The sequence below is a fragment of the Schistocerca nitens genome, chromosome 11 (assembly GCF_023898315.1).
Source record: "Schistocerca nitens isolate TAMUIC-IGC-003100 chromosome 11, iqSchNite1.1, whole genome shotgun sequence".
Taxonomy (NCBI): Eukaryota; Metazoa; Arthropoda; class Insecta; order Orthoptera; family Acrididae; genus Schistocerca; species Schistocerca nitens.
The window spans coordinates 167,033,899-167,322,256 of NC_064624.1; the positions used below are offsets into that span (position 1 = coordinate 167,033,899).

A 288,358-nucleotide genomic window follows, 5' to 3' on the forward strand; every position below is an offset into this window, starting at 1 on the left:
ATTATCCTCGTTTTGCTTTTGTTGATGTTCATCTTATATCCTCCCTTCAAGACACCATCCATTCCGTTCAACTGCTCTTCCTAGTCCTTTGCTGTCTCTGACAGAATTACAATGTCATCGGCGAACCTCAAAGTTTTTATTTCTTCTCCATGGATTTTAATACCTACTCCGAATTTTTCTTTTGTTTCCTTTACTGCTTGCTCAATATACAGATTGAATAACATCGGGGAGAGGCTACAACCCTGTCTTACTCCCTTCCCAACCACTGCTTCCCTTTCATGTCCCTCGACTCTTATAACTGCCATCTGGTTTCTGTACAAATTGTAAATAGCCTTTCGCTCCCTTTTTTTTACCCCTGCCACCTTTAGAATTTGAAAGAGAGTATTCCAGTCAACATTGTCAAAAGCTTTCTCTAAGTCTACAAATGCTAGAAACGTAGGTTTGCCTTTCCTTAATCTTTCTTCTAAGCTAAGTCGTAAGGTCAGTATTGCCTCACGTGTTCCAGTATTTCTACGGAATCCAAAGTGATATTCCCCGAGGTCGGCTTCTACTAGTTTTTCCATTCGTCTGTAAAGAATTCGTGTTAGTATTTTGCAGCTGTGGCTTATTAAACTGATTGTTCGGTAATCCTCACATCTGTCAACACCTGCTTTCTTTGGGATTGGAATTATTATATTCTTCTTGAAGTCTGAGGGTATTTCGCCTGTTTCATACATCTTGCTCACCAGATGGTAGAGTTTTGTCAGGACTGGCTCTCCCAAGGCCGTCAGTAGTTCCAATGGAATGTTATCTACTCCGGGGGCCTTGTTTCGACTCAGGTCTTTCAGTGCTCTGTCAAACTCTTCATGCAGTATCGTATCTCCCATTTCATCTTCATCTACATCCTCTTCCATTTCCATAATATTGTCCTCAAGTACATCGCCCTTGTATAGACCCTCTATATACTCCTTCCACCTTTCTGCTTTCCCTTCTTTCCTTAGAAGTGGGTTTCCATCTGAGCTCTTGATGTTCATACAAGTGGTTCTCTTATCTCCAAAGGTCTCTTTAATTTTCCTGTAGGCAGTATCTATCTTACCCCTCGCGAGATAAGCCTCTACATCCTTAAATTTGTCCTCTAGCCATCCCTGCTTAGCCATTTTGCACTTCCTGTCGATCTCATTTTTGAGACGTTTGTATTCCTTTTTGCCTGCTTCATTTACTGCATTTTTATATTTTCTCCTTTCATCAATTAAATTCAATATTTCTTCTGTTACCCAAGGATTTCTACTAGCCCTCGTCTTTTTACCTACTTGATCCTCTGCTGCCTTCACTACTTCATCCCTCAAAGCTACCCATTCTTCTTCTACTGTATTTCTTTCCCCCATTCCTGTCAATTGTTCCCTTATGCTCTCCCTGAAACTCTGTACAACCTCTGGTTCTTTCAGTTTATCCAGGTCCCATCTCCTTAAATTCCCACCTTTTTGCAGTTTCTTCAGTTTTAATCTACAGGTCATGACCAATAGATTGTGGTCAGAGTCCACATCTGCCCCTGGAAATGTCTTACAATTTAAAACCTGGTTCCTAAATCTCTGTCTTACCATTATATAATCTATCTGATACCTTTTAGTATCTCCAGGGTTCTTCCATGTATACAACCTTCTATCATGATTCTTAAACCAAGTGTTAGCTATGATTAAGTTGTGCTCTGTGCAAAATTCTACCAGGCGGCTTCCTCTTTCATTTCTTAGCCCCAATCCATATTCACCTACTACGTTTCCTTCTCTCCCTTTTCCTACACTCGAATTCCAGTCACCCATGACTATTAAATTTTCGTCTCCCTTCACTATCTGAATAATTTCTTTTATTTCATCATACATTTCTTCAATTTCTTCGTCATCTGCAGAGCTAGTTGGCATATAAACTTGTACTACTGTAGTAGGTGTGGGCTTCGTATCTATCTTGGCCACAATAATGCGTTCACTAAGCTGTTTGTAGTGGCTTACCCGCGTTCCTATTTTCCTATTCATTATTAAACCTACTCCTGCATTACCCCTATTTGACTTTGTGTTTATAACCGTGTATTGACCTGACCAGAAGTCTTGTTCCTCCTGCCACCGAACTTCACTAATTCCCACTATATCTAACTTTAACCTATCCATTTCCCTTTTCAAATTTTCTAACCTACCTGCCCGATTAAGGGACCTGACATTCCACGCTCCGATCCGTAGAACGCCAGTTTTCTTTCTCCTGATAACGACATGCAGATGCGCAAAACTATAGACCTATATATCTGACGTCGATCTGTTGTAGAATTTTAGAACATGCTTTTTACTCGCGTATCATGTCGTTTTTGGAAACCCAGAATCTACTATGTAGGAATCAACATGGATTCCGGAAACAGCGATCGTGTGAGACCCAACTCGCTTTATTTGTTCATGAGACCCAGAAAATATTAGATACAGGCTCCCAGGTAGATGCTATTTTTCTTGACTTCCGGAAGGCGTTCGATACAGTTCCGCACTGTCGCCTGATAAACAAAGTAAGAGCCTACGGAATATCAGACCAGCTGTGTGGCTGGATTGAAGAGTTTTTAGCAAACAGAACACAGCATGTTGTTATCAATGGAGAGACGTCTACAGACGTTAAAGTAACCTCTGGCGTGCCACAGGGGAGTGTTATGAGACCATTGCTTTACACAATATATATAAATGACCTAGTAGATAGTGTCGGAAGTTCCATGCGGCTTTTCGCGGATGATGCTGTAGTATACAGAGAAGTTGCAGCATTAGAAAATTGTAGCGAAATGCAGGAAGATCTGCAGCGGATAGGCACTTGGTGCAGGGAGTGGCAACTGACCCTTAACATAGACAAATGTAATGTATTGCGAATACATAGAAAGAAGAATCCTTTATTGTATGATTATATGATAGCGGAACAAAGACTGGTAGCAGTTACTTCTGTAAAATATCTGGGAGTATGCGTGCGGAACGATTTGAAGTGGAATGATCATATAAAATTAATTGTTGGTAAGGCGGGTACCAGGTTGAGATTCATTGGGAGAGTGCTTAGAAAATGTAGTCCATCAACAAAGGAGGTGGCTTACAAAACACTCGTTCGACCTATACTTGAGTATTGCTCATCAGTGTGGGATCCGTACCAGATCGGTTTGACGGAGGAGATAGAGAAGATCCAAAGAAGAGCGGCGCGTTTTGTCACAGGGTTATTTGGTAACCGTGATAGCGTTACGGAGATGTTTAATAAACTCAAGTGGCAGACTCTGCAAGAGAGGTGCTCTGCATCGCGGTGTAGCTTGCTCGCTAGGTTTCGAGAGGGTGCGTTCCTGGATGAGGTATCGAGTATATTGCTTCCCCCTACTTATACCTCCCGAGGAGATCACGAATGTAAAATTAGAGAGATTAGAGCGCGCACGGAGGCTTTCAGACAGTCGTTCTTCCCGCGAACCATACGCGACTGGAACAGGAAAGGGAGGTAATGACAGTGGCACGTAAAGTGCCCTCCGCCACACACCGTTGGGTGGCTTGCGGAGTATAAATGTAGATGTAGATGTAGACATCCTCGTAGAGTCCCAGAAATCGCACAGTATGGTACTGTAATGGCCACGTCTCTGTCACTGTCACTGCATATCAGGCCTCGGAAACAAAATTGTTGGCACTATGTCAAGTCTCGAAGGATAAAAAACAGACCGTGAGCCATTCGGCAAGAAGCGCCATCTCGTGAAGAAGATGGTGGCGATGGGGGGGGGGGGGGGGGGGGGGACCGAACCAAACCGACGTGCGGAAGTAGGCACACCCGGTTTCAGCTTTCATTTCTACGTGCGCCAGTTGCGACGACGTGTCATTTTGGGTGTTCACACGCGCATTTTTACGTGTGTAACTCAACGTGCGCGACCGATGCGTGCCCGTGTACAGACCTGCTTAATGTACGATTCAATACCTCCCAGCATCCTTAGGAAACTAAAGAAAGACAAATACGGCGTAGTTTTTAGTTAATGCTGATTTTTACTGCACTACATGCTGTCCCTCTTGTGAACACTGTGTTGTAAGTCAACATACACGATACTACCCGCTCTCGAACCTTATCGCATTCAGAAGTGAAGCTTACTGTCCGCTTGGGGCGCTGCCCTCGCTGTGCATTCCCATCAGATCACCTAAGTTAAGCGCTGTCGGGCTTGGCAAGCACTTCCGTCGATGACTGTCCACTTCTGCCTAGTGCTGTCGGCAAGCGGACTGCACTCAGCGATTGTGAGACGAATTGAGGAGCTGCTTGAGTGAGGAGTAGCGGCTGCGGCTCCGGTCACGAAGACTGAGAACGGCCGGGAGAGCGGTGTGCCGACCACGTGGCCCTCCGTATCCACCCACATCTGGTGGCGCCTACTGGCTGAGGATGACACGGCGACCGGTCGGTACCATTGGGCCTTCAAAGCCTGTTCGAACGACGTTTGTTGGTATACCACGGGTCACTTCTGCAAACATTTCAAGAGAACCGTGCAACCATTTTCATTGATAATTTCGGCATGTGTAAGTAGTATATATTTTAGGATAAGATATACTGGGCATGTGGCCTCGTCTTTGTTAAAGTAATAATGCAGTTATATACTATTTATGCAAATGTAAGTGCTGCATGTTACAACAGTCCCCCACAATGTGTTTTAACAGATCTGATACAGCAAAAAAGCGTTGTATGTACAGCAGCAGTCCTTCCAAATTTTAATTGCATACAGTATGACGCAGTTTGTTGCAAATTTAGATTACTCATTTTAAGCAGGACATCTAATGTACAGTGGTTTCACCTTTTTATGCACAGAGTTCCACTTTTCTCTCTTCATTCAGTCTATATTGGAAGTATATTGGAATGAAGCAAATGAATCGTCCGAAACGAGATAAAGCCAGACAGCATTCAACTTTAGAGGAGCAGGAATCGCATCTCACATTAGAGAATCTTTTCTCTGAATAGACGTGCCTAAGACTCTCAATAAATATGAAAACTACATCGGTTCACTCGACAATGCTTTCCCAACTTCCTCATTAGCTTCTAGACACCCCTAACTCATGTCTCCTCGCAATCCACATTCGAACCCAACATCTGCGCCTTCTCTTTCCCTGTTCGAGCGGTCTATAACTTCGCTCGTATTAATTCACTTGGCGCCACGTTGAAGACCTAAGCTGTACTTGCTTGGACTGAAAATTCCGACACTCGTGTGCGAGGTTAGAGGCGCACGTAAACGCACGAGCAAACGCCGCCACACAGGGCACTTTGTTAGCGACTCTCTCGCAGCCTGCAGTCACCAGCTCACGATCTGATGGCGGAGTTACTTATTCTCCATCACGGGGTCCCTGGTTCGATTCCCGGCCGTGTGGCGGATTTTCCCCTCTCGGGACTGGGTGTGAGCATCAGCGACGCGTCAGCTGAAGAGACTTGCACGAGGCTGAAGAGGTCCGCCGGCCATTAATGGTCCACGCGCATTTCATTGTGTTTTGTAACTTACAGGAATTTACCGGTGAATGTCGTTTCCGACTGACTAGTAATCAGCACGAGACTTGACCTTTTGCAGAACGGCCTCTTACAAGTATCCCTTAAAGGTGAGGCTTTGCTCGCTGCACTTTGCACGGTCGCGGTTACTGTGTGCCCGTTCTACAGGAATAACGTTCACTCAGCCAGCGGTGACTTCTTCCTCTGCAGTCAGCCCCACACGCCTTCCCTTTTAGAACCCAAGGGTGTTCCTCTGCTGGAAAAGCTGTAATACAACCAGTAGCGATACAAGAATCCAACGGTCAGAACAAATGTTTTTCAGTTTCCGGTTAACTGAGCGACCGATTGGAACTTAGTGTGTGAGCGAAAACTCCGATGTACTGGCGCGTGTCTCATACAGAAACACTGCCCATCCCGGGCTAATCGTAACTTGTTCCTTCAACGCTCGCACGCAACCGCAGTCGCTCGCGATAGCCGGCTTATGGTAGCTTATCGAACCCCTTACCAACAGGATTACCAAACGGATTATCTGTGACGGAACGCTCCTCCAAATATCGCACAATTTGGCCATTACGAATGTTTGGTTTGCGGTCACTGCTCGTGTAACATGCCAGGCGGATCTTGGTTGTACAAAAGTAGCTGTTTACATATTAAAATCGAAATTTCGCGTTCTCGTTTTTGTGACAAGTTCGCATGCACTTTGCGGCACTCCTCGGTGAAGTTTAAATCGTTATTCTACAAAATTACCAGAGGTATTCAGACCTCCTTATATCGGCATCCGAAAATGATGATAGCTAAGCTCCCAACTGAATTCTCTTGATTTCACAGAGCCTTTATTTAGCTCACAAAATAACCGTGAACGTACTATCCTCTAATTGGATGATACACATCGTAGCCACTCTGGTACTGGTATCGAACTGCGCAGGCACGCGTATTTCATATATGACCAGTAAAAAGTTAAAAGCTTTTATGAACAATTTAATAAATGAACAATTTTAGAAACTCCACAAGTATCAAAATAACTCCCCCTTTAACTAACGGAATTGTCGTAAATTGTTTCTTGTTTCCCGGTCCCATAGAGTGACCTTGTTCTACAGTACAAAATTCATCTGAGAGTATAATTCACTTCCAGTGTAGAACCAGAGTTGTCTCGCTAATGTGTACTTACGTAATGGATATAACAACATTCATTTACTATCTTACTTTCCGTTCGAAGTACCATTCACATTAATAAACGAATTAACAATAATTACTAACAGTCTCAATAATCACAATAACTGCAGTTTTGTTCTGAAAATATGTTCTCACTAATTGATGATTTCATCGTCCGTAAGAAGCTCTAAGACCTTTCGGCCGCAGCCGTAACTACTTGCAACCAGTTACTCGGTCAGAGTGCACTTGTCATGCGATAATCACGGCTTCCTGTCTGAAACCCTATGCACATCACCGTGTCTTCCTTACCTTACTTTACGGGCTAGAAGACGCACTGTTTTCTCTAACATTCGGGTGCGTCTTGTACACGAAATTAATGTAGAAAGTCTAGTGTTTGATTTAAAATTCCCGCCAGTCTTAAAAATGGCCATATATTCGACATGGCGGGAAAGCTATCTCTATGTGGCAACACCGGATTCAACTAGCAGCAGCGGTGCACCGGTGCGACCAACACCAGTTGCGGGGATTCTCGAACTCGCTAACACCGCCTCCCTGCCGGCCCTCCATCTGACCTGTGGCGCGTCACTGCAGTCTACGGTGCCAGTGAACTTCAAGCGGAGACGATCTTTGCTATCGACATCAGTACAATATTTTTGTTAGTAGCTAGTTCGGTAATGGAAAAAAATAGTGAAAGATATTCACGTTACGTGGGCTGTAAACTGAAAGCAACAGCACATGCAGAAGAACATGGAAACAGAGCAGCTGAATGGCATTTCGGCCCTCCACCAACAGAGAAAAAGCTATTCGCGATTGGTGGACTAGTAGAGAAGAACTGAAAAAAATGAAGGAAGACTAAATGCGCAAATAGAGGACTGAATGGAATATGGCCAAAACTGTAAGATGACTTCTTGATATGGATTCAAGGACACCGTCAAAATGGCGCTGGAATTAAATACACGGTCGTAAGCTAGCTCTTGAGTGGGGCTTGACAGAGTTTCAGGGTGGAACTGGGCGTCGCTGCAGGTTTATGAAGCATCGTGGGCTTTGAATGCGAAATAAAAGCAAAATATGTCAGAAAATAGCACAAGAGTATGAAGAGAAATCATTATCTTTCCATCGCTTTATTATTCAACATCGAAGGAATCCCAGTGAGGAATTAAGTCAGCGAAGTATAAAAACAAGTGGACATGAAAAAATGCACTGCACTTTCATGTTGTGCTGGCGGTACTAAACTTAATCCAGCGACCATTTCCAAGCGCAAAATAATGCCATATCAGATTAGCAGCCATTCGAAAAATTCTGTAAAACCGAAACAGAGATGGGAAAATACAGAGTTTACTGTTATTCTGGGAGGATGTACTTAACAATTGCAACCTCTTGGCGTCTCGATAAGTAAACCATTTAAAGTGTATGTGAGAGAGGAATGAAACAAATCAATGATGGATGAAACCCAACATACATTCACGGCGAAGGGATCTTGGAAACGACGTACAATCAAACGAGTGTCAGTGGATAAAATAGTGAGAGAAGACATTACTCTTAAATCTTTCAAGAAGTGCGGCGTGAGTAACACTCTCGATGACAGTGAAGACCATCTTGTATGAAGAGGATGACTAAGAAGAAGAAAAAGAAGACGAAGAAGAATGTGAAGAAGAAGGAAGCTCAGATTTCGATTTTCAGGGACTTTAATGGTCAGTTCGGTTTTATACACTAAGACATATTTTTAGTCTGGGTTAGCAGTCTGATAACAAAATGTTAAAACTGTGCATAGCGTCTTATAGTACGTAAAATATAGGCGCGATATGAAGCGCTACGGATCAACTTCCAGACAAATCAGTCAATGGGGAACATAGGAAACGTGTGTGAAATGCAATATCTACATTTTTTAACGCACCAAATAAGCCACCACAACTCTGACTGTAGAGAAAACCACACAGACGTGACAAGAAAACGTCAAAAGAACAAAAGAGTTTTCCGCCATGGAAGAAACCAGGGCTGCAGTTGTTACCTCCTCTGAGCCACGGATAGCAAGACTCTTGAACACAGCTGCCTACTGGAGAAAAAGTAATCTCATTCGAGTAATATTCGCGTATTAACATGTCTGTCGCAGTGTAAGAAAATGTTAATCCCTAGACACCACAGTAAATTGTTACGACAGACTCCAAGGAGAATGGCTGTCATAATAAGATAAAACAGCAGCACAAATGTATGGTTCTCATGCATGATGAACTAACTGTGTTATGTTGTTTTTACTGGAGTAAGCCGGAGTTACACAAAGGTGAGCAAAGTCATGCGAGTTCCCGGATTCGATTCCCGGCGGGGTCAGGGATTTTCTCTGCCTCGTGATGACTGGGTGTTGTGTGCTGTCCTTAGGTTAGTTAGGTTTAAGTAGTTCTAAGTTCTAGGGGACTGATGACCATAGATGTTAAGTCCCATAGTGCTCAGGGCCAAAGTCATGCGATAGCGACATCCAGTTACACTGTAAGTAGGCTGTTTAGGTTTTTTTATTGGTAACGCCACCTCTGTATGAAAATCACTGGCTGTGCTGTGTGCAGCCTGTGGCCAGTTTGCATTGTTGTAATACTCGCCATTGTAGTGTTAGGCAGCTGGCTGTGAACAGCGCGTAGCGTTGGGCAGTTGGAGGTGAGCCGCCAGCAGTGGTGGATGTGGGGAGCGAGATGGCAGAGTTTTGAAATTTGTCATGAACTACTCTATATATATATATATATATATATATATATATATATATATATATATATGATGATATCAAGGTAAATACATTCTTTGTTCTCTATTAATATCTTTCATTTGCTAACTATCCCTATCAGTAGTTAGTGCCTTCCATAGTTTGAATCTTCTATTTAGCTGGCAGTAGTGGCGCTGGCTGTATTGCAGTAGTGGGAGTAACCAAGATTTTTGTGACGTAAGTGATTTGTGAAAAGTACAGGTTAATGTTAGTCAGGGCCATTCTCTTGTAGAGATTATTGAAAGTCAGATTGCGTTGCGCTAAAAATATTGTGCGTCAGTTTAAGCACAGTCGAGTAAAATTGTTGAAAGGGGACGTTTCATATGTCGACCCTTAGCCGAGGATACCTCACTGGAATCTTCTGATTTTTTCTTGTAGTTTGTGTAATTAGTGTAGCTTTTGTTTATTGCTAGCGTGTAATTGTAGAGAAAATCTCCTTTGTAGTTGCAGTCTTTCATTGTTGTACAGTAAAACAGTTGTGGTATGCATGTAGATTTGCACCAAGTATTTCGCAGCTGCAATTAACTAGATATTATTTTCAGTGCTATGTTAATGTGTTCCCCTATTTTTGCTCTTCAAATTGTGTTTTTCTGTGTTGTCGTGTGAAACACTGTGACAATAATGGCGTGTGAAAAACGTAACACTAGGCTCCAAAGTAAATTGAGAAATGACAGCGAAGACGAAAGCAGTATGTTAGCGCCGCAGAGTAATGAATTAACTAATGTTAAAAGTAGTAATTTGGTAATTGCGCATAGGGAAATGGAGCGGGTTGCAAACAATGGCGTGGACAGTGAAACAATTAGTGAAGAGGGAAGCATTATCGATCGATCGGTCGGCAACAGCTCGCCTCAGGAATCGGGAATGACAGAACACAATATTGCAAATACTGTAGACTTAGGTTTTGGGTCCTCACCGTTTTCTCAAATGAGTCAAGACACATTTTCTGCTTGTCAAAATGTGAATGTTGCCGGTGAAAATGCACTGCCAAAAAGCATAGAGAAACAGATTCCGGACACTAATACATTATTATTGCAATTAATGCAACAAATGGAACAAAATCAGAGACAAACACAGCAAAAGCTTGAAAAATTAGACACAATGGAACAAAATCAGAGACAAACACAGCAAAAACTTCAAAAGTTAGACACCATGGAACAACACCAGAGACAAACACAGCAACATTTAGACACAATGGAACAACACCAGAGACAAACACAGCAACAGTTAGACACAATGGAACAAAATCAGAGACAAACACAGCAACAGCTACAAAAGTTAGACTCATTGGAACAAACTCTTGAACAAACACGTGAAGATTTAACTACTGAGTTACATAACATTGAATCGAAATGCCAAAAAGTCTGTAATGACGTAAAAACTCAAATTTGTGAGTATTTTCAACCTATTTTTTCGCGGCATGAAAATGCATTACAGAATCACGAAGCAGCCATAAAAGAACTGCAAACTATTGTTCATGAAAATCACGAGACCTTACAAGCTAAAATTGACTCAGTTGCGTCTACCGATTCGGTTACGCAACTTGCAAAAACTCAGGAAAACTTAAAGGACACAGTAGAAAGGCACATGGAGGAAATTAGTACATTATCAGAGAAAGTAGTTGAACTTTCGGATCAGCTAAATAATTTATCTACGAAGGTAGATGATAATCTGAATGACACAAAACCGGTAGTCTTTAATGACACAGAAGAGTGCGAACAAATTAGGAAATTCAAACAAAATCAGAATCAAATTAATACGCAACACCAAAGAGAAATCCGCGAAGTACAAGATCAGCTGACACAGGTAATACAAGAATTACGTATTTCAGAGGACACTCGCGCCCCAATACGGGAAGAGGGACATAGAAATACGGAACAGCCACAAAATAATAACACAGCGCATTTCGGAAATTATGAAAGAAATTGGCAAGGTGCACCGAATGTTGAAATGGAACCGCCGAAACGACGTAATAATGACCGACATGCGACTCGCCGACACGATGATTTTGACTATAAGCTGTTCATTACTACACGCAAATTCAAAACATTTAAGAATTCTGCCAACGACATTCATCCACAAGCATGGCTGCATCAATTCTCTCATTGTTTTCCTCCCAACTGGTCATTAGAGCACAGATTAGAATTTATGTGTGGCTACTTAGAGAATGAACCAGCTGTAAGAATGCGGTCGGTCATTCACGATTGCCACAGTGAAGGAGAGTTTTACCATGCCTTCCTCTCAGCATATTGGTCTCAAGCTACACAAGACCGAGTAAAACATAGCATCATAATGATGAAACGTTTCGAACAATCTGAATTTTCCAGTCTTATGAAATATTTTGAAGACATGTTGCATAAGAATCAGTATCTGTCAAACTCATACAGCCCCTCAGAACTCATCCGCATTTGCTTAATCAAACTGCCTGAACATTTACGACATATTATTTTGGCAGGACGTTGCAAAGTCGACATTGAAGCATTTCAAGGACTCTTACAAGAACTGGAAATTGACACTGACAATCGCGGAACGCACGAGCACAACAATTACAGATCACATCCATCGCAATTCCGCGATGAAAGAAATAATAACTGGACGCGACAAGGCTATTCTCACAACACAAATCGTGACCAAAACAGACACCACCCTTATGACAATCGTTGGCAGAATAATAGTTACAGAGAAAGATCGCATTTCCGTAGTAATAAATATGACAGAGATAACCACAGAAACAGACAATATGGGTACCAAAACAATTATTATCAACGGAGGCAGAATAACTTCAGACGCAACAGTTCGACGCACAGTTACGATTCAGGGAGAAATTCTCCACCACGTGACGGACAAGGAAGAAACTACGGAACCTACCGACATGACGACAGACGATATATTCGTAACGACAGACCTGAATTGCATCAGAACTGGCGGGATTTAAACTTGGCAGGGCCCTCTCGGCAAGGCGAATTTGTAGAAGTTCGGTCTCCGAATCCCAATAACGACGCACGCCAACAAAGAAACAGACAATGACCCGCACCGCAGGCAGACACCTGCGCCGGCTGGCTCCGAGAAAAATAACATAGACGGTAACCTTGAGAAAAATTCCAGTATTCTTTAACGACGTATACCGCATGATAATTGCATTGTTCAAACTCTGAGTACTATGAAGAGTAAAGGATTGCACCACCCTTCACATGTAAAACCGTTTATTGAAAAATAATCTGCTTTTTAACTTTGTCTTTGCCATAAAACTTTTCACTTTACATTGCTAGTAAGCTTTGTCAGACTTAGAATCTGTTAACATACAACAATGTTTGAAGTTATATATCCAATCAAGATCCAAGAGAACTTATTTAAACAGAAATTACGAATGCATTGTTATTGTGAACAGATGACACAGTGTTATTGTGTGTGTGCATTCTTGCTTGTTTGTTGCACGATTACGTAACGACTATAAGGCTCACATACTTAGAACATTTACCAGTACTGTTAATGAGATTTTAATGCTACATTTTGGTTTATTTGAAAATACATTCTGAAATTAAAGTGCTTTCTGAGAGATACCAGATGACACAGAGGTTAGTTTATGTGACAGCTACACGATTTTATCACGACGCTACTAATGAATGACACAATTTATATTGTTGCTTTTGCGGTGTATCTGTTTTATATCTGCACAATTTTTCTGAATTCTTCTGGAAAGTAAAACATGTTTTAGTATTTAACTTTTGTGGTATAGCTACAATGAGACAGCCTTTTCCGTGGCACAACAATACGTCACAGCACAGTACTTTCTTCATCTCAACAATAAGCGTAATAACTAAGATATCTATACGCAAAGCATTTCACTTTTGTTTATCATGAGGTAAGTACATTGACTTCTGCAGAACTTAGCTTTCGGAGGACGATAACTACGAGACTCCACAGAGATTATGTTGCGACAAGACACACAGTTTAGCGCTACAGTACACGTATTTGAGTGATTAATTTTGCACTTAAAATATTTATTTTTAAAGATATTTGGAGTACAATGATACAAAGGTTTTCTGTGATACATTTCATTCCATTGCTGTAATCTGTAACACCTGAGGGTATAATTACATTAATCCTCAGGGTGGTACACATTTACTTTGTGTACCATGTGTTTGGCACGCACAAGGAGCCCTAGCTAATATGGAATTTGCTTATACAACTTTACACTTCGGTACCATATTTCTCCAACACAAAATACACAGCTATCTGATTATTTACCTGAGAGAGACAAACATTTATTTTACTACATCAGTGACAGACGTGTACGTAATTACACCGTTGGATAACTTCACACTAACGAAATTGTATGTTGTTTGTACTTTGTAAACTGTTCATATTTTTTCGGAACCATTGTGATACTATGAGAGCTTTGAATGATGTATTTGGTAAGGGAGCATGATTTTAAAGTACGTTTGAGGTAGATGACACTATTGAAATGAGCAGAGAATTTTTTTTAGGTTTTGAAATTAGAAAGCTACGACGATTTTGAGATTTGACTGAGGTGTTATGATGTTATTTTTACGATGACGATGTGTATTATGCTGTTGAGGTATGCTTATGATCACTAAGCTGATGCTATATGAGTTATTTGATTATGCTACGTATTTATTATCAGGAAATATTGAAGAAGCGTCGACGAATTTGTATATGTGTAATAAGGTAAGGAGTAATGAATTAGGGACTCTGACTTGTAAAAAAAGGATGTTGGAAACCAAGAATCGTACTTTAAGAGGTAGGAAATGTGTGTAAATGCGTGACTGTATCACAATGCTGACGAATATTTTTTTTGGACACTTATATTTATAGGATTTTGTTTCTACAGATTTGCAACGCTAATTCTTGACCTGTGAAACATTTTTATATGAGACTGCCACTGTAGAGGAAACTGTTGTCGTAAATATTTCGGTAAGAAAGGTAAGTGACCTTGACGTAATGCGTCTTGAGCGGCCACCTGTGCCAGCCGCCTGGAAAAAAAAAAACCAGCCATTAGGTGGAGAAAAAAAGAGGCCATTAACCTCGCTTCTGACATTCCTTTAGAGAAAGCATCGCAAAAACGACACGCTCATTACTTGGAAAGATACATCTGCACACCTGATTAGGACAAGTGTCTATCTACGAGAATTGAGAGAATTTCTACTAACTTATGAAATGCCTCATGACTACTGAATGATTATTTTATGCTTTACTTTGTACATAGTTGCTTATTTCATTTAATATCTAGTTTCTAGCTGCACTGCAGCATTGGTTAAAATAAAATTTAATAGATGTACTAATATAGATATTTTATGCCTGCAGATCCAGTAAATAACCATTTTATAATCTACTTCAAAAAAAACGAGGGAGCACAAAAAGCCATTTCCCTTCACAGGAACTGCATACATAATTTTTGTCAATGACAGGGTAACTTATTTAGTAGTGTAATTTAAGGTGATGCATCACCCTAGTGTTAAGATGTGACATAGGTATTAGACATGGCCATTTTTAGTGTAATATTTTTTCTGCTTGAGCTATGTCATGTTTAGATATATGTTTTTTTTATTTTGCTGCTGCTGTTTGCCAGGCATAGTGCTACTGAATTTTAATTTGTGTTACTCTGCTAAGCCAGATTTATTTTTCTTGTTTGCTGCGCATTGCCTCATATTAGTTGTAATATTGCAATTGTTTCGCTAATTTCTAAAATGCTGCTTCCTTTGCAAATCTGCACTTTTTTGTCATTGCTGTTTGCGTTTATTGTTTTATGTGCTGCTGCATTGCCTTGTCCCTTAGTTTAGCATCTGAGCTCAGTAGATTTAAGTTAGCTTCAGAGGGGGTAGACTATATAAGAGAACAAGTTGTGATGAATTGGAAGAAATACATTGAAAATCTATAAGAAAATGGTTTGGCCAAAACAGTATTTTGAAAGAGGATATGAACCAAAAAAAAGTAGGGTTTAGGGACAACAGGTTTAGGTAGGATTTTCTTGGAAATAAATGATGAAGTAAGATAATGGAAAATAAATAATGAGGTAAGAAATATGTGAACATATATATACAGCATGCTTGAATAGGATTTTTTTGGTGGAAACAAATGTGGAAATAAGACGAAAGATCTATGGAATGAAGTCTTGGGTTGGACTGCAGTACCAAAAGTTACACTGAAAACGAACCCTGTCCTTTCCATTGTGTTATCCCCCTATGTGTTTGTGTACCCTTGTGTATTTGTTTTCTTCCTGTCTCTGTGTAGTTTCATAGAATTTTTTTCTAATACTATTCACTATGATGAGGAATACTGTTATCCTCAAATATAATTGGTGTTATTAATATGTTATTTACCTTGTAAATATGCTTAGACATTATTTATTCTGTTTTGTTTTAATGCTCATGTGTGAAGTTGACGTTTCAACACGCATAGCGGTAGTATCGCGTACGCAAGGTGCAAAAGGGCGATGCGTTGTCGGAGCTGTCGTTTATACCCAGGTTTATTTATTAAATTATTATTTTGCGTATGGCAATACAGCGACAATATTTTATATAAGTACAACAATATGTAAACGAAATGTATAAAACAAAACAATGTGTAAATAGTACATGTGTAAAAAACAAGCAATAGTACAAAAGGATAAAGTACAAACACTCAAGACAAAATAACTACACGTTAAAAGCTTGGCAAGCCTGACTAGAAACTCATTCACATATTTAAAGCTCAATATCTAGATTGCTCAGCCAATCCAAAGCAGAGGGTTCCGCATATATAACCTCAGAGACAGGTCCGGCGTATCTTCTTAAGAGACATTCCTCAGTAATACGGCGGACGTTCTGTTCTGGTGCTCCACAGTCACAGGCTGGTGAGCCGTGTAGACCCCACTTGTACTTATATGCATTGCATCTTGAATGGCCCGTTCTGATACGGTTTAATTTAGTCCAGGTACATCTCTTCGGGTCAAAGCCCAGTAATTCCAGAGTAGGATCTTGTTGTTTATTAATTCCAGAATCATTCCAAAAGTGCCGCCATTGATCCTTGATGTCAGGTTGATGTTCTTGTGTATTAATCCATATAGGCTTCCGTGACTTCCAGCGGGTCCATGGTATTTCGTTCAAAACATCATGGATTGGTAGATTCTGTGGGTAATCTGAGTCATGAATTTTTGACCACTCTCTTGCTGCTGCTTCTTGCCTTCTCAATTGTGGAGGTGGGATATTGCTTAGAGCATGCAGCCAAGGGACTGGGGTGGAGTTAATAGTACCCGTTATTATCCTCATACACTCGTTCAACTGGACGTCGATTTTCTCAGTATGAGTGCTCGAATGCCAGACAGCAGAGCAATATTCGGCAACAGGATATACCAGGGCTATTGCGGCAGTACGTAAGGTGGATGCTTCAGCTCCCCAAGTCGAGCCAGCCAATTTTCTCATGATGTTGTTGCGACTCTTTAGCTTTTGGCTTACGTTTTCTAGATGTTTTTGTAAGTCAGGGAGTGGTCTAATGTTATGCCAAGGTATTTGAGGTTGAAGTTGTGTTTCACTCTTTGTTGACAGAAGTTCACATTCACTTCCTGGTGGGCCATTTTATTGTTCAAGTGGAAAGCACACACCTCAGTTGGATTAGGGCAGAGTCGCCATTTTTTATAATAGGAATTCAAGGACTCCAGATCTTCTGTGAGTACGTTCGCTCGTTCCTCAAGTGTTTTAGTTTGTACAACTAGTGCCAAATCATCGGCGTAGCAAAATTTCCTGCTGGCTGTATTTGGCAAGTCGCTAATATACAAATTAAAAAGGGTTGGAGCCAACACAGATCCTTGAGGAAGGCCATTTTTTATTTTATACGATCTGCTGGTGTTGTGGCCGATGCTCACTTCGAAAGACCTGTTCGTTAGCATGTTGTTCATTAAGGTTGCCAGTTTTAAACTAGGTATGTGTCTCTTGAACTTAAGCATAAGACCCTGCAGCCACACAGTGTCGTATGCCGACGACAGATCAACAAAAGCTACACTTGACTTCATCCTGTTCATGAATCCGCTTTCTATATATGATGTTAGGGCTAAAACCGGTTCGCAGCAGCTGCGCTTGTTTCTGAAACCTGCCTGATATGGAGGGGTTATTCCATCCACGATGTCCTGAATTCTATTAAGTATTAGGCGTTCCAACAATTTAAAGCATACACTCAAGAGGGTGATGGGGCGGTAGCTAGTTGGATCTTCTGGTAGCTTTCCAGGTTTAATGATTGCTAGCGTGCGGGCTATTTTAAATTGTGGTGGGACTATTCCAGTGTTTAAAATGTTGCTGTAAAAGTTTCTTAACCACACTTTTCCATTAGGTCCTAGGTGTTTTATAAATTCTGGGAATATACCGTCCAATCCCGCCGCTTTTAAGGTCTTTATCGCACCCTTGATTTCCTCTTCGCTAAATGGTGACGAAAGCGATGTATCGTCATTCGGAGTTTTATCAGGTTCTTGTAGTTCTTCTTTAGTTTCTGCTTCAGTTGTTGGACCAAGAGGGTTTTTCTCAGCACGCGCCTTTATGTGCGTTTCATTTTAGGTTCCTGGTGGCGTGCTGAAGAGGAGTTACAAAGTTTCCTCAATAATGACCAGGCTTTTCTGCTGGAATGTGTAAAATTCAGCTGGGACGTGAGTTCCTGCCACTTGTGTTTTCTGTGTGTGTTTAGTCCCTCTAATATTTGTCCACCGATTTCAGGGTTTACTGTTTATTGGTATTTATCATAAAGTTTATAAATATTATTGTCCCAGCAAGGAATATACTGTTGTCTAACTCCGTGTGGTATGTTCCTTTTGGCTGCAGCGATGACGACTCCAGTAAATCGTTTACAGTTTTCTTGCTGTGGGGTAATCCAGCGCTAATTTTGATCAACTTCTTGAGCATATTTTGCCCACTTAGCTTTCTTAAAGTTCCATCGCGGTTTATTGATAGATTTTACTACTGGGATTTGGAGGCCTATGTTAAGTACATCTACATCTACATGATTACTCTGCAATTCACATTTAAGTGCTTGGCAGAGGGTTCATCGAACCACAATCATACTACCTCCCTACCATTCCACTCCCGAACAGCGCACTGGAAAAACGAAAACCTAAACCTTTCTGTTCGAGCTCTGATTTCTCTTATTTTATTTTGATGATCATTCCTACCTATGTAGGTTGGGCTCAACAAAATATTTTCGCATTCGGAAGAGAAAGTTGGTGATCGAAATTTCGTAAATAGATCTCGCCGCGACGAAAAACGTCTTTGCTTTAATGACTTCCATCCCAACTCGCGTATCATATCTGCCACACTCTCTCCCCTACTACGTGATAATACAAAACGAGCTGCCCTTTTTTGCACCCTTTTGATGTCCTCCGTCAATCCTACCTGGTAGGCATCCCACACCGAGCAGCAATATTCTAACAGAGGACGAACGAGTGTAGTGTAAGCTGTCTCTTTAGTGGACTTGTTGCATCTTCTAAGTGTCCTGCCTATGAAACGCAACCTTTGGCTCGCCTTCCCCACAATGTTATCTATGTGGTCTTTCCAACTGAAGTTGTTCGTAATTTTAACACCCAGGTACTTAGTTGAATTGACAGCCTTGAGAATTGTACTATTTATCGAGTAATCGAATTCCAACGGATTTCTTTTGGAACTCGTGTGGATCACCTCACACTTTTCGTTATTTAGCGTCAACTGCCACCTGCCACACCATACAGCAATCTTTTCTAAATCGCTTTGCAACTGGTACTGGTCTTCGAATCATGAATCCAGTCGCACAACTGAGACGATACCCCATAGGCCCGCAGCTCGATTAGACGTCGCTTGTGAGGAACGGTGTCAAAAGCTTTCCGGAAATCTAGAAACACGGAATCAACTTGAGATCCCCTGTCAATAGCGGCCATTACTTCGTGCGAATAAAGAGCTAGCTGCGTTGCACAAGAACGATGTTTTCTGAAACCATGCTGATTACGTATCAATAGATCGTTCCCTTCGAGGTGATTCATAATGTTTGAATACAGTATATGCTCCAGAACCCCACTGCAAACCGACGTCAATGATATAGGTCTGTAGTTCGATGGATTACTCCTACTACCCTTCTTAAACACTGGTGCGACCTGCGCAATTTTCCAATCTGCAGGTACAGATCTATCGGTGAGCGAGCGGTTGTATATGATTGCTAAGTAGGGAGTTATTGTATCAGCGTAATCTGAAAGGAACCTAATTGGTATACAATCTGGACCTGAAGACTTGCCCGTATCAAGCGATTTGAGTTGCTTCGCATCCCCTAAGGTATCTACTTCTAAGAAACTCATGCTAGCAGCTGTTCGTGTTTCAAATTCTGGAATATTCCATTCGTCTTCCCTGGTAAAGGAATTTCGGAAAACTGCGTTCAATAACTCCGCTTTAGCGGCACAGTCGTCGGTAACAGAACCATCGGCACTGCACAGCGAAGGTATTGACTGCGTCTTTCCGCTTGTGTACTTTACATACGACCAGAATTTCTTCGGATATTCTACCAAATTTCGAGACAATGTTTCGTTGTGGAACCTATTAAAGGCATCTCGCATTGAAGTCCGTGCCAAATTTCGCGCGTCTGTAAATTTTAGCCAATCTTCGGGATTTCGCGTTCTTCTGAACTTGGCATGCTTTTTCCGTTGCCTCTGCAACAGCGTTCGGACCCGTTTTGTGTACCATGGGGGATCAATTCCATCTATTACCAATTTATGAGGTATGAATCTCTCAATTGCTGTTGCTACTATATCTTTGAATTTGAGCCACATCTCGTCTACATTTGCATAGTCAGTTCGGAAGGAATGGAGATTGTCTCTTAGGAGGGCTTCTAGTGACACTTTATCCGCTTTTTTAAATAAAATTATTTTGCGTTTGTTTCTGGTGGATTTGGAAGAAACGGTATTGAGCCTAGCTACAACGACCTTGTGATCACTAATCCCTGTATCAGTCATGACACTCTCTATTAGCTCTGGATTGTTTGTGGCTAAGAGGTCAAGTGTGTTTTCGCAACCATTTACAATTCGCGTGGGTTCATGGACTAACTGCTCGAAATAATTTTCGGAGAAAGCATTTAGGACAATCTCGGAAGATGTTTTATGCCTACCACCGGTTTTGAACAAGTATTTTTGCCAACATATCGAGGGAAGGTTGAAGTCCCCACCAACTATAACCGAATGAGTGGGGTATTTATTTGTTACGTGACTCAAATTTTCTCTGAACTGTTCAGCAACTATATCATCGGAGTCTGGGGGTCGGAAGAAGGAGCCTATCATTAACTTAGTTCGGCTGTTAAGATAACCTCCCCCATACCAATTCGCAGGGAGTATCTACTTCGACTTCACTACAAGATAAACCACTACTGACAGACACAAACACTCCACCACCAATTCTGCCTAATCTATCTTTCCTGTACACCGTCTGATACTTCGTAAAAATTTCTGCAGAACTTATTTCAGGATTTAGCCAGCTTTCTGTACCTATAACGATTTCAGCTTCTGTGCTTTCTATTAGTGCTTGAAGCTCAGGGGGTTTCCCAGCACAAGTACAACAATTTACAACTACAATTCCGACTGTTCCTTGATCCAAGCACGTCCTGTATTTGCCATGCACCCTTTGAGATTGCAGCCCACCCCGTACTTTCCCGAGGCCTTCTAACCTAAAAAACCGCCCAGTCCACGCCACACAGCCTCCGCTACCCGTGTAGACGCCAGCTGAGTGTAGTGAACTCCTGACCTATTCAGCAGAACCCGAAACCCCACCACCCTATGGCGCAAGTCAAGGAATCTGCAGCCAACACGGTCGCAAAACCGTCTGAGCCTCTGATTCAGACCCTCCACCCGGCTCTGCACCAAAGGTCCGCAGTCGGTTCTGTCAACGATGCTGCAGTGGTGAGCTCTGCCTTCATCGCGTAAGGAGGACCGGCAACCTTCACCAAATCAGATAGCCGCTGGAATCCAGGGTGGGACGATGTTGGCTCTTTGGAAAGTGTTTCAGGACTCTTTTTGTATGGTGTAGTGGGACTCTATCCTGATCGGTGGACACAATGCAGAGATCAGGATTGATATCTGTTTGCCATCAGGCCGATTGGAATGTCTTAGGGTCCTTGGCATCGTATATGACGTACATGTCTTGTGCTTCAATCCACTCAGACAGAGTTTCTCCGTTTTCGTCGACGTTGCCATACCCCCAGAGAGTGTGACGGCTATTAAAATCCCCCACATACACGCAGGGGTTGGGCAGTACTGGTAAAGCTGGTGTTGGCCAGTTAGTTTGTGGGTGCTTATAAACGGCTGTTATGGTCATTCCATTAAGTTCAATAGCAATTATGTCTATGTCATTAATTTCTTGGCATATCACTTCTTTGTACCCAGAAATGTTGTTACCAAGATACAGAGCGGATCCACGAATGTTCGATGGCAGTGCTGCGACCATCCTGTAGCCCGGAGTGGTGCATGCTGTTATGCGCTCCTGCACTTGATGAGTTTCTTGGAGTGCTATGATGTCGATTTTATGATCGTTAGCCAGCTTGCTTACGTAGTCACATTTATCCCTTGTCAGGCTTTCTACATTAATTTGCAGAACATGGACGATGGGTCCAATATCTTTAGTCTGTTGGCTCTCAGAAGAGTTTTTCTCGATGGTAGCATTCTTCTTTTTCTTGTTTTGTCGCTGTGTGCGGCCGTGAGAGATCAGTGATCTAGTTCGGCCGCCATTTGTGTAGACTTTCTGCCGTGCTGCTATCGCAGTCCGTTGCCCGGGGTGCACCATCTCGGAGGTTGTCTGCACGTCGCACCCCTATACCCAGGTGAATCGTGTGGAAAGGTTTCCGACGTGATTGTGGCTGCACGGCGGGGATTAATAGGCTTCGAAGGCGGGTTGGTAGTTGGAGCCGGACTCATGCGACATTCCGTTCTCGAAGTCGTCAGGGAATTCGATGTGCCAGGACCCACGGTGTCAACAGTGTGCCGAGGGTGCGACGTTCCAGGCGTCACCTCCCTCTCAACCACGGACAGCGCAGGGGCCGCCGGCCTTCACTTAACGACCGAGAGCAGCAGTTGTCTGTGCTGACACACAGGCAATACTGCGTGAAGTGACAGCAGAAATCAGTGTGCGACTTAACGATTGACGTATCCGTCAGGACAGGGGCGGCGAAATTCGGCGTTAACGGGGCTGTGGCAGCAGACGACCGACGCGAGTGCCTCTCGTGGGCGAGAGACCGTATCGTCTGCACGCTAGACGACTGGAAAACCTTAGACTGGTCGTGTGAGTCCCCATTTTCGTTGGTACGAGCTGATGGCAGCGTTCGAGTGTGGCGCAGATCTGACACAGAGTCAGGGACCCGAGAAATGAACAGGGCAGGTGGGGGCTCCACAGTGCCGTGGGCCGTGTCTACGGCTACTTGGAGACCACTTGGAGCCATTCGAGGACGTCGTGTTCCTAAACGATGGAGTTCTTATGGGTGACAATGCGTCACATCTCGGGGCCACAATATTGGTTCGCACTTGATTTATACGACATTCTGGACATTTCAGGGTAGTTGCTGCACTAAGTCGGGAAAAAGGAGCTCCGACACGACATTAGGAGGCGCCTCATGACTTTTGCCGCCTGAGTGTATACTGTACTCGAACCTATTTTCTCTTGAATAAGTTGCACCTTGTGTTACTGACTAAGTGAGATTGATCTGTTTTTACATTTACTTCACGATCCTTCGTGTATCTTGATAATGTGATACTGATTGGAACGCAAAGACATACTAACTATTCATTTAGTTGAATAGAAATATTAGATATTTATCTTACGGCTGGCTTTTTGCCACTCGGGGCCGTTTGCGTTGGTTAGAATGTCGAGTTACTGTGTCGCAAGAAAACAGTCACATAATAACCATAATGAAAAATGCCTCCACCACAGCACATAAAAAGGTGAATATCCCTGGGTACTGTCAGGGATGTAAAAGAACGGAACTACCTTTTCGACTAACCTGTCAGCGTCAAATACATTTAAATCAAAACATCTTGACATATTCTAGCTTTTTTACTTGTTAGTATCGGTAGCCACGTCATGCAGTATAATGCATGTCATCCAGTATCCACATGTCGAGTAAAGTAACGCGGTACAAGTAGACGATGTCAAGTAGTATAAAATGACACTCGCCATCATGTCACGTTTAATACAGCTGGAGAACCTTCCGTGATTTTGGGCACAAGATCAACGACTTTAGCCTATAAATTGCAAGGTGGGTGTGTCAGTAGCTTGCAGCTAACAGACCTCTCTGCACCACGTAAGTAGGGTTAACTCCTAAAAAAAAATATGATTGTTCTTAGATGCTTTCATTTAAATGTCTTCGAAGATGTCAGATAAGTCGAAAAGGTAGTTCCCTTATTTTACATCCCTAATTGAGCACAGGACACATTCACCTTTTCCTTTTGTGCTACAACAGGAGCACTTTTCATTCTGCTTCCCGGTCCGCCATAATTTTGACATTAGACTGCCGATGAAGATTTTTGTTGACTCGAGGGACAACTGATCCGATACTGGATTTTTTTTTGTCTTTCGAACCATGCTGCTTACATCGTGACAACGGGTAAAGCGTTGACAAAACAACACTAAGGTCATCGCACCGTTAGTTACATGTATCTGTCTACTGTTTTTACAACACTGCAATCGATTCGCACAAGTCTGAAACGTACAACTGGCACGCGTGGAAAACTCACAAAAACCTTGCTTTCTGAATGTAAAATCCGAATGAAGCTACAGGTTAGAAAGCGATTTTTTCAATTTTATCGTAAGAATGCATTTTTTGTTTATTTGATTCAGTTTAAATCGTTTCTCCGCATTCACTCGCGTAAGGACGACTTTTACATGCTTTTACTGGGAGTCAAACAGGGTTTGTCAAACAGCATTCTCATATCGTCTGTGAGAACGACCTCGTCTAATAGCTGTCTACCTTGGAAGAGCACATTTAGTAAATATTAGTAACCCTGTATTATTTAATTTTTGGTAAATACATAGACTGGCGTTTGCGCAGACAGCTTTCTACGTAGTTGAGCATTCTGTCAACAGATTCACAGTAGATTTTTCCCTTACCGTCTTTATCAGAGATTAAAGAATGTGGAATTACTTACACTAACCGTCATTCAGACATAGTGACACTGAAAGAGGTGACGTATTCAGAGAGAAAGATATTCAATCTACAAAACGAACTGCTGATGCTGAAATAAACTTGATACACGAACTGTAGCCGGCCCGAGCAGCAGCGCGGTTCTAGGCGCTATAGTCTGGAACCGCGTGACCGCTACGGTCGCAGGTTCGAATCCTGCCTCGGGCATGGATGTGCGTGATGTCCTTAGGTTAGTTAGGTTTAAGTAGTTCTAAGTTCTAGGGGACTGATGACCTCAGAAGTCAAGTCTCATACTGCTCACAGCCATTTGAACCACAAACTGTAATCACATTTGCTTGACGATATCCTCTACTCCATAGAAGTATTTCTGGATGTATAGAGGCATAGAGTGTTTGTAAAGATATTCTGGTACGGGTCATTCGTCGAGTGAGCGGTTGTATATGACTGTTAAGTGCGGAGCTATTATATGAGCAACCTCTCGAAAGGAACCTGACTGACATGCTATCTGGACCGGAAGACTTGCCTTTATTGGCGGATTGAAGCTGCTTTGCTACACCGAAGATATGCACTTCTAAGTTACTCTGGGTGCCGATTGTTCTTGACTCTAATGATGGAAAATTTGCTTGGTCTTCTTTGCTGGAGGAGTTTCGGGAAACTGTTTTTAATGTCTCCGATTTCGTGTCACCATTGTCGGCAACATTACGGTTGTCTTCGCGCAGAGGACGTACGGATTGTGTCGCGCAGCTGGTGTACTTCACATGCGACTGAATCCCCTTGCACTTTCTGTCACATTTCTGTTCCGTATGTCCTGACAAGTGTTTCCGCATGGTGTAGTTGTCCTGCGGTCACTCCTTTCCTGTTTCGTGGCGGCCCTGTAGTTTACTTTTATCCCGTTCAAGTCTTAGTGTAGATGCTACTAATACTCCAAGCAGCTTTTTTCTTCCCGTATAAGCAGAATGGTAAGACAGAGATTTAGGAACCAGGTTTTAAATTGTAAGACATTTCCAGGTGCAGATGTGGATTCTGACCACAATCTATTGGTTATGAACTGCAGATTGAAACTGAAGAAACTGCAAAAAGGTGGGAATTTAAGGATATGGGACCTGCATAAACTGAAAGAACCAGAGGTTGTAGAGAGTTTCAGGGAGAGCATAAGGGAACAATTGACAGGAATGGGGGAAAGAAATACAGTAGAAGAAGAATGGGTAGCTCTGAGGGATGAAGTAGTGAAGGCAGCAGACGATCAAAAAAAATGGCTCTGAGCACTATGGGACTCAACTGCTGAGGTCATTAGTCCCCTAGAACTTAGAACTACTTAAACCTAACTAACCTAAGGACATCACAAACATCCATGCCCGAGGCAGGATTCGAACCTGCGACCGTAGCGGTCTTGCGGTTCCAGACTGCAGCGCCTTTAACCGCACGGCCACTTCGGCCGGCCAGACGATCAAGTAGGTAAAAAGACGAGGGCTAATAGAAATCCTTGGGTAACAGAAGAAATATTGAATTTAATTGATGAAAGGAGAAAATATAAAAATGCAGTAAATGAAGCACGCAAAAAGGAATACAAACGTCTCAAAAATGAGATCGACAGGAAGTGCAAAATGGCTAAGCAGGGATGGCTAGAGGACAAATGTATGGATGTAGAGGCTTATCTCACTAGGGGTAAGATACAGGGTGTTTCAAAAATGACCGGTATATTTGAAACGGCAATAAAAACTAAACGAGCAGCGATAGAAATACACCGTTTGTTGCAATATGCTTGGGACAACAGTACATTTTCAGGCAGACAAACTTTCGAAATTACAGTAGTTACAATTTTCAACAACAGATGGCGCTGCAACTGATGTGAAAGATATAGACGACAACGCAGTCTGTGGGTGCGCCATTCTGTACGTCGTCTTTCTGCTGTAAGCGTGTGCTGTTCACAACGTGCAAGTGTGCTGTGGACAACATGGTTTATTCCTTAGAACAGAGGATTTTTCTGGTGTTGGAATTCCACCGCCTAGAACACAGTGTTGTTGCAACAAGACGAAGTTTTCAACGGAGGTTTAACGTAACCAAAGGACCGAAAAGCGATACAATAAAGAATCTGTTTGAAAAATTTCAACGGACTGGGAACGTGACGGATGAACGTGCTGGAAAGGTAGGGCGACCGCGTACGGCAACCACAGAGGGCAACGCGCAGCTAGTGCAGCAGGTGATCCGACAGCGGCCTCTGGTTTCCGTTCGCCGTGTTGCAGCTGCGGTCCAAATAACGCCAACGTCCACGTACCGTCTCATGCGCCAGAGTTTACACCTCTATCCATACAAAATTCAAACGCGGCAACCCCTCAGCGCCGCTACCGTTGCTGCACGAGAGACATACGCTAACGATATAGTGCACAGGATTGATGACGGCGATATGCATGTGGGCAGCATTTGGTTTACTGACGAAGCTTATTTTTACCTGGACGGCTTCGTCAATAAACAGAACTGGCGCATATGGGAAACCGAAAAGCCCCATGTTGCAGTCCCATCGTCCCTGCATCCTCAAAAAGTACTGGTCTGGGCCGCCATTTCTTCCAAAGGAATCATTGGCCCATTTTTCAGATCCGAAACGATTACTGCAGCACGCTATCTGGACATTCTTCGTGAATTTGTGGCGGTACAAACTGCCTTAGACGACACTGCGAACACCTCGTGGTTTATGCAAGATGGTGCCCGGCCACATCGCACGGCCGACGTCTTTAATTTCCTGAATGAATATCTCGATGATCGTGTGATTGCTTTGGGCTATCCGAAACATACAGGAGGCGGCGTGGATTGGCCTCCCTATTCGCCAGACATGAACCCCTGTGACTTCTTTCTGTGGGGACACTTGAAAGACCAGGTGTACCGCCAGAATCCAGAAACAATTGAACAGCGGAAGCAGTACATCTCATCTGCATGTGAAGCCATTCCGCCAGATACGTTGTCAAAGGTTTCGGGTAATTTCATTCAGAGACTACGCCATTTTATTGCTACGCATGGTGGATATGCGGAAAATATCGTACTATAGAGTTTCCCAGACCGCAGCGCCATCTGTTGTTGAAAATTGTAACTACTGTAATTTCGAAAGTTTGTCTGCCTGAAAATGTACTGTTGTCCCAAGCATATTGCAACAAACGGTGTATTTCTATCGCTGCTCGTTTAGTTTTTATTGCCTTTTCAAATATACCGGTCATTTTTGAAACACCCTGTAGATACTGCCTACAGGAAAATTAAAGAGACCTTTGGAGAAAAGAGAGCCACTTGTATGAATATCAAGAGCTCAGATTGAAACCCAGTTCTAAGCAAAGAAGGGAAGGCAGAAAGGTGGAAGGAGTATATAGAGGGTTTATACAAGGGCGATGTACTTGAGGACAATATTATGGAAATGGAAGAGGATGTAGATGAAGACGAAATGGGAGATAAGATACTGCGTGAAGAGTTTGACAGAGCACTGAAAGACCTGAGTCGAAACAAGGCCCCGGGAGTAGACAACATTCCATTAGAACTACTGATGGCCTCGGGAGAGCCAGTCCTGACAAAACTCTACCATCTGGTGAGCAAGATGTATGAGACAGGCGAAATACCCTCAGACTTCAAGAAGAATATAATAATTCCAATCCCAAAGAAAGCAGGTGTTGACAGATTTGAAAATTACCGAACTATCAGTTTAATAAGTCACAGCTGCAAAATACTAACGCGAATTCTTTACAGACGAATGGAAAAACTGGTAGAAGCCGACCTCGGGGAAGATCAGTTTGGATTCCGTAGAAATGTTGGAACACGTGAGGCAATACTGACCTTACGACTTATCTTTTGGAAGAAAGTTTAAGAAAAGGCAAACCTACGTTTCTAGCATTTGTAGACTTAGAGAAAGCTTTTGACAATGTTAACTGGAATACTCTCTTTCAAATTCTGAAGGTGGCAGGGGTAAAATACAGGGAGCGAAAGGCTATTTACAATTTGTACAGAAACCAGATTGCAGTTATAAGAGTCGAGGGGCATGAAAGGGAAGCAGTGGTTCGGAAAGGAGTGAGACAGGGTTGTAGCCTCTCCCCGATGTTATTCAATCTGTACATTGAGCAAGCAGTAAAGGAAACAAAAGAAAAATTCGGAGTAGGTATTAAAATTCATGGAGAAGAAGTAAAAACTTTGAGGTTCGCCGATGACATTGTAATTCTGTCAGAGACAGCAAAGGACTTGGAAGAGCAGTTGAACGGAATGGACAGTGTCTTGAAAGGAGGATATAAGATGAACATCAACAAAAGCAAAACGAGGATAATGGAATGTAGTCAAATTAAATCGGGTGATGCTGAGGGTATTAGATTAGGAAATGAGACACTTAAAGTGGTAAAGGAGTTTTGCTATTTAGGGAGTAAAATAACTGATGATGGTCGAAGTAGAGAGGATATAAAATGTAGACTGGCAATGGCAAGGAAATCGTTTCTGAAGAAGAGAAATTTGTTAACATCGAGTATTGATTTAAGTGTCAGGAAGCCGTTTCTCAAAGTATTTGTATGGAGTGTAGCCATGTATGGAAGTGAAACGTGGACGATAAATAGTTTAGACAAGAAAGAATTGATGCTTTCGAAATGTGGTGCTACAGAAGAATGCTGAAGATTAGATGGGTAGATCACGTAACTAATGGGGAGGTATTGAATTGGATTGGGGAGAAGAGAAGTTTGTGGCACAACTTGACTAGAAGAAGGGATCGGTTGGTAGGACATGTTTTGAGGCATCAAGGGATCACCAATTTAGTATTGGAGGGCAGCGTTGAGGGTAAAAATCGTAGAGGGAGACCAAGAGATGAATACACTAAGCAGATTCAGAAGGATGTAGGTTGCAGTAGGTACTGGGAGATGAAGAAGCTTGCACAGGATAGAGTAGCATGGAGAGCTGCATCAAACCAGTCTGAGGACTGAAGACCACAACAACAACAACAATAAGCAAAATCAACTCAAATCATGCCTCTGCCTGCATTTTATAACTGTCTTTCCAAATTAATTATTTTTGTGTATTGTAGTTAATTTTTGCAATTTTTTATAATTATGTGGCTTTTCATTAATTGTATACCTGCTCAATGTTCTCTATGCCTACAATAACTTCTGCATTTCATGCGTAAATGTATTCCCTACGTTCAAACAGAAACTAGAAATTGAATTCATTGGCTATCATGTGCTGACTGTTTTACAACACGAGAAAACTGGGTACGGGTCCGGAACTGTATAATACGAACAGTACGAAATGCTGAATAATGTGAAAATTAACACACGAAGTCGCATTGAGAAATATTGCGATAAAAAAATGCTATCTTTTGCCAGTTACACTTCACAACTGAAGTAAAGTTATTAATTTTAAGTAATAAATATATATATTGCTTAAAAATGAAGGTTTTTTTGGCTTACTTAATTTTCCCTGTCACTGTCCCTCCCCCACCTTCATGCTACCGTGCTGACGTACTAACGACGCCTCCGTAAGCAATTTCAATTACTGTAACAATCATCAAAAACAGCATTAATTAATTCAATGTCAGAAAAAATGTGTGAGCGGAACCTGGGAAAAAGACTTTGTAACTAACAAAACTTTACGAATGGGCACCTACTTTGTGAAATACCACATGCATCTACTATGTGAAATTTGTTTCCCCGTTTCCTTGTTCCGTTTTATTATGTACTATTTTCATCGATGCATATCAGTTTCATAACACGAAGCTTCTCGTTTATGTATAAGAAGCAACAAAACAAATCATTCAGCTTGTTGTTTACATATAAGAAACAACAAAACAAATCATTTATCAAGCTGCCTTAAAACTGTCGTTTTCGATATATCTTTGTCCCCGTGTTTTATTGACTGTTTATACTTTGATGTTTTCCTTTTGTAAACGATTTGTAGAGTTTTTCTCGTGTATCTGTTCCTTCTTACTGTACTTATTTAGTCAGAATGTGTCAATTTGAAATCTCCTAGATTTTTCATCTACATCTACATCTGCATGACTACTCTGTAATTCATACTTAATTGCACGGCAGGGGGTGCTTCGAAGCATCTACAAACTATTTCTCTGCCGTCCCACACGGGGAAAGAGAATACTTCAACCTCCTGTGATTTCCCTTATTTTATTATGATCGCCATTTCTCCCTATGTAGGTTGGCGACAGTTAAACCTTTTCACATTCTGAGGAAACGGTTGGTAATTGAAATTTCAAGAAAAGATGTCGCCGCAACGAAAACGTCTTTGTTTTACTGATTGCAAGTCTCGCACCACACCTGCGGCGCCCCCTCCACTGTTTCCCGGTAACACAGAACGAGCCGCCCCCTCTGGAGCTTTCCAGTGTCCTCCGCCAGCGCCGCCTGGTGAGGACAGCACACCGGGCAGCCACACTCGGCCAGAGCACAGGCGGGCGCAGCGTGGGCAGTCTGTGCGGCCGGCCTGCTGCGCCTCGCAAGTGTTGTGCCGGCACAGCGCGGGCTTTGGTTTGCTGTCCCCACAACACTATCTGTGTGAGCGTTCCAGTTTAAGATGGAGGGCAGAATACACTGCATCTACGTTTTGTCTGAACGGTTGTATAATTCATGTCGAAATACTGCCTGTTCAACGAGTTTGTTTGCAAGGTCATCCTTAGCAGCAAGCACAGATATACACTCCTGGAAATGGAAAAAAGAACACATTGACACAGGTGTGTCAGACCCACCATACTTGCTCCGGACACTGCGAGAGGGCTGTACAAGCAATGATCACACGCACGGCACAGCGGACACACGAGGAACCGCGGTGTTGGCCGTCGAATGGCGCTAGCTGCGCAGCATTTGTGCACCGCCGCCGTCAGTGTCAGCCAGTTTGCCGTGGCATACGGAGCTCCATCGCAGTCTTTAACACTGGTAGCATGCCGCGACAGCGTGGACGTGAACCGTATGTGCAGCTGACGGACTTTGAGCGAGGGCGTATAGTGGGCATGCGGGAGGCCGGGTGGACGTACCGCCGAATTGCTCAACACGTGGGGCGTGAGATCTCCACAGTACATCGATGTTGTCGCCAGTGGTCGGCGGAAGGTGCACGTGCCCGTCGACCTGGGACCGGACCGCAGCGACGCACGGATGCACGCCAAGACCGTAGGATCCTACGCAGTGCCGTAGGGGACCGCACCGCCACTTCCCAGCAAATTAGGGACACTGTTGCTCCTGGGGTATCGGCGAGGACCATTCGCAACCGTCTCCATGAAGCTGGGCTACGGTCCCGCACACCGTTAGGCCGTCTTCCGCTCACGCCCCAACATCGTGCAGCCCGCCTCCAGTGGTGTCGCGACAGGCGTGAATGGAGGGACGAATGGAGACGTGTCGTCTTCAGCGATGACAGTCGCTTCTGCCCTGGTGCCAATGATGGTCGTATGCGTGTTTGGCGCCGTGCAGGTGAGCGCCACAATCAGGACTGCATACGACCGAGGCACACAGGGCCAACACCCGGCATCATGGTGTGGGGAGCGATCTCCTACACTGGCTGTACACCACTGGTGATCGTCGAGGGGATACTGAATAGTGCACGGTACATCCAAACCGTCATCGAACCCATCGTTCTACCATTCCTAGACCGGCAAGGGAACTTGCTGTTCCAACAGGACAATGCACGTCCGCATGTATCCCGTGCCACCCAACGTGCTCTAGAAGGTGTAAGTCAACTACCCTGGCCAGCAAGATCTCCGGATCTGTCCCCCATTGAGCATGTTTGGGACTGGATGAAGCGTCGTCTCACGCGGTCTGCACGTCCAGCACGAACGCTCGTCCAACTGAGGCGCCAGGTGGAAATGGCATGGCAAGCCGTTCCACAGGACTACATCCAGCATCTCTACGATCGTCTCCATGGGAGAATAGCAGCCTGCATTGCTGCGAAAGGTGGATATACACTGTACTAGTGCCGACATTGTGCATGCTCTGTTGCCTGTGTCTATGTGCCTGTGGTTCTGTCAGTGTGATCATGTGATGTATCTGACCCCAGGAATGTGTCAATAAAGTTTCCCCTTCCTGGGACAATGAATTCACGGTGTTCTTATTTCAATTTCCAGGAGTGTATTTCATTTGTACGTTAAACACGACTTCTCTTGCTGCACTGTCTTTTATTCTCCCAGACGAGAGGCATCGTCAGTGGAATCTATAATGATGACGTTATCATACATGTTTGTTTTGCTCTGTACTATTCGTAGATTATAAAACAGATTTACTTCTGGTTTTTTATTTAATAACTGCAGTTCTGAGTATTTTTAGTTGGCAGCTGCGTCTCCTCTCATGTGCTCACATGCTGGAGGTCGCACTACCACTCTGCTTGCGAATCATGACCATGTTTTTATGTTTCGAGCATTACTCTTCAGACTTTTCATTTTGTTTGCCCTTGTTGTTGTCATGTAGTGTCAGTCTTCTGTTACTAATATAGATATCTGATGGCAAACTTTGACTTCAAGACGTAACTACTTTGAGTTCACTGCGTATCTCGGAGTTTGGTTTGTTTACGTACATGTTGCCAACCTAACCAAGTGTATACTGAAAACTGTCGTCCATCGATTTCTGGTATGTGTCCGCCCCTGTTAGCTGAGAGCTCAGCGCGTCGCAATGCCACGCTAAGGACCCCGGGTTCGTTTCCCGGCTGGGGCAGGGGATTTTCTCCGCTCACGGACTGGGTGCTGTGTTGTCCTCGTAATCATTTCGTCTCCATCTCCGACGCGCAAGTCGCCCAATATGGCGTCGAATGCAATAAGTACGTGCCCTCAGAGAGAGAGAGAATACATGCTATGATTTTTCTTTCTGTGGAATTTTTAATATGAATGTAATACCTGTCAAATAGTAGTTTAAAGTTTTTGTGTTCACCTGGACTGAGTTTTGCGTCAATGTATTGCATTATTATTATTATTATCATTGTTATTATAGTCCAACGTTGTAGTGTTACTCTATTATTTTATTTGTAAGTGTAAACAATGTTTGGCATATGTACTTGATCGATCAACAGGGCTTTGTTTTCTGCTTTGATTTTCTGTCTGTCGTAATTTTCTTGCAAGGTTAGGATGTCTGCTCTTGTTGTTGATTCTAATTATTTTCACGTATTCTTTTCTAGTGGTTGGTTTATGATTGTCTTCTCTTATGTGTACTGCAAATGTAGAGTGACGTGTCCCATACTTCCAGGCTCTCACGTCTTCTTTGTATCTGACACCAACTGTACTGCCTGTCTATCCTGTGTACCTGCCAGCACAAGTGTCTCACTGTAATTGATATATACATGCTCTAACGTTCTGAACACTTCAAGTCTGACTGGATGTGTGTTATATCGGCTTATTCCCCCAAACTACCTTCCACTTCTTTAGGAGGTTACTCGGAATTTGCAGCCACTGTTCTTTACTGAATAGCCAGCTGCTGGAAACCCTCTTGACTTCTTCTCCGTCGAATTTTAGACTCCTTCTGCTTATGAAATAAGTAGACTTACAAACTTTACTTTTCGCCAGCTAACGATGTATTTGACTTCCACACAGAATAAAAATCTCACTTTCGACATGAATATGTAACTTCCCGTTTGTCTCTCGTACAGTCGGACGTTAGAAACAAATAGAGTCACAGTTGAAAGAAAGTTGGCTTGGACACCAAGACCTTTCTTAACATGAGTCATAAAAATGAGTCTTGCCTTTAACAAGGTTGTGTCAAGAGTTTGCAAGAGTACTTTTTCAAATGTTCTTGTTTTAATAACAATAGTCAATGGCACATTGTTCTTCCTTACACACACCTTAAACATCTATGGATTGCCCGACAGGCACTTGTCGGTTCCGTCCGACCGCCACGTCTACTTTCTTCCCGTGACTGATTTTAAACCTGCACACACAAACATGTGACGTGCAGTAGATAGTATTCTACCATCCCACACTCATATCCAGAATATTGTGTGTTCGAGACGGTAGAAGACTGAGTGGTTCTAGAATTTACACAGAAATTCTAGAATCACTACACTGCTTTCTGGTATATATATATTTTTTTTGTCAGTTTGGAGGTGTATTTTTTGGTAGAATTATCTGTTATGTATGTGATGTTTATTCCCTGACTTTTTAAAATGTTGGTGATTTGATGTGTGAATTTGTGTCTGTAAGCCAATTTGTGTTCTCTCATATACTTTCTTGATTGTTCGGTGTAGTGTGTAGTTGTTGTGGTACTGATTGTGTTTGGTTGTTTTCTGATGTTTTCAGTGGTTTTGTGCTTTCTGCTTTTATTTTACTTTTAATTTTGTTGTTTATGAATAATACATATCAAACCAAAAGTGTAACATAACTCCATTATCGATTCTGATGATGCCTTAAACTGGAAAAAACCGAAACGCGTTTTTGAGAATGAAATACAGTGCAGCAAGGGAAGGCGTTTTTATTTACAAAACAAATAACCGCCTGTTTATTTTACGGAGCATGTTGTTGTTGTTGTAGTCTTCAGTCCTGAGACTGGTTTGATGCAGCTCTCCATGCTACTCTATCCTGTGCAAGCTTCTTCATCTCCCAGTACCTACTGCAACCTACATCCTTCTGAATCTGCTTAGTGTATTCATCTCTTGGTCTCCCTCTACGATTTTTACCCTCCACGCTGCCCTCCAATGCTAAATTTGTGATCCCTTGATGCCTCAAAACATGTCCTACCAACCGATCCCTTCTTCTAGTCAAGTTGTGCCACAAACTTCTCTTCTCCCCAATCCTATTCAATACCTCCTCATTAGTTACGTGATCTACCCACCTGATCTTCAGCATTCTTCTGTAGCACCACATTTCGAAAGCTTCTATTCTCTTCTTGTCCAAACTGGTTATCGTCCATGTTTCACTTCCATACATGGCTACACTCCATACAAATACTTTCAGAAACGACTTCCTGACACTTAAATCTATACTCGATGTTAACAAATTTCTCTTCTTCAGAAACGATTTCCTTGCCATTGCCAGTCTACATTTTATATCCTCTCTACTTCGACCATCATCAGTTATTTTACTCCCTAAATAGCAAAACTCCTTTACTACTTTAAGTGTCTCACTTCCTAATCTAATCCCCTCAGCGTCACCCGATTTAATTAGACTACATTCCATTATCCTCGTTTTGCTTTTGTTGATGTTCATCTTATATCCTCCTTTCAAGACACTGTCCATTCCGTTCAACTGCTCTTCCAAGTCCTTTGCTGTCTCTGACAGAATTACAATGTCATCGGCGAACCTCAAAGTTTTTACTTCTTCTCCATGAATTTTAATACCTACTCCGAATTTTTCTTTTGTTTCCTTTACTGCTTGCTCAATATACAGATTGAATAACATCGGGGAGAGGCTACAACCCTGTCTCACTCCTTTCCCAACCACAGCTTCCCTTTCATGCCCCTCGACTCTTATAACTGCCATCTGGTTTCTGTACAAATTGTAAATAGCCTTTCGCTCCCTGTATTTTACCCCTGCCACCTTCAGAATTTGAAAGAGAGTATTCCAGTTAACGTTGTCAAAAGCTTTCTCTAAGTCTACAAATGCTAGAAACGTAGGTTTCCCTTTCCTTAATCTTTCTTCTAAGATAAGTCGTAAGGTTAGTATTGCCTCACGTGTTCCAACATTTCTACGGAATCCAAACTGATCTTCCCCGAGGTCAGCTTCTACCAGTTTTTCAATTCGTCTGTAAAGAATTCGCGTTAGTATTTTGCAGCTGTGACTTATTAAACTGATAGTTCGGTAATTTTCACATCTGTCAACACCTGCTTTCTTTGGTTTTGGAATTATTATATTCTTCTTGAAGTCTGTGGGTATTTCCCCTGTCTCATACATCTTGCTCACCAGATGGTAGAGTTTTGTCATGACTGGCTCTCCCAAGGCCATCAGTAGTTCTAATGGAATGTTGTCTACTCCCGGGGCCTTGTTTCGACTCAGGTCTTTCAGTGCTCTGTCAAACTCTTCACGCAGTATCGTGTCTCCCATTTCATCTTCATCTACATCCTCTTCCATTTCCATAATATTGTCCTCAAGTATATCGCCCTTGTATAAACCCTCTATATACTCCTTCCACCTTTCTGCCTTCCCTTCTTTGCTTAGAACTGGGTTGCCATCTGAGCTCTTGATATTCATACAAGTGGTTCTCTTCTCTCCAAAGGTCTCTTTAATTTTCCTGTAGGCAGTATCTATCTTACCCCTAGTGAGACAAGTCTCTACATCCTTACATTTGTCCTCTAGCCATCCCTGCTTAGCCATTTTGCACTTTCTGTCGATCTCATTTTTGAGACGTTTGTATTCCTTTTTGCCTGCTTCATTTACTGCATTTTTATATTTTCTCCTTTCATCAATTAAATTCAATATTTCTTCTGTTACCCAAGGATTTCTATTAGCCCTCGTCTTTTTACCTACTTGATCGTCTGCTGCCTTCACCACTTCATCCCTCAGAGCTACCCATTCTTCTTCTACTGTATTTCTTTCCCCCATTCCTGTCAATTGTTCCCTTATGCTCTCCCTGAAACTCTCTACAACCTCTGGTTCTTTCAGTTTATCCAGGTCCCATCTCCTTAAATTCCCACCTTTTTGCAGTTTCTTCAGTTTCAATCTGCAGTTCATAACCAATAGATTGTGGTCAGAATCCACATCTGCCCCTGGAAATGTCTTACAATTTAAAACCTGGTTCCTAAATCTCTGTCTTACCATTATATAATCTATCTGATACCTATTAGTATCTCCAGGATTCTTCCAGGTATACAACCTTCTTTTATGATTCTTGAACCAAGTGTTAGCTATCATTAAGTTATGCTCTGTGCAAAATTCTACAAGGCGGCTTCCTCTTTCATTTCTTCCCCCGAATCCATATTCACCTACTATGTTTCCTTCTCTCCCTTTTCCTACTGACGAATTCCAGTCACCCATGACTATTAAATTTTCGTCTCCCTTCACTACCTGAATAATTTCTTTTATCTCGTCATACATTTCATCAATTTCTTCATCATCTGCAGAGCTAGTTGGCATATAAACTTGTACTACTGTAGTAGGCATGGGCTTTGTGTCTATCTTGGCCATACATTTCAGCATTTGAAGCCCCATGTTGAAAGTGCTACGATGCGAGTTTTTCATCTGGAAAATTCCCTGCCGGCGTTTCCCGAATAACTGGCCCTCTCATTTGCTGTTCTTTCGTGCACATTAATTCTGCTTTGACCGATTTTACCAAATTGTCCAAATTCCTCAGGCATCGAACTGCTGAGGTCATCGCTCCCTAGACTTACAGAACTACTCAGCTATCTTATTCTAAGAGCAACACACACACACACACAGAGCCTGAGGGAGGACTCGAACCTCCGGCCGGAGCGGCCGTGCAATTCGAGACATGGCTCCTCTAACCGCGCGGCCACTCCGCGCGGCTCGCGGCTTCGAGTGGGCAACAAATTACCGAATATCGTCACAAATAGACATCCGTCTCTTTTGAAAATTCGGTACAAGTTATCCTCGTGTTCAGCACCTCAGTTCCGACAGCGAAATGTGCCAACAGAAACGGCGACATTTCAGTTCAGTTGTCGACGGGCGGGCGAGTCACACAGGGCTCGGTACGCGAAAGAAAGGCCCCCATCCGCTACCGTCCCGGGGCAGCTTTCTGGAAACTCGAATATGACACTCAGTGTTTCAATGAGGCGTTCAGTCCTTCTGACAGTCATAATGGGGACTCACACTTTCTGGTAAAATCGGTCAAACCGGAATTAATGTTCACGGGTAACAGCAAATGAAAGGGCCAGTTATTCGGGAAACGCCGGGGGACAATTTTGCGGATGAAAAACTCGCATCGTACCACTTTCAACATGACAAGCATAGGAACCAATAGTAGTTCCTTGCTTATAGACAACATGACAATGGCGATCGTTTAACAATTGAAACCGCCGTAACTGAACACGTGCACCCATACTTCGCAGACCGCTTCACACACAGGCCGTCTGCGATGTCGTCCCTGTTACTGCAGGTTCGAACCCCAGTCACCTCGGAGCAGAGCCAATGCCCACAAGAGGCAGTTGTCAAGGATGACCCGAGGCAGATTCCCAAGGTGCCAAAAATGAATCAACAGGTCTCGATGACGAGCCCATAGGATTTTTTCACACATATCTGGACATAACTGGACCCACTGTTACAGAGATTGGATTGAAGTTACCGCTGCCTTCCAAATTCCTGCCGTACTCCTCGAAGGGATCATTGCACTTCCACCAAAGAAAACTTGTGGTCACACGGTGGGAGATGTTCACCGAAGCTCTCACCTAACTGCAGACTACAAACTCTTTATGAAACGTTTCGTGCCAGTACTGAAAACCACAAATGCATTAGTCTTTACCGAAACTGCGGAGATCTATAGAAGAACATTTGTTGAGTCGTTTGTGCGTACAGGTGTGTGGCAGCACACGCAGTAAAGAACACGTGTGACGTCAGCAGTTCTTCCGGTCGACTTCCTTAAGGCTTACGATTATGTCAACCATGAAGACATATGGCACAACTTTGCTCAAACTAGCTTTTAGTGAACGTTTTACAAACTCCATGCGGAAACTATTAATCAGTGTTGTTGTTGTTGTGGTCTTCAGTCCTGAGACTGGTTTGATGCAGCTCTCCATGCTACTCTATCCTGTGCAAGCTTCTTCATCTCCCAGTACCTACTGCAACCTACATCCTTCTGAATCTGCTTAGTGTATGCATCTCTTGGTCTCCCCCTACGATTTTTACCCTCCACGCTGCCCTCCAATACTAAATTGGTGATCTCTTGATGCCTCAGAACATGTCCTACCAACCGATCCCTTCTTCTGGTCAAGTTGTGCCACAAACTCCTCTTCTCCCCAATCCTGTTCAGTACCTCCTCATTAGTTATGTGATCTACCCATCTAATCTTCAGCATTCTTCTGTAGCACCACATTTCGAAAGCTTCTATTCTCTTCTTGTCCAAACTATTTATCGTCCATGTTTCACTTCCATACATGGCTACACTCCATACAAATACTTTCAGAAAAGACTTCCTGACACTTAAATCTATACTCGATGTTAACAAATTTCTCTTCTTCAGAAACGCTTTCCTTGCCATTGCCAGTCTACATTTTATATCCTCTCTACTTCGACCATCATCAGTTATTTTGCTCCCCAAATAGCAAAACTCCTTTACTACTTTAAGTGTCTCATTTCCTAATCTAATACCCTCAACATCACCCGACTTAATTCGACTACATTCCATTATCCTCGTTTTGCTTTTGTTGATGTTCATCTTATATCCTCCCTTCAAGACACCATCCATTCCATTCAACTGCTCTTCCAAGTCCTTTGCTGTCTCTGACAGAATTACAATGTCATCGGCGAACCTCAAAGTTTTTACTTCTTCTCCATGAATTTTAATACCTACTCCGAATTTTTCTTTTGTTTCCTTTACTGCTTGCTCAATATACAGATTGAATAACATCGGGGAGAGGCTACAACCCTGTCTTACTCCCTTCCCAACCACTGCTTCCCTTTCATGTCCCTCGACTCTTATAACTGCCATCTGGTTTCTGTACAAATTGTAAATAGCCTTTCGCTCCCTGTATTTTACCCGCGCCACCTTTAGAATTTGAAAGAGAGTATTCCAGTCAACATTGTCAAAAGCTTTCTCTAAGTCTACAAATGCTAGAAACGTAGGTTTGCCTTTCCTTAATCTTTCTTCTAAGATAAGTCGTAAGGTCAGTATCGCCTCACGTGTCCCAGTATTTCTACGGAATCCAAACTGATCTTCCCCGAGGTCGGCTTCTACTAGTTTTTCCATTCGTCTGTAAAGAATTCGTGTTAGTATTTTGCAGCTGTGGCTTATTAAACTGATTGTTCGGTAATTCTCACATCTGTCAACACCTGCTTTCTTTGGGATTGGAATTATTATATTCTTCTTGAAGTCTGAGGGTATTTCGCCTGTTTCATACATCTTGCTCACCAGATGGTAGAGTTTTGTCAGGACTGGCTCTCCCAAGGCCGTCAGTAGTTCCGATGGAATGTTGTCTACTCCCGGGGCCTTGTTTCGACTCAGGTCTTTCAGTGCTCTGTCAAACTCTTCACGCAGTATCGTATCTCCCATTTCATCTTCATCTACATCCTCTTCCATTTCCATAATATTGTCCTCAAGTACATCGCCCTTGTATAGACCCTCTATATACTCCTTCCACCTTTCTGCTTTCTCTTCTTTGCTTAGAACTGGGTTTCCATCTGAGCTCTTGATGTTCATACAAGTGGTTCTCTTTTCTCCAAAGGTCTCTTTAATTTTCCTGTAGGCAGTATCTATCTTACCCCTAGTAAGATAAGCCTCTACATCCTTACATTTGTCCTCTAGCCATCCCTGCTTAGCCATTTTGCACTTCCTGTCGATCTCATTTTTGAGACGTTTGTATTCCTTTTTGCCTGCTTCATTTACTGCATTTTTATATTTTCTCCTTTCATCAATTAAATTCAATATTTCTTCTGTTACCCAAGGATTTCTACTAGCCCTCGTCTTTTTACCTACTTGATCCTCTGCTGCCTTCACTACTTCATCCCTCAAAGCTACCCATTCTTCTTCTACTGTATTTATTTCCCCCATTCCTGTCAATTGTTCCCTTATGCTCTCCCTGAAACTCTGTACAACCTCTGGTTCTTTCAGTTTATCCAGGTCCCATCTCCTTAAATTCCCACCTTTTTGCAGTTTCTTCAGTTTTAATCTACAGGTCATAACCAATAGATTGTGGTCAGAGTCCACATCTGCCCCTGGAAATGTCTTACAATTTAAAACCTGGTTCCTAAATCTCTGTCTTACCATTATATAATCAATCTGATACCTTTTAGTATCTCCAGGGTTCTTCCATGTATACAACCTTCTATCATGATTCTTAAACCAAGTGTTAGCTATGATTAAATTGTGCTCTGTGCAAAATTCTACCAGGCGGCTTCCTCTTTCATTTCTTAGCCCCAATCCATATTCACCTACTATTTTTCCTTCTCTCCCTTTTCCTACACTCGAATTCCAGTCACCCATAACAATTAATCAGTACAGTTGTATAATAGCTGTCAGTGACTAGAAAACACATCCTGTGACAATTCCTAGGTCTGTCAGGCAAGGGCATCCGCTGCCAACGCATCCGTATGTCTTAGCCTTGGATCATTTTCTTAGTACTGTCCACGAAACACTAAATGACATTTCAATAGAAAAAACCAAACGTAATGTAACAGCGTATGCCCGAGATGTGGGCGTCTCTCTAAAAGACGAATCTGACCTTAGTCTAGTCTGGCCTCTAATGTTTCTGACTCAACAGGTAAAAGGGACAACATTAACCAAAACGTTTCTGCTGCCCACTGGAGCAAGTACTGAAGACGCCGTGCATTCCTTCACTTCAGTGGTCGAAGTGAGCCAGCGCGCGGTCTGTGGCGCCGGTATAAACAGATCGGACAACACCAGTAGCCTTCGGCATATCTCCAGACACATACAGTCACAAGTTTCGGCCGGAATCGGACCATAACTGGTGCAATTATGGCCTTCCTCCACCGTTTCCAATGCGAAAACGAAATTACGTGTGTGAGAGACGATTAAATGTGGCTTTGTTTGTACTGTACGCTGCTCTGTTACAACTTCGATTGGATTCAGGATATTGTCGCTAAATGCCATACACGCGCTGTTAGAAAGATGCCGACAATGCAGAAAAATTCGGTGTCCACAACTGAAATGCAGGGAGTATGTGACGTCCCCTTCGTGAGGAGGTGTCTACGGTGAACATCGGCGTGTTTGACGATGGCAGTAACGGAGATGCAGAAGTGGGATGTTTTCGCTCTGCTGATGCCCGTGTATCGTCCCAAAGCGCCGCAACGGCAGAGAACAACAGAACAAGGGTGTGAGGAACGTGTCGAATCTACGGCGACAGCGTATAAGATGGAGCTGTCTTATCACGGTGTGTGAGATTGCGCGTGAAACGGTACGAAGTGCTTAACGCATTTTCTACCGCCGTGTCTGGTCGTTTCTGAGGCGAGACGAGACGAGACGCGGCGCTGTCAGTTTCGGTACAGACGGAGACACCGGTACCGCACTTTCCCCGTTTCCACTATGCGAGAAAACTTCGACACAGGTTAAGACAGACACTCGGCTAAATAAGTGGCCCTCAGTTGCTCAGCGACACACGACGGCAGGTCTGTGGATCGACTGTTTCGTTCAGACCAGTGCTTCGATATAAACAACGAAATCTGTAGTTAATATCTAACTCCTGGAGCTTACGGACGAACTGTTGTGGAGACAAAAAGTCAAAGCGAGTGCTGGATAACTGGCAGGCTGGTGAAAAGATTTGAAAGCCAGACTTGAGTGGTCGAACAGCACCGGAAATCAGCCACCGCAAAACTCAGACTACAGCCTGGTTAATCGCCCTGTCCATTTGTTTCGACACGTTCAACATGTGGGCGACGTACCAGGCCCTCGACACCAGAAAGACGCTGGCTAGCTCTGATTTCTGAATTAGGTTCATCTTGCGTATTGCGTGTCTGCTCGTTACAGCCCTGACAGTAGTCAGTATTTACAGCCAGTTTAGTGCTACCGTGTGTGGCATCTGCACACCGAGCACTCTGAATGTGTTGGCGGCGCAGCTCCGAGGCGACTGGCGGTACGGAGTGCAGCACACAGTGGCCAGTGGAGACTCGTGGCTCCAGTTTATCGTCGCGCCTGTTGCCTGTTGCAATAGAGAATAAAGGTTGCACTGGACGAAAGTCAGATTCGTCTTTTAGAAAAAGGCCCACATCATCAGCGAATGCTGTGCGCGTTACTTTCCTTGTTTCTGCTGAAATTCCATTTACTGACTTTTGAACCCTTCTGAACAAGAAGAACAAGGCTCAGACATACACGACCACTGAAACCAGACAGCCCTGCCTGACAGGCCTACGAGTTGTCACATTACCTGTTCCTCAACAATTGATATACATTATACTACTCGCATTGCTTAGTAAATCGATCATTTCATTTTATTTCATTTCATTAACAGTACAGAGTAACCCACCGCCTTGAAATGTAAGGTGGGTCGGATGCGTCTGAATCTAATAGCAAAGTCTTTTCATTGTTACAGTCTTACATTGTTACAGACTTATCTTAGAAGAAAGATTAAGGAAAGGCAAACCTACGTTTCTAGCATTTGTAGACTTAGAGAAAGCTTTTGACAATGTTGACTGGAATACTCTCTTTCAAATTCTCAAGGTGGCAGGGGTAAAATACAGGGAGCGAAAGTCTATTTACAATTTGTACAGAAACCAGGTGGCAGTTGTAAGAATCGACGAACACGAAAGGGAACAATGGCTTGGAAGGGAGTGAGACAGGGGTGTAGCCTCTCTCTGATGCTATTCAATCTGTTTATTGAGCAAGCAGTAAAAGAAACAAAATAAAAGTTCGGAGTAGGCATTACAGTCCATGGACAAGAAATAAAAACTTTGAGGTTCGCCGATGACATTGTAATTCTGTCAGAGACAGCAAAGGACTTGGAAGAGCAGTTGAACGGAATGGACAGTGTCTTAAAAGGAGGGTATAAGATGAACATAAACAAAAGCAAATCGAGGATAATGGAATGTGGTCGAATTAAGTCGGGTGACACTGAGGGAATTAGATTAGGAAATGAGACACTTAAAGTAGTAAAGGAGTTTTGCTATTTGGGGAGCAAAATAACTGATGATGGTCGAAGTAGAGAGGATATAAAATGCAGACTGGCAATGGCAAGGAGAGCGTTTCTGGAGAAGAGAAATTTGTTAACATCGAGTATTGATTTAAGTGTCAGGAAGTCGTTTCTCAAAGTATTTGTATGGAGTGTAGCCATGTATGGAAGTGAAATTTGAACGATAAATAGTTTAGACAAGAAAGAATAGAAGCTTTCGAAATGTGGTGCTACAGAAGAATGCTGAAGATTAGATGGATAGGTCACACAACTAATGAGGAGGTATTGAAGAGAATTGGGGAGGAGCTTGTGGCACAACTTGACTAGAAGAAGGGATCGGTTGGTAGGACATGTTCTGAAGCATCAAGGGATCACCAACTTAGTACTGACGGGCAGCGTGGAGGGTAAAAACCGCAGAGGGAGACCAAGAGGTGTATACACTAAGCAGATTCAGAAGGATGTAGATTGCAGTAGGTACAGGGAGATGAAGGAGCTTGCTCAGGATAGAGTAGCATGGAGAGCTGCATCAAACCAATCTCAGGCCTGAATACCACAACAACAACAACAACAACAGTCTTATTGGTATACAGTTGTTAATGCTTTTTTCTTAAATAATATAAAGATCATAATATATAAAGATTTCTTTGAGGTTACAGTGAATTGAATGCTAAACAATTGTTAAAATGGTTTCATACAATTTGTTACTACCACGTTGATGAGGATATAATTCAAACAATGCAAATGTCCAAGAAAAAGAAAAAAGAAAATGTAACTACTGAGGTCATCAGTCCCCTAGAACTTAGAACTACTTAAACCTAACTAACCTAAGGACATCACGCACATCCATGCCCGAGGCAGGATTCGAACCTGCGACCGTAGCGGTCGCTCGGTTCCAGACTGTAGCGCCTAGAACCGCTCGGCCACTCTAGCCGGCTGTAATATATAGAGTGAAATTATATGCTGTATGTAGATGAGTAATACAGTCTAAGTAGCATGTTGGTTAGTTACGGCCTATTTCTATCTATTTGATATGAGAAGGTCTCAGTTCAACCCCGAGCTATTCTCATCTGAAATGGTTTGCGCTCATGTATGTTTACACAGATTAAATGCTGACTGAGCACTTCATACGTGGAATACATGAATCTTAGCTTCACATGAGAAATACACTTATGTTTGTAACTTGTTAGTTGAAACAGAATATAGTTCATTGCTACTTGAATGTATTATTCCTTAAATAACTTAATACATTTCTGATAAATGAAATTCATTGATTATAGCTTTGAATAGAGAAGAGAATATACTTCTGTCTGCACACAATAAGACGAGCAGTACATTACTGCTTGTCTGCAGTATACTTTAAACGTTATGCAGGATGTGATTGGGGAGGAGGAGCCTCGGAATAAAAGTTCTTCGATCCTTCTCCTCCCAAGCGACATCACCGTATTACTACGGTCTTAGTATGTGGTGCCGGTGTTTATTTGTTTCATGATTTTTGTGTTGTTTGTGACTGTGTTGTGGCATGCAGTGTCATACACTGTTGGTTTTGGTCCCTCACATGTCGATCCCTTCTGAGTCATGTTCACTTAGTGTTCCTTCCTCGGTTTAGGAATCTGTGGCCGTGTATGTGTCCTCCCATGTGGTTTGTTGTGTTGTTCGTGCTTGTCTCCGCCTCCTTCCACATTGGTTTTGTCGCTTGTATTCTTCGTGCAGAGTGTTCGATACATTATCGGCTACGCTATTTATTGTGTTCCAGTCATCGGGATTACGTATTATTCTGGCGATGTCATTGTCGTTCTGTACGGGTCTCGCTTGTGCTGGCGCGTTGCACAGCAGTGCGACAAGTCGTGGTGTCCCAGTTTCTCCGCATACGCATACTTCGTCGTTAGTTGGTCCCATACGGCTTAAATGTACCGGATACGGCCCGAGGCGTGTCAGGAAATGGACCATCCGCCGGCTTGGGTCGACGTGTTTCAGTTGTAGTCTTTCGCGTACATCAGGAAAGAAAAGAGTGTACTCGGCGACCCTTATCGGACGCATCCCACCCTCTCTGCCATGCCTGAATCCGCCATTGTTTCATTTGTGTTTTGTTCGTAATGTTGGTTCCCGTAATTTCGGTAACTTTATCGACCCTGTCCCTCTTACGCCAACAAAGTGCAGGTCTGTGACGTATTGTTATGTCTACAGGGCAGGTCCCCATCACATCGCAAAGTGCCCCTAGTGACGTGGTGTTGGAGGCTCCGTTCATTCTCAGGAGTACACTGCGCTGACCTCGTCTTGCAGTTGTCTTGTTAGTCTGCATGGTCAGTCTGTGAGCCCAAGCAGCTGCGGCGAAGCATGCTATGGATTCAAATATCGCAATGTGGTTGGTTCTCACCGTCTTAATAGGTCATCTGTACTGAGTTCTGTTCAGTGTTGCATAATTTTGGAGGCTTTGTCAGTTGTCAATTTTATATGGTGGTTGAAAGTCTGTTTTTCGTCTAGATGCAGTCCGAGATAACGTGTGGCTTGCTTGTATTGTCTAATTTTAGACTTGTATTCCTCTGCAGTGTCCCTCTGGGCAGCAAACATACAGTTTTGTTGGGAGCTTTTTTTAATTTGTTTTCTTTGCACCAACTGTTAATTTTCTGAAGCAGTTGCCTCCCTCTTGTCTCTTGTGCTGCTCTCGAGTAAATCGATCGCAAAACCCCAGTGTGTGCACGAGGGTTCACGTAGCTGTTTGTATCTGACACTATCGGTAAACAAATGGAAGTCTAGCGCAAGAACCGCGGCTGGGTGACGCGCCCCTGCTGTGCGTGGCACCACGCGTGTGTACGCACCGGCGGCTTGGGAGCTGCTCCTCTGTGCAGGTCCGCGTTTATGGTGACGGCTAATACGTTCACGCATGGCAGGTTTTAATTTCGATACTAGGATTTTTACGACGAGTTTGCAATCGGCATTTAGGAGAGTTATTGGACGAAGATCTCCGGCTCTATGACTACATGTTTCCTTTGGTACAAAAATAATCATTTCCTCCAAGAGATTCCGAATTTGGGTGGCAGCAATAAGTTCATTCACATTCCCTGTAAAACAGGTTCCAATAACGTCCCAGTACGTTTGATAAAACAGATTTTGGCACACTTCTACATCCACGTCTACATGGCTACTCTGCAAACCACACTTAAGTGCTTGGCAGAGGGCTCATTGAACCACCTTGACATTAGTTCTCTGTTATTCCATCTCGAACATAGAGCGGAGAAAACGAACGCCTACATCTTTCCGTACGAGCTCTGATGTTCCTTATTTTATTCCGATTATCATTTCACCCTATGTTGGACAGCAAAATATTTTCGCAATCGGAGGAGAAAGTTGCCGACTGAAATTTCGTGGAAAGCTCCCGCCAGAGCGAGAAACGCCTTTGTTACAGTAATGTCCACCACAAACCCTGTACCATGTCAGTGACACTGTCTCCTCTATTTGTAGACAAGACAAAACGTGGTGCCCTTCTTTGAGCTTTTTCGATGTACTCCTTCACTCGTACCTGGTAAGGGTCCCACACCGCTAGCAGTACTCCAAAAGAGGGCGGCCAGCCGTATTGCAGGCAGTCTCTTTCCTACACGTATTGTGTCTTCCAAGTTTTCCGCCAATAAATAGTAGTCTTTGTTTCGCTTTCGTGATAATATTTTCTCTGCGTTCTTTCCAACTTACGTTGTTTGTAATTGTAATTCCTTGGTATTTAGTTTTATCTACGGCCATCAGATTTGATTGATTTATCGTCTGATCTAAGTGTAACGGAATCCTTTTACCACTCGTCGATGATATCACACTTTTCATTATTTAGCGTCAATTGCCAATTTTTGAACTATACACATGTGTTTTCTAAATCGTTTTGATCTCCTGATGCCTTTACTAGACGACAAACGACAGCATCATCTGCAAACAACCTAAGACAGCTGCTCCGGTTGTCTCCTAAATCGTTGATACAGATAACGAACAACAGGGGGTCTATGACACTACTTCGCGGAACGCCAGAAATCACTTCTGTTTAACTCGATGACTATCGGTCAATTAGTACGAACTGTGGCCTCTCTGATAGGAAATTAAAAAATTCAATCGCATATCCGAGTCGATATTCCATAATCACGCAAATTGATTTGAAGTCAGCTCTGACGTAAAGCGTCAAAAGACTTCTGCAAATCTACAAATACAGAATCAATTTGAAATCACCTGCTAGTGGCACTCAATACTTGGTGTGAGTAAAGGGATAGCTGTGTTTCACAACACTGATGTTTTCTAAATCTTTGTTGACTGTATGTCAATAGAGTTGTTGATTTGTATTCTGCATATTACGTGATAAATTGTCTGAAGCCATCACTGTCAACTGCGACTTGTCGGCATTCGATGTCTTTCGAGCTGAGTGAGGTCTGAACCTGCGGTAACGGGGAAGACACTGCACAAGACACAGTCGGGCTGTGGGCGGAAAGATATACAGAAGGTGAGCGGACGTGTCTAGTTATAGCGGTTTCCGCTGTAAAGACGATCGCCATTCTGATGCTGAATACATGGAAGGGATGGATCTCTTGGGCATTTTGTGTTTTTCGTTTTGGAAGTGCTTCCGTGCGATACTTTCATTTGGAAAATTTCCTGTAGGCCTTGCCTAACATCTGACGCTCCCATCTGCTATGTTTTGAAGCGCATTAATTCTGTTTTGGTCTGTTTAAGTTGACAGTGTGGGTCGCTATTACGTCTAGCAGAAGGCCTAGTGACATCTGAAACAGTGTTTGTGAAGTTCGATTGCAGTTTCTCTTCGAAAAGCTGCATCAGAACAGCAGCTGGTGAGCGTCTTTCGTACAGCAGACCTGGCGAAACTCGCCCACCGGACTGTGACTGGGTTTAAATTTTGCCGTTTGTGTTGACAAATTTTCATGGTATCGATGATTTCGGAACGGACGTCCTGAAGAGGAAGGTAACTGGTATTGAATTTCTAAAGAGAAGCAGGTCTCTGTGTGATGGTAATGTTAATTTTAGACGCATGTGGAAGCCGCAATCGTCCGTAAGCTACGCAGTCAAAATTTCAACTTGAAGCCACAACATATGACTGTAACTGCTGTGTTCAAAATTCGTAAAGGAACATGGCTGAAGCGAGTAGTGTACTCATCACAGATCACTCTGGCGGTTTTTTTAGGAATCTGCTCACATTTTCCAACATTTCATATTTGTTTCTCTCTTTGTTTCTTTTCTTCGTACTCCAACTACGTTCCAACCCAATACTTGAAGTCATTTTACATTTTGCAATCACATGTTCAGAAATAGCAACAGTTCAACTACGTAAAGAGAAACGTAAGATATAGTGCATTAGGCATTCGGTAGATGGCATGCGAGTATAACCACCATTGAAAGGGCACTACTCCAGGAGTAAAGCCCTTTCATAAATGATGCTGCCGTAACTGAGTCGCACCGACACATTTGCAGTATCGGGAATATAAAGTCCTCCTCATACAAAAATATGTATCTATGTGTGTAGGATCTGTTACTGTTCTTAATTCATTTTGTCAAAATTTGGAGTATGGGCCTTTCAAAACTGACTGTATCAGTATCAAATGTACCCTCTTAGGGTAGACAAGACAGATCAAGACGTGACGCAGTTGTCAACAATACACGGCTCTCGTCATCGGCCGACGCCGTCGCTTAGCAACGGTTTGAGTGGAAAGGCGAGCAAGACGACTGTTCCTGTCCCCGTTCCCAGCAGAGTCTTAGAAAACAGAGAATGGCGGCAACAGCGCGCAGCAGCGGCAGCGGCCTGTGGCGAGTCACCAACCAGCCTCTGGTCTCTGTCTGCCAAAGCACGGCCACCGAAATGACTGCACCTTTCTGCGCATGCGTAACATTAATTCTCGACTCGTGCATGTTTAGTAAACGTGGACGTCATCGACACAGCAGTCATATTCAGAACAATTTAATTTTACAAACCGGTAGAAATGATTATTCATACGAAACTGTCTAAAGCAGTTTGTGTAGGACAATCATCAATTTTATTTAGCTTTCAACTACAGGAAGATCAGGCGTCTGCAAATTAAAAAAGCTCCTACAAAGCTGCCTTGCCAAATGCTTTCTTCATACGCTCGTTTAGATAATGCTCGACGAGGTTAGCACATCATTGTGGTTTGCTGAAACACACGTCCTCCATGGACCTATCATAAGACATAATTTAGTCTTACTAGATTTTCCACCGGCCTGTAGATGAATTTCAAGCATTAAGTACTATTTCGGTTCAATTCTAGTGTCCTGTTCCACCAGTCAGCTATGATCAGCGACGTCTTGTTTGACATCATCGGTCTACGATGCGAAAGATCAACGGGTTTTAGTGCCTGACGTAAAATGTGCCGTTTACTGTAAATACGTCGCGGTTTCCCAGTGTGTGGTTGGGCAGCAACCTAAGGGCACAGCTTAAACTGCTGCTAGTGAATCAAGCAGCAATCGTGTTTCTAATCTTGCTTCTCGTAAAATATTTGACTCCTTCTTTCCCAATAAGACATGATTTCTGAAGGTGAGGTGAGGCAGGAATCTAAGGGGACAGCTTAAATTCCTGAGAATACAACGATCAGCAGTCATATTTACAATCCTGATTCTCGCGAATACTTGGCTGTATTTTACCACAAACGGCACGTTTTGTGAGGGTGAAATGAGGTAGGAACCTAAGAAGATAGCTAGGCCTACACAGGTAAATTGTAGTTATTTTCTCTGACACTTCATAAGGTGTGTATTTTTTTCGGTTCTTGTCTCTGTCCTTGAGTTATCGAGGTGAAGTTTAGTTGTCGATTCCCCAGTTTCTTATTTGTCGCTGTAGCACAGAATGTATAGTCTGTCTGTAAACTCAAGAGCGAGCAGTGCTTTTGGTGGGGGAAGTGGCCTTTCCCGGAAGAACCCTGCCACTGGCCTACAGGGCAACCCAAAATCAGTTGCCCGTTACCTATCTATCAGTGTACTTCGGCGTGCAGTGATATACGTCGTTTCTGTTCGTGGGATCTTAGTTGCCAATCTCAGTCAGTTGACTCTATGTACTCCCTGATATACTTCAGTATCCGGAAGTGACGGATAATCGCCCTGCATTTGCAAGAAAATGTGCAGAATACGAAGAAGATACTTGCGCAGAACGAGAGTTCGATCGTCTCTAACGTTATTACAGCTTGTGTTTAAAGGAGGCTACACAAAAAGAACGGTTGGCTAATATTACCAGTCCCAATCAAAGGGCTGCAGTTTATGCAAACGTCAGCCTCGCCAAAATAGGACGTATAAGGAAGGGACGCGAAAACAAGGCGCTTGGTTTACTGGAATCGCCGCGAAGGAAAACTAATAATTTAGGGAGGAAACCCATCGTTATAGACAGTTTCACAAAATCGGTCATTCGACAAACAATGGAGGACTTTTACATAAACCAAAAAATAATGCCCACATTACGGAAATTACTCACTGACATGAAACAAAAAATACATTTTCGTTGCAGAAAGATGTTTCACACAAGACATTGCGTGAAATGGGATTTACCTGGAAATACTTTTCAGACATGTTTACGAAGACAATGACAAAAAAAGCAGTGCGAATCGAACTAATACAACACACATAAATTATAAATTTCTGGTTACTTTTTAAGCACTCTTCGTGTTGCGAGAATTGTTAAGTTTTAAGGCAGCCCTTCAAAGAAAACTTCTACCTTTTAGTAGAAACACAAAGTAAGAACAACCCTTAAATTCTACAAACTGATTGCACTATATCTGGTTCGTCTTACGAATAGAGGAACATACATTCATATGAATAGGCATTCGGTTCTATGTTTGTAGTAGAATCCTGACTTCCGTCTTACGTTAATATTATTTACTCTATAATGTTTTGTTTTCCTTATAATCTTAACGCATTTGTCTAAAAATAAACGCAGACGGGACGTATCTGTACACGGCATCATCACAGATTTAAAGCGTGCATCGCGGCAAAGACTGTACTACGTTGTGGAGCAGCCTGTAGGAGCGCCCTGTGACGTAGCAGGGTAGGCAGAGTGGGGACTCGCGCGCTCACTCTTCAGTTTACCGACAGACTATAACGACAACAATAGAAATCCTGTAACGAAGACCTGCATCCACCTACTACAGAAACGCTGAAAATAATGAAACTTGAACTCGTGAATTTTCCTTACCTCTGTAGGTTTTGTCCTTTGAAATGACAGCAATAACGTCAGCAAAAACAAGATATTTCATCTGAGATCTTCCTTTTCTTTGTTCTAGATGGATTCCTTAAACGTTTTTCTCTTGTACTTCTCTTACTCCCTCTCTCTCATGCCCTTCTCTGAGATCGCATTGAAGAGAATCGGTGAGAGCCCATCGCCGTGCCGGACTCTTGTGTTAATTCGGAAGGCTTCAGAAATTTCTCCTAGGAATTTAACTTTTTTAAGTTGTGTCTGTAAGTGTCTTGTTTGACTGACTGTCCGCTAATTTTGTCAGTACCTGCTTCTTCCAATGTTTTTTGAAATCAGCGAATGTAACGATTGTATTGAGGTATCGCATTGTTCTCATCCTGATGAGAATTCTCTCTGGGCAAAAACTATTTTTCCTCAACCGCACTTGGTAGCCGCCGGTTGTGTGTTCTGCTTGGTCTTCTGTCTTTCTCAGTAGAGGCGTCAGAATGGAGCTGGGTAAGTGTGGGCGTCTGTCCTGTCTCCCTTCTTATGTGGCGGATGGATTATCGCTTGCTTCCAGTCGTCCGGTACTCCTCCATCCTCCCAGCAGTATTTCGTAACCTCGTAGACGGTTTCAGCTGCCCCCTCCCTCCTAGTTTTCACATCTCAGCCAACATCCCGTCTTCTTCTGGCGCCCCGTTGTTCTTCTGCTGGCCAGTGTATTGTCCAGTCTAATGAAGGACAGTGGCTCTGAAGGTGGCTTTTCCTTTTGAGGCTGTCTGAAAGTTCCTCGCAGTTTAGAAGATTTTTTAAGTATTTTGCTAGTAATACAGAGTTCTGTTTGTTGGTAATCAGTTGGCCTTTTGAATCTTTGAAGTCCACCTGCTTGTTCCTTGTTATTACTTCTTTGAAAACAATATAGAATTCCCTTGCATTGTTCTGTCTGAGGTCTGGGTCTATACGCTTCCCATATGTTACTTTTTATGTCATTTTGCCATTGTTGTGCTAGATTTTAATTTGTCCCCGCCCGAAATCCCCACTTTCCCGTGATATCCGATTAGATTCAATAGTTATTACTAAGTATTACTGTTATTCCATAATATTCCGCTGAATATGTCAGGAGCCACTACACGCACGAGGCGGCTACACGGGTAGCAGGGGCTGTGCGACGTGGACTGGGCTGTTTTTTATGTTAGACCGCCTCAGAGAAACACAGAAAGGGCTTCAGTCTCAATGGGTGCAAGTCTGACGCAGGAAGAACGTAGATTCAGGATACATCGTTATACCAGTTGTAAATTATCCTACCGTCATTGGCACAGAAAGCTGGCTAAAAATGGAGATAAGTCTAGCCGAAATTATTGCAAAGGACCCGACGGTGTTCAGAGAGGATAGCCTAACACAGAGTTCGCGGTGGCGTGTTTGTTGCTGTTAGAAGTACCCATAGTTTATCTTTTAGCGAAATTGAAGTAGATAGTTTCTCTAAGTTAGTATGAGTTGAGCTCACTCTCGGCAACCAGAATAAAATAGTAACTGGACCACTTGCCGACCTTCCAGCTCAGATGAAGCAAGTTGGCAGAGCGCTTGCCCGTGAAAGGCAAAGGTCCCGAGTTCGAGTCTCGGTCGGGCACACAGTTTTAATGTGCCAGGAAGTTACGTAAGTGTTATTTGCAAAGTATTCATGTAGATTTAGGCGTAGATTCCGAGTTTACTACGAGTGATATTGTAGTGGGGTTTAAAGGCCGTCTATGGTTCATTCATTTGCTCGCGTGAACTGTGACAATAATTTATTTAATGCATGTTTGTTTTTGTTGGGAACATTCATATTTTACACTTTGATGTGTTATATGTATGGTAGTTTATGTTTTCTCCTTGATCTTCATTATGTACATCGTTGAATAAATGGTCTCTAAAAATGCGTGTTCCTGCAATACGGTGTATTGCGTATTTGATTAAATGGTCAACTTTATAATCTCACCGAGGACGAATTATAGTCAATATCTAATAGTTTTTCATGTTGTTACTTACTTTTGTTCTACCTCAATTTCTTTGTGATATAAGTTGTGGCTATTCAATTAATCGCGTGAGCTCCTATGAAATTGTATTGTGTGTATGTGTATTATCTTTCTTTTCTGCGATACATTCTTTGGTTTAGGAATAAACCTCATTGCCTTCTGATGTAGCGTTGTGACTTAGATATGATGTCGGTCCAAGCCATAGAGTAGAAAAATCTCTGGAGTGTGCACTGCACGATACGCACGTTGTCAGCATTAAGCTGAAATTATCACGTGATCTCGTAATCACTCTTTTTAAGAAGAGTTCACCTCGGCCATTGAGTCCCGTCACATTAGGTCAACCATCCCACAATGCATTTCAAATGGCGGCATTCAGACAAGTCGTCAACAGACCGTCACGTCTCGTCTCGTCACGGCAGGTCAAGGTTTCCAGGGAATGAAGTGTCGACAATATCATCGTCTGCCAACATCGTAAGTTAACCTATTTTGCCGCATTCACGTGTGTTATGGTAGTGGATATGGTGCTTTTGTATCTTCTTAATCTTTATTTTATTATTGTGCTTTATGTTCGTGGCAAATTGTAAATGTTTCATGCCGACTTGGAGGTTTTTTTGCATTGGATGTTCTTACACAAGCAATGTGAGATATCCGAAAGTGAAAAATTATTTAGGTTTGACAGTAACAGAACAGATGCGCACTTTCCCACACCACAGAAATGTCGACGTTTTGAAATGTTGTTTCACGTCTCAGCACAAACGAAACTGATCAAGAACATGAGGTTTTCTTTGGCCATTAACAACCTTGTTTCCTCAGTTGCAATACTATACTCTGACACAGACTAAGCGAACTGACGTTACATGACGTGACAGACAGTGTGAACACGCGCTGACGTGACGGTGCAGTGAGGCGACGCCCGCTCATTTTACTCATCTAAGCTGAGAGAAGAATTTATTCCAGGTATCGAATGCAAACTGTTATTGCGTCTACAAAACACCTGTCCCAAATACACAGCACATACGAAGGGAGTCTGTCGGTACTAAGGATATGGCGGCATTCCAACTTTGTGGGACGTTTTACGGACAGACATACGCCGCCCCAAGGTCACGTGCCCACTGTGGCAATGTGTGTCGACAACAGAAAATCAAATCCGTGCATCCGAATGCTCACTCTGTGGTCAAAGCCGAGGGTGAAACGGGACACTAGAATTTATTCACTGCTTTTTTACCGTTTGTGTATCATTAAATGAGGCGTCTTCGTCGTCCTTGCGCCAATGAATTTCGCATCCTTAACACCAGTGCAATACTGTCACGTTATGTTGGCTTCTCATCTCCCTGGAACTGAAATAGTAGAGACTGCACGGATTCCAGCTGCTGATACTTTGATTCATTTCGCTGTCGACTTTCGCAAAGGCAAATTCTCGTAATTTTCTGTAGTATGGTATGTATGACACATGGACACGTTTCTCATTTAAACCTGTGTATGATGTGGGTATTCCTTTCGGCATGGTGTCACATTTTCATGCTATGAACGTGCTGTTTACACCTTGTAGACACAGAAAACACTGATCTTCCGAAGATGTATTTGTAAGTGTATTCACAGAAAACATAGTTCTTCCAAATATGTGTGATTTTACGTACCTATGATCTTCCTGTGAGCATGTGTTATCGTACAGGGACATACAACCTATGCTATTCATCTTTGGCCACCAGTCAATCAGTATCTTCCATAGTATATTTTCAGACCAAATTCCCTACACATGTAACTACTGTACTAATGTTCATTCTGTGGCTCGATTGTTTAATGACTGGAAAACATATTTGCTACCTGTTTGTCATATATTTAGACGATTTTGGACTTTCTGCATGCTGCACATCCATTTCAACAGATCTCAACGTTGACATCACTTAACAATGTCTAATTATACCGAATGAACCTGATAATGACAAAATCATGATATTAATATAGAACAAGGAAGTGTGTACAGTCAGAAGGCGGAAATATCATTCAAGAGCTGTGATCGTCATTGATTAATGCTGTGTTTCATTTAGGTGATATGTAATTTACAGCAGTGAGCATCATTAACCCGTGACCTCTTACACACTTGTGTATCCTGTTATCTGATAGGTTCGCCGACGACGAATTCATCTAGCAGCCTACAAATGAGCAATATCTCGCTGGCACTGTCACGAGCAAGTGTTGCTAGTAATTGGTCACAAAACACACCAGCGATTTATATAGCAATTTTAATCAGTAATTCGAACGCCACTAAGTCTGGAACACGTGCTATCGGAAATTACGTGGAGTGATGAGCAAAATCTCGCATGTCGGTTAATATTCGCAGAAAAATAAGATTTTAAATGTATTAACGTTGTTTTGGGATGTTACCGACTGGAAATTGTAACATATCAATTAAAATGGCGTTCAGACTTAAACTATCTGCTCTTCTTCCTTTTCCGTTATCTTGGTATTTCTAACAAGGCGTCAGGATTAACACATTGCAGCTTATATGTATTATGGGTATTTTATGCTGTACTACATTGTTGTCAGTTAATTTTTCTCAAAATATACCTGGAAAGAACTACTCACAACAAATCAAACCAATTCGTGAAAAACGCGTGTTTCTCCTAACTCATACACATTTTTAAGGCATAATATCTAGGAACCCATAAGAGAGAGAAAAAAAATCGTAGATGCAAGTTTGGAGAAAAATACACTACAAAATCTATTGACGTTGCTTTTACCGAAATTTCAACTGGAAAGTAGACATATAGGGAAAAAGATTTTGTCGCGATTTCGGCTGGTTTTTCGAATACGACCACGTGCACACGTCCGCTCTAATGTCGAGACCTTAGATTTTACAGCAGGGGTAAGTTAATATAACATACTAAAAATCTGGAACTACCGGAATAAATGCGATCGTGGATTATTAATGGCATTGAGCTACAGGTTGTTCGGAAATTCCCGTTACAAACTTCTAATACTTGTTGAGGGGAGTGGGTACATAATATTTTGAACAAAAACCCATGGCTGAAATCGTACGGTTTGTGTTCAGCTGTTGAATTCATCCACTTCTACTTGAGGAATTGTATTATGCGTTGTTGTTGTGGTCTTCAGTCCAGAGACTTGTTTGATGCAGCTCTCCATGCAGCTATCCTGTGCAAGCTTCCTCATCTCCCAGCACCTACTGCAACCTACATCCTTCTGAATCTCCTTAGTGTATTCATATCTTCGTCTCCCTCTACGACTTTTACCCACCGCGCTGCCCTCCAATACTAAATTCGTGATCCCTTGATGCCTCAGAACATGTCCTACCAACCGATTCCTTATTCCAGTCAAGTTGTGCCACAAATTTCTCTTCTCCACAATTCTGTTCAGTACCTCCTCATTACTTATGTGATATACCCATCTGATCTTCAGCATTCTTATGTAGCACCACATTTCGAAAGCATATATTCTCTTCTTGTCTGAACTATTTATTGTCCATGTTTCACTTCCATACATGGCTACACTCCATACAAGTACTTGCAGAAACGACTTCCTGACACTTAAATCAATACTCGATGTCAACAAATTTCTCTTCTTCAGAAACGCTTTCCTTGCCATTGCCAGTCTACTTTTTATACCCTCTCTACTTCGATCATCATCAGTTATTTTGCTCCCCAGATAGCAAAAGTCATTTACTACTTCAAGTGTCTCATTTCCTAATCTAATTTCCTCAGCATCACATGATTTAATTCGACTACATTCCATTATCTTCGTTTTGCTTTTGTTGGTGTTCATCTTATATTCTCCTTTCAAGACACTGTCCATACCGCTCAAATGCTCTTCCAGGTTCTTTGCTGTCTCTGACAGAATTACGATGTCATCGGAAAACCTCAAAGTTTTTATTTCTTCTCCATGGATTTTAATTCCTACACCAAATTTTTCTTTTGTTTCCTTTACTGCTTGCTCAATATAGAGATTGAATAACATCAGGGATAAGCTACAATCCTGTCTCTTTCCCTTTACAACCACTGCTTCCGTTTCATGCCCCATAACTCTTATAACTGCCATCTGGTTTCTGTACAAACTGTAAATAGCCTTTCGGTTCCTGTATTTGACCCCTGCCACCTTCAGAATTTAAAAGAGAGTATTCTAATCAACATAGTCAAAAGCTTTCACTATGTCTACAAATGCTAGAAACGTAGGTTTGCCTTTTCTTAATCTATCTTGTCAGGTAAGTCGTAGGGTCAGAATTGCCTCACGTGTTCCAACATTTCTATGGAATCCAGACTGATCTCCCCCGAGGTCGGCTTCTACCAGTTTTTCCATTCGTCTGTAAGGAATTCGTGTTAGTATTTTGCAGCCATGACTTTTAAGCTGATCGTTCGGTAATTTTCATATCTGACAACACATTCTTTCTTTGGGATTGGAATTATTATGTTCTTCTTGAAGTCTGAAGTCTTGAAGGCCTGTCTCATACATCTTGCTCATCAGATGGTAGAGTTTTGTCGGGGCTTGCTCTCCCAAGGCTATCAATAGTTCTAATGGAATGTTGTCTACTCCTGGGGTTTTGTTTCGACTTACGTCTTTTAGTTCTCTGTCAGACTCTTCACGCAGTATCATGTCTCCCTTTTCATCTTCATCTACGTCCTTTTCCATTTCCGTAATACTGTCCTCAAGTACATCACCCTTGTATAGACCCTCTATATACTCTTTCCACCTTTCTGCATCACCTTCTTTGCTTAGAACTGGTTTTCGATCTGTGCTCTTGGTATTCATACAAGTGGTTCTCTTTTCTCCAAAGTTCTCTTTAATTTTACTGTAGGAAGTATCTATCTTACCTCTAGTGAGATATGCCTCTACATCCGTACATTTGTCCTCTAGCCATCCGTGCTTAGCCATTTTGCAGTCCCTGTCGGTCTCATTTTTGAGATTTTTGTATTCCTTTTCGCCTGTTTCATTTACTGCATTTTTATATTTTCTCCTTTCATCAATTAAATTCAGTATTTCTTCTGTTATCCAAGAATTTCTACTAGCCCTTGTCTTTTTACCTACTTGATCCTCTGCTGCCTTCACTACTTCATCTCTCAAAGCTACCCACTCTTTTTCTACTGTGTTTCTTTCCCCTGTTCTTGTCAATCATTACCTAATGCTCTCTCTGAAACTCTCTAAAACCTCTGGTTCTTTCAGTTTATCCAGGTCCCATCTCCTTAAATGACTACCTTTTTGCAGTTTCTTTAGTTTTAATCTACAGTTCATAACCAATAGATTGTGGTCAGAGTTCACATCTTCCCCTGGAAATGTCTTACAATTTAAAATCTGGTTCCTGAATCTCGGTCTTACCATTATATAGTCTGTCTGAAACCTTCCAGTGTCTCTAGGCCTTTTGCATATATACAACCTTATTTCATGATTCTTGAACCAAGTGTCAGCTATCATTAATTTACCCTCTGGGCAAAATTCTACCAGGCAGCTTCCTCTTTCATTCCTCACCCCCATTCCATATTCACCTATTACTTATCCTTCTCTTCCTTTTCCTACTATCGAATTCCAGCCACGCATGACTATTAAATTTTCGTCTCCCTTCACTATCTGAATAATTTATTTTATCTCATCATACATTTCATCAATCTCTTCGTCATCTGCGGAGCTGGTTGGCATATAAACTTGTACTACTGTGGTACACATTGGCTTTGTATCTATCTTGGCCACAATAATGCGTTTACTATGCTGTTTGTAGTAGTTTACCCATGTTCTTATTTTTTTATTCATGATTAAAGCTGCTCCTACACTACCCCCATTTGTTTTTTTATTTATGACCCTGTATTCACCTGACCGGAAGTCTTGTTCCTCCTACCACTGAACTTCACTAATTCCCACTGAAACGTCCCCTTAGAACAATTATACATGACTGTGCTTAAACTGACACCCAATATTTTTAGCGCAACGCAATCTGACTTTCAAAAATCCCTACAAAAGAATTGCCCTAACTAACATTAACCTATACGTTTCAAAAATCACTTACCTCACAAAAATATTCGTTACTCAAGCTACTGCAATACAGCGAGTGCCACTACTGCCAGCTAAATAAAAGATTCAAACTACTGAAGGCACTAACTACTGATAGACGTAGTTAGCAAATGAAAGATTTTAATAGTGAACAAACAATGTATTTACCTTAATGGTCATCAAAAGTCATAATATATATATCAGTTCATGACATCCAGTCTTACAAATTTCAAAACTCCGCCATTTCTCTCCCCACATCCACCACTGCTGGCGGCTCACCTCCAACTGCGCAACGCTACGTGCTGTTCACATCCAGCTGCCCAACACTACAATGACAGACAACAATGCAAACTAGCCACAGACTGCACACAGCACAGCCAGTGATTTTCATACAGAGCGCTACGTAACGTCGCCAATAAGAAAACATAAACAGCCTACTTACACCACTATATCTAACTTTAACCTATCTACTTCCCTTTTTAAATTTTCTAACCTACCTGCTCGATTAAGGGGTAACACATTACAATTATTGTGTAACAGTTCGAAAGGAAGCATTGCGAAACATCCACTTATCACTACAATACATTTGTTTGTATCAGAACACTACATTCTTCCTTACACAGCGGTGATTATATACCAGCATCGGAGTCATGCTGTTGTTGATAAAATATCCCCGAATACCGAACGTCCCTCCTGAGACACCCTCTGCATTTGTGTCTGTCAGGTATATTGTAGCGCAAACAGTAACCCGGGAGAGTCATTTCAGGCTTTACAATATAGTTGGCAGCACTGCTGCACTGACTGGTTGTCACCAACCTGACACCACACCACCACAGCTATCGATTCGTTCAGTACAACAGTTTCGAATTCAGATCATTCGTGTGCCACACAAGGTATGACGAAGATAAAAATGTCGTCAACGTCAAAGTAGGTGCCATCAAATTCGTTCCACGTATTTCCTGATTCGCATATCGGATAAACCCAAGCCACGAAAGGCATTCGACATGACTAGAAAGGCATGCTGTTATGGCATTGACAACAACACATCTAAGTTTTCTATTTGTTGTGAAACACAATCAATGATAACTGTATCGGTTCTGCCTGTGAGTGATTGTAATGTATACCGACTGTTGTGGGGGAGGGATAAACAGAGAGAGACGGAACGCTAAAAACTACCTGTTTTTCGAGCACATATGTGATTCATACATGTTAACTGGCATAACACAAATGTCACGAAGGACATACGAACATTTCAGCACATTCCCCAGCTGATCTGGAGGCGAGTAACTCACACCGCAAAAATTCGCAACTGCGACTGGTTACCATCACAGCTGTCTCCGCTCTCCTGCTGACTGGTGAATTATTCTTACCTTTACGCCGAGAAAACTTCCTTGTCCACACTGAGAACTGAAATTCAAATCTCGTGTTACCGATGTCTTTAAAAGAAAAGTAGTAACTTCGAATTCTCTTTTTATGCAGGTGTCTATTACAGAACAACGATGACTAATGCCGAAAACGAGTAAATAAGATTTTAGAGCCGCGTTTGTCGACCTTTTCCACTCTTTGGCACACCAACCTACGTTTGAAACTTTTGTGACACCCCTGCATATGACCACTTTTTGTAGGTGCAGAAAAGCAAACACATTATGTTCATACAACATGCTTGTAATAATGATGAGTGATTTCTTACGAATTCAGCTATTCCAAGAAATGGTTTGGCGATAAATTTTTTGTGGTCAAGATGTTTTATCTGCGGGAACAAAAAGGACTCCCCCCGAACACGCTTTGAAGGCACAACGGTTCCGACCGGCCGCCGTGTCATCCGAGGCTCACAGGGATTACTGGATGCAGGTACGGATGGGCATGTGGAGAGCACACCACTCTCCAGGCTGTTGCCAGTTCTGGTGACCTATGTCGCTGCTTCTCACTCAAGTAGCTCCTCAGTTTGCCTCACGAGGGCTGAGTGCGCCCCGCCTGCCAACAGCACTCTGCAGACCCGGACAGTGACCCATCCAAGTGCCAGCCAAGCCCGACAGCGCTTAACTCAGGTGATGTGGTGGGAACCGGTGTTACCACTGCGGCGAGGCCGTTTGCTGGAAGATCAGAAGGCGCTGAGCACCCCACGACACACCTGACGTGTATTTGTGTATATCGCGTCGCAGCGGCTGCCTGTTGTCTAACCACAGTCTGGAGTTAACAGGTTACTCTCACCACACAGGTGCCCGTTTTCCTTATGCACAGCGACGGCAGCGCCCCAAGCGGACAGTAACCTGCACTGCTGAAGACGATAAGGGATGAGAGCGGGTAGTGTCGTGTGTGTGTGAAGACTTACAACACAGTTTTCACAAGAGGCAGCGTGTGTAGTGCAGTAAACATCGGCATTAACTAAAAAACTACGCCGTATTTGTCTCTCTTTAGTCTGCTAAAGACCTCGGGAGGTACAGAGTGGTACATTAAGCGGGGTTTACACGGACACGTATCAGTCACGCACGTTGACTTACACATGTAAAGATGCGCGTGTGGACGACCAAATTAGCATGTCGTAGCAACTGGCGCATGTAGAGATGAAAACTGAAACCAGGTGTACCTAGTATCTTGGCTCATTTTGACTTTATCCATTTAGCTTCCTTCGTGCAAAATTTGAACCTATTTATACCAGTTAAAAGTACAGAAGCTGCAAGTTTCAAAAAATTCCCGGATAAACGTGTTTTCTGCATGTTATTGCACACAAAATGCTATCGGTGCAACTACAAATGGCACCATTAGCTGTGCATTAGTTTCATCCCAATTAAAATCTTCTGTAAAACGAATTAATCGCATTGCACAACTTGCCTGGGCGCCAGCTCGGGGTCGTCGTTCGAACCTCGCTTAATACAGTAGACTGTAACGTAGCTGCAGTAAGACAGATGTCGAATGGCTACACAAATGGCCGCCGGTTCCAAGTAAACCAAAGGCACTTAACCCTACGCAGCCAGCTCAGACAGGAACCGAGCACCAAAACCTCTCTCCCTCCCTCCCCCCACCCACACACACACGGTTACAGTGCTCCTGTGTTGTAACGATAAGTAGCCCAGGACGGGAAAAACAGTCTCGTAGCGAACGTCATTCAATGTTTACTGTCAGTCATAACAAAAAAGTTAAGTGAACTGTCGATTTGAAAACAACTTCGTCGATGGTACTAGTCCCATGTTACCCAGTATACGTATTCGCAAAAATGTTACTCCAGTTTTATCCAGTTAATGAATTTTTCGCCCCTGTATTTTGGACGGTGCGTCTTTTTCAGTAAGCCAAAATTAAACTTCCTGGGAGATAAAAACTGTGTGCCGAGATTCGATCTCGGTCCGGCACACAGTTTCAGTCTGCCAGGAAGTTCCATATCAGCGCTCACTCCGCTGCAGAGTGGAAATCTCATTCTGGAAGCCAAAATTAGACGCACCTGTGCAAGTGTGTTTTGTTAGTTTTCTGAGGATGACAAACAGATTCGCCGTGTGTCTCAAACTAACCGGTGCTCTTTCAGCCTGCACTCAACACAGAGCATTTTCTTAGAGTAGGGTTGCCCAATCTGTGTCCTGTGGAACATTGGTGCTCCGCGAGGACAGAATATGTGCTCCACGAAAAAATGTTTTTAACATGGCGTTTTTTTCGTGAACACCTTGACGATATTAATTTTTATTTCATTTTATTATGGTTCCTGTGTTATTAGTCATAAGTTAAATTGAAGTAATCACTGAATAAAACAAATCCTTCTCATTTGTTAAAGTTTCATTAACATTCAAAACAAAAAAGGCGTTCCGTAAAAGTACCAGCATTCTCGAAGTGTTCCGTCAGAGGAAACGTTTGGAAACCCCTGTGTTAGATGCGTACTCGATATTACGTTGCAGTTTTTGTGCCATGCCTTGTCCGTCTCTGTGCTATATTCGGAGTAGATAAAAGTGAGGCAAAGTACCTTAGGTTTCAGAGCAGTGTGTTCTGTACGACGCTTAACAGAGTGGCACTACGAATGGAACCCTATACGAAATGGGCAGTGGCGAAATACTCCGTGTTGGTGAAAGAGATGTAGGAGAGACGAGCACTACCGCAAAACACAATGACAACAGACTCTTTCTCTCTCAGGAGTTTTCCATCTTCAAGAAGTCCTCTATGAAAATGGGTAGGTCGTAGATTTGTGTTTACAGACAGGAAAAGTAATATTGTTGAGTTTACTGGATTACAGCGAACGACGTTCTGTGCTCCTTCTTCTACATTCGAGGCATACGAGGGTTTTTAAGGGTGAGTGATGCGTGTAGGTAGAGTGCACAACACGAGGACATTAACACAAGAAATGGAGAACGAAGCAGCCGGCTGCGGCGGCCGTCGAACTGGAAGGTTTGGACCGAAGTTCGCCCCGTGCTCAGCTGTGCGCCGCCGGTGTACTGCGCTGCTTCGTGAGGAAAGCCTTCGTACGGCGAGCACGGCGTGGCTGAGTCCGCGGGGGGCGCAGCCGGGGCGCTGCTCCAGCGGCAGGGGGCAGCGGGGCGTCTTAGGTTCGGAGCAAGGTGCGGAAACTTAGGGGCGGTACGATTTTGGTGCGGAAACTTAGGGACGGTGCGTTTTTGTAGTATACTCCGCAAATGAAAGTAAAGTAGAATAATACACATTACTTTGTTGTACCAACCAATTAGGAGAGTGTTTTCAAGGCCGTTCCGCTCCCCACACAGGCTGGAATGGACCTCGACTTTTCCTCTTTTTTTTATAAGTTTCTTCGATGACACGTCTTAGAGGTGAGCTGGGCTCCATCGTCCTCGCTTCTTGTGCCAGCACACGAGTCACCAGCCCACTGTTTGCTCTTCTGTCAGGCAATCCGTCCCTCAGTTGGAGTCCAGTACAATTCCTCGCGATATGTGCATGCCGCATCTTCGTCGTCTTCGTATGTTTCATTTTCTGTAGAGTCAATTTCTTTTTCTTTTGTGTTCTTCTCCTGTAAGGGAAGACATGTTTCTTTTCCTTTCTTCTTCTTTTCTCCAGCCAGCAGCCTGATCTCTGCTCTATTCTGTTCAGATTCTTTAAGTGGTTCCTTGATCGCTTGTTGTACCTCATTCTCGTAGGCAGATGATGTGAGAATGGCGGTTCGACTTGTCTTTCTCGTCACTCTCAGCTGCTCTGGATACTGGCGTGACATTTTCCGGGGTAAATCTAGGGACGGTTGACCCAGTGGAGTTACTTATGGACGAATTTGGAGCGTCAGGCGTCAAAGAACACTGACGTCTTTGCTCCAGCTCAGTATTTTGTAATCTGGCGCTGCAGTCAGATTGTGCGAGTCCACGAGGTGCGTCTGCGGAGTCAGTGGGAGCGTCAGTGTGTGGGTTTTGCTGAACGGTCGGCTGAAGACCTCTCAGTGGCGGCGGAATACCAGTCGTCGCGGCTGGTCGCAAGTCACTCTCTGGAAGGACGTTGAGGTTCGTTGGACAAACACCAGATTTCTCGAATCCTTTCATTACAGTTCTCATGTTGGCAGCAAACACGTAGGATGAGATTTGCCACAACATAACGTATTTCCCCGGGTTCTATCTAAACCACCTTCTCAGTTCGTCATCATAATATGGGCATTTGGAGCCGAAGGCCCACAAACCTTTATGCCTGGCCTGGGCCCGTCAACACCGACATTGGACTGTTGATGACTGGAAGCATGTTGCCTGGTTGGACCTCGACTTTTCCTCTTTTTTTTTTTATAAGTTTCTTCGATGACACATCTTAGAGGTGAGCTGGGCTCCATCGTCCTCGCTTCCTGTGCCAGCACACGAGTCACCAGCCCACTGTTTGCTCTTCTGTCAGGCAATCCGTCCCTCAGTTGGAGTCCAGTACAATTCCTCGCGATATGTGCATGCCGCATCTTAAATTGATCGAGTGGATTGACGTGTACAGCTATGGACGCTGCGTGTGAGCAGTGGACTGTTCAAGCTGGTGGAGGCTCTGCACTGGTGTGGGGCATGTGCAGTTGGAGTAACATGGAACCCCTGATACCTGTACATACGACTCTGACAGGTGACACATAAACAAGCATCCTGCCTTATCGCCTGCATCCATTCATATCCATTGTGCATTTCGACGGACTTGGCCAATTCCAGCAGGACAGTGCGACACCCCTCACGTCCAATATCGCTACAGAGCGGTTGCAGGATCACACTTCTGAGTCTAAGCACTTCCGCTGGGCACCAAACGCCCCTTAGTGAGCATATCTGCGATGCCTTGCAACGTGCTGTTCAGAAGAGATCTCCACCCCCTCTAACGGGTTTATGTACAGCCTTCCAGCATTCTTGGTGTCAGTTCCCTCCAGTACTACTCCAGTCATTAGTCGAGCCCACGCCACGTCGTGTTGCGGCACTTCTGCGTGCTCGCGGGGGCCCTACACGCCATTGGGCAGGTGTACCAGTTTCTTTGGCTGTTGGGCGTATTATATTCTGCTATCTAAAATGCTCTCTACTGATTCATACATGAATGTAGTAACACAGTTGTCCTCCAGTGATTTACCACAGCAGGTTACCAAGCGCCTTCTGGCTGCCGCCATTTACTCTCCCATCGGCTGCTTTTTGTCTGCAAACAGAACATGCGATACTCGAAAGCTGGCTTCGAGAGGTAGAGAAATGAGAACTTCTTTCTTTCATTTGATAAAAAAGATATCTACAGATTCCTATAAGAAATGTAGTACATCTGCATAGGTACCCCTGAAGCCACCGTATGGTGCGTGGCAGAGGGTACCCTGTACCACTACTTGTCATTTGCTTTCCTGTTCCACTTGCAAACAGAGCGAGGCAAAAACGACTCTCCATATACCTATTTATGAGCCCTAATTTCTCGTATCTTCTCTTCGTGGACGTTACGCACAATGCTTGTTGGTGGCACTAGAATCGTTCGGCTGTCAGCGTCAAATGCCTGTTTTCTAAATTTTCGCAATAGTGTTTCTCCAAAAGAACTATTATATCGGGTACGTTTCATTTGGAAAGTGAACGTGCCCTACTCAAAAGATAGCTCTGAGAGGTAGGGAAATGAGTACTTCCTTGATTCGTTTGGTAACTAATAACGTCTGGTTTGCATTTATAAAATTGCATTAATGCAATCTACAGATTCCCGTACGAAACGTAGTAATAGGGTTGTTCTCTTCTTTATCAGCAGGTTAACGACCTCCTTTTGACTGCCAATATTTACTCAGGAATCGACAGCCTTTTTCTTGCGAAGATGAAGATGCGTTACACGAAATCTGGCTTTCAAATGTAGAAAAATGAGTACTTCCTTCTATCGGCTGTTAAGTAATTAGATCTGGTTAAAATTTTTAATATTACATTCTGCTACGTCAAATAATATCTACAGATTCCTATGTGAAATGTAATATTGAAAGTTTCCTTTAAAATAATTCCTTTCAGTTTATTTGAGATTTCGTACTAGTTTCCTGTTGTTTAGCCTTGGCTGCATTTCCAACAGAGAGAGAAACGTATTATAATTGTCTGCCAGAATGTGACATGTTGCATAATCGTTCTAAAAATGTGAACTTTACTATCAATCTTTTTAATGAAGTAAAGTTGTCCCTCTGCGTTAATGATCTGCCAAATAATGCTGTTCATGAAATGGTCTCTGTGTGCGCTGATAATTTTCGTAGCAAACAGATCGTGAAATGAAAATATCTCACCTGGTAATGTAATTGCTTGCTTGGTACTCTCTGCACGCCAGTTGCGAATTTCTGACTACATTTGCTGAGAGCGCAGTGCAATGCTCAAGACAGCAAGTAAACTATTTCACACACATCACTGAGTGAGGCAGTCCTTAAATGAAAATGACTTGGATCGAGGTTGTGGACAATGCTCGTAGATGAAATGTCTCTTTAAGCACCTCCTTTTAAAATTATTTGATATATTATTACTCGTATGCAGTTCATATTACAACATTTATTAACGCTGACAAAGTACAACAGAGATACCAAACTCCAACTCTCACAAACGTTAGACAGATAATCAATAAACATGAAAAATACCTCACAGTGAAAATCACAGAATCTTTAATGAAAAATCTGAAGTTCCCTGATGTGGATGTCTCATTCAACAGTGAATCTAACTACGTGTGACTGTGGTGTCACTAAATAAGGAATGTTGCCTTCATTCCTCTTCATACTCTTTCCTGCTCTCATTTCATTCCAAATCCCTAGTCAAGTCTTCCCCCCCTGTCTCACAATATCCAGACACAGTTCACTTTAACTCAGACGTGCCCGCCTCCACGCCTACACTGCCACGAGTCCCCTGCTCGGCGCTTCCCTCGCTACCCCTCTGACGTCACAACTCCCGCGCTCCTCTCACGACACAACTGCCCGTGAAGAATAAGAGACTCAAGATTGTGGTTTGGCGTCTGAGACACACATAGTACGTATAAAATACTGAAATGCAAATGACGAACTCACTGAAGGTCGGAAGAAGAATTTTAAGGAAAATACATGGAGCTAAAATAAACGATAATGCTGAATATAGGTTAAGACCAGAGTGCTGTACCTGAAAACTGAAAAACTAACTGATGTAGTGTGGAAGAGAAGACTACAGTTTTTTGGAGGTATATTCGGAATGGATAAGAACAGACTAACCAAACGTAGAATCACATTACTCTGTAGCTACCAATCCAACCCCGCATGGTTCATAGAGAGTGGAAAGGACACGGAAAACGCTGGAATTACAATACACACAACAGAAAACAGAATACATTTCAGAAAGTCAGCACACAAGGCAGAATTTCAGGAGGGAAAGAAAACAACTAGACGAGAGTGGACTCAACAAGAAAGGGAATAACACACTAAAAGGAGGAAGGAAATTTGGAAACTAGGGAAATCTAATACAATGTAGAATAGCTAAAGTTGATTCATCGTACCCTCCAAATAGGTAATTCGAAAGAAGAAGAAGAAACTCATAGTAGATCTATTTCACTATCTATTTGACTATCTCACGCCCTCTCTGGGCAGAATTTTGCAGGAGGATTTTTACACATACCAAATATTGTACTGAAAACTTCGTCTGCGTAATATTACACAAAAATAGTAGTAAACTAGGAAGTAGTGTAGTATATTGTATATGCAGTGTAAACAAGTCATGAAAAACTTTTTTGTTTTGTAAGTGGCAGTGCGCCGTCGCTGATGAATTAATTTGCAAAAATCATCGTCCATTTCTTGCTCAGGTGCACTCCAAGTAAAGTTACAAATGTTGATTACACTGGCGTTCAGGTGTATTTAGAATGCGCTACATTCCGTTTGAAGGCAGTGTGCACAAGTTAAAGAAAATTGTCCACTACATTAGTGTGCACTAGTTCTAAAGTCATTAACTGTGGGAAAAAATGACACTGACGGCATTTTTCTTTGTCGTTATTTTGCACAAAATGTCGTGAGACTGGCTGTGATTACGTCGTCTGTTTGTCGTATCAAATGTGTATCGAAGCAATGTCTTTTCGATCCCGGCGGGGTCAGGGATTTTCTCTGCCTCGTGATGACTGGGTGTTGTGTGACGTCCTTAGGTTAGTTAGGTTTAAGTAGTTCTAAGTTCTAGGGGACTGATGACCTGAGATGTTAAGTCCCATAGTGCTCAGAGCCATTTGAATTTTGTCTTTTCGTGGTTTTCATACACGAAGCTGCTGGCACGAGTGTACACAGTACGCTACGCAGCTCATGCTGAAGTGCCTTCCAGCACTCACAACGCTGTAATATCTGACCAGGTGAGAGCGTCGTACCGTGACTGTGTGGGAGGCGGCTGAGGGCGGACTTGGTGGATGCTGTCTGTACCTGTCCATAATGAACCCAGTGACAACTCAGAGCCAGACCGCTCACAAAAGGTACCTCCACGTCACTTCAACAAAACGTCTGTGAAGCCATCTAAAATCACGATAATCGATTTGGCATGCCGTCGTAAAGGAAACGTCCATAATACGTCCAACTGTCTCACAGTGCAGAGAATAACTCTACTCAAGTTCATCAATGTGCTGTTTTCGCAAAGTACGTGTATCCTGTTACAACACAGTGAAAGAAAATAAATCTTTTACATTTATCTAAAACTACATAAATTATGGTGAATTCTCAGATTAAAAAACAAAGAATCACAAGCACTTCTTACGAATATTCAAATCACAATATACACTGCTGTGTCGGCAGTGACATGTCAGACAGAATAATCATAATCAAAATCGGTTTCACGCTGTGAGACAAAAGAAACATTAAAATATAGTAACCACTACATGTACAATGCGTTGTGAGAGTATCAATAGGCAAACATTGTCGTCCGTCTTCTTACTTTTCACACGAGCATGCGTCTGCCACCCGTGTTGTTATGCAAGCGTACAATACTGATTTCTGCAGCGTGTATCTTTTTATATACTCGAGTAGATGCCCATAAGGATACAGGCTAAAGGGAGCAAAGGAATGGAATGTGAACAATATTTTACTTCTGCAGAGAAAAAAAATAATTATTACATCTGTCTTTTGCCTCTGAGTCACAAAACATAAAGCAAATGAAAATGTGTTCACGAAACCTTAACCTATGCACATGCCGATTACTTACAACTGCCCCAAATGCAAAATTTAAGTGGAATCAGGAAGAGTACTTAATATCTACGAACAAGTAAAGTCAAGGTGCAGAACGGAAACTATTAAGAATTTATCTCTTTCCGATTAAGTCTATTATCTAGAGGCGAAAAAGAATGAGAAATGGTATTATCCTGTAAATGAGAAAAAAATACACTAGCGCAAGCAAAGTCAGAAATTCATCAAAACAAGTACATCGTAATAAGCGTCTTCAAACCTTCTCATCGCTGTTCACAAAAAAATGCATATTTTAGAAACAATGTGTTTACCTTCCTGTAAATTCACAGCCTTGTATTATCGTTTTGCAACACCTTTTCTCAAACCATTAGAAGTACTACTCGTCAGAGATACACGCCAAAACACAATCAACAAAGCATGCAACAAGGGCAAAATCATCACGTAGTCCGTGACAATCCCTAACATCAATATGCCACTTCATGTCATAAATAATAAACGTCTGCATAATAATCATAAAAAGATCGCTATTCTCACTTCCTATTATCTCATCGTATTCTCATTATAAAAATCTATAAATCATTGCTACACATACTTCATCTATAATGAAGCCTTAAGTCTTCACTTCACGTACGACACCTACAATAAAATTCTGACAGTGAATGAAGAAATCCTGGTTATATCTCAGGGTTTGAGTATCTCACTGCAAGGCGCTTAAATTGAATATCTCCTCCGATTACTGACAGTACGTATTATACCTGTGAAAAAATATATACTCTACCTGTTTTATCAGTACTGTCTGGAATCCGTTGTTGCATACTTCTGTACGTTAGGCTGTAAGAGAAAATGCTTTACGACGCGCAAAATTCGATTTATTGTTTCTCGTGTTGCTTTTATCTTGTGTGATGCCTTTGTCATTGACGAAAAAAATCATTGCTGCCTTCTTTTACGTAATCTCTGCTTGTAAAATGATGTAATGTAAAGATCGGGGTGAGTTATGTTAGAGCATGACGTGATATGTGCTCTGTTGTATCTATTACACAAAAATAATGACAGTGAAAATTAACATACAAAGTGGCTTGTAGTTATAGCACCGTATGAGAAGAAATTGTTATTTTCATGTACACATACATGTCAGTGAAAGAAAACCTGTAGAAAAAGCTTAACTACTACTTGCAAACGCTTGACGTCATAAGAAAATGAAATACGTGTTGTCTGAACATGAGTGTTGTATATTGGTATGGTGTAGTCATCTCAAGGAAGAGTAGAAAGTTAAATAATAATACAATGAAAGGATTTATGTTGGTGAGGTGATGAAAACCTCTGGAAACTTTCGTTCTGAGTGTTTCAAGATGTACTACGTTCGGAAGTGGGATTCGTCGACTCCGAAATCGTCCGTTATACAGGAATACAAATATTTGACACCTGTTCTTTGCTTTAGAAGACAAAGGGTGTGCTCGAACTAAAACGTTTTGTCCAACTTTGAATTTTCTGTTGTGACTTACCTTCTTTTTTAGCATTTTCCTTTTCTCAGCTGCCTTTTTTGTATTAGTAATTCCAATGTCAATCAATTCACGATGACGTAAACATTGTGACTTGCGGAGAGAAACAAGTTCTTTTATTTTGTCTGGCGGACTTTTATTCTTCAAAACTAAATGTGGCGAGAGCAAAGTTGAATCATTAGAAATTCTATGAACGGTGTGCTGAAATATCTGTCCCATTCAGTGTGTTGTTTGATTCGTCTGTTGCTGCTTCACAAGTGTCAACCTTGGCTTTGATTCTTCACCTGTATTGGCGAGAGCAAAAGACGTGTCGGTGAAAAATTGTGTATACCATTGTGTATTGTTTGTGTGTGAAAAAAGCTCCAATCTGTTAATTTCCTGTTCCTCGATGGAAATGCTCTTCTCACACTCTAATGCAACTTGCTGGTTATTGTTGCATAGTAGAATAGAAGAGTCTTTAAAGCCCAAATTCGCTTCATCTTCTATCAAGAAATCCATACCCAGCATAACTTCCGTTATTAAATGTAGGATGATCAAAAACCCTGCATAAAATGTGTGGCCATGAAGAGTAAATTTTAAGTGTCCTCTAACTTTAGTCTTTTGTAACGGGATCGTAGAGCAAGAATTATTGGCATTGCGTTTATTACATGCTGCATCACAAAACAGTGTAACTGGAGAGCCACAGTCAGTTGCTGCGGTGAAATTATGTGAGTCAGTTGGTACGTTTATAACCGGATGGTATACATTCATTTGTTGCTGTTTCTTTGTCCTGCAATAGCGTGTGTCTTATGTCTTCCAACGAGATGATACGTTCTGTTACTTTGTTCATATTGTAAAAATGTGCAAACTGATTAAATCCTGAACTGTACTGTTAATCTCTTGAATTAAACAAAGTTGTCCCTGTGCTTCAGTGGTCTGCCAAATAATGTTGTACATGAAACGATCCCTGTGCGCTGATCATTTTCGTAGCAAACAGATCGAGAAATGAAAATGTCTCACCTGGTAATGTAGTTGCTTGGAAACGCAGTGCTTGCTTCTCTGCGCACGCCAGTTGCTAATTTCTTACTTCAGTTGCTGAGAGCTTACTGCCGATGCTCCAGACAGCAAGTAAACTGTGTTGTACAGACCACTGAGTGAGAGACTCCTTTAAATAAAAATGACTTGGACCGAGGATGTGGACAATGCTCTTAGGTGAAATATGCCTTTAACAAACTGTTTTTACATTATCTGATACATTATTAATTCTATAAAATTTATGCTACAACGTGCACTGACATTGAAAAAGGACAACATTGATGTCAAATGCTTAGTCTCACAATTGTTAGAAAAATAATTGACAGACATGAAAAAACCCTTACAGTGAAAATTAAGCAATCTTTAATGAAAATTCTCAATTCCCTTCACATGGCTGTCTGATTCAACAATGAATCTAACTACGCGCGACTGCAGTGTCACAAAATAAAAAAATGTTTCCTTTATCCCAGCAGCGATGACAAAAATGAGCACACCTTCCAGCGACACAGTTGCCCTGAGCAAAGACTGCGAGCGAATAATAAGCGATTCAGAAGTGTCTCTTAGCGTTTGAGACACACGTAGTACGTACAAAACCCAGAAGTGCAAATAACAGACTCCCAGTAGACCTGTTCAGTGACAGGTTTGTTCTCCTGCTCTTTCTCGGCAGGTTAAGCTGTGTATTCTGGCTGCCACCATTTACTCTGCCACCTGCTGGGCTTCAACTCCAAATAAAGATGACCTGAAAAACTCGCATTGAGAAATGGCCAAATAAGTACTTCAGTCTTTCATCTGGTAAGCGATTACATCTTATTAACGATTTTAATATTACATCCTGGAACCTCGAATGCTGTCTACACATTCCTGTATGAAATGTAGCAATGGGTTCGTTCGCCTTCTCTTTATCAGCAGGCTAATGAGCATCTTATGCATGCCGCCACTTACTCTGCCATCGACTGCGTTTTATTTGCAAAGCTGGCTTTCAAATGTAGAGAAATAATTGTCCTTCTTTACTCTGGTAAGTAATTACATCTGGCTACATTTTTAACATTACATCCCGCTGTCTCAAATGCTGTCTACAGATTCCCTTATGAACTGCACTAATAGCATTGTTCTCCTGTTGTTTTTCAGCACATTTATGAATTTATTCTGGCTGCCACTATTTTTTCTGTCAACAACTGTTTTATTTGCAAAGTAACGATGCTCTGCCCGAAAGAACGCTTTTAAACACACAGGAATCAGTACCTCCTTCATTCATTTGGTAAGTAATTACATCTGGTTAACATTTTTACTACTACGTTCTATATATTAAAAGCATCACCTCGGTTCCGAGACTTCCGGAAAATTAATAGAAGCCAATTTCTCCACAGAACTAACAGAAATAGCTTCATTAAGACATTAATGGTTGATTGCTAATAAGGTGGAAATAATACAAAATCAGAAAAATGAAACTACTAACTTATTTTAATCTTTCAATATTATGAGAATGTATATTAATTCACTTGATGGCTGCCAGACACAGAAATCCGTTTTGTTTTCATTTGATGTGGAAGCTGTAAACGAGGAGAGACCGGCAATATCACGAAACATACACACAGGGGTCACGTGGAGAATGACCCCCACTGTAACTCAGCTTGCTCTGCGCATGCGCGAATCTGGCATTATTAAAAAAAATTCTGGGTAGCATCTGGCTACTCGCCGCTACTGCTCATACGGCAAACAGCAACGTTTCAAGTAGCCAGGAGCGGGAGAAGGCACTGCTCATACACGAATTCAGGTCTGCGCATGCGCCCGAACGCGCTGGCAACTGCTCACAGGAACCTCGGGCCTCCTACGCAGTCGCCGCCGCGCGTGCGCAGTGACGCATGTTTCCTGGCGCTCCCTGGGAGCTGCTCAGACGGACGTAAGTAGCCGTAGCAAGACGAAAGGCCCCAAAAAATTGTCGCCAGAAATAGAAAATACTTTTTTCGTTGCAGATGTGATACAGGCTGAACTTAATTTAATTGTTATCAGCGTATGACGCGGAATGTAGAAAGTAGCTGTATAGCGGAAGAGTGGAACTGTTTTCTGGCAACACTGCGATAGTTAATTCCGGTGGTGAATGGCGGTAGCTTTTTAGCTTCATTTCTTTCAGCTAAACACATATCTGCAATGAAGAGGGATTTGCTTCCTGAAAGCGGAAGGAAAGCGTGATGCATTACAACTGTAACAACACTCATGTTGCCATTTTTCCGGATGTCGGTGAGTCTGTCACTACTTTGTCTGTGGGTGACGTTGACCTTTCCACAAGTCCTGCACTTTCCAGCCGACTGACACAGGTAACAATGAACATTGAGCCATCCAGAGTGATAATGTGTATTACCCTGTATAGAAATGTGGGTGCAGATACTGACTCCAAATCCGCCTCTTCACGCCTCTCAATGAAAGCGTCCTTTTATCCCAAATTCAGAGACTGATTTCATTGTTCACGGTAGACTCACTGTGAACAGCGGTCCTATTATTTACATATCAAACGAAACGTACCAACACCGAAATTTGAATTATACACTTTCAAGACCTTCTTCTCGGTACCTTCTTTATTATCTTTCTAGACGTGATTTTCTGCGATGTTTTGGAAGCGGGTAGTCCAGCTTGGTGAAGCTACAAATTCTTTCGCTCCTTATATCGTTAGCAATATCAGAAACCATGTCATGCAAGATGGTGTTTCTGTCACTGATTGACTTTTCTATTGCTTCATAGAAATAGGTCCAAAGTGTGTATATTAAACGTCGTGATTATTAACGACCGGATTTCACGTTATTCTGCATCTTCCTATTCAACGGATTGCTTTCCACCAGGGCTACCACTATGTAAGCATTCATTACCACACACTTCTCAGCACGTTCTTTCATCCCATACACGAACGCTTTCCGTACTTGCGGCATGGAAATTGTAACTCTTAAATTTATTTCGGAAACATTTGCTGGTCATCTACGTCACTACCGTTGGCCGTTTCTTTACGAGAGTAACTGCCTACGATGTCTTCACTTTGGAGAACCAGCAGTCTGTTTTATCGAGCATTTCAGTCCGAAGGAACCACATGCTGCACTACTTAAACGTTCATCTGAGAGGTTAACAACAGTTTTGTTCTTCACACAGTCCTTACAGGTGTTTGCCTTTGATGCGTGTTTCATTTTGATGCCTTCAGTTGGCGTCTAGACAATCTCCGTAGCAAGCCGTGAAACTTCCACAGCGCTACCCATGACCTGTGTGTCGAGACTGAATGCGAAGAATTTTTTGAACGCTCATCTGATGATGGTACAGATTTATTCTCTGCTGGGCGTAGTGTAGCTGTGGCTATGGATAAATGACGAAACGTGTAAGCAGTGAGCGTGGCTCAAATTGTGTACGACACGAGATCGACTTAACGGCACTACTTTCAGTTCTGGAGGACACGGTGTGTGTTTTGCCGTAACCTCTCACACCTCGCTACAGCCGGCAGCTGGGTAGAGGAGTGCGCTGTGTCACCTCTACACAGGGTGTTCAGCACCACGGCGACGGTGTGGAAGATTGCGTGCGACGTGGTACGACATGATTAATGCAGTTCCTATCGCAATATTGGGTATAAATAGCAGAGCACGCGAAAAAACAAGACTAAAGCCAACAGGCGCTCGCCATCCAGAGTAGCTTAACTTGGGTCGGCGGACGAGAATCGGTGTATTCAAAGAGGTACATCCGTGCAGTCATCTCTCCAGACATACAGAATTCTGCGCCTTGTCAGTACTCTTTGTGAGTGAAGTTTGAGTGACGGCCTCACGGACTGTTCTGCCGTTAGTCTGCTGGCGCCTCACAAGCAGAGAGGCCGCTGACAGTTGTGGCAGGGGGGCCACGGACTGGCAGGGAGCGGCGAGCTGCGTCAGCTGCGGCCGCAGCACGGCCACAGGGAATGAAGTGAGGTGACAGCAACTGAGTTGACAGGCGTGCACTCTCCACTACAGTTATTTACTCGATGTACGAGTCAAAGTAAGTGTAATTTTATTACCTGTAGCTCCACGACTTGCGTCACCGTCTCAGCTGTCCCGTTGTGACCGATGAGTGTGGAGACTCGTGTGCGTCGTTGCGAAATTGCTTTCGTGTGCTGAAACTCGGGCCTCGGTGTTCTGTCTCCAATACAACTAGAACTACTTTGCTCGTTGCAATCTTTTACGTCAAGTAGAGACAACAGTACCAGATAGAGAGGATTTCCTTCACATTTTGTATGCGTGTCACGTTGTGGACTGATTGTGTTTAGTTAAATGTAGACTGACTGTATGGTTCCAGATGATAGTCGCATTATGTAGTGTGAATACTGCTACTACGATCTCGTTGTTATTAAACATAACAGGTACGGTAGAGTAGAATGTTTGCTGAATATGGAGAAGTAAATTGAGTCTGACATCAGGAGCGAAAATTCTGGTGATAGAACTGATATAGCGTCAATCTCGGTATGTCGCAAATTAGAATAGTCTGATGTAGCACCTTGTAGACTGGTGTGAAATACTTTTCAGCGATCAGATATTATAGAGTAGTTGTGATTGTTCACAAGGAACTGTTGACTCTTGCCTAGTTCAGTCTGGAAGTGTACTCGAGACATTTTTCTTAAGAGAAGAATTGTCCATTGCTATATGAATTATTTTACTTTTATCTGGCGTTGTCTCAGTTTTGCTACAGCATTGCTCAGAGTATTTGTGTGCTGTATGTTACTTGAGGAGGCCTGAAATTAGTGAGTCACAATAGGATTGACTTTTTTGGATCTTTATTTAAAAAATTATGAATATTGGTCTGTTACAGATTCTTTCAGTTCCTGTTGTTTTGCACAGAGTTCGCTGGACTGTCTGCCTCATCAAACAGCATCATCACCAGCCGCATCTCGTTGCACTGCCGGTCGAGGTCCAGCAGTGTCTCCCCATCACCAGTTGTGGCGCCCCTGTCGGCCCCCGCGTCGAGCAGCACATCCGCCACTTCTCGGCGGCCATTGATTGCCGCAAGATGCAGCGGCGTCCACCCAACGCCATCCCTGGCGTCCACCGCCGCCCCCGCCGCCACCAGCAGCCTCGCCGCCTCGACGTCTCCCCTGTACGCTGCCCAGTGCAGGGCGGTCCACCCACCCTCGTCCCCCGGCACCACGTCGGCCCCTGCGGCGATCAGCTCCCTCAGCTCCCCCACTGCCCCCTCCTCAGCCGCCTCGACCAGCCTCCTGCCCCTCTCCTCTGCAGAGAGGCTCCTGCACAAAACACACAAACTGCCACTCTCTGCTACAAACACACAGCACACAGAATGAGGAAAACAGCCACACGAGGAAACAACTGTTGCGAATACAAATCTGTCCTGAAACAAACCTACCGTATCCCCCCCTCCTACAGTACAAAACAGTGCGCAATTGTCTGTATGTATTAAATTACAGTACATCTGTTCTATCTCCCTCATAAGAAAATCTTCATTCATCGTCCATTACAAATAGCATTATACAACCTCTGAAAGAATTTCATTACCACATTTTGTCACACTCATTCCTGCAGGTCAGCTCCTTTGCTCTCGGCACGCAACACCTAACCAGTCGCTCACCTCCACTACAGAACAGGCTTCTTGCAGCTGGTACTGGTCTCTGTCTGCAGCTTCACTGCCAGACGTCACACACAAGAAGAATCCCGTCTCCTTGTTTTCAAACAGACACTTTCCTGCTATGCAGGTAAAAAAATTTCACTACAGTTACCGGCAGTGTTCTTCATTCAGCCTCACCAAACACAAACTTTGACACACAGACAACAATTTATTCAAAACATGTGAGATAAACACCAACTCGGCAACACCACCCCCCTAAAAAAACTGTGTGTGTGTGTGACATTTTGTGGCCTCATAGCATACGCACATGTATTTAACATGTGCTATCATGCTCAAAATCATCTGAACGATCTCAGTTGTCCATCTTGATGTTTTTGCGGCGTAATGACTGTTCCATAAAGTTTCTGGCGTGCAGCCGCATAAATTCAGTGGTTCGGTCCTCGGGTTTAAAAGAACGGACGCAGTGCGGCAGCGTCACTCACCACAACTCACTCTGGAGATGGCGGGACGGTGTTCGGCCGAAATATTAGGAGAAGAGGCTGAATTTATGCGGCTGCACGCCAGAAACTTTATGCAAAGATCTGAATTGTGTTTCGCCTGATTGGTAATCAATCCTCATAACATTGTTCCTCTGCTCTGTTTTCGGTACAGTCTTTGCCTGTACAAAATGTTCACTGCATGAGGCCACAAGAGACAACTGCTCTGTGCGACCATCAGTTTAGATGCAAACTGACACTTCGATAATGCGAACACCAGGAAACGTGTTATTGGACGCTACACTGCCATTACGCTTGCATATTCAAAATTATTGTAATAAATGAAACCTCAGAAAGCAGCATCCTCCTTTAAATGACACGACGAAAGTTTTCTTACTGCGCTACTATCCGGGAATGGAATCTAACAAGTAAAGACGAAATATCTCAAGTATGGTTTCAGTCACAAGTAACAAAGAGTGTGCAACTTGAAACTTGAAATGATCTGCCATAAAGTTTTGTGTTTCCCGGAGATTCGAACGCAGCACTTGATCGGATGGTTAACTAAGCACAATGAAACGTCAGAAATCGTCATTTTTAACCAGCAATGAGATGACAAAGTAAAACCAGGAGACGAAAGTGTTGCGCGTTATGCGCACTCAAACCCAGTACCTATCGACACTGACCTGTAGTCACGCGTAGACGTTATACACTGATTTACTTCATTAGCAGCGAAATGTAGGCATTTCTGTATTGTAAATACAATTATGAAAATTTTCTGCTGACTAGCAATCGAACCCTGGACACACAGTTGTTGACTACATACAAAGATACCTCGACTGTACTATTCTCTTTCACCAGTAGCTAGGAGTGGCATGTTTGAAACTGACACGACAGGACGAAAAGCTGCCCGTCTGACTTGGGACTCGAAACCAGTACCACCATTATTGTTAACAAAGCCCAGAGAATCGGTAAAATCAGAATAATTTCTCGCATGTATTTTGCTGTGCTCATGTTGCAACTTAAAGTGACATGCCAGGATTCGAACCCAGAGATGTGTCTTTTGTGAACGTCTTTACGACTTTGCAGACAACCAGAGACAATGAAGCAGTGGAAATGCATCATCTGAAAGTGATCAAACGTGACGAAAAGGGAGATCTGAGTTCGAATTCCAGTCCATCGTCAACATTTTCACGTCTCAGACTCTAATACAGTAAGAGTCAAGTGCGCTGCGGCCTTGTACAACAATTGGCTCAATGATTTAAAAAGATATCGCTTAAGAAAGGTGACTGGTGACAGAGTTTCGACCCGGCGTGACTTCCGCCTCTGTCAGGGCCCAACCTGTAGCGACTCTCCTCCAGGCTACCAGAGGTGGGAGAGATGCTGCTTATGCTTGTTGAAAATGATTGCCGGATGTGAGAAACGAACCCAGACCTTCAGCATATGTAGCAAGAATCATTTCAACTTTTTCTTAACTAGCAACTATTACCACGAATTAAAATTCATGCGAGTTGCGGTATTCGAATCCACTACATGCAGACTAGAAACTCGCGCCCTTAACCCCTTTTCTTTCATTTAATTTTTTAACCATTCCGAGGTCTGGTCACCACGCCTCCCCCATACCTGTCACCGAGTCGCTGCGCTATTTTCGCGCATAATTTTTTTTATTTTTTTATTTCTAATTCTTTTTTTATTTTTAGCACGTCATCTGAAAGACCATGTTTGCACACAAACTAACTCAGCTGAGAGCGACGCCTTCCAACTTCTGTTTTAACGATGGTTTGCTTTCCGATTTATTTCTCAACATCCTGTAACTCGCCCAATGCCTCGGTTCCCGAGGCTCGTTTGGCAAGTTGGTCTTCTGCCATCCCCGGGTACTGCACGCGCTGGAAGCTCCGTGCTGCGATTCCTGATACAGCGGGTGACGATGAGTGTAACGCAGAACAGCAGAAATCAGTGCAGTCGCTTCTGGTTAAAAGGATTTTTGACATACGGAACGAAGTGAAACAAAATGTACTAAAAAGTACCACGTGTTGTCGTGAGGACCAGCTTTTCCTCCGAGATTCCTTCAACACAAAATAGACGGCTTCTGAGCTAAGTATTTTAAATTAGATTTCTGTTTCCTTAAAAATAAATAAGTCAGTAAGAAATACCGTTTAAGGCAAAAGAGCTTAAGGACGATTTATTATGATGTTCTTGCGTTTACGCCTTTTTCTACTCACTTTGCACACTGTTCCACGTAACTGTATGTACTGAAACATGTTGCGAAGTTTCTCTCGCAGTTTCCCGCCTCAGCGACGCACACGCCGCCCCGTGGCCCGCTTGTGCCCGGCGTGCGTGCGGCGACCCACCCAGCGCCCGCCCGTCTCGTTTCCCTCTGCTGGCAGGTGGTACGTTGTTTGTCCTCTTAGCCAGTTTACAGCATTCCTTTATTCACATGGCACGTAGCTAGGATTCAAAACAATTGGTATGTGATAACTCACCAGATGTGCTTCACTTGAGCACGTACGAACCTCGCCTATCAGGTCGTAATTCTCACGTGCTGCCGACCACCCAGGTGGACTGCCTCAAGTTTCGCTTTGGTTGCTACTTTCCTGTTTACTGCCCTCTACCGAGTAGTTTTCACACTTGTAGGTAGGTGAGGGGTGCCGATGTTTGTCCAGATGGCCCTCCAGCTGTAGTGCGGCTTCTTTTGTACAGTCACATTTCCGCTTTTGCTTCTCATTAGTTCCACGTACATGTTCTTGACTTTTACCATATTCGACGGCCAACTCTGGTTTGAGTATAACTGAGTCCGAATCAAAATTGTTCAAAATGATAAAAGCCATTGGCGACGTGCCGTACATCTGTGGGTGGATTCGAGACAGTGGGAGTAATTTCCTCTGGTAAGTGCGGCGTGAGGGCCGTGTGTGTCTTCTTCCGCATCTCTTGTGTGGAACACACGAATATAGTTTCTCACTTTCTCCCAAAGTCGGCGATATTTAATCCCCCCCGTTTCCGCCCGAGATAGTCAACGTGTCAAACTTTATCTTAAAAATATGACCCAAAGCTGACAGAAATCTTGCTGCTGTTTCACCTGGTATGGGTAAAACATGTGCCACACAGTTGACTTTAGATACCATCTAAATATGTGCCAAGTGTGGCCTTTGGATGTCGTCAAGCCTTCTCTATGTTCTTTGACTCCAACTGGGACGCTGGCAAGCACTTTCTTAGAGTTTGCAGCTGCAGTACGATTTACGTTAGACCTGTAGTCCAGAGCCAGAAGTTGGACTGAGGTCTCGCATGTTTCGCAAAGATATTCCGCACCCCACATTCATGACGTGTGGTTTAGTGTTGCTTAGCTTCGAACCTGATGCAAGTTGGTATTTGCTGGTGACCTGCAATGCCTTCTGCGACTCGCTCTCGCCGGAGATCACTACATCCACATCACCTGTGTATGCCCAACACACGATATTGTGGCGGTATGTGTGTGTGTGTGCATGCGTGCAGCCCTCGTAGCTGTTTCTGCAGAGCGGCTAGCAGGGCCTCAGCGGCAGTGGCGAACGAGGCCCTCCACACAGGACCACCTCTCGCCGCACACAGCTCACCCTATCGAAAGAATTCCCGAAATCGAGCGACATTACGGCGCGCTCGAGCGTGACAACATGTGCCGCAGCTACCATGTCTATATTCACGGACAGTTTGAATACTTGTTCTGTCTCTACCCACCGTGGTTCCATACGGGCCAGTCACCTCATGCATTATCATTTTCACTCTCCAGGCAAGAACGCGCACCATTAATTTTGTAAGGACCATTCAGGGCAGTAACTGATCTCAAGACTCCCTTTAGTCAGCCATAGTGCCAGTAGTGCTAGTGTTTTCAATACAGTCCTTAGACTGGTAGTGCTACTTCTACAAGAAGTGTCTAGTAACCACAGTTTAGTCAACTATCAGCCGCGTTTAGTGAATTAGCAATCTAGTTAAAAGTTGATTAACTCTCTACAGTAAATTGATTTCTTCGGACGGATAGGATGTGTGACTGCTGAGTACGGACGCAGGGGGAGCTGGCCACTGTCAGCGAACAGCTGAGCGTGTTGATGGCCGCGGTCAGCCGTCTTCAGGCTGCTGCCTCTGAGTGTAGCGGCAGTGGGGAGTCTGGTGCGTCGCATGCTACACCTCAGGTGGTACACATGCGTCACCCACTGTCCCTGCTGTCGAGACATCTTCGCGGGTACCGGGCGCGGTTGGGCCACCCTCTCCCCCAAGGGGAGTGGCGGGTTCAGCGGCGTTCGCGGCGCACGAGGCGGAGAGTCAATGTGGAGGCTGGCCGTGTGGCATCGCCCGCTCTGCCTGTCAGTGGACATGTGGCCGCTCCTTCAGCAAGGTCCGAGCAGGCACACCGGGGGAGGGGTTTATTAGTTATTGGGAGCTCCAACGTTAGGCGGGTGATGGAGTCCCTTGGGGAAATAGCGGAAAGGTCGGGCAAGAAGGCCAGTGTTCACTCTGTCTGCTTGCCGGGGGGTCTCATCCGAGATGTGGAGGAGGCCCTACCGGCGGCCATAGAGAGCACTGGGTGCACTCGACTGCAAATTGTTGCTCATGTCGGCACCAATGACTCCTGCCGTCTGGGTTCAGAGGTCATCCTCAGTTCGTACAGGTGGTTGGCGGAATTGGTGAAAGCGGAAAGCCTCGCTCGCAGGTGGAATCTGAGCTAACTATTTGTAGTATCGTTCCCAGAACCGATCGCGGTCCTCTGGTTTGCAGCCGAGTGGAAGGCTTAAACCAGAGGCTCAGACGATTCTGCGGAGATCTGGGGTGCAAATTTCTCGACCTCCGCTATCGGGTGGAGAAATTTAGGGTCCCCCTGAATAGGTCAGGCGTTCACTACACGCCGGAAGCGGCTACAAGGGTAGCGGAGTACGTGTGGAGTGCACATGTGGGTTTTTTTAGGTTAGAGAATTCCCTCCCTAGGCCCGACAAGACGCCTCCTCAGACGCAGCAAGGTAGGAGTAGGCAAAATGCAACAGGGAATAACAATATTAATGTGCTAATAGTAAACTGCAGGAGCGTCTATAGAAAGGTCCCAGAACTGCTCTCATTAATAAACGGTCACAACGCCCATATAGTACTAGGGACAGAAAGTTGGCTGAAACCAGACGTAAACAGTAATGAAATCCTAAACTCAGATTGGAATGTATACCGCAGAGACAGGCTGGTCAGTGAAGGGGGAGGCGTGTTTATAGGGATAAGAAGTCCAATAGTATCGAAGGAAAGTGACGGAGATCCGAAATGTGAAATAATTTGGGTGAAGGTCACGGTTAAAGCAGGCTCAGACATGGTAATTGGATGTCTCTATAGGCCCCCTGGCTCAGCAGCTGTTGTGGCTGAGCACCTGAAGGATAATTTGGAAAATATTTCAAGTAGATTTCCGCACCATGTTATAGTTCTGGGTGGAGATTTAATTTGCCGGATAAAGAGTGGGAGACTCAAACGTTCATAACGGGTGGCAGGGACAAAGAATCCAGTGAATTTTTTTTAAGTGCTTTATCTGAAAAGTACCTTGAGCAGTTAAACAGAACCGAACTATTTGAAACAGTTAACGCGGAACAGGGAATCAGCGATCATAAAGCGGTTACTGCATCGATGATTTCAGCCGTAAATAGAAATATTAAAAAAGGTAGGAAGATTTTTCTGTTTAGCAAAAGTGACAAAAAGCAGATTTCAGAGTACCTGACTGCTCAACACAAAAGTTTTGATTTAAGTACAGACAGTGTTGAGCATCGGTGGCCAAAGTTCAAAACCATTGTACAATATGCGTTAGATGAGTATGTGCCAAGCAAGATCGTAAGAGGTGGAAAAGAGCCACCGTGGTACAACAACCGAGTTAGAAAACTGCTGCGGAAACAAAGGGAACTTCACAGCAAACATAAACATAGCCAACGCCTTGCAGACAAACAAAAATTACGCGAAGCGGAATGTAATGTGAGGAGGGCCATGCGAGAGGCGTTCAATGAATTCGAAAGTAAAGTTCTATGTACTGACTTGGCAGAAAATCCTAAGAAATTTTGGTCTTGTGTCAAAGCGATAGGTGGATCAAAACAAAATGTCCAGACACTCTGTGACCAAAATGGTACTGAAACACAGGATGACAGAGTAAAGGCCAAAATACTAAATGTCTTTTTCCAAAGCCGTTTCACAGAGGAAGACTGCACCGTAGTTCCTTCTCTAGATTGTCGCACAGATGACAAAATGTTAGATATGGAAATAGACGACAGAGGGATAGAGCAACAATTAAAATCGCTCAAAAGAGTAAAGGCCGCTGGACCTGATGGGTATACCAGTTTGATTTTACACAGAGTACGCGAAGGAACTTGCCCCCCTTCTTGCAGCGGTGTACCGTAGATCTCTAGAAGAGCGTAGCGTTCCAAAGGATTGGAAAAGGGCACAGGTCGCCCCCGTTTTCAAGAAGGGACGTCGAACAGACGTGCAGAACTATAGACCTATATCTCTAACGTCGATCAGTTGTAGAATTTTGGAACACGTATTACGTTCGAGTATAATGACTTTTCTGGAAACTAGAAGTCCACGAGACTCAAGAGGGCCATAGACACAGGTTCACAGGTAGATGCCGTGTTTCTTGACTTCCGCAAGGCGTTCCATACAGTTCCCCACAGTCGTTTAATGAACAAAGTAAGAGCATATGGACTATCAGACCAATTGTGTGACTGGATTGAAGAGTTCCTAGATAACAGAACGCAGCATGTCGTTTTCAATGGAGAGAAGTCTTCCGAAGTAAGAGTGATTTCAGGTGTGCCGCAGGGGAGTGTCGTAGGACCGTTGCTGTTCACAATATACATAAATGACCTTGTGGATGACATCAGAAGTTCACTGACGCTTTTTGCGGATGATGCTGTGGTATATCGAGAGGTTGGAACGATGGAAAATTGTACTGAAATGCAGGAGGATCTGCAGCGAATTGACGCATGTTGTAGGGAATGGCAATTGAATGTCAATGTAGACAAGTGTAATGTGCTGCTAATACATAGAAAGAAAGATCCCTTATTATTTAGCTACAATATAGCAGCTCAGGAACTGGAAGCATTTAATTCCGTAAATTATCTGGGAGTACGCATTAGGAGTGATTTAAAATGGAATGATCATATAAAGTTGATCGTAGGTAAAGCAGATGCCAGACAGATTCATTGGAAGAATCCTAAAGGAAACGCAATCCGAAAACAAAGGAAGTAGGTTACAGTACGCTTGTTCGCCCACTGCTCGAATACTGGTCAGCAGTGTAGGATCCGTACCATATGAGGTTGATAGAAGAGATAGAGAAGATCCAACGGAGAGCAGCGCGCTTCGTTACAGGATCATTTAGTAATCGCGAAAGCGTTACAGAGGTGATAGATAAACTCCAGTGGAAGACTCTGCAGGAGAGACGCTCAGTAGTTCAGTACGGACTTTCGTCGGAGTTTCGAGAAAATACCTTCGCCGAGGAGTCAAACAGTATATTGCTCCCTCCAACGTATATCTCGCGAAGAGACCGTGAGGATAAAATTAGAGAGATTAGAGCCCACACAGAGGCATACCGACAGTCCTTCTTTCCAGGAACAGTACGAGACTGGAATAGAAGGGAGAACCGATAGAGGTACTCAGGGTACCCTCCGCCACACACCGTCAGGTGGCTTGCGGAGTATGGATGTAGATGTAGATTGTTTCTATTATTTGTGAGTTGTTCAACGTGGCATACTCTGTCGAGAGTATCGCTGTCTCCAATTCAATTCCAGTTCCAGCATTAATTACAGCGACATACTCCAAGAGATCGTGTAGCGCAGCGGCCGTTAGTCCCTAATGTAGAATAACATCAGTGTCTGCCACATACATAAAGTCTTTCAAGCTGTATAATTTTGGATGTTTAAAGCTGCAATCCTCTAAGTTTGACACGGGTTCGTAATGTACCACGTCTCAAAAATTCGACTCTTTCATCGAATACACTCAGTACGAAACCTACTGACAAGTGTGACATACGTATCCGCCTCCTGCCACTTGGGTCTGGATGAGGTAACCGTTCGTTACCGGAGACTGACAGGTGCGCCTCTGGAAGCTGAACGAGTTTCTGCCGCCACCTCGTTCGCGCAGTTCGATACCTCTGTGGGGAGCTGCGCTTGCGTCTCACTGTACTTCCGCGGGGGCGGGTGTGTGGATGACAGGTCCAGGCTGAGTAGTGCGACTGGAACCTCCCTCCGAAGTTTCATTTACTTTCTGGACTGCTCGTTGGACCTTTTCGCGCTTCAGTCGACCAGTTTGTGTCTGCTGTTCTGAGCTGACTCATACTAGCATCTCCCGACATTCACTAAGACACAAAGACTGCAGCGGAGAGCTGCGATAAGCTCTCAGACTCACCGCAGCTCGCAGCAGAGGTCCGCACGCGGCGGCCGCTGAAGGCAGCGGAATGTGCGCGAGTCTGGTTTGGAAATTTCTTTAGCAAACAGACAAAAATAACTTCATTGTTCTGCAAGGCGATTGGTGCTCGACTGTCAGAAAGGTGGAAACAAAATAAAATCTGAAACTAATAACGTATATCAGCCTTCGGTAATTATGTGAATGTATTTTCACTTGGTACCTCCCGGCCAAAGATATCCGTTTTGCTTTCATGTGACGCGAGAGTAAACGAAGGAGAAACAGCAAAACCACTGAACGTTAACACGGGTCACGTGGAGACTGCCCACTATAATTCAGACTTCTCTGCGCATCAGCCTCGGATCTACGATATTTGCAAACCGGGTCAATACTAAAAAAATCGAATTTTCAAAAGTACCCTATGTGCATCTTGTAAAACACATCATTCTGAAAACTTTGAAACAAAAACATACGTGTTCGAGAAAATATAAGACATGTTATTTGGCCTTTAGTGTGCCGAAGTGCAGTGCCACACCTCTTAACACAGCGTTCTCTTACTGCACTGCACATCACTGCACTTCGCACTGTGGAACTCAAATGAGTATTTTGTAACGGATGCCATCGAACTACATTCAGGACAGCGGAAATTAAAATGTCCTTTGATTTTAAACAAAATAACCTCGCAATCAATACTGGATGGAATTTTTTGTAGCCGGAAGAAGAAGAACTCTTCAGAAAATTTGGATTTTTTTATTGCCTAATAGCTAATAACTTTCTGTTCAGTGACATAAAATGAAGTATAGGATACGCAAAACCAGGTAAGACACGAGACAAGCAAGACAGTACATATTTCTTCAATCCTTGCGTTTTTTTCTCACTAATCTTGCTCCAGCTTTACATGCCGTGCTTTCCTTTCTGCGAAAGAATCTGTTACCTCATCAAAATTCGTCAAATGTTTTGCTACGTGAAAAATCGAAATGTCGTTGTCTAATACTCAAAAAGCTTTTAATACAAATAGTACCAAAGACTGGTGTTGTTTCTCGATCTCATTACGTCTATTTTCACTGTTTGCAGGACGAAAGAAAATAGGCCTTTCTAATATTGCAGCAGCTGTAACACACACCAAACAAGCGAGATTGTTTTGGTAATAATGGTCATTTTTATAATACGGCAGAATATAACTCTGCCAAGTAATAATATGAAATGCCTGTTTGGCCTACTACAAGCAAAAGGCTTTATGTTAGGAAATAGTTTCATGTTTCATTCATAAGCTCCCATTTCTTAAGCATGAGCTCGAAAAGTAGAAAAGTAGTAGTAAGAAAATTTTGTATAAATTTGGAACCTCCCCGTTTCTTCTCCTTCCTCGTTCTAACAAAATCTTCTCATCCCTAATTCTGTAACTATTCCTATCATTGTCAAAGCTCATTCTCCAGTTAACTCTACTAACTCTGCCAGAATCACCGGTTTAGTAATTATCCAGCGATTATTCTCCGGTTAGGCGTTATTACGTGTTCGTACAACGCGTTTTCCACGCTGCTCCCAGAATGGAACTTAAGCGGCTGCTAACCAGGAAATGTACAACTTGCCCTCTCTAGTGTAGCGACCTGGTCAAAAACTGTCAAACTTTCATTTTCTTTGATTCAGCGACAAGATATTACGTTAATATTTCCTATCTTTTATTCCTGTTGGTCGTTCATTTCCACTCTGGTAGTCTGAATCTATGGACGTAGCTATTCGCTCATCATCTGCATACCGGTCAGTCACATACACATACTACATTCACCCGTGCGGCTTTATTCCGCTCAGCTCGTGTAGCCCCGTCTCCTCTTGTCTGCAGGAAAGTTTATTTCCAGATGCGACGAGGATTCCCCTGGCAGGTACATCACGTACACTATGCACGCATTCAAAAATCAACTTATGATTCATTCATAAATCAACTTAGAATGTGATCAAAAATGTTCAAAAAGCAACAGGGATGAGCTTCAAACTCTTTTGAATAATCAATAGACCAATGTGCTCTAGATGCTAGATGCTTTGTGAAATAAGGTTATTTTTCCTCGCCACCGAAATTCCCCCCCCCCCCCCCCGCCCCTCGCCATCGAAATTGCCGCCTGGTTCAGATACTCTGGTTTGCTGCGTACACAACCAACAGCGACATTCCTGTTTCCAGAAGCGGGAGAAAGTACTACTCAGACGCGACTCAACTGCGCATGCGCGTGCTTCCGCTCGTAACTGCTTAAATGAATCTGATGTAAACAGTTGTGACGTCATGCTCATCGGAGGTAATTTGTTGTTACGAAGCACTGCATTGTCTTCCTACAGCCTTTCACACATTTTGCTGTTGGCAGACGCTTGTATGAGCACTGTGTTTTTTTTTTTTTGTTTATACATGAAGCATTTCCTTTGCAATTTAAATTTCATTCCCTCGTTCATATTTTGTTGCTGCAGTATTATTCTGGAGTAGCGGAATACAGTAATGTCCTTTGTTAGAGTATCGGTTATTACCACTCAAAATGACAAAAAATTAACTGAAAACTAAATCAATGAAAAACTCCCGGGATTCTAGAAAATTCCCGTTTTTCCCGGATTTCATGCGGATGAAAAAATTCCTGGGTCTTTCCCGGATCTTCCGGGTCATATACACCATGTAATAGTCTCTTGTTAGGAATGGTATCAAACCCTTCTGGAAATCTAGGAATATGGTTTCGATCTTAGATCCCTTGTAGACAGCACTCATTACTTCATGGGAATAAATAGCTAGCTGTGTTTCACACGAACGATATTTTCTGAATCCGTGTTGGTTATGTATCAATAAGTCATTTTCTTCAAGGTGATTTATAATGTTAAAGTACAGTATGTGCTCATCCTCCTGCAAATTGAGGTCAGTGATACGGGTCTGTAATTAAATGGATTACTCCTATTTCCTTCCTTGAGTATTGGTGTGACCTGTGCTGCTTTCCAGTCTTTAGGAACAGACCTTCCGCCAAGTGAACAGTTGTATATGATTGCTAAGAAAGGCACTGTTGTGTCTGCATACTCTGAAAGGAACCTGATTCGTATTCCATCTGGACCAGAAGACTCTCCTTTCTTAAGTGATTTGAGTTGTTTCACAACACCTAAAATATGTACTTTTATGTCACTCATGCTAACAGCTGTTCTGGTTTCGAATTCTGGAATATGTACGTCGTCTTCTTTCGTGAAGGAATTACGGAAAACTGTATTTAGTAACTCCGGTTTAGTGACACCATCATCATTGTGGAAACTCTGCTGTTGGTTATATATATATATTCAGTAGGACCAACTATCTTTGCCCACGTCGGTTGCTCTTTTCTAAAAATAAAAGATAACTATACCATGGAATTAGGCAAAACTTCTCCTCGGTGAATCAAATCCACTACTGCGATAATTAACAGCTCAATAGTTGGAAAGAAAAACGTAGGTACAAAGAAGCTAACTGCGAAGAAACCATGGAAAACATAAGAAATCCTTCAGTTGATCAATCAAAGACAGAATCAAAAATATTCAGGAAAATTCAGTAATAGAATGTATGAGTCTGGCAATATACAATCTGACTTTGAGAGAAATATAATCATCACGATTTGGGAGACTGCAAGAGCAGAGAAGTGTGAGAATTATCGCACAATCAGCTTAACAGCTCTAGCATCCCAGTTGCTAAGAAGGATAATACACAGGAGAACGGAAAAGAAAATTGACGTTCCGTAACGTTCATAGGATTTGTGGTCCTGGCGAAAGCGTTCGGCAATATCAAATGTTGCAAGATGTTTGAAATTCTGAGAAAAATACGGGTAAACCATAGGAGAAGTCAAGTAATTTGCAATATGTACAAGAGGCAAGAAGGTAAAAAAAAGAGTGGAAGACGAAGAGCGAAGTATTCGGGTTAAAAAGGGTGTCAGATAGGGATGTAATCCTTCCGCCTCTACTGTTCAATCTATATACCGAAGAAGCGATGACGGAAATAATGGAAAGACTGAAGACTGGAATTAAAATTCAGGGTGATATGATGTAAGATTTGCTGATGACCGATTCCCTCAGTGACAGTGAAGAAGAATTACAGGGTTTGCTGAATGGAACGGACAGTCTAATAAGTACAGAATATGGAATCGGAGTAAATCAGAGAAAGGCGAAATTGATAAGAAGCAGAAGAAGTGAAAACAGCGAGAGACTTAGCATCGTGACCGACGATCAGTAAGTAGATGACATTAAGGTGTTATGCTATGTAGGCAGCGAACAAACCAAGGGCGAACAAAGCAAGGGCGAACAAAGCAAGGGCGAACAAAGCAAGGGCGAACAAAGCAAGGGCGAACAAAGCAAGGGCGAACAAAGCAAGGGCGAACAAAGCAAGGGCGGCGTCAAATTCTCACTAGGACTGCCAAAAAGGGAATCTTGCTTACCTGGCTTCTGCTGGTGGCTCACCGAGCATACTGCTGACTTCAATGACTTCTTGCGGGTACTCGAGCAGAGCGTCTGCCCAGCCCCGCGTGGCCATCACCTGCAGGTGGTCCTTTATGAAGGCGACGGCAGCCCTGGTGGCGTCCGGGCACGAGTGCCTCACTGCCCTGACGGCCGTCGCCGCTGCGGTCTCGACGGCCAACTGCGAGATCAGCTGCCGCTCGCAGGCAGCCTTCAGGGCCGACAAGCCGTATTTGTCGGCCGCCGAGAGCAGCTGGGGGGCCGTGTCGGGCAGCTGGGGGGCCTGCAGGGTATACGCGTAGGCCACCAGGAGCTTCAGCACCGGGCCCTCCACGTCGTCGATGCTCACCTGGCCGCTGCTGGCCTCCAGCATGTCGTGCGCGAACATCGCTGCGAACACGGGGCTCGCGGCTGCCAACACGGCCCTGTGAGCCGCCACCCTCGTCTCGCCCGCCACTAGCGTCACCAGGGAGCCTTCACCCCCGTCTAGCAGGGCGGCCAGGGCCTCGGTTGTGGTGTTCTGAACCTCCGTAACTGCCGACATGGTGGGTAGTCCTGAAACACAGTACCACTGAGCAGCCCTCACACTGCAACCTCAACACTTGTGCGAGGCGCATGCAGACCTGTATGAAATGAAACAACAGCTGTGAAAGTGTTGTCCACCCTAAATCAATTGCAACGTCACCAGTTTCCTTAAAATGACAAGGGTCCGTACTGCTTCGCGATCACCTAACGTTTGTAACTACCAGTGCGGTGCTACGATAGACTGCTTTACCTTCTAAAAATGTTATCGTTCTCAGTCAAAAGATGGTTTATATATGTCATAGCAAAAAAATGGCAAAGCAACAAACTTCTTTCAGCCCTAAAGTTACAGGACTTATATTTAAATCCAAGCTCGTGGCACCTCTGAGAAAAATTTTCTTCCTCCTTATCTCAGGTTCCTCAGATCCGTGACCTCATCAGAAGCAATGTACATGTAATGCAGAAATCAGTTTCCTCGGTGAATTTCTCAGGGTAGGCACGATTAAACTTGACCGGCCACCGTGGCCGAGTGGTTCTAGGCGATTCAATCCGGAACCGCGCGCCTCCTACGGTCACAGGTTCGAATCCTGCCTCGGGCATGGATGTGTGTGATGTCCTTAGGTTAGTTAGGTTTAAGTAGTTCTAGGTTCTATTGGACTGATGACCTGCGATGTTAAGTCCCATAGAGCTCAGAGCCATTTGAGCCGTTTTGAACCACTGTAAATTCATTGGTATGTTTAACTCTCCTTTGAACAGATTGATATCTGCGTCTTCTTTCTTCAGAAAAACATGCAGCGCCCACCTCCGTGGTAAAGAATGCTGCATAATACAATCTTAAATCATGTCGCCATTTTATCCGAATGTTGCAAGCTATGGTGTACCAAGGTATTTCCAGGTTGAGCAGTTTAGGAATGAAACTCGTTGCCTCCATTTCCAGAACGTGTGTTGTGGAACTTTCGCACAAATATATATTTCTATCTCGTTTTGGCGTGGACGTCTCTATCACAGTTCCGACATCACTCTTGACTCTCCTGGTCGTATGAGGGGCAAACGACGGAGTCAGTGAAGTAGTTCCACACCCTACAGTGTAAACTGGTTTCCTAAATTCAGAGTCCGCAGCTCGTGGTCGTGCGGTAGCGTTCGCGCTTCCCACGCCGGGGTTCGATTCCCGGCGGGGTCAGTGATTTTCTCTGCCTCGTGATGACTGGGTGTTGTGTGATGTCCTTAGGTTAGTTAGGTTTAAGTAGTTCTAAGTTCTAGGGGACTGATGACCATAGCTGTTAAATCCCATAGTGCTCAGAGCCATTGAACCTAAATTCAGACAAGTGGGTTTCGCGAGAACGGCATCCACCTTTTTCGAAACGTGCCGACTTAGCATCTCCATTCCACCAGCGTAAGAGGTCTGCCGCATCGTTACGGTGCCAGCAGAGCGCCTAAGAATTCGTCCGAAGGCTTCTGTCGCGCCCGTTCGACGTGGATGGAGACGCCGAGGCAGTGCTGTACAGAGCGTAGCGCCGGAGGTCAGCGCAGGGTCGCAGGCCAACACGTACACTGCAGGCTTCTGGAAGCCACCCAGCGAACCCAAGTCTTCCTTTACCATCCCTCGTCAGTTAATTGTACATTTGCTTCCGTTTTACATCGCTTTGTCGTTTTTTCGCCTCCCCATACCAAGCATGCACTCACTGTTATAGGCTCAAAACTTTGGACACTGGCGTTGTAATCGCATAATGAACGACTTTTTGCTCTTGTTTACAGGTATTGTTACCGTATTTTCCTACATCCAAGTGCTGCTGCATGTCAATAAACGAAGTGGTAAAAGCTGTAAAGCCGTTTACATTTCCTTACAGTCTTCGAGCATCGACATGTTCCTCGTCTAAGAATCAGACGTCATTGTCTTATAAATGTTTAATGTATCCTGAGATCAGTGGTGTAGTATTCTACTTTATTGTGGCACTCGCAATGCGACTGAAGTTTACACTGAGCTTTCGCAGATCCTTTCATTCAAACGGTTTTCTAGGTAATCACAAGTTTGCCAAGATACTGAGCGGGATCGCGTCTGAATTATTAGTAGACAGAGCCATGGTCCCGATCACCTTCAGCATATTTTGGAGAGACAATCTTCGTGCGTGTCTGCGCCATGTAACCGGCAGAGAAACGTGTGTGAAATGCAAGTAGTGGACTGGATATGCAGGGCGTGGCGGTGAGACACTCTGGACTCTCATTCGGGAGGACAGTGGTTCGACCACACACCGTGCAGTGGTCTGCAGCAGGTCTGCAGACGAAGGGCGAATGAGTGAATGGCTGCTTGTCATTTGTGTCTTCTGCACCGGTTTTCTGTTTGCTGTCCGCCCACACAGGTTTTTCTTCATAGAGTCTCAATAGGAGTGCCGTGATGGTGCCCTAGAAGAGACATGACCTTTAAGGCAGCCCTACCGATCTTCTTTACCGAATGTTCCACAAATTGCAACAGGTATTTAGCTGTCTGTGTGTCGTTTCCCAGGAAAACCGTGAGGAAGTGGTCTCATTTCGTCCATCATTAAAGTTGTTTACAAGCTTTCCAATGAGTACGATGTGCATTAAACTACTTTTCAATATTTATATAATTTCCAATGGTGGTCATGTTTTCTTCTTCAGTGTAATTTCCGTGTGTGGGTCACACAAGTCAGAAACGATTTCACGGTGCCATCAATTTGGAATCTTTACAGTCGCCTCATCAGTATGAATTGCAGACTTCTTTATTCTTTTTCCATCCAAATTCGAAATTAATCAGCAAAAGCACTCTACGCCCTCTCGAAGGTTTTTTATTAATGAGAAAACATTTGACTGAGCTTTTGATATTAATAGATCACTTTCTTCCACCCCTCAGAGGCGTTTTCGATGTGATGGGGCCTTCCACTGTAATTCCACATGTCTGATGGCATCTGGTCTGTATCAACCAACTGGTCCAGAAATAAATAATCGGCGAAACTAGTTTTTCAGACAGTATTTTCTGAATAGACAGCCAACAATGATCCAATATTTCTAAGACAATATATCGTACTCCGGATAGATTGTTAGATAACAATGTCTTTCTTCGTTTTTCTTAAGAGGGGACTTGTTTCCACGTCGTTGATTAAAATGAAAATTGCAACTCGTAATCTCTGGTTCAGGAAATAAATTTCCAGCTGATTGGAACGGACATTCGCAATTTCCAGAGTCATTATGAGAATCAGCAGGGTTCCATCCGAGCACATTTTTATTTGCTAAGTAATAGTAAATATTAGGACTATATAGTGTGTGTCAAATAGTGAGATGCATTCTGACTCCTAACATGTACACAATTGTCTTTCATGATTCTAACGAACTGTTAACAGTGGTTAAATTGCGCTCTGTGCAAAATTCTGCCAGGCAGCTTCCCCTTTCATTCCCTTACTTCAGTTCTTTTCTCCTCCAACTTTCTTCCGCCTCATATTGTGCCTATCGATTTCGAGTGCCTCATTACTAGTGTTCATCTCGTTTAATGATCTGACCAATTTCTTTTCTCTCAAAAAGCATTTCCTTAATCTCTTCGTAATTTTCGGAAATAGTTGACGTGCAAGCCAGTACTTCTGTAACTGGTTTGGCTGTGTGTCTGTCCTGGCTGTGGTAACGACTTCACTGTGCAATTGATAGCAGCTCAGATATCAATAAGATGTTAGTGTTTTCGACCGAGAACGATATTAAACAAATTTCCAGTGACCTCGGGGAGAAATCTAAGAGGAGCTATTCTCAAACACACGCATTTCTTGCTACCAGATGCTGAGAAGAAGACAGGCATTGTGAAGAATCTAGCCACATCAAGATCAAGGACCCAGGTTAAAATACATAAGCACAATCAAGCCACTGAGCTAATTATAAAACTACGGGGGCGTTCCATCTGCAACGTTACGCTTTTTTCTCAGCCAATTTCAGTTGGAAAAATGCGAAATTTTGTGATACATCGTGGAACATTTCTGCTTCAGCCCCTACAGCTTCATGGAATTCCATCAGCTGACAGCACTGTATGTAGCCTCCAAAATGGCGTCCGTAAAGGAGAGCTGTTACTGAGTTTCTTTCGGATGAAAACCAGAGCATCGGAGATCTTCATACCCGCTTGCAGAATGTCTGAGGAGATTTGGCAGTGAACAGAAGCACCGCGAGTCGTAGTGCGAGGTGTCTGTCAGCGTCAGAAGAGCTTACTGGTGATCAACGCCTGGCCTAGCAGCGTCATCGTCTCAGCAACGTTGTGCATATCTGGCCGACCTCCACGTGTCGGTCAGCTGCAGACGGCTGTGACTCCTGCGATGTGGGGACGTGCTCTCATTCAAGGTGACCGGTGGATCACTCACAGCTGAACAACCCGCATCTCGCACCTTCCGACTTCCGTCTGTTTGGTCCAACGAAGGATTCACTCCGCGGCAAGCAGTACACGGATGACGGCCGGTCACTGATGCAGCAAGACGTGAGTGGCTGATCAACTGTTTATTCACTCCGTCAGTTTTATCAGTTGAATGAAACAACCAGATGAAACTGGCCATGTCAGCTATATGAACACTTTTTCAACCACTCTGGGTTTGCAATGTAGCTAATTATTACGAATTGTCATCTTACATCGAAAGCGTAGCTTACCACGGAGCTGGGAGGAGAGCAGAATTTTGGTTCTCACGCTGGCACAGCTGATTTCAAGTGAATAACTTCACTACTTTCGGAGATATAAATTTTTACCTAAGGGACGACTGTGATGGATTCATCTATAGCATCAATTGAAACTACAACCAGAAGTACAGGTCCATAAGATCTAATTGTCTGGAATTTTCCTTAGTTTCATTACCACAGATTTATGACTAAATAAAAAGTACTTTGGAAAATAATTATTTCATAGTGTTATGGTTATGTAAGTGTTTTGCAGGGTCTGAGGACATACGTTGAAATTTTATGGAAATTAAGTAAATCTGTGTGTGAAAACATTTCTTGTACAATAGTGGAATTTGTGGCGTATGCCCGACTTAGTTTGGTTTTGTAAAAGGCAGCCAGAAGGGGAGTTGTAAGTAATTTATGTTGTGGAATGGAATCTAATTTTGTCTTCATTAAATTTTATTTAGTTTCGGAATTACGTGATTTCTCGTCTAAATTACCTGCAGTAATCTGATTGGCTGACATTAAAAATACCGGAAGTATACAAGCGCTCGAAATGATTTGGTTGGCTGTTTAATATATTAGCCAATAGGAATTAAGCATATCCCGTGCGTATCAGTATGACTTTGTGCCTCCGATATAGGAGTCGATTAAGTCGTTCGGGAGCCATCTTCTGGTAAACGCCTGTGTTAAATCGCGCTTATCAAATTTATTCCAAAATAAAGAAATTTGTGCGTTTTATTGCTTCTCTTGCCGTTGACAAAGAGCGACTACAGTACTGAATATTTTGTCAAAGCTTGAGATTTGTGAGTGATTTATTTTAGGAGATATTCGCATGTGAACATTTTATCTCGTACACAAACACTGCGCGGCGTGTTTCGTGCAGATTACGAGACATTATATGCATTATAGGAATGTTTCTATACTGAGTCTGGGTGAGTGATTTCACTGACTTTTGTTTTCAAGGTTTATTGGAATGCCGCAATTGTTACATCAGCCCAGAATTTCGCCATTCTGCATGCTTTTCGAGGAGCTGAGTACTGCACAGAGTGCAGGTTATTTCTGGAGGAGACAATATTCCATAAAACCACATTTAGAAAGTCTGTAGAACCAACGTCAAATCCTGACTGTGCGAATACAACACAACTCCATTCGTATTGCTCTCGCACAGATCACGAAGACAAGTTAAGACTTATTACTGCACACACAGAGGCACTTTAATGATTCTTCACACACCCCTGAACGTGAAGGTTCAGCGAAATTATGTGCCGAGACCGTTTTTGTCTACTTCTGAGAAGCTTACACCTCAGTGATAACTCTGCGAGTACTGGAAGCGACAGTCTATTTAAAATCAGGGCTAGTGTTGGCAAAGTTCGTAAGACATTTCGTAATTCATGTCGCCCACATCACAAGATTTGTATAGATAAAAGTCTCTTGCTGTTCGAAGGACGATTATCTTCTAAGCAAGTTATTCCAATCAAGCGAAGTAGATTCGGAATAAAGACATTCGGACTGTGTAAATGTCACAGTGGGTATATTTTAAATTTTATTGTGTATACAGGCGCACCAAGAGAAATTCAGTTCTACAATTTGCGACTAAGTGGCGACGAAGTGGCAACTCTTATGGGACCATATCTGTAACAGGGTCATAATCTGTATGTCAATGACTGGCTGGTACTGCAACCGGACCTGTTCCTCTGGCTTCAAATCATGGTACAGCCGCATGTGGCACTGTTCGTGAGAACAGGCGTAACGTGCCAAAACTGCAGACTAAATTAAAACGAGGAGAAACTGAGTTTAGGTCCTTGCTATCAAGTGGTGCGATACGAGAGACGTGTACATGTTGACCACAAGTCACACACGAATGGTTGAAACAGAGAAGACTGACAAATACTGACGAAAAGATAGAGAAACCGCAGTGTATTGTAGAGAACAAGTCTAGTATGGGTGCAGCTGACCGTTGTGACATGTAACTGAGCTCAGTGGGGTCAGCGCATAAGACTGTGAAATGGTATAAGAAGTATTTTTTTCACATTCTGGATTTGTGCATTCTCCACCGGTGGCAACAGGGCGAAAACTGGCACCCGCAGAGTTTCACCTTTCTCTCGTAAGGGAGATTGTAGAAAAATATGCTACAGAGCGGAGGAAAGCTGGTAGGGGAAGGTACTGCGATGACGAGAATCCTCTGCGATTCACACGGAGACATTTCCCGGCTGTTGTGAGTGAACAACCTGTAAGGGGTCCGCAGGCCCTTACTACTAAATTTGCGCTCACACAGGTCGACAGGGCAACTATCGAGTAGTGTGTGCAGGGCGCGAGAGCTAGAGGGGATTCACCGGAGTGTGGAGAGTGCGGAGTCAGGGTGTGGTAGGTCCTGCGAGGCGGGCAGAGCTGTGCAGAAGCCAGCAGTGGAATTAATGCAAATTACCGGCAAAGGGAGTGGCCAGCGCCGTGGTTTAACCCCTTTGTGTTAGTATTATACGGGAAAGTCAGAAAGTTTAATTATAGAGTGAATTCAGTGATATTAAGTGCCGATATTGAACTCCCGCGTCTACCGCGCCGGCATTACTTGGATTACAGTGATTGGATGTTGCGTGTGACGATTAAGAATAACTAATGAAACCTGTGCTGAGATTAGCAGTCATTAACAGTGTATTGACGAAGGCAGTGGCTGTCTCCTTACTTTGTGCTTTTGCTAAAAATATAGATCTTGTTTGTGAAACTGTGTTGTGTCCTTCTTACCACCAAACAGTACGTATTACAGTATTAGCGAAGGACAATACGGAATGTAACATCCCTTGAGCAGTCCAATCCGATTGCCAGACCATTAGGTACACGGTCACATTAATTAATTATCTAATTTTGGGCTGCTATTTTGATCCCGAACGAGCGGACAAATAAAATAAAATAAAAGGACGTGTTACACCCTTGGCTTACCGTGACAGGACAAGTGCAATTTTCGGACGAGTCGTGCTAATTTTTCAATGTGGAAACAGGACAGTGCATGAACGTTAAGATCGCGATAAGGAACAGTGCATATTTTGAACAATGCGAAATAATAATATCTTACGATCGTGACTAAACTGTTTTTCTTGCCATATTAAATAGCCAAATAGTGTCAATGAACTGTGTTGTAAAGCGCAAACGCGAAAATCCGCGCGAAAAACTGAAAAGTGGACGCTAAAGAAAGACACGTGTGAACAATAAAATAGCAAAACGAGCTAAGATTTCGTCATACAAGTCGTCAGAAGGTGTTTTGTGGTAACAAGTTGACTGAAATTGTTTTTTGCACAGTGAAAATCGGACGGTTTCGAGTGGACCCATAAACTGGTATGCTGACGATAACGTATTGGGGCGACACAATTAGTGAGTGACGTCACGCAGAGCCACGTAGCAGTTGCACCAAAGAGCTTCGATCCGCGAGGTGATTTCACACGACACCACGGCGAGCGACGCGACTTCGAGACAACGAGCGCAGTCCCGGCATCTAGCGGCCGAACTACGAACTACGCCCGCCTGCAGCGCCACAGAGCGGCCGACGGGGAACTACGTCGCCTTGCAGCTGATCTTCAACTTCACGCGAGCTCCAGCGGCGGCACAACCACGCCCATCTCAAACGTCAAAACATCGCGACGCGCGGTAACGTCGGTTGGTGAGTGAAGACGACGGGTTAACATAACAGTAAATTGCAGTGTGCAGTATTCGCGATAAATAAACAGTTTTTTAATGATATTTACGTTAGGAAAAATGCTAAATTGCATTAATTTCAGAAAAGTTGCGAAACATACTCGGAAGTCTAGCATGCTTATTTGTGCACACTGCATTGTATAAATGATAATTGTTTTGATGAATTTACATTTATAGATTTTGTGAGTGTTATGATTATCTTGTTTAAAACATTTTTACATAAATGGTGTATGTGGAAATTGTTACTGGAAATTTAGGTTTTTGAGGGCTGTTATGTTCAGTACTCATGCATGTTGTATCATTTTGGGAATTAACTGAAAGGATTGCAGGGACTGTTTGATTAGTTTCATGGTAATTAGGAGTGTTTTGGGTTATTGGAGGTTATTTTGTATTACTTGCCTGGGCATTAAAAATAAACCAAACATGTCTACTGAAGATAAGCAGGTCTGTGAGGCAGTAGTTGAAAGGAAAGGGATAGGTCAGGAGGATAGAGATGATTCAAGAATCAGTGGTTTGGGATTGTCATTAGGAAGCCCATCAGCACATTCAGCTAGTTATCCCGAGACAAACGACGAGAGATAAATCAATTTCAGAGGATGCAGATATACGGTCGATGTTAGCAGAGTTGCTAAAGAGGACCAAAGCATCAGAGAAGAATTCACAAGAAACAAGATAGAGGGAAGAACGGTTACACAAATCAATAGACTTAATAAAAGAAGAGCACCAAAAAACTAGAGAATTATTAAAGAAATATTCTCAAGAAAGGAGAGAAATATTACACAAATCCATACAAGAAACTAACGCATCATTAGAGAAAAGTCTCAGAAAATCACAAAAGGAAGATTTACGAGAATCAATAGAGAAGAGTTCACAAGAACTCAGAGAATCAATAGAGAAGGGTTCACAAGAATTTAGAGAAAGCTTGGAGTCATGTAAGGAAACTATAGTACAAGAAATCAGAACCTCGTACACAAAGACGGAATGTAATCTGCGGAAGGAAATACAGGAGTTACCAAAACGACTGAAGATGAACGTCAACGAGAGAGAGAGTAAGCTACAGAAAAATATAGACCTGGTCCAGGGAGATGTGGAGAAGATGGAAGGAGAATTAACAAAGAAGACAGAAGACGATATTGAAGAAACTAAAACCGAATTGGGAGAAAGGATCAACAAGGCGACGCAGACGCAGAAACAATGCAACGATGTGGTTGAGGGGATAGGAGATAGGCAAAACCAATTGCCTGTCAATCTGAGAAATGCTATAGCCGTGCAGCGAGAAGAAAATAACCAGAGGGGTGCAATCGAAGGTGAGGACTTCACTTGTGGAATCAAGAGGAAGAAAGGGAATACTAATAATGATCAGTTTGGAGGAGGATTATTGAAGAAATGCTGGCCCAAAAGTCGTCAGTGTGCAGCACTTGAGGACCCACTACGATGCAGACCACTTAGTAATTGGAAAGGAACGTCGGAAGAATTTGCCAAACATTCGTGGAAATTGAACGAGACTTTGGAACAACCCCTGAGTGATAACGTCATGGTATCTGCAGTAAAAAGAAGATTAAATCAGAAAAGGCAAGGAACCGTATCCAGGAGCCTAATTAAAGGTAGAGAGGCCTTAATGAAGATACTGGACCAATTGGAGTCTATTAGATCACAGAAATACAAGCAAGCTAATGATCGAAACAGAGAAGGGAGTAATGACCCAAGGATTCATATTAATCATTCGTCTGATTTCCGAGGAAGAGGCGGAGGAATCGAAAAACTGAAGGACACTCCAGGTGAGGTCCGGCCAAGAGTGAGGGCTATAAGGACCCGAATGAACCTGCTAAGACATGGTTAGGACATTTAGCTGTAAAATGGACATTGAAAGAGGAAAGGGTTTATTTGCATTTGTGCTTTGTGATGTATTACAATTAGAGTTGCATATTTCATGTCAAAGACTATCTCAGAATGGATATAAAACCTGTAATAGCTAAATGGCAGTATAGAATTCATATGTTCTGTATTTAGGTAATGATTTTTAAATATATATGTTGTGTGCTTGTTCATTTGATATTGGACTAGAGAGGACTATTGCTGGTTGAGATGAGAAATTGTAATTTTGGACAATGCCATTTATGTGATGTAATAACCTTTGTAGAAATTGTTGTGGAGGCAGCCCACTACCGGAGTCCAGGATTATTTGACAAATTGAAAATTCATTAATTATTTGTATTGTATGTTCTGTTCAAATGTAGCCATGTTTTAAATCCCTTGCCGATTCTTTTTCACCTGCGGTTCAAAAGAAGTTTTTGAGGGCGGGGATGTAAGGGGTCCGCAGGCCCTTACTACTAAATTTGCGCTCACACAGGTCGACAGGGCAACTATCGAGTAGTGTGTGCAGGGCGCGAGAGCTAGAGGGGATTCACCGGAGTGTGGAGAGTGCGGAGTCAGGGTGTGGTAGGTCCTGCGAGGCGGGCAGAGCTGTGCAGAAGCCAGCAGTGGAATTAATGCAAATTACCGGCAAAGGGAGTGGCCAGCGCCGTGGTTTAACCCCTTTGTGTTAGTATTATACGGGAAAGTCAGAAAGTTTAATTATAGAGTGAATTCAGTGATATTAAGTGCCGATATTGAACTCCCGCGTCTACCGCGCCGGCATTACTTGGATTACAGTGATTGGATGTTGCGTGTGACGATTAAGAATAACTAATGAAACCTGTGCTGAGATTAGCAGTCATTAACAGTGTATTGACGAAGGCAGTGGCTGTCTCCTTACTTTGTGCTTTTGCTAAAAATATAGATCTTGTTTGTGAAACTGTGTTGTGTCCTTCTTACCACCAAACAGTACGTATTACAGTATTAGCGAAGGACAATACGGAATGTAACATCCCTTGAGCAGTCCAATCCGATTGCCAGACCATTAGGTACACGGTCACATTAATTAATTATCTAATTTTGGGCTGCTATTTTGATCCCGAACGAGCGGATAAATAAAATAATAAAAAACGGACGTGTTACAAACCGCAGGAAAGTACGCTAATGCGCAGATGCGTGGTTTGCACGGAACAGTAAGTGCGCCGGAAACTAGAGACCCATGCGAAACTTGCGACGTTCCATTACGCGTTGCACCCTGGTTTGAGACTAATCATACAAAGAAGCATTACTCATCATTGGGAACTAAATCTGAGAAAATTTATTCACACTTCTGGCTGAATAACTAAAAAAATGCAAAAATGTAAGAAATATAAACCTATTTTTATCTTCGCCAAAGCCCAGTAGATGAAACAGGTGTAAAATTATTTAAACGAAGCCTGACTACTTCAGTTTAGTGGCGAATGAACGGACTTGGTGATTGAGATGGCACGCCAGTATAACAAAACCCTTCATTAATCTGCATACGGTACATTTAAATTATTAACACGTAACATGGACACTTATATTCTTCCATCCTTAACAGTACAAATGTATATCACACTCGGTCTACTTGTTCAAAACATGTTTTCCATAACTGATTTAAACGGCTTCGATCAACGAGAAACAACACGCCAACTTTTCTCATTGCGATTTTTCTTGCTACTTTGCCTCTGTTGTCGGTCAATACTGAAAATTAAACTCTTTGTTCTGGAGAGGGGGGGGGGGGCTTAAAATTTGTTGTTCGAATGAGAATGGCTTTGAATCATTAATAGAAAACGGTATTTGAAAAAGGAGTGTAATACACCCTGCTTTCATCTTTTCATGAAAATCAACATATTTTCGACTAATTTGTGGATTATTGGAAAATAGTAGGGGAATAAAAAATTTTATCCCTTATCGTTGTGCAGTCAATCTATTGCACTCTAAATTTCATTTTCATCATGCATTCACACTACTACACATGCTAACCCGAAGTTTACATTGTTTTCGGGCCTGATTTTCGCGCCCAACTTTAATTCCAGTTGTACAGCTTGGTATGTTCTATGGAGCACAGTTTGTTTTAGCAAAATCGAAATGAAAATGCCGAATTTTTGACGTTTTTACGAAATCTTCAATTCTGTGCTTAATTCATTCAGTACTGAAAAGTGCATTGGAAATGTAACTTTGTATTTAAGAACCTTTTGTTGTTAGGTTACTACATGCCAAGTTTCACGTTCGTCATAGCATTAGTTCAGGAGATGCAAGAAGCCAAACTGAAATTGTTTCGGGTGCCTAATTTTTTGGCCGATTAACCTACAATTTTCTGGCTGAATATGGCTCGTAAAGTTCTTTTCATTATTGGTCTTAGGAGAACGCATAAAGTTGTACAAGATGGCCGGCCAAATCTTATTTCTTTACAAAAACGATTGCCCGAGGTACTACAGCTCAAAGTCGGCACAATTTCACGCTGGCTCTGCGCGGGCCGATCCGGTGAAAAAGCTGCGTGCGTTAGTTCCAGTACGACTGGGAGCTTAACAGTCTTTCATTTCTGGGGCCAAATAACTTCAGTCGGCTCCAGGTAAGTTCTGTTGGGTTCATACTGTACTGGTACAGTAGCAAATGCAGCATTTGTAGGCTGTGCGCGATGCTGTGAAAATGAGTGTTATTGATGTTCCTACGACACACATCTGTGGCATAGTACAACGGACACCGTGCAAATGAGGAGTATTTAGCTTTTCATTTTTGCACAGAATAATTGTTATGTTTTCCTAATTTGTTAACTGTCTTTCATAAAATATCGATAGTTGAGAATTTATAATTGAAATGAAATTTCGCGTGCAATATGCACTTAAAAACAAGAAGTTGTGCATTATTCACAAAAAATGATGAATTTTACAAATACGAGATGCAGGTAATTCAAATTGAACGAGACAACCCTGCCCGAGGCAGTACTTGAACCAGTGAACCATGTATTGCAATAAATCACCAAGCCATTACGCTACCGACTCCGCTGTACATTCACTTTTGGTTACGTTGTAGCTATATGTGACAGTCCCTCGGAAAACTTCAAAGCCGATTATCTCTGTGAATTTATGACAAACAGCAAGAACAGCCAATTTATCGGCACTTTTTACCCGTGTTCCACGCGCCCGTCTCACCACGCAACAGGAAGCAGCCTCGGTCATTTTCGTACTGCGCGACAGTGGGAGCACAACGCTGCAGGGCTCGTGACTGCACACGATCTTTGAAATAAAAACTACGTAGCTGAAGCGTGGTTAAGAAAAACGTTAGTGGCTGTTAATGCGTTTGAATATCTTCATGGGCCTTGCCGCTGGTGGGGAGGCTTGCGTGCCTAAGCGATACAGATGGCCGTACCGTAGGTGCAACCACAACGGAGGGGTATCTGTTGAGAGGCCAGACAAACATGTGGTTCCTGAAGAGGGGCAGCAGCCTTTTCAGTAGTTGCAGGGGCAACAGTCTGGATGATTGGCTGATCTGGCTGAAAGCAAGGGGAAACTACAGCCGTAATTTTTCCCGGGGGCATGCAGCTTTACTGTATGGTTAAATGATGATGGCGTCCTCTTGGGTAAAATATTCCGGAGGTAAAATAGTCCCCCATTCGGATCTCCAGGTGGGGACTACTCAAGTGGACGTCATTATTAGCAGAAAAAAACGCGTTCTACGGATCGGAGCGTGGAATGTCAGATCCCTTAATCGGGCAGGTAGATTAGAGAATTTAAAAAGGGAAATGGAAAGTTTAAATTTAGATATAGTGGGAATCCGTGAAGTTCGGTGGCAGGAGGAACAAGACTTTCGGTCAGGTAAATACTGGGTTATAAATACAAAATCAAATAGGGGTAATGCAGGAGTAGGTTTAATAATGAATAAAAGAAATAGGAGTGCGGGTAAGCTACTAGAAACAGCATAGTGAACGCATTATTGTGGCCAAGATAGACACGAAGCCCACGGCTACTACAGTAGTACAAGTTTATATGCCAACTAGCTCTGCAGATGAAGAAATTGATGAAATGTATGATGAGACAAAAGAAATTATGCAGGTAGGGAAGGGAGACGAAAATTTAGTAATCATGAGTGATCGGAATTCGAGAGTAGGAAAAGGGACAGAAGGAAACATAGGTCAATATGGATTGCGGCAGGAATTTATGTTCAATTTTCCTTGAACTTGTTGTTGTGGTCTTCAGTCCTGAGACTGGTTTGATGCAGCTCTCCATGCTACTCTATCCTGTGCAAGCTTCTTCATCTCCCAGTACCTACTGCAGCCTACATCCTTCTCAATCTGCTTAGTGTATTCCTCTCCTGGTATCCCTCTACGATTTTAACCCTTCACGCTGCCCTCCAGTACTAAATTGGTGATCCCTTGATGCCTCAGTACATGTCCTACCAACCGATCCCTTCTAGTCAAGTTGTGCCATGAACTCTCCTCATTAGTTACGTGATCTACCCACCTAATCTTTAACATTCTTCTGTAGCACCACATTTCAAAAGCTTCTATTCTCTTCTTGTCTAAACTATTTATTGTCCATGTTTCACTTCCATACATGGCTACACTCCATACAAATACTTTCACTGACGACTTCCTGACACTTGAATCTATACTCGATGTTAACAAACTTTTCTTCAGAAACGCTTTCCTTGCCATTGCCAGTCTACATTTTATATCCTCTCTACTTCGACCATCATCAGTTATTTTGCTCCCCAAATAGCAAAACTCCTTTACTACTTTTAGTGTCTCATTTTCTAATCTAATTCCCTCAGCATCACCCGATTTAATTCGACCAAATTCCATTATCATAGTTTTGCTTTTGTTGATTTTCATCTTATATCCTCCTTTCAAGACACTGCCCATTCCGTTTAACTGCTTTTCGAAGTCCTTTGCTGTCTGACATATTTACAATGTATCGGCGAACATCAAAGTTTTTATTTCTTCTCCATGGCTATTAATACCTACTCCGAACTTCTTTGTTTCCTTTACTGCTTGCTCAATATACAGATCGAATAGCATCGGAGAGAGGCTACAGCCCTGTCTCACTCCCTTCCCAACCACTGCTTCTCTTTCATGTCCCTCGACTCTTGTAACTGCCATCTACTTACTGTAAAAATTGTAAATAGCCTTTCGCTCCCTGTATTTTACCCCTGCCACCTTCAGAATTTGAAAGAGTATTCCAGTCAACATTGTCAAAAGCTTTCTCTAAATCTACAAATGCCAGAAACGTAGGTTTGCCTTTCCTTAATCTTTCTTCTAAGGTAAGTTGTAGGGTCAGTATTGCCTCACGTGTTCCAACATTTCTGCGGAATCGAAACTGATCTTCCCTGAGGTCGGCTCCTACCAGTTTTTCCATTCGTCTGTAAAGAATTCGCGTTAGTAATTTGCAGCTATGACTTATTAAACTGAAATGACATTTTTTCGAAGGGTGTACTCAACTTTGAAGTAAAAAAAATAAAAAAATAAAAATAAACTTAATTTGTGAAATATAGCGTGTGATGGAGAAAATAAAAATGGAGGTAGAACGTAGGATAAATTATCGTTTTTTGTTATATGGTGCAACAGTTGCTAGACAAATTGGAGGACCAGATCCCACATGAAAGACAAACGCGACTGGAAAAATGCAGACATATATAAAGTGTGTGAAATATTGAAATAAATAGTTCGTTTTTTTATGACTAACTTTCTGTCGTTAATGGATTGCATATCACTTGGAAAAATCCTGTGCTTCAAAATATTTTGAAATTAGACGGATCACTTGGCATTGTTGATTTCCTTGGTGTAGATAATGCTATGGTTCCCATTTCTTTTGGGGGAGGGAACGAGCACTTGAGGAGAGCAAAGTTGGCTGCTGTGACAACACTACTGAGGTGAGTCTGCATTATAGAAATGATTGGCGCATCAAGACTGTGCAGTGTTTTAAAGTACATTTTCTTCAAATGCATTCATGAAGAAAGTTTTCTCCATGACGAACATTACACTGAGGGATGAGCGAAACAGAGCTTCAGTTGATCTACTAAAAACGGATTGTACACTTATTTCAATTACGATGAAAGCTGCCGTGATTTCAGGACAGCATTGTCTCATGGAAAGTGTTGAGATTTGCACGCTCAGCCGAAAAGTACTCCTCTCCATTGTGTTGAGTGTGTTCTGAAGAAAATGTGCAAAAAACAATTATTTTAAAAAGCGTCGGTGTCGATACATCTGTTCCCATTTTCCGTAACTGGAATCTGGGGGCACGAAGGCCATTCTGCGCTCCGTCGTCGCGTCAGCCTCGCTGCCGCACACCCCTCTACCCCACACCAAGAGGTACTTTTTTTCCGCGGGTGTGGCCGCACTGCGCCAGCTGCCCGGGGAAGTCCCGGCCTCTGTGGAGCCTGGGCTGGCCGCGGCGGGCGGCCGCTCCCCGGTGGCAGACCGCTCTCTCTCTCTCTCGCAGTGGCTGTGTGTCTCCTCAGTGTTTCGGCCTTGCAGCCGGAGTATTTGCTTCCGCGCCTCTCAGCAAAACTGCAACCACACCCGAGTATTCTGGCTTTTGAGTTTATATCCCGAAGGAGGATTCCGACGTGGAAGCCGGTTGAGCTACCCGCTCACGCCTTATGACACAACCTTAAACGAATGTAGATATCCGAGTTTCATCTATAGTGCTTCTCGAAATTAAAATGTCAGTTATGTTTTACAACAGTATAAGCAACCCTGCCGTGTTCACGATTCATTGTTAAGTTACCTCGTTTATACAGAAGATATACAAGCATAATATGTGAGACACTAATGAAAAACTTCCGAAATCTTCATTTATTCTGATTTTTCAGATACACAAGTTGGTAGGCGCTACAAACATATCTGTAGTAAAAACGTTCGTAAGTTCATTTAGATGCGAAACAGTTTTACATTTATTTCGAAAAGTATTCGTATTTTCCGGATCTGGCTTGACTGCCGCTGTTGGCGAAATACTAAAATTTATGCTGGTGCGGGACTAACCCGAATGCCGAACAAACTTCCACAGCTCACGTGAATCCCGATTCGTAAAATGCGAATCCATTTCGAAATGTTTACCACAGCTGTAATCGCGCGAGGAGAGTGCCTGCACCTCTGAAGGGCGTTGCAGTGTGACCCGGAGGTGGTATTAACACGGACGTTGTCACCTCGAGTTGAACGTATTTCAGAGTAACTATGTATCATTGTATTTCGATTTAGAATCTCGTAGAGTACACTGGAATATGCAATTGGAATTATCGTGCATTGACGGAGACTATTGGGTTACGATTTGCCAAACTACTCTTGTGACAGCGTAAACACGAGACTGGAGCTGTGGCTTTACCACTTTGAGAAAAGTTTCTCTCTACTCCAAACCACGCTGGGCAGCGGCAGTTTTAGCTCTGGTTTTGTTTCGCCAAGACGCAGAAACATTTCTTACGCAAGGGGACTTTTCTGAGGGAAGTTGTAATTTTCTTTGACTTCTATTCCGACCTCCGTGACAAGCTGCTCTCGTAAATGGCGTTAGCAGGAGAGTTTCGTGTTCATACCTGCTGTCTGGCACCACTTACACAATCTGAAAACGACTTCTTCCTTAGAGGTTAAACGCAGCAAATATAGTTCATTATGAAGTTAGTTTGTGCTTCTATCTCTTTTAACTGATGTCTGCATATCACTTATATTTTTTTTGTGAACGAAGGTAACAGACTCCAGACAACAAGACGGACTGCATGTCGTACAGACAGATATGCCCTTCGATATGCTGCAGTCTGTGTCGGCAGCTTCGACTGCACTTAGTCTGGGCTGGGAATACGACATGACCCTGGTTGCAGCTGTAGAAACAATCCGTACCTGTCAGCGGCTGTTTCCGTGCATCCCTGTCCGACCAGAGGTGTACGGGTCTAAAGCGACTGGTATGTTTCTTCATCCAACCTTAGATAGTCCCTGAGATCGTCACAGCAGCCATTACTTCACCCTAAACTTTGGTCTCTTCTTTTCCTCACGCAGTCACACAGTTCCTGCACACAGCGGCAGCAAAGTACATTCATCGTCCGCCGTGCCCCACTCCACACGGCAGACCGGCGGTCTGCGCGGCCACAGCTACGGTCGCACGGCCTCCCCCGCCGATGGGGGAAACAGCCCGGCATGCCGCGCGCTGAAACCTGCTGTGGCAGGGAGGAGGGAGACCCGCTGCACGCCGCAGCTGGCGCGGTCAGCTCCACTGCGGGGGCGGGTCACGCAGTGGGCTGGCGAGGTGGCGCCGCCAGAGGGGGAGCGGCACACGACATTCCCCCTTCAACAAGTGCCACATTCGTAGGCGAACGCAGCTCTTCTGGGCGAATTGCGCTGGTGAACTCTGTTGGGAAACTGGCCCAACGTAGTATTTCCGTGTCACCAGGAGGTGGGACGCAAGAATACTGCCGCAACGTTGCTCCGAAACAAACGCATCACTCGGCACATTTCACGAGAATTCGCAATTTTCAGTTTCTTAGACCCTGTCGTGCACTTTCTTCAGGCGACGTGTAAACCGCCCTTTCGAAACACGGAAGACGACCAGCAGTTAAATGTCTGGAGCAGTCGCGACCAACACAGACTCAGAGCAAGGCCTCGGCGCTTGTTGGTGACGTCACGTCGGCTAGGCACGGCGAACGCCAGGTCTGCTGCAGGCAGAAACGCCTGGGCGCGCTTATCACTATAAATCTCTTAGTTTTGGACAAACTGTTTGGTATTGTTTTGGATTCTGCAGTTTTATTTAGATGAAATATTTTCTTACTGTCGTAAAGCTACAAATGAAGACCTTACTTCTGCATTACTGAATCCTGTTGAAACGAACGTAGATCAATATGAGAAGATGATTTGCCCCATCGCAAGCTTCGGAAATTTTACATTCAAGAAACTATATTTACTTGATCCATTTTTTTATCGAAACTTACCCCAACCCTCTTACAATGAACTCGTTTTATTTATTTTCGTTTGACATCCTCACTGAAAATGTGAACTAATTTACATGTGTAAATGTCCAACTGTTGCCAGTCATTAGATTACAGTCGTTTTCGCAGTAAGGAATTCTAAACAGGAAATAAAATAGCTACATACATCGAAAATACTGCTGAGCTTAATCTTTTTTAAACATGCACATTAGAAAAGATAAATGTTCCCCTCTTGCAACTGAAAGGAGAAACTTTATAAGACGAAAAATGTTATTTGATAAAACAAGTATCTCTCTCTTGCCTCTTCTTCTGTCCCCCACCCCCTCCTCCAGCGTGTACAATCGCAAGATATTTCATTAACATTCAGTGCTCCTCACCCCATAGTCAACCAAGATAGAAGAGCACCAATATGTTCACAGTTTCGTGTAAAAGCAACCCAGTACAAACGTAACTTCCTCAGATTTGCAAATAAGATAAAGAAGCACGAATTCTGTTGCTTCTGGTCCATGAAGTTGTTTTTGTAATCCCTCAAACAGGCGGAAATTTAAGTTCGGGAGTAAACTATTTGTTAAGAAGTGTAATGAATTGCACAATTAATTGATTGCAGAAATCTCTCAGAACAATGTGTGTTGGTCAGCCACCGCCAATAGTTTCACATTTTCCTGTGTCAGGGAAGGAGACACCACCATTACGTTTCTGCCTGCAACAGACCTGGCGTTCGCCGTGCCTAGCTGACGTGACGTCACCAACAAGCGCCGAGGCCTTCCTTTGAGTCGGCGTTGCCGCGACCAGGCAAGTGGATGTTTCTCAGACACTCGCCACTGGCCGTCTCATGTATGTTTTATTTTTACAGTGCGCTTGTCCGTGACGTTCATAAAGGTACAAATATTTTGTGAATCTATTTTGATATTCTGTTGCAAAAACGTTCTCGTCCCTTACATTCTCGCATCACTTTCGGATGATGAACTAGTGATAGACTCCTTGGTGCCGAGTATAAGCAACTTTATTTCTCCTTAACTTTTCGGCAACCGGACAGCCGATAACTGACAACTATCCTCCCACTATCCTTCCGAGTACAGGTGTTCATGAAATATGCCTTATGGCGAAGGCTTCATGTCCTACAAAACATACTGTAGTTAGTAACCCGTAACACAAGATTCACACGTCATTCTTAACTTATTTTTCTTCAGCTTTTTGTAAAATATCGTGTTTCCAATATCACTGTTACCGTGAATGAACGAAATTGGAGAATGTCGACTTTCTCCGGTGAATGTCAACAGATACCGAATACGTCGGTGAAAGATTGAATATTTCATTACACTGTTGTACATTCGGACCCTCTCCGGTGTGTGTCGACAATCACAGATATGTTCTGGTGGAGGTCCAAAACAGAAGAGTCAAAAAAACAAAAAACTGGCTCTCTCCCGCCAAATCCTTTGTTCTGCTCGGAGTCAATCAGCTTTGTCAGTCTTACGCAAGCTTTGATAACGCCATCAACGTTCTCTTAATTTTTTTTCGGTACCCTAATTTATACTAAATGGATACAACAGTAAATCGTGATCTTTTTCATGTAAAGTTATATGCATTAATTGCGGGTAATGGAGAAGACACCCTGTTTTTATTTTTCTCAAGAAAAGTGTTCTAAAACGCTTTCTGAAGTTGTTTCCGCTAAAATTAAATGCAACACACCTTTGAACGACTGAAGATTAAAACGACTGACGATTAAAACGACTGACGATTAAAACGACTGACGATTAAAACGACTGACGATTAAAACGACTGACGATTAAAACGACTGACGATTAAAACGACTGACGATTAAAACGACTGACGATTAAAACGACTGACGATTAAAACGACTGACGATTAAAACGACTGACGATTAAAACGACTGACGATTAAAACGACTGACGATTAAAACGACTGACGATTAAAACGACTGACGATTAAAACGACTGACGATTAAAACGACTGACGATTAAAACGTTTTGATGCTTTAAAAATTAATGATGAAGAGAAGTTAATTATACCATTGAAACTAGGGGAAACGAACATACAATATTATCTTACCAATGAGGAATTGTACAGTATAGTCTACTATATGAAACTCACATCAGAGTAGGCCACGGAGGAAGAACATGCATGCCTAAAGAGTTTCAAGTTAAATACTAAAATATTACGTATAGACTTGTAATGTTTTATTTAAATTTATGCAAACAGCGTCAAATAAAACGCAGTGCACCTAAGAAAGGTATTGTTGTGAAGCCAATGGTTAGTTCTGAATTGAACTCAAGATGTCAAGTTGATCTGATAGATCTGCAGTCAGAGATGGCGAATATATATGTTCATAATGGTGTGTCAAGATCATTTAACTATGTTTGTCCAGCTACGACCTTTGAAAACTAAAAGCGCTGAAGAAGTAGCGCATCACGTTCTTTGAATATTTTTAACATTTGGTGCACCAGCAATATTGCAGTCAGATAATGGTAGAGAATTTAGTAATCAAGTCATATCCGAAATATGCGCTATGTGGAAAGATGTTAAAATAGTTCATGGAAAGCCTCGTCACAGTCAAACAAGACTCAGTTGAAAGGGCCATTCAGGATACACAGAATACGCTAACTGCATAGATGAACGGTAACGACACAAATAAATGGTCACGTGGTTTATCCTTTGTTCAATTTGCCAAGAACACTACATACCACGAAGGATACGCCAAAGTCCTTATGAAGCCATGTATGGCGTTAAAACTAGAAGAGGTATAGCATCGTCTTTTTTGCCTGGCCAACACATCACAAATATTGAAACTGAAGAACTCTAAGAAAGTGCCAATACTTCTGAAACCGAAAGACAGCTTGAAGAAGCTGTTAATGCTTATATAAAAAAAACTTTAGCTGTGGTCCTACCGAAAACCAAATTCCAAAGAATATTCAAGAGGACCTACAACTTACAACGTCTTCACATCAAATTCTGTCTGAAAAACACGAGTTGATTTCTACAAAACGAGCGGCCGCGAAAGAAAATCTTCTACTGCAAGCAACAAAGATGTTACGAACCTCACAAAAACAATTTCCTCCTGCTCAAATTGGTGTTATTGTACGAATACGAGTCCCTGATGTCGACCGTAGTCTTACAGATAGCCGAAATGTGTTAGCGGTTGTTGTGGGAATAGAAGACTTCGACTTCTATAAACTGGCAAATAAAAATGGTACCTTCATGCAGCTTTACACACGTAATCAGTTCGTAAGAAGAAAATATAAATCTCCAACATGTTCACCTTTCACCATTAGTGCATGGTGAATGTCAACATTTACCGGTTTAAGTCAGAAATAAGGGTGTTTAGCAAATATTTCGGACATACACTACGCGACTACGTGAATGTTGACATTCACCGGTGAAAGTCGACATTCTCCAGATTTCGGTGTTTCACTGTAACAGCACCACCACCAGATATCCGGCAATTGCTTCCGAAGTCTACAATGATACACTCGTAATGTGCGTTTACTATCGCAATCGAAAGCATGCTACGATTGCCCTCACATTTACTACTTGACAGTAGCGTGAGTTGGCTGTTGCAACTACCAATGAAGAGAACCACAACATTCAGCTCAGTCTCCAAATTGCCATTAACGTTGACATCATAACCAAGACAGACATAACGCTATCATTCACGCCACAGGCAATGAACAGACTGAAACAATGTACGGTAAAAGAGATTACCCAGTTAAGCGGGACAAAAATTTAAAATGTGGTGGGAGACTGGAATACGGTAGCAGGTATAAAAAGAGAATAGTAAGAAAATATAGACTTAGGGGGAAGGGATGAAAGGGGAATCCATCTGATAGAATTCTGCACAGACCATAATGTAATGACCGCAAACACTTTGCTCGATAACCATGAAAGAATAATACATACGTGGAACAGAAAAAAAAAAATGGTTTAAATGGCTCTGAGCACTATGGGACTTAACATCTGAGGTCACCAGTCCCCTAGAACTTAGAACTACTTAAACCTAACGTAAGGACATCACACACAGGCAGGATTCGAACCTGCGACCGTAGCAGTCGCGCGGTTACGGAATGAAGTGCCTAGAACCGCTTGGCAAACGCGGCCGGCCTTGGAACAGAGTTTTCGAATCAGATTTTAAACTGTAAGCCATTTCCGGGTACAGACGATAATTTATTGGTTACTGACTGCAGTTTACAACTACGCAAAATGACAGTAAACGGAAGCAGATTAAGGACGTGGAACCTGAATAAGTTAAGGCGCAGAGTTTTTCGTTAATGTTACAGGCAACGGCTGATTGAAACAGAGGAAGGAATCGATTACAATACGAATACACATCTTCTTTGAGAGAAGAAGTGGTGAATACAGCGGAGAAAGTTAATCGGAAAAAGGTACAGTTGAAATCTTTGGATGAAACACGAATGTTTAATTTAATAGACAAAAAAATATAAAAACGTAGCAAATAGACCATGCGGAACAGAGATGTCTAAAAATACGCTGACAGAGTCGAAAATCGCAAAAGCGATTTTGCACTTGGAAAACTTGGGTGCCGACATTAAATAAGAAAGAAAAAACTTTGCTCAAAGGAGAAGCAACTGCCGAAAGCTCATTTGGGTACCCAGAACTAAGCAAATGAGAGAAGGATATATGGTGGAAGGAGTATGTAGAGAGGAGAGGGGGAGGGGCTATACGAACTGATATGAACGCAATGTTAGATTCCTGTAAAATGTCTGAACACGAGAGACAATACTGATCCTACCACTCAGCTAATTAGACAGACTGAAGAAAGGCAAACCTGTGTTTATAGCATTTGCATGTTTAGAGACAGGTTTTGACAAAATTAACTGAAAGACACTCTTTGAAGCTCCGGAGGTATCAGTGGTAAAAAAAAGGGACGCAACATTATCTACAGCTTGTAAAGAAACCAAACTCCAATTACTTTGAAGGGAAGCAGTTATTGAGAAAGCAGGAGTAGAGAGGATACAAAATGCACACTATCAGTAGCAAGAAAAGCGTTTCTGAAAAAGAACATTTGTCCACATCGAATAAATTTTAATGGTTGAGTGGTATTTCATAATGGTGTTTGTGTGAAGCGTAGCGTCTTTCAGCTATGTAAGTGAAACATGGACGATGAACAGTTCTGTCAAGAAGACAATGGACGCTTTCTAAACGTGATAATAAATAAGAATGCTGAAGATTAGATACGAAGATCGTATAACTAAAGAAGAGTTACTGAATTAAATAGAGGAGGAAGAGGAAATTATGGTAAAACTTGTCTACAAGAGGAGTTGGTTGACAGGGCATATTATGAAGCATCAAGGAATTGTCAGTTTGGTAATGGAGGCTTAATTGTAGGGAAAGACCGAGGCTTGCCAATGGCAAGCAGATTAGAATGGATGTAGGATGAAGTAATTACGTGGCGATGAAGAGGCCTGAGGAGGCTAGACTACTGTGGAACACTATCAACACACAGACGAATTGTTTTCTTATTAGCCCAACAGCAAATAACATCACTTTTCATTACGTACGGCAGTTGCGTATTTATTGCCAGAATATTTGTTTAATGTAGCCTCTAGCACATATACTTGTGATATATTTGTGTATATATCTCTATTAGTTTCTGCAAACGGCCTTAGGATAGGGAAAAGTTATGACTTGAACGCAGTTTTCTTATGGCGACTGTCAGCAAATGATGAAGTTTATTACAGGGTGTATACGTGCACAACGAAAAAGAATTCCCGGATTTTCGGGTAAAAAATAAACTTTCTCCCGGGTGAAAATACATTTCTTCCGTGTTAAGTGACATACTATTCCTCGAAACTGTAAAACGTATCAATCCTTTGAATGGTTGTGGTTTTCTACACCGGCGTAGAATTTCCCGGCACTTTAGGAAACGAAATTCAGGGAAAAAAACACTTATTGGAAAGATGGCTGATGCGCAGCTACATGTACACTGTGTATTTTCGTGTTACGAAAGTATCAATTCGAATGCCACCAACCACCGCATGTTACTTTCTGAAGCATTGAAATCTAGATTGCGATGAGTTTTCAAAGCCAGTCATAGCTCATGTCACGTGATCTCGCCAGTCGATATAGTGGACATTCAGAACACAGGACACGATGTAGGCAGCCAACAGGAACATTACTGCCAAGTAGCGCGAACACACAAACACGGAACGTTCATGGTTTAAACTAACATACATAGTGTTGCTACAAGAAAAGGAAAGCTTTCACATATTATTGTCGAAAATTAATAAACTGGAAGAGAAGTTAAACCTTTACATGTAATGTTTATTTTGTTTTTTTTCTTTCTTTTTTTTGCGCGTGTCACTTTTAAGATACACTACACAAACGGGCCAGTAAAATTTGTTACAACGACATAAATGTCTGATCTTCTGGGCTCGAAATTATTCTAAATGGTCGTCCTGAAAGGGTTGATTTTTAAATGAGATCAAATGCTCCGTGATTTAAGAAACCCATCGTACATTCTCGCACATACATCATCTTGCGTAAAAGGAAATTTACTGTGAAGTAACGCTTTTCAAACTATCATTCGCATTATTTTCCCGCGACCTGTTAGAAATAGGATCGTTTCAGCAGTTGCCAGAGAGCGACAGGTAAGAGGCGTCACCGCGCTTGCGCAGCTACGACGACGCAGGGAGCCCGAATGTTCGTATGTGTAAAACATTGAAAGATCTTACATTATGTCATAAAAGAAAAAAAGACAGAATACTCGAAGAGCATGGGAATTTCGTGCACCATACTAAAATGCATAATTCGGCTTTAAGTGCACATTTGCATGCCCTGATTCGGATGAAAATTTTTTGGAGTACCGGTACTGTATTATCTCGTGTTTGGTTCTTTATTATGGCATAATGCCAAACGTGCTAGAAGATGAAAATGTGCACTTGAAATTCAGCGAACAGTTAAAACTAGCTAATAATGTGGAAATATACACTTCGTTTCAAATAAGTTGACTGCCTCTCCGGAAAAGGTTAATAAAGCCAAATTTCTTTAGCAAACTGACAAAAGTAACTTCATTGTTCTGCAAGGCGATTAATGGTTGACTGTCAGAAAGGTGAAAACAAAATAGTCTGAAAGTAATAAATTTTAGCCTTCCGTAATTATGTGAATATTTTATTTCACTTGATAGCTCCCGGGCACAGAAAAAATCCGTTTTGTTTTCTTTTGACGCGAGAGCAATAAACGAAGAGGGAACAGCAAAATCACTAAAACGTAAACACGAGTCACGTGGAGACTACCCACCTCTCCACCACAACTCAAGACTGCTCTGTGCATAGCCCCCGTATCTACGATATTTCCGAACCGGGGTAATACAAGAGTGTGTTTCATATTTTCAAAAAATATGTTCATTTTGTAGCGCACATCTTTCTGAAGAGTCTGATCCATGAAACACACGTGTTCGAGGAAATGTGAGACATGTTATTTTGTCAGAAGTGTGACAAAGTGCAATGCCACGCCTATACACAGCATTTTTCTATCGCTCGTCAAAGTATTTCGCTCTGTGAAATTCAAACGTGGAATATTGTGTAATGGAAGCCATCAAACTATATTCAAGACAGTGGAAATTAAAATGTCCTGCGCTGTCTCACCTGCCCCTCCTAAAAAAATGGTTCAAATGGCTCTGAGCACTATGGGACTTAACAGCTGTGGTCATCAGTCCCCTAGAACTTAGAACTACTTAAACCTAACTAACCTAAGGACATCACACACATCCATGCCCGAGGCAGGATTCGAACTTGCGACCGTAGCAGTCGCGCGGTTCCGGACTGAGCGCCTAGAACCGCTAGACCACCGCGGCCGGCCCCTAAAAAAAAACTCTGAATTAATGTTGGGTGGGATTATTTGTAACCGGAAGAACAAGAACTCTTTACAAAATTTGCACTCTTTATTGCTTATTAGCTGACAACTTGCTGTTTTGTGACAAAATTATATATAGGATACATAAAAGCAGTGAAGACAAGAGACAAGCAAGACAGTACACATTTCTTCAATCTGTAAGTCCTCGCATTTTTCTCCCTACTCTTGCTACAGCTTTACATGGCGTGCTTTCTTTTCTGGGAAAGAATCTATTACCTCATCAAAGTTGGTCAAACGTTTTGCTACATGAGAAAACGACATGTCGCTGTCTAGTACTGAAAAAGCTGTTAATACAAATAGTAACGAAGACTGGTGTGGTTTCTCGATCTGATTACGCGTATTTATATAAATTTGAAATCGTCATATTTTTCCGTTATATGTGTGATGTCCCCGCCGTTTCTTCTCCTTCCTCGTCCGAACAAAGACGAAATAGGCCTGCATAATATTGCAGAAGTTTTTACACACACCAAATAAACAAGATGTTTTGGCATTTTTTTATAACACCACATAATATAATTCACAAATTACCAATATCAAATTCGTTATTAGGCCACCTACAAGCAAAACGTTTTTGTGTTAGGAAACAGTTACACACTTCAATCACACTCTCTAGCTTCTCAAGCAGGAGATCGGAAAGTAGTAGTACGAAACTTGATATAAATTTGGAATAGTCATATTTTTCCGTAATATGTTTGATGTCCCCGTTTCTTCTCCTTCCTCGTCCGAGCAAACAACCTTGTTATCACTTATTTTGTAACTATTCCTGCCAGTGTCAAAAATTGTTCTCCGCTTAACTCCACTAACCCTACCGCAATCACCGGTTTAGTTATCCCACGTTTATTCTCCGGTCAGGCGTTATTACGTATTCGTACAACGCGCTTTCCGCGCCACTACCAGAATACAGCTTTAGCGGCTGCTATCCGGGACTGTACGACTGGCCCTTACTAGTGTAACGGTCTGGCCAAAACTTCCCTGTCAGAATTTCCTTTTCATGGATCCACCGACAAGATAATAAGTAACCTTTCTTACCTCTTATTCCTGTTACTCGTTTATTTCCGCTCTGGTAGTCTCAGCCTATGGATTTCGCTAGTAATTATAACAACGCTTATCATTCGCAATCTTAGTCAACCATATAAACAGCGATTGGCATTCACCCGTTCGGCTTTGTTCCGCTCAGCTTGTGTAGCCCTGTCCCCTTTTGTCTGCAGGAAAGTTTATTTCTAGATGCGACGTAGATTCCCCTGGCATACACATCACGTACACTACGCACGCATACAAAAATTTGAACTTATGATTCATTCAGGAATCGACTTATAATTTGTTCAAAAATGTTCAAAATCCTAGTGATGCGGTTCAAAATCATATGAAGACTCGATAGTCCAACAACGTGTGCTGGATGCTAGGCGCTTTGAGAAACGATGTCTTTTTCGTCAAGAATATGAATTTTACCCCCCCCCCCCCCCCCCCCGAAATTACTGCCCGGGACAGATACCACGGTTTGCCACTCGTCCCCTAGACCCGGGCCTGTTACGCATGCGTGAATGTGCCAGCTTAGGCGCGTCAGTGAAATTTTTCCGGGCAGCACCTGGCTGCTTGCTGCTATTGCTCATACAACTAACTGCCACACTTCTGTAACCAGAAAAGGGAGAAGGTACTACTCATACGCGACTCGACTGCTCAAAAGAATCTAATGTAAGCAGTTGTGACGTCACGATCATCGGAAGCAATTTGTCGTCACGAGGTCTTCCTAAAGCCTTTCACACATTTTGCTATTGGCAGACGCTTGTATGAGCACTGTGTTTTTATGCTGTACATGGCGCATTTCCTTCGCAACTCAAGTGTTATTTTCGTTTTCTATTCTCTCGTTCACGTTTTATTGCTGCAGTATTATTCTGCAGTAGCGAGATACAGCAACAGCCTTTGTTAGAGCGTTGGTTCTTACCAATCCAAGTTGTAAAAATTTAACTGAAAACAAAAACAATGAAAAATTCCCGGAATTCTAAAATATTTCCTCGTTTTCTCCCGGATGAAAAAATTCCCCGATTTTTCCCATTTTGGCCACTCTGCCATTTGTAGCATTCTCCATAAGACATGTATTCCTTCATGAAACAAACAATGAATGGTTACGTATTATCCATGACTTTAGAATGCACTGGCAGTACACAGACATATTTTCTTATTTTTTTATTTTTTGTTTACACGTCAAGCTCCGTAGCGCCAAATTGAGGAGCAGAACTCCAAGGTCATGGAGCCTGTCAGTACATGAAATTACAACATAAAAGTGATGACAAAAATAAAATGTTAACGAACGCGAAAAAGTCAATCCATAAAGCCAATCAACAATACAACAACTATCACCTCAATTTTTCAAGGAAATCTTCGACAGAATAGAAGGACTGGACCCATGAGGAAACACTTCGATTTCGATTTGAAAGCGCGTGATGTAGTACTAAGATTTTTGAATTCGAGCGGTAGCTTATTGAAAATGGATGCAGCAGTATACTGCACACCTTCCTCCACAAGAGTTAAGGAAGTCCGATCCAAATGCAGGTTTGATTTCTACAGAGTATGAACTGAGTGAAAGCTGCGACATAAGCACATATTCACGTTAATTTTTTTTTCTTTACAATTTTAATATTCTTTGCGCTATTTGGTGTGGAGCATAATTAGTCCATCACTAGTGGTGGATATTTTACCAAAAATTGATTCAGAGTCGTAACTACTGTGTGTTCAATTTATGTCTCTGATTTGTTTATCTACACGTTGCCAACCTAACGAAGTATATACTGAAACTGAAGTCTGTTCCCTTTGTGTGTGTGTGTGTGTGTGTGTGTGTGTGTGTGTGTGTGTGTGTGTGTGTGTGTGTGTGTGTGTGTGTGTGTAGTTAGTTAGGGTGCGTTGTAGGACGTTGAATGTGAATGTAGTATCTGCCACAGCGTAGTTAAGAGTTTTCATGTTCAGCTGATATTCGATTTTTTGTTCAAATATTTTTGGAAGGGTTCATGTAAGAGTAGGGACAAAGGGGTTGGGTGTTAGTATTCTGATAATAATCATCTTTTGAAATGTTATTCTACTATTGTATCTGTTAATGTAAGTAGTGAATTACTCTTACATGAACTCCTCCACAAAACACTTAAACCAAAACTGAAATCAGCTGAACACCGAACTTTTCAACCACTCTCTGACAATTATTGCATTCACTTCCAACTTTCTGTAACTCTCACTGAACAGAAGTAAACAAACAGTTTTCAGCATATAATTCGTTGGGTTGGCAGCATGTACATAAACGAAAGAAGAGGAGACATGAATTGAACACACTGTAGTTACGACCTTAAATCATAGCTTTTGGTAAAATGTCAACAGCTACTGACAGGAGAAAAAAAGAGTGAACACAAAAATGTGTTGACCAGGTGAGAAGAAACGCAGATTTGCGCCAAAAACTATTCAACTGTAAGTAATTACCTTTTCACACAAAAATAGGATTAACTTTTATAATCTACAAGCGTTCACATATCAAAACAAACTGAATCATTCTACATTCCACCAAAGATGCCTTAAAGCAAAGGGCAAAACGCGTCTTTAGAAAATGAAGTACACTGCAGCAAGAAAAACGGATTCATTACTTACCAAAGGAAACGATCAACAGCTGTAGATACTTAGCAAATTACATCTTATGACATACCATCAAATTAGTTTCTGTTTAACTTCTGTACGTCAATCTAGAGTATTGTAAATATTAAAGTGTTCCATGTCACTGCAATTCTCATTTCACTTGTTATCAAATGCCGTTTAAAAAATTAAATCGATCCATGCTGAAAAACTGTAGTTACCTTCACATCTCGATAGGTAAATAAATTTTGGATATTTATCATGCGACCAAATATTGGACTCATTAGAAGTTATCATTCACAAAAGAAGAAAATTTCCATTTCTTGAACCCTTTAGGAAACCTGGGGCCGATAACAGCCACGTGGTTGACGAGGAGCAGGGCGAAGTGTGTGCCGCATGGTGGGCGACCCGCCGACGTACCACTGAATATCTCGAGAACGCTGATAGCTACCGCTCTGCTCTCAACTTTAAAAACAATTTCGGCATGTTGACTGTATTTGATACGCAATAATGTATTATGTAACATGAACTAGAGGCAAAGCCCACGCAATGGCTTTTCACCTCTGAAAGCTCATTAAAAATTCGTGTAATGGTTTACGTAAATACGATGGAGCACGCAAACACGACGAATAAAAGAAATTCAGATCGGACATCAGCGTATGTTATACTGAGGGGAAAAAAAAAAAAACACTTTCTGAGATTCTGAACGAGATGTTTTGGAATCTACCGTACAGTAATACATTTGTGGAGCTGAGAACCATGAAGCACCTAATCGTAGAGTGTTAGACAGTAGCATTTACTCATGCTTCTGACATCTGTTGGGTCAGTTTATCTGTACTGTAGGGCCACATTGTACTTATATCTGAACACTCACTGAGAGCCGTCACTGGTTTCTCTGATATTCACTTAAATATAGGGGGTCGAAGACTAAGTGCCCCTGGTCGTTACGGCTCTTAGCGTCACACTTTTGTTCTAGTTAAGTCACCTTGTCGGCAAATGGTACCAACTGAATTTAATCATTTAAGCAAACGGCTGTTTATGTCTGGAGTTGGCCGTCTACTGTGTAGAAATCGGCTTTCCAGTGGAGTAGCAACATGAACTCTATTGAACGTGTATTAAGTGCTAACAGAAAAGAAAATTACCTGGAAAAGTGGGCCGCAAAGAATTTACGGCATTCAAGACGAAATCAGTTGTCACAGAAAATGACGAAATCAAGCGTGACTACAAGCCAACAGGGAAGTGTATAATAACCGCAAGTTTTGAAGTGGATGCAACGTAAGAACGCCCGATTTTCGGCCCAGAAGTTAATTAGTTAACTAGCAACACATGAATCAGGAACCTTGCCGGAAAAAAATACAAAACCACGAAAACTCAAAGTTACACAAAAAACGCGAAACGGAGGGTAGTGGAAGCTTAAACATTATTCCGTTTTTACCATATACTAAATTATGGACAAAACAACAAAATCAACAAAACCATTTCTTCCTCTTTGCAGAGAAGTGACGCCTATTATTACTATTACTATTATTATTATTATTATTGACAGCTGCTGATGAATGTGTTGATGAGCATAGCTGTTAGATAGCAGACGTTATTAATTTAGAGTTATCACATTTATCTGAATTTAAAAAATTTGTGAACACCCAGAACGTATACCTGCGAGGGACTACAGGCACATCGAAACAATGGCCGACGGAATGTGGCGCTATTTTCCGTTCGTTCCACATTATTCTAATGGAAGCTTTCAGCGATCAGATGACTGCAGCATTACGGCAAATAACAAGCAGCAAATTATTAAACACTCGACAGGGTTATTTAACACTATTCGCCATTCGTCTGTTGGCAACAATTCTATTTTGTAATTAAAGTACGACAATGGATTAGGAGTAGGTCTGCCGTGAGTTAGGCGACAAGCCAGACAAAAGCGTGCAGAACAACACCCACAGCTCCCTGAAATTCCAGCACAGGCCAGCTGCCCGCCTTACCTTCCTTCCTCTGGTACTCTCGCGGAGAAGAGATGCTCTGGCGGCGCACTGCTCTACGTACGGCTGCTGCGTCACAACTGGGCCGCACCAACAGCCGGGGCGCTCGGCTGCCCCCACCCAGCTCTGACGTCACAGGGCGGCGTTGCCAGCTCGGCCCGCGGCAGGCGAGGAACGGCTGCAGCAGAGCCAGCGGGGCGTCTACGTCGGTGTCGGCACCGCCTGCCTCCACCCCCGCCACAGTCCGTTTATCTCGTACCGCGCTATACAGCTGGCACCACACACCCCCTTCGCATGGCGTTCCAAAAACCGACTTTCTTATGTCGACTTCCCGATACCGCTTCTGGGTGGTTATGTAAAGCCTTAAAAATCGATGTTTGGAAACCGTTTCTAGTTGCCTGTTTTCCAAGTCCGGAATCGATTTTCGCTTCCATGTAAACGCATCCGGTTTTGAAACGTGTTTGGGCTGAGAGGTTTCTTCTTATTTTTAAAAACTTTCAGGTAATATGGACGGAGTTGCTTTTTGTACAGTGAAGGACAAGTAGAAATATTAGACCAACTATTTACACCTGGTCTACGTGCATAGGAATAGCAGTTGCACAGACTAAATCAGATACTGTAACAGCTCTTATCCTGGTGCCACATTTAACTGGGCAGCAAATGCGTTTCAGGCCTTAACATGTAACCACGAGGCCGAAAAGCAGTTTGCGAAATTCGGTTTTCGTCTTTCCGATGAGGTGTCGCATGTAGAAGCCATTTTAAGGCATGTACACACTAGGACCTAGGCTAGCGTCACCAGAAGCTCCGTTTTTAATGGGAATGGCCATTTTTTCGTTCTGTGTCCCGTTGACTATCCAATGGGATGCCAAATGCCCCGGCTTTTTCGTAATCAGAAGTAACATTGTTTCATTTTGTGTTTTTAATTATTTCTACGTCAATTTCGCATGACAGACATGTCTTTAACATTTTCGTGAGTCTTGCTTTGTCTAGAATTCAAAGATGGAATACAGAAGCTTTATTTTGGTTACAGGATGAGGAGAGGTGTGAACAGAAGATTTGCCGTCATCACGCTCGGTGAAAGTGACTCAAGCGTGAGCTTCGCGATTCGTATCCATCATTTACTACTGCAGAAATAACGGACGGATGTAACAAGTTTTCGTTAAAGAACGTTACAGGGCTATCAACGTGCAATTGTACTTGCAGTTACGAACTAGCTATTCACTGGTAGATGACATACATTTGCAGAAGATGCGACCGACACGATGTCTTCGGACTGTAAGAGAACAATGAGAAGCAGGCGGCAGTTCCAACACTGGATTCGGCAAACTTGCTTCAGTGCGCTCCATTCTCTGTTGTCCGTTGTCTGAAACTAGCTTGAGCCCGTTAAAACGGGGAAACTAAACTCGTCTTGCTCCAAAACCATGGAAGACGAGTTCGCTTTTTTGAAGGAAACCACGACTATACGAAGGTAAAATGTGTGCTGCGACGTTCAGTTTTTTCCACTGAACAAACATGGATGGCTTGCCGATATAACGCATCACGCGAAGAAAAAGAAGTACCTGTGTGCAGTTTCTTCGGGAACTGACAGTGTAACTTCTTGCTTTGTTAGTACGAATGAACTACGAACAGGCGAAGATGAAAATATCGCTACCGCGAAACACACGTTCTTTCCGTTAAAGGACTGCATCGTTCTTGTCATCCGAGACCTGTTTCAGAAGAAACATGTTCTAGGTCAAAATGCGAGTCCATCTCAGTGAACGTTTTATGGCCTTACGCAGTGCGTTGAGTCAGGATTTGAAGATGCAAAGTATCTGCCTGTGATGGCTGACGCATCAAATGACAAAACCTGAAAGCTGGTACCGATTCTAGCTGGATAATTCACTCGTGCAGTAAGTTGGTCAGTGCAACATAATCTCTCTTATGAACAATGGCGGAGAAGCCGTAGCATTATTAGCTAGCTGTAGTCTAGGTATTTTAAAAAGAAAAATATAGTTTACGAGATTGTCACATTTTGTGCATATAATTATAATTTCAACTTTGGTAGGCACAAGATTGCAGGAACAAACAATGTTTATTGTAGGCACAAGATTGCAGGAACAAACAATGTTTATTGCAAACTGAACAGCGTTCTCGAGATGAGCACTGAAGGCATCCGTGGTGCTGTCCACGTGGCACAGAGCGGAGGCCGAGTTCAGAAATTCTCCCCGCTCACACAGAAACAACAGCGAATTAAATTTTTCCAGTATTTTCACATTTACACTCAGCGTGTGGGGAAACTGAAATCCTTCTGTGATTTGGTTGATACTGAATACAAACAAGTTCTAGGTAGTATTAACACTAGATGGTTGTCATTGTTGCCGGGAGTCACAAGAGTTATTGATCTGTATAAACCTCTGAAATCTTATTTTCTGTCTCAGGATAGGTGTCTTACATTCGTGCAAATTTTGTGAGAATCCACGGACACGTCTTTGCCCTCATTTCACACAAAGCTAATGAAAATATTTTGAGATTCAATCCAAAAGTTTGAAAGAACCACGATTTCAGTTACACATTCAGCTGAAGAGTTAAGAGCTGCTTAAAGAAAATAATCGGTGACAGGAAATTTGGTAAACTTCAAACTTCAGTTACTTTTTCGATTTTAATTAACTTGGTAGAGGAAGGCATTTTCAGTCCGGTACGAGCCAGCTGTCAATTTATTTCATGACACTTTTGTGACCTATTTAGAGAATGGAACTTTTGTGTTTCATCCTCTGAAATAGTTTCATTGGGTAACACTGAGACAGGATGCCTGAACAAAATTGTATCCCAGAAACTTGAGGAATGGGAAAAAGCTAATTTGGAAACTCTTGAGAGATTGCGTGATGTATTCCATACACTTTAAAGTACAGGTACTTTACGTAAAAATATAGAGACGCATGTGAGGTTTGCTCGTGCTTTACCAGGCACAAATGCTGTTGTGGAAAGAGCATTTTCAACTGTGAATTCCTTTTGGATTGTTGGGAAAAACCGTTTTACGACAAACTGTTGAAGCAATTGTTATAGACTCGTTATGAAGATCTCACCTGCAAGGATTTCTGCAATCTGCTACTAACCTAGTCAGAGCTTTCGAAAGCTATTAGGTCTTCTGATAAGTACCAAGTTACTAGCAGTGCACGCCGTACAGTAGCTAAACGGTTTGCGTATTTTTGATGTCTATATTATCGTTCATTTGTCAGAAATCGTTCTTTCAGCTTCTCAGTATTTTGAATCGTAATCAGTTCCTGGAAAAAGCAATGAATTATCACATGAAGCAGTGGCATTACAAGCATGTTTTGAAGTTCATTGTTAGAATGTGTCTATGTGTATGAAGTTTAGTTTTTATGTATGTTAGTAATGCAATGCAGTCATATATGCAGAATAGTTTCTTTTTGTCCAGTGTCCCGTTTTTTATCGCAATTTCCGCAAATACCCCGTTTCCTCCTGTGTGAAATGAGTCCGACAACTGTTCAGTGTGTGCAGACGGCAACTCCGGCCGGCCTCGCCTGCAGCTGGGTCTGCTGGGGGGAACACCAAAGCGCCGCCGTCTGGCTGCCGCCGGGTCCCCACTGCCGGTGCTCCGGTGTCCGTCGGCTCAGCAGCGACTAGCCGTGTGTCTGGGACGGCTGTGGGAGTTTTCGACGATAGCCACCGGTCGCACTGAGTACGTTTTGTTGCCCGGTTAAGCTCTTTAAGTGAACCAGACTGCCATGAGAAGCTCTGGAATTTACAGTATCAAATACATTAGCTGGCCGTTATTCTACGATCATCGTAAGAATAAACCGGATGTAAACATTACACTGTGTATTATTCCGCTTTTGCTGGAATCTCATCGAGTCGCGTTTCACGAGGAGCGGCAGCCGAGCTGACTGCAGTGCAGTAAGGATACGTTCTGCGCTGTGCGTTACCCGTACGTCGGCTGAGCGGTAATAAGGGACCACAGCTTTACCGGCGGATCTTGTCCAACTAACCTGCCGTGATCTGAACGTTGGAGTTACACCGTAGGAAGGGACGAGGAGACAGTATACGTAGCTTATAATGTCATTTAATTTTTGAAGAGAATGAAGTAATGTTCGGCACTATTCCAGCAATACCGCACGCTTCTTGGCGGACCGAACAGAATGCGTAACATTCTCTCGTTCTCAGCTAACATAGTGTTGTAATTAAAAGGAAGAGTGATGGAAATTCTAACTCAAACACTGGAAAATAGATCTGCGTCAGATACGTGTAATGCAAAAGCGTATTGCACAGATCCAGTACCGGAAGGTCAAGTGTGGTCCGGGAAACGCCACTACGTGCCGGTAACGTTGGAAGCGAAGATAAGAGCGTAGGCAGTCACAAGGCTGGAACACCCTCGCCTGGTATAAAATATTCTGTACACCCGTATATCAGTGGCAAGATTGTCGTCAACCGTATGTTTCGATATCTATGTAAAGGTTCCACAAGGCCATTGAGTCATATCTGAAGAACAATCTTTGTAAGAGGAGAAACGGCGAGATCGGAATCTTAGGATGACGGCCTGGAAGGAATAAGACTAAATAAAAAAGTATGAGAAGAAATTATCCTGGTAAGGCACCTAGCCAAGAATCGCTCTGAAAGATGCGATGAATGTGGAAGTATGGCTTCTGTGTGAAACTGGCCGTCGTGAGTACTAGTGAGAGGTTTATTGCAAATTGCTGTATTTACATTCGTTACGCTGACGTAATTTTTTTTATTTAAATATTATGTACCTCGTAATGGAATGTTTTTGTGTGTTTCAGGAATACGTCCACCGGAACCACGTTCCAGGTACCGAGCGCCCGCTCCCCCTCAATCCGTGCCGCTGGCTCTGCTGCCGCTCTCTCGTGGCGACACATCTGCCGCGCAGTTAGCGTTCCGAAAAATTTAGTCAGTCGTCTTTCTTGCTACAAGAAGACGACAGCCACATTCTATGTCTGTCCGACGAGACGTCGTAGCCCAGAGCCAAGATTCGAACTGGACCCACGCCTTCTACGTCAAATTTACTTCCAGGCTGGGCTGTCCGGCCGCGCTTCGCGACACAAACGGCTCTCCAGGGCTCCACCGAGTCTCTCCAGGCGGCCTGACCAGCCGCTCTGCTCTGCCCTGTCTGACTCTCCACACACTTACACCGTTTCAAAATCAGTCTTCGGAAATCAGTTTCCTGATGAAGTACGACTCAGTACTAAACAACACTGCAAAAAAAGAATTTGAAGATTCCCGAGCACCATTAAGCAATACTGGTTTTTTATTTACTAATAACGCCAAAATGCGGACCTTCGTAATTAAAAGTTTGTAGTAAACTGAAAAATTACTTACATTCAAATGAAGAAACTATAAATTCTTCATTTGTGTGGCCGTAGTGTCTGTAGTTGCTTCATAATTCTCGAGTGTATTTTTGTTCTGTCGTTGCAACTACAAAAATGCGTGATTTTTTCACCGGACGCGTTTCGCTTTACTAAACTACAGCTGATAATGTTTTTCGTCAACAAAGCGAAACGCGTCTGGTGAAAAAAGTCACGCATTTTTGTAGTTGCAACGACAGAAGAAAAATACACTCAAGAAGAAACTATAGTGTACATCAGCAGTGCTACTCAATGTCCAGCAATCAGGTTTTATTTTATTTAAAATTTGAAAACTCGCACTTTTTTGTACCGGATTTTAACTTTTTGTGGTTACGCGTGTTTTCATCCGATTAGAAATAAAAATTTTCTATTTTAGTTAATTAAAACGCCAAGCTGATAAAATTATTTTACACTAGTTCAAGATTACAACAGTACGTTCTCACATCCAGGCATTTTGATTTGAAATGCTCACAATGTTTTGTACTTACAAGCCGTGCGAACGCTTGAACGCCGATATTTTCGGGTGTAATTCGAAGTGTGTCGTACTACTGTAGTAAACAGATCTCTGAACGCTGCACTTGGATTTGTATTTTTTTTTTTATTTTTTAAGAAAGTTAGCCACACGATTACCCTCGCAGTGCGTCCCACTATTTCGCGTGAATCGGCGCGAGGTTCACTTTTCTGTTAGCGCACTTCATCACGAAGGATAATTTAACGTCTTCTTCAACCCGAAGGGCGTTTGAGAAGAAAAATAGTCTGTGTGAGCTACACGGCAGCCGCCAGATGTAACGCTATCGAAATTTCAGCAGACCTGTTACCAGTGGACGTGGAAAATATAGTTACGAAACTTTATTCGTACTTCACCCTTCTTTTCCTGATGATGCTTTGTATAAAAACGGCAATTCTGAAAAAGTTTGTCAACTCTAGAAAGATCATCGCCGCTAAAACGAACCCATTTGCTTCTGAAAGAACTCCCAGTAACTTTTCAAACTACTTTAAGAATGTCCTAATACTTGTGAAAAATAGAATTCCACTGTTATCCGACTCCTAATTTCAATGTCTCGGCTTCAAAGAATGTCATTTCACTATCGTCAGATGTCTGAGTTCTACTCATCTACCACTAACAGACTGCCTCAGTTTGCACGTGTAGCTGTAAATACGCCATTATCTTCCGGTGGACGCAATGAATACAAATGCCAATGTTCTTTGACGACATATGTAATCCCAAGTACGGGCATTACAGAGACACTTGGGTGAGAAAAAACGGCAGGAGTTTTGTAAGTGGAAAGTACAGTTAAGGAAACGCTCGGTATTCTAGACACAGAACCTGCACAGAAGCCTTAGGAGAATGATAACTACATACAGGCAGACCACTTAAACTGGAATCATTAAAAATATTAGGAATCCAAAGTATTCGCGAGTTGAAACGAGAAACAAAATTAGATAACTGGACAGAGAAAATGGGAGTTCAACTTGGAATCGACCAAAGTACACGTAGGAAGAACTGTGGATGAATAGCGGCTCTAGAAAGTGCAGAACAAATCTACAGCAGAATTCCTGCGTCTGTGATAAATGAAAATTAAGATGCACTGGGATAAAAAAAAGAAAAGAAAATGAGAACGAGAATGGCCCGAAACTACGAAAGACGCTATGACAATACAACGCATCTTCTACACCAGTATCTTCATCTACATCTACATCCATACTCTGCAAACCACCGTGGCAGAGAGTACGTCCCACAACACCAGCTGTCAGGGTTTCTTCCTGTTCCATTCACGTATGGAGCGCGGGAAGAATGACTGAATGCCTTTATAGGTGTAGCAACTATTCTAATCTTATCCTCACGATCTCTACGTGAGCGATACGTAGGGGGTTGCAGTATATTCCTAGCATCACCATCTAAAGCAGCTTTCTGAAACTTTGTTAACAGACTTTCCGTGATAGTTTGGGTCTGCCTTTGAGAGTCTGGAAGTTCAGTTCATTGCGTAACTCTGTCACACTGCCACGGGCCAAACAAATCCATAACAATTCGTGCTGCCCTTCTCTGTATACGTTCAGTGTCCCTTGTTAGTCCTATCTGGTACGGGTCCCACACACTTGAGCAAAATCTGGAACCGATAGTACGAGTGGTTTGTAAGCAAAGTCCTTCGCACACAGACTGCTCTCCACCAGTATTCTACCAGTAAACGGCAGTCTGTCACCTGCTTTACCCACAAATTCCATTTCATACCAGGTACTTTTTATGTATCGGCCGATTCCGACAGTGACTCGATGATATAGTCGTAGAATACTAATTTTTCGTTTTCTGGAGGCACAGTTTTACATTTATGAACACTTAAATCAAGTTGCCGTCTTTCCACCGCTATGAAATCTTATCAAGATCTGACTGAATATTTATGCAGCTTCTTTCAGACTACATCTTAGATAACTGGATCATGTGAAAAAAGTATGAGGTTACTATTAATATTTCGTCTTCCGCAGAGATAGCGATGTGGTCTGACCTTGCAGCTGTGTTAAGGGCAACCTACAGTTCACAGGAGTTTCTGCAAACGTGACGTCATTTTCACGACAGAAGTTCTGCATCCGTGTGGGTCGGGCTGTGGATAAGGGAGAGATTAAAGTGTTGGCAAGAATTAGCTCCGAAACATTGAAAAGTTGTGCTAACTTTTTTGGCAATACGCCTTCATCAACACGAAAAGTGAGACCTCTTACTGATTCACAAGCCGTAAATATCTGCAGCTAGTCAGCAGAGAATCCAGTAACGCGCTCATTAAAGTGTCTCGATAAAATAAACTTATTTTTAAAAGCTCTGAAAGCTAGTGGGAGTAGGTGGCCTGTGATCAGAAAGGGCGGGCAGCCATTCTAACAGACGAAGTAAACCATCAGCTCACTTACCTTGTATCCAATGAGTAAAGCCTTTTCGAGCCCTCAACACAGCTAGCATATAGGAAACACGCCACTATCGGTAACGTTTGTTGTAATAAAATGACGAAATGCGTAATATTGGTGGTTGAAGATGTACTTTAATCGTAAACGTTTATCCGGGAAAGAAGTGGCCAAAAAAAAATAGCCCGTAAATTGTCTTTTTTACACTTTACATCTGGCTACATTTTATGTATGGCTCAGACTACGTTACCTTTTTGTTCTGTTGCAGGAGTGTCAGTTCTATGCTTTTTATTTTGAGTGGCGCAATTTGCTTTGCCGGATGATCAACGTGTGAATATTTATTAGCATTTGCAATGCAAGTTTGCAATGACAACCCAGAAAAACAAACACACACACACACACACACACACACACACACAGGCAGAGAGAGAGAGAGAGAGAGAACTACTATATGTACACATTATCGAATATTTAAGAACATACTGCAATTAACTCAATAAAAAAGTCGCAGAAACTTTACAAACGTGAAGGTGAGATGGTAGGACGCGAGTCACCTCCGCAGCTACCCTCTGCTCTGTAACTCAACGCTTACAACCGCTGGAAGATCAGCCCCCGCACCGTAATCTGAATGTAATGAAGGCCTTAGCAGCCGATACGTCCTTATATGACGTCTAATTATAACACATCCGAAAGAAAGTGACGTGTTTTTATAAATCTTCCATGTACCGTTGCCTTGAAATGGTGTGGTTTCATAATACGGAATTTAGGACCTCATATCCAGTAGCAGCCATGACAAATGACTACTTTTTGATGCATAAATAATTATAACAGTCACGTGCAGATGTCAACTCACGGAGTAACAGTGTGATAAGTTTCTTTTTTAACCATTCTTGACGGCCCACATAAAGTCTGGTCTTCCGCCATTTCCTTTGTTTGTCTCCAGAGGAACACTTTTTTTTGTTTTGTTTAAGGGCGCTCAACTGCTGAGGTCATTAGCACCCAGTCACTGTTATGAGAGCACATGGAATCTGGTAAAACTCAAGGGGATGGGGGGGACACCAGAAGGACCTGACAAATATGCAGATAAAATAAGGAAAAAGTTTAAATGTCTTTGGACAAGCCAGTCAAAGTTATAAAACGCAGAATACGAGCAGCTGCTCGAGCGTCATCAGCTAAAACATCCGGTAAAGTAGATGGCAGGGACAGGACAACACGAGATTGACTAAAGCGGGGACACGACAATAAAACATGGCGCACTGTTAATGCCTGACCACAAGGGCACTGCGGGGATGGGTCACCGGAGAGCAGGTAGCGGTGGCTAAACCGGCAATGCCCGATCCGCAACCTGGTGAGAAGGACCTCCTCTCGCCGAGATGGTCGGGAGGATGTTGTCCAAGGAGTTGGGAGCGGTTTTACTGCCCGGAGCTTGTTTCCTTGCAGGGATGACCAAGCATCCCACCACAACGACACAAGCCTCTTACATACTTCCCCACGAACGTCAGATGACGGGACACAATGGGAGGCTGGCCGAGGCAGGAGGACTGCAGCCTTGGCTGCAGCATCCGCAGCCTCATTCCCAGGCACTCCTACATGTCCGGGAACCCACAGAAAGCTGACAGAACCACTATTATCAGCGAAAGAATGGAGGGACTGCTGTATCCGTTGAATCAAGGGATGGACCGGATAGGGAGCTCCAAGGCTCTGAAGAGCACTGAGTGAGTCAGAGCAGAGTACATACGATGAATGGCGGTGGCGGCGGGCATACTGAACGGCCTGATGGAGAGCAAAAAGCTCGGCCGTAAAGCTGGAACATTGGTCGAGGAGCCGGTATTTAACCAGAGGAACACAGCCGACCAAGCGAGCAGAACCGTTGTTCCAGCTCCTGGAGACACTGTCCAATGCTGGTACTGCATGCCTGGACTGCACACTTGCGAAGGGCGTTTCAGTTTTCCAATACCTATGTAACCTAAAATGCATCACGGAGTTTCGTGGTGTGCAATTTAATAAATAATGACTCCGAAATGCACCACTTACGCTTCGCGGAAACTGAATGTAACCTTGCGTCTACTGCGACTGCTGTTTCCCACCAAACAGAAAACGATACAACTGAAGTCATGAGAAAAGTTACTGACGTCTAACTTTAAATGACGGGAAAATTCTCCGTACAACTTCGTATGCATTACGTAGGTAAAAATGAAATTTCCATCCCGATGACAAATTTATTACTGTCTTCATTTGCATACTGACGAGTGAACCATCATTTGAATTCTGGGTTCCGAATAACACTTTACAGGTTTGCATCAGTAGATCACATGATCAGAAACACCTAAAGAGTGAATAGTAAAGATATTGTTTTCCGACGCAGACTGAATGCACATTTAACAGCACATGACGATTCTTGCTGCACGAATTTCGTGAAAGGAAAAACGGACCAGTACTCTACGAGATGTGTCCACACTAGGAATAAGAAAATACCGCACCTGTTGCTACCACTGCCGATCTTGTTTGACCGACGACGAAAACGCCGGATAAACCACTCACCAAAACGCAGTATGCGTAAAATACGTGTAGTAACAAGGACTATTTAGTTTGTTTCCATCACAGCACATTCATACACTTCACCAAATCACAAACTGCCCTTTCAGTCTCAGCTGCAGAATAATGTCAGCACACCCTACCTTCCAAGCAACAATGTGGGAGGGAAACAAAGGTCAGTGTTGTGTTCTGCCTCTGTACTGGGAGTAGAGTGAGTCCCGTGAAACAACGGCACAGGTCAAAGCCAGTGTGTGGCATCGCTAGGACACTCGGTGGGGAGTCTTGTTTTACGGTACGTGGTTGTGCCCTAGCAGTTTAAGATTTTAATTTGGAAGGCATGATATATACGGCAAAGTGCGTTGAATATATTGCAAATCTGGACATCGGACTATAGTCCGTTCATCACAATAAACTTCATCTAAACATTACACTATGTACTCTTCCGCGTTTGCTGGAACCTCATTGGATTTAGTTTCAGGTGGAGCGGAAACCAAGCGGTCACAAGTGCAATCAAGTACGATGATGAGGGTTCGTTTTATGCTGTGCGTATCGACTTGTGCGGTAATACGGGGCAACAGCTTTACCGGCGCGTTTAGCTCTGACAGCGCTGGCCGGGAAGTGATCCAGCTAACGTACACTGAAGTGAGCAGTGGCAGTTCAGACGTAGAAAGAGACGAGCAGAGGACAATACAGCTTTGGATGTGAATTTTTAAACAGAAGGAAATAATATATGGTAAAACTCGGGTGATTTCTCCTTAGGTGACCGGACGGAAAATATAACATGCCATCGATATTAGCGAACATAGTATTGTAATTAAAAGCAGGAGTCATGAAAATTCGTTACTAACGTGGGTAATTTTTCTACATGAGCTGTGTGTGGCGTAAAAGCGCAATGTAGTAAAATACTAAGCCACCGAAGGCATTAGAGTCAGTTGTCTGGTAATCTCTGAACTCCTTCCACATCGGACACCGCTAAACACACTTCAGTACAGCTACGTTGATAACGAGTCTATCAGAGACAGAGATATGTCCACATTTGCTCCTCCTCCTCTTTCGTGGCGTGCTGTTCTGCAGTTCGCCATCATTTGGCAGCGACGTGTCACAAAGCTTCGCGCATTAGTTGCAGTACGTTTGACAGCGTAATGTCTTGTTATTTCTCGCGACAAATCCCTTAACTTGGCTCCATATCAATTCTGCCGGGTTCAGACTGCAGTGTTACGACCACAACTCTAAAAATAATCCATTTGTACAGCGTGCTCGACGGCGTCAAAATTGTCTTCCATCTTTCTGCGACATTTATCACTCTGGCTGATGTTAGATCATATCTGTCCTATAAAACAATGGGCATATGCGAAGAGCGTACTTGACTTTACAATTTTTCTCCAAGAAACTTATTTATATAACGTTTTATCTTCAACCATCTTTTACCATCTTTTATAAAATATCGGTAATTGAGAATTTATACTTGCAATGAAAACCAGAAATTTTCGTGTGATGTGTAATTGTGAACTACAAGATCTGCATTTTTCTTAAAATTGGTGACTCATGAATTAATTGCCATATATGGCGCAAAACCATATCAACCAAAACCACTAAAAACAAACGCAAAATATAACTATTTACAACAGCAGATAAAAATTCTGCTTGATGTTTTCCTAAGAGTGTCTCCATTCCTTCCAAGCTATTTATGTAAGTGTAGAGAAGATATGGCTCAAATTCACAGATACAGTATCGACAGCAATAGATTCATACCGCCTAAGTTAAGAGACGGGACTGATCCACCATGGTACACAAAACACGTCAGATCACTGTTGCATAAGCAACGTAAAACGCATGCCAAATTCAGAGGAACGCAAAATCTCGAGGACGGGCTAAGATTCACGGAAGCTCGAAATAGTGCGGACGTCAATGCTAGATGCTTTTAATAGTATCCACAATGACGCATTGTCTCAAAATATGGTAGAAAACCCAAAGAGGTTCTGGTCGTATGTAAAGTAAACCAGTGGCAGAAAACAGTCAACACCGCCACTGCGCGATAGCGATGGAGAAGTTACCGATGGTGGTTCCACTGAAGCGGAGTTACTAAATACAGTTTTCCGTAATTCCTTCACGAAAGTAAATATTCCAGAATTCGAAACCAGAACAGTTGTTAGCGTGAGTGACAAAAGTAGATAGGTATTGCGAAACAACTCAAATCACTTTACTAAGGCAAGTCTTCAGGTCCAGATGATATAGCAATCAGGTTCCTTTCAGAGTACGCAGACAACACCGCCTTTCTTATGAATCATATACAACCGCTCACTTGAAGGGTCTGCTCCTGAAGACTGGAAAGTAGCAAAGGTCACACCAGTATTCAAGAAAGGAAATAGGAGTAACCCATTTAGTTACAGACCCGTATCACTGACCTCAATTTGCAGTAAGATTTTGGAGCACATACTGTACTTTAACATTATGAATCACTTTGAAGAAAATGACTTATTGATACATAACCAACACGGCTTCAGAAAATATCCTTTATTCCCATGAAGTAATGAGTGCTGCCGACAAGGGATCTCAGATCGATTCCATATTCCTAGATTTCCAGAAGGCTTTTGATACCGTTCCTCACAAGTGACTATTAATCAAATTGCGTGCATATCGTCTCAGTTGTGTGATTGGATTCGTGATTTCCTCTCCGAGAGAGGTCACAGTTCGTGGCGAGAGACGGTAAATCATCGAGTAGAACAGAAGTGATATCAGGCGTTCCGCAGGGTAGTGTCATAGGCCCCCTGCTGTTCCTGATTTACCTACATGATCTAGGAGGTATCTGGGCAGCCCCCTTAGATTGTCTGCAGGTGACGCTGTAATTTACAGTCTAGTGAAGTCATCAGACGGTCAATTCCAACTACAAAATGACCTAGAGAGAATTTCTGTATGGTGCGAAAAGTGGCAACTGGCACTAAGCAAAGGAAAAGTGCGAGGTCATCCACATGGGTACTAAAAGAAATCAGAGTAATTTTGGGTATACGATAAATCGCACAAATCTTAGGGCTGTCAATTCGACTATATACCTAGGAATTACAATTACGAGCGACTTAAATTGGAAAGATCACATAGATAATATTGTGGGGAAGGCGAAACAAAGACTGCGCTTTGTTGGCAGATCACTAAAGAGACAGCCTACATCACACTTGTCCATCCTCTGCTGGAATATTGCTGCGCGGTATGGGATCCTTACCAGGTAGGATTGACGGAGGACATCGAAAAAGTTCAAGGGAGGGCAGCCCATTTCGTGTTATGGCGAAACAGGGGTGAGAGTGTAACTGATATGAGACGCGAGTTGGGCTGAGAGTCACTGAATCAAAGGCAGTCCTGATTGAGGAGAGATCTATTTACGAAATTTCAATCTCCAACTTTCTCTCCCGAATGTGTAAATATTTTGTCGACACCCAACTACGTAGGAAGAAATGATCATGATAATAAAATAAGAGAAATCAGAGCTCGAACGGAAATATATAGGTGTTCCTATTTTCCCACGCGCCATTCTAGAGTGGAATGGTAGAGTAGTAGTATGAAAATGGTTCGATGAACCCTCTGCCAGGCACTTAAGTGTGAATTGCAGAGTAACCATATAGATGTATATGTTGATGTGATGAGTTTCATATTTAAATGTTTTAGGTATTCAAACCGAACAAAGAAAATTACGCACCACGTGGAGCGTAGAACCACCGCCCGCCGGCACACACCCTGTCTATCACGCCACGCATGTAGTTAACACCTCCCTTATTTCTGATACATAGTCCTACTCGAAAAAAGTCAAAAGCTGATTTTTGTCTGTAATCTTGTGAAGAACATTAACTACTTGTTTCTCGCCATTAACGGTGTTCCACGCGCGTGTTTCACTACGAAGCAGGAAGCAGTGTCGTCCATTTTCGCGGTACGTATGAACAGCGAGACAACCAGAGCACAAGTACTGGTTGCACAGACTGTGACTGTACACAACTTTTAAGATAAAAGTTACGTAGGTAAAGTACGATTAAGAAAGACGTTGATGGCTGTTAATACGTCAGAATGTCTGAAAGGTTCTTCCACACTGACGTAATAAGCTATCGAACACTTAAGCTGGACCTACTTCCAAGAGCGGAGCACCACCAGTGGTAGGAGAGCTACGGCTGCTGACCAGTCACCGCGCTTGCGTTTGTTTACATCTGGTTTGCTCTTATGATTAAGTACATGCTACGTACGAACCCCGCAGCCCCACCCTGTATTTCGCATTCACGTTTATTCTCTTATCCGTCTCTCAACCGTATCTTCTTATTCCACACCAACCTACACCTCTTGCTGTGCTACGGAGTACTGAAAGCTTGTTCCAACAAATAAGTAGGATTCTCAGCCACATATGAATTTTTCCAGATGGACTGAAATACGCTGTTGTTCAACAACGGCATAAAAAACTACCACCCAGTCTTAGTTCCGACATCTTTATCCAAAATTCTTGAAAAAAGTCACGTATTCAGGAGCAGAATCTCTCATCTGTAAAAATGGCGTGCTAATTAAATGTCAATTTGGTTTTCAGAAAGACTTTTCAACAGAAAATGCTATATATGTGCTTTCACTGATCAAATATTAAATGCACTGAATAACCAAACTTCATCCATTGGAATATTTTGTGACCTCTCAAAGGCTTCTGATGGTGTGAATCACGAATTTCTTCTAGACAAGCTTAAGTATTGTGGCATGAGTGGGACAGTGCACAAATGATTTAATTCATATTTAACTGGAAGAAAGCAGAAGGCTGAAATTAACAGTACTAATAGTCTGCGAAAACCAGCAGAGTCCTTTAACTGGGGAGGTATCAAGAACGGTGTCCCACAGAGTTCAGTCTGTTTCCTTATTGGTATTAATATACATTAATGACTCGCCACTCTATATTCATGAAGATGCAAAGCTAGTTCTTTTTGCTAATGATACAAGTACAGTAATCACACCCAAAGAAATTGTTAATAATGTCTTTCACAAAATTACTAAGTGGTTCTCTACAAGTGGACACTTACTAAATTTTGAGGAAAAACAGTGAATATAATTATGTGCAGTAAATGGCATAACAACACTGATAAATATACGCTATGAACGCAAAGGGTATTCAAAATTTCTGAATGTGTACACTGATGAGAAATTGAATTTGAAAAAACATCGATGATCCGCTGAAATAGTTAGGTTGAGCTACTTACGCTACTGCGGTTATTGCAAAATATTGGTGATGAACATCATTAAATTAGCCTACTATGCCTATTTTCATTCACTGCTTACACACGGTATCGTATTTGGGGGCAATTCGTCACTAAGAGGAAAAGTATTCATAGCACAGAAAGGTGTGATCAGGCTAACAGCTGGAGCCCACCGAAGATCACCTTGTGGACGTTTATCTAATGAACTTGAGATATTCACCGTACCTTCGACGTACATATATTCATTTATGAAATTTGTCAATAATGACCCACCCCAATTCAAAAGTAACAGCGAAGTGCATAGCTACTACAACACTAGAAGAAACGATGATCTTCACTACTCTGGATTAAATCTCACTTTGTCACAAAAAGGTGTGAATTATGTTGCCACAAAAATATTTGGTCATTTGCGAAATAGCATTGAAAATCCGGCAGATATCTAACCAACATTTAAAAGATAAGAAAATTATGGGAATACGGAAGCGTCCGATCCCGCCCGTCTGCTTTGACCCATGACGTCACAAATATGGCGGAATGGACCATAAACCACGATTCCAATATGGCGCATATAAAGTCGCTATGTACACATTGTGAGGACGAAAATACATCGAAAAACAAACACACAAACACTTTCCACAAGAAGCCTAATGACACTAACGGGACAAGCGTGGGAAATGGGGTGTTTTTGGGTGGGGGGCAAACTAAATATAAACTAATTTAGACGCCCACCCCCATACAAAAACCACACAAAAAGACGAAAAAAACCGACATCACAAAACTCCCCAAATACCACTAAACAATATCATCTGGAATCGGACACTTCCCTTGACCTTACTGAACAGATGAATCTTTAGACATGAAGTATTAACTATAAAAATATTTACTATTTTGTTTAAAGAAAACTTATGTTCAAGTGACACATACCACATCGTTACGAAATGTATTAATGCTCTATGCAACAAGGATCAATGTATGTATGTATCTATGGATGCAGGCCAATTTGTCAACACAACCCATATTTCAGGGAGGTGAGGAGGTGGCTATCTTATCAGCCCTTCTTTATGGAAGTTTGTCTACAACCACCTGCATTGCTATTTTTCATTTACTTACACAAAAGACGATGAAATTACTCCCAACGTATTAATGACAAGAGATCCGCTTGCTGTGATATAAACTGTGTATTCCTTTCTCTACGCAACAGCAACACACTTTATATTGTAGGCAACTACAGATGTAACAATGCGTTCTTCTTAAAGCCACAACAATTTAATAATTCTTTATTTGTCCTAATAAAGTATTACTCAGGAGCACCCGTTTGGTTTGACAAGAACATGTATGTGAATCTTCATTTTCTCCCAACTTTTTTTTTTTTGATGGAACAGTCCACGGGTGAACTGCCTGTTCGTAGTGTCCAACGGGCACGCTATGAACCGAAAGTACAGCTATGGACTGTTCCATCAAGAATATATATAATAGTTGAGTTCTGCAGCGAGATTTATAACTGATACTCTGTATTTTGATATCGTTCTGAGCAATGACAAACACGTATCAGAAAAGATTCTGAGGATGGCTGGTTTTACTGCCAAAGTGTTTCAGTACTGGTCCTTTACGTGGGGCACTGCTTCACACATCCAGATACCCCCTTATCAGAAAACCGACTACTTTTTTGGTAAGTGTACGGCACAGTCACTGCCTGGAGATGCACGATTATTAACAGAAGTGAAGACTAATAGATTAGTTGTACTAAATTCGGCAGCTTTCGTGGAGCTGACTGCTTCGGGAAATACCGGATTCAATGCTCCACTATCGAACTGTCAAAATGCGTCTCGCTTGGTTTGATTTCAAATCAGACTGTCCCAAGGTCTACGCAAAGTAATTGTTTAATTCCTCTATAGTCGAAGTTGCCATAGCATCTTATCCACTTGCAGAAGCAGTGTTCCGTCATTCTGTTCTGTTATTCCTAACACGCAGAATAATCCTTTTATGGATCACATGTGTACAAATACGAACCTATATTTCGGGAAAAAAAATTCAACAAAATGGCGCGAATACGAGTAGAAATCTCGTCCGAGCCTATGCTTTTCACTCATGCCTAAAGTCCGTAGAACAGCACAATTAATAGGAATGTCGGTACGACTTTAAAATAACAAGATTTGTAATACGAAATTCGTTAGTATTTTGAGAGCGTAATAAACGAACGCGGTTGCTTTATAAGCGATAGTCTCCATAGTCAACGTAAATGAGACCTTACAGCTACCGTGACTTTGCAAAAACAAACCAAAAGAAAACAAAGAAAATAATTCAACACTACAGGAACGCATGAAAACAGTCGTCCTTACCTTATTAAGGGTGTCGATGTAGCAGAAGAAATTCTCGGCGCAGAAACAGCAGCACGAAATCGCAACGCAGAACGTCACACTGGACACGACTCGCTACAAATGCGACAGACGCCTGAAGCGGCAGGGCTGTGGCACGCAGTCAGTGCTGCCAACGGCTGCGAGGCCGGTAGGTACCAACTGCAGTCTGCTACGGGGCCTCACAGGGGGCAACGCTTCCAGGGACCCCGCGCAGAACATGCGAGTGTAATACGAAGACTGTCGTGCTAATTTTGTTATTGCGGACAAGCTGGAAAAAATAAAGTAACATATTTCTGAATGTACTTTTAACGTAATGTAATCCAATTCTACGCTCACTGTGACACTGCTGTGGCCACTTGAGTACCTCTCACAAGGGAACCTCCCCACCGCACCCCCCTCAGATTTAGTTATAAGTTGGCACAGTGGATAGGCCTTGAAAAACTGAACACAAATCAATCGAGAAAACAGGCAGAAGTTGTATGGAACTATGAAAAAAAAGCAAAATATACAAACTGAGTAGTCCATGCGCAAGATAGGAAACATCAAGGAGAGTGGGAGCTCAGGAGCGCCGTGGTCCCGTGGTTAGCGTGACCAGCTGCGGTATGAGAGGTCCTTGGTTCAAGTCTTCCCTCGAGTGAAAACTTTAATTTTTTTTTATTTTTTAGACAATTATTATCTGTACGTCAAGGAGAGTGGGAGCTCAGGAGCGTCGTGGTATCGTGGTTAGCGTGACCAGCTGCGGAATGAGAGGTCCTTGGTTCAAGTCTTCCCTCGAGTGAAAAGTTTAATTCTTTTATTTTTAGACAATTATTATGTGTCCGTCCGATGCGAGGTAACTGCGCCGTAGTATGGGGACGCTACACCTAAACAAACATCGAAATACACGACGCCAGTCGACTTCAGCGCACGGAGGAGAGACTATTCCTGCTAACGAGGCTCCCTGGCTGGCAGTTCACTGTTCGCTACTTTGGACGAGAGTGCATTAAATACGTGAGACGTATTCCGTGGGCAACATGAATCCAGCGAATATAGCTCGCGATTTCAATAACAATGGCACGGTTTTGCGGTGCAGTCGCAAAACACAGACACTAAACTTATTACAGTGAACAGAGACTTCAATGAACGAACGGACAGGTCAAAACTTTGCGAAAATAAAAAAGTAAACTTTTCACTCGAGGGAAGACTTGAACCAAGGACCTCTCGATCCGCAGCTGCTCACGCTAACCACGGGACCACGGCGCTCCTAAGCTCAGATGCTCCTTGTTGTTGCCTATCTTACACATGGACTACTCAGTTTGTATATTTTGTTTATTTTTTTTAAAATTCCACACAACTTCTTCCTGTTTCCTCGAGTGATCTGTGTTCAGTTTTTCAAGGTCTATCCACTGTGCCAAATTATAACTAAACCTGAGGGGGGTGCGATGGGGAGGTTCCCTTGTCAGAAAATTATGCCAGCACCGGAGTCGAGGGAACCAGGGTTTTTGTGATACCGACGCGCTACAGTACTGTTTACTGTCAACACATGCCTGTTGCCCATACATATATTCGGTTCATTGCTTCTCAGCCCCTGTTCGCGCCATTTCTACTCATTGCTGTGGATAACAATGAAGCATTACATCCCACTCGTCAGCAGGTTGTTTCCCACAGAATGATTTTTTATTGTCGTCAGTTGAAACATATGCCTGCCGTACTTTCCCACTTTACATGTTGTGTGTGGACTCTGTGTCAAGATACAGTGTTTTTCCCTGTCCTGTGGAGTTCAAAGAGCCAAAAGGGAAACCTTTCATGAAAGGGACAGATTTAAAAGATACGATTCATGTAGTCAAAAGATCAAGAAAAAGCTACAACTGAACAGTTTTTGAACTCACAAAAAGGCGCTCCCGGAAAATTTCTCCGACCAACAACGTCAGACAGTGAGACTTAAGCGTGCTTAAAAGGCCATGTCGTTAACAGCAGCCTGTCATCGTGTGGTGCTTCAGATGCAAGTGAACAGAAGCACTGGAATACGGACCTCCCGCTGTCCCACATGCGGGTAGGCCTACTGCTAGCAGTTGTGAAGCAATCACGAGTTTGGACCCAGGCACTTGGCCTAATAGGTTAACATCCACAATGATAAATGAAATTTTACATAAAGACCCTACTAAAATTGTAAGTTTTGAGTATCCTTTAAACGAGAATGGAAGAAAATTTTCAACTCATTTTTAACATAAGAAGTTTACCAAATTGAGAAAAACAATGATCGTAAATGGCTTAATTATTCGAAACCTACTGACAACGTTCTTTGTTTTTATTGTAAACATATTCGATCTCCCTCAAACAAGATATCAGGCGATGGACTCTGTGGCTGGGTTCATTTAGGAAATCAGATTCAAGAGCGTGAACAATAATTTAACAACATAAACAGTACAAGAAAGTGGATAGAATGCGAGCTAATTTGAAACAACAAAGTGGTATTGATCATACTGACCTTGAACTACTGGAAAGGGAGAAAGAACATTAGCGTCAGGTTCTAATATGAATTATACTCACCATCAGGTACCTAGTTCAACGTATTATAGCCTTAAAGGGAGGCAGCGACAAGCTCTATCAAGAAAATAATGGTAGTTTTCTTGGTTTGATCGAAATGACAGCAGAATTTGACCCTGTTTTGCAGGAACATTAGAGGTGGGTAAAGGCTCAAGTAAGTCATGACCATTTTCTTGGAAAAAAACATTCAAAATGAACTCATAAATTTGCTTGCCAACAAAGTAAAAAACAGCATCGTTAATTCTGTAAAGGACAGTGAATATTTTTCTGACGTGCTTGATTGTACTCCTGATACATGCCACAAGGAACAAATGACACTGACTGTTAGGTCTGTAAGTTTATCAGAAGACGCAGCGACTGTAGAAGAACACTTCCTCTTCTTCCTGAACGTCACTTCAACAACAGGAGAAAGTTTGACTGGAACCGTTTTGTCGGAACTAGATGAACTAGGACTCGATATTCATGATTGCAGAAGCCAACGTTATCGATTATAAAAGGTTATCGAACTGGTGTTCAAGCCAGAATATTAAGGTGCAGCCAAGAGCATTCTATATGCCATGTGACAGCCACAGTCTTAATCTTGTGTAATCAGATGCGGCGAAATCTACTGCAAAAGCAATCAGATTTTCTGGTGTAATAAAGGATATACATTATTTTCAGTGCATCCACTCAGAGATGGGAAATCTTATTGCGCAGGGCGCCAACTTGAACAGCGATGAATCTTTCAGATTCAAAGTATGGTGTAGAGTGTCAAAGCTGTTAAAGTGCCAGACGAGAGAAGTCAGAGGCGCCCTTCTTGAGGTGAGCGACGGCGCTGTTGAATCGAAAACAAAGAGCGGAGCTCACTCGCTTGCTGTGGACGAATTGAAAAGCTTCGAGTTTATTGCAGGCGTTGTCGTATAGTATGGTCTTCTCTTTGCCATTAGCGCAAGAATTAAGGCAGTTCAAGCAGCAAACGTTGACGTGAAAGTAGCAACTAAATCTCTCGAAAGTCTAATTACGTTTATTGGGAATTTCCGCGAAGGAGTTTTCGTTAATGTGCAGCTAACAGCTAAAGAGATAACTGAAACTTCGCAGACTTGACCAAAATTTGGAGAAAGGAGAACTGGCGAGAAGGCGAAGCAATTTGATTATGAAGGTGACGATTTGGTTTGCAGAGCTCAACCGTCAGAGGAAACATATAGGATCGATTTTTTCTACACTGTCGTTGAGACAGTGTTAAAAAGTTTGAAAGAGAGGTTTCGCCAAATGGCTAAGTATTCCGGAGTACTCGACTTTTTGTTTTCTCTAGACAGTTTAAAATACATACAGGACGAAGAATTGAAAATGCTGTCTACAAACCTTGAGAAGGAGCTAAGTGTAAACTGTGAATGTTCGAAAGACATTGTTCCTTCAGCTCTTTTGTCAGAAGTTAATGTGCTCAGAGAAATGGTGCCCGATGACGTGAAAACTCCTACATTAATACTGAAATACTCGAATGACGCTGCAAACCCGTTTCCCGGCATTTTCATCGCCCAAGGAATTTTGCCAGCCGTGCCAGGAACTGTCGCCTCCGCTGAAACAAGCTTTCCACGTTCAGAGCTCGTCAAGAATTATTTCATAAGCAGCATCTCGGCCATGTTGTCAATAGAACACGGCGTGGTTCCAAAATTGAGTTCTGAAGATACTATTCATGAATTTGCTCTTCAAATAGTGAGGAAAAGGTGTTTTGTTTATACCCTTTGTGTTTATAACCTACAACTCAGTTAATTTCTTGTGACCACAGAGCACAAAAATATGGTTCAAATAGCTCTGAGCACTATGGGACTTAGCATCTATGGTCATCAGTCACCTACAACTTCGAACTACTTAAACCTAACTAACCTAAGGACAGCACACAACACCCAGTCATCACGAGGCGGAGAAAATCCCTGACCCTGCCGGGAATCGAACTAGGGAAACCGGGCGCGGGAAGCAAGAACGCTACCGCACGACCACGAGCTGCGGACCACACAGAGCACAGTCGAGTGATGAAAACATTGAAGCGTATATCCTGAACAAAATTTGTGAACCTTACCTGATTTTGAATTTCATTGAATTGGAAGGATTTCCGTAGCAGTCTTATTATTAACATTTTTGTAATAACCATAACTATTAAGATTTCTTCTCCAATTAACTGTTTTCCTACAACGACAGTAGGTCCCCTGCGGTAACAGTCTGCTGATGCACTGGTACTGCGTTAATGACGGAAGTGTGTGAGCTGTGTTGGAGGAGGGACTGGGAGTTTTGGGGGGGGGGGGGGAGGATGTGGGAGAGCCCCTCGCAGAACTTGGGCACACGTCCCCACGCCGGCTGAGCCCTGCTCACCCACTGCTGGCCCTGGAATTTCCTGTAAGCAGGCTTTCACGCAAACACTACTTTGCCTATTCCCACTACCCTTCTCTGTACGCGTTCAATATTCCCTGTTATTTCTTTTTATAATGGATCCCACACACTCGAGCGATAGTCTAGGATGGACCACACGAGTGTTCCGTAAGCTGTCTCTCTTGTAGACTCACCGCATTCATCCAGTGTCTCGTCCACTCTGCCATCTAGTTTACCAACAACTGAGACTATGTGATACTTCCATTTTATATCACCACAGTGTGCCACATATGTGTCTTTGCATGTGTTGACTGATCCAAAAGTGACTCACTAATATTACAACAACCACTGAATACGACGTTTCTGCGTGTTTTTAAGAGCACAATTTTGTACGTAACTTCTCTGCAAAACAGACTGAAGTGGATGGCAGAGTGTTCGTCGAACCACTTTGACATGATTTTATATTTATGCCCACTTAAAGCAACTTGTCAAATCCTGCTTTACTTTGAAATCATGTGAAGATATGAATAAAAAAATTGTACAGCTTCTTTCAGACACTCCTTCATTATAGAGAATGTATCATCTGCACGAACTGTGGCCTGACTCTTAACATTGCCTCCAAGGTCAGTAGCATACGACGTGGACAGCAGTGCATGCAACACACATCCCTGAGGCGTGTCTCAAGCTACTCCCACACCTGTTGGTATGTCTCCTTCCGAGATAACATGCTGCGTCCTTCAGATACCTAGACAGATAGACAGGCAGATGGACAGAGACGGTGAAAGTGGGGGGAGGGAGGGAGGGAGACAGAGCTGGAGACAGAAGCGCCTCCTTCGCGTGCAGGGGGCGGCCCCCGCCTCTCTCCACTCGTAGTGAATGTCGCCGCAGTCCGACACACACACTGCCGACACTCCTTCCCGCTCTCTATACACCCCTGACAGCAGCGCTCCAAGCGGACACTAAGCTACAGTTCTGAATGCGATATACGAGGAATGCGAATAGCATCATTTATATTCATTTGTAACACAGTTTTTCAACAGGGAACGTCTGTAATGCTGTAAAAATCTGCAGTAACTAAAACATTACACCTCATTTTTTCTTTGAATTTCCTAAGGACCGTGGGAGGTATGAAGTGGTACATTTCGGGACGTTTCACTTACGATTCTCTTGTAAGTAACATATATTTAATGAAGGATGTCGTTTTCTTACAAGGGAATCAAAAAGGCTAGTAAACGGCGGAATACTTGACCTTCAGCAGAAAGACGTCGTATATTTATTCGACGACGTGAAGTTTTGTTCACAACACCTCCAGTCGGATCAATGAACGCGAGACGTGGGAAACTTCTATGGAATGCAATATCTGCGTTACGTAAGGTACCAAATAAGCCAACACAACTGTTGATGAAATGAAAAACACACAAATGCGGTAATAAGACATCAAAAACAATGAAACTTTTTCCAACACGGATCACATCAATTCCACAATTGTTGCTACATCTCTGCCAAAAACGGGAAGAATCTTACAACAGATTCGGTCTTGAAGCAAAAACAATTACATTGAAAGAAATATTCGTCTATTAGAACATCGATAGAAGTGTAAGAATCTGTGAATCATTACGCTGCATATAAAATTGTTACGTGTCAAAGAGACTGTCCATCATGACAGGAACAGAGAGCAAACGAGATATATTTTCTCATGCTTCAAATATGTGTTTACGTTCTTTTCCTTGAAGAGGAGCAAGCTGCAGTTATACAAATTATTGCTTCACGTGTAAATTGTAGGTTACGTCACAGAATCACCTCGGTCGGCGCTTTGTCGCGAGTTTTTCAAACTGGGCGACTGTTATTAGAAAATAGTTTCCAGCTTTCCACAATAACGATCTTTTTATAAAAATAAAATATAATTTGTATTTGTTTCGATATTCTGGAGTATAATATTGGTGGAAACAGTGTATGTGCAGCTTTGTAGAACAAATTTATTACAAATTAGATTTTGTATGATACTGTTCAAAGCATCGTGTTCCTCAAACCCCAACTTCGCACTCTACACAAAACACACGTGCTTTTCTTCTCGCTTTTTCCCCAATTGGCAACACACACGGCATTTTCGCGTCGGCGCCTGCTTTTACGCTAAAGACTGAGTGTGTTATTCTGGAAGATGTCGTCCCACCAGACGTGTCGGCACCGACACCTGTCAAGGTTCCATGCTGAGAGGATCAACTGACATCGATACTGTCTCTTTCTGTGAGGTTCATTTGAAACTCAAGTCTTCGGAATTTTACCACCAAGTCGGTTGTACAACAGGTACGGATTCAGAGCTGCTACGTCCATGAAATGGCTAAATCGCTGCATATATATTTTCTAAGACGTTTGCTCGTGGCCGAATAACTGGTCCCGTATTGGTCAGCTAATCAACGCCAGCCGTTCACTCGCTGCACTCCAGGATCACTCCAGGTTTCCACTGCACTTTTATCTCCTCAGTCTGCCGCAGCTCGCCGCTGTAAACACAGGGAAGCGTGTACACGTCTCTGCTGTCTCGCCACCGCACTGCCATCAGCTTCCCTCTGTAAGAGGTCTTACTTTCACCTCTCTCGAGTTTTGCCTCCTTCAGAGCTGTCAGCACTTCCTTCCCGTTAATACTAACAGTTCCAATGCAACCACTGCTTTTAGAAACGAGAAAATGGAACCGCTGATTAATAATATACGTAGAACCTGTCGGTAGACAAAATATACCCATTGTTAAAACATCGGTGAAGCAAAGACTTTAGACACTAGAGGATATTCACTATATTGTGGCTTAAACACAATGTCTTTTCCACTGCAAGTTACAAAGTGTCACAAAGAATCGCTACCTGCTTTACAGAAGCGAAACTATTTAATATCAAAGCGAGATTGATAGACGTTCCGCCCTTTCCACAATTAACAGCGATTTATGATGGCATAACTCATGTCCGGGAGCAAAAAGCCTCCTGCGATGTTTGCTGTAGATGATCAGTGACAGGTCTGTTTCTACACAATTCAGCGGGAATACCAGAGTCTTTTTGAATAAACACTCTTGTCAGTAAAATGAAGGAACCTCAAATAGTACATTTCAAAATTCACTCTGTAAATAAACCCTGAGAGGAATAAGATAGCGAATATAGATTACAATTCAAATGGCTCCGAGAACTATGGGACTTAACATCTGTGGTCATCAGTCCCCTAGAACTTAGAACTACTGAAACCTAACTAACCTAATGACATCACACACATCCATGCCCGAGGCAGGATTCGAACCTGCGACCGTAGCAGTCGCGCGATTCCAGACTGCGCGCCTAGAACCTCTAGACCACCACGTCCGGCATATAGATTACAATTCCCCAATACTTTTTTCTACCCATATTCTAACACACGATCGCTGTTTTAATTTGTCCAGCGGCGGCGTTTATGAAATGTTCAGCACATTTGTTCGTCTTGCTCGCCATCTTTGTAGCAAGCTGTCATAAAAAAGTGATGCTATTAAATGATTATGCAGGATCTCCAAAGAAATTTTTACATCTAGATTTCCTGTCGAACGGAATTTACTCCTACCTACACTGCAATTAGCGGACCACGAAATTACCGAACCGGAACCATTGTAATCAGTTATCACTTCTTGTCTGACGTCCCCTTCACATCTTGACGTTTCTGAGTCATTGTCATTGAGTCACTATCATCGCTGTCTTCACCACTATTCGACACTCCGTGCCGTTTATTTATTTATTTTTTCACTCATCACTCTTCTGACTGGTTTGATGTGGTCCGCCAACCTCTCCACCTCAGAGTAGCGCAGGCAGCCCAGGTCCTCAACTGTTTTCTGGGTGTACTCCAGTCTCTGTTTCCCTCTGCAGTTTGTACCCTCTACAGCTCCCTCTAGTACTGTGCGAGTTATTCCGTCATGTCTTTACAGCTGTCCTACCATCCTGTCCCTTCTTGTTGTCATTGTTTTCTCCATATATTCCTTTCCTCGCCGACTCTGCTGAGAACCTCCTCATTCCTTACCTTATCAGTCCACCTAATTATCAATATTCTTCTGTAGCACCACGTCTCATATGCTTCAATTCTCTTCTTTTCAGCGTTTCAGACAGTCCATGTCTCACGGTCATATAAAGCTGTGCTCCAAACGTACACCCTGAGAGATTTCTTCCTCATAATTAAGGCCTATTTTTAATACTAGACAACATCTCTTTTTCTCAACACATACTAATCGAAGGGGGGTAAATGAGGTATCGTTAGAAAGTTTTTTAACCAGCTTCTGTCATTCCATATTAGTATTGCACTAAAATTTTGCTACTTGCGGAAAATTTAGCTTAAAGGAGACTTTCAACTGTCACACGCAAAAGGGTATCGCGGATGGCGAGCATCATACCTATATTCTACGAAGCTAAGTTATTAAACAGGAATAACAGTCTCCCTCTTCATACCACCTTGCTACAAAAATAATTTTATTTGTTGTAAAGCACTTATTAACTGGACAGTTTGTATACAGCACAGTAACAGCTAATGTGTGTGGCCACTGCAGTTATCCGCTATATCTGCCATTGTACAAGTTGACTTTCCTAATCGAGTATACCTTCTGAAACGACAGACATATCTGCCATTGCCACCTTCAATTCTGATTTACCTAGAACCACCATGATCTAACGTGCTCACTGTAACTGAAAATGTCTCTCGAGAGGAAGTTCCAGGTTACGTGGATGCTCTGACAGTCCCTGACCTCTGCCACTCGTACAAACCGGGACAAACAGTCCGAATGCAAAGCACATTTCTGGAAACATGAACGTATCATACATAATTCACGATTATTATTTCACGTCGTTCGGTTAGTTTTTAAAAATGTTTCCTCTTATTCCCACAACTACCCTTATACCAATGACTAAACTTATTCCAAATACTGACATTATTTAAAACTGTAACAGCGAACATGTTTCGCACAGGTCCCGTGGTTATGTTGTGTATTCCATCGTCTTTGACATGGATAAGTCGGGGATTTTCCAGTCGATTCCATATAGGTTTCCCAAGCTTTAGGGGACCTTTATAGTAATTCCAAAGTGCTTGAGATTTTAACAGGGCTGCATTATAAAGTTTTTGTACGAGTTACTTTCAGGTATCGTCTTAGTCACAACCCTTTTAGCTATTTGGTGTAAATTGTCTGACCTCTCTACCGCCTTTCTTCACATCCTTTTGATGGCACTATTCTTTATCAGACGATTCAGGTACGGTTTACATTGATCAAACAGTAACGGTAAACATGTAATGTGTACTCAGGACTAACTGCCTTTTCTAATACCTAGGGTCATGAACATCTTCACTTGACAGGTACGCTTTTGGTGCATGAGAACTACCAAGTGTGGTACCGACGTCGCAAGACAGAAAAAACGCAAAATCGTGACTGGCGATGTCCTTACTGGAGCTGGAAATTTAGCGTGGAATTCTATGCGAGATGAATCTAATAGTTCCCACAAAGAAAGTGTGTCTCGAAAACTGGCAGAAAATCAGGTCGTAGTAAAAGTACACCAGTCCAAAGACACAGCCACCACCGGCACTCTGCGATAGGAATTCTGATGTTTCCTATGACAGTCACTGAAAGCGGTTTCCCAAATTCAGCGAAGATGATGAAGTAAATATTCTAGAATTAGAGTCAATGACAGCTACAAATATGAGAAACTTTGAAGTCCAGATCCTCAGAGTAGTTAAGCAGTTTAAATCACTTAATGAGGGCAGGTCCTCAGGTCCAGATTGTACACCAATTAGTCTCCAGATGTAACAGCCCCGTACTTAGCAATCGTATACAACTGCTTGCTCGACGAGAGACCCGTACCTGAAGACTGGAAATCGGCACACGTCGCACCAGTACACAAGAAGGGGAACAGGAATAATCCACTGAATTACGGACCCACATCACAGACGTCGATTTGCTATAGGATTCTGGAACACACACTATGTTTGTAATCAAACTGCACGCCTACGGAGTACCGTCCAAGTTGAGCGAGTGGATTCGTGATTTCTTGTCACAAAGGTCACAGTTCGCAGTAAATGACGAGACGACATCGACTAAAACAGGTGTCCTACCTGGCGTTACCCAAGAATGTGTTACAGCGCCCACTGTTGTCGTTAATCTACATCAGGGGCGTCCAACGCACAGCGCACGAGCCGCATGTAGCCCAAAGGAAGTATAAATGCTGCCTAAGAATTCAACACCTCTCACGCTATCGGAAAAAATCCGTTTGTGTGAAGTTACGATAAACAAAAGTTTTCAATTTGAAACTCTCGCCACACGAAGCTGCAAAGTACAAAATATCTGTCTGATGCGAGAAGCGGTAGTTGAGACGATCCACACGAGTACTAAAAGGAATCCGGTAGTTTTCTGTAAGACGATAACTCACACAAATCTGGAGGACGTCAATTCTGCTAAATACCTAGAGATTACAATTACGAACAACTTAAACTAGAACGATCACATAGATAATGTTGCGGGGAAGGCTAACTAAAGTCGGCGTTTATTGGCAGAACACTTACAAGATGCAGCAGGTCTTGTGAAGAGAATGCCTACACGAAACTCGTCCGTTCTCTTCTGGTGTGTTGCTGTGCAGTATAGGCCCCTTACCAGATAGGACTGACGGAAGACACCGAAAAGTTTGAGAGAGGGGCAGCTCATTTCGTGTTATCGCCATATAGGGCCAGAGTGACACGGATATGATAGGCGAAAATATTTTGTTGGAGCCCACCTACACAGGGAGAAATGATCACCGTGGTAAACTAAGAGACAACACACCACATTTAAGTGGTCGTTTTATCCACGTGGTGTTCGAGAAGGGCACGGTGCAGACAGAGTGCGGAGGCGGTCCGGCGAGTCCTCTGCCAGGCACTTAAGTGTGAATTGCACAGCAGTCGTGTGGACGCAGGTGTGTATGTAGGTGGGACAGGGGTAACCAGGAAATGAAAGAAACAGTTAGAAGACATTGGTTAAATGCCATTAAAACATGTTAAATTTATTTTCATGGCAACACACAAATTGTAAGTTATTTTCACTTAAATTTTGCCAAGATACGGAAGAAGTACAATGGCTTTTATACAGTGAAATAACCGGTGGATTTAATTTTAGACGTATTCGTACATTGTTTGTGCTCATCAGGACCACACAGGTGTCCCTGCTGAATTGTTTACATTGGCCGGAGACGAACAAAAGGACGTAATATCACCATAAGGACTCACCATTTCGAAACAAAGGTGTTCAATTTCTTTCCGTTTCCTCTTCCTATCTGACGTCGTTGAAGCTCCAACAACAAATTAAACAACAATTTTGTTCAACAGTTCTACTTTATCCATCCTCTGCAAGACAACTATCTTGCTGACCTTGGACATAAGCACGTTCCTTCTCTTTGACGTCCCTCTACACTCGCAACAGATGGGCCAATAGAGGAAACTACACAACTCGATGTTGACTTCTTAACTGCCACTGCGGTTGGATCTCTGTATGCCAGTGGCTGTATTCAAATTTAGTGTTTGTCACCATCGATTGTTCCCTCTGCAGTATCCAATACTATGTAGTTATTCAGATGAACGACATATCTGAATTAAGGAGGGTCGGGTAAGTGAAGTTCCGCAGTCTTCGCACCTGTAACCACCTGCCTCCCTTGGGACAGGAATCGTTACATTCTTCTTGAACTCTGAGGATACGTTGCTTGCCTCATATGTCTTGCACACCAGGGGGGGGGGGGATGTTTTATCCTGGCTGGCGTAGCCAAGCATCTTAGTGACTCTGAAGGAATGTCATGTACTCTGCAGATCTTGGGTTTTTTGGTTGTCTTTTGTATCGTGAGGATTTGAAAGCAAAGTGCATAATACGTGTTAGTGATTAAATGACAGAGGCCGTAGCTTTCCGACGCCAGAGTCACTTTGCCTCCCATCACCGAAGGATCGCTCACATGTGGAGCTGTCGACAGTCGCCCATAAAGCGAGTGAAGCCACCTGTAGCACGCTGATCATTCATCCCAAGACACACAGTGATACAGCTGAGCACCACAAGTCACATTTCTGGACTCGTTTAAGATACTGTAATACGATTTGCCCCCATATTAAACACTGTGACAAAAGCTTCAGTGAACGACGTATAGTCTCTTTTGATAGTTATATTAATCGCAGGGATATCGGTATCAATTTCGCTTTTTGCAATAGGACTGTTGTAGTTTCTGCTGTTAGTATCGTAGTTCTGAAAGAGACCAAGTCTACAGCATTTCGCACTTCAAAATCTAGTTAGTACTTTCGGAGTAATTACAGTATTTGTAATTTAGGGTTAACCAGAGGCGTTAAGTAAGTAATGCAGCACATTTGTTTTTCTCCGCCAGTTTCGCTTGAAAAAAATGTGGAATGTGTTGTGGGGAATCGTGGAATACTCCCGCTTCAGCCGTCACAGTTTCATGGAGTTGCGACAGGTGGTGGTACGATACGCAGACTTCAAAATGGCGTCTGTAACGGAGGCGCGATCCCAGCCCAGAGCCGCCACTGACGGAGACCTGGCAGTGAACAAAAGCACGGGGAGTCGCCGCGCGAGGCGTCCGTCGTCTTCACAGTGAAGTTGCGCAAACCCGTCCGATGTGTCGTGTGGCGGCCGGGCGGCCACGCACAGCTGTGGTTCCTGCAACATTAGAACGTGCGGACTCTCATTCGAGGTAAACGAAAGGTCAGTGTCGAGCATGTCGCCGCTCAGCTGAACGTCTGTGTTGGTAGCGCTGGCACACTCGTCCACACTCATACACAGTGCCGACTCAGCTTCGCCAAGGCAGCCCTGGAGACGCACGATATGCAGGTGTAGACACCTGCTTGAGAAAATTTACGTGCATTCCGTACACATCGCGGCAGCCCTCGTTCCATGGTACACACCCGTGGCGTCATGACATCGACACAGGCTTCGTGTTCAATACGACCTACTTTGCAACGCCACACGTACGAAGCCCTTACAATCGACAGAACTTGTCCTTAAACTCTTATCACTACAACAATTCGCAACGTTTATCAAGTTTAAGCATTTTAAGGTCGTACTTTTTATTTTGCTACAGCTTTAACACATTTTTAAAACGTGTAAATGGTGTTCATGTAATCCATCGTTTGGAATACGCCGGGTGACAAGCCTCGACAATCGAATCGCGCAATCTCTGTTGCCAAACTATTGTCGGTCCATTCACTCTTTCCTGCTGCGACATCTTACACATTCCGGCCACGTACTTAAACAGTACCGTAGTAGCCTTGATGAGGGCAGAGGAGAAATGTGTAATTAGTAGCCGCTCGTATGAAATGTGGTGACCGCACTCACAAGTGCTTGACTAGTCCATTGCAGAAAACTACTAGGAACTGGCGCGATTAGTGCGAACAGAATTGCTATGCTAGAACTACTGTGTACTACTGAAATCTTTAATATCTGTTTAGTATACTGACTTTATGTACCAAAGCGTCTCTGGTATTCACAGCAGTTCTGTGAATGACGCATACTACGACTTTCTTGTTTCGTTCGGACCGGTGCTTCGATGTAAGTATCGAAACTTCCAGCTGCTAGTAAAGTTTTGCCGAGCTTATCCACATATGCGCCTTGAGGCAATATTTAGCAGGTTTTAGTTTAGTTGAGACTGGTGACATATTAAGCTACGTTGTCTTCTGGTCATAAGGAACTGGTAGCACCTGCTTGTTCCGACAGATTATGCGTAACCGCTCGCGCACGTACATCACGACGCCACACAGATTACGTTACTCTTGTAACTACATATTGAGACGAGAAAGAAAAAGAACCGCTTGATATCACCATATTTAACTACGTCTCATTAATTTTTGTGCTTCTCATTCAGCTCTCGCTGTGTGTACTGCTTCATTTGGGACGCTTCTTAGTAACGGCACCAAACTTTTGCCAGCGGGTCAGTCTCTGTTGCCAAACCAGAGACGCTATCAAGCCACGTCGCCCTTACAAACAAAGCGATGAAGCAATTTGACAAACTCGTTTAAATATTCTGTTTCTACACTCCTGGAAATGGAAAAAAGAACACATTGACACCGGTGTGTCAGACCCACCATACTTGCTCCGGACACTGCGAGAGGGCTGTACAAGCAATGATCACACGCACGGCACAGCGGACACACCAGGAACCGCGGTGTTGGCCGTCGAATGGCGCTAGCTGCGCAGCATTTGTGCACCGCCGCCGTCAGTGTCAGCCAGTTTGCCGTGGCATACGGAGCTCCATCGCAGTCTTTAACACTGGTAGCATGCCGCGACAGCGTGGACGTGAACCGTATGTGCAGTTGACGGACTTTGAGCGAGGGCGTATAGTGGGCATGCGGGAGGCCGGGTGGACGTACCGCCGAATTGCTCAACACGTGGGGCGTGAGGTCTCCACAGTACATCGATGTTGTCGCCAGTGGTCGGCGGAAGGTGCACGTGCCCGTCGACCTGGGACCGGACCGCAGCGACGCACGGATGCACGCCAAGACCGTAGGATCCTACGCAGTGCCGTAGGGGACCGCACCGCCACTTCCCAGCAAATTAGGGACACTGTTGCTCCTGGGGTATCGGCGAGGACCATTCGCAACCGTCTCCATGAAGCTGGGCTACGGTCCCGCACACCGTTAGGCCGTCTTCCGCTCACGCCCCAACATCGTGCAGCCCGCCTCCAGTGGTGTCGCGACAGGCGTGAATGGAGGGACGAATGGAGACGTGTCGTCTTCAGCGATGAGAGTCGCTTCTGCCTTGGTGCCAACGATGGTCGTATGCGTGTTTGGCGCCGTGCAGGTGAGCGCCACAATCAGGACTGCATACGACCGAGGCACACAGGGCCAACACCCGGCATCATGGTATGGGGAGCGATCTCCTACACTGGCCGTACACCACTGGTGATCGTCGAGGGGACACTGAATAGTGCACGGTACATCCAAACCGTCATCGAACCCATCGTTCTACCATTCCTAGACCGGCAAGGGAACTTGCTGTTCCAACAGGACAATGCACGTCCGCATGTATCCCGTGCCACCCAACGTGCTCTAGAAGGTGTAAGTCAACTACCCTGGCCAGCAAGATCTCCGGATCTGTCCCCCGTTGAGCATGTTTGGGACTGGATGAAGCGTCGTCTCACGCGGTCTGCACGTCCAGCACGAACGCTGGTCCAACTGAGGCGCCAGGTGGAAATGGCATGGCAAGCCGTTCCACAGGACTACATCCAGCATCTCTACGATCGTCTCCATGGGAGAATAGCAGCCTGCATTGCTGCGAAAGGTGAATATACACTGTACTAGTGCCGACATTGAGCATGCTCTGTTGCCTGTGTCTATGTGCCTGTGGTTCTGTCAGTGTGATCATGTGATGTATCTGACCCCAGGAATGTGTCAATAAAGTTTCCCCTTCCTGGGACAATGAATTCACGGTGTTCTTATTTCAATTTCCAGGAGTGTATGTTCCAGTGCTTCGGGAATAGACTGAAATGGCGTTGTCTTCTCTCCCTTTATCCAGAGAGAACAGTGTTGCGATTTGACAATAGAAAGGAAAAAATCTTTCACTGGTCTGTAACTCGTCGATACCAGACGAACGAACAATTAAAATGACGCGGAGTTTGTAAGCTGCCGCGAAAACAGCTGTGGGCCGAGAATTCCGTTACAGCTGCGAACGGAGCTGCTCGCGGCGACATTGTTGCGTCAGACGCTGTGCGTGTCGTTTCCGAGTTGAGCTCGAGTAACAAATCGATATCAGGGCGAAAAACTGCACCGCCTTTTTCTCCGTGACCGCATTACTGCCAGGGAAGGTGTCAATGTCTGCGACGCTTTTCCCACACACGGAGACGTAATGAATTCCGGCGAATTTCTCTGTACTCAGTCGGCGCTAAGACAATAGCCGCATCCAGGCTGGAACTATATTGTTGCGGAATCTGTTTTGTGCGGCGCCTCTGGTCACAGAAAACGTAATTCCGTTTTATTACGTATGCCTCGGTATTCCGTTGATAACACTACTGCAAATGATTTTGTTCAAGACAGTAGTGTGAATTGTTGTAATTAGTTTAGTCACGTAGAAAATTACTGAACATGTTAGAAATATGTGACGATTCCGAGATTTTACTGTTGCCTGTGCTTTAGTTGCGTTACACGTATTCGAGTCTCGTAGTATTACTTCGCATTTTCAAATGAGTTTACGTGGGTCGTCCAGCAGTGACAACGTACATGGCGCCGACAACTCCTGCCCGTCTAACCAGCATCTGAAACGATACGCAGGCGGAAGACGTGTACTCCACAGAAGCCCTGTGTAGGCTGTTCTGCCGACCGCTAAACTCCTCACACCACTATAGACAACTGTGGCGTCACAACGTAGTCATACTTGAGACATTGGTTAACACCGAGTCTTCACCGTCATATCTACATCTGAATCGACGTACAAACCACTGCGACGAGCATGGCAGGGAGTGCTTGGCACCGTAACACTTGTCACAAGTTTTCCCCTTTCCAGTCGCACATGATGGAGAGCGGGCAGAGTGTTCGCTTAGGCGCCCCCGTGCTGCAGTGCTGTGCTCAGCCCGACTCTGCACCGACGGCCCTCACCACGTGTTTCCTCTGGTATGCGTATAATCAACCCTTCCCAGTCTTAATGAAGCGTAGTTGTACTTGGAGCCTTTGTCCACATTTATCGGTCGTTAACTTCAGTTCCTCATTTTTCGTTCTTGACTTTTATGGACACGCTTGCATACTCGCCGCAGAAACATTTTTATGAAAACTGATAAGATAGCCTCTTCTACTGCACGTCGCTCGCAAGCACGGTAAATGAAATTTCGTTTTTGACAGTTTCATCCTTACCTTAATAGTAATATGTTGCAGAGCAGACGAACGTTCCATTCGCACAGGTAGGCCAACAAATGTAATTACCATCAGAGTTCATGTCCACTGTAATGCACAGTGACTGTCGGGATGTATCTGTGAAAATATCATGTAATTTCACAGGTTTCTAATCAGCAAATGATTTCATACAGCTGTTATCTTGTGAGTTTTCAAACTGTTGTAACACAAAGTCAGATGTCTTACGTTTTATGTTCCTTTGCTCTATAACTACAATAACAGTTCTGGTAAAGTGGTCGTTTGTAAGTCTAACGATAAAGATTAACAAGATTCAGGGCCAACATTTTAATCTGATTGTAAAATGTAAACTTCCACGCTCGTAATTGTCATAATTAATGAAATCTTCCGGGCTATTATGCCGTGGTCGAAGGGATTTCACTTTAAATCAGGACGTTTCGTCCCCATGTGGGGAGGATATTTTCAAGAATGATCGTAGCTTTGTTGCTGGTCTGCTGTTGCTCTGCGACAGACGACGGCATGTCTAGGGACCGACTGTTTCGTCCAGGCCAGTGCTTCGATATAAACATCGAAAGTTGTAGTTGAGATCTAACTCCTGAAGCTTATGAACGATCTGTTCTCGAGACAACAAGTCAAAGCGAATACTGGATAAGTCGCAGGCTTATGAGTACGTTTCAGAGTTAGACTTGAGAGCTGTTCCCGATGGAGTAGCTTTGCGGCCAGGCCTGGATTTCCTCTGGCAGGGCTGAGCGCTCAGCGGCAAAGGGGGTATCGCGGCAGGTGGCAGCGGGTGTCGCCCCAGTGGCCACGGAGCTCTGCTGGAGGCTAGCCTGCTCTGGAGAGGGCGACTCTGGACACTGGAGAGAATTCAAGCACTGTAATTATTCCAGAAACGATGTGTCCAATAAAATGTCAATCACAATTGTGTGAATAAAAACGTAGAAGTTAAAAACTATAGCAAAACTAATAAAATTCCAACTATTTATTCAGTCAGGCACCATCAATCTGGGGGTTGATAGCAGCATGGAGCCAAAGGTATCTAAGCAACAAACAAAATGACGGTTTTATTATGTAAATGTGTCGAGCCATTAGAGTCCTCAACATTCACCCAACAAAATGAAGCAGTACAGCATTGTTTTCTGTGTTGATTATTTCACTTTTTTCTAACGTAGTCTGAGGGAATTTCGCCTGTCTCATACATCTTGCTCACCAGATGGTAGAGTTTTGTCAGGACTGGCTCCCCAAGGCTGTCAGTAGTTCTAATGGAATGTTGTCTACTCCCGGGGCCTTCTTTCGACTCAGGTCTTTCAGTGCTCTGTCAAACTCTTCACGCAGTACCCTACTCCCATTTCATCTTCATATACATCCTTCTCCATTTCCATAATATTGTCCTCAAGAACATCGCCCCTGTATAGACCATCTATACGCTCCTTCCACCTTTCTGCTTTCCCTTCTTTGCTTAGAACTGGGTTTACATCTGAGCTCTTGATATACATACAAGTGGTTCTCTTTTCACCAAAGGTCTCTGTAATTTTCCTGTAGGCTGTATCTATCTTACCCCTCGTGAGATTAAGCCTCTACATCCTTACATTTGTCCTCTAGCCATCCCTGCTTAGCCATTTTGCACTTCCTGTCGATCTCATTTTTGAGACGTTTGTATTCCTTTTTGACTGCTTCATTTACTGCATTTTTGTATTTTCTCCTTTCATCAATTAAATTGAGTATCTCTTCTGTTACCCAAGGATTTCTACTAGCCCTCGTCTTTTTACCTACTTGATCCTCTGCTGCCTTCACTATTTCATTCCTCACAGCTACCCATTCTTCTTGTACTGTATTTCTCTCCCCCATTCCTGTCAATTGTTCCCTTTTGCTCTCCCTGAAACTCTGTACAACCTCTGGTTTTTTCAGTTTATCCAGGTCCCATCTCCTTAAATTCCCACCTTTTTGCAGTTTCTTCAGTTGTAATTTACAGTTCATAACCAATAGATCGTGCTCATAGTCCACATCTGGGTATATCTCGCGAGAAGTCCACGGGGATAAGATTGTAGAGGCCTACCGGTAATCTCTCTTCCCGCGAACCATACATGACTGGAACAGGAAAAGGGGGAAGCGACACCGGTTCACAAACTACCCTCCGCCACACACCGTCAGGTGCCTTGCCGTATACACTTTAAATGCAGACGTAGAGCCGCACACCTGCGGTTTTCCTCAGAGAACAACTCTCCTCACTTATTTTTAGCAGTTTTCTTTAACAAACCGAATCAAAATTAGATGAATATGATGCAGTTTTAATTTCAAACGAGTACGGTGTGCAGTTCTCATTAGCAACTGCTGTGGAAAATGAAAGCGTCTCAGCAGTTAGTATTCTCTCTATCCTAGGTCATCAGTCAGAAATTTTCTCTCGTTTCCAATTCCCGAGAGGTTGACTTGGCTATTATTTTTTACAAAGCCATGTGATGTAAGAATAACATTGAGAACGTTGTAGATGGCGAGTCGCCATGCGAACGTTTCACGGCGAGGTGTCAGACATGCTGGGGCAGGTATGCACAGCTGAACACAGCTAATGTGTTCCATTAGGGGGAAGCAGCCTGTGCTATTCTGTCATCAGCAGTAAAGACAAGCGCTGTCCATAGATGTCTCGCATATGGGGGCTGCACCTCGGAGTTCTGTTAGGTCGGTATAACAGTGACTGTTTACTCGGAAATAGAGGCAGCTTTCACCTGTGTCCGGCACCGGATTGCGGCTGCGCTCTCACCCAGTCATGTCAGCCCCTGTGTCTAGGTGAAGACGCACTTGGATAGGAATTTCTCTGGTGTCAAGTATGAAAGGGATGTCGCCACCTCTTGCCTGAGGGCACCTGTGTGTAGTTTGACAGCTGACGGCCGCATCACTTAGCGGGGATTGCCGCTAACCTCCTGTGCACTCTACTGGACAGGGGTGGCGGGCAGTCTCTGCTCGTTGATTGTGTGTCTGTTGCATTATTTTGTGAGCCAGTCTGTGAGCTGCCCTGTTCATTATTTGGACAGTTTACGAGTACTGAGCATGTCTACACATCACTGTGCTGCATTACTTAGGAGGAGTCTGCATCTCTGTACTGAAATTATTTTGGTAAATTAGGAGTTGTTTGCGTGTCTGGAGAGCGTTGTTTAGGAGTAGTTTACAGATCTGTGGGCTGTGTGGCGTGACCCCAGGCATGTCAGAGCGTGTGTTTTGTGTCAGTGTGATAAATATACTCCATCCCTAAATAAAATATTCCAAAATAAATAGAGTGCACTCCTTCCTTACTCTCCCCAGCGCAAGCTGAGTCATTTTCGCGCCATTTTCCCCCTACAGACCACCATCTCGGATTAAGTCACAGGAGGGATGACAGCACCCTCTCGTGACACTAATGTGTACAGTTCACTTGGAGTCTAGATCTCATAGCGGAGACACTGCTTGCAAAATAAAAACTCATGTCCCGCACAGGCAGAGTCATTTTCCCCCAATTTACCCCCACCATCTTGGGTTATGTCATGAAAAGGATGACAGCGCTCTCTGGTGGTGGTACTGAGTACTAGGTCCTGACCTAGTGGTTAACACACTGTTTGAAGCCATATTGGATAACTGTACTTGCATCATCAGCTGATGTAATGGCTGTCATCTTGGACAGCAGCCTCTGGTGGTGGTAGTGTGTACTAGGTCAGCTGGAGTGCAGACCTCCTGGCGAACACACTGGATGGTGTGACTGTTTAGATAAAGACTGGTGCATGATTTCGATACTTGTTTGCAGAGTATTTTAGATGGATTATTATTTTGACAGTTTACGAGTTGTTTGGCTCTCAGGACGTAAATGTACTGCATTATTTACGAGTGGTTTGCATGTCTGTGGGCTGTACAATGCGTTATTTTGACAGTTTGCAATTAGCAAGTGCAAGTGTAGATCATTATACATGAGTTATTTAGGAGTAGTTTGCAAGTATGTATGCTGTGTGGCATGTCAGAGCATGTGTTCTGTATAGCTTTGACAAATATACTCCATCCCTAAATAAATTGTTCGAAAATAAATAAAGTACACTCCTTCATCTCTCCAGCATCCCAGTGCAGGCTTAGTCCATTTCCCACCAATCCCTAGGAAGAGGTGGCGGTCAGGTGACTTAGGTTAGTGGAGGTGAGCTTTGTTTCCTGCAATTTTGTTAGGTTGGTGGAGAAACCCCAAGTGACCTTTCTATACAGCCAAAATTCAAACTTGGCGCCAGTTCATAGCAAGAAGTGGCGGTCGGATGACTTTGGTTAGTGGAGGTAGCACAAGTTAGCTGTCTTCCCGCGATTTTCTTAGCTTAGTGGAGATAACCGCCGTGTGATGCATTATCCTGTTGGAATTTGAACTTCCCGACATTTTTCTCAGGGAGGGGGGCGTTTCACTTTCCCGCTAAAATTCCAACTTCCCACCAAAATCTGTCATTTTGGATAACGTCACTGCTGACATCTTGGATGACTTCATGCGCTTTTGCCAAGTCTATATGCTGCTATCTTGGATGACGTCATCGCCGCCATCTTGCATATATATGGCAACAATGCAGAGTGGCGCTGTATTCCCTTTGTCTTCTTTGGTGCAAATAGAAAGGGAGCAGCCATGATTAACAGCGCAGCAGCATTAACGAAACTAACCTTACAGGTTGATAATTGCAAAGATATAACAATAAATAAACAACTCATGCATCATCAATGTAAAACGACAGTAGTACCAAAATAAACAAAACTATGACTAAATTGTGGATAATAATTGACTTACCCTTGTGCACAGTTGTGTATAATCCTCTGAGAGATCGTAGTCGCCAGCCGTAGTGGCCGAGCGGATCTAGGAGCTTAGTCCAAATCGGCGCGACTGCTATGGTCGCAGGTTCGAATCCTGCCTCAGGCATGGATGTGTGTGATGTCCTTAGGTTAGTTAGGTTTAAGTAGGGCTAAGTTCTAGTTGACTGATGACCACAGATGTTAAGTCCCATAATGCTCAGCGCCATTTGAAAAATTTTGATGGTAGCTTGTTTTGTACGACTAGCATGGCAGGTTCGCAGGAAAGGAAGCGTATTAGGTTTTTCTTCAATCCCTTTATTCAAACAAACTAGTAAGATGACTGCAGATGATGTGAGCATGATGTGATGTAAGTACTGCTACCAATGTGATGTTGTAATTGAACACAAAAAGTGTATGTGTGCCAGACACACAGAAGTAAATTCAGTCTGAGATCGCAACTGAAAATACATTCTAGCTGCACAGCTTATATGTCAGTAAATTGAGTATGGTGCAGTTTACACCAATCTAAGATAGGACCATACATGCTGCCAGCAATTAGTTTCCAGTAAGCTGATAATGTAGGGGACTGGTTCAAACAACAAACGGTAATAGAGTTGGGTGATGTACTAGACAGCCACCAATATTCCGGCATTTGTACCTTCAAAGAGATTGGGAGTTTACGTTTGGAAATAGACGAGATTGTGAAACATGTCAGCTGCATTCTTGTAAGTTGTATGGATACATTATATTCCACGAGAAACACAAGGTCGAGAGAGAGACATTGTGTTTCTTAGCAGTAGACTATTTCTCAATAGTTGCAGTGCTATTGCAAAGATTTCTGTCACAGTGTTCACAGTTCATACTAATTAATGGAAAGTTATCGAGTGAAACAGCAGTCATTTCCAGTGTTTCCCACGGTTATGCTGTTCCTTATCTATATAAACGAGTTAGTAGACAATCTGAGCAGCCCTCTTGGGTTGGTTGCAGATGATGCTGTCATTTACCATCTAGTAAAGTCATCAGAAGATCAAAAAAATTGCAGAACGATTTAGAAAAGATATCTATATGGTGCAAAAGTTGGCAGTTGATCTATATGGTGCAAAAGTTGGTAGTTGGCCCTAAATGATGAAAAATTTGAGTTCATCCACATGAGTGTGAAAAGGACTCTGTCAAACTTTATTTAGACGATAGATCAATCAAATCTAAAGTTCGTAAATTGAACTAAATACCTAGGTATTTGAAAATGAGTTAGAGAACCATATAGACAGTGTGAATATAGTGATGGGAGATTTTAATGCACAGGTAGGCAAAGACAGAAAGAGATTTGAGCAAGTGTTGGGATGTTTTGGATATGGGGGCAGAAATGAAGAAGGGGAAAGACTCCTGGATTTGTGCCAGAGGAATGGAATGAAACTAGCAAACAGCTGGTTTCTGAAGAGAGAAAGTCATGTTATCACCAGATATAGTTCGGATAGAAGAACCAAGAGTGTAATTTATTATATCCTAGCAGACAGGGAATGGGGAGGGAGAGTAACAAATGTGAAGATAATTTCTAGTGTGAGTGCAGATGGAGACCATAGATTACTGGTGGGACGATGGAAAATGGATCAATGTGTGAAAAATTCACAATTCGTGAATGGAACAGGGAAGGGGGGATCAGATAGTGGTACAATAAGTACCCTCCGCCACACACCGTAAGGAGTATAGATGTAGATGTAGATGTAGATGTAGAAACTGAAGGAGAGTAAACGTGCTGACAATTATAGAGAATTAATCACACAAAAATTTCCAAAAGAAGTTTTCTGCGATGTAGAAAAAGAATGGAGTTTATTCAAAGACACTTTAGTCGAAGTAGCACAAAATGTATGTGGTAGAACATTTGGAAAAGAAAAAGCAGGACAGACAAGTTGGTGGGATGATACCACAATCCAAGCAGTTAGAAGAAAAAATGGTGGAGAATGGAGAAAGTGGTGGAAAACTAAAAATGACGAAGGCCATATAAGATATGAAGAGGAAAAGAAGAAGTGCAAAGAAATAGTGGAAACAGCAAAAACAAAGGCATGGGAAGAGTTTACAAAAATTTTTGAAGAAGATGTGAAGAGCAATAATAAAATGTTCTATAAAATGATGAAAAATAAAGGAAGGCTTATGAAGTACCAGTAAAGATGGAAACAGAGGAAGTTACTGTGGTTGAAGATCCAGGGAATATAAAAGACCTCTGGAAAGAACATTTTAAGAAACTGTTAAACGCTGAGGAGCAGGTACACGAGGTAACAGCAAATAATGGAGAAATTGAGAGAAGTTGGGAAGCAGAATTAGGACAAATTATATTGGAAGAAATGGAAATAGCTGTGAAGAATATGAAGGGGGGGAAAGCCGCAGAACCTGACGACATGATAAGAGCAGCAGGTCTGTTGGGAATGCAGTGGCTGTGTAGAGTACTATCAAGTGTATGGAGAAATAGTACAGGACCTGACGATTTGAGAAGAGTAGACATTGTTCCCATCTTCAAAAATGGCAATAAAGGCTTTCTAAAAACTACAGAGGAATAACCCTTATGAATCATACAGCCAAGATTTTTGAAAGAATTTTACTAAATCGAATATGTGAAAAGATAGAAAAGGAGCTGAGTGAAGAACAACATGAGTTTAGGAAAGGAAGAAGCACAACTGACCTCATATTTTCTATCCATCAACTGATGGAAAAAAGTTGGGAATATAACAAAAGGGTGATAATGGTTTTTATCGACATAGTAAAAGCATATGACTCACTTACCAGGGAAAGACTCTGGGAAGAAATGAAGAAAATAGATACAGAAGATGGATAAATTAATGTAATGAAGACAATGTACAAAGGACACTATTGTAGAATTAGAACATCATTGGGGAACTCTGAATACTTCGAAAAAAGACAAGGACTTAAGCAAGGAAGTGTTCTATCTCCTGCACTTTTTAATGTTGTGATGGAGGAAATGAATAGGGCAGTTAAAGATATAGTAAAAGAAAAAGACAAAAAGATTATTTTTGCAGATGATATGGTAATATGGGGTGATAAAGAGGTACATGTACAGTTACAACTCGATGTGTGGAAGGAAATAATGAAAAAGTATGGATCAAAAATAAATAAAGATAAGAGTGAAGTAATGGTATTTGGAAGAGACCGAGGGATCAACGGATGTATTACTTTGAATGGAGAACCCCTCAAAATGGTAGACAGTTTCACTTATTTAGGGAGTGAAATATCTAGTGATGGAAGAATAACCAACGAAATTAATAGAGTTTACAGAAGGGAGGCAATTTCTACCAAATAATAAAACACCAGATTTGGAATAAGGAAGTTTCAGAAAAAGCAAAACTCCTTATGTATAAGAGTTATTACTTCCCTATTGTTACTTATGGAGGAGTAACATGGACAATGACAGGAAGGGTCTGGAGCAGACTGCAAGCAGGGGAAATGAAATTTCTCAGAGCGGTTATGGGAAAAACAAGAATGGGCAGAGTAAGGAACGTAGATATCAGAAAGGACCATCAACAAGAATGTATGAGAGAAGAAACTGAAAAAAAGAGATTAAGATGGTACGAGCATGTTAAGAGGATGTGTGGGCAGAGACTCCCCAAAATTATGGGAGAACTAAAGATGGATGGAAAAAGACCTAGAGGGCGCCCAAGAACACGGTGGAAAACGGGAGTGAAAATATCTGTGGAAAGGAGAGATGTGACCTGGCAGCAAGTGGAGGAAGAAAAGTGGTGGGAGGACCGAGCCAAATGGAGAGGACTCGTCAGCACCCAGAACTGGCAGTAGCTGGAGCGGGATCTAGGTATAGATAGACCTAGGAATCACAATTGCGAACAACATAAAATGGAGAGAACACACAGGAAATGTTGTGGGGGAAAGCGAACCAAAGATTGCGTTTTACTGGCTGAAGGTGCAACAGATCGACTACAGAGACTGCCTACACTACGCTTGTCTGTCCGCTTTTGGAGCGCTGCTGTGCGGGGTGGGATCCCTACCAGATAGAATTAACGGACTACATCGAGAATGTTCAAAGAAGAGCAGCTCATTTTGTACTATCAAGGAATAGGGGAGCGAGTGACACAGACGTGATGCAGAATTTCGGGCGGACATAATTAAAAATAAGGCGTTTTTCGTTGTTCTAGAAACTTCTCACGAAATTTCGATCACCAAGTTTTTCCTCCAAATGCGAAAATATTTTTTTGACACCGACCTCCATACGGAGAAACGATCATCATCATAAAATAAGGAAATCAGAACTCGCTCGGAAAAATATAGGTATTCGTTTTTTCGCGCCCTGTTCGTGATTGTAATAATCGAGGATTATTGTGAAGGTGGGTAGATGAACCCTTCGCCAAGCACGTAAGTGTGATTTGTAAGTGCCCATGTAGATGTAGAGGGCTCCAAGAACTATGGGACTTAACATCTGAGGTCATCAGTCCCCTAGACTTAGAACTATTTAAACCTAACTAACCTAAGGACATCACAAACACGCATGCCCGAGGCAGGATTCAAACCTACGACTGTAGAAGCAGCGCGGCTCTGGACTGAAGCGCCTAAAATCACTCGCCCACAGCCGCCGGCATGTAGATGTAGATTACGAGTTTACTACGAGTGATATTGTAGTGGACTTTGAAGACCAGCTATGGCTCTTTCACTTGCTCGTGTAAACTGGGATAATAATTTATTTAATGTGTGTATGTTTTTTATGTTGTTACTTTCTTTTTTGTTACGCCAATTTCTTTCCAATGTAACTTGTGACAATGTAATTAATCGCATGAGCTGCAATGGGATGTTATTGTATGTATGTGTATTATCTTTCTTTTCTGAAATACATTCTTTGGTTTAGGAATAAATCTCATTGCCTTCGTATGTCGCCTCTTAGTAGCGTCTGTGACTCAGATATGACGTCGGTCAAAGCCACAGAGTAGAAAAATCTCTGGAGTGTGCATTTCGTGCTGCGCATGTTGTCAACATTAAGCTGAAATTGGCACATGATCTCAGGATGACTCTTTTTAAGACCAGTTCACCTTGGCCGTCATGTCCCGTAGTGTCAAGTCATAACATTCCACAATCTATTTGAAATGGCGGCAGTCAGACAAGTCATCAACAGACCGTCACGTCACGTCACGTCACGGCAGGCCAAGGTTTCCCGGCAAGGAAGTGTCGACGGTATCATCGTCTGCTATGATCGTAAGTTAACCTACACTCCTGGAAATGGAAAAAAGAACACATTGACACCGGTGTGTCAGACCCACCATACTTGCTCCGGACACTGCGAGAGGGCTGTACAAGCAATGATCACACGCACGGCACAGCGGACACACCAGGAACCGCGGTGTTGGCAGTCGAATGGCGCTAGCTGCGCAGCATTTGTGCACCGCCGCCGTCAGTGTCAGCCAGTTTGCCGTGGCATACGGAGCTCCATCGCAGTCTTTAACACTGGTAGCATGCCGCGACAGCGTGGACGTGAACCGTATGTGCAGTTGACGGACTTTGAGCGAGGGCGTATAGTGGGCATGCGGGAGGCCGGGTGGACGTACCGCCGAATTGCTCAACACGTGGGGCGTGAGGTCTCCACAGTACATCGATGTTGTCGCCAGTGGTCGGCGGAAGGTGCACGTGCCCGTCGACCTGGGACCGGACCGCAGCGACGCACGGATGCACGCCAAGACCGTAGGATCCTACGCAGTGCCGTAGGGGACCGCACCGCCACTTCCCAGCAAATTAGGGACACTGTTGCTCCTGGGGTATCGGCGAGGACCATTCGCAACCGTCTCCATGAAGCTAGGCTACGGTCCCGCACACCGTTAGGCCGTCTTCCGCTCACGCCCCAACATCGTGCAGCCCGCCTCCAGTGGTGTCGCGACAGGCGTGAATGGAGGGACGAATGGAGACGTGTCGTCTTCAGCGATGAGAGTCGCTTCTGCCTCGGTGCCAATGATGGTCGTATGCGTGTTTGGCGCCGTGCAGGTGAGCGCCACAATCAGGACTGCATACGACCGAGGCACACAGGGCCAACACCCGGCATCATGGTGTGGGGAGCGATCTCCTACACTGGCCGTACACCACTGGTGATCGTCGAGGGGACACTGAATAGTGCACGGTACATCCAAACCGTCATCGAACCCATCGTTCTACCATTCCTAGACCGGCAAGGGAACTTGCTGTTCCAACAGGACAATGCACGTCCGCATGTATCCCGTGCCACCCAACGTGCTCTAGAAGGTGTAAGTCAACTACCCTGGCCAGCAAGATCTCCGGATCTGTCCCCCATTGAGCATGTTTGGGACTGGATGAAGCGTCGTCTCCCGCGGTCTGCACGTCCAGCACGAACGCTGGTCCAACTGAGGCGCCAGGTGGAAATGGCATGGCAAGCCGTTCCACAGGACTACATCCAGCATCTCTACGATCGTCTCCATGGGAGAATAGCAGCCTGCATTGCTGCGAAAGGTGGATATACAGTGTACTAGTGCCGACATTGTGCATGCTCTGTTGCCTGTGTCTATGTGCCTGTGGTTCTGTCAGTGTGATCATGTGATGTATCTGACCCCAGGAATGTGTCAATAAAGTGTCCCCTTCCTGGGACAATGAATTCACGGTGTTCTTATTTCAATTTCCAGGAGTGTTTTTTGCGGCGGTCGCTCGTGTTATAGTAGTGGATCTTGTGCTTTTGTATTTTCTTAATCTTTATTGTATTATTGTATGTTGTTTTCGTGGCAAATTGTAAAGGTTTAGAATTATTTCCACTGGATGTTTTAACACAAGGAATGTGAGATATCTGGAAGCGAAAAATTATTCAGGTATGACAATAACAGAACAGACGCCCTCTTTTCCATAGCACAGAAATGTCGATGTTTTGAAGTATTGTTTCACGTCTCAGTATTTCACCAAACAAAACTGATCAAGAACATACGTGATGAGGTTTGGTTTGGCCATTAATAACCGTAGTTCCTCAGTTGCAATACTACACTCTGACACGGACTAAGTGAACTGACGTTGCATGACGTGAGAGACAGTGTGAATACACGCTGACGTGACGGTGCTGTGACGTGATGTCTGCTCATTTTGCTCATAAAAACTGTGAGATCAATTTATTGCAGGTATCAAATTCAAATTGGTAAGGTGTCTACAAAACACCTGTCCCAAATACACAAAACATACGAAGGGAATCTATCTGTACTAGCGATATGGCGGCATTCAAAATTTATAGGACGTTTTATGGAGAAACCTATGCCACCCCGAGATTACATGTCCGCGGTGGCAATGTATGTCGACAATAGAAAATAAATTCTGTGAATCTGAATCCTCACTCTGTGGTCAAAGACGAGGGTGAAATCGGACACTAGAATTTATTCATTTTTTTCTGTTAATGTATCATTAAATGGGGTGTCTTTATCGTCCTTGTGCCAATGTAATTCGCATCCTTAACACCAGTGCAGTACTGTCCCATAATCTTGGGTTCTCGTCTCCCTAGAACTGAATTAGTAGAGACTACGCGAATTTGAGCTACTAATATGTTGATTCATTTCGCTATCAACTTTGGCATTCAGGCCATAGGCCTGACACTCTAGTGGTCTGCAACATACTGGTTACAACGCAAAATATTTTAATAGCAAACTTTCGCAGTTCTCTGTAGCATGGTATGTATGACATATCGACGTGTTTCTCATTTAACAACGTGAGTATTCTTTTCCGGATGATATCATATTCTTGTTCTGCAAACATACTGTTTACACCTTGCGGTCGCAGATAACACTGTTCTTCCAGAGATGAATTTATTTATAAATGTATTCACAGATAACATAGTTCTTCCAAAGATGTTTGATTTTATGTACCTATGATCTTCCTGTGAACATGGATTGTCCAACATAGATATGTTATTCATCTTTGGCCATCTCAACCAGTTTCTTCCATAGTATATTTTCAGATCAAATTCATTACACATGAATCTACTGTACTGATGTTCATTGTGTGCTTCGATTGTTTAATGACTGGAAAACATAATTGCTACCTGTCTGTCGTAGACTTGGACAATTCTGCACTTCCTGCGTGCTGGAACATCCATTTTACATCTTGACGATGCCTTCACATACACTATGTGGTCAAAAGTATTCGGACACCTGGTTGAAGATGACTTACAAGTTCGTGGCGCCCCCCATCTCCAGTGCTCGAATGCAATGTGGTGTTGTTATTATTCACAACTCCAAATGAATTAGAAGCTTTCTCTTTAAAGTACTTTAACCACGGTATGGGATCGTAGTAACTTTGAAAATTAATTGTAAATGCTCTTGGGAAATCGTAAATTAAAGAACGGGAGAAAAGTTGTGCATAATTCGGGCTGGCAGAACTTGCTCAGTCGTATTCCTCGCTAAACTCCAGTCGTGGCAGAGATCTCGGTCAGACGCCGACTTCAATTCTCCAGTCGCGAGACTGGAGTGAGAGTGGCACTGTTGCAGGGACGCCGATGGTGGGGGAAATGGAAGAGAAGTTGATCTCGACAACCCAAAGTGAAAGAATTGAAGGTTAAAGAGAAAAGGAGCAGAAATAAACACGGAAGCACTATGTAACATGACGTTTTTGCTTATTGACAATCCAGTGTTGGGCATCTTTAATTGAAAAGACCCTAAGTAAGTCTTGGTGCCACGCGATTCTGCCAAAAGCCCGCAGAAATTCACAGGTATAAGATATAAACGTCGGAAAAAAGTACATTGCATCCTGTGGGGTATACGTTGGTCAAAAGTAGTGTTGCTGTATTTGGGACAGAATTATACATTTCGATTTGCAGCTTCAGAGTGAATAACGTAACAATTTCTGAAACAGACTGTTGCAAGTCCAGTACTGGCTGCCAACCAGTGGGAAAACGTTCTGAGCCGAATTACCTCAATGAGTGTGCGTCATCATGGTTTGGTGCAACTTACAAAATCGCGACCTTCCGTCGTATGAATACGACGGAGAGTCTACTTTATATTCTAAATTTTGGAGAACATTCCCAGGTTCGTACAAATAAAGCGAGTCGGAGGATACACACCGTCCGAGAACGTCCTCAGCTTGAGTAAAGGTGTGGGGGAGGTCGCTCAAAACAAAAAGCATTTCATATCAGTAAAATAGAGGAGCCTATCACAAGTCGAGAACATTCTCTGTTTTTTGAAGTGATCTCTGTATCATACATCGAGCTGAGTAAGTTCTGTAGAGGTTAATTTTTACCGACATTTTGGCGGTAAAGGCAGAGTTTATATTGCCTGGAAGGTAAGAAGGTATACGTAACCTGAAGAAATACAGAAGAGAAAAACTATTGAAGCTTATACGGGTTTCCCAATAAAAAACATCACTTGCCTGGCGCATTTCCTTCGAGAAAATCATGATAAAAGAGAGGGGTGACCTTCCAAACGAAGTGAAAATTGAAACATTTTTTCAAAGTGATGTACGAGAGGACTTGGTATACACAGAACAACTGTGCCGCTGACATTTCCGGATATTCATAATCATGTCTTCTCACAGCATAAATCTAATAACTTGTTACGTTAGAAATGTAGGCGATTCAGAAAAATTATCAGCTGGTTGATTACAAACCTAGCAATCGGTTTCTCGTAACGAACCCCACGGGCGACCGCTTGCGTCCTTGACACGCGAGCACACCATTCTGCGTCGTATTCAATCAAAATTATCTCGTGTTGGAAAGGTCTGCCACACTTCCGGTTTGGAGTAGATGAAAAATCGTGTAATTTTGCGATTTCATTCACATAATGTGTTCACCTAACTTCAGTAACAGAAGAGGTTCCCGCATATCGTTAATTCGATAAGATCGCAGAAAACGCATTTTTGTAAATTGTCATTAATCGTCTTAATAGTTCGTTGCTCCACGTAAAAGTGAAATCGATCGTAGTGCAACTCTTCCAGAACACACTGATCCCAGTTCCATCTTTGTACACTAAATGATTAGCCTGTTTGAGCGAGCTGAATGAAGTCTGGCGTTACGCGTGCGTTCTGTGCGTGACACGGCGGACGACACACACCGAGAACCTTCTCAGGGAGGTGGGGAGGCAGTGGGGAGGAAACTCTCTCGTCGGAGAATACGCTTCCAATTTTTCATTGATATGAAACTGCAAACTTTCTCAGTGAATACTCTTTTGCTCTGTGAATCTGGTCTGGAGAATAACCTCACGGTTTGTCCCTATGAATGTGAAATCGAAGGGTGTAACCACGATATAAACTAGTGGAATTGGGTGGGGGAGGGGGGCAAGTCACAGTATTATCGAAGAATAGGGAGTACGCAAACCAGGAATCATTTCTTGATAAATAAAACGGAAAACTGGTGACAAACGGCATTCAATAAACATTTTAAACACAAGAATGCACTCGCATAACAAAACAATAATTTAAATTCTTGCATCAGGTTCAGATTTTTCTGATACTTCCTTTTCTAACATCCTGCCAGTAGGGTGACAAGGGCGGGAACATCACCCCAAGGCCGGTGTCGCCGCAAAGTAGGTCACCCCAGACCAGGACGACGCCCCAAACTATGCAGACTCCAGATGAGGTCCGTGACGTCACTGATGACGCAAGTGCCAAACCCCTTGCCACACACCTCTGGCGGGAGGTTTGAAATTTGGCGGGAAAGTGCCACGCTTCCCTCCCTCACCAAAACGGCTGGAAGTTCAAATTAAAACAGGATAATTCATCACACCACGGTTATATCTACTAAGCTGAGAAAATCACGGGAAGATCGGTCACTCGAGCTACCTCCACTAACCTGTCACCTCATCCTAGGAGCTGGTGGGAAGTTTGAATTTTGGCGGGAAGATAGGTCAATTGGGCTACCTCTGCTACCGTAAGAAAATTGCGCAAAAGAAAGGACACTTGGACTAACGTGTCATCCGACCGCCACCTTCTCCTAGGGATTCGTGGAAGAAGGCCTCAGCTTGCACTGGGCTGGTGGAGAGAGGAAGGAGTGTACTTTATTTATTTTGGAACAATTTATTTAGGGATGGAGTATATTTATTACACTGACACAAAACACACGCTCTGACATGCTTGGGGTCACGTCACACAGCCTACAGACACGTGAATCACTAAAAGACTCTGCAGACATGATTGCTAATCAGCAACTGTCGAAATCATGCACCAGTCTGTATCTCAACAATTTGAGGCTCTACCGTCGTTCAGTATGTTCGCCATGAGGTCCAGAGCCCAACTGAGCTAGTACACAGTACCGGCACCAGAGGGTCCTATCATCCCTCTGTTTGACCGCTTTCTTAGATAAGATTAGATTAGACTAGATTTGATTAGTACTTGTTCCATATATCATGAATACGACACTTCATAATGATGTGGAACTTGTCAGGTTAATAAAGGTGTGTATACAAGATATTACATTACACAAAATATTGCATGACACTCAATATTTTTAATTTCTTTTTTTTGTGTGGGTTGGGAAAATTATCCACTTAGTATATCCAAAAATTCGTCTAATGAGTAGAAGGAGTTGCCATTAAGAAATTCTTTTAATTTCCTTTTAAACGCGATATGGCTATCTGTCAGACTTTTGATGCTGTTAGGTAAGTGACCAAAGACTTTTGTGGCACCATAATTTACTCCCTTCTGAGCCAAAGTTAGATTTAACTTTGAGTAGTGGAGATCATGCTTTCTCCTAGTGTTGTAGCCATGTACACTGCTATTACTTTTGAATTCGTTCAGATTGTTAATAACGAATTTCATAAGTGAATATATATATTGTGAGGCTACAGTGAAGATCTCAAGCTCTTTGAATAAGTTTCTGCAGGATGATCTTGGATGAGCTCCAGCAATTATTCTGATTACACGCTTTTGTGCAATGAACACACTTTTACTCAATGATGAGTTACCCCAGAATATGATGCAATACGAAAGCAGAGAATGAAAATAGGTGTGGTAAGCTAATTTACTCAGATGTATATCGCCAAAATTTGCAATGACCCTAATAGCATAAGTAGGTGAACTCAAACGTTATAGCAGATCCTCAGTGTGTTTTTTTCAGTTCAACACCTCATCAATGCATACACCTAGAAATTTTGAATATTCTAACTTAGCTACCGATTTCTGATCAAAGTCTATATTTATCAATGGTGTCACTCCATTTACTGTGTGGAACTGTACATTCTATGTTTTGTCAAAGTTTAAAGATAGCCCATTTGCAGAGAACCACTTAATGATCTTTTGGAAAACATCGTTTACAATTTCACCAGTTAATTCTTGTCTGTTGGGTGTGATAGCTATAATTGTATCATCAGCAAAAAGTACCAGCTTTGCATCTTCATGAATATAGAATGGCAAGCCATTAATATATATTAAGAACAGCAGAGGACGCAAGACCGAACCTTGCGGCACCCCATTCTTGATTGTTCTCCAGTTTGAGAAATCATCAGTTTTTTGCATATTGTGTGAACTGGTTATTTCAACTTTCTGCACTCTTCCATTTAGGTATGATTTAAACCATTTGAGCACTGTCCCATTCATACCACAGTACATAAGCTTAGCTAGAAGTATTCCGTGATTTACACAATCAAAAGCCTTTGATAGATCACAAAAAATCCCAACGGGTGACTTCTGGTTACTCAGAGCATTTAATATTTCATTAGTGAAAGTATATATAGCATTTTCCGTCGAAAAACCCTTCTGGAAACTAAACTGACATTTTGTTAAAACTTTATTTTTAGAAAGGTGTGAAGCTACTCTACAATACATTACTTTTTCAAGAATTTTGTATAAGGCAGTCAGAAGAGAGATTGGGCAGTAGTTGTTGACATCAGACGTATCCCCTTTTTTATGCAGTGGTTTAACAATGACATACTTCAGTCTATCTGGGAAAATACCCTGTTCAGAGAGCTATTACATATGTGGCTAAGAATCCCACTTATTTCTTGGGAACCAGCTTTTATTATCCCGCTGGAAATACCATAAATTCCATGTGAGCTTTTATTCTTGAGAGAGTTTATTATCTTCCTAATTTCAGAAGGAGAGGTGGGTGGAATTTCAATTGTATCAAATGGTGTGGGTAAGGACTTTTCCATTAACTGCCTTCCTTCTTCTAATGAACATATAGATCATATTTTCTCTACAACATTTAAAAAATGATTATTCAAAATGTTTTCGACTTTCGGCTTGTTGTTTATCAAGTTTCCATTCGCTTTGATGGTGATGCCGACATCCAGCACTGTTGGTTGCCCTGTCTTCCTTGTAATAATATTCCAAATTGTTTTAATTTTTTTCAGAGGTTTTAATCTCAGACATGATGCACACGCTTCTGAACTTTTTAATGACCTTTCTTAATGTAGCACCATAGTTTTTATAATATTTGGCTGTTTCTGGGTCATTACTCTTTCTTGTTGTTAGATACAGTTCCCTTTTGTGGTTACAAGATATTTTTATTCCTTTGGTAAGCCAAAGCTTTTTGCATGGTTTCTTATAATTAGATTTAACTACTTTCTTGGGGAAACAGTTTTCAAATTCTCTTACAAGTGTATCATGAAATAAGTTATATTTTAAATTAGCATCGAGTTCTTTGTAAACCACATCCCAATCTAACTGCTGAAGATTTTCTCTGAAATTTCTGATTGTTGAGTCACTAATTGAACGCACAACTTTGGAGGGTAGTTTTGAATTACTGAATGGAGCTATGTCATATACTGTAACTAGCTGAGCATCATGATCGGAAAGCCCATTCTCAACAGGACAAGAATTTATGTTATTAAACCTATCTTGGTCTACAAAAGTGTTATGCTGCGATCGTACAGGAGTGAAGACCTATTTTCAAAGCACAGACGCCACAAGGTGGCATGCTTCTGAAAACACCCTTAATAGTAAGAGAGTTCTCCTTGTTTGGAAATAGATCACTGTCTAAGCACAAACAGGGGCCAATTGTCGCAAGCACTTCTAACAACATTCTCAACCTTATACTCATGTCACACGACTATGTGAAAATAAGAACTGAGCCGACCTCACGGAAATTGTATAATGTCCCAGAAATTGTTAATTCTCGTTTTTCTTGATGTCTCAGCTTGTATGCAAGAAAATTCTTGCCCTAACAGAACCTGTCTACGAAAATAGCGCAGAATAACGTTGAATGCAGTCTCCCTCGTGGACCTGACGAGGCACACCCTCTATCGCATGTTACCCTTCCTGCTTTCAACACACACAAACGTCCCCTCCGCTATGTAGAGGCCCCTATATCCCAGCACAAAGGATGTGAATGAGTCGGACATCATGATTGGCTCTTATCGCATTTACTCACCAAATTACTGATGCCGCCGGTATCAAAGCAATGTCCGCCTTTTTTCCTTCTGCAGACGAGAATTTATGGATATGTGTGTGTGTGCGAGTGTATACCTGTCCTTTTTCCCCCCTAAGGTAAGTTTTTCCACTCCCGGGATTGGAGTGACTCCTTACCCTCTCCCTTAAAACCCACATCCTTTCGTCTTTCCCTCTCCTTCCCTCTTTCCTGATGAAGCAACCGTTTGTTGCGAAAGCTTGAATTTTGTGTGTATGTTTGTGTTTGTTTGTGTGTCTATCGACCTGCCAGCACTTTCGTTTGGTAAGTCACATCATCTTTGTTTTTAGTTATATTTTTCCCATGTGGAACGTTTCCCTCTAATATATATATATATATATATATATATATATATATATATATATATATATATATATATATATATAGCGAATCATACAAGAAAATAGGCTGCCCCATAGTTATTGATGAAAACTTGTCAGTTTATTTTATTGGTCTGTCTGTCCATCCTGCTCTGAAATTTTGGTTGTGATGACAGACTAACCTGTAGCATTGCCAAGGCTCTATGTCAGTATGGAATGTTGTGTGTATTAACATCAGTAATGTTCTATTTCCAGAATAGAAATTACTGGTCTCTCAGTTAAATATTGTCGATTTGTGAATTTAAAACTGATGAAAAAGATATCTGTGTTACACTGAAAGTAAATAATGAAAATTCTGTTCTCCTCTTGTTTTAGCTGTCTTATTTGCCAATTATTTTGTTATGCAGTTACTGGAAAATACTTGTCAGAGTGTTTTATTGGACTGTCTGTCCATGTTGTCCTGAAGTCTTGGTTGTGATGATAGACTAACCTGTAGCATAGCCCAAGAGCTGGGTCAATCAGGAATGTTGTGTGTAGTGTAAGATCAGTGTCCAGTGGGAAACTCAGCGAAGAAAGTACTAAAGATGTTAAAAAAGTTCAAGATACTCACAAAAGTAAAGTGAAAAATAATGTTAGTATATTTCATTAAAATATTGGAGGATGAAGAATAAAATTGATGAGCTTCTGCTTTGTTTAGAAGATATAGAAACCGAGAATGTAATAGATGTACTATGCCTGTCTGACCATCACATTGTCACTGATATGCAAAAGGTTAGCATCAATGGGTACAAATTAGCTGCACATGTAAGTAGAGATAATATGATGAGAGGAGGAGTTGCCATGTATGTCAAAAGCTTCCACAGTGTAAAAAATTTAGAAACTAAAAAATTTTGTGTAGAGCAACATATGGAAGCATGTGCCACTGAACTTAAACTAAATGATGGCACTTTCATAATTGTAAAAGTGTATAGGTCCCCCTCAGGGAATTTCCAGCTATTTCTAGAAAACTTGGATGCTTTGTTGTGCTATCTGTCAGACAGGGGGAAGCAAATTATCATTTGTGGGGATTTCAATGTTGATTCCCTGAAAGAGTGTAATAGGAAGAATGACCTTGTAGTATTACTTAGTTCTTTCAATTTGAGCTCTGTCTTTGGTTTTCCTACTCGGATAACAAAGAACAGCTGTACATTGATAGATAACTTTTTTATAGACCAAGATAAGTTTAAGGACATAAATGCTTATCCTGTTGAGAATGTTCTTTCAGATCATGGTGCACAGCTAGTTACAGTATATGACATAGCTCCATGCAGTATATCAAATCAGACTTTCAAAGCAGTGCATTCAATTAACAATATAAATATTGCAAACTTTAGGGCAGCTCGACTGGGATGAAGTGTATAAGGAACCCGATGCAAACTTGAAATATAACTTATTTCACGATACATTTTTAAGGGTATTTGAAAATTGTTTTTCCAAGAAAGTAGTTAAACATAATTCCAAGAAAACATATAAAAAACCTTGGCTAACTAAAGGAATAAGAATATCTTGCAACCGTAAAAGAGAACTGTATCTAACAGCAAGAGGGAGCACTGACCCCGAAATTGTTCAATATTATAAAAACCATTGTGCGGTACTAAGAAAAGTTATTAAAAAGTCCAGAAGCATGTGTATCATGTCTGAGATCAGTAACTCTGATAATAAAATTAAAGCAATTTGGAATATTATTGAAAGGGAAACAGGGCAACCAAGAGCACAGGAAGACTTTAGTGCTATAAAACTGAATGACAAGTGTAATAACAAACAATCAGAAATTGAAAATATTTTCAATAATCATTTTTTAAATGTTGTGGAGAAAATAGGATCTAGATATTCACTAGAAGAGGCAAGGCTACTAATAGAAGAGGCCATACCTGTGCAGTTTGAAACAACTGTAATTCCACCAACCTCTCCCTCTGAAATCAGTAAAATAATAAACTCACCGAAAAGTAAAAGCTCTTACGGAATTGATGGCATTTCCAGCAAGGTACTTAAAGCTTGTTCCCCACAGATAAGTAGGATTCTCAGCCACGTATGTAATAGCTCTTTGGAGCAGGGTGTTTTCCCCGATAGACTGAAATATGCCACTGTAAAACCATTGGATACAAAGGGGTATATGTCAGATGTCAACAACTACCGCCGAATCTCTCTTCTGACAGGTCTATCAAAAATTTTTGAGAAAGTAATTTATTCAAGAGTAGCCTCCCATATTTGTAAAAATAAAGTACTAACAAAATGTCAGTTTGGTTTTCAGAAAGGATATTCAACAGAAAATGCTATATACGCTTTCACTGATCAAATATTAAATGCTCTGAATAACCAGACATCACCCATTGGTATTTTTTGTGATTTCTCAAAGGCCTTTGATTGTGTAAATCATGGAATTCTTTTGGTGAAGCTGGATCATTATGGTTTGAGGGGGGCAGTGCACAAATGGTTTAATTCATACTTAACTGGAAGAAAGCAGAAAGTTGAAATAAGTGGTTCATGTAATGTTAAAACAACAGCTGATTCCTCAAACTGGGGGGGGGGGGTTATCAAGTATGGTGTCCCACAGGGTTCGGTCTTAGGTCCTTTACTGTTCTTGATATACATTAATGACTTACCATTCCACATTGATGAAGATGCAAAGTTAGTTCTTTTTGCTGATGATACAAGTAGAGTAATAACATCCAAAAACCAAGAACTAAGTGATGTAATTGTAAATGATGTTTTTCACAAAATTTTTAAGTGGTTCTCAGCAAACGGACTCTCTTTCAATTTTGATAAAACACAGCATATACAGTTCCGTACAGTAAATGGCACAACTCCAGTAATAAATATAGACTTTGAACAGAAGTCTGTAGCTAAGGTTGAATTTTCAAAAAATTTTAGGTGTGTCCATTGATGAGATGTTAAACTGGAAGCAACACATTGATGGTCTGCTGAAACGTCTGAGTTCAACTACGTATGCTATTAGGGTTATTGCAAATTTTGGTGATAAGAATCTCAGTAAATTAGCTTACTATGCCTACTTTCATTCACTGCTTTCGTATGGCATCATATTCTGGGGTAATTCATCGTTGAGTAGAAAAGTATTCATTGCTCAAAAACGCGTAATCAGAATAATTGTTGGAGCCCACCCACGGTCATCCTGCAGACATCTATTTAAGGATCTAGGGATCCTCACAGTAACCTCACAGTATACATATTCACTTATGAAAATTGTTGTTAATAATCCAACCCAGTTCAAAAGTAGTAGCAGTGTGCATAGCTACAACACCAGGAGAAAGGATGATCTTCACTATGCAGGGTTAAATCTGACTTTGGCAGAGAAAGCGGTAAATTATGCTTCCACAAAAGTCTTTGATCACCTACCAAACAGCATCAAAAGTCTGACAGATAGCCAACTAACATTTAAAAATAAGTTAAAAGAATTTCTAGATGACAACTCCTTCTACTAACTGGCTGAATTTTTCGATATTAAATTAAGGGAAAAAAAACAACTTAAACACTAGTGTCTTGCAATATTTTGTGTAATGTAATATCTTGTACAGACATCTTTTGTTAACCTGACACATTCCACATCATTACAAAGTGTCGTATTCATGATCTATGGAACAAGTATTAATCTAATCTAATCTAATCTGTACAGTAGTGGATTTCTTTTCCTATGTATGCACTATATGTTACATTTATTTACGTTCAGGGTCAACTGCCAGGGTCTGCACCATTCATGCAAAAGACGGTAGCAACCAACTGAAGGCGTTAATAATGCTGTTTTGGAGTGATTTAATACAGCATGTGCCAGAGAATTGCCGCGCTACAAGAAAAAGCTCTTAAATTTGCTTCTTGTCTTGGACTTCCTGGTTTCGATACAAACATCGTCTGGGCGGATCGATTTCGTCTTCGATACAGAATTGCTTCCTGAGCAGTCTGTGGAGAAAGATCAGCAGTTAGTCAAGATGCGGTACCGGACTGGAAGTCGAAACTTAGAGTAAAAACAAGTGGCTATTGTGATAGCGACATTTACGACGTAAATGATTTTTTTAAAGCTATTTCAGACAAAACACTAACTGCAAAGTATACATCTACCGATACTGGGCAAGCGACTTTCAAGGACAACGTCTGGACAGACGTAATGGATGTACGAGTGCAGGTCACAGACACGTGGTTCACGACACGTGGGAGTTCGGGTCTGGCCTGGAGACTTGCACAGGCAGTCCGGGATCGAGCCCCGGTCTGTGACAAATTTTCACTGTCGCCATTCCACTCCATAGTTGATGGTTATCTTTATTCGCAGTTGTAAAAAAACTTAATGTGTACTTACTGTGAAGAGTGGTCAGTGCGAAGGTAGCAAAATGGCGAAACGAAGATTAACGATCGGTCGTTGAGCTAACCTCTGCAGTGAAAAACAATAACCACTAGTGATAGATACACAAAATCGTTGACGGTGCTTCAAAATGCAAATAAAAATGTACGTATGACATGTGACATTCTCCGTTCTTGGATGAATAACTTAAATTCCAAAATGGGCATTCACAATCGTGAAATACTACTTTTTGTATATAAGAATGTAGGCTTCCGCGGCCGGTGTCATAGTGATTAAAATTCTTCTGGGTATTATGCCGCATCATTGCTAAAAACTAACAACAATAATAAACTAAAACCGACGTTTCGGCGGAATTGCAACAGCATTCCTTAGGGCACGTGCCCAGAAGAATTTTAATCACAACTTTTTGTTGTTAATACACCATGCGATTGCAGCGAAAAGTTACAAAACGTGGAAGAAAAGTTTTTTCCTGCCTACGCAACATCGTATCTTCAGCCTCTTGACCAGAGAGTAATCCGATCTTTTATGTTAAATTACTGAAAGATGGTTCTGCGTTCCGTAGTTGCGAAAATGGACAGCGCCACATGCGTATATGAGCTAACCAAGCTTGTGACCGTAGGTGACGCTGTTAATTGGATTAAAAGTGCTCGGAATGAAGCGAAAAAATTAGAAAATGCTTCATTAATTCTGGTTTTAAGTCTTCACAAAATGTGGATGCTGGAGAAGGAATTTTGGGAAATGACCATCATCAGTGAGATGTTCCAATACAGAACTGGACATTTCTACAGAGAATGAAGAAACCGGGTGCTTCAGTAGTTATGATAGTGGGGAATAGGTCGTTGCAGAAAGGAGCCCAGATTCTCGGTGTCCTGACAACGAAAACACTATTGTAAACGTAAGGCAATGAAACTTCCCCTTAGAAAAATTAGTGAATTACTGTGCTAATAAACCTCTTACGTTATTTGATTTTCAAACAGCTGAGCAGAACTGAATGTACTCAGACATTTCTCTCTTTACTTATTCTGATCAACACTAAACTGACACACAATATTTTTAGCGCAACGCAATCTGACTTTGAATAATCCCTACAAAAGAATGGCCCTGACTAACATCAACCTATACGTTTCACAAATCACTTACCTCACAAAAATCTTGGTTACTGGAACTACTGCAATATAGCGAGCGCCACTACGGCCAGCTAAATAAAAGATTCAAACTACTGAAGGCACTAACTACTGATAGGCATAGTTAGCAAATGAAAGATTTTGATAGAGAACAAACAATGTATTTACCTTAATAGTGTTCAAAAGTCATAATATATATTGCAGTTGATGATATCCAGTATTACAAATTTACTCTTTCTGGCGGACACACGTCCAGATCGTCCGCTCTTAAAATTCCGCCATTTCTCTCCCCACATCCACCACCGCTGGCGGGTCAACTGCCCAACGCTACGCGCTGTTAACAGCCAACTGCCCAACACTACAATAGCGAATATTCCAACAATGCCAACCAGCCACAGACTGCACACATCATAGTCAGTGATTTTCATACAGAGCGCTACGTGGCGGTACCAACATAAAAACCTAAACAGCCTACTTACAGCAATTCCTGTAGAGGCAGACCCATTAGGCGATACACAATATTGTTTGACACCAGTCACTTACTTCTGATGTTTTCTATCAGAAACTGTTGTTTTTAAACCTGGGGTGGAGCAGAAACATTAGAATGAGATTGTAAACGAATATATGGAAAAGTCGGTGCAGATGCCAATTTCAGTGCATTTTACTACGGAAACGATTAAGTATGTCACAAGTAAATGTGATGAATGTTGAGAGCAAGCGAGATACCACATAGACATCTTATAACACCACAACTCTGTGGATGAACATACATTTTCACCATATTTTGAGAAGTTTGATTTATTAGTTGTGCTGAGTATTATTCTTGTAAATATGTTGTCAAGTTACAAATGCTATTTGTTATTTAAGAAAGAAAGTATGCATGGGATGTTAACATTTCGTGAGTAGACAAGCTAGTCTTGTCAGGGAAAACATATTGTCAAAGAGTGCAATAAACTGTAAATGCATTACCACTGTGCACGCAAGCGCCCCCCCCCCTCCCCCCCCCCCCCCCTCAAAGAAAGGTTCGGAAGCACGGAGATTAAAAAGTCTGTTTCAGAAGTGCAGAGCAGTGAAAACTGAAATGGTTGGTTTGGCGGATAATGTGGGCAAGCCACAGCATTTATTGGGCACAGCACAAATGCAGCAAGAGTAATCCACATAACATCAAGAGTAGTGTGGTCCCTTGTTATTGGCAAGAAGATCAACCTGTGCCCTATTTTACTGTTAAATACAGCCACTCGACAAACCAACGGCATCATAAACTGGAGTCAGATCTAGACTTTTTATAACGAGAAGAGTAATAGATTGACCAGCTTAGTTGGATTTCTATTGCTTAAATAACACGGTTGTCGTGCATATGGTCACGTGAATAATTTTCCAAGTCTCATTCAAGTGGTATCCATCCTATCTCTTTGTATGAACCAAGATAATCAGAAAATGAACTGAAAATGAAGTGATCATTAACTTAGTGGATTATCAAAACGTAATTTTTCCAACTTTTGGTCAATTACGTAATCATTAAATCTTTGGATGTAGTACGAATAATGTGAGAAATGGAATATGCAAAAGCCAGTATTGATTCTTTTGCTAAAAATAGAGTAGCTTTCGTAATAAAAGATTGGTAGTAAAACATTACGTAAGTTGCACACTAAATTTCATTGTCAAGACACAGTTCTAATTTATAGCTTGTGGCATAACTTATAACTTTTATTGCAAAGAAATATCTGAGTAACTGTTAGGTAAATGACAGTCCTCACCAATGAGTAAATTCAAACAGCCTTTCTGTTTGCTACAATTACGACAATCAGTATTACGGTGAGTAACGTAACAAAAAGTTTCTTCCCACAGCCAGTAAACAATCTTACTTTAATTGATCGTTTGAAATTAATATAATATGTTTATGTGTTTGCTGTTTGATTGTTACCTGACTACTGTGATATGCGTGGTGTGAAGTACTTGAAAGTGTGCCTTAGGTACTGTTCCTGACTCAATACGCCAATAACTATTCTTATGTAAGATTGCTTACGAGCATAAAGTTCCGTTTCAATTTAATTATTCTTGTTCCGGTGAGGAACTTGTAATTTCATTAATGACGTGCTTTGAAATCCTTTTTTTCCAGATTTTGCACTAAGTGCTATTAATTAAAAATTAGTTTACGTGGTAAAAAGTATAATTCAACCGAACTTTGTTTCTTCGTCATTGGTAAAGTACTTAGCAGTGGCGATTCGGTTATAATTTCACCTACTTCACTCGGTTTTGCATTATACTTCGGAGTAAATACCTTTTCTCCAAATATTAGGGTCTTTAAGTACAAGGTCATATAGGAAATCATAATTAGCTGGAGAGGTAGGAGGGTTATAGTCTCAAAGAAATGAAAACAACAAATAAACGGGAATGAACTATGTTACAACAAAGGAATTCAAAAGTTAAAGCTTCCAAAAAGAAACGCAACTTCAAAAAGTTAAAAAATAGTTTCGACTGAGCACAGAGAAATTGTGTGATTATGAAACTGTTGCCTTCATCATTTCCTTGGGAGTGATCACGTTCACATTCTTACGAACACCTATGTAGGGCAAGCAGGCGTATCTCATTCAGTTACCGGTCATACAAATTAGGTGCGTCGGTAAGAGACGCCTCTCATGTGACGCACATACTGTCACTAACGCCGCGTGTGACACAGCGGACATGTTTTCCGGTGAAGGATTCGGGTGACATGTCGCCTTGTCATCAAAGGTCTGCGGTTCCCATTGGAAAGCCGCTTCCTTTCGGCTGCTAATAGAGTAGTTGTGCAGAGTCAGCTGTCATTATGGGTCCCTATCTTACAACTCGCTGTTGCAAACGGACGTTACACAACGACACAGGCACAAATTTGAATAAAGCGAAGCGCTGAAAAAAAAAAAAAAGCACGAGAGAGGTTTGATCACCGTATCCACTTAACCACGACGCCATTTTTCGTTTTGGCTGCTCTATATCGTAGTTCTTGTTCTTGGACCGTTCACTGTTTCCATTTTGCTTTTCTATTAATTTTTTTTTAAATTCCAGTACAAGTTGTTCCTGTTTTCATACTTGATCTGTGTTCAGATTTCGACGGGCCATCCACTGGGTCTTCTTACCACTGAATGTGGGGGAGGGGGGGGGGGGTTGCGAACGGGAGTTTCCCTTGTTAAGGTGACAGCAACTACTGCTGCTATTGCTGGAGCTAATAATAACAACAACAATGACGTACACTTTTATTTACAAACGAACTGCTGCAGAGTGGTCACCTGAACATTGTTAGTTGTAAAACAAGCTATCTCTATGATCCTTCCGGAATCTCTCACATGCACCTACTTCTACACAGATTCCGTATACGGGGTGAGTCACCTAACGTTACCGCTGGATATATTTCGTAAACCACATCAAATACTGACGAACCGATTTCACACACCGAACATGAGGAGAGGGGATAGTGTAATTGGTTAGTACAAACCATAAAAAAATGCACGCAAGTATGTTTTTTAACACAAACCTACGTTTTTTTAAACGTAACCACGTTAGCTTTGTTAGCACATCTGAACATATAAACAAATACGTAATCAGTGCTGTTTGTTGCATTGTAAAATGTTAATTACATCCGGAGATATTGTAACCTAAAGTTGATGCTTGAAACCTGCCGCCCGCGGTGGTCTAGCGGTTCTAGGCGCTCAGTCCGGAACCGCGCGACTGCTACGGTCGCAGCTTCGAATCCTGCCTCGGGCATGGATGTGTGTGATGTCCTTAGGTTAGTTAGGTTTAAGTAGTTGTAAGTTCTAGGGGACTGATGACCACAGATGTTAAGTCCCATAGTGCTCAGAGCCATTTGAACCATTTTGCTTGAAACCTCCGACGTTCAGTTGCGTGTTGTAACAAACACGGGCCACGGTCGGCGAGCAGCATCTGCAGCGACATGTTTACGATGACGACCGTGTTTACGAGTGTGGCTGTAGTGCACTGTTGTGGTTTGGTCTAGCTGTCGCAGTGTCCGTATGTAGCGCTTGCTGCTATTGTTATTCTGCATTCGTCTCCGCACGCAGACCAACTGTCGTACACCGTGTTACCAGACGTCTGTGATAGTGTAGTGTTGTAGGAACTGTGACCATGGTGTATTCGAACTCTGAAAAGGCGGAGATGATACTCATCTATGGCGAGTGTCGACGAAATGCAGCTGAAGCCTGCAGGGTGTATGCAGAACGGCACCCGGACAGAGAGGATCCAACGTGCCGCACATTGCAAAACATCTACCGCCAACTGTATGCAACAGGTAAGGTCGTAGCACGCAAACGGGTCCGTAACAGGCCCGTCACAGGAGAAGCGGGTGCAGTTGGTGTGTTAGCTGCTGTTGCCATGAACCCACACATGAGTACACGGGACATTGCGAGAGCCGGTGGACTGAGTCAAAGTAGTGTCATGCGCATACTGCATCGTCACCGCTTTCACCCGTTTCATGTGTCGCTACATCAGCAATTACATGGTGATGACTTTAATCATCGAGTGCAATTCTGTCAATGGGCATTAACAGAGAATGCGTTGCAGTTCTACCTGTTTACCGATGAAGCGGGTTTCACAAACCACGGCGCGGTGAATCTACGGAACATGCATTACTGGTCCGTGGACAATCCTCGCTGGCTCAGACAGGTAGAGCGACAACGACCGAGGACTGTAAATGTATGGTGCGGAATCATTGGCGACCACCTCATTGGTCCTCACCTCACTGCAGGGGCCCAAACAGCTGCAACATACATCGCGTTTCTACAAAATGATCTGCCAACGTTGCTCGAAAATGTCCCACTGGAAACGCGTCGACGTATGTGGTATCAGCATGATGGTGCACCTGCACATTCCGCAATTAACACTAGGCTGACCCTTGATAGGATGTTCGACGGGCGTTTCATAGGACGTGGAGGACGCATAAATTGGCCAGCCCGTTCTCCTGATCTTACACCTCTGGACTTCTTTCTGTAGGGTACGTTAAAGGATAATGTGTACCGTGATGTGCCTACAACCCCAGAGGATATGAAACAACGTATTGTGGCAGCCTACGGCGACATTACACCAGATGTACTGCGGCGTGTACGACATTCATTACGCCAGAGATTGCAATTGTGTGCAGCAAATGATGGCCACCAAATTGAAAATCTATTGGCCTGACATGTCGGGACACACTCTATTCCACTGCGTAATTGAAAACGTAAACCACGTGTGTACGTGTACCTCACCCCTCATGGTAATGTACATGTGCGCCAGTGAAAAAGACCAATAAAAAGGTTTTAGCATGTGGACGTAATGTGCTGTTGCAATCTCTTCTGTACCTAAGGTCCATCACCGTTCCCTTTGGATCCCTACGTAATTTGGTGCTCTCCGATACACACGATCGAACACCGGAGGAGTGGTACTCAAGCATCAACTTTGGGTTACAATATCTCCGGATGTAGTTAACATTTTACAATGCAACAAACGGCACTGATTACGTATTTGTTTATATGTTCAGATGTGCTAACAAAACTAACGGGGTTCCATTTAAAAAAACGTAGATTTGTGTTAAAAAACATACTTCCGTGCATTTTTTTATGGTTTGTATTAACCAATTACACTAGCCCCTCTCCTCACGTTCGGTCTGTGGAATCGATTCGTCAGTATTTGATGTGGTTTACGAAATATATTCAGCGGTAATGTTAGGTGACTCACCCTGCATATCTTTTTTTTTGTCAGTTTGGAGGTGTGTTTATTGGTAGAATTATCTGTTATGTATGTGATGTTTATTCCCTGAATTTTTAAAATGTTGGTGATTTTATGTGTGAATTTGTGTCTGTAAGCCAATTTGTGTTCTCTCACATACTTTGTTGATTGTTCGGTGTAGTGTGTAGTTGTTGTGGTACTAATTGGTTGTTTTGTGATGTTTTCAGTGGTTTTGTGCTTTCTGCTTTTATTTTACTTTTAATTTTGTTGTTTATGAATAATACATATCAAACCAAAAGTGTAACATAACTCCATTATCGATTCTGATGATACCTTAAACTGGAAAAAACCGAAACGCGTTTCTGAGAATGAAATACAGTGCAGCAAGGAAGGCGTTTTTATTTACAAAACAAATATCCGCCTGTTTATTTTACGGAGCATAGGGGCTTCAAATGCTGAAATGTCCAAATTCCAAAGGACCAAAATGCTGAGGTCATCGCTCCCTAGACTTACACACTACTTAAACTATCTTATTCTAAGAACAACACACACACATATGCCCGAGGGAGGACTCGAACCTCCGGCCGGAGGGACCGTGCAATCCGAGACATGGCTCCTCCAACCGCGAGGCCACCCCGCGCGGCTCGCGGCTTCGAGTGGGCAACAAATTACCGAATATCGTCACAAATAGGCATCCATCTCTTTTGAAAATTCGGTACAAGTTATCCTCGTGATCAGCACCTCAGTTCCGACAGCGAAATGTGCCAACAGAAACGGCGACATTTCAGTTCAGTTGTCGACGGGCGGGCGAGTCACACAGGGCTCGGTACGCGAAAGAAAGGCCCCCATCCGCTACTGTCCCGGGGCAGCTTTCTGGAAACTCGAATATGACACTCAGTGTTTCAATGAGGCGTCCAGTCCTTCTGCCAGTCGTAATGGGAACTCACACTTTCAGGTAAAATCGGTCAAAGCAGAATGAATGTGCACGAAAGAACAGCAAATGAGAGGGCCAGTTATTCGGGAAACGCCGGCAGGGAATTTTCCAGATGAAAAACTCGCATCGTACCACTTTCAACATGACAAGCACAGGTACCAGTAGTAGTTCCTTGCTTGTAGTCAACATGACCATGGCGATCGTTTAACAATTGAAACCGTCCTAACTGAACACGTGCACTCATACTTCGCAGACCGCTTCACACACAGGCCGTCTGCGATGTAGTCCCTGTTACTGCAGGTTCGAATCTCAGTCACCTCGGAGCACAGAAAATGCCCACAAGACACAGTTCTCAGGGATGACCTGAGGCAGATTCCCAATGTGCCAAGAATGAATCAACAGGTAACGATGACATGCCCATCGGATTTTTTCACACATGTTGTTGTTGTGGTCTTCAGTCCTGAGACTGGTTTGATGCAGCTCTCCATGCTACTCTATCCTGTGCAAGCTTCTTCATCTCCCAGTACCTACTGCAACCTACATCCTTCTGAATCTGCTTAGTGTATTCATCTCTTCGTCTCCCCCTACGATTTTTACCCTCCACGCTGCCCTCCAATACTAAATTGGTGATCCCTTGATGCCTCTGAACATGTCCTACCAACAGATCCCTTCTTCTGGTCAAGTTGTGCCACAAATTCCTCTTCTCCCCAATCCTATTCAGCACCTCCTCATTAGTTATGTGATCTACCCATCTAATCTTCAGCATTCTTCTGTAGCACCACATTTCGAAAGCTTCTATTCTCTTCTTGTCCAAACTATTTACCGTCCATGTTTCACTTCCATACATGGCTACACTCCATACAAATACTTTCAGAAATGACTTCCTGACACTTAAATCTACACGCGATGTTAACAAATTTCTCTTCTTCACAAACGCTTTCCTTGCCATTGCCAGTCTACATTTTATATCCTCTCTACTTCGACCATCATCAGTTATTTTGCTCCCCAAATAGCAAAACTCCTTTACTACTTTAAGTGTCTCAATTCCTAATCTAATTCCCTCAGCGTCACCTGACGTCATTCGACCACATTCCATTATCCTCGTTTTGCTTTTGTTGATGTTCATCTTATATCCTCCTTTCAAGACACTGTCCATTCCGTTCAACTGCTCTTCCAAGTCCTTTGCTGTCTCTGACAGAATTACAATGTCATCGGCGAACCTCAAAGTTTTTATTTCTTCTCCATGGATTTTAATACCTACTCCGAATTTTTCTTTTGTTTCCTTTACTGCTTGCTCAATATACAGATTGAATAACATCGGGGAGAGGCTACAACCCTGTCTTACTCCCTTCCCAACCACTGCTTCCCTTTCATGTCCCTCGACTCTTATAACTGCCATCTGGTTTCTGTACAAATCGTAAATAGCCGTTCGATCCCTGTATTTTATCCCTGCCACCTTCAGAATTTGAAAGAGAGTATTCCAGTCAACGTTGTCAAAAGCTTTCTCTAAGTCTACAAATGCTAGAAACTTAGGTTTGCCTTTCCTTAATCTTTCTTCTAAGATAAGTCGTAAGGTCAGTATTGCCTCACATATTCCAGTATTTCTACGGAATCCAAACTGATCTTACCCGAGATCGGCTTCTACTAGTTTTTCCATTCGTCTGTAAAGAATTCGTGTTAGTATTTTGCAGCTGTGGCTTATTAAACTGACTGTTCGGTAATTTTCACATCTGTCAACACCTGCTTTCTTTGGGGTTGGAATTATTATATTCTTCTTGAAGTCTGAGGGTATTTCGCCTGTTTCATACATCTTGCTCACCAGATGGTAGAGTTTTGTCAGGACTGGCTCTCCCAAGGCCGTCAATAGTTCCAATGGAATGTTGTCTACTCGGGGGGCCTTGTTTCGACTCAGGTCTTTCAGTGCTCTTTCACACGCAGTATCGTATCTCCCATTTCATCTTCATCCACATACTCTTCCATTTCCATAATATTGTCCAGAAGTACATCGCCCTTGTATAGACCCTCTATATACTCCTTCCACCTTTCTGCTTTCCCTTCTATGCTTAGAACTGGGTTTCCATCTGAGCTCTTGATCGTGATGACTGGGTGTTGTGTGCTGTCCTTAGGTTAGTTAGGTTTAAGTAGTTCTAAGTTCTAGGGGACTGATGACCATAGATGTTAAGTCCCATAGTGCTCAGAGCCATTTGAACCGTTATTTTGAGCTCTTGATGTTCATACAAGTGGTTCTCTTATCTCCAAAGGTCTCTCTAATTTTCCTGTAGGCAGTATCTATCTTACCCCTAGTGAGATAAGCCTCTACATCCTTACATTTGTCCTCTAGCCATCCCTGCTAAGCCATTTTGCACTTCCCGTCGATCTCATTTTTGAGACGTTTGTATTCCTTTTTGCCTGCTTCATTTACTGCATTTTTATATTTTCTCCTTTCATCAATTAAATTCAATATTTCTTCTGTTACCCAAGGATTTCTACTAGCCCTCGCCTTTTTACCTAGTTGATCCTCTGCTGCCTTCACTACTTCATCCCTCAAAGCTACCCAATCTTCTTCTACTGTATATCTTTCCCCCATTCCTGTCAATTGTTCCCTTATGCTCTCCCTGAAACTCTCTACAACCTCTGGTTCATTCAGTTTATCCAGCTCCCATCTCCTTAAATTCCCACCTTTTTGCAGTTTCTTCAGTTTTAATCTACAGGTCATAACCAATAGATTATGGTCAGAGTCCACATCTGCCCCTGGAAATGTCTTACAATTTAAAACCTGGATCCTAAATCTCTGTCTTACCATTATATAATCTATCTGATACCATTTAGTATCTCCAGGGTTCTTCCATGTATACAACCTTCTATCATGATTCTTAAACCAAGTGTTAGCTATGATTAAGTTGTGCTCTGTGCAAAATTCGACCAGGCGGCTTCCTCTTTCATTTCTTAGCCCCAATCCATATTCACCTACTAAGTTTCCTTCTCTCCCTCTTCCTACACTCGAATTCCAGTCACCCATGATTATTAAATTTTCGTCTCCCTTCACTATGTGAATAATTTCTTTTATTTCATCGTACATTTCTTCAATTTCTTCGTCATCTGCAGAGCTAGTTGGCATATAAACTTGTACTACTGTAGTAGGTGTGGGCTTCGTATCTATCTTGGCCACAATAATGCGTTCACTATGCTGTTTGTAGTAGCTTACCCGCGTTCCTATTTTCTTATTCATTATTAAACCTACTCCTGCATTACCCCTATTTGACTTTGTGTTTATAACCCTGTAGTCACCTGACCAGAAGTCTTGTTCCTCCTGCCACCGAACTTCAGTAATTCCCACTATATCTAACTTTAACCTATCCATTTCCCTTTTTAAATTTTCTAACATACATGCCCGATTAAGGGATCTGACATTCCACTCTCCAATCCGTAGAACGCCAGTTTTCTTTCTCATAACGACATCCTCTTGAGTAGTCCCCGCCCGGAGATCCGAATGGGGGACTATTTTACCTCCGGAATATTTTAGCCAAGAGGACGCCATCATCATTTAATCATACAGTAAAGCTGCATGCCCTCGAGAAAAATTACGGCTGTAGTTTCCCCTTGCTTTCAGCCGTTCGCAGTACCAGCACAGCAACGCCGTTTTGGTTATTGTTACAAGGCCAGATCAGTCAATCATCCAGACTGTTGCCCCTGCAACTACTGAAAAGGCTGCTGCCCCTCTTCAGGAACCACACGTTTGTCTGGCCTCTCAACAGATACCCCTCCGTTGTGGTTGTACCTACGGTACAGCTATCTGTATCGCTGAGGCACGCAAGCCTCCCCACCAACGGCAAAGTCCATGGTTCATGGACACATATCTGGACATAACTGGACCCACTGTTACAGAGATTTGATTGAAGTTACTGCTGCCTTCCAAATTCCTGCCGTACTCTTCGAAGGGATCATTGCACTTCCACCAAAGAAAACTTGTGGTCACACGGTTGGAGATGTTCACCGAAGCTCTCACCTAACTGCAGACTACAAACTCTTTACGAAACGTTTCGTGCCAGTACTGAAAACCACAAATGCATTAGTTTTTACCGAAATTGCGGAGATGCACAAGAGAACATTTGCCGAGTCGTTTGTGCGTACAGGTGTGTGGCAGCACACGTAGTAAAAAACACGTGTGATGTCAGCAGTTCTTCCGGTCGACTTCCTTAAGGCTTACGATTGTGTCAACCATGAAGACATATGGCACAACTTTGCACAAACTAGCTTTTAGTGAACGCTTTACAAACTCCATGCGGAACATGTTAACCAGTACAAGTTGTATAATACCCGTCAGTGACTCGAAAACCCATCCTGTGACAATTCCTATGCCTGTCAGGCAAGGCCATCCGCTGTCAACGCCTCCGTATTTCATAGCCTTGGATCGTTTTCTTAGTACTGTCCACGAAACACTAAATGACGTTTCAATAGAAAAAAACCAAACGTAATGTAACAGCATATGCCCGAGATGTGGGCGTCTCTCTAAAAGACGAATCTGACCTTAGTCTAGTCTGGCCTCTAATGTTTCTGACTCAACAGGTAAAAGAGACAACATTAAGCAAAACGTTTCTGCTGCCCACTGAAGCAAGTACTGAAGACGCCGTGCATTCCTTCACTTCAGTGGTCGAAGTGAGCCAGCGCGCGGTCTGTGGCGCCGGTATAAACAGATCGGACAACACCAGTAGCCTTCGGCATATCTCCAGACACATACAGTCACAAGTTTCGGCCGGAATCGGACCATAACTGGTGCAATTATGGCCTTCCTCCACCGTTTCCAATGCGAAAACGAAATTACGTGTGTGAGAGACGATGAAATGTGGCTTTGTTTGTACTGTACGCTGCTCTGTTACAACTTCGATTGGATTCAGGATATTGTCGCTAAATGCCATACACGCGCTGTTAGAAAGATGCCGATAATGCAGAAATATTCGGTGCCCACAACTGAAATGCAGGGAGTGTGTGACGTCCCCTTCGTGAGGAGGTGTCTACGGTGAACATCGGCGTGTTTGACGATGGCAGTAACGGAGATGCGGAACTGGGATGTTTTGGCTCTGCTGATGACCGCTGTATCGTCCCAAAGCGCCGCAACGGCAGAGAACAACAGAACAAGGCTGTGAGGAGCGTGCCGAATCTACGGCGACAGCGTATAAGATGGAGCTGCCTTATCGTGGCGACGGTGTGTGAGATCGCGCGTGAAACGGTACGAAATGCTTAACGCATTTTCTACCTCCGTGTCTGGTCGTTTCTGAGGCGAGACGAAACGAGACGCGGCGCTGTCAGTTTCGGTACAGACGGAGACACCGGTACCGCACTTTCCCCGTTTCCACAAAGCGAGAAAACTTCTACACCGGTTAAGACAGACTCTCGGCTAAATAAGTGGCCCTCAGTTGCTCAGCGACACACGACGGCAGGTCTGTGGATCGACTGTTTCGTTCAGACGAGTGATTCGATATAAACAACGAAAGTTGTAGTTAGATTCTAACTCCTGGAGCTTACGGACGAACTGTTGTGGAGGCAATAAGTCAAAGCGAGTGCTGGATAACTGGCAGGCTGGTGAAAATATTTGAAAGCCAGACGTGAGAGGTCGAACAGCACCGAAATTCAGCCCCCACAAAACTCGGACTACAGCCTGGCTAATCGCCCAGTCCATTTTTTTCGACACGTTCAACATGTGGGCGACGTACCAGGCCCTTGACACCAGAAAGACGCTGGGTAGCCCTGATTTCTGAATTAGGTTCAGCTTGCGTATTGCGTGTCTGTTCGTTACAGCCCTGACAGGAGTCAGTATTTACAGCCAGTTCAGTGCCACCGTGTGTGGCATCTGCACACCGAGCAGTCTGAATGTGTTGGCGGCGCAGCTCCGAGGCGACTGGCGGTACGGAGTGCAGCGGAGACTCGTGGCTGCAGTTTACCGTCACGCCTGTCGCCTGTTGCAGTAGAGAATAAAGGTTGCACTGGACGAAAGTCAGATTCGTCTTTTAGAGAGAGGCCCACATCATCAGCGAATGATGTGCACGTTACTTTCCTTGTTTCTACTGAAATTCCATTTACTGACCTTTGAACCCTTCTGAAGAAGAAGAACAAGGCTCAGACATACACGACCACTGAAACCAGACAGCCCTGCCTGACAGGCCTACGAGTTGTCACATTACCTGTTCCTCAACAATTGATATACATTATACTACTCGCATTGCTTAGTAAATCGATCATTTCATTTTATTTCACTTCATTAACAGTACAGAGTAACCTACCGCCTTGAAATGTAAGGTGGCTCGGATGCGTCTGAATCTAATAGCAAAGTCTTTTCATTGTTACAGTCTTATATTGTTACAGACTTATCTTAGAAGAAAGATTAAGCAAAGGCAAACCTACGTTTCTAGCATTTGTAGACTTAGAGAAAGCTTTTGACAATGTTGACTGGAATACTCTCTTTCAAATTCTCAAGGTGGCAGGGGTAAAATACAGGGAGCGAAAGTCTATTTACAATTTGTACAGAAACCAGGTGGCAGTTATAAGAGTCGAGGGACATGAACGGGAAGCAGTGGTTGGCAAGGGAGTGAGACAGGCTTGTAGCCTCTCCCCGATGTTATTCAGTCTGTATATTGAGCAAGCAGTGAAGGAAACAAAAGAAAAGTTCGGAGTAGGCATTACAATCCATGGACAAGAAATAAAAACTTTGAGGTTCGCCGATGACATTGTAATTCTGTCAGAGACAGCAAGGGACATGGAAGAGCAGTTGAACGGAATGGACAGTGTCTTCAAAGGAGGGTATAAGATGAACATCAACAAAAGTAAAACGAAGATAATGGAATGTGGTCGAATTAAGTCGCGTAACGCTGAGGGAATTAGATTAGGAAATGAGACACTTAAAGTAGTAAAGGAGTTTTGCTATTTGTGTAGCAAGATAACTGATGATGGTCGAAGTAGAGAGGATATAAAATGTAGACTGGCAATGGCAAGGAAAGCGTTTCTGGAGAAGAGAAATTTGTTAACTTCGAGTATAGATTTAAGTGTCAGGAAGTCATTTCTGAAAGTATTTGTATGGAGTGTAGCCATGTATGGAAGTGAAACATGGACGGTAAATAGTTTGGACAAGAAGAGAATAGAAGCTTTCGAAATGTTGTGCAACAGAAGAATACTGAAGATTAGATGGGTAGATCACATAACTAATGAGGAGGCATTGAATAGGATTGGAGAGAAGTTTGTGGCACAACTCGACTACAAGAAGGGATCTGTTGGTAGGACATGTTCTGAGACATCAAGGGATCACTAATTTAGTGTTGGAGGGCAGTGTGGAGGGTAAAAATCGTAGAGGGAGACGAAGAGATGAATACACTAAGCAGATTCAGAAGGATGTAGGTTGCAGTAGGTACTGGGAGATGAAGAAGCTTGCACAGGATAGATTAGCATGGAGAGCTGCATCAAACTAGTCTCCGGACTGAAGACGACAACAACAACAAGGCCTTTGACACTGTACCTCACAAGCGGCCTCTAGTCAAATTGGGTGCTTATGGAATATCCTCACAGGCTGGACTGTGACTGGATTCGTCATTTCCTGTCACAGAGGCCACAGTTTGTACTAATTGGAGTAAATTCAGCGATTGAAACGGAAAACATTTCCACCTTTTTCCAAGGTAATGCTGTTCCTTATCTATATAAACGTTTTCGGAGGCAATTGATGAATCGTCTGAGGTTGTTTTTAGATGGGCTCTGAGCACTATGGGACTTAACTTCAGAGGTCATCAATCCCCTAGAACTTAGAACTACTTAAACCTAACTAACCTAAGGACATCACACACATCCATGCCGAAGGCAGGATTCGAACCTGCGACCGTAGCGCTCGTGGGCTTCCAGACTGAAGCGCCTAGAACCGCTCGGCCACTCCGGCCGGCTTGTTTGTAGATAATGCTGTCATTTACCGTCTAGTAAAGTCATCAGAATATCAAAAACAATTTGCAAAACGATTTAGAAAAGATCTGTATGTTGAGAAAATTGGCAGTTGACCCTAAATAATGAAAAGTGTGAGATTCTCCACATGAGTGCTAAACGGAATGGGTGAAACATCGGTTAGACGATAAATCAGTCAAATTTAATGGATGTAAATTCAACTAAACACCTAAGAATCACAATTAAGAACAACATTAATTGGAAACCATACATAGGAAATGTTGTGGGTAGGTGAACCAAAGACTGCGTTTTATTGGCTGAAGATGCCACAGATCTACTAGAGAGACTGCCCACACCACGCTTGTCCGTCCTCTTCTGGAGCGCTGCTGTACGGTGTGGGATCCCTACCAGACAGAATAAACGGACTACATCGAGAGTGTTCAAAGAAGAGCAGCACATTTTGCATTATCGAGAAACAGGGGAGACAGTGTCACTGACACGATACAGGATTTGGGGCGGACATCATTAAAACATAGGCGTTTTTCGTTGCGGCAGAAACTTATCACGAAATTTCGATCACCAACTTTGGCCTCAGAATGCGAAAATATTTTTTGACGCCGACCTACACGGGAAGAAACTATCATCATCATAAAATAAGGAAATCAGAGCTCGCTCAGAAGGATATAGGTGTTCGTTTTTTCCGCACGCTGTTTGAGACTGAAATAATAGAGGATTATCGTGAAGGTGGTTCGGTAAACCCTTTGCCAGGCACGTAAATGTAATTTGCTAAGTATCCCTGTAGGTGTAAATATAGATTAAGGGTTTACTACGAGTGATATTACGGACTTAAAAGGCCGTCTATGGTTCTTTCACTCTCTTGCATAAACTGTGATAATAATTAATTTAATGCATGAAATTTCCTTGCACATTAAAACTGTGTGCAAACACAGGAAGTTTGGAAGGTAGGAGACGAGGTACTGCCAGAAGTACAGCTGTGAGGAGGGGGCGTGAGTCGTGCTTGGGTAGCTCAGTTGGTAGAGCACTTGCCCGCGAAAGGCAAAGGTCCCCAGTTCACTCATCAAACAACAGCGGACAATTGATACACTCGTTAATATTTCTGTCAAACTGATTTCATGCCTAGTGCATGTCCCACTAAGGTCTCGTTTTCAAGACCCAACGTGAAATGCCTCCCCCTTGTTTTCTAACACAAGATTTACTAAGAAGATAGTAATAACTCAACATTATTGTAAAATGAATAGAGCACACCCACAACTCAAAATATCTAGAAAAATAATAACAATAATAATAATACCATAACTAGTAATAAGTAAAATTTCCACAAAATAACTTTTTTTTACTAATTTTTCTCTGAAAATAACTAGATCGTACAATCAATGCTTATTCCCAATCCATTCTGCCACATGTACAGATGTAGTGTACAAAGACTCAGAAAAAGATAAACTGCAACAATAAACAGTGCAAGAAACAACTAACGAAATGTGACTGACAGACTCTCGAAAAATATAAATAAAAAAAGCACCAAATGCAATAATTACCTGGACAGTACAGTAACAGAAAAATAAAAGCAAAGAATGGATTGTCTCGTCTTTAGAAGTAAAACGCAAACTGTAATTGTAAAACGAAAATTGTTATTTTGTAAATAAAAGTCTATATACGTTCAAAAAAAAGAAGTTCGAGTCTCGGTCCGGCACACAGTTTTAATCTGCCAGGAAGTTTCATATCAGCGCACACTCCGTTGCAGAGTGAAAATCTCATTCTGGAATTATTTTATGCCTGTTTGTTTTTAATGTTGTTACTTTCTTTTTTGTTACCTCAATTTCTTTGCGATATAACTTGTGGCTATTTAATTCGCGTGAGCTGCTATGAAATTTTATTGTATGTATGTCTATTATCTTTCTTTTCTGCGATACATTCTTTGCTTTAGGAATAAACCTCATTGCCTTCAGATGTAGCGTCTGTGACTTAGATATGACGTCGGTCAGAGCCACAGAGTAGAAAAATCTCTGGAGTGTGCACTGCGTGATGCTCACGTTGTCAACATTAAGCAGAAATTATCACGTGATCTCGGCATGACTGTTTTTAAGAACAGTTCATCTTGGCCGTCAAGTCCCGTCAAAACGTTCCACAATGCATTTCAAATGCCGGCATTCAGACAAGTCGTCAACAGACCGTCACATCTCGTCACGTCACGGCAGATCAAGGTTTCCCGGGAAGGAAATGTCGACAGTATCATCGTCTGCTAACATCGTAAGTTAACCTACTTTGCCGCACTCACGCGTGTTACAGTAGTGGATATTGTGCTTTTGTATCTTCTTAATATTTCTTTTATTATTGTGCTTTATTTTCGTGGCAAATTGTAAATGTTTCATGCCGACTTGCAGGTTTTTTGCACTGGATGTTCTTACACAAGCAATGTGAGTTATCCGAAAGTGAAAAATTATTTAGGTTTGACAGTAACAGAACAGATGCCCACTTTCCCACAGCACAGAAATGTCGACGTTTTGAAATGATGTTTCACGTCTCAGCACAAACGAAACTGATCAAGAACATACCATATGAGGTTTGCTTTGGCCATTAACAACCTTGTTTCCTCAGTTGCAATACTATACTCTCACACAGACTAAGCGAACTGACGTTACATGGCGTGACAGACAGTGTGAACACACGCTGACGTGACGGTGCTGTAAGACGACGCCCGCTCATTTTACTCATCTAAGCTGAGAGAAGAATTTATTCCAGGTATCGAATGCAAATTGTTATGGCGTCTACAAAACGCCTGTCCCAAATACAGAGCACATACGAAGGGTCTCTGTCGGTACTAAGGATATGGCGGCATTCCAAATTTGTGGGACGTTTTACAGACAAACCTACGCCACCCCGAGGTCACGTGCCCACTGTGGCAATGTGTGTCGACAACAGAAAATCAAATCCGTGCATCCGAGTGCTCACTCTGCGGTCAAAGCCGAGGGTGAAACGGGACACTAGAATTTATTCACTGCTTTTTTACCGTTTTTGTATCATTAAATGAGGCGTCTTTATCGTCCTTGCGCCAATGAAATTCGCATCCTTAACACCAGTACAATACTGTCACGTTATGTTGGCTTCTCATCTCCCTGGAACTGAAATAGTAGAGACTGCACGAATTCGAGCTGCTGATACTTTGATTCATTTCGCTGTCGACTTTGGCAAAGGCAAATTCTCGTAATTTTCTGTAGTATGGCATGTATGACACATGGACATGTTTCTCATTTAATCCTGTGTATGATGTGGGTATTCCTTTCGGCATGGTGTCACATTTTCAAGCTATGAACATGCTGTTTACACCTTATAGACACAGAAAACACTGATCTTCCAAAGATGTATTTGTAAGTGTATACACAGAAAACATAGTTCCTCCAAAGATGTATGATTTTATGTACCTATGATCTTCCTGTGAACATGTGTCATCGTACAGGGACATACAACCCATGCCATTCATCTTTGGCCATCAGTCAATCAGTATCTTCCATAGTATATTTTCAGACCAAATTCACTACACTTGTAACTAATGTTCATTCTGTGTCTCGATTGTTTAATGACTGGAAAACATATTTCCTACATGTTTGTCGTAGATTTACACGATTTTAGACTTTCTGCACGCTGGGACATCCATTTCAATAGATCTTGACGATGATATCACTTAACAATGTCTAATTATACCCACCGAACCTGATAATGACTTAAGAACAAAACCATGATATTAATATAGGACAAGGAAGTTTGTACAGTCAGAAGGCGGAAGTATCCCTCAAGAGGTGTGATCGTCATTGATTAATGCTGTGTTTCATTTCGGTGATATGTAACTTACAGCAGTGAGCATCATTTACCCGTGACCTCTTACACACTTGTGTATCCTGTTATCCGATAGGGTCCGCAGCTCGTGGTCGTGCGGTAGCGTTCTCGTTTCCCACGCCCGGGATCCCGGGTTCGATTCCCGGCGGGGTCAGGGATTTTCTCTGCCTCGTGATGACTGGGTGTTGTGTGATGTCCTTAGGTTAGTTAGGTTTAAGTAGTTCTAAGTTCTAGGGGACTGATGACCATAGATGTTAAGTCCCATAGTGCTCAGAGCCATTTGTTATCAGATAGGTTCGCCGACGACGAGTTCATCTAGCAGGCTACACATGAGCAATATCTCGCTTACAATGTCACGAGCAATTGTTGCCAGTAATTGGTCACAAAACACACCAGCGATTTATATGGCAATTTGAATCAGTAATTCGAACGCCACTAAGTCTGGAACACCTGCTATCGGAAATTACGTGGAGTGATGAGCAAAATCTCGCATGCCGGTTAATATTCGCAGAAAAATAAGATTTTAAATGTATTAACGTTCTTTTGGGATGTTACAGACTGGAAACTGTAACATGTCAACTAAAATGGTGTTCAGACTTAAACTACTGCTCTTCTTCCTTTTCCGTTATCTTGGTATTTCTAACAAGGCGTCAGGATTAACAAATTGCAGCTTATATGTGTTATGGATATTTTATGCTGTACTACATTGTTGTCAGTTAATTTTTCTCAAAATTTACCTGGAAAGAACTACTCACAACAAATCAAACCAATTCGTGAAAAATTCATGTTTCTCCTAACTCATACACATTTTTAAGGCATAATATCTAGGAACCCATAAGAGAGAGAAAAAAAATCGTAGATGCAAGTTTGGAGAAAAATGCTCTACAAAATCTATTGACACTGCTTTTACCGAAATTTCCACTGGAAAGTAGACATAAAGGGAAAAAGATTTTGTCGCGATTTCGGCTGGTTTTTCGAATGTGACCACATGCACACGTCCGCTCTAATGTCGAGACCTTAGTCTTTACAGCAGGGGTAAGTTAATATAACATACTAAAAATTTGGAACCACCGGAATAAATGCGATCGTGGATTATTAATGGCATTGAGCTACAGGTTGTTCGGAATTTCCCGTTACAAACTTCTAATACTTGTTGAGGGGAGTGGGTACATAATATTTTGAACAAAAACCCATGGCTGAAAACGTACGGTTTGTGTTCAGCTGTTGAATTCATCCACTTCTACTTGAGGAATTGTATTATGCGTTGTTGTTGTGGTCTTCAGTCCAGAGACTTGTTTGATGCAGCTCTCCATGCAGCTATCCTGTGCAAGCTTCCTCATCTCCCAGTCCCTACTGCAACCTACATCCTTCTGAATCTCCTTAGTGTATTCATCTCTTCGTCTCCCTCTACGACTTTTACCCACCGCGCTGCCCTCCAATACTAAACTGGTGATCCCTTGATGCCTCAGAATATGTCCTACCAACTGATCCCTTCTTCTAGTCAAGTTGTGCCACAAATTTCTCTTCTCCACAATTCTGTTCAGTACCTCCTCATTAGTTATGTGATCTACCCATCTAATCTTCAGCATTCTTCTGTAACACCACATTCCGAAAGCATCTATTCTCTTCTTGTCTTAACTATTTATTGTCCATGTTTCACTTCCATACATGCCTACACTCCATACAAATACTTGCAGAAACGACTTCCTGACACTTAAATCAATACTCGATCTTAACAAATTTCTCTTCTTCAGAAACGCTTTCCTTGCCATTGCCGGTCTACTTTTTATACCCCCTCTACTTCGATCATCATCAGTTATTTTGCTCCCCAGATAGCAAAAGTCATTTACTACTTCAAGTGTCTCATTTCCTAATCTAATTTCCTCAGCATCACATGATTTAATTCGACTACATTCCATTATCTTCGTTTTGCTTTTGTTGGTGTTCATCTTATATCCTCCTTTCAAGACACTGTCCATACCGCTCAACTGCTCTTCCAGGTCCTTTGCTGTCTCTGACAGAATTACGACGTCATCGGAAAACCTCAAAGTTTTTATTTCTTCTCCATGGATTTTAATTCCTACACCAAATTTTTCTTTTGTTTCCTTTACTGCTTGCTCAATATACAGATTGAATAACATCAGGGACAAGCTACAACCCTGTCTCATTCCCTTTACACCCACTGCTTCCGTTTCATGCCCCATAACTCTTATAACTGCCATCTGGTTTCTGTACAAATTATAAATAGCCTTTCGCTTCCTGTATTTTACCCCTGACACCTTCAGAATTTGAAAGAGAGTATTCCAATCAACATAGTCAAAAGCTTTTACTATGTCTACAAATGCTAGAAACGTAGGTTTGCCTTTTCTTAATCTATCTTGTCAGGTAAGTCGTAGGATCAGAATTGCCTCACGGAAAATCGTAACACGGTCCCTGACTTCAGCCGTCGCACGGACGCCAAAATGGAAAATATTGAAATAAACGATATCGGAATTGAAAAACAACTGCTATCACTTAGTAGCGGAAAAGCATCCGGACCAGACGAGATACCCTTAAGATTCTACAGTGATTATGCTAAAGAACTTGCCCCCTTTCTATCAGCAATTTATCGTAGATCTCTGGAAGAACGTAAAGTACCTAGCGACTGGAAGAAAGCGCAGGTCGTTCCCATTTTCAAGAAGGGTCATAAATCAGATGCGAATAATTATAGGCCTATTTCGCTTACGTCAATCTGTTGTAGAATTATGGAACATGTTTTGTGTTCTCGTATTATGACGTTCTTAGATAATACAAATCTCCTTCATCATAACCAACATGGATTCCGCAAACAGAGATCATGTGAAACTCAGCTCGCCCTATTTGTCCAAGAAATTCACAGTGCCGTAGACACTGGCGAGCAGATTGATGCCGTGTTCCTGGACTTCAGGAAGGCATTTGATACGGTTCCGCACTTACGTTTAGTGAAAAAAATACGAGCTTACGGAATATCGGACCAGGTTTGTGATTGGATTCAGGATTTCCTAGAAGAAAGAACACAACATGTCATTCTTAACGGTTCAAAATCTGCAGATGTAGAGGTAATTTCGGGAGTACCGCAAGGAAGCGTGATAGGACCTTTATTGTTTACAATATACATAAATGACTTAGTTGACAACATCGGTAGCTCCGTGAGGCTATTTGCAGATGACACGGTTGTCTACAAGAAAGTAGCAACATCAGAAGACTCGTACGTACTCCAGGAAGACCTGCAGAGGATTAATGAATGGTGCGACAGCTGGCAGCTTTCCCTAAACGTAGATAAATGTAATATAATGCGCATACATAGGGGCAGAAATCCATTCCAGTACGATTATGCCATAGGTGGTAAATCATTGGAAGCGGTAACGACCGTAAAATACTTAGGAGTTACTATCCGGAGCGATCTGAAGTGGAATGATCACATAAAACAAATAGTGGGAAAAGCAGGCGCCAGGTTGAGATTCGTAGGAAGAATTCTAAGAAAATGTGACTCATCGACGAAAGAAGTAGCTTACAAAACGCTTGTTCGTCCGATTCTTGAGTATTGCTCATCAGTATGGGACACTTACCAGGTTGGATTAATAGAAGAGATAGACATGATCCAGCGAAAAGCAGCGCGATTCGTCATGGGGACATTTAGTCAGCGCGAGAGCGTTACGGAGATGCTGAACAAGCTCCAGTGGTGGACACTTCAAGAAAGGCGTTACGCAATACGGAGAGGTTTATTATCGAAATTACGAGTGAGCACATTCCGGGAAGAGATGGGCAACATATTACTACCGCCCACATATATCTCGCGTAATGATCACAACGAAAAGATCCGAGAAATTAGAGCAAATACGGAGACTTACAAGCAGTCGTTCTTCCCACGCACAATTCGTGAATGGAACAGGGAAGGGGGGGATCAGATAGTGGTACAATAAGTACCCTCCGCCACACACCGTAAGGTGGCTCGTGGAGTATAGATGTAGATGTAGATGTAGATGTAGATGTGTTCCAACATTTCTATGGAATCCAAACTGATCTCCCCCGAGGTCGGCTTCTACCAGTTTTTCCATTCGTCTGTAAAGAATTCGTGTTAGTATTTTGCAGCCATGACTTATTAAGCTGATCGTTCGGTAATTTTCACGTCTGACAACACATTCTCTCTTTGGGATTGAAATTATTATATTTTTCTTGAAGTCTGAAGTCTTGAAGGCCTGTCTCATACATCTTGCTCACTAGATGGTGGAGTTTTGTCAGGGCTTGCTCTCCCAAGGCTATCAATAGTTCTAATGGAATGTTGTCTACTCCCAGGCCTTGTATCGACTTAGGTCTTTTAGTTCTCTGTCAAACTCTTCACGCAGTATCATGTCTCCCTTTCCATCTTCAACTACGACCTTTTCCATTTCCGTAATATTGTCCTCAAGTACATCACCCTTGTATTGACCCTCTGTATACTCCTTCCACCTTACTGCATCCCGTTCTTTGCTTAGAACTGGTTTTCGATCTGAGCTCTTGATATTCATGCAAGTGGTTCTCTTTTCTCCCAAGTTCTCTTTAATTTTACTGTAGGTAGTATCTATCTTCCCCTTAGTGAGGTAAGCCTCTACATCCTTACATTTGTCTTCTAGCCATACCTGCTTAGCCATTTTGCACTTCCTGTCGATCTCATTTTTGAGACGTTTGTATTTCTTTTTGCCTGTTTCATTTACTGTATTTTTATATTTTCTCCTTTCATCAATTAAATTCACTATTTCTTCTGTTACCCAAGGATTTCTACTAGCCCTCGTCTTTTTATCTACTTGATCCTCTGCTGCCTTTACTATTTCAACTCTCAAAGCTACCCATTCTTCTTCTACTGTATTTCTTTCTCCCATTGTTGTCAATTGTTACCTAACGCTCTCTCTGAAACCCTCTACAACCTCTGGTTTAGTCAGTTTATCCAGGTCCCATCTCCTTAAATGCCCACCCTTTTGCAGTTTCTTTAGTTTTAATCTACCGTTCATAACCAATAGTTTGTGGTCAGAGTTCACATCTGCCCCTGGAAATGTCTTACAATTTAAAACCTGGTTCCTAAATCTCTGTCTTGCCATCATATAATCTACCTGAAGCAGTCCAGTGTCTCCAGGCCTCTTCCATGTATACAACTTTCTTTCACGATTCTTGAACCAAGTGTTAGCTATGATTAAGTTATGCTCTGTGCAAAATTCTACCAGGCGGGGTCCTCTTTCATTCCTTACCCCCACTCCATATTCACCTACTACTTACCCTTCTCTTCCTTTTCCTACTATCGAATTCCAGTCACCTATGACTATTAAATTTTCGTCTCCCTTCACTATCTGAATAATTTCTTCTATCTCATCATACATTTCATCAATCTCTTCGTCATCTTCGGAGCTAGTCGGCATATAAACTTGTACTACTGTGGTAGGCGTGGGCTTAGTGTCTATCTTTGCTACAATAATGTGCTCACTGTACTGTTTGTAGTAGCTTACCCGTGCTCCTATTTTTTTATTCATTATTAAACCTGCTCCCTATTTGATTTTGTATTTATAACCCTGTATTCACCTGACCTGAAGTCTTATTCCTCCTGCCACCGAACTTCACTAATTCCCACTATATTTAACTTTAACTTATCCATTTACCTTTTTTAAATTTTCTAACCTACCTGCTCGATTGAGACGTAACACATTACAATTATTGGGTAACAGTTCGAAAGGAAGCATAACGACACATCCACTTATCACTATAATACATTTGTTTGTATCAACACACTAGGCCCTTCCTTATGCGGCGGTGATTATATACAACCATCGGAGTCATGCTGGCTTTCATATTCTTTGCAGCAACACCCTCATACTGAAATTCTTTGATCGCTGTTTACACCTCCTCTCAAAATACGGAAAGTAGAGAGCTGGCAGTAGAAGCGATTTGCTTCACAGTATCGAAGATGAAGAAGAGGTCACAGCTCTTAAGGTATGTGCTTTAGAGTACACGTTTGCTAAGGCGTTTTTTGCTTCGAATGATCGTTGCTGGAATATCCCTGAGTATCGAACGTTCCTCCTGAGACACCCTCTGCATTTGTGTCTGTCAGGTATATTGTAGCGCAAACAGCAACCTGGCAGAATCATTTCAGGCTTCACAATATTGTTGGCGGCACTGCTGCACCAACTGGTTGGCACCAACCCGACACCACAGCACCACAGCTACCGATTCGTTCAGTACAGCGTTTTCGAATTCAGATCACTCGTGTGCCACACAAGGTATGATGAAGATAAAAATGTCGTCAGCGTCAAAGTAGGTGCCATCAAATTCGTACCACGTATTTCCTGATTCGCATATCGGAAAAACCCAAGCCACAAAAGGCATTCGATATGACTAGAAAGGCATGCTGTTATGGCATTGACGACAACACATCTAAGTTTTCTATTTGTTGTGAAACACAATCAATACTTGCTGTATCGGTTCTGCCTATGAGTGATTGTAATGTATACTGACTATTGTGGAACAGGGAGAAACAGAGATAGAGAGAGAGAGACAGAACGCTAAAAACTATCTGCTTTTCGAGCACATATGTGATTCATACATGTTAAATGGCATAAGACAAATGTCACGAACATTTCAGCTCATTCCCCAGCTGATCTGGAGGCGAGTAACTCACACCGCAAAAATTCGCAACTGCGACTGGTTACCATCACAACTCTCTACGCTCTCCTGCTGACTGCTGAATTATTCTTACCTTTACGCCGAGAAAACTTCCTTGTCCACACTGAGAACTGAAATTCAAATCTCGTGTTACCGATTTCTTTAAAAGAAAAGTAGTAACTTCGAATGCTCTTTTTATGGAGGTGTCTATTACAGAACAACGATGACTAATGCCGAAAACGAGTAAATAAGATTTTAGAGCTGCGTTTGTCGACCTTTTCCACTCTTTGGCACACCAACCTACGTTTCAAACTTTTGTGACACCCCTGCATATGACCACTTTTTGTAGGTGCAGAAAAGCAAACACATTATGTTCATACAACATGCTTGTAATAATGATGAGTGATTTCTTACGAATTCAGCTATTCCAAGAAATGGTTTGGCGATAAATTTTTTGTGGTCGAGGTGTTTTATCTGCGATCCACGGGAGCAAAAAGGACTCCGCCCGAACACGCTTTGAAGGCACAACGATTCCGACCGGCCGCCGTGTCATCTGAGGCTCACAGGCATTACTGGATGCAGGTACGGATGGGCATGTGGAGAGCACACCGCTCTCCAGGCTGTCGCCAGTTTTGGTGACCTATGTCGCTGCTTCTCACTCGAGTAGCTCCTCAACTGGCCTCACGAGGGCTGAGTGCGCCCCGCCTGCCAACAGCACTCTGCAGACCCGGACAGTGACCCAGCCAGGTGCCAGCCAAGCCCGACAGCGCTTAACTCAGGTGATCTGATGGGAACCGGTGTTACCACTGCGGCGAGGCCGTTTGCTGGAAGACCAGAAGGCGCTGATGATCCTACGACACACCTTACGTGTATTTGTGTATATCGCGTCGCAGCGGCTGAGTGTTGTCTAACCACAGTCTGGACTAACAGGCTACTCCCACCACACTGGTGCCCGTTTTCCTTATGCACAGCGACGGCAGCGCCCCAAGCGGACAGTAACCTGCACTCCTGAAGACGATAAGGGATGAGAGCCGGTAGTATCGTGTGTGTGATGACTGACAACGTAGTTTTCACAAGAGGCAGCGTATGTAGTGCAGTAAAAATCGGCATTAACTAAAAAACTACGCCGTATTTGTCTCTCTTTAGTTTGCTAAAGACCTCGGGAGGTACAGAGTGGTACATTAAGCGGGGTTTACACGGGCACGTATCAGTCGCGCACGTCGACTTACACATGTAAAGATGCGCGTGTGGACACCTAAAATAGCACGTCGTAGCAACTGGCGCACGTGGAGATGAAAACTGAAACCAGGTGTACCTAGTATCTTGGCTCGTTTTGACTTTATCCATTCACCTACCTTCGTGCAAAATTTGAACCCATTTATGCAAGTTAAAAGTACAGAAGCTGCACGTTTCAAAAAATTCCCGGATAAACGTGTTTTCTGCATGTTATTGCACACAAAATGCTATCGGTGCAACTACAAATGGTGCCATTAGCTGTGCTTTAGTTTCATCCCAATTAAAATCTTTTGCAAAACGAATTAATAGCATTGCACAACTTGCCTGGGCGCCAGCTCGGGGTCGTCGTTCGAACCTCGCTTAATACAGTACACTGTAACGTAGCTGCAGTAAGACAGATGACGAATGGCTACACAAATGGCCGCCGGTTCCAAGTAATCCAAATGCAGTTAACCCTACGCAGCCAACTCAGACAGGAACCGAGCACCAACACCTCCCTCCCTCCCTCCCCCCACCCACACACACTGTTACAGTGCTCCTGCGTTGTAACGGTAAGTAGCCCGGGATGGGAGAAACAGTCTCGTAGCGAACATTCAATGTTTACTGTCAGTCATAACAAAAAAGTTAAGCGATCTGTCGATTTGAAAACAACTACGGCGATGGTACTAGTACCATGTTACCCAGTATACGTATTGGGAAAAATGTTACTCCAGTTTTATCCACTTAATGAATTTTTCGCCCCCTGTATTTTCGACGGTGCGTCTTTTTCAGTAAGCCAAAATTAAACTTCCTGGGAGATTAAAACTGTGTGCCGAGACTCGAACTCGGTCCGGCATACAGTTTTAGTCTACCAGGAAGTTTCATATCAGCGCTGACTCCGCTGCAGAGTGAAAATCTCATTCTGGGAGCCAAAATTAGACGCACCTGTGCAACTGTGTTTTGTTAGTTTGCTCAGGATGACAACCAGATTCGCAGTGTGTCTCAAACTACCGGTGCTCTTTCACCCTGCACTCAACACTGTTCTATCGTGATTAAACTGAGCTTAACTTAAATTCCGTAAGGCAGTGAAGCAATTTCGAAGTCTCGGTGCGACGAAAATTGTCAGTCGATCTCCTGAAAACAATTGTAATAATTATTAACTTTCGGTGACCACATGGGGAAGACCGGAGATCTGCTGGTAAGACGGTGTCAGCCCATTTATTGAAAGTAATAAACCGGATATCTTGAGCGTACAAAACGGCAGGTTCGTCCAGTGTAAATCAGACGTTCCCCACTGTTCAACAGAACTGTACAAAAATTAAATTTTGATCGGAAGTACGTGAAGGATGCGCTCGACACTTCTGCTAATCGTAATTGGAACTGATACTTTGAGCTGAAACATATGAAAGCTGTTTACTCTTGTGGACGTGAAGTTTTTCAGTCGATTTCCAACATTTTGATGAGACTACAACACATTCGCGAGTAGAACAGGACAGGGCTGAAAGAGCTGTCGTACTTAGAGTATCCTCCGTCACACACCAGAATGGATCTGTTAAGATATCACATCATTTCAGACGTTTCAGATGGGTAAATTGTTTCAGAAAGATGTTATCTTGTGAATTTTCAAGCAGTTTTGACACAAAGTTAGATGCGTTAAATTTTACGTTCATTTGCCCTATAAATACAGGAGCAGTTCTGGTACAGTCATTGCTTGCAAGTGTAAAGATAAAGATCGACAGTATTCAGGGCCAACATTTTAATCTGAGTCATTTGTTTTGTAGTCAAGTAGCGTATGCAAATCGTATTGTAAAAGGATTGGTCTCTCGCAGGCGAATTGTGTCACGTACTGGGTAGTCTGGGTTTCGCATCGTGTAGCGTGTCCTTTACATACTTCCGTTCAAAATATAATTTTTATACAGTTCTACTGCACTGTATTGAGATTTACGTATTTCGATATCAAAATAAATTTCAACAATTTCTCAGATACCAGCCACACACTTAAAACGACGAGTTGAAATGAATACTAACTCTTTTCAAAAGATATGACGTTACTTTCGTCACCAGATGTATGCGGTGAACGCCGTTGTGTTTGGTGATGGGAAGAACGCAGATGGAGTTCTGGGGTGTTTCCCCTCTGCTGAAGCGTGCCGTACCGTTGCAGTGTGCCGGAATAGCAGAGAACAACAGACGAAGGCCGTTAAAGGAGCGTTCCGAATTTTCGGCAGTCGCCGTTCTTCAGCGCGCTCTATCGCCGTCACCGCTTGTCGTCACAAAACCGCACCTGATTGGTGCGTTTTGTAGAAGAGTTTGGCTGCTGTAATTTTGTGCTGGGTTTTCAACTCCGAGAAACATGTAATCTTGAAACGGACGAAAATCTGAGAAGAGTGAAAATTTTGAGGCTTTTTGGATCTCTCGTTGTGAAGCCAGTCTGCTACAAGGCAGAAACCACGAAACTATTATTTAGTAGGCCAAAACACGTAATTAAAAGATCTTCCGCAGTTTCGTTATGCGGCAACCACCAGTTGACTGGGCTACATTCTGCTGCAGAGGTGAAAACAGACATACATACAACGTTGTATTTTAAGAATCTGCCAAAGGAAAGAGGTCTAAAACTAAACTCTGGAATATCTGTAGTTATTTAGCTCCATTACTTTGTAGATTTTTTCATTTTCTTCTATGGCAGTTCGCTCAACACCGATTATGTTAATTATTTTTCCACTTCAGCTCTAAGACATTTTGTGCACAATTAGATATCCGTTGCGTCATTTGAATTACATTTTCGAAATTACGGTTGAACCTTTCTTCACCTGATTGTTCTCTAGACTTTTAGAGATTGTCGCCACCTGTAAGAACTGTTCTATAACTGGAGATGCGAGAAAAACAAAATATTTTTCCTAATATCAGCCTTTACTGAGCAGCTGTAAGTAAACATATACAGGGCTGATAATATTTCGTAATTATTTTCTTATGTAGGGTGTGGGTCGTCCAGCACTGCATTCAGACTCGGTTCTGGAGACATTGTGCTGGAACAGCTGGAGGCTGTCAACCATAGACGTTTCAGTAAAAATACGAAACGCAGAAATTACCCCAAAACTAATAACCTACCAGGAAACATTTCAAATATGGAACGATGTAAACAACCATCATGGCATGGTGGACGACGTATTTTGGATAATAGCACATCACTGTAGTTTTCAACGCAACATGCAAAATCAAAACACATTCTCCGGTTGGCAGATGGTGATTCGTTTTATGTATTTTATTATGTAAACGTGTCGCACCAGTGAGTGTGCTAACATGTGTGGTTGTGAGAAATTTATGAAAGGGTGTATTGTTGATGTGGCTTAATGAAGCATAATTATACTTGGAATCTTTTTTCTCATTAGTCAGTCGTTAACTTCAGTTTCTCTTTTTTCATTCTTTAGCTTTATGAATGTGTTTGCTTACTTGCGTTGCACATCACGAGTTGTGTGCTGCAGAAACACAAATATGAAACGTGATATGATACCGAATGCATTGCATATCGGTCACAGGTAGGGCAAGTGAAATTTGGTTTTTGACGGTTCTATCATTATGTTAATAGTGAATAGGCTGCAGAACAAACGACCCTTCCGTTTGCAGAGATAGGCCAACATATTTAATTACCATCAAAGTTCATTCCCACTGTCAGCTAGAGTAATTGTCAGGATATATCAGAAAAAGTACATCATTTCAGAGGTTTCAAATCGGTAAATGATTTGCGACAGGTGTTACCTAGTGAGTTTTGAAACGGTTTTAACACAAAGTTGGATGCGTAAAATTGTGCGTTCATTTGCTCTGTAATTACCATAAAACTGCTGGTTCAGTGATTTTTGCACGGCTAAAGATAAACATTAACAACATTCAGTGGCAACATTTTAACCTGAGTCATTTGTTTTGCAATGACATAGCACTTTTAAGTTTAATTGAAAACGCCGTGCTCTCTCGCAGGCGAATTGTTTGACGTGCTGGTCAGCATGGATTTCGCATCGTGTAGCGTGTGTTTCATACTTCCGCTCAAAATTTAATTTTAAAACAGTTCTGCTGCCCTGCTCTGAGATTAACCTATTTACATATCAACATAAATTTTACCAGTTTCTCAGATACCAACCAGACATTTACATACACGAGTTTAAACAGGAACACGTTTCAGACTATTTGGCGTCCGGTTATTGAGCGATATAAGCAGTGAAATCCGGCGTGTTTGACGATGCGAGGAAATGGGACGGAGTTCTGGGCTGTTTCCCCTCTGCTGTGGCGTGCTGTACCGTTCCAGTGAGCCATAATAGCAGACAACACCAGGTGAAGGGCGTCAGGCGCGTCCCGAAATTTCGGCGAGATGCATAACTTGGCTCTCTGTTACCTCCTTAAAGAGCGTTTAATATCACGGCGGTGTGGAAGATTGTGTCTGATGTGGAAGTCATAGTTGCACACAGAGCAACGAAACGTCAGCTTACATGTGCCACATGTGGGGAGGATGTGGCAAAAAAAAGCACTCGAGTTAACTGCGATACTTCCCCATGACGTTTCTCCTCTGTCTCCAGTACAACTGCTGTTTCTAAGAAACTCATTTAAAATGAAAGTGGCAGCTATGGAAAGTTTTAAAAGAAAATATCGGCAACGAGAGGGTCTGTGTGGGTAGGTGCCACGCATCCATTTGCCGAGAATTTGCCAGGATTACAATGGGCGGTTGAACTTGCTAATAACTTGGAGCAACACATTAAACTAAGGAGTATTCAGAAGTATTTGAAATTATTGGCTGCAATAAACATACGTAAAGTTGTACTTCAAATCGGAGAAACTACAACACATGTAAGTAGTTAATACGTGTCTCAGAAGAATTAAATCAACTGAGAAATGTTGGGATACTATTTACGCAGGAAGTTGCGAAGTAGCAGAAAATATTGGAATATCACCTGAAGTGAATGTAATGATTGATGACGGAGAGAAATGGCAAGGCAGAAGGAAACGCTTTGTTGATGAAGCAGCAGGGGACGATTTAAACCATAGCTCGAGGAAGAGTTTTCAGCTAAATGTTTGTCACGTTATTACACAGCTGTAGGGGACTTTACTGTACCGTGTGCAGCCGCATGCAACTCGGAGACATTCCGTTTCCCGTGGAACTACGTAAGCGAACACGATTCTCCTGTCCAAGAGCTTGTGGGAAACGACGAATCTTGCTACAGTGTAGACGTTAATAACGACGGTCCCGGAGAAGAAATTTTACTGTTGAAAAGATTCGTGAAGGCAATGTTGTGTCTGAGCATTTCTCCTGCGCTTTGTGAGTGAAGTTTGAGTGACGGCCTCACGGACTGTTCTGCCGTTTGCCTGCTGGCGCCTCACAAGCAGAGAGGCGGCTGACAGTTGTGGCAGGGGAGGCACGCACTGGCGGGGAGCGGCGAGCTGCGTCAGCTGCGACCGCAGCACGGCCACAGGGAATGAAGTGAGGTGACAGCAACTGAGTTGACAGGCGTGCACTCTCCACTACAGTTATTTACTCGATGTACGAGTCAAAGTAAGTGTAATTTTATTACCTGTAGCTCCACGACTTGCGTCACCGTCTCAGCTGTCCCGTTGTGACCGATGAGTGTGGAGACTCGTGTGCGTCGTTGCGAAATTGCTTTCGTGTGCTGAAACTCGGGCCTCGGTGTTCTGTCTCCAATACAACTAGAACTACTTTGCTCGTTGCAATCTTTTACGTCAAGTAGAGACAACAGTACCAGATAGAGAGGATTTCCTTCACATTTTGTATGCGTGTCACGTTGTGGACTGATTGTGTTTAGTTAAATGTAGACTGACTGTATGGTTCCAGATGATAGTCGCATTATGTAGTGTGAATACTGCTACTACGATCTCGTTGTTATTAAACATAACAGGTACGGTAGAGTAGAATGTTTGCTGAATATGGAGAAGTAAATTGAGTCTGACATCAGGAGCGAAAATTCTGGTGATAGAACTGATATAGCGTCAATCTCGGTATGTCGCAAATTAGAATAGTCTGATGTAGCACCTTGTAGACTGGTGTGAAATACTTTTCAGCGATCAGATATTATAGAGTAGTTGTGATTGTTCACAAGGAACTGTTGACTCTTGCCTAGTTCAGTCTGGAAGTGTACTCGAGACATTTTTCTTAAGAGAAGAATTGTCCATTGCTATATGAATTATTTTACTTTTATCTGGCGTTGTCTCAGTTTTGCTACAGCATTGCTCAGAGTATTTGTGTGCTGTATGTTACTTGAGGAGGCCTGAAATTAGTGAGTCACAATAGGATTGACTTTTTTGGATCTTTATTTAAAAAACTATGAATATTGCTCTCCTACAAATTGTTTCAGTTCCTGTTTTTTTGCACAGAGTTCGCTGGACTGTCTGCCTCATCACAGCAACTCCACCAGCCGCATGTTGTTCCACTGCCAGTCGTCCAGCGTTGTCCCCCGACCACCACCAGCTGTGGCGCCCCTGTTGGCCCCCGCGTCGAGCAGCGCAGCCGCCACTGCTCGGCGGCCATTGATTGCCGCAAGACGCAGCGGCGTCCACCCACCCCTAGCCCTGGCGTCCACCGCCGCCCCCAACCCCACCAGCAGCCTCACCACCTCGACGTCTCCCCACCACGCTGCCCAGTGCAGGGCTGTCCGCCCATCCCCGCCCCTCGCCCCAACGTCGGCCCCTGCGGCGATCAGCGCCCTCAGCTCCCCCACTGCCTGCTGCTTAGCCGCCTGGACCAGCCTCCTGCCCCTCTCCTCTGCAGAGAGGCTCCTGCACAAAACACACAAACTGCCACTCTCTGATACAAACACATAACACACAGAATGGGGAAAACAGCCACACGAGAAAACAACTGTTGCGAATACAAATCTGTCCTGAAACAAACCTACCGTATTCCCCCTCCCACAGTACAAAACAGTGCGCAATTGTCTGTATGTATTAAATTACAGTACATCTGTTCTATCTCCCTCATAAGAAAATCTTCATTCATCGTCCATTACAAATAGCATTATACAACCTCTGAAAGAATTTCATTACCACATTTTGTCACACTCATTCCTGCAGGTCAGCTCCTTTGCTCTCGGCACGCAACACCTAACCAGTCGCTCACCTCCACTACAGAACAGGCTTCTTGCAGCTGGTACTGGTCTCTGTCTGCAGCTTCACTGCCAGACGTCACACACAAGAAGAATCCCGTCTCCTTGTTTTCAAACAGACACTTTCCTGCTATGCAGGTAAAAAAATTTCACTACAGTTACCGGCAGTGTTCTTCATTCAGCCTCACCAAACACAAACTTTGACACACAGACAACAATTTATTCAAAACATGTGAGATAAACACCAACTCGGCAACACCACCCCCCTAAAAAAACTGTGTGTGTGTGTGTGACATTTTGTGGCCTCATAGCATACGCACATGTATTTAACATGTGCTATCATGCTCAAAATCATCTGAACGATCTCAGTTGTCCATCTTGATGTTTTTGCGGCGTAATGACTGTTCCATAAAGTTTCTGGCGTGCAGCCGCATAAATTCAGTGGTTCGGTCCTCGGGTTTAAAAGAACGGACCCAGTGCGGCAGCGTCACTCACCACAACTCACTCTGGAGATGGCGGGACGGTGTTCGGCCGAAATATTAGGAGAAGAGGCTGAATTTATGCGGCTGCACGCCAGAAACTTTATGCAAAGATCTGAATTGTGTTTCGCCTGATTGGTAATCAATCCTCATAACATTGTTCCTCTGCTCTGTTTTCGGTACAGTCTTTGCCTGTACAAAATGTTCACTGCATGAGGCCACAAGAGACAACTGCTCTGTGCGACCATCAGTTTAGATGCAAACTGACACTTCGATAATGCGAACACCAGGAAACGTGTTACTGGACGCTACACTGCCATTACGCTTGCATATTCAAAATTATTGTAATAAATGAAACCTCAGAAAGCAGCATCCTCCTTTAAATGACACGACGAAAGTTTTCTTACTGCGCTACTATCCGGGAATGGAATCTAACAAGTAAAGACGAAATATCTCAAGTATGGTTTCAGTCACAAGTAACAAAGAGTGTGCAACTTGAAACTTGAAATGATCTGCCATAAAGTTTTGTGTTTCCCGGAGATTCGAACGCAGCACTTGATCGGATGGTTAACTAAGCACAATGAAACGTCAGAAATCGTCATTTTTAACCAGCAATGAGATGACAAAGTAAAACCAGGAGACGAAAGTGTTGCGCGTTATGCGCACTCAAACCCAGTACCTATCGACACTGACCTGTAGTCACGCGTAGACGTTATACACTGATTTACTTCATTAGCAGCGAAATGTAGGCATTTCTGTATTGTAAATACAATTATGAAAATTTTCTGCTGACTAGCAATCGAACCCTGGACACACAGTTGTTGACTACATACAAAGATACCTCGACTGTACTATTCTCTTTCACCAGTAGCTAGGAGTGGCATGTTTGAAACTGACACGACAGGACGAAAAGCTGCCCGTCTGACTTGGGACTCGAAACCAGTACCACCATTATTGTTAACAAAGCCCAGAGAATCGGTAAAATCAGAATAATTTCTCGCATGTATTTTGCTGTGCTCATGTTGCAACTTAAAGTGACATGCCAGGATTCGAACCCAGAGATGTGTCTTTTGTGAACGTCTTTACGACTTTGCAGACAACCAGAGACAATGAAGCAGTGGAAATGCATCATCTGAAAGTGATCAAACGTGACGAAAAGGGAGATCTGAGTTCGAATTCCAGTCCATCGTCAATATTTTCACGTCTCAGACTGTAATACAGTAAGAGTCAAGTGCGCTGCGGCCTTGTACAACAATTGGCTCAATGATTTAAAAAGATATCGCTTAAGAAAGGTGACTGGTGACAGAGTTTCGACCCGGCGTGACTTCCGCCCCTGTCAGGGCCCAACCTGTAGCGACTCTCCTCCAGGCTACCAGAGGTGGGAGAGATGCTGCTTATGCTTGTTGAAAATGATTGCCGGATGTGAGAAACGAACCCAGACCTTCAGCATATGTAGCAAGAATCATTTCAACTTTTTCTTAACTAGCAACTATTACCACGAATTAAAATTCATGCGAGTTGCGGTATTCGAATCCAGTACATGCAGACTAGAAACTCGCGCCCTTAACCCCTTTTCTTTCATTTAATTTTTTAACCATTCCGAGGTCTGGTCACCACGCCTCCCCCATACCTGTCACCGAGTCGCTGCGCTATTTTCGCGCATAATTTTTTTTATTTTTTTTATTTCTAATTTTTTTTTTATTTTTAGCACGTCATCTGAAAGACCATGTTTGCACACAAACTAACTCAGCTGAGAGCGACGCCTTCCAACTTCTGTTTTAACGATGGTTTGCTTTCCGATTTATTTCTCAGCATCCTGTAGCTCGCCCAATGCCTCGGTTCCCGAGGCTCGTTTGGCAAGTTGGTCTTCTGCCATCGCTGAGCACTGCACTCGCTGGAAGCTCCGTGCTGCGATTCCTGATACAGCGGGTGACGAGTGTAACGCAGAACAGCAGAAATCAGTGCAGTCGCTTCTGGTTAAAAGGATTTTTGACATACGGAACGAAGTGAAACAAAATGTACTAAAAAGTAGCATGTGTTCTGTCGTGAGGACCAGCTTTTCCTCCGAGATTCCTTCAACACAAAATAGACGGCTTCTGAGCTAAGTATTTTAAATTAGATTTCTGTATCCTTAAAAATAAATAAGTCAGTAAGAAACACCGTTTAAGGCAAAAGAGCTTAAGGACGATTTATTATGATGTTCTTGCGTTTACGCCTTTTTCTACTCACTTTGCACACTGTTCCACGTAACTGTATGTACTGAAACATGTCGCGAAGCTCCTCTCGCAGTTTCCCGCCTCAGCGACGCACACGCCGCCCCGTGGCCCGCTTGTGCCCGGCGTGCGTGCGGCGACCCACTCAGCGCCCGCCCGTCTCGTTTCCCTCTGCTGGCAGGTGGTGCGTTGTCTGTCCTCTTAGCCAGTTTACAGCATTCCTTTATTCACATGGCACGTAGCTACGATTCAAAACAATTGGAAGGCAAGGTATTGGGAGTAGAGTTCGTGTTACTGTGGCTAACAATTATGTGATAACTCACCAGATGTGCTTCACTTGAGCACGTACGAACCTCGTCTATCAGGTCGTAATTCTCACGTGCTGCCGACCACCCAGGTGGACTGCCTCAAGTTTCGCTTTGGTTGCTACTTTCCTGTTTACTGCCCTCTACCGAGTGGTTTTCACACTTGTAGGTAGGTGAGGGGTGCCGATGTTTGTCCAGATGGCCCTCCAGCTGTAGTGCGGCTTCTTTTGTACAGTCACATTTCCGCTTTTGCTTCTCATTAGTTCCACGTACATGTTCTTGACTTTTACCATATTCGACGGCCAACTCTGGTTTGAGTATAACTGAGTCCGAATCAAAATTGTTCAAAATGATAAAAGCCATTGGCGACGTGCCGTACATCTGTGGGTGGATTCGAGACAGTGGGAGTAATTTCCTCTGGTAAGTGCGGCGTGAGGGCCGTGTGTGTCTTCTTCCGCATCTCTTGTGTGGAACACACGAATATAGTTTCTCACTTTCTCCCAAAGTCGGCGATATTTAATCCCCCCCGTTTCCGCCCGAGATAGTCAACGTGTCAAACTTTATCTTAAAAATATGACCCAAAGCTGACAGAAATCTTGCTGCTGTTTCACCTGGTATGGGTAAAACATGTGCCACACAGTTGACTTTAGATACCATCTAAATATGTGCAAAGTTTGGCCTTTGGATGTCGTCAAGCCTTCTCTATGTTCTTTGACTCCAACTGGGACGCTGGCAAGCACTTTCTTAGAGTTTGCAGCTGCAGTACGATTTACGTTAGACCTGTAGTCCAGAGCCAGAAGTTGGACTGAGGTCTCGCATGTTTCGCAAAGATATTCCGCACCCCACATTCATGACGTGTGGTTTAGTGTTGCTTAGCTTCGAACCTGATGCAAGTTGGTATTTGCTGATGACCTGCAATGCCTTCTGCGACTCGCTCTCGCTGGAGATCACTACATCCATGTCACCTGTGTATGCCCAACACACGATATTGTGGCGGTATGTGTGTGTGTGCATGCGTGCAGCCCTCGTAGCTGTTTCTGCAGAGCGGCTAGCAGGGCCTCAGCGGCAGTGGCGAACGAGGCCCTCCACACAGGACCACCTCTCGCCACACACGGCTCACCCTATCGAAAGAATTCCCGAAATCGAGCGACATTACGGCGCGCTCGAGCGTGACAACATGTGCCGCAGCTACCATGTCTATATTCACGGACAGTTTGAATACTTGTTCTGTCTCTACCCACCGTGGTTCCATACGGGCCAGTCACCTCATGCATTATCATTTTCACTCTCCAGGCAAGAACGCGCACCATTAATTTTGTAAGGACCATTCAGGGCAGTAACTGATCTCAAGACTCCCTTTAGTCAGCCATAGTGCCAGTAGTGCTAGTGTTTTCACTTCTACAAGAAGTGTCTAGTAACCACAGTTTAGTCAATTATCAGCCGCGTTTAGTGAATTAGCAATCTAGTTAAAAGTTTATTAACTCTCTACAGTAAATTGATTTCTTCGGACGGATAGGATGTGTGACTGCTGAGTACGGACGCAGGGGGAGCTGGCCACTGTCAGCGAAGAGCTGAGCGTGTTGATGGCCGCGGTCAGCCGTCTTCAGGCTGCTGCCTCTGAGTGTAGCGGCAGTGGGGAGTCTGGTGCGTCGCATGCTACACCTCAGGTGGTACACATGCGTCACCCACTGTCCCTGCTGTCGAGACATCTTCGCGGGTACCGGGCGCGGTTGGGCCACCCTCTCCCCCAAGGGGAGTGGCGGGTTCAGCGGCGTTCGCGGCGCACGAGGCGGAGAGTCAATGTGGAGGCTGGCCGTGTGGCATCGCCCGCTCTGCCTGTCAGTGGACATGTGGCCGCTCCTTCAGCAAGGTCCGAGCAGGCACACCGGGGGAGGGGTTTATTAGTTATTGGGAGCTCCAACGTTAGGCGGGTGATGGAGTCCCTTGGGGAAATAGCGGAAAGGTCGGGCAAGAAGGCCAGTGTTCACTCTGTCTGTTTGCCGGGGGGTCTCATCCGAGATGTGGAGGAGGCCCTACCGGCGGCCATAGAGAGCACTGGGTGCACTCGACTGCAAATTGTTGCTCATGTCGGCACCAATGACTCCTGCCGTCTGGGTTCAGAGGTCATCCTCAGTTCGTACAGGTGGTTGGCGGAATTGGTGAAGGCGGAAAGCCTCGCTCGCAGGTGGAATCTGAGCTAACTATTTGTAGTATCGTTCCCAGAACCGATCGCGGTCCTCTGGTTTGGAGCCGAGTGGAAGGCTTAAACCAGGGGCTCAGACGATTCTGCAGAGATCTGGGGTGCAAATTTCTCGACCTCCGCTATCGGGTGGAGAAATTTAGGGTCCCCCTGAATAGGTCAGGCGTTCACTACACGCCGGAAGCGGCTACAAGGGTAGCGGAGTACGTGTGGAGTGCACATGTGGGTTTTTTTAGGTTAGAGAATTCCCTCCCTAGGCCCGACAAGACGCCTCCTCAGACGCAGCAAGGTAGGAGTAGGCAAAATGCAACAGGGAATAACAATATTAATGTGCTAATAGTAAACTGCAGGAGCGTCTATAGAAAGGTCCCAGAACTGCTCTCATTAATAAACGGTCACAACGCCCATATAGTACTAGGGACAGAAAGTTGGCTGAAACCAGACGTAAACAGTAATGAAATCCTAAACTCAGATTGGAATGTATACCGCAGAGACAGGCTGGACAGTGAAGGGGGAGGCGTGTTTATAGGGATAAGAAGTGCAATAGTATCGAAGGAAATTGACGGAGATCCGAAATGTGAAATAATTTTGGTGAAGGTCACGGTTAAAGCAGGCTCAGACGTGGTAATTGGATGTCTCTATAGGCCCCCTGGCTCAGCAGCTGTTGTGGCTGAGCACCTGAAGGATAATTTGGAAAATATTTCGAGTAGATTTCCGCACCATGTTATAGTTCTGGGTGGAGATTTAATTTGCCGGATAAAGAGTGGGAGACTCAAACGTTCATAACGGGTGGCAGGGACAAAGAATCCAGTGAAATTTTTTTAAGTGCTTTATCTGAAAAGTACCTTGAGCAGTTAAACAGAACCGAACTATTTTAAACAGTTAACGCGGAACAGGGAATCAGCGATCATAAAGCGGTTACTGCATCGATGATTTCAGCCGTAAATAGAAATATTAAAAAAGGTAGGAAGATTTTTCTGTTTAGCAAAAGTGACAAAAAGCAGATTTCAGAGTACCTGACTGCTCAACACAAAAGTTTTGATTTAAGTACAGACAGTGTTGAGCATCGGTGGCCAAAGTTCAAAACCATTGTACAATATGCGTTAGATGAGTATGTGCCAAGCAAGATCGTAAGAGGTGGAAAAGAGCCACCGTGGTACAACAACCGAGTTAGAAAACTGCTGCGGAAACAAAGGGAACTTCACAGCAAACATAAACATAGCCAACGCCTTGCAGACAAACAAAAATTACGCGAAGCGGAATGTAATGTGAGGAGGGCCATGCGAGAGGCGTTCAATGAATTCGAAAGTAAAGTTCTATGTACTGACTTGGCAGAAAATCCTAAGAAATTTTGGTCTTGTGTCAAAGCGATAGGTGGATCAAAACAAAATGTCCAGACACTCTGTGACCAAAATGGTACTGAAACACAGGATGACAGAGTAAAGGCCAAAATACTAAATGTCTTTTTCCAAAGCCGTTTCACAGAGGAAGACTGCACCGTAGTTCCTTCTCTAGATTGTCGCACAGATGACAAAATGTTAGATATGGAAATAGACGACAGAGGGATAGAGCAACAATTAAAATCGCTCAAAAGAGTAAAGGCCGCTGGACCTGATGGGTATACCAGTTCGATTTTACACAGAGTACGCGAAGGAACTTGCCCCCCTTCTTGCAGCGGTGTACCGTAGATCTCTAGAAGAGCGTAGCGTTCCAAAGGATTGGAAAAGGGCACAGGTCGCCCCCGTTTTCAAGAAGGGACGTCGAACAGACGTGCAGAACTATAGACCTATATCTCTAACGTCGATCAGTTGTAGAATTTTGGAACACGTATTACGTTCGAGTATAATGACTTTTCTGGAAACTAGAAGTCCACGAGACTCAAGAGGGCCATAGACACAGGTTCACAGGTAGATGCCGTGTTTCTTGACTTCCGCAAGGCGTTCCATACAGTTCCCCACAGTCGTTTAATGAACAAAGTAAGAGCATATGGACTATCAGACCAATTGTGTGACTGGATTGAAGAGTTCCTAGATAACAGAACGCAGCATGTCATTTTCAATGGAGAGAAGTCTTCCGAAGTAAGAGTGATTTCAGGTGTGCGGCAGGGGAGTGTCGTAGGACCGTTGCTATTCACAATATACATAAATGACCTTGTGGATGGCATCGGAAGTTCACAGAGGCTATTTGCGGATGATGCTGTGGTATATCGAGAGGTTGGAACGATGGAAAATTGTACTGAAATGCAGGCGGATCTGCAGCGAATTGACGCATGTTGTAGGGAATGGCAATTGAATGTCAATGTAGACAAATGTAATGTGCTGCTAATACATAGAAAGAAAGATCCCTTATTATTTAGCTACAATATAGCAGCTCAGGAACTGGAAGCATTTAATTCCGTAAATTATCTGGGAGTACGCATTAGGAGTGATTTAAAATGGAATGATCATATAAAGTTGATCGTAGGTAAAGCAGATGCCAGACAGATCCATTGGAAGAATCCTAAAGGAAACGCAATCCGAAAACAAAGGAAGTAGGTTACAGTACGCTTGTTCGCCCACTGCTCGAATACTGGTCAGCAGTGTAGGATCCGTACCAGATGAGGTTGATAGAAGAGATAGAGAAGATCCAACGGAGAGCAGCGCGCTTCGTTACAGGATCATTTAGTAATCGCGAAAGCGTTACAGAGGTGATAGATAAACTCCAGTGGAAGACTGCAGGAGAGACGCTCAGTAGTTCAGTACGGACTTTTGTCGGAGTTTCGAGAAAATACCTTCGCCGAGGAGTCAAACAGTATATTGCTCCCTCCAACGTATATCTCGCGAAGAGACCGTGAGGATAAAATTAGAGAGATTAGAGCCCACACAGAGGCATACCGACAGTCCTTCTTTCCAGGAACAGTACGAGACTGGAATAGAAGGGAGAACCGATAGAGGTACTCAGGGTACCCTCCGCCACACACCGTCAGGTGGCTTGCGGAGTATGGATGTAGATGTAGATTGTTTCTATTATTTGTGAGTTGTTCAACGTGGCATACTCTGTCGAGAGTATCGCTGTCTCCAATTCAATTCCAGTTCCAGCATTAATTACAGCGACATACTCCAAGAGATCGTGTAGCGCAGCGGCCGTTAGTCCCTAATGTAGAATAACATCAGTGTCTGCCACATACATAAAGTCTTTCAAGCTGTATAATTTTGGATGTTTAAAGCTGCAATCCTCTAAGTTTGACACGGGTTCGTAATGTACCACGTCTCAAAAATTCGACTCTTTCATCGAATACACTCAGTACGAAACCTACTGACAAGTGTGACATACGTATCCGCCTCCTGCCACTTGGGTCTGGATGAGGTAACCGTTCGTTACCGGAGACTGACAGGTGCGCCTCTGGAAGCTGAACGAGTTTCTGCCGCCACCTCGTTCGCTCTGGGGGGAGCTGCGCTTGCGTCTCACTGTACTTCCGCGGGGGCGGGTGTGTGGATGACAGGTCCAGGCTGAGTAGTGCGACTGGAACCTCCCTCCGAAGTTTCATTTACTTTCTGGACTGCTTGTTGGACCTTTTCGCGCTTCAGTCGACCAGTTTGTGTCTGCTGTTCTGAGCTGACTCATACTAGCATCTCCCGACATTCACGAAGACACAAAAACTGCAGCGGAGAGCTGCGATAAGCTCTCAGACTCACCGCAGCTCGCAGCAGAGGTCCGCACGCGGCGGCCGCTGAAGGCAGCGGAATGTGCGCGAGTCTGGTTTGGAAATTTCTTTAGCAAACAGACAAAAATAACTTCATTGTTCTGCAAGGCGATTGGTGCTCGACTGTCAGAAAGGTGGAAACAAAATAAAATCTGAAACTAATAACGTATATCAGCCTTCGGTAATTACGTGAATGTATTTTAATTCACTTGGTACCTCCCGGCCAAAGATATCCGTTTTGCTTTCATGTGACGCGAGAGTAAACGAAGGAGAAACAGCAAAACCACTGAACGTTAACACGGGCCACGTGGAGACTGCCCACTATAATTCAGACTTCTCTGCGCATCAGCCTCGGATCTACGATATTTGCAAACCGGGTCAATACTAAAAAAATCGAATTTTCAAAAGTACCCTATGTGCATCTTGTAAAACACATCATTCTGAAAACTTTGAAACAAAAACATACGTGTTCGAGAAAATATAAGACATGTTATTTGGCCTTTAGTGTGCCGAAGTGCAGTGCCACACCTCTTAACACAGCGTTCTCTTACTGCACTGCACATCACTGCACTTCGCACTGTGGAACTCAAATGAGTATTTTGTAACGGATGCCATCGAACTACATTCAGGACAGCGGAAATTAAAATGTCCTTTGATTTTAAACAAAATAACCTCGCAATCAATACTGGATGGAATTTTTTGTAACCGGAAGAAGAAGAACTCTTCAGAAAATTTCGATTTTTTTATTGCCTAATAGCTAATAACTTTCTGTTCAGTGACATAAAATGAAGTATAGGATACGCAAAACCAGGTAACACAAGAGACAAGCAAGACAGTACATATTTCTTCAATCCTTGCGTTCTTTTCTCACTAATCTTGCTCCAGCTTTACATGCCGTGTTTTCCTTTCTGCGAAAGAATCTGTTACCTCATCAAAATTCGTCAAATGTTTTGCTACGTGAAAAATCGAAATGTCGTTGTCTAATACTCAAAAAGCTTTTAATACAAATAGTACCAAAGACTGGTGTTGTTTCTCGATCTCATTACGTCTATTTTCACTGTTTGCAGGACGAAAGAAAATAGGCCTTTCTAATATTGCAGCAGCTGTAACACACACCAAACAAGCGAGATTGTTTTGGTAATAATGGTCATTTTTATAATACGGCAGAATATAACTCGCCAAGTAATAATATGAAATGCCTGTTTGGCCTACTACAAGCAAAAGGCTTTATGTTAGGAAATAGCTTCATGTTTCATTCTTAAGCTCCAGAGTCTTAAGCATGTGATCGAAAAGTAGAAAGTAGTAGTACGAATTTTTGTATAAATTTGGAACCGCCCCGTTTCTTCTCCTTCCTCGTTCTAACAAAATCTTCTCATCCCTAATTCTGTAACTATTCCTATCATTGTCAAAGCTCAATTCTCCAGTAAACTCAACTAACTCTGCCACAATCACCGGTTTAGTAATTATTCAGCGATTATTCTCCGGTTAGGCGTTATTACGTGTTCGTACAACGCGTTTTCCACGCTGCTCCCAGAATGGAACTAAAGCGGCTGCTAACCAGGAAATGTGCAACTTGCCCTCTCTAGTGTAGCGACCTGGTCAAAAACTTTCTGTCAAACTTTCATTTTCTTTGATTCAGCGACAAGATATTACGTTAATATTTCGTATCTTTTATTCCTGTTGGTCGTTCATTTCCACTCTGGTAGTCTGAATCTATGGACGTAGCTATTCGCTCATCATCTGGATACCAGTCAGTCACATACACATACTACATTCACCCGTGCGGCTTTATTCCGCTCAGCTCGTGTAGCCCCGTCTCCTCTTGTCTGCAGGAAACTTTATTTCCAGATGCGACGAGGATTCCCCTGGCAGGTACATCACGTACACTATGCACGCATTCAAAAATCAACTTATGATTCATTCATAAATCAACTTAGAATGTGATCAAAAATGTTCAAAAAGCAACAGGGATGAGCTTCAAACTCTTTTGAATAATCAATAGACCAATGTGCTCTAGATGCTAGGTGCTTTGTGAAATAAGGTTATTTTTCCTCGCCACCGAAATTGCCGCCCGCCCCCCCCCCCCCCCCCCCCCGCCCCTCGCCATCGAAATTGCCGCCTGGTTCAGATACTCTGGTTTGCTGCGTACACAACCAACAGCGACATTCCTGTTTCCAGAAGCGGGAGAAAGTACTACTCAGACGCGACTCAACTGCGCATGCGCGTGCTTCCGCTCGTAACTGCTTAAATGAATCTGATGTAAACAGTTGTGACATCACGCTCATCGATCGTAATTTGTTGTTACGAAGCACTGCATTGTCTTCCTACAGCCTTTCACACATTTTGCTGTTGGCAGACGCTTGTATGAGCACTGTGTTTTTTTTGTTTATACATTAAGCATTTCCTTTGCAATTTAAATTTCATTCCCTCGTTCATATTTTGTTGCTGCAGTATTATTCTGCAGGAGCGGAATACAGTAATGTCCTTTGTTAGAGTATCGGTTATTACCACTCAAAATGACAAAAAATTAACTGAAAACTAAATCAATGAAAAACTCCCGGGATTCTAGAAAATTCCCGTTTTTCCCGGTTTTCATGCGGATGAAAAAATTCCTGGGTCTTTCCCGGATCTTCCGGGTCATATACACCATGTAATAGTCTCTTGTTAGGAATGGTATCAAACCCTTCTGGAAATCTAGGAATATGGTTTCGATCTTAGATCCCTTGTAGACAGCACTCATTACTTCATGGGAATAAATAGCTAGCAGTGTTTCACACGAACGATATTTTCTGAATCCGTGTTGGTTATGTATCAATAAGTCATTTTCTTCAAGGTGATTTATAATGTTAAAGTACAGTATGTGCTCCAGAATCCTCCTGCAAATTGAGGTCAGTGATACGGGTCTGTAATTAAATGGATTACTCCTATTTCCTTCCTTGAGTATTGGTGTGACCTGTGCTGCTTTCCAGTCTTTAGGAACAGACCTTCCGCCAAGTGAACGGTTGTATATGATTGCTAAGAAAGGCACTGTTGTGTCTGCATACTCTGAAAGGAATCTGATTCGTATTCCATCTGGACCAGAAGACTCTCCTTTCTTAAGTGATTTGAGTTGTTTCACAACACCTAAAATATGTACTTTTATGTCACTCATGCTAACAGCTGTTCTGGTTTCGAATTCTGGAATATGTACGTCGTCTTCTTTCGTGAAGGAATTACGGAAAACTGTACTTAGTAACTCCGCTGTAGTGGAACCACCATCGGTAACTTCTCCATCGCTATCGCGCAGTGACGGTGTTGTCTGTTTTGCCACTGGTGTACTTTACATACGACCAGAATCTCTTTGGGCTTTCTACCACATTTTGAGACAATGTTTCATTGTGTAAACTATTAAAAGGGAATAAGTCAAGTCCATTCAAAAGACTCCTGCCACATTATCCACATTAAATTACTTGTTTGGCTCCCACGTTTCCCTTTGTATAGGGGAGAAATTTCTGTATTATACAATAGCTTATTGCATTCTGCTCTGGTTAATTTCAAAAGACATGTCAAAGAGTCTCACTGCTGTTGGTCCCAGGTGTGAATGTGTGTGTGTGTGTGTGTGTGTGTGTGTGTGTGTGTGTTTGTGTGTGTGTGAAGCATAAATTGGTCCATACATTATTTTGAAATCCACCAGCTATTGAGTCGTCTTGCAAACATGTCAGTTCACTTTGAGATGGCAGTATATTTTCAGTAGGACCAACTATCTTTGCCCACGTCGGTTGCTCTTTTCTAAAAATAAAAGTTAACTATACCATGGAATTAGGCAAAACTTCTCCTCAGTGAATCAAATCCACTACTGCGATAATTAACAGCTCAATAGTTGGAAAGAAAAACGTAGGTACAAAGAAGCTAACTGCGAAGAAACCATGGAAAATATAGGAAAACCTTCAGTTGATCAATCAAAGACAGAATCAAAAATATTCAGGAAAATTCAGTAATAGAATGTATGAGTCTGGCAATATACAATCTGACTTTGAGAGAAATATAATCATCACGATTTGGGAGACTGCAAGAGCAGAGAAGTGTGAGAATTATCGCACAATCAGCTTAACAGCTCTAGCATCCCAGTTGCTAAGAAGGATAATACACAGGAGAACGGAAAAGAAAATTGACGTTCCGTAACGTTCATAGGATTTGTGGTCCTGGCGAAAGCGTTCGGCAATATCAAATGTTGCAAGATGTTTGAAATTCTGAGAAAAATACGGGTAAACCATAGGAGAAGTCAAGTAATTTGCAATATGTACAAGAGGCAAGAAGGTAAAATAAGAGTGGAAGACGAAGAGCGAAGTATTCGGGTTAAAAAGGGTGTCAGATAGGGATGTAATCCTTCCGCCTCTACTGTTCAATCTATATACCGAAGAAGCGATGACGGAAATAATAGAAAGACTGAAGACTGGAATTAAAATTCAGGGTGATATGATATACGATTTGCTGATGACCGATTCCCTCAGTGACAGTGAAGAAGAATTACAGGGTTTGCTGAATGGAACGGACAGTCTAATAAGTACAGAATATGGAATCGGAGTAAATCAGAGAAAGGCGAAATTGATAAGAAGCAGAAGAAGTGAAAACAGCGAGAGACTTAGCATCGTGACCGACGATCAGTAAGTAGATGACATTAAGGTGTTATGCTATGTAGGCAGCGAACAAACCAAGGGCGAACAAAACAAGGGCGAACAAAGCAAGGGCGAACAAAGCAAGGGCGGCGTCAAATTCTCACTAGGACTGCCAAAAAGGGAATCTTGCTTACCTGGCTTCTGCTGGTGGCTCACCGAGCATACTGCTGACTTCAATGACTTCTTGCGGGTACTCGAGCAGAGCGTCCGCCCAGCCCCGCGTGGCCATCACCTGCAGGTGGTCCTTTATGAAGGCGACGGCAGCCCTGGTGGCGTCCGGGCACGAGTGCCTCACTGCCCTGACGGCCGTCGCCGCTGCGGTCTCGACGGCCAACTGCGAGATCAGCTGCCGCTCGCAGGCAGCCTTCAGGGCCGACAAGCCGTATTTGTCGGCCGCCGAGAGCAGCTGGGGGGCCGTGTCGGGCAGCTGGGGGGCCTGCAGGGTATACGTGTAGGCCACCAGGAGCCTCAGCACCGGGCCCTCCACGTCGTCGATGCTCACCTGGCCGCTGCTGGCCTCCAGCATGTTGTGCGCGAACATCGCTTCGAACACTGGGCTCGCGGCTGCCAACACGGCCCTGTGAGCCGCCACCCTCGTCTCGCCCGCCACCAGCGTCACCAGGGCGCCTTCACCCCCGTCTAGCAGGGCGGCCAGGGCCTCGGTTGTGGTGTTCTGAACCTCCGTAACAGCCGACATGGTGGGTGGTCCTGAAACACAGTGCCACTGAGCAGCCCTCACACTGCACCCTCAACACTTGTACGAGGCGCTTGCAGACCTGTATGAAACAACAGCTGTTAAAGTGTTGTCCACCCTAAATCAATTGGAACGTCACCAGCTTCCTTCAAATGACAAGGGTCCGTACTGCTTCGTGATCACCTACGGTTTGTAACTCCCAGCGTGGTGCTATGATAGACTGCTTTCACCTTCTAAAAATGTTATCATACTCAGTCAAAAGATGGTTTATATATGTCATAGCAAAAAAAATGGCAAAGCAACAAACTTCTTTCAGCACTAAAGTTACAGGACTTATATTTAAATCCAATCTCGTGGCACCTCTGAGAAATATTTTCTTCCTCCTTATCGCAGGTTCCTCAGATCCGTGACACCTCATCAGAAGCAATGTACATGTAATGCAGAAATCAGTTTCCTCGGTGAATTTCTCAGGGTAGGCACGATTAAACTTGACCGGCCACCGTGGCCGAGTGGTTCTAGGCGATTCAATCTGGAACCGCGCGCCTGCTACGGTCACAGGTTCGAATCCTGCCTCAGGCATGGATGTGTGTGATGTCCTTAGGTTAGTTAGGTTTAAGTAGTTCTAGGTTCTATTGGACTGATGACCTGCGATGTTAAGTCCCATAGAGCTCAGAGCCATTTGAGCCGTTTTGAACCACTGTAAATTCATTGGTATGTTTAACTCTCCTTTGAACAGATTGATATCTGCGTCTTCTTTCTTCAGAAAAACATGCAGCGCCCACCTCCGTGGTAAAGAATGCTGCATAATACAATCTTAAATCATGTCGCCATTTTATCCGAATGTTGCAAGCTATGGTGTACCAAGGTATTTCCAGGTTGAGCAGTTTAGGAATGAAACTCGTTGCCTCCATTTCCAGAACGTGTGTTGTGGAACTTTCGCACAAATATATATTTCTATCTCGTTTTGGCGTGGACGTCTCTATCACAGCTCCGACATCACTCTTGACTCTCCTGGTCGTATGAGGGGCAAACGACGGAGTCAGTGAAGTAGTTCCACACCCTACAGTGTAAACTGGTTTCCTAAATTCAGAGTCCGCAGCTCGTGGTCGTGCGGTAGCGTTCGCGCTTCCCACGCCGGGGTTCGATTCCCGGCGGGGTCAGTGATTTTCTCTGCCTCGTGATGACTGGGTGTTGTGTCATGTCCTTAGGTTAGTTAGGTTTAAGTAGTTCTAAGTTCTAGGGGACTGATGACCATAGCTGTTAAGTCCCATAGTGCTCAGAGCCATTGAACCTAAATTCACACAAGTGGGTTTCGCGAGAACGGCATCCACTTTTTTCGAAACGTGCCGACTTAGCATCTCCATTCCACCAGCGTAAGAGCTCTGCCGCATCGTTACGGTGCCAGCAGAGCGCCTAAGAATTCGTCCGAAGGCTTCTGTCGCGCCCGTTCGACGTGGATGGAGACGCCGAGGCAGTGCTGTACAGAGCGTAGCGCTGGAGGTCAGCGCAGGGTCGCAGGCCAACACGTACACTGCAGGCTTCTGGAAGCCACCCAACGAACCCAAGTCTTCCTTTCCCATCCCTCGTCAGTTAATTGTACATTTGCTTCCGTTTTATATCGCTTTGTTGTTTTTTCGCCTCCCCATACCAAGTATGCACTCACTGTTATAGGCTCAAAACTTTGGACACTGGCGTTGTAATCGCATAATGAACGACTTTTTGCTCTTGTTTACAGGTATTGTTACCGTATTTTCCTACATCCAAGTGCTGCTGCATGTCAATAAACGAAGTGGTAAAAGCTGTAAAGCCGTTCACATTTCCATACAGTCTTCGAGCATCGACATGTTCCTCGTCTAAGAATCAGACGTCATTGTCTTATAAATGCTTAATGTATCCTGAGATCAGTGGTGTAGTATTCTACTTTAATGTGGCACTCGCAATGCGACTGTAGTTTACACTGAGCTTTCGCAGATTCTTTCACTCAAACGGTTTTCTAGGTAATCACAAGTTTGCCAAGATACTGAGCGGGATCGCGTCTGAATTATTAGTAGACAGAGAGCCATGGTCCCGATCACCTTCAGCATATTTTGGAGAGACTATCTTCGTGCGTGTCTGCGCCATGTAACCGACAGAGAAACGTGCGTGAAATGCAAGTAGTGGACTGGATATGCAGGGGGTGGCGGTGAGACACTCTGGACTCACATTCGGGAGGACAGTGGTTCGACCCCACACCGTGCAGTGGTCTGCAGCAGGTCTGCAGACGAAGGGCGAATGAGTGAATGGCTGCTTGTCATTTGTGTCTTCTGCACCGGTTTTCTGTTTGCTGTCCACCCACACAGGTTTTTCTTCATAGAGTCTCAATAGGAGTGCCGTGATGGTGCCCTTGAAGAGGCATGACCTTTAAGGCAGCCCTACCGATCTTCTTTACCGAATGTTCCACAAATTGCAACAGGTATTTAGCTGTCTGTGTCGTTTCCCAGGAAAACCGTGAGGAAGTGGTCTCATTTCGTCCATCATTAAAGTTGTTTACAAGCTTTCCAATGAGTACGATGTGCATTAAACTACTTTTCAATATTTATATAATTTCCAATGGTGGTCATGTTTTCTTCTTCAGTGTAATTTCCGTGTGTGAGACACACAAGTCAGAAACGATTTCACGGTGCCATCAATTTGGAATCTTTACAGTTGCCTCATCAGTATGAATTGCAGACTTCTTTATTCTTTATTCTTTTTCCATCCAAATTCGAAATTAGTCAGCGAAAGCTCTACGCCCTCTTGGTTTATTAATGACTAAACATTTGGCTGAGCTTTTGATATATTATCAATTTCTTCCACCCCTGAGAGGCGTTTTTGATGTGATGGGGCCTTCCACTGTAATTCCACATGTCTGATGGCATCTGGTCTTTATCAACCAACTGGTCCAGAAATAGTCCAATAATCGACGAAACTAGTTTTTCAGACAGTATTTTCTGAATAGACAGCCAACCATGGTCCAATATTTCTAAGACAATATATCGTACTCCGGATAGATTGTTAGGTAACAATGTCTTTCTTAGTTTTTCTTAAGAGGGGACTTCTTTCCACGTTGTTGATTAAAATGAAAATTGCAACTCGTAACCTCTGGTTCAGGAAATAAATTTCCAGCTGATTGGAATGGACATTAGCAACTTCCAGAGTCATTATGAGAGAAGAAGGTTCGATCCGAGCACATTATTTTCATTTGTTAAGTAATAGTAAATATTAGGACTATATAGTATGTCCCAAATAGTGAGGTGCATTCTGACTCCTGTCATGTACACAATTGTCTTTCATGATTCAAACCAACTGTTAGTGGTTAAATTGTGCTCTAAGCAAAATTCTGCCAGGCAGCTCCCCCTTTCATTCCCTTACTTCAGTTCTTTTCTCCCCAAACTTTTCTTCCACTTCGTATTCCGACTATCGATTTCGAGTGCCGCATCACAAGTTTTCATCTCGCTTAACGACCTGACCAATTTCTTTTCTCTCAAAAAGCATTTCCTTAATCTCTTCGTCATTTTCGGAACTAGTTGACGTGCAAGCCAGTACTTCTCTAACTGGTTTGGCTGTGTGTCTGTCCTGGCTGTGGTAGCGACTTCACTGTGCAGCTCAGATATCAACAAGATGTTAGTGTTTTCGGCCGAGAACGATATTAAACAAATTTCCAGTGACCTCAGGGAGAAATCTGAGGAGGAGCTATTCTCAAACACACGCATTTCTTGCTACCAGATGCTGAGACGAAGACAGGCATTGTGAAGAATCTAGCCACACCAAGATCAAGGACCCAGATTAAAATACATAAGCACAATCATCGTCCAACTGAGCTACTTATAAACTCACGGGGGCGTTCGATCTGCAACGCTACACTTTTTTCTCGGCCAATTTCTGTTGGGAAAATGCGAAATTTGTGAGACATCGTGGAATATTCCCACTTCAGCCCCTACAGCTTCATGGAATTCCATCAGCTGACAGCACCGTATGTAGCCTCCAAAATGGCGTCCGTAAAGGAGGTGTGACCCAAGCAGAGAGCTGTCACTGAGTTTCTTTCGGATGAAAACCAGAGCATCGGAGATCTTCATACCCGCTTGCAGAATGTCTAAGGAGATTTGGCAGTGAACAGAAGCACCGCGAGTCGTAGTGCGAGGTGTCTGTCAGCGTCAGAAGAGCTTACTGGTGATCAACGCCCGGCCTAGCAGCGTCATCGTCGCAGCAGGGTTGTGCATATCTGGCCGACCTCCCACGTGTCGGTCAGCTGCAGACGGCTGTGACTCCTGCGATGTGGGGACGTGCTCTCATTCAAGGTGACCGGTGGATCACTCAGAGCTGAACAACCCGCATCTCGCACCTTCCGACTTCCCTCTGTTTGGTCCAACGAAGGATGCACTCCACGGCAAGCAGTACACGGATGACGGCCGGTCACTGATGCAGCAAGACGTGAATGGCTGATCAACTGTTTACTCACTCTGTCAGTTTTATCTGTTTAATGAAACAACCAGATAAAACTGGCCATGTCACCTATATGAACACTTTTTCAACCACTCTCTGGGTTTGTAATTAACTAATTATTACAAATTGTCATCTTACATCGAAAGCGTAGCTTACCACGGAGCTGGGATGACAGCACAATTTTGGTTCTCACGCTGGCACAGCTGATTTGAAGTGATTAACTTCAGTACTTTCGAAGATATAAATTTTTACCTAAGGGACGACTGTGATGGATTCATCTATAGCATCAATTGAAACTACAACCAGAAGTACAGGTCCATAAGATCTAATTGTCTGGAATTTTCTTTCGTTTCATTACCACAGATTTCTGACTAAATAAAAAGTACTTTGGAAAATAATTATTTCATTGTGTTATGGTTATGTAAGTGTTTTGCAGGGTTTGAGGAGATACGTTGAAATTTTATGGAAATTAAGTAAATCTGTGTGTGAACATTTCTTGTACAATAGTGAAATTCGTGACGTATGTCCGACTTGGTTTGGTTTTGTAAAAGGCAGCCAGAAGGGGAGTTGAGTATTAAATTTGTAAGTAATTTATGTTGCGGAATGGAATCTAATTTTGTCTTCATTAAATTTTATTTAGTTTCGGAATTACGTGATTTCTCGTCAAAATTACCTGCAGTAATCTGATTGGCTGACATTAAAAATACCTGAAGTATACAAGTGCTCGAAATGATCTGATTGGCTGTTTAATTTATTAGCCAATAGGAGTTAAGCATATCCCGTGCGTACGAGTATGGCTTTGTGCCTCCGATCTAGGAGTCTATTAAGTCGTTCGGGAGCTATCTTCTGGTAAACGCCTAAGTTTATTCCAAAATAAAGAAATTTGCGAGTTCTATTGCTTCTCTTGTCGTTGACAAAGAGCGACTACAGTACTGAGCATTTTGTGAAAGCTTGAGATTTGAGAGTGATTTATTTTAGGAGATATTCGCATGTGAACATTTTATTTCGTACACAAACACTGCGCGGCGTGTTTCGTGCAGATTACGAGACATTATATGCTATTCACACGGAGACATTTCCCGGCTGTTGTGAGTGAACAATCGCACGAAAGTACGCTAATGCGCAGATGCGTGGTTTGCGCGAAACAGTAAGTGCGCCGGAAACTGGATACCGATGCAAAACTTGCGACGTTCCATTACGTGTTGCACCTTGGTTTGAGACTAATCATACAAAGAAGCATTATTCATCATTGGGAACTAAATCCGAGAAAATTTATTCACACCTCTGAATGAATCACTAAAAAAAAAGGCATAATGTAAAAAAATATAAACCTATTTTTATCTCCGCCAAAGCCCGGTAGATGCAACAGGTGTAAAACTATTTAAACGAAGCCTGACTTCTTCATATGTAGCAGTTTACTGGCAAATGAACGGACTTGGTGATTGAGATGGCGCAGTATCTGTACTGTGGGAAATGTAACTACGCCGAGTACATTACGGCAGTATAACAAAACCCTTCATTAATCTGCATACGGTACATTTAAATTATTAACACGTAACATGGACACTTATATTCCTTCATCCTTAACAGTATAAATGTGTATCACACTGTCTACTTGTACAAAACATGTTTTCCATAACTGATTTAGACCCCTTCGATCAACGAGAAACAACACGCCAAAGTTAAAACTGTTTTCTCAGTGCGATTCTTCTTGCTACTTTGCCTCTGTTGTCGGTCAATACTGAAAATTAAACTCTTTGTTCTGGGGAGGATGGGGGGCTTAAAATTTGTTGTTCGAATGAGAATGGCTTTGAATCATCAATAGGAAACGGTATTTGAAGAAGGAGTGTAATACACCCTGCTTTCATCTTTTCATGAAAAATCAACATTTTTCGACTAATTTGTGGATTATTGGAAAATAGTAGGAGAATAGCAATTTTTATTCCTTATCTTTGTGCAGTCAATGTACTGCACTCTAAATTTCATTTTCATCATGCGTTCACACTACTAGACATGCAAAGCCGAAGTTTACATTGTTTTCGGGCCTGTTTTTCGCGACCAACTTTCATTCCAGTTGTACAGCTTGGTATGTTCTACGGAGCACAGCTTTTTTTTAGCAAAATCGGAATGAAAATACCGCATTTTTGACGTTTTTACGAAATCCTCAATTCTGTGCTTAATTCATTCAGTACTGGAAAGTGCTTTGGAAACGTAACTTTGTATTTAAGAACCTTTTGTTGTTAGGTTACTACAGGCCAAGTTTCACGTTGTCATAGCATTAGTTCAGGAGATGCAAGAAGCCAAACTGAAATTTTTTCGGGTGCCTAATTTTTTGGCGGATTTACCTACAATTTTCTGGCTGAATATGGCTCGTAAAGTTCTTTTCATTATTGTTCTTAGGAGAATGCATAAAGTTGTTCAAGATGGCAGGCCAAACTTTATTTCTTTACAAAAACGATTGCCCGCGATATTACAGCTCAAAGTCGGCACAATTTCACGCTGGCTCTGCGCGGGCCGATCCGGTGAAAAAGCTGCGTGCGTTAGTTCCAGTACGTCTGGGAGCCTGACAGTCTTTCATTTCTGGGGCCAAATAACTTCACTCGGCTCCAGGTCAGTTCTGTTGGGATCATACTGTAATGGTACAGTAGCAAATGCAGCATTTGTAGGCTGTGCGCGATGCTGTGAAAATGATTGTTATTCATGTTTCTACGACACACATCTGTGGCATAGAACAACGGACACCGTGCAAATAAGGAGTATTTAGCTTTTCATTTTTGCACTGAATAATTAAGTTGTTACGTTTTCCTGATTTGTTAACTGTCTTTCACAAAATATCGATAGTTGAGAATTTATAATTGAAATGAAATTTCGCGTGCAATATGCAATTACAAACAAGAAGATGTGCGTTATTCATAAAAATTGATGAATTTTACAAATACGAGATGCAGGTAATTCAAATTGAACGAGACAAACCTGCCCGAGGGGCAGTAGTTGAACCAGCGAACCATGTATTGCAATAATTCACCAAGCCATTACGCTACCGAATCCGCTATACATTCACTTTTAGTTACGTTGTAGCTATATGTGACAGTCCCTCGGAAAACTTCAAAGCTGATTATCTCTGTGAATTTATGACAGACAGCAAGAACAGCCAATTTATCGGCACTTCTTACCCGTGTTCCACGCGCGCGTCTCACCACGCAACAGGAAGCAGCCTCGGCCATTTTCGTACAGCGCGACAGTGGGAGCACAACGCTGCAGGGCCCGTGACTGCACACGATATCTGAAATAGAAACTACGTAGCTGAAGCGTGGTTAAGAAAAACGTTGGTGGCTGTTAATGCGTTTGAGTATCTTCATGGGCGTTGCCGTTGGTGGGGAGGCTAGAGTGCCTCAGCGATACAGATGGCCGTACCGTAGGTGCGACCACAACGGAGGGGTATCTGTTGAGAGGCCAGACAAACGTGTGGTTCCTGAAGAGGGGCAAGCAGCCTTTTCAAGTAGCTGCACGGGCAACAGTCTGGATGATTGACTGATCTGGCCTTGCAACACTAACCAAAACGGCCTTGCTGTGCTGGTACTGCAAACGGCTGAAAGCAAGGGGAAACTACAGCCGTAATTTTTCCCGGGGGCATGCAGCTTCACTGTATGATTAAATGATGATGGCGTCCTCTTGGGTAAAATATTCCAGAGGTAAAATAGTCCTTCATTCGGATCTCCGGGCGGGGACTACTCAAGTGTTCGTCGTTATCAGGAGAAAGAACTGGCGTTCTACGGATCGGAGCATGGAATGTCAGATCCCTTAATAGGGCAAATAGGTTAGAAAATTTAAAAAGGGAAATGGATAGGTTAAAGTTAGATATAGTGGGAATTCGTGAAGTTCGGTGGCAGGAGGAACAAGACTTTCGGTCAGGTGAATACAAATGAATAAAAAACATAGGAGTGCGGGTAAGCTACTACAAACAGCATAGTGAACGCATTATTGTGGCCAAGATAGACACGAAGGCCAAGCCTACTACAGTGGTACAAGTTTATATGCCAACTAGCTCTGCAGATGAAGAAATTGATGATATGTATGATGAGATAAAAGAAATTATTCAGGTAGGGAAGGGAGACAAAAGTTTAGTAATCATGGGTCATCGGAATTAGAGAGTAGGAAAAGGGAGAGAAGGAAACATAGTAGGTCAATATGGATTGGGGTTAGGAAATTAAAGAGGAAGCCGCCGGGTAGAGTTTTGCACAGAGTATAACTTAATCATAGCTAACACTTGGTTCAAGAATCATAAAAGAAGGTTGTATACCTGGAAGAATCCTGGAGATACTAAAAGGTATCAGATAGATTATATAATGGTAAGACAGATTTAGGAAGTAGGTTTTAAATTGTAAGACATTTGCAGGGGCAGATGTGGACTCTGACCACAATCTGTTGGTTATGAACTGTAGATTAAAACTGAAGAAACTGCAAAAAGGTGGGAATTTAAGGAGATGGGACCTGGATAAACTGAAAGAACCAGAGGTTGTAGAGAGTTTCAGGAAGAGCATAAGTGATCAATTGACAGGAATGGGGGAAATAAGTACAGAAGAAGAAGAAGAAGAATGGGTAGCTGAGGGATGAAGTTGTGAAGGCAGCAGAGGATCAAGTAGGTAAAAAGACTGGTACTAGTAGAAATCCTTGGGTAACAGAAGAAATATTGAATTTAATTGATGAAAGGAGAAAACATAAAAATGCAGTGAATGAAGGAGGCAAAAAGGAATACAAACGTCCCAAAAATGAGATCGACAGGAAGTGCAAAATGGCTAAGCATGGATGCCTAGAGGACAAATGTAAGGATGTAGAGGCTTATCTCACTAGGGGTAAGATAGATACTGCCTACAGGAAAATTAAAGAGACCTTTGGAGAGAAGAGAACCACTTGTATGAATATTAAGAGCTCTGATGGAAACCCAGTTCTAAGCAAAGAAGGGAAAGCATTAAGGTTGAAGGAGTATATAGAGGGTCTATACAAGGGCGATGTACTTGAGGACAATATTATGGAAATGGAAGAGGAAGATGAAATGGGAGATATGATACTGCGTGAAGAGTCTGACAGAGCACTGAAAGACCTGAGTCGAAACAAGGTCCCGGGAGTAGACAACATTCCATTAGAGCTACTGACAGCCCTGGGAGAGCCAGTCCTGACAAAACACTACCATCTGGTGAGCAAGATGTATGCAACAGGCGAAATACCCTCAGACTTCAAGAAGAATGTAATAGTTGAATGCTAATTAAACATTTCTAATTCTCAAGGTGATAATAGACCTGCTTAGGCGATTACAAAAACGCTATTACTATTGCTTCTTTTTCGTTTACAGATAACTAGTCTGAGCTTACATTCGCATTTCACGCAGTTAAACAACTTCATAGCTATGTCAGCTCTCACTGCAATGTAGAAGTGTTTTTCTCAGTTGTTGGTTCAAATGGCTGTGAGCACTATGGGACTTAACATCAGAGGTCATCAGTCCAATAGAACTTAGAACTACTTAAACGTAACTAACCTAAGGACATCACACACATCCATGACCGAGGCAGGATTCGAACCTGCGACCGTAGCGTTCACGCGGTTCCAGACAAGCGCCTAGAACCGCACGGCCACACCGGCCGGCTTCTCAGTTATTCCCGAATTCGACAACTGCAAGTAAAATCACGAGTGGGAAAACAAAATGTGAGGCATTATATGACGCTTCCAACAAAGGTGGCCTAATCAAAAAAGTTATCCAATTTATGTAAGCTGCTTCCATGCGCAAGCACAGAATTCTCGATTTCTATGAGGACTCAGGTCGATCTGCTATGTCTGGGCAGAGCTCGAAAAGGATTCCAAAACACAAGGTGAGTTTGTCCCAGGTTTCAAGTTTTACTGTACACAATGCAAATGCAAACTGTGGGAAGAGGAACTCTGTGTTCACTTAAAAAAGGAAAATCGTGGGAGAGTGAAATCAAACTGCTGCGCACATATACTCCATAATTGATTTGAATGTGGTACGAACGCTATGTCAACATACTGAAATGTTAGTAATTAAGACTTTCAACTATTTCTCAAATTCATCTAAAAGGTCATCCAACTTGAAAGTTCTTTCAATTTGTTGATACAGAATACAATGCTTTGTCGAGATATGTACCTACAAGGTAGTCAAGCCTAAAGCCTGCCATAGAAAGAGTGTTGAAAAAATCTTCCTGCACTTATGCTATACTTTCCTAGTGTAGATGATTGCCCCAGCTTTATCAAAAACAACTTGATGGGTGTGTGTAGTTCAGGAATACAACTTATTTTAGTGGAATTATACGTTAAACTTTCCTTGCACTTGTTGTTGTGGTCTTCAGTCCTGAGACTGGTTTGATGCAGCTCTCCATGCTACTCTATCCTGTGCAAGCTCCTTCATCTCCCAGTACCTACTGCAACCTACATCCTTCAGAATCCTCTTGGTGTATTCATCTCTTGGTCTCCCTCTATGATTTTTACCCTCCACGCTGCCCTCCAATACTAAATGGGTGATCCCTTGACTCAGAACATGTCCTATCAACCGATCCCCTCTTCTAGTCAAGTTGTGCCATGAACTCTTCTCCCCAATTCTATTCAATACCTCATTGGTTATCTGATTTACCCACCTAATCTTCAGCATTCTTCTGTAGCACCACATTTCGAAAGCTTGTATTCTCTTCTTGTCTAAACTATTTATCGTCCGTGTTTCACTTCCATACATGGCTACACTCCTTACAAATACTTTCACTAACGACTTCCTGACACTTAGAACTATACTCGATTTTAACAAATTTCTCTTCTTCAGAAACGCTTTCCTTGCCATTGCCAGTCTACATTTTAGGCCTATATCACCTCTACTTCGACCATCATCAGTAATTTTGCTCCCCAAATAGCAAAACTCCTTTACTACTTTAAGTGTCTCATTTCCTAATCTAATTCCCTCAGCATCACCCGATTTAATTCGACTACATTCCATTATCCTCGTTTTGCTTTTGTTGATGTTCATCTTATATCCTCCTTTCAAGACAGTATCCATTCCGTTAAACTGCTCTTCCAAGTCTTTTGCTGTCTCTGACAGAATTACAATGTCATCGGCGAACCTCAAAGTTTTTATTTCTTCTCCATGGATTTTAATACCTACTCCGAACTTTTCTTTTGTTTCCTTTACTGCTTGCTCAATATATAGATTGAATAGCATCGGAGAGAGGCTACAACCCTGTCTCACTCCCTTCCCAACCCCTTTCATGCCCCTCGACTCTTGTAACTGCCATCTACTTACTGTACAAATTGCAAATAGCCTTTCGCTCCCTGTATTTTACCCCTGCCACCTTCAGAATTTGAAAGAGTATTCCAGTCAACATTGTCAAAAGCTTTCTCTAAGTCTACAAATGCTAGAAACGTAGGTTTGCCTTTCCTTAATCTTTCTCCTAAGATAAGTCGTAGGGTCAGTATTGCCTCACGTGTTGCAACATTTCTGCGGAATCCAAACTGATCTCCCGTGAGGTCGGCTTCTACCAGTTTTTCCATTCGTCTGTAAAGAATTCGCGTTAGTATTTTGCAGCTGTGACTTATTAAACTGAAATGACATTTTTTCGAAGGGTGTACTCAACTTTGAAGTAAAAAATAAAAAGAAACTTAATTTGTGAAATATACCGTGTGATGGAGAAAATAAAAATGGAGGTAGAACGTAGGATAAATTATCGTTTTTGATATAAGGTGCAACAGTTGCTAGACAAATTGGAGGACCAGATCTCACATGAAAGACAAACGCGACTGGAAAAATGCAGACATATATAAAGTCTGTGTGAAATATTGAAATAAATAGTTCGTTTTTATGACTAACTTTCTGTCCTTTATGGATTGCATATCACTTGGAAAAATCCTGTGCTTCAAAACATTTTGAAATTAGACATATCACTTGGCATTGTTGATTTCCTTGGTGTAGATAATGCTATGGTTTCCCCACTTCTTTTGTGGGGAGGGAACGAGCACTTGAGGAGAGCAAAGTTGGCTGCTGTGACAACACTACTAAGGTGAGTCTGCATTATAGAAATGATTGGCGCATGAAGACTGTGCAGTGTTTTAAAGTACATTTTCTTCAAATGCATTCATGAACAAAGTTTTCTCCATGACGAACAATACACTGAGGGATGAGCGAAACAGAGCTTCAGTTGATCTACCAAAAACGGATTGTACACTTATTTCAATTACGATGAAAGCTGCCGTGATTTCAAGACAGCATTGTCTCATAAAAAGTGTTGAGATTTGCACGCTCAGCTGAAAAGTACTCTTCATTGTGTTGAGTGTGTTCTGAAGAAAATGTGCAAAAAACAATTATTTTAAAAAGCGTCGGTGTCGATACATCTGTTCCCATTTTCCCTAACTGGAATCTGGGGGGCACGAAGGCCATTCTGCGCTCCGTCGTCGCGTCAGCCTCGCTGCCGCACACTCCTCTCCCACACAGCAACAGGTACTTTTTTTCCGCGGGTGTGGCCGCCCTGCGCCAGCTGCCCGGGGAAGTCCCGGCCTCTGTGGAGCCTGGGCTGGCCGCGGCGGGCGGCCGCTCCCCGGTGGCAGACCGCTCTCTCTTGCAGTGGCTGTGTGTCTCCTCAGTGTTTCAGCCTTGCAGGCAGAGCATTTGCTTCTGCGCCTTTTAGCAAAACGGCAACCACACCCGAGTATTCTGGCTTTTGAGTTTATATCCCGAAGGAGGATTCCGACGTGGAAGCCGGTTGAGCTACCCGCTCACGCCTTATGACACAACCTTAAACGAATGTAGATATGCGAGTTTCATCTACAGTGCTTCTCGAAATTAAAATGTCAGCTATGTTTTACAACAGTATAAGCAACCCTGTCGTGTTCACGATTCATTTTTAAGTTACCTCGTTTATACAGAAGATATACAAGCATAATATGTGAGACACTAATGAAAAACTTCCGAAATCGTCATTTACTCTGATTTTTTCACGATACACAAGTTGGTAGGCGCTACAAACATATATGTAGTAAGAACGTTCGTGAGTTCATCTAGATGCGAAAGAGTTTTACATTTATTTCGGGAAGTATTCGTATTTTCCGGATCTGGATTGATTGCCGCTGTTTGTGAAACACGAAAATTTATGGCGGTGCGGAACTAACCCGAATGCCGAACAAACTTCTACAGCTCACGTCAATCCCGATTCGTAAAATGCGAATCCATTTCGAAATGTTTACCACAGCTGTAATCGCGAGAGGAGAGTGCCTGCACCTCTGAAGGGCATTGCAGTGTGACCCGGAGGTGGTATTAACACGGACGTTGTCACCTCGAGTTGTATTTCAGAATAACTACGTACCACTGTATTTCCATTTAGAATCTCGTTGAGTACACTGGAATATGCAATTGGAATTATCGTGCATTGACGGAGACTATTGGGTTACGATTTGCCAAACTACTCTTGTGACAGCGTAAACACGAGACTGGAGCTGTGGCTTTACCACTTTGAGAAAAGTTTCTCTCTACTCCAAACCACGCTGGGCAGCGGCAGTTTTAGCTCTGGTTTTGTTTCGCCAAGACGCAGAAACATTTCTTACGCAAGGGGACTTTTCTGAGGGAAGTTGTAATTTTCTTTGACTTCTATTCCGACCTCCGTGACAGGCTGCTCTCGTAAATGGCGTTAGCTGGAGAGTTTCGTGTTCATTCCTCCTGCCTGGCACCACTTACACAATCTGAAAACGACTTCTTCCTTAGAGGTTAAACGCAGCAAACATAGTTCATTTTGAAATTCGTTTGTGCTTGTATCTCTTTAAACTGATGTCTGCATATCACTACCGCAAACAGGTATCAGATTTTTTGTGAACAGAAATAACACACTCCAGACAAGAAGACGGACTGCATGTCGTACAGACAGATATGCCCTTCGATATGCTGCACTCTGTGTCGGCAGCTTCGACTGCACTTAGTCTGGGCTGGGAATACGACCTGACCCTGGTTTCAGCTGTAGAAACGATCTGTACCTGTCAGCGACAGTTTCCGTCCACCCCTGTCCGACCATCTGTACAGGTCTAAAGCGGCTGTAATGTTTCTTCATCCATTCTTAGATAGTCCCTGAAATCGTCACACTCAAGAACTGGTAGCAGCTTTAAGTGACAGAACTGGTCTCTTCTTTGCAGCCATTTCTTCACCCTAAACTTTGGTCTCTTCTGTTCCTCAGGCAGTCACACAGTTCCTGCAAACAGCGGCAGCAAAGTACATTCATCGTCCGCCCCGCCCCACTCCACACGGCAGACCGGCGGTCTGCGCGGCGACGGGGGAAACAGCCCAGCATGCCGCGCGCTGAAACCTGCTGTGGCAGGGTGGAGGGAGACCCGCTGCACGCCGCAGCTGGCGCGGTCAGCTCCACTGCGGGGGCGGGTCACGCAGTGGGGTGGCGAGGTGGCGCCGCCAGAGGGGGGGGGAGGGGGGGGGGACGGCGGCACACGACATTCCCGCTTCAACAAGTGCCACATTCTTAGGCGAACGCAGCTCTTCTGAGCGAATTGCGCTGGTGAACTCTGCTGGGGAAACTGGCCCAACGTAGTATTTCCGTGTCACCAGGAGGTGGGACGCAAGAATATTGCCGCTACGTTGCTCCGAAACAAACGCATCACTCGGCACATTTCACGAGAATTCGCTATTTTCAGTTTCTTAGTACTTGTCGTGAACTTTCTCCAGGCGACGTGTAAACCGCCCTTTCGAAACACGAAAGACGACCAGCAGTTAAACGTCTGGAGCAGTCGCGACCAACACCGACTCAAAGGAAGGCCTCGGCGCTTGTTGGTGACGTCACGTCCGCTAGGCACGGCGAACGCCACGTCTGTTGCAGGCAGAAACGCCTGGGCGTGCTTATCACTATGAATCTCTCATTTTGGGACTAACTGTTTGGTGTTGTTTTGGATTCTGCAGTTTTATTTAGATGAAATATTTTCTTACTATCGTACAGCTACAAATAAAGACCTTACTTCTGAATTACTGAATCCTGTTGAAACAAACGCAGATCAATATGAGAAGGTGATTTGCCCCATCGCAAGCTTCGGAAATTTTACATTGAAGAAACTATATTTACTTGATCCATTTTGTGATCGAAACTTACCCCAACCCCCTTACAATGAACTCGTTTCTTTTATTTATTTTCGTTTGACATCCTCACTGAAAATGTGAACTAATTTACATGTGTAAATGTCCAACTGTTGCCAGTCATTAGATTACAGACGTTTTGAACGAAACGAATTCTAAACAGGAAATAAAATAGCTTCGTACATCGAAAATACTGCTGAGCTGAAACATTTTTTGAACACGCAGATTAGAAAAGATAAATATTCCCCTCTTGCAACTGAATTGAGAAACTTTATAAGATAAAAAAATTTCATTTGATAAAACAAGTATCTCTTTTGCCTCTTCTTCTGTCCCCCACCCCCTCCTCCAGCGTGTTCAATCGCAAGATATTTCATTAACATTCAGTGCTCCTCACCCCATAGTCAACCGAGATACCTAAAGAAGAGCACCAATATGTTCACAGTTTCTTGTAAAAGCAACCCAGTACAAACGTAACTTCCTCAGATTTGCAAATAAGGTAAAGAAGCACGAATTCTGTTGCTTCTGGTCCATAAAGTTGTTTTTGTATGTCAATCCCTAAAACAGGCGGAAATTTAAGTTCAGGAGTACACTATTTGTGAACAAGTGTAATGAATTGCACAATTAATTGATTGCAGAAATCTCTCAGAACAATGTGTGTTGGTCAGCTACCGCCAATAGTTTCACATTTTCCTGTGTCAGGGAGGGAGACACCACCAGTACGTTTCTGCCTGCAACAGACCTGGCGTTCGCCGTGCCTAGCTGACGTCAGGCAAGTGGATGTTTCTCAGACACCCGCCACTGGTCGTCTCGTGTACTTTTTTTTTTCTTCACAGTGCGCTTGTCCGGGACGTTCATAAAGGTACAAATACTTTGTGAATCCATTTTGATATTCTGTTGCAAAAACGTTCTCGTCTCTTACATTCTCGCATCACTTTCGGATGATGAACTAGTGATAGACTCCTTGGTGCCGAGTATAAGCAACTTTATTTCTCCATAACTTTTCGGCAACCGGACAGCCGATAACTGAAAACTATCCTCCCACTATCCTTCCGACTACAGGTGTTCATGAAATATGCCTTATGGCGAAGGCTTCATGTCCTACAAAACATACGGTAGTTTGTAACCCGTAACACAAGATTCACACGTCATTTTTAACTTATTTTTGTTCAGCCTTTTGTAAAATATTGTGTTTCCAATATCACTGTTACTGTGAATGACCGAAATTGGAGAATGTCGACTTTCTCCCCTGAATGTCAACAGATACCAAATACGTCGCTGAAAGATAGAAGATTTCATTACACTGTTGTACATTCGGACCCTCTCCGGTGTGTGTCGACAATCACAGATATATTCTGGTGGAGGTCCAAAACAGAAGAGTCAAAAAAACAAAAAAGCTGGCTCTCTCCCGCCAAATCCTTTGTTCTGCTCGGAGTCAATCAGCTTTGTCAGTCTTACGCAAGCTTTGATAACGCCAGCAACGTTTTCTTAATTTTTTTTCGGTACCCTAATTTATACTAAATGGATACAGCAGTAAATCGTGGTCTTTTTCATGTAAAGTTATATGCATTAATTGCGGGTAATGGAGAAGACACCCTGTTTTTATTTTTCACAAGAAAAGTGTTGTAAAACGCTTTCTGAAGTGGTTTCCGCTAAAATTAAATGCAACACACCTTTGGACGACTGACGATTAAAGCGACTGGCGACTGAAACGACTGGCGACTGAAACGACTGGCGACTGACGACTGAAACGACTGACGACTGAAACGACTGACGACTGAAACGACTAAAACGACTGACGACTAAAACGACTGACGACTAAAACGACTGACGACTAAAACGACTGACGACTAAAACGACTGACGACTAAAACGACTGACGACTAAAACGACTGACGACTAAAACGACTGACGACTAAAACGACTGACGACTAAAACGACTGACGACTAAAACGACTGACGACTAAAACGACTGACGACTAAAACGACTGACGACTAAAACGACTGACGACTAAAACGACTGACGACTAAAACGACTGACGACTAAAACGACTGACGACTAAAACGACTGACGACTAAAACGACTGACGACTAAAACGACTGACGACTAAAACGACTGACGACTAAAACGACTGACGACTAAAACGACTGACGACTAAAACGACTGACGACTAAAACGACTGACGACTAAAACGACTGACGACTAAAACGACTGACGACTAAAACGACTGACGACTAAAACGACTGACGATTAAAACGACTGACGATTAAAACGACTGACGATTAAAACGACTGACGATTAAAACGACTGACGATTAAAACGACTGACGATTAAAACGACTGACGATTAAAACGTTTTGATGCTTTAAAAATTAATGATGAAGAGAAGTTAATTTTACCATTGAAACTAGGGGAAACGAACATACAATATTATCTTACCAATGAGGAATTGTACAGTATAGTCTAGTATATGAAACATCAGAATAGGCCACGGAGGAAGAACATGCATGCCTAAAGAGTTTCAAGTTAAATACTAAAATATTACGTATGGACTTGTAATGTTTTATTTAAATTTATGCAAACAGCGTCAAATGAAACGCAGTGCACCTAAGAAAGGTATTGTTGTGAAGCCAATGGTTAGTTCTGAATTGAACTCAAGATGTCAAGTTGATCTGATAGATCTGCAGTCAGAGATGGCGAATATATGTGTTCATAATGGTGTGTCAAGATCATTTAACTAAGTTTGTCCAGCTACGACCTTTGAAAACTAAAAGCGCTGAAGAAGTAGCGCATCACGTTCTTTGAATATTTTTAACATTTTGTGCACCAGCAATATTGCAGTCATATAATGGTAGAGACTAGAGTAATCAAGTCATATCCGAAATATGCGCTACGTGGAAAGATGTTAAAATACACTCCTGGAAATGGAAAAAAGAACACATTGACACCGGTGTGTCAGACCCACCATACTTGCTCCGGACACTGCGAGAGGGCTGTACAAGCAATGATCACACGCACGGCACAGCGGACACACCAGGAACCGCGGTGTTGGCCGTCGAATGGCGCTAGCTGCGCAGCATTTGTGCACCGCCGCCGTCAGTGTCAGCCAGTTTGCCGTGGAATACGGAGCTCCATCGCAGTCTTTAACACTGGTAACATGCCGCGACAGCGTGGACGTGAACCGTATGTGCAGTTGACGGACTTTGAGCGAGGGCGTATAGTGGGCATGCGGGAGGCCGGGTGGACGTACCGCCGAATTGCTCAACACGTGGGGCGTGAGGTCTCCACAGTACATCGATGTTGTCGCCAGTGGTCGGCGGAAGGTGCACGTGCCCGTCGACCTGGGACCGGACCGCAGCGACGCACGGATGCACGCCAAGACCGTAGGATCCTACGCAGTGCCGTAGGGGACCGCACCGCCACTTCCCAGCAAATTAGGGACACTGTTGCTCCTGGGGTATCAGCGAGGACCCTTCGCAACCGTCTCCATGAAGCTGGGCTACGGTCCCGCACACCGTTAGGCCGTCTTCCGCTCACGCCCCAACATCGTGCAGCCCGCCTCCAGTGGTGTCGCGACAGGCGTGAATGGAGGGACGAATGGAGACGTGTCGTCTTCAGCGATGAGAGTCGCTTCTGCCTTGGTGCCAATGATGGTCGTATGCGTGTTTGGCGCCGTGCAGGTGAGCGCCACAATCAGGACTGCATACGACCGAGGCACACAGGGCCAACACCCGGCATCATGGTGTGGGGAGCGATCTCCTACACTGGCCGTACACCACTGGTGATCGTCGAGGGGACACTGAATAGTGCACGGTACATCCAAACCGTCATCGAACCCATCGTTCTACCATTCCTAGACCGGCAAGGGAACTTGCTGTTCCAACAGGACAATGCACGTCCGCATGTATCCCGTGCCACCCAACGTGCTCTAGAAGGTGTAAGTCAACTACCCTGGCCAGCAAGATCTCCGGATCTGTCCCCCATTGAGCATTGGGACTGGATGAAGCGTCGTCTCACGCGGTCTGCACGTCCAGCATGAACGCTGGTCCAACTGAGGCGCCAGGTGGAAATGGCATGGCAAGCCGTTCCACATGACTACATCCAGCATCTCTACGATCGTCTCCATGGGAGAATAGCAGCCTGCATTGCTGCGAAAGGTGGATATACACTGTACTAGTGCCGACATTGTGCATGCTCTGTTGCCTGTGTCTATGTGCCTGTGGTTCTGTCAGTGTGATAATGTGATGTATCTGACCCCAGGAATGTGTCAATAAAGTTTCCCCTTCCTGGGACAATGAATTCACGGTGTTCTTATTTCAATTTCCAGGAGTGTAGTTCATGGAAAGCCTCGTCACATTCAAACAAGACTCAGTTGAAAGGGCCATTCAGGATGTACAGAATACGCTAACTGCATAGATGAACGGTAACGACACAAATAAATGGTCAGATGGTTTATCCTTTGTTCAATTTGCCAAGAACACTACATACCACGAAGGAATACACCAAAGTCCTTATGAAGCCATGTATGGCGTTAAAACAAGAAGAGGCATAGCATCGTCTTTTTTGCCTGGCCAACACATCGCAAATATTGAAACTGAAGAACTCTAAGAAATTGCCAATACTTCTGAAACCGAAAGACAGCCTGAAGAAGCTGTTAATGCTTATATAAAAAAAACTTTAGCTGTGGTCATACCGAAAACCACATTCCAAAGAAAAATATTCAAGAAGACCTACAACTTAAAACGTCTTCACATCAAATTCTGTCTGAAAAACACGAGTTGATTTCTACAAAACGAGCGGCCGCGAAAGAAAATCTTCTACCGCAAGCAACAAAGATGTTACGAACCTCACAAAAACAATTTCCTCCTGCTCAAATTGGTGATAATGTACGAATACGAGTCCCTGATGTCGACCGTAGTGTTACAGATAGCCGAAATGTGTTAGCGGTTGTTGTGGGAATAGAAGACTCCGACTTCTATAAACTGGCAAATAAAAATGGTACCTCCATGCAGCTTTACACACGTAATCAGTTCGTAATTTGGAAACAAACGTTACTTTCCATAGATGAGATTTCTTTTCAAGAGATGTCGCTGGGACAAGCAGCTGCAGCTATTTCTAGAAGGGGGGGGGGGGGGGGCAAGACTATACAAGGCATCGTTGCAAGAGCAAGAGTTCCCAAAAAAAATAATAATGCAGTTGTAAAAGCAAGGGACTCTTGTGCAATTCAAAGTGGCATAATAGTTCAAGTTGTTGCAATAAATAAGATTTGAATCATATAATTAAGTAATTTTTTATATTATTTTCTTTTCTCATGTAGAATGTACTGTGTATTTTAAGTTCTTGGTCATTCCTTTCAGAAAGGGGCGAAAAAGTTACGTCACACCTGTGACGTTTTATAGCGACTGAATTACGGAGAAGAAAATATAAATCTCCAACATGTTCACCTTTCACCATTAGTGCATGGTGAATGTCAACATTTACCGGTTTAAGTCAGAAATAAGGGTGTTTAGCAAATATTTCGGACATACACTAAGCGACTACGTGGATGTTGACATTCACCGGTGAAAGTCGACATTCTCCAGATTTCGGTGTTTCACTGTAACAGCACCACCACCAGATATCCGGCAATTGCTTCCGAAGTCTATAATGATACACTCGTAATTTGCGTTTACTATCGCAATCGAAAGCATGCTACGATTGCCCTCACATTTACTACTTGACAGTAGCGTGAGTTGGCTGTTGCAACTGCCAATGAAGAGAACCACAACATTCATTCTGCTCAGTCTCCAAATTGCCATTAAAAAAATGGTTCAAATGGCTCTAAGCACTATGGGACTCAACAGCTGTGGTCATAAGTCCCCTAGAACTTAGAACTACTTAAACCTAACTAACCTAAGGACAGCACATAACACCCAGCCATCACGAGGCAGATAAAATCCCTGACCCCGCCGGGAATCGAACCCGGGAACCCGGGCGTGGGAAGCGAGAACGCTACCGCACGACCACGAGATGCGGGCAAATTGCCATTAACGTTGACATCATTACCAAGACAGACATAACGCTATCACTCACACCACAGGCAATGAACAGACTGAAACAATGTACGGTGAGAGAGATTACCCAGTTAAGCGGGACAAAAATTTAAAATGTGGTGGGAGACTGGAATACGGTAGCAGGTATAAAAAGAGAAAATAGTAAGAAAATATAGACTTAGGGGGAAGGGATGAAAGAGGAATCCATCTCATAGAATTCTGAACAGACCATAATGTAACGACCGCAAACACTTTGCTCGATAACCATGAAAGAATAATACATACGTGGAACAGAAAAAAAAAATGGTTTAAATGGCTCTGAGCACTATGGGACTTAACATCTGAGGTCACCAGTCCCCTAGAACTTAGAACTACTTAAACCTAACGTAAGGACATCACACACAGGCAGGATTCGAACCTGCGACCGTAGCAGTCGCGCGGTTACGGAATGAAGTGCCTAGAATCGCTTGGCAAACGCGGCCGGCCTTGGAACAGAGTTTTCGAATCAGATTTTAAACTGTAAGCCATTTCCGGGTACAGACGCACACAGACGATAATTTATTGGTTACTGACTGCAGTTTACAACTACGCAAAATGACAGTAAACGGAAGCAGATTAAGGACGTGGAACCTGAAAAGGTTAAGGCGCAGAGTTGTTAATGTTACACGCAACGGCTGATTGAAACAGAGGAAGGATTCGATTACAATACGAATAGATATCTTCATTGAGAGAAGAACTGGTCACTGCAGCAGAGAATGTTAATCGGAAAAAGGTACAGTTGAAATCTTTGGATGAAACACGAATGTTTAATTTAATAGACAAAAAAATATAAAAACGTAGCAAATAAAGGAGACCATGGGGAACAGAGATATCTAAAAATACGCTGACAAGAGTCGAAAATCGCAAAAGCGATTTTGCACTTTGAAAACTTGGGTGCCGACATTAAATAAGAAAGAAAAAACTTTGCTCAAAGGAGAAGCAACTGCCGAAAGCTCATTTGGGTACCCAGAACTAAGCAAATAAGAGAAGGATATATGGTGGAAGGAGTATGCAGAGAGGAGAGGGGGAGGGGCTATACGGATTGATATGAACGCAATGTTAGAGTCCTGTAAAATGTCTGAACACGAGAGACAATACTGATCCTACCACTCAGCTAATTAGACAGACTGAAGAAAGGCAAACCTGTGTTTATAGCATTTGCATGTTTAAAGACAGGTTTTGACAGAATTAACTGAAAGACACTCTTTGAAGCTCCGGAGGTATCAGTGGTAAAAAACAGGGACGCAAGATTATCTACAGCTTGTAAAGAAACCAAACTCCAATGACTTTGAAGGGAAGCAGTTATTGAGAAAGCAGGAGTAGAGAGGATACAAAGTGCACACAGTCAGTAGCAAGAAAAGCGTTTCTGAAAAAGAACATTTGTCCACATCGAATAAATTTTAATGGTTGAGTGGTATTTCATAATGGTGTTTGTGTGGAGCGTAGCCTCTTTCAGCTATGTAAGTGAAACATGGACGATGATCAGTTCTGTGAAGAAAACAATGGACGCTTTCTAAACGTGATAATAAATAAGAATGCTGAAGATTAGATACGAAGATCGTATAACTAAAGAAGAGTTACTGAATTAAATAGAGGAGGAAGAGGAAATTATGGTACAACTTGTCTACAAGAGGAGTTGGTTGACAGGGCATATTGTGAAGCATCAAGTAATCTTCAGTTTGGTAATGGAGGCTTAATTGTAGGGAAAGACCGAGGCTTGCCAATGGTAAGCAGATTAGAATGGATGTAGGATGAAGTAATTACGTGGCGATGAAGAAGCCTGCAGAGGATAGACTACTGTGGAACACTATCAACACACAGACGAATTGTTTTTCTTATTAATGAGGCCCAACAGGAAATAACATCACTTTTCATTACGCAGGTCAGTTGCGTATTTATTGCCAGAATATTTGTTTAATGTAGCCTCTAGCACATATACTTGTGATTTACTCGTGTATAGATCTCTATTAGTTTCTGCAAACAGCCTTAGGATAGGGAAAAGTTACGACTTGAACGCAGTTTTCTTATGGCGCCTGTCAGCAAATGATGGTTATTACAGGGTGTATATGTGCACAAGGAAAAAGAATTCCCGGATTTTCCGGTAAAAAATAAACTTTCTCCCGGGTGAAAATACACTTTTTCCGTGTCAAGTGACATACTATTCCTGGAAACTGTAAAACTTATCAATCCTTTGAATGGTTGTGGTTTTATACACAGGCGTAGAATTTCCTGGCACTTTAGGAAACGAAATTCAGGAAAAAAAACACTTATTGGAAAGATGGCTGATGCGCAGCAACATGTACACTGTATATTTTCGTGTTACGAAAGTATCAATTCGAATGCCACCAACCACCGCATGTTACTTTCTGAAGCATTGAAATCGAGATTGCGATGAGTTTTCAAAGCCAGTCATAGCTCATGTCACGTGATCTCGCCAGTCGATGTAGTGGACATTCAGAACACAGGACACGATGTAGGCAGCCAACAGGAACATCACTGCCAAGTAGCGCGAACACACAAACACGAAACGTTCATGGTTTAAACTAACATATATAGTGTTGCTACAAGAAAAGGAAAGCTTTCACCTATTAGTGTCTAAGATTAATAAACTGCAAGAGAAGTTAAACTTTTACATATAATGTTTATTTTCTTTTTTTTTTCTTTTTTTGCGCGTGTCACTTTTAAGATACACTACACAAACGGGCCAGTAAAATTTGTAACAACGACATAAATGTCTGATCTTCTGGGCTCGAAATTATTCTAAATGGTCGTCCTGAAAGGGTTGATTTTTAAATGAGATCGAATGCTCCGTGATTTAAGAAACCCATCGTACATTCTCGCACATACATCATCTTGCGTAAAAGGAAATTTACTGTGAAGTAACGCTTTTCAAACTATCATTCGCATTATTTTCCCGCGACCTGTTAGAAATAGGATCGTTTCAGCAGTTGCCAGAGAGCGACAGGTAAGAGGCGTCACCGCGCTTGCGCAGCTACGACGACGCAGGAAGCCCGAATGTTCGTGTGTGTAAAACATTGAAAGATCTTACATTATGTCATAAAAGAAAAAAAGACATTAGAGAATACTCTACGAGCATGGGGATTTCGTGCACCATACTAAAAAGCGTAATTCGGCTTGAAGTGCACATTTGCATGTCCTGATTCGGATGAAATTTTTTTGGAGTACCGGTACTGTATTATCTCATGTTTGGTTCTTTATTATGGCATAATGCCAAACGTGCTAGAAGATGAAAATGTTCACTTGAAATTCAGCGAACAAAACTAGCTAATAATGTGGAAATAAACACTTCGTTTCAAATAAGTTAACTGCCTCTGCGGAAAAGGTTAATAAAGCCAAATTTCTTTAGCAAACTGACAAAAGTAACTTCATTGTTCTGCAAGGCGATTAATGGTTGACTGTCAGAAAGGTGAAAACAAAATAGTCTGAAAGTAATAACAAATTTTAGCCTTCCGTAATTATGTGAATATTTTATTTCACTTGATAGCTCCCGGGCACAGAAAAAATCCGTTTTGTTTTCATTTCACGCGAGAGCAATAGACGAAGAGGGAACAGCAAAATCACTAAAACGTAAACACGAGTCACGTGGAGACTACCCACCTCTCCACCACAACTCAAGACTGCTCTGTGCATAGCCCCCGTATCTACGATATTTCCGAACCGGGGTAATACAAGAGTTTTTTCATATTTTCAAAAAGTATGTTCATTTTGTAGCACACATCTTTCTGAAGGGTCTGATCCATAAAACACACGTGTTCGAGGAAATGTGAGACATGTTATTTGGTCAGAAGTGTGCCAAAGTGCAATGCCACGCCTCTTGACACAGCATTTTTCTATCGCTCGTCACAGTATTTCGCTCTGTGAAATTCAAACGTGGAATATTGTGTAATGGAAGCCACCAAACTATATTCAAGACAGTCGAAATTAAAATGTCCTGCGCTGTCCCACCAGCCCCTCCTAAAAAAACTCTGAATTAATATTGGATGGGATTATTTGTAACCCGAAGAACAAGAACTCTTTACAAAATTTGCACTCTTTATTGCTTATTAGCTAACAACTTGCTGTTTTGTGACATAAAATTATATATAGGATACACAAATCCAGTAAGGACAAGAGACAAGCAAGACGGTAGACATTTCTTCAATCTGTAAGTCCTAGCATTTTTCTCCCTACTCTTGCTACAACAGCTTTACATGGCGTGCTTTCTTTTCTGGGACAGAATCTATTACCTCATCAAAGTTCGTCAAACGTTTTGCTACATGAGAAAACGACATGTCGCTGTCTAGTACTGAAAAAGCTGTTACTACAAATAATAACCAAGACTGGTGTGGTTTCTCGATCTGATTACGCGTGTTTTGTCACTGTCTGCTAGACGAAATAGGCCTGCCCAATATTGCAGCAGTTTTTACACACACCAAATAAACAAGACGTTTTGGCATTTTTTTTATAAGACCACATAATATAATTCACAAAGTACCAATATCAAATTCGTTATTAGGCCACCTACAACCAAAACGTTTGTGTTAGGAAACAGTTACACATTTCAATCACACTCTCTAGCTTCTCAAGCAGGAGATCGAAAAGTAGTAGTACGAAACTTTATATAAATTTGGAATCGTCATATTTTTCCGTAATGTGTGTGATGTCCCCGTTTCTTCTCCTTCCTCGTCCGAACAAACAACCTTGTTATCACTCATTTTGTAACTATTCCTGCCAGTGTCAAAAATTGTTCTCCGGGTAACTCCACTAACCCTACCGCTATCACCGGTTTAGTTATCCCACGTTTATTCTCCGGTCAGGCGTTATTACGTATTCGTACAACGCGTTTTCCGCGCTGATACCAGAATACAGCTTTAGCGGCTGCTGTCCGGGGACTGTACGACAGGCCCTTACTAGTGTAACGGTCTGGCCAAAACTTTCCTGTCAAAATTTCCTTTTCATTGATACACCGAGAAGATAAAAAGTAATCTTTCTTACCTCTTATTCCTGTTACTCGTTTATTTCCACTCTGGTAGTCTCAGCCTATGGATTTCGTTAGCAATTAAAGCAACGCTGATTCCCCTGGCATACACATCACGTACACTACGCACGCATACAAAAATTCAACTTATGATTAAATCAGAAATCGACTTATAATTTGTTCAAAAATGTTCAAAATCCTACAGTGATGCGTTTCAAAATCATATGAATACTCGATAGACCAACGTGCGCTGGATGCTAGGCGCTTTGAGAAACGACGTCTTTTTCGTTCAATAATACGAATTTTACCCCCCCCCCCCCCTGAAATTGCTGCCCGGGAGAGATACCGCGGTTTGCCACTCGTCCCCTAGACCCGGGGCTGTTAGGCTAGGCGCAAATTGAGACGCGTATAGCGCGTGTGGCGCGACGCAGCGCAGCGCGTGTTTTTGTAACATCACAGGTTCAAATGGGACCGCGCAAACTGCGACGCGACGCGACTGGGACGCGACACGCGCCTGCGCCAGGTCGCGCGGCGTTGTGGCTGCGGCACAGTTTCTCGCGCCGCGCGTCGCGCTTGCCTCGCTAGCACCGTGGGAAATTTGAGGCGGGGAGCGGAAAAGTAGCCCGGCCATATGCTCACATCGAAACGGCGCATATGAGCAGTGGTAATATTGCCCATTCGATAAATTTTGCCTTACTGTGTACTGAATTTTATTGCCTTTGGGTAGTGTTTCGTTTTTCGCCATTTAAACGCTCCCGCTTTCTTCGTTACCACGTTATACTTTTCTGTTATTTATATGCGCACAGTTTTGTTTTTCTTCTGTCAAGAAAAATGTGTACTTCAGTAACTGATGAGCCATTGGCCGCTGGAATTGCACCATATCCCTCCACGATGTTTTCAGATCGCAAGAAGGGACAGAGGGTAGTGAATAAGGAAGCAAGGAATATTATAAAATCATGTGATTAAGATTCAAATGGCTCTGAGCACTATGGGACTCAACTGCTGTGGTCATAAGTCCCCCAGAATTTAGAACTACTTAAACCTAAATAACCTAAGGACATCACACACATACATGCCTGAGGCAGGATTCGAACCTGCGACCGTGGTGGTCGTGCGGTTCCAGACTGTAGCGCCTTTAACCGCTCGGCCACTTCTGCCGGCATGTGATTAAGAATCAAGGCAGGGAAGTAAGGCAAGGTTATATTCTCGCTGCCTAGTAAGCTAGCATATCCGTACGATGTTACAAAAATTTAGAAAGGGATAATCTCCACAGGTGTGATCCATTTGTGCTTGTGGTAAAAAGCGTCCAAGATCTGAAGTATAGAAGTTTCACTGTGATTACTCTGATATGGATGTAATAATGTAATACGACACACTGTACTACATGCATGTGAGCAACATATTTCCACTGCAAGCTAGAAACAGTCGAAAAGCAGTCACAAATAACAATGTTTTAATTGGTTCGCCGTGATGAGAAAAAGCATTTCAAATGTTGCATGGACATTATCAGCATTAATAAACTAATTATACAACAACAGGCTACACAAATGAAGAAAATGGTCGGTATTATTACGAAAGAAGGAATATCCTAAAAGAGTGTTATGATTTGACATATTTAATTTGTTGAAATGTGCTGCTGACAAAGGCAGATCTACTTTCATGGCAATGTTTTTCGAACTCCATCTCACAAGGCACACATGGCTAGCTTGTGCATTCCTGTCGCGGGCATTATCCTTCGCTGCTGACAATACACTGACCATTGTGTTGTGCGACAAAGCAATTGTTTATTTTTCTCAATAACAACTATTTTATTCCCGATCACGCATTGTCATTTTGGCAAGCCCTAGGTGAGTAAACAGTATCTGGCATGTGCCTATCATTTCGCTTGAAGGAACGCTCGTCATTACTTTAATACTGCTCATATCAAGAGAAGGAATAACATCCTTTGGTAAGTTTCCATTCCAGTCGCTCAGTGTTAAAAATACGATGGGTTACGAGGATTCCACCAAAATTCCAACAGAATTGCCAATCTGTTTTTGTGTGAGTTGTTAACCTTTTCTCATTCGAAGAAGCATAACCATTTATGAGGAAAGGCCCCATTTCTCTTGTTGACTGGTTTAATTGTATTTCCTTTGTCACAATGTAATTTGCCAAACTCATCCCACAGCAGCTATTGAGACAGAATTCCGAAACGGAGGGCCTCATTAAACAAGTAATTGGCAATCACAGAGCAACAATAGCTTACAAAAAACCTCATAGTATCGGTTTGCACTAACATAAAAGAAGAAGAGGAGGAGGAGATTAGTGTTTAACGTCCCGTCGACAACGAGGTCATTAGAGACGGAGCGCAAGCTCGGGTGAGGGAAGGATGGGGAAGGAAAAGCGGCCGTGCCCTTTCAAAGGAACCATCCCGGCATTTGCCTGAAGCGATTTAGGGAAATCACGGAAAACCTAAATCAGGATGGCCGGAGACTGGATTGAACCGTCGTCCTCCCGAATGCGAGTCCAGTGCGCTAACCACTGCGCCACCTCGCTCGGTCATAAAAGAAGAAATTTCATGTTTAGTTTCATACTAGGAAGCTCTTGTTTCGCTAGCTGTCGATAACTCTTAAAAATTACAGTCACTGGAGTGAAATAAATAAAAAAGTATAAGTAGTGATATATCGCCATAGATAAGAAAGTTCCGTGTTTTTAATAATTGGCAAAACACACTCCTCATTGTGTGCTATCATTCGCCAAACTTTCGTTTCGATGTCTCGAGCGGTTTAGGAAATAAGAGAGATGTTGCGAGTATTTCATTCTCGCTGGCGTGAGATCGGAGGCAGATAGAGATCTTCTCCCAAGTTTAAACAAAAATTCAGCATGATAGCTAAATTTCATACGCAGCAACATATGGTGTAATACGCACCAAACGGAAAATCATAGCGACCCCTAATTTTCGTTACGAACTTTTTGAGTTTTGCGTAATGCCTTACTAAAATGTGTACATTACAATAAGAATGGTCATTAGCGAGGTGATGGGCACTTCGTCTCGAAGCTGACATATAACGCTAAAAGTAAGGCAAAAATCATATATTTCGGAGAATAGTTTCCGTAAAATCGTTTGAGAAAGATAAGAGGTTGCGCTCGCTTTGGTTCAGTCAGCGCAGAGCGTCGCCAGTCGGCGCGTGCAAGTATGGTTTACGCGTCGCAATATGCGCTGCACCCGCGCGACCCGTGCGGCACGTGCGTGTCGCGCTGTACTGTCGTGCCCGTCACACGTGCTATACGCTTCTCAATTTGCGCCTAGCCTTACGCATGCGTGAATGTGCCAGCTTAGGCGCGTCAGTGAAATTTTTCCGGGTAGCATCTGGCTGCTTGCTACTACTGCTTTTAGAACTAACTGCCACACTTCTGTAACCAGAAACGGGAGAAGGTACTACTCATACGCGACTCAACTGCTCAAAAGAATCTAATGTAAGCAGTTGTGACGTCACGATCATCGGAAGCAATTTGTCGTCACGAGGTCTTCCTAAAGCCTTTCACACATTTTGCTATTGGCAGACGCTTGTATGAGCACCGTGTTTTTATGTTGTACATGGCGCATTTCCTTCGCAACCCGAGTGTTATTTTCGTTTTCTATTCTCTCGTTCACGTTTTATTGCTGCAGTATTATTCTGCAGTAGCGAGATACAGCAACAGCCTTTGTTAGAGCGTTGGTTCTTACCAATCCAAGTTGTAAAAATGTAACTGAAAACAAAAACAATGAAAAATTCCCGGAATTCTAAAATATTTCCTCGTTTTCTCCCGGATGAAAAAATTCCCCGATTTTTCCCATTTTGGCCACTCTGCCACTTGTAGCATTCTCGATAAGACATGTATTCCTTCATGAAACAACGAACAATGAATGGTTACGTATTATCCATGACTTTAGAATGCACTGGCAGTACACAGACATTTTTTCTTATTGTTTATTTTTTTTTTTTTTTTTGTTTACACGTCAAGCTCCGTAGCGCCAAATTGAGGAGCAAATCTCCAAGGTCATGGAGCCTGTCAGTACATGAAATTACAACATAAAAGTGATGACAAAAATAAGATGTTAACGAACGCGAAAAAGTCAATCAATAAAGCCAATGAACAATACAACAACAATCACCTTAATTTTTCAAGGAAATCTTCGACAGAATAGAAGGACTGGACCCATGAGGAAACACTTCAATTTCGATTTGAAAGCGCGTGATGTACTACTAAGGTTTTTGAATTCGAGCGGTAGCTTATTGAAAATGGATGCAGCAGTATACTGCACACCTTCCTCCACAAGAGTTAAGGAAGTCCGATCAAAATGCAGGTTTGATTTCTACAGAGTATGAACTGAGTGAAAGCTGCGACATAAGCACATACTCACGTTAAATTTTTTTTCTTTACAATTTTAATATTCTTTGCGCTATTTGGTGTGGAGCACAATTAGTCTTCTATGACTAGCGGTGGATATTTTACCAAAACTTGATTCAGAGTCGTAACTACTGTGCACTCAATTTATGTCTCTTATTTGATTTGTTTCTACACGTTGCCAACCTAACGAAGTATATGCTGAAACTGAAGTCTGTTCCCTTTGAGTGTGAGCGAGTGTGTGTGTGTGTGTGTGTGTGTGTGTGTGTGTGTGTGTGTGTGTAGTTAGGGTGCGTTGTAGGACGTTGAATGTGAATGTAGTATCTGCCAGAGCGTAGTTAAGAGTTTTCATGTTCAGCTGATTTTCGATTTTTTGTTTAAATATTTTTGGAAGGGTTCATGTAAGAGTAGGGACAAAGGGGTTGGGTGTTAGTATTCTGACAATAATCATCATCCTTTGAAATGTTATTCTACTATTGTATCTGTTAATGTAAGTAGCGAATTACTCTTACATGAACTCCTCCACAAAACACTTAAACCAAAACTGAAATCAGCTGAACACCAAACTTTTCAACCACTCTCTGACAATTATTGCATTCACTTCCAACTTCCTATAACTCTCACTGAACAGAAGTAAACAAACATTAGTTTTTCAGCATATAATTCGTTAGGTTGGCAGCATGTACATAAACGAAAGAAGGGGAGACATGAATTGAACACACTGTAGTTACGACCTTAAATTACAGCTTTTGGTAAAATGTCAACAACTACTGACAGGAGCAAAAAAGAGTCAACACAAAAATGTGTTGACCAGGTGAGAAGAAACGCAGATTTCCGACAAAAACTATTTAACTGTAAGTAATTACCTTTTCACACAAAAATACGATTAACTTTTACAATCTACAAGCGTCACATATCAAAAACAAACTGAATCATTCTACGTTCCACCAAAGATGCCTTAAAGCAAAGGGCAAAACGCGTCTTGAGCAAATAAAGTACACTGCAGCAAGAAAAAAGGATTCATTACTTACCAAAGGAAACGATCAAGAGCTGTAGATACTTAGCAAATTACGTCTTATGACATACCATCAAATGAGTTTCTGTTTAGCTTCTGTAGGTCAATTTAGAGTATTGTGAATATTAACGTGTTCCATGTCACTGCAATTCTCATTTCACTTGTTATCAAATGCCGTTTAAAAAATTAAATCTATCCATGCTGAAAAACTGTAGTTAGCTTCACATCTCGATAGGTAAATAAATTTTGGATATTTATAATGCGACCAAATATTGGACTCATTAGAAGTTGTCATTCGCAAAAAAAGAAAGTTTCCATTTCTTGAACCGTTTAGGAAACCTGGGGCCGATAACAGCCACGTGGTTGACGAGGAGCAGGGCGAAGCGTGTGCCGCGTGGTGGCCGACCCGCCGACGAACCACTGAATATCTCGAGAACGCTGACAGCTACCGCTCTGCTCTCAACTTTAAAAACAATTTCGGCATGTTGACTATAGGTTCGTTTGAGCAGTTACCAGAAAGCGCCAGACAACAGGCTGTACTGCGCATGCGCGGCTACGATGACGTAGGCAGCCCGTGCTTGGTGCTTGCTCTGCTCATACGCTTTTCGTCGTATTTCTGGTGGGGCATCACGTGACCATGTGTAGCCGCGCCGCTCGTGTGGCATGTTATTGAGAGGACATACTGAGTTGTACTTAGAGCAATTGTTTTATCGTATCCCACACACATAAAGGATGCAAATAAGGAAGCAGTTCTTGGCAAAATATCATTTCAGCTCGAAGTACCATAAACCTTTGCTAAGGGGTGACTGACAGATTTTTTTAATTCGTATTGTGCAATATTGTTATGTAGCATTTCGAACAGGTTTACATCTACACAGCACTGCAAAAAGCTACTAGGATGGAATACAAATTACTTGCAAGAAAAAAGAGACAGTTTATTGTGTAGCTTACACCGGAATAAGGGACAATAAAATTCAATATTATTTCAAAATGTGAAAAAATTAACATGGTTGTCTGTGAGGCAAAGGAACTGTACAACTGACAGTTTATATTCTACCCTAGGAATAAATATGAAGCCATGTGGGAAGTTAGAACGATAAAACATGGTATGCTGGCAGTCTAAAATTTAGCATAGAATGGCATTCTATAAATTTAAAACGTAAACACAAATTAAGAAATAACTTCTGGCGCAGAGGAAGTACTGGACAAGTGCCTTGTGATCGAAAAACACTTTCACAGAAGGCAGATCTATAAAATTTTGCTACAGCTGTCATATTTGAAACAAAATATTTAGTTCAAAACTAATGACCAAATTTGCCTACTTAGCTTCAAGTAAATGTTTACATATGTTCGTACGTATATAGCATTAAGAGATCTTACAGTGTCATAAAAAGGACCAGGACATCAGAGACTACTCCAGCAGCATCGGAATTTCATAAACCATTCTAAAATGCTTCAATCCGCTCTAATTGCACATTTCTATGTCCAGATGGACACTGAAGTACCTGATATTCAGCTTTTCATGAGGTTCTCGTGATACCAATTTTCTTGGAGGTCCAGTACTGTATTCTCATGTTTGGTTCTTTATTATGGTATAACGTCATTCGTCCCAGAAAATGAAAATTTGCACTTTAAATTGAACGAGGTTGAAACTAGCCAATAGCGCGGAATGAAACACTTCGTTTCATATAAACTAACTGCCTCAGTGGAAAAAAAATTAACTGAAGCAAATTTCTCTATAAAACAGACAGAAATAGCTTCATTAAGACAGTAATCGTTGATTGCTAATAACGTGGAAATATAAAATCAGAAAATTGAAACTACTAACTTATTTTGGTCTTTCATGGTTATGATAATGTATATTAATTCACTTGATGGCTCCCGGCCACAGAAATCTGTTTTGCTTTCATTTGACGTGGGAGCTGTAAACGAAGACACGAAACACATACACGGCTGCGGGTCACGTGGGGAATGAATCCCCCCCCTGTAACTCAGCTTGCTCTGCGCATGCGCGAATCTGGCAGCTTGGGCGCGCCAGGAAAATTTTTTCGGGAAGCCAAGCGGGAGGAAGGCACCGCTCATACGCGAATTCAGCTTTGCGCATGCGCACGAGCCCGCTGGCAACTGCTCATACGAAGTTTATATTTCATACGCAATAATGTATTACCTCAAATGAACTATAGGCAAAGCCCACGTAATGGAGTTTCACCTCTGAAAGCTCATTAAAAATTCGTGTAATGGTTTACGTAAATACGATGGAGCACGCAACCACGACGAATAACGAAAAGAAATTCAGTTCTTTATCGACAAAAGGCATCAGGCCGTAAGTCGCAGAAGAATAAAACTTTTTCACCGAACCGTTTCCTTTAAATCGGATGGTAAGTGTTTCATACCTGCCGCCGCGTCTATGCCAGAGCGCTTCGGCGAAAGTTCGTGTGGCCCGGGGTTGTGTGACTGACGTCACGCTCAGCGCGTTCTGTGATTGGCGGCGCGGCACCGGGTCGTGTGCAAAGAGCGACGCACGTGGCAACCGAGGCCCAGCCCCGTGGTTTTTGGTGGGAAAGGGCCTTAGTTTCTGCACATGCGCAACTGGCGTGACGTTTAATTCCCTACCGGCCAAATACATAGGATTTGGTGAACAATTACTTGCTACGTCAATGCCACCACTTGGTAGCACCCGGCAGCAAATTTATCTACGTTCGCCATAAATCCCGCTAGCGGCAGCATACACCACAGACACACACTATACATAGTAAAATCAGATCGGACATTAGCGTATGTTACACTGAGAGGGGGAAAAAAATTTATTTTCTGAAATTCTGAACGAGATGTTTTGGAATTTATCGTACAGTAATACATTTGTGGCGCTGAGAACCATAAAGCACCTAATCGTCGATTGTTAGACAGTAGCTTTTACTCATGCTTCTGACATCTGTTGGGTCAGTTTATTTGTACTGTAGGGCCGCATTTTACTTATATCTGAACACTCACTGAGAGCTGTCACTGGTTTCTCTGATATTCACTTAAATATAGGGGGTCGAAGACTAAGTGCTCTTGGCCGTTACGGCTCTTAGCGCCTCACTTGTCTTCTAGTTAAGTCACCTTGTCGGCAGATGGTACCAACTGAATTTAATCATTTACGCAAACGGCTGTTTATGTCTGGAGTTGGCTGTGTACTGTGAAGAAATCGGCTTTCCAGTGGAGTAGCAACGAGAACTCTATTGAACGCGTATTAAGTGCTAACAGAAAAGAAAATTACCTGGAAAAGTTGGCCGCAAAGAATTTACGGCATTCAAGACGAAATCCGTTGTCACAGAAAGTGACGAAATCAAGCGTGACTACAAGCCAACAGGGAAGTGTAGAATAATCGTAACTTTTTAAGTGGATGCAACGTAATAACGCCCGATTTTCGGCCCAGAAGTTTATTAGTTAACTAACAAATGAATTAGGAACCTTGCCGAAAAAAATACAAAACCACGAAAAGTTACACAAAAAACGCGAAACGGAGGGTAGTGGAAGCTCAAACATTATTCCGTTCTTACCATAAACTACTTAATTATGGACAAAACAACAAAATCAACAAAACCAGTTCTTCCTTTTTGCAGAGAAGTGACGCCTATTACTATTACTATTATTATTATGGACAGCTGCTCATTAATGTGTTGGTGAGCATAGCTGTTAGATAGCAGACATTAATTTCGAGCTATCACATTTATCTGATTTTAAAAATTTGTCAACACCCAGAACGTATACCTGCGAGGGACTACAGGCACATCGAAACAATGCCCGACGGAATGTGGCACTATTTTCCGTTCGTTCCACATTATTCTAATGCAAGCTTTCAGCTATCAGATGACTGTAGCATTACGACAAATAACAAGCAGCGAATTATTAAACACTCGACAGGGTAATTTAACACACTATTCGCCATTCGTTTGTTGGCAACAATTTTATTTTGTAATCAAAGTACGACAATGGATTAGGAGCAGGCCTGCCGTGAGTTAGGCGACAAACCAGACAAAAGCGTGCAGAACAACACCCACAGCTCCCTGAAATTCCAGCACAGGCCAGCTGCCCGCCTTACCTTCCTCTGGTACTCTCGCGGAGAAGAGATGCTCTGGCGGCGCACTGCTCTCCGTACGGCTGCTGCGTCACAACTGGGCCGCACCGACAGCCGGGGCGCGCGGCTGCCCCCACCCAGCTCTGACGTCACGGGGCGGCGTTGCCAGCTGGCGCGGCAGGCGAGGTAACGGCTGCAGCAGAGCCAGCGGGGCGTCTACGTCGGTGTCGGCACTGCCGGGCCGCCTGCCTCCACCCCCGCCACAGTCCGTTTATCTCGTACCGCGCTATACAGCTGGCACCACACACCCCCTTCGCATGGCGTTCCAAAAACCGACTTTCTTATGTCGACTTCCCGATACCGCTTCTGGGTGCCTATATAAAGCCTTAAAAATCGATTTTTGGAAACCGCTTCTAGTTGCCTGTCTTCCAATTCCGCAATCGATTTTCGCTTCCATGTAAACGCATCAGGTTTTGAAACGTGCTTGGGCTGTGAGGTTTCTTCTTATTTTAAAAAACTTTCAGGTAATATGGACGGAGTGGCTTTTTGTACAGTGAAGGACAAGTAGAAATATTAGACCAACTATTTACACCTCGTCTACGTGCATAGGAATAGCAGTTGCACAGACTAAATCAGATACTGTAACAGCTCTTATCCTGGTGCCATATTTAACTGGGCAGCAAATGCGTTTCAGCCCTTAACATGTAACCACGAGACCGAAAAGCAGTTTGCGAAATTCTGTTTTCGTCTTTCCGATGAGGTGTCGCATGTAGAAGCCATTTTAAGGCATGTACACACTAGGACCTAGGCTAGCGTCACCAGAAGCCCCGTCTCTAATGGGAATGGCCATTTTTTCGTTCTGTGTCCCGTTGACTATCCAATGGGAGGCAAAATGCCCCGGCTATTTCGTAATCAGAAGTGACATTTTGTTTCATTTTGTGTTTTTAATTATTTCTACGTCAATTTCGCATGACAGACTTTTTTTAAGATTTTCGTGAGTCTTGCTTTGTCTAGAATTCAAAGATGGAATACAGAAGCTCTATTTTTGTCACAGGATGAGGAGAGGTGTGAACAGAAGATTTCCCGTCATCACGCTCGGTGAAAGTGACTCAAGCGTGAGCTTAGCGATTCGTATCCATCACTTACTACTGCAGAAATAACGGACGGATGTAACAAGTTTTCGTTAAAGAACGTTACAGGGCTATCAACGTGCAATTGTACTTGCAGTTACGAACTAGCTATTCACTGGTAGATGACATACATTTGCAGTAGATGCGACCGACACGATGTCTTCGGACTGTTTGAGAGAACAATGAGAAGCAGGCGGCAGTTCCAACACGATTCGGCAAACTTGCTTTAGTGCACTCCATTCTCTGTTGTCCGTTGTGTGAAACTAACTCGTGCTCTTTAATATGGGGAAACGAAACTCGTCTTCCTCCAAAACCATGGAAGACGAGTTCGCTATTTTGAAGGAAATCACGACTATACGAAGGTAAAATGTGCTGCGACGTTCAGTTTTTTCCACTGAACAAACATGGATGGCTTGCCGATATAACGCATCACGTTTCTTCGGGATCTGACAGTGTAACTTCTTGCTTTGTTAGTACGAATGAACTACAAACAGAGGAAGATGAAAGCATCGCTACCGCGAAACACACACGTTCTTTCCGTTAAAGGACTGCATGGTTCTTGTGATCCGAGACCTGTTTCAGAAGAAACATGTTCTGGGACAAAATGCGAGTCCATCTTAATGAACGTTTTATGGCCTTACGCAGTACGTTAAGTTCAGTCAGGATTTGAAGATGCAATGTCCCTGTGATGGCTGATGATGCATCAAATGACAAAACCTGGAAGCTGGTACCGATTCTAGCTGGATAATTCATTCGTGCAGAAAGTTGGTCAGTGCAACGTAATCTCTCTTCAGAACAATGGCGGAGAAACGGTAGAATTATTAGCTAACTGTAGTCTGGGTATTTTAAAAAGAAAAATATAGTTTACGAGATTGTCACATTTTGTGCATATAATTGTAATTTCAACGTTGATAGGCACAAGATGGCAGGAACAAACAATGTTTATTGCAAACTGAACAGCTTTCTCTAGATGAGCACTGAAGGCATCCGTTGTGCTGTCCACGTGGCACAGAGCGGAGGTAGAGTGCAGAAATTCTCCCCACTCACACAGAAATAACAGCGAATTAAATTTTTCCAGTATTTTCACATTTACACTCAGTATGTGGAGAAACTGAAATCCTTCTGTGATTTCGCTGATACTGAATACAAACAAGTTCTACGTAGTATTAACACTAGATGGTTGTCATTGTTGCCGGGAGTTGCAAGAGTTATTGATCTGTATAAACCTCTGAAATCTTATTTTCTGTCTCAGGATAGGTGTCTTACATTGGTGCAAATTTTGTGAGAATCCACGGACACGTCTTTGGCTTCATTTAACACAAAGCTAATGAAAATATTTTGAGATTCAATCCAAAAGTTTGAAAGAACCACGATTTCAGTTACACATTCAGCTGAAGAGTTAGAGCTGCTTAAAGAAAATAATCGGTGACAGGTAATTTGGTAAACTTCAAACTTCAGTTAGTTTTTCGATTTTAATTTACTGGGTAAAGGAAGGCATTTTCAGTCCGGTACGAGCCTGTTATCAATTTGTTTTATGACACTTTTGTGACTTATTTAGAGAAGGGAACTTGTGTGTTTCATAATCTGAAATAGTTTCATTGGGTAACACTGAAAATTTCCGTTTCTTGGGATTAACTTTTAAATCGTCTGAAATTCTTAAGACAGTAGACTGATGTGCAATATTTCAGTTGAGACAGGATGCCTGAACAAAATTGTATCCCAGAAACTTGAGGAATGGGAAAAAGCTAATTTGCAAACAGTCAAGACATGGTGCGCTGTATTCCATACACTTTAAAGTACAGGTACTTCATGTAAAAATATAGAGACGCATGTGAGGTGTGCTCGTGCTTTACCAGGCACAAATGCTGTTGTGGAAAGAGCATTTTCAACTGTGAATTCCTTTTGGATTGTTAAGAAAAACCGTTTTACGACAAACTGTTGAAGCAATTGTAATAGTTGAGACTCGTTATGAAGATCTCACCTGCAAGGATTTCTGCAATCTGCTACTAACCTAGTCAAAGCTTTCGAAAGCTGTTAGGTATTCTGATAAGTACAAAGTCAGTAGCAGTGCACGCCATACAGTAGCTAAACGGTTTGCGTATTTTGATGTCTGCATTATCGTTCGTTTGTCAGAAATCGTTCTATCATCTTCTCAGTATTTTCAGTTGTAATCATTTTCTGGAAAAACAATGAATCATGAAATGAAGCAGTGGCGTTACAACCATGTTTTGAAGTGCATTGTTAGAATGTGTCTTTATGTGTATAAAGTTTAGTTTTTATGCATTTTAGCAAAGCAATGCAGTCATATATGCAGAATAATTTCTTTTGCGTAGTGTCCCGTTTTTTATCGCGATTTCCGCAAATACCCCGCTTCCTCGTGTCGGAAATGAGTCCGAGAACTGTTCAGTGTGTGCAGACGGCAACTGCGGCCGGCCTCGCCTGCAGCTGGGTCTGCTGGCGGCAACACCAAAGCGTCGCCGCCGTCTGGCTGCCGCCGGGTCCCCACTGCCGGTGCTCCGGTGTTGGTCGGCTCAGCAGCGACTAGCCGTGTGTCTGGGACGGCTGTGGGAGTTTCTGACGATAGCCACCGGTCGCACTGAGTGTGTTTTGTTGCCCAGTTTCGCTCTTTAAGTGAACCAGACTGCCATGAGAAGCTCTGGAATTTACAGTATCAAATACATTATTCTACGACCATCATAAGAGTAAACCGGATGTAAACATTACACTGTGTGTTATTCCGCTTCTGGTGGAATCTCATCCAGTTGCGTTTGAAGAGGAGCGGCAGCCGAGCTGACTGCAGTGCAGTAAGGATACGTTTTGCGCTGTGCGTTACCCGTAGGTCGGCTGAGCGGTAATACGGGACCACAGCTTTACCGGCGGATCTAACTTGTACAGCACTGTCCAGCGAGCTGGTCCAACTAACCTGCCGTGATTTGAACCCTGCAGTTACATCGTAAGAAGGGACGAGGAGACAATATACGTAGCTTAGAATGTCATTTAGTTTTTGAAGAGAATGAAGTAATGCTCGGCACTATTCCAGCAATACCGCTCGCTTCTTGGTGGACCGAACAGAATGCGTAACATTCTCTCGTTCTTTATCTTAGCTAAGAAGGGTGATGGAAATTCTAACTCAAACACCGGAAAATAGATCTGCGTCAGATACGTGTAATGCAAAAGCGTATTGCACAATCCACTACGGCCGGCCGAAGTGGCCGTGCGGTTAAAGGCGCTGCAGTCTGGAACCGCAAGACCGCTACGGTCGCAGGTTCGAATCCTGCCTCGGGCATGGATGTTTGTGATGTCCTTAGGTTAGTTAGGTTTAACTAGTTCTAAGTTCTAGGGGACTAATGACCTCAGCTGTTGAGTCCCATAGTGCTCAGAGCCATTTGAACCACTACGAGTATGTCAAGTGTTGTCCGGGAAACGCCACTACGTGCCGGTAACGTTGGAAGCGAAGATAAGAGCGTAGGCAGTCAGAAGGCTGGAACACCCTCGCCTGGTATAAAACATTATGTACACCCGTATATCAGTGGTAAGGTTGTCATCAACCGTATGTTTTGATATCTATGTAAAGGTTTGGTTCAAATGGCTCTGAGCACTATGGGACTTAACATCTATGGTCATCAGTCCCCTAGAACTACTTAAACCTAACCTAAGGACATCACACAACAACAGTCATCACGAGGCAGAGAAAATCCCTGACCCCGCCGGGAATCGAACCCGGGAACCCGGGCGTGGGAAGCGAGAACGCTACCGCACGACCACGAGCTGCGGACTATGTAAAGGTTTAACAAGGCCATTGAGTCATATTTGAAGAACAATATCTGTAAGAGGAGAAACGGCGAGATCGGAATCTTACGATGACGGCCTGGAAGGAATAAGACTAAATAGAAAAGTATGAGAAGAATTATCCTGGTAAGGCACCTAGCCAAGAATCGCTCTGAAAGATGCGAGGAATGGGGAAGTATGGCTTCTGGGTGAATGTGGCCGTCGTGAGTACTCTTGACAGGTTTAATGCAAATTGTGTTTACATTCGTTATGCTGACGTAATTTTTTTGATTTAAATATTATGTACCTCGTAATGCAATGTTTTTGTGTGTTTCAGGAATACGTCCACCGGAACCACGTTCCAGGTACCGAGCGCCTGCTCCCCCTCAATCCGTGCCGCTGGCTCTGCTGCCGCTCTGTCGTGGCGACACATCTGCCGCGCAGTTAGCGTTCCGAAAAATTTAGTCAGTCGTCTTTCTTGCTACAAGAAGACGACAGCCACATTTTATGTCTCTCCGACGAGACGTCGTGGCCCGGAGCCAAGATTCGAACTGGACCCTCCCCTTCTCCGTCAAATTTACTTCCAGGCTGGGCTGTCCGGCCGCGCTTCGCGACACACTCGGCTCTCCAGGGCTCCACAGAGTCTCTCCAGGCGGCCTGACCAGTCGCTCTGCTCTGCCCTCTCTGACTCTCCACACACTTACACCCTTCCAAAATCAGTCTTCGGAAATCAGTTTCCTGATGAACTACGATTCAGTTCTATTCTAAACAACACTGCAAAAAATAGAATTTGAAGATTCCCGAGCGCCATTAAGCAATATTGGTTTTTTATTTACTAATGACGCCAAAATGCGGAGCTTCGTAATTAAAATTTCGTAGTAAACTGAAAAATTACTTACATTCAAATGAAGAAACTATAAATTCTTCATTTGTGTGGCCATAGTGTCCATAGCCGTTTCATAATTCTCGAGTGTATTTTTGTTCTGTCGTTGCAACTACAAAAATACGTGATTTTTTCACCGGACACGTTTCGCTTTATTGAGGTACAGCTGATAATGTTTTTCATCAATAAAGCGAAACGCGTCTGGTGAAAAAAGCCACGCATTTTTGTAGTTGCAACGACAGAACAAAAATACCCTCAGGAAGGAACTATAGTGTACATCAACAGTACTACTCAATGTCGAGCAATCAGGTTGTGTTTCATTCAAAATTTGAAAACTCGCACTTTTTGTACCGGATTTTAACTTCTTGTTGTTATCCATCTTTTCATCCAATCACAAACCAAAAATAAAAATTTTCTATTTTCGTTAATTAAAACTTCAAACTGATTATAAAATTAGAAGTTACATAATACAGAAAGTTACTAGCGAGAACTGCATTAGAGTTTATATTTTAACATTACAACGGTACGTTCTCACATTCAGGCATTTTGATTTCAAATGCTCACAATGTTTTGTACTTAAAAGCCATGCGAAGCCTTTAACGCTGATATTTTCGGGTGTAATTCGAAGTGTGTCGTACTACTGTAGTAAACAGAGCTCTGAGCGCTGCACTTTGATTTTTAATTTTTGAAGAAAGTCAGCCACACGAACACCCAAGTAGTGTGTCACTTTACGGCGCGTGAATCGGTGCAGGGTTCACCTTTCAGTTAGCGCACTTCATCAAGAAGGATAATTTAACGTTCCATTCACGTATGGAGCGCGGGAAGGTTGAATGAATGCCTTTGTACGTGTAGTAATTATTTTAATCTTATCCTCACGGTCTCTACGTGAGCCACACATAGGGGGTTGTAGTATAATCCTAGCATCACCATCTAAAGCAGCTTCTCGAAATTTTGTTAATAGACTTTCTCGGGAGTTTGGGCCTATCTTTAAGAATCTGGAACTTCAGTTCCTTGCGTACTTCCGTTACACTCTCACGGGTCAAACAAACCCATGACAATTCGTGCTGCCCTTCTCTGTATACGTTCAGTATACCTTGTTAGTCTTATTTGGTGTGGGTCTCACACACTTGAATATTCTACAACTGGTGGTACGAGTGGTTTGTAAGCAAAGTCCATCGTACGCTGATTGCTCTTCCCCAGTATTCTACCAGTAAACGCAAGTCTGTCACCTGCTTTACCTACAACTAAGCGTATGTCGTCATTCCACTTCATACCAGGTACTTTTTATGTGTCGGCGGATTCCAACAGTGACTCGATGATATAATCAACACTATTTTTTCATTTTCTGGAGGCACAGTTTTACATTTATGAACATTTAAATCAAGTTGCCGTCTTTCAACAGCTTTGAAATCTCATCAAGATCTGACTGAATATTTATGCAGCTTCGTGCAGACAGTACATCATAGGCAACTGGATCATCTGAAAAAACTCTGAGGTCTCAGTTTGTAGTGATAGACGGTAAATCATCGAGTAGAACAGAAGTGATATCTGGCGTTCCGCAAGGTAGTGTCATAGGCCGTCTGCTGTTTCTGATTTATATAAATGATGTAGGTGATAATCTGAACAGGCCCCTTAGATTGTTTGCAAATGGCTCTGTAATTTACCGTCTAGTAAAATCTAGAGACTATAAATTCCAATTACAAAATGATCTTGATAATTTCTGTATGGTGCGAAAAGTGGCAATTGGCCCTAAACAAAGAAAAGTGCGAGGTCATCCACATGGGTACTAAAAGAAATCAGATACATTTTTGGTATACGATAAATCGCACAAATCTAAGGGCTGTCAATTCGACTAAATACCTAGGAGTTACAATTAAGAGCAACTTAAATTGGAATGACCTCATAGATAATATTGTGGGGAAGGCGAAACAAAGACTGCGCTTTGTTGGCAGAACACTTCAGAAGATGCGACAAACACACTAAAGAGACAGCCTACATCACACTTGTCCGTCCTCTGCTGTAATATTGCTGCGCAGTATGGGATCCTTACCAGGTAGGATTGACGGAGGACATCGAAAATTGCAAAGAAGGCAGCTCGTTTTCTGGTACTGCGCAACAGAGGTGAGAATGTAACTGATATGATACCCGAGTTGGGGTGACAGTCACTGAAACAGACGGTTTTGATTGCGGCGAGATCTATTTACAGAATTTCAATCTCCAACTTTCTCTTCCGAATGCATAAATGTTTTATTGACACCTACCTACATAGGAAGAAATGATCATCATAATAAAATAAGAGAAATCTGGGCTCCTTTTTCCCACGTGCCATTCGAGAGTGGAATGGTAGAGTAGTAGTAGTAGTAGTAGTAGTAGTAGTAGTATGAAAATGGTTTGATAAACCCTCTGCCAGGCACTAAAAGTGTGAATTGCAGAGTAACCATGTAGATGTAGATGTGATGAAATTCATATTTAAATGATTTAGGTATTCAAACTGAACAAAAAAAAAATTAAGACCACATGGAACGTAGAGTCGAATTGTAGACACTAGTGAGAAGCGACACTTGCGAGAAACTGGAATGTTGGGACACATGTGAGAAATCCGGGATGCTAAGGGGCCAGCCACAGGGTGTGTCGCAAATGCTGCGCCACTACCTGCTCGGCCACCACCTGCTGCCGCTCGGTGTGGCTGAGCGCTCGGCTTGTGCCGGCCCGGGCAGCTTCCCAGGGACGTTCACACTCCCCCAGTACACCCAGGCTACATTATTTCAGGAGTTTTTGGGCAAGGAAGAGTGGCCTTAGTCAGATTAGAAATCAGAGCTGATTTTTTTTTTCCCCACGATATCATGTCAACCATTAGTTGCTGCACAGTTATCCTTAAGACGGTTTTCATTGGAATTTTTGTTCTGATTAATCTTACATAGGGCATAATTTTCGCTCAACCTCATAATTAACATTTAACAGAAACTATAGATACCGAAAATGTTTTCCATATTTCAACCCTCACCCAAAATTTGATATCATAGGAGTGGAAACCTTTTTCCATATATTAAGAGGAGCCAACTAAAGAATTTGGTTCTCGGTACGATCTTTTTCTTTAATTATTTCGAAATAAACCTTTATTTTTCCGTACCATGCAGGGAAGTGTACTGAGGTCTAATGTGAGTCCTGCAAGCAATAAGCGTTAAGGAATGCAATTTATGTATTGAAACAAGATGTATTCCACTGAAAAAGGCGTTGTTTCTAAAATTCTCTACACAAAAATGCTGATAGTGATTGTTAGAAAAGCTATGACTTTTCAGACTTCATTAGTGAATCTTTTACAATTTGCAAGAGACATTTAGCCGACTTTGTGTCGTTTCCAGGGAACACCACGAGGGGGTAGTCTCTCTTCGTCCCACATTATATTTATTTACAGGATGATTATTTATTTACAATTCTTACAATAGGGCTATCGGCGTGAACTTGAAGCCCTTTTCAGTATTTACAAATGTCGCTGTAGCTTCAGCCATTTCCTTTTCATTGAAATTTCTGTGCATAGGCCACACGGGTAAGAAATGATTTTATATTGCCGTCAATTTGGAGTCTTGTTAGGGTCTTAGAAACTCTTATCTGTCTTAACTGCGGACTCTTCTTCTTTTCCCATCTACATTTAAAACTAGTCGGTGCCCATGATATTCTGCGTTTTCTCTGAGAATTTTTACTAAGGAGTAAAAATTTGGATGAACCTTCGAAATTAATGTATTTATCCTCCGATTCCATCCTTCTGAAACATTGTTGGCGCGGTGACGCCGTCCTGCGCAGTTCCATATATCTCTTGCCATGTGTTCATTATCTAGCCATTGTTCAACAAAATAGTAGTAAAAATCCTGTAGTTTTTCATTATCTGGCGTGCTCTCCTGAATGCATAGCTACCCATCTAACATGTCGAGGGGAATGTGAGCCAAAGCGGAACACAATCTTATGTAAAAACGAATTTCTTCGGTTTCCTTGCATGCAGCTTAAAGGCCGCAATTCTGCCTCCACAAGCACTGATTAAAATGGTAGTTGCAGCCATTAATCTTTGCATCAGGAAACATGTTACTGATTGGATGATTGCAGCTTCAAAATCCATCGTGACAGCTGCAGGTTTCCATCCAGGTACGTTGCTCTCAACAGCTGTGAAAAAGCGATCGTACGTTTCTCGCTTTTTATTTGGTAGCAAGGCGTACACGGTTGGAACTGTGTTTGTTTCCTCCTCAGAACTAGAAATATCGGAGCGAACAATAAATAACTGTCCAAACTGCTTGCTGGAGCTTTCGAACGTTCCATCGACAAAGAACGAATTGCACTCTGTTAAACACGGTTTTCCCCTTACACTGGCGAACACCAATATCCTATCATTTGGTCCTCTGTCGCCATCTGCAAGTAAAAATTTGCTCCCATCACCCATTAGCAAATGATGTTCTTGCATAAATATTCGTGCAGCATCCGTCGGATCTTGTGTAGAACCCACGCTTTTTGCCTGATGCGATGCAGCGATCGCTTTGCACTCCTGTGTGACGGCAGTGATGTGACGATGCAGCACCTGTTTGGTGCCCCTGTAGGCCGCCCGCTACCTGCTCGGCCGGGTCTGTCGCTCCTCACAAGTGTGGCAACCCCCGTACAACCACCGCCCGCCGGCACACACGATGGTCAGTCTACGACCCTGTCGATCACGCCACGCCTATAGTTAACACCTCCCTTATTTCTGGCCGGCCGCGGTGGTCTCGCGGTTCTAGGCGCGCAGTCCGGAACCGTGCGACTGCAACGGTCGCAGGTTCGAATCCTGCCTCGGGCATGGATGTGTGTGATGTCCTTAGGTTAGTTAGGTTTAGGGGACTGATGACCACAGCAGTTGAGTCCCATAGTGCTCAGAGCCAGCCTTATTTCTGATACATAGTCCTACTCGGAAAAAATCGAAAGTTGATTTTTGTCTGTAATCTTGTGAAGAACATTAACAACTTGTTTCTCGCCAGTAGCAGTGTTCCACGAGCATGTTTCACTGCGGAGCAGGAAGCAGTGTCGTCCACTGTCGCGATACGTATGAACAGCGAGACAGAGCACAAGTACCGGTTACAGGGACAAATGGTTCAAATGGCTCTGAGCACTGTGGGACAACATCTCAGGTCATCAGTCCCCTAGAACTTAGAACTACTTAAACCTAACTAACCTAAGGACAGCACACACATCCATGCCCGAGGCAGGATTCGAACCTGCCACCGCGAGGCTGCCGCGGCCGGCTTTACAGGGACAGGGACTGCTACAGTACACAATTTTTAAGATAAAAGTTACGTAGGTAAAGTACGATTAAGATAGTTCATGGCTGTTAACACGTCAGAATGTCTGAAAGGTTCTTCCACACTTAAGGTTTCGAACACTTAAGTTAGACCTACTTTCAAGAGCGGAACACCACCAATGTAAGAGAGCTACAGGTGCTGACCAATCATTGCGCCTGAGTTTGTTTACATCTGGTTTGCTCTTACGATGAAGTACATGCTACATACGAACCCGTAGCCCCACCCTTCATTTCGCATTCATGTTCATTGTCTTACCAGTCTTACAACCATACCACCTTATTCCATACCAACCTAGACCTCTTGCTGTGCTACAGAATACTGAAAGCTTGTTCGCAAAAAATAAGTAGGATTCTCAGATAGAATGAAACACGCTGTTGTTCAGCAACTGCACAAAAAAGGGGATAGGTCTGATGCTAGCAAGTACCACCCAACCCCACCTCTCATAGCTTTATCCAAAATTCTTGAAAAAGTAATGTATTCAGGAGTAGCATCACATATCTGTAAAAATGAAGTACTAATCAAATGTCAGTTTGGCTTTCAGAAAGGCTTTTCAACAGAAAATGCTATATATGTGCTTTCGCTGATCAAATATTAAAGGCAGTGAATAACCGAACTTCATCCATTGAAATATTTTGTAACCTCTCGAAGGCTTTTTATGGTGTGAACCATAAAATTCTTGTAGACAAGTTATATTCCGTTTTCGTGAAGCTTAAGTGGTGCATTTCGGAGTCATTATTTATTAAATTGCGTGGCACGAAACTCTTAGTGATACATTTTAAGGTACATAGGTATTGGAAAACGGAAACGCCCTTCGCAACTGTGTAGTCCAGGCATGCAGTACGAGCATTAGACAGCGTTTCCAGTACTTGGAGCTGGAACAACTGTTCTGCTCGCTTGGTCGGCTGTGTTCCTGTGAAGACAAACAAAGGAAATGGCGGAAAGTGACGCTTGATGTGGGCCGTCAAGACTGGTTAAAAAAAGAAACTATCACATTTGCACGTGGCTGCTGTTTACGCATCAAAAACATAGTCATTTGCCGTGGCTACTACTGGATACGAGGTCCGTATTATGAAACTACACAGTTTCAAGACAACGGTACACGGAAGATTTGTAAAAACACGCCATTTTCTTTCGGGGTTGTTTAATTAGTCATATAAGGACGTATCGGCTGCTAAGGCCTTCATTACATTCAGTTTACGGTACGGGGGCTGATCTTCCAGCGGTTGATTGTGAGGCAGCGGTACGGAGGTGATTCGCGTCCTACCGACTCAAAAAAAATTTTCCTCGCCTTCACGTTTGTAAAGGTTCTGGGACTTCTTTATTAAGTTTATTGCAGTACGTTCTTAAATATTCGATATTGTGTACATACAGTAGTTCCCTCCTCTCTCTCTCTCTCTCTCTCTCTCTCTGGGCGTGTGCATATCAGGTCTGCGTTGTCATTGTCCAGTCACACAACTGAGACGATACTCCATATGCACGCAATTTGATTAATAGTCGCTTGTGAGAAACGGTATCAAAAGCCTTCTGGAAATCTAGGAATATGGAATCGATGTGAGATCCCTTGTCTACAGCACTTATTACTTCATGGGAATGAAGAAACATTTTCTGAATCAGTGTTCGTTATGTATCAACAAGTCATTTTCTTCAAGGTGATTCATAATGTTAGAGTACAGCATATGCTCCAAAATCCTACTGCAAATTGAGGTCTCTGATAAGCGTCTGCAATTCAATGGGATAGCTACTCATATTTCCTTTCTTGAATATTGGTGTGACCTGTGCTACTTTCCCGTCTTTAGCAACAGACCTTTCGTCAACTGAGCGGTTGTATATGATTGTTAAGAAAGGCGCTGTTGTGTCTGCATACTGTGAAAGAAACCTGATTGGTATACAAACTGGACCAGAAGAGTTGCCTTTAATTGATTTGTTTCGCAACACCTAAGATATCTACTTTTGTCACTCATGCTAACAACTGTTCTGGTTTAGAATTCTGGAATATCTACGTCTTCTTCTTTCGTGAAGCAAATACGGAAAACTGTATTTAGTAACTCCGCTTCAGTGGCACCATCGTCGGTAACTTCTCCATCACTATCGCGCAGTGACGGTGTTGATCGTTTTTTGCCACTGGTGTACTTTACATACGACCAGAATCTCTTTCAGTTGTCTACGATACTTTGAGACTATAGTTCAATGTGGAAACTATTAAAAGCATCTCGCATTGACATCCGCGCCAAATTTCGAGCTTCCGTGAAACTTAGCCAATCTTGGTGATTTTGCGTTCTTCTGAATTTGGCATGCGTTTTTCGTTGCTTATGCAACAGTGTTCTGTCGTGTTTTGTGTACTATGGTGGATCAGTCCCGTCTCTTCTTAACTTGTGCGGTATGAATCTATCTATTGCTGTCGATACTGTATGTTTGAATTTGAGCCATATCTGGTCTACACTTACATAATTAGCTTGGAAAGAATGGAGACTCTCTTCGGACGGTATCAAGCGAATTTTTATCTGCTGTTTTAAATAGATATATTTTGAGTTTATTTTTAGTGGTTTTGGTTGATATGGTTTTGAGCCATATATGGCAATTAACTCATGCGTCACCAATGTAAAGAAAAATGCACATCTTGTAGCTTACACGAAAATTTCTGGTTTTCATTGCAAGTATACATTCTTAATTACCGATATTTTATAAAAGATTGTAAAAGACTGTTGAAGATAAAACATTACATAATTAAATTTTTTGGAAAAAAAATTAGTCGTGTACTCTGAATATGCCCTTTGTTTTGTAAGAGAGATGTGGTCTCACATGAGCCATAGAGATAAATGCCGTAGAAACATGGAAGACAATTTTCACGGCGTCGAGCACGCTGTAAAAATTAAGCATTTTTAGAGTTGTGATCTGCACTGCAGTCTGAACTCGACAATTGATATGGAGCTAAAAGCGATTTGTCGCGAGAAATAACAAGACATTAACTTGCCAAAAGTACTGCAACTAACGCGCGAAGCTTTGTGACACGTCACTGCCTAACGATGGCGAACTGCAGAACAGCACGTCACGAAAGAGGAGGAGGAGGAGGAAATGTGGACATTTTTCTGGCTTGGGGTTCTGTCTCTGATAGACTCGTTATCAACCTAGCTGTACTGAAGTGTGTTCAGCGGTGTCATATGGAGTAGTTCAGAGATTACCAGATGACTGACTCCGATACCTTCAGTGGCTTACGTGTTTTACTACATTGCGCTACTACATTCCGCTTTTATGCCACACAAAGCTCATGTAGAAAAATTACCCTCGTTAGTCACGAATTTTCATCACTCTTGCATTTAATTACAATCCTAGGTTCGCTAATATCGATGGCATGTTATATTTTCCGTCCTGTCACCCGAGTTTTACCATATATTATTTCCTTCTGTTTAAAAATTCACATCCAAAGCTGTGTTGTCCTCTGCTCGTCTCTTTCTACGCCTGAACTGCCACTGCTCACACCAGTGTACGTTAGCTGGACCACTTGCCCGGCCAGCGCTGTCCAAGCTAAACGCGCCGGTAAAGCTGTTCTCCCGTATTACAGCACAAGTCGATACGCACAGCATAAAACGAACCCTCATCATCGTACTTGATTGCACTTGTGACCGCTTGGCATCTGCTCCTCCTGAAACTAAATCCAAAGAGGTTCCAGCAAACGCGGAAGAGTACATAGTGTAATGTTTACGTGAAGTTTATTGTGATGGACGGACTATAGTCCGATGTCCGGATTTGCAATATATTCAACGCACTTTGCCGTATATATCATGCCTTCCAAATTAAAATCTAAAACTGCTAGGGCACAACCACCTACCGTAAAACAAGACTCCCCACCGAGTGTCCTAGCGATGCCACACACTGGCTTTGACCTGTGCCGTAGTTTCACGGGACTCTCTCTACTCCCAGTGCAGAGGCAGAACACAACACTGACATTTGTTTCCCTCCCACATTGTTGCTTCAAAGGAAGGGTGTGCTGACACTATTCTGCAGCTGAGACTGAAAGGGCAGTTTGTGATTGGGTGAAGTGTATGAATGTGTCATAATGGGAATGCATTGAATAGTTCTTGTTATTACGCGTGTTTCACGCATACTGCGTTTTGGTGAGTGGCTTATCGGGGGTTTATCCGGCATTTTCGTCGTCGGTCAAATAAGATGGGCAGCGGTAGCAACAGGAACGGTAATTTCGTAAGCCTATAGTGGACACATCTTGTAGCGTACTGGTCCATATTTCCTTTCACGAAATTCGTGCAGCAAGAATCGTCGTGTGCTGTTAAATGTGCATTCAGTCTGCGTCGGAAAACAACATCTTTAGTATTCACTCTTTAGGTGTTTCTTCTGATCATGTGATCTTTTGATGCATACCTGTAAAGTGTCCTACGGAACCCAGAATTCAAATGATGGTTCACTCATCAGTATGCAAATGAACAGACAGTAATAAATTTGTCATCGCGATGGATATTTGATTTTTAGCTACGTAATGCATACGAAGTTGCACGGAGAATTTTCCCGTCATTTACAATTACTTTGACGTCGGTGACTTCTTTCATGACTTCAGTTGTGTCGTATTGTGATTGGTTGGAAACAGCAGTCGCAGTAGTTTGCCGCCAGTCACAACACGATACAACTGAAGTCACGAAAGAAGTCACCGACGTCTAACTAATTGTAAATGATGGGAAAATTCTCCGTACAACTTCGTACGCATTATGTAGCTAAAAATGAAAGCTTAAGTATTGTGGCATGAGTGGGACAGTGCACAAATGGTTTAATTCATATTTAACTGGAAGAATGCACAAGGCTGAAATTAACAGTACAGATAGTCTGCAAAAATCAGAAGAGTCCTTTAACTGGGGAGGCGTCAAGAACGCTGTCCCACAGTCTTGGGTTCCTTGCTGTTCTCAATATATATTAACGACTTGTCACTCTATATTCATGAAGATGCAAAGCTAGTTCTTTTTGCTCATGATGCAAGTATAGTAATCACACCCAACAAGCAAGAATCACCTGAGGAAATTGTAAATAATGTCTTTCAGGAAATTATTATGGCGTTCTCTGCAAATGGACTCACTAAATTTTGAGAAAACATTTTATACAATTGTGTACAGTAAATGGCGTAACACCATTGCTAAATATAGGCTATGAACAGAAATCTGTGGCTAAGGCAGAACATTCAAAATTCCTGGGTGTGCACATTGATGAGGAATCGAATTGGAAGAAAAATCAATAATCTGCTGAAATGGTTCGATTGAGCTACTTACGCTACTAGGGTTATTACAAATTTTGGCGATGAACATTATTAAATTAGCGTACTATGCCTATTTTCACTCGCTGCTTACATATGGTATGTTATTTTCGGCCAATTCGTCACTAAGAGAAAAAGTATTCATTGTACAGAAGCGTGTAATCAGGCCAACAGCTGGAGCCCACCAAAGATCACCTTGAGCACATTTATTTAATGAACTCGAGATATTCACAGTACCTTCGCAGTACATATACTCACTTATGACATTTGTCAATGACCCACAGCAATTCAAAAATAACAGCGAGGTGCATAGCTACAACACTAGAAGAAACGAAGATCTTCACTACTCTGGATTAAATCTCACTTTGTCACAAAAAGGTGTGAATTATGCTGCCACAAAAATATTTGGTCATTTGCCAAATAGTCCGGCAGATATCTAAGCAACATTTAAAAGAAAATGAAAAGTATTTCTGAATGACAACTCCTACTCAATAGATGAATTTTTAGACATGAAGTATTAACTATAAAAATATTTACTATTTTGTATAAAGAAAACTGATGTTAAAGTGACACATCCCATATCATTACAAAGTGTATTAATGCTCTATGCAACAAGGATCAATGTCTGTATGTTAAGGCAATCCATATTTCTGGGAGGTGGCTATCTTATCAGCCCTTCTTCGTTACTTCCACAAAAGACGATGAAGTTACTCTTAACGTATTAATGTCAAGAGATCCGCTTGCCGTGATATAAACTGTGTATTCCTTTCTCCACGTAACAGCAACACACTTTATACTGTAGGCAACTACAGATGTAACAATGCGTCCTTCTTAAAGCTGCAACAATTGAATAATTCTTTATTTGTCCTAATAAAGTATTACTCAGGAGCACCCGTTTGATTTCAGTTTCTCCCAACTTATGTTTTGATGAAACAGTCCACGGGTGAAGTGGCTGTTACTAGTGTCCAACGGGCACGCTATGCACCGAAAGTAAACCTATGGACTGTTCGATCAAGAACATATATGATAGTTGAGTTCTGCACTAAGATATGTAACTGTGATACACTGTATTTTGATATCGTTCGGAGCAATGACAAAGAGTTATCAGCAGATATAGGGAGTACGACTGGTTTTACTGTAAACGTTTCTATACTGGTCCTTTCACGCATCCAGATACCCCCTTATCAGAAATACGACTATCTTTTTGGTGAGCGTAGCCACAGTCACTGTCTGGAGGTACACGTTTATGAACAGGTGAATACTAAGCCCGTAACGTCGGGCATTTTGACAACATTTGTTGCAAGACGATCAACTTTAGGTCAACATAAGAATTGATTACTTTCTGCACTTACACAAATACAATAAAGACGAAATGAAAGATAAGGTTATCTGTCTTACTGACTACCCAACAGATTGCCTTGTCACCATAAACATTACCCTAAAAAAGTGAAAATATCGAAATTAAATGGAACAGCGTTCTGTACTAAAACACATTTGCGTGACTTAACGTGCTAACGATTTCTAATGCAGGACTGGGGGAAAGGCGCTAACAGATTAGTTGTACTAAATTCGGCAGTTTTCGTGGAGCTGACTGCTCCGGGAAATATCTGATTCAGTGCTCCACTATGGAACTGTCAAAATGCGTCTCGCTTGGTTTGATTTCACCCATTTGGAATAGGATCAGACTGTCCCTAGGTCTACGCAGTATCCTGAAGGAAAGTAATTGTTTAATGCCTCAATAGTCGAAGTTGCCATAGCATCTTATCTACTTGCAGAAGCAGTGTTCCGTCATTCTGTTCTGTTATTCCTAACACGCAGAATAATCCTTTTATGGACTACATGTGAGTAAATACAAGCCTATATTTCGAGAAAGAAAATTCAAAAAATGGCGCGAATACGAGGAGAAATCTCGTCCGAGACACTATGCTTTTCAGTCATGCCTAAAGTCCGTAAAACTGCAGAATTAATAGGAATGTCGGTACCAAAATTTGTAATACGAAATTCGTTAGTATTTTGAGAGCGTAATAAACGAACGCGGTTTGCTTTACTAGCGATAGTCTCCATAGCGAACGTAAATGAGACCTTACAGCTACCGTGACTTTGCAAAAACAAACCAAAAGAAAACAAAGAAAATACTTCAACACTACGGGAACGCATGAAAACAGTCGTCCTTACC

At 42.8% G+C, this 288,358-nt stretch overlaps 1 protein-coding gene across 1 annotated transcript; it reads right to left on the reverse strand.

Annotated features, from left to right (window-relative positions):
- Positions 1-78,088: 78,088 nt before the first annotated feature.
- Positions 78,089-233,278, reverse strand: LOC126212809 (ankyrin repeat and protein kinase domain-containing protein 1-like). The gene is made up of 3 exons (XM_049940217.1): positions 233,220-233,278; positions 92,157-92,730; positions 78,089-78,554 (listed from the first exon to the last, which is right to left on the reverse strand). Exons 2-3 carry the CDS (start codon positions 92,717-92,719, stop codon positions 78,128-78,130), a joined length of 990 nt encoding a protein of 329 aa, XP_049796174.1. The 5' UTR covers positions 92,720-92,730; positions 233,220-233,278; the 3' UTR covers positions 78,089-78,127.
- Between the last annotated feature and the right edge of the window lie 55,080 nt (positions 233,279-288,358).

Excerpts from the sequence above, each read along its gene's own strand:
- LOC126212809 (XM_049940217.1), bottom strand. The coding sequence starts at position 92,719 with ATGTCGGCAGTTACGGAGGTTCAGAACACCACAACCGAGGCCCTGGCC. Across the intron at positions 78,555-92,156 it reads GAGCCACCAGCAGAAGCCAG|GAGCCTCTCTGCAGAGGAGA; the intron begins GTAAGCAAGATT and ends TGTTTTGTGCAG.